The sequence below is a fragment of the Bos indicus genome, chromosome X (assembly GCF_029378745.1).
Source record: "Bos indicus isolate NIAB-ARS_2022 breed Sahiwal x Tharparkar chromosome X, NIAB-ARS_B.indTharparkar_mat_pri_1.0, whole genome shotgun sequence".
Taxonomy (NCBI): Eukaryota; Metazoa; Chordata; class Mammalia; order Artiodactyla; family Bovidae; genus Bos; species Bos indicus.
In genome coordinates, this window is record NC_091789.1 from 138,452,269 (window position 1) to 138,740,626 (window position 288,358).

Consider the following 288,358-nt stretch of genomic DNA (forward strand, 5'->3'; position numbering starts at 1 on the left):
CTACCAGCCTCTTGCTCTCCTGCTCCACAACCAGCACACCCCTCCCCACCGCTGTACAGAACTTGACTTACTGAGTCTTGACCACCAGAATCCACAGGACCCCCCAAAATAGGCAAGGTCGGAGTTTCTAACTCCCTTCTCCCTTTTTGGAGCACTCACCCATACTGAGTCACAGCCACATCTCTGGCACTTCGCAGTTGACTGGAGGCATGCCTTTCAGGTGAGAAGGAAGGTTTCATGAAGCTGGCCTGAGTATGATTTTCAGTTGGGGGAGAGACTGCATGCCAGGGAACACATATTTCATTCCCAAATGCATCCATCAAAGCAAATCTAGCTGTCTGAAGGCTTCTTATATTTAGTAAAAATCAATAGCCTGATGTATCCCCACTATATTTCCTCTTGAACAAGCTTTCAAGTTTCCTGGGGGCCTTTCCCCAGGCTCCCTATCAGAACTTGGATTTTCTGTTTGAATGCTCTGCTTCACCGGAAGTCCAGTCATGCAAGAGAGTGTTGCGTCACTCAGTTAACCTCACAGCCACTGGCAGAGACCTCTCCCTAATACTGCAACAGGCACCTCTTACACCCTTTCTAGTTAATTCCTCCCCTCTTCAAGGTTAAAGTCAGAGTGCTACTGTGGATTTTTCTTTTTTCTTCTCAGTGCTATAGCAGTGCTGTGAAACCATTTTATAGGAGTTGTGTAAAGACAGTATGGAGTTATTACAGAGTGAGTGTGGAAAATTTACAAGTATCTGTATCTCTTAGCCTGTAATTTTCCAAAAACAGAGCCTGAGAAAATGGCTTGTGTGCAGAGAGTTTATTTGAGACCTGACCCAAGGATGTAGGAGAAAAAGCTTGAAGCTGGGATGAGGAGGATCAGTTGGTAAATTTGGGAAGTAGGAAAGTCAATGCAAAGATGTGTCATGGAGTCAGCTCCTACTCTAAGCTTGCTGTCATCTCCAACTCTTTTTTCGACCCCATAAACTGTAGCCCGCCAGGCTCCTCTATTCATAGGATTTCCCAGACAAGAATACTAGAGTTACTATACTGGATTACTATTTCCTTCTCCAGGGGATCTTCCCGATCCAGGGATCGAACCCATGTCTCCTGCATTGGCCGGGGGATTCTTTACCACTGAGCCACTGTGGCTTTTCCTACTCTAGGCTACTCATGCTGGATGACCCAGGCCCCTCCCAGGAGACTTAGGAGATGCATCTCAGAGCTGTCTGCCCAGGGCACAAAGGAAGGAACATTTACCCTTCAGGTCCCAGCCCCAGTGACCAACGGTAGATCTACACATGTTCATTCCCACACGTGCTTTCTGCTTGTATTTGCATGAGGGTCACATGGATTCCTCTGAGTGGCCTGCGCTGTGGTGTTGAGGAAGCCTTGGGGCAGGGAGAAGTAAGAGGTGTGACATGTAGACGGGCACTGTCAGGTGGCGTGTGTGAAAGTGCCGGCCACCGTGCACATAACGTGACCAAATGGTGTGCTTCCTTAGGATTTCCGTGTAGTCGTTTCTTTTGAGAGTGAGATGGAACTCCCAGCGGGGAAGTGGGAAAGTGAGACTGGGGCAGGAAGACAGCCCATGAATGGTGCGTTATCCAGACTGCTGTCTCTGTGGACAATTGGAACTTAATTCCATTGGAGAGCTCTCAGAGCCAGTAATAGAAAATGTGCTTCTGGATTTTTTTATCCAAGGGTGAGAGAACCGGGGTGTTTATACCATTTCACACCAGTGATTGACTATGGGCTTGGGAGCGTTCACTCCCTAGTACTTTGTAAGTATGGCCAAGCAAGGCTCCAGCAATGCTCTCAAAGAAATGTATGTACTGTCTGGTTGGAAGGCAGACTGGGGGGCAGTCATGCAATTAAGTGAGCATATAGGGGCTGGACACTGCTGACGAGCTGCTGCAGTCCTTGACAAATACATTTTTCTTTATTTGTAGTACTCTTATTTCTGCAGGAGAGTCTTTTATTAAAGGGACCGCTGGGTTAAAGTATATATTTTTATCAATTATAATAGATGCTACCTAATTGCTTTCCAAAAGAAATGTCATAATTCACATTTCCACCAGTAGATTTTAAAATTACTCTTTCTCCTATTAGCAATGAATGTTATGATTCTTTCAAAGTTTTGCCAGTCTGGTAAATATAACATGATGTCTTACTACTTTAAAAAATATTATCCTGATTAGTATTTTTGTTCATTGGCCAAATGGATTTACCCTCCAGAAAATCTCTCTTCAGATTCTTTATCCCCTTCTTTTGGTAGGTTGATTTTCCCTTTTGGGCAGTTTTTAAGAGTGCTTTGTGTATTATGTATACTAGCCTACTGGCTGTTCTCTGTTAGAAATATTTTTTCAAGTCTCTTCTTTGTCTATCAAAACTTTGTTAAAATTGTTTTATAATGTAGAAGTTTTATGGAACATTTTCTGGATGTACTGTGTTGTGATAAATCAAAGATGCCAACACTCACTGTTACATACCACTGAGAAGGAAAAAACCTGTCAATTAAATCGCTACAGTGCTCTCTGATGACTTTAACCTTGTGTTTGCAGTGGGGACTTTTTCAGGCTTTAATATTGACAGTATAGTTTTGTAGCGCATTGAAGAACACTGCTTTTGTCACTACTGCCTACTTGCTTCATTGTCTTATATTTCCTTATTAAACTACATGTAGCTGGAAGTTTGGGCTTCCCTGGTAGCTCAGTGGTAAAGAATCCTCCTGTAATGAAGGAGACGAGGGTTCAATTCCTGGGTCGGGAAGATCCCCTGGAGGAGGGCATGGCAATGCACTCCAGTATTCTTGCCTGGAGAATTCCATGGACAGAGGAGCCTCACAGGCTACAGTCCATGGGGTCGCAGAGTCTGATACAACTGTAGTGACTGAGCAACACAGCTGGAAGTTTAGCATCAGCTTCTGGTCAATTTCAGCAGGAAGTTTCTGGTACTCTGATATTCTGCTCCTTCATGATAGTGCTGCATGAATTGGTCAAAATGGCCTCTTTTCTTTTGAAACCTTTTTCACCTTTTTCAAGAAATTTGGCAGTTCCTTCAGTCTCCGTCTCAAGGTTTGGTGTCAATAAGCAATACTTTTCCATGTATCTCAACAGCAAAATGTAGTATAGTTTCACTCATTTGTGAGTATTTTCCTTTTTGACCCCACAGAGCACTTGGCTATTGCTCTGTGTGAGGCATGGAACAGGTTCCATTCCTTCAGTGGTGTTGGGCGTTTGCTTCTCAACTATCCCAGTCATGTCAGTATACTGTTTTATGCCTTTCTATGTACCCAGTAACGTTTTATTTCAATCTCAAATCACTGTACACTTAGGAAGCCATTTTAAAAATGGCAACTAAACTCAACAAGGGAGATGCCAACAATGCACCTTAATGTTGTTTGATCACTGTCGTGTCCGACTCTTTGTGACCCCATGGACTGTAGCCCACCAGGCTCCTCTGTCCATGGGATTTCCCAGGCAAGAATACTGGAGTGGGTTGCCATTTCCTCCTCCAGGGCATCTTCCTAGACCAGGGATCGAACCCTCGTCTCCTGCATTGGCAGGCGGGTTTTTTTGCTACTGAGCCACCAGGGAAGCCCAACAATGAATATATATGACTGTTGAAATGATAGCAGTATCAGTAGTCATGACCAAATCTGAGCATGCTCAGACACATAAAACTAGGCCACAAATGGACAGTTACATCCAGGTTCAGAGATGTGAAATGAGAGGGAATACATACATCTTGGGATCAATAAAATAAGGTACATAACTTTTCTTAACTCCTTTTTAGACTAGAGCAACAATGTTTTGAGCTTCCCTTTAGGGCCAGTTTCAGTCAGAACACCTATCTTTACACTGTGTAATAAAACAGAGGTAACTCCCATGAGTATTGAAACAGGTGATGTATCATGTATCCCATGTCATTCCACTCAGGGAATGCTCTCACCTTTCATTTTCTACCTTCTTGTGAAATATCAAGTAATTGGTTCGTACCACATGTAGTGGTACTATGTGATCATGCTCTTCACTTTCAATATACTGTGGGCTGGAAAACCACAATACCAGGAAAAGATGCTTTCCAGGCCAGAAAGTGGATGAAGGACAATTACAGAAGGCGGGTGTGGTAAAAACAAAATTACAAAAGCAAGGGTCTGGGACTTGAGTCTTGCGTTGCCATTGCATCTCTCCCTTCTAGTTTTACCCACTAGCACAGCTCACACCTGTAGATTTCTGTATCAGGGAGATGTTGTCCAACAGTTGCTGCCTCTAATATCTTTCCATCTCTGACGATGCCGCTTTCCCAGTTTAGAGCTTATTTATGCCCTCTGTCAATGGGAGCCTCCCAGGGCCCCTTGGTGCTTGAGCCGAGGCTGCTATAGCTCTCCATCCTGCAGAAAACTGGGGACCACCAAATAAGACCACCAAAAGCCAGGCATGGGTCACTGTCCTAAGAAGGACAGGCTGATTATTGCTGGGGTTCTCTGTTGAAGCAGTTTCCCCCCTAGTCCTGGGTACCCAGGAAACTTGAGGCAACTAGGTCCAAATCAGGGAGAGTTGAACCGGGTCCTCCCACCACACAAGCCATGGCTGCACCCCCCTCTTCCCTCCTTCCCCAGTGCCTCCTGCCCATTTTTCTGGGTTCTGTTTTTTGTTACCCCCAAACTGTTTAAACTTCTCATTGTGAGATGTAACACATCCAGGAAATTAGGCCAAGATGCAAATATAGAACTTAAAAAAAAAGTTTTGCAGAGTGAGCACCCATACAATTAACACTTGTTTGGATCACTGTACAGCTGTTGAAGGAAAATGAGTTACAGCTACACATAAAAGTGTGAATGAATCTCAAAACATAATGTTCAGTGAAAATGTTGGTTCCAAGAGAACGTATGCAGTATGATGATTGTATTTTTAAAGTTCAAAAACACATGAAATTAAAGTTATAAAGAAAAAATAATTATAAAGAAAAGCAAGAGGAAGTTAACCACAGAATTCAAGACTATGGTTATCTCAGAGGGGCAGGATGGGATGCAAATGAGAATGGGTTACTGGGGACTGTTAAAGAAGCAAGTGTTCACATGCGCTTATAGTTTTGGAATTCTTTATTATGTACTTTATAAGTTATTTTGCATCTACTCGATATTGAATAGCAATCTTAAAAAAAAAAGAATACATTAGCCATAGAGAGGCTATAATTAGTATCTTCTGATCTTACCCAGATCAGAAGAGCCAATGTATTTTTCTCCTCTGGTCTCACTTTTCCCATCCAATCTACTGTAGGCTAGGAAAATACAACCCCCTTGCATTCAGCATGTATGTGGGTGTTTGTACTTACTGTTTTTTGACATATTAGAAGTTGGCAAATACAAAGTGAAAAAAGATATGAGGCATAAAATGGAACTCCAAGATGGTTGGTAAAGAATGAGAAAAATGCAAGGATGAGCAAGGAAGAAATGACTGGGGACCAACTAAAATGAAGAAAGATTATTAGAGAACATCGCTTTACATTAATGTACAGGGGGGACACCTGTACACCCGTGGCTGATTCATGTCGATGTATGACAAAACCACAATATTGTCAAGTAATGAGTCTCCAATTAAAATAAATTAATTAATTTTAAAAATTTTTAATGAGAAAAATGCAAGGATAAGCAGGGAAGAAATGACTGGGGACAAACTAAAATGAAGAAAGATGATGAGAGAATTAAATGTGTACACACCATCATAACTGTAGAAATGACAGAGGATGCAGCGAGGTGATGACTCCACAAGGTTTCTCCAAGAGTCAAAGACTGCAGAGAAAAGGGGATTTTTAAGTCCTTCTTCTGCCATGTAGTGATATTATATAGTTGTTCTGTATATGTTTTGTAGACAAAGATTCCTTACCCTGTGGTCAAGGGACCTTATATTCTAGATATTTGACTGAACTGTACTGTTCATATCAGTGATTCAGCATTGAAAATACTGTTCAATGGAATCAACAACAGGACTGTATTCCCAAGAGGGTGATCTTAATAGGGAGGCAGCCATGGTCCTATTCCTTGGCTGATAGAAACTGACACCATCCATGACAGTCACATGAATGATCTCTTCATGGAACCTTGTGTGTGTGTATTTAGAATGTTTTCAGTAAATATTGACTATTATGTTTAGAAGAATATGTATGACACTAAACTTGTGATAGACATCTTTGGCTGCCTACCCAGGACCATTCTCTCTTATTCACAGCTATCAAAACCCTAGTTTTACTTGGGAAAAGTTGGATCCAGTGCTAGAGGGTGAACCATGATTAATGAAACCATAATGGCTAGAGGGTGAACCATGATTAATGAAACCATAATGGCAGTCCTCTTCTCCTTTGGTTAGTGGTCGGTTGATGGGTGACTGTGTGACCCAGTTCTAGCAGAAGAGATGGAAAGGCAGCCTTGTAGGGGAGATTCTGGAGAAGCAAAAACAGTAAAATCTCACAAAGAAAAAACCTTTTTGCCTCTTCCTCCACTTAGTGCTTTGAACTCTGCTTTGGGAAGATGTTCTCTTTAGAGCTGGGCCAATAAAACCAAGGAAGGTAAAGACTCAGGGTCCTTGGTGACACCATTGCCCTTCTGAGCTAATCCTAACAGACTTCATGTAATAACAATAATCGTCTTTATGTTAATTAGGTTTTCTGTGATTTGCATCACATAAAAAAGACATAATGAGTGAAGTGAATGAATGCTGATCTACATTTGTGTAAACATACCTGAATCACTTACTCTATTTTGTTATCATTTATTATCATATCCAAAGCACATACCATATGGACTAGCGCTGAACAAATAATTATTAAAATTATTGAATAAATAAATATTAAATGGAAATAAAAACATCAAATTCCAAAATAAACCTTAGTGGACACACTTTTTGATGTTTCTGTAAAACTGTGTATCTTAATGTCTAAGCTCCATGAGTAGTTAGAGATGTTGCAAATTGTCAAATGCATATTTGATTTGGTTAGATATATGCTAAATTTAGGAAATGGAATGCAAATAAGAAGAGACTAAAAGCTTTTCCTGGCTCTGACATAAGGTACTTTGGCAGGGGAAAAAAACTCAATAGTGGAACTAGAATGAAGAATTTGGTGTAAATTGAAGAGACTCATCTAAAAATTCAGCTTACATCATCTTTTAATATATTTCAGTTACCCAGAAGAATATATATATAGCATTCTGAGGAATATGTTGATCTATAACTCCCATTTGAAAATGAAATTCTCCCACAGTGGTGCCACTTTAATACCCCCTAAAGCAGCCCAATGTGCTTCTTCCTTTAGTCCTTCCCAGTTAGCCTCTTAGCAGATTCTCTTAGATTAGAAACTATACAGGAAGGCATTTAATGCAGGTCATGATTTTGATCTTATTTAGAGATTTCTGCCAGCTGATAAGTATTGAGAGGGTAACAGGCAGGAAGGCTAGAGGTCCCCAAGTGGAGGAAATAGACTGCAAGTGTCAGACTTTTTTTTTCTCTCTGTTAGTCAGTAGGAGGAAACAAACTACAAGTGTCAGACATTTTTTTCCCCTTCTCTGTACATAATTTCTATACAAAATCTCCAAGCCAGGCTTCAACAGTACCTGAACCATAAACTTCCAGATGTTCAAGCTGGATTTAGCAAAGGCAGAGGAACCAGAGATCAAGTTACCAGCATCCGTTGGATCATAGAAAAAGCAAGAGCATTCCAGAAAAACATCGATTTCTGCTTTATTGATGATGCTAGAGCCTTTGACTGTGTAGATCACAACAAACTGGAAAATTCTGAGAGAGATGTGAATACCAGACCACCTGACCTGGCTCCTGAGAAATCTGTATGCAGGTCAAGAATCAACAGTTAGAACCAGGTATGAAACAACAGACTGGTTCCAAATCAGGAAAGGAGCACGTCAAGGCTGTATATTGTCACCCTACTTATTTAACTTGCATATGCAGAGTACATCATGCAAAATGCGAGGCTGGATGAAGGACAAGCTGGAATCAAGATTGCTGGGAGAAATATTAATAACCTCAGATATGCAGATGACACCACCCTTATGGCAGAAAGTGAAGAGAAACTGAAGAGCCTCTTGATGAAAGTGAAAGAGGAGAGTGAAAGAGTTGGCTTAAAACTCAACATTCAAAAAACTAAGGTCATGGCATCCGGTCCTATCACTCCATGGCAAATAGATGGGGAAACAATGGAAACAGTGACAGACTTTATTTTCTTGGACTCCAAAATCACTGCAGATGGTGACTGCAGCCATGAAATGAAAAGACGCTTGCTCCTTTAAATAAACGCTATGACCAACCTGCTGCTAAGTCACTTCAGTTGTGTCCGACTCTGTGCGACCCCATAGACGGAAGCCCACCAGGCTCCCCTGTCCCTGGGATTCTCCAGACAAGAACACTGGAGTGGGTTGCCATTTCCTTCTCCATTGCATGAAAGTGAAAAGTGAACAGGAAGTCACTCAGTCGTGTCCAACTCTTAGCGACCCCATGGACTACAGCCTACCAGGCTCTTCTGTCCATGGGATTTTCCAGGCAAGAGTACTGGAGTGGGGTGCGATTGCCTTCTCTGATGACCAACCTAGACAGCATATTAAAAAGCAGAGACATTACCTTGCTGACAAAGGTCCATCTAGTCAAATCTGTGGTTTTTCCAGTAGTCATGTATGGATGTGAGAGTTGAACCATAAAGAAAGCTGAGCACCGAAGAATTGATGCTTTTGAACTGTGGTGTTGGAGAAGACTCTTGAGAGTCCCTTGGACTGCAAGGAGATCCAACCAGTCCATTCTGAAGGAGATCAGCCCTGGGATTTCTTTGGAAGGAATGATGCTAAAGCTGAAACTCCAGTACTTTGGCCACCTCATGCGAAGAGTTGACTCATTGGAAAAGACCCTGATGCTGGGAAAGATTGAAGGCAGGAGGAGAAGGGGATGACAGAGGATGAGATGGTTGGATGGCATCACCAACTCAATGGACATGAGTTTGAGTAAGCTCTGAGAGTTGGTGATGGACAGGGAGGCCTGGCATGCTGCGTCCATGGGGTCACAAAGAGTTGGACACGACTGAGCGACTGAACTGAAGTATACAAAATTAAAAGTTTTCTTTTAAAATTCTGTGTTGCCATGACAATACCTGGTTCTACCTTAACTTAAACTTTTCTCAAACCTTGAGCTCACCAATGTGTTTTTCTTATGGAAATGTTTTTCTTTAGCTATGTTAATGAAACTGAAACGAGTTGCCAGTCCAGGTTCCATGCACGATGCTGGATGCTTGGGGCTAGTGCACTGGGACGGCCCAGAGGGATGGTATGGGGAGGGAGGAGGGAGGAGGGTTCAGGATGGGGAACACATGTATACCTCTGGCGGATTCATTTTGATATTTGGCAAAACTAATACAATTATGTAAAGTTTAAAAATACAATAAAATTAGAAAAAAAAAAAAGATTCATGCCAATTGTTTCATGGCAGGGGATGACTCACCTTGTGCCAATACTATCTCAAAATGCATGTTGTGGGTGAGGGGCCTAGTGCCACTCTCAGTTTTGAGGCATTTCCTTTCTCTAATTAGCAGCTTCTAATAGGTATATAACTTCTTGCTATAAACTAGCAAGGGGGGCACTCTTTCTGCCCCCTTCTAATGTCTATGTCAGAAACTTGCTCTCTCTCTTTTATACTTTAATAAGACTTTATTACACAAAAGCTCTGAGTGATCAAGCCTCATCACTGGCCCCAGATCGAATTCCTCTCCTCTGGAGGCCAAGAATCACAGCTTCGTTCACGGCTCATAGTGGCAACCTTTCAGTATAGGCAGTAATCGTGATTACACATGGTGTGGAAATAAATAAAATATGCAATACGCAAGTTGACATATCTGTCCACAGTGGTACAAACAATAGAGAGTCACTTTATCTAAATGATTAGCCTTAAAAAAAAATATGCTTACTTTCTCCCTGTCATTATTCCCTTCCGATGAGGTCTTAAATCTCTCCATTTAAAACAACAAAATAATCTCTTACCCTTCTATCTCATTCTAGGCAACTCGGTATCTCCCTCCTATTCATCATCCCCAAATGTCTTGAGTTATCCATACTACCCTGAGGCATATGCAGTCAGTGAGCCCCTTACCTCCACTCAACTCTGGGCACAGGCCAGTGGCATCCTATTTTAAGCACCCCATGTACTCCCCTTGAGACTTCTCTCAGCCATCTCTCGTGCCCTAGGGAATATCCCTCAGCCATCGATGGCTGGGAGTTGGAGGACAAATGCAACATCCCAGCATCTGAGTGGAATGAGCATGACTGAATTATTTTCTGCATTTCTGCCAGAGATCCCCAGTAGGGCTGAACGACAATCGCTCACAGCATTAACGTGCTCAGTATCTTACCCTTTGCGTGCTTCCTTCCCTTTCCTTCTCACTTGCCCACTTCCTTACTGGTGCTTCCTGGGATTTCTCCCAAATAAAACACTTTAAGTCAGATCCTAGTCTCAGGATCTCTTTCTGGGGGAGCTAGACTGAAGCAACTCATTTCTGTTTCATCACTGTTTATCACTCTCTAACCATTCCCATGTGGGTTCTGCCCCATCACGTCACTGAAGACTTCCATGTCAGTGAATACAAAGGGCATTTTCATCTTAATCTCTCAGTGACATTACACAAATTGACTGAAGAAACCTCTTGCAATATTCTTTTGACACCTTGACACTGTGTACCATTTTTTTCTACTTTTATTTCATTGCTGCCTGGTCTCCCTCGTGGTCTCCAACTAACAATTACATATTAAAGTTCTTCATGGCTTGATTCTACACCTACTCCTCTTGTCACTCTGTACACTCTCTCTGGATAATTTCATCTAGGTGTTCATTTTTAGTTGCCATCCGAAAGGAAATAACTGACACATTTGTGTATTTAGCCCAAACCTTTAGTCTGTACTCCAGACTTGCATATCTAATTGTCTACTTCATACTTACTTGATCTCTTGAAGGCACCTCAAACTCAACTGTATTCAAAGGAAAATATGACCTTTCCTCCAACACCCTGTACTATGCTATTGATCTCTATTTCAGGGAATGTTAACACTGTTCATCCAGCTTTCAAAGGCCGAATCCTGGTAATCATCCTCAGTCCATCTCTCTTCTTCATCACCATTCCCCAACACACGTCCAATCTGTCATCAATTGGATCCTTTTGATTTTACTTCTTAAATAGTTTTTAGGCTGTCCAAAAACTTTTAAAACAGAAGAAAAACCTGTCTCTTCTTTTGCCTCCCCACCATCTCCTGAACCTCTACAAATACCGCCCCACTTGCTTGCCCAGTTCCTCTCTACTGCTGCCTATGATCCATTCTTCACACTATAATCAAAGTGGTAGCATCATTTCCACCCTTGTCCTCCTCCCTAAGTTTATTTTATTTTATTTATTTTTTAATTTAAATTTATTTAAATTGGAGGCTAATTACTTTACAATTAAACATGTTAACATCAGTACTCACCCGCACCCCCTGTGTTGAAAGCACAGTGTCTTAACCACTGGACTGCTAGGGAAGTCTATCTTTTTTAAGAACAGCATTTCCTGTGGACCTTTTTTTTTTCCTTTTTTGCAAATTATGTGTTTGTTTTAGTTTTGGTGGCCCTGGGTCTTCGTCGCTGCCTGTGGGCGTTCTCCAGTTGCAGAGAGTGGCAGCTACACTCTAGTTGGGGTGGCAGGCTTCTTGTTGCGGAGCATGGGCTCTAGGGTGCCTGGACTCAGTGGTTGAAGCTCTTGATCTCCAGAGTATGGGCTCAGCAGTTGTGATTCATAGGCTTAGTTGCCCCATGGCATGTGGAATCTTCCTGGGCCAGGTATCAAACCCCTGTCCCTTGCATTGGGAGGTGGATTGTTACCCACTGTACCATCAGGGAAATCCCATTTCCTACAAATCTTGTGACCAAGAATTCTAATATGTCTACTCCTTCTATTCATTTTTCTTAGAGTAGATGTGACAAATGATAAAGTCTCATGTTTGAAATAATAAGACATTTAACTGGGAAGAAGGCATTTCTTCCGTTGCAGGAAATAAAATGTTTTCTATTTGCTTATTTTTAGAGAATATTGCTTCTTGGTTTATTAATTTTTATAAGATTCTATTAATAATAGGATAATCATTTCCTTGAACATTTTGTATCATTTCTATAAGTGGCACTATACGTGGTTAATAGCCTAACCCCAAAGCTAGCCATGTTTTCAAATGTGATTAATATTTCTGTCTTTTTCTTAATGCTCCATTAACTACTGCAAAGTAAGTGGTCCTACTGCCAAAAGCCTTTTCCATTAAATGGAAATACATTTACTCACATTGTGAATTAATTAAAGCCATATGGAACTTAGAGCAGAAGAGTCTAACTTACACATTTTGTTTTAGAAATTTAGAAAATATGGAGCCATTTGTGGCCAAAAGGACTCCCAGATGCTTTCCTATCTTAAAAATTCAGTAACAAGTGTTTCAGCTTTTTCTCAGTGATTGCAGTTTTCATGAGTATGATTATAGCAAGATTCCGCTTCTGTGGTTAGTAGCAAGGGGTTTATACTGAACATCAAAACCTCTGGATGGAGGGAGATTTTTCTGTGGTTTTTCTTCTGATTCCATAAATCTCTGATATTTTAGAAAGTTGAGTGTGGGAGCAGAGGGCCTGGCCGCATAGATTGTTAAGGTGATGGATGGCCATATCTCTAGTTCAAACAAATCATATGCTTTTTAAGTTCAACAGCTATGCTGAGGTACACAGGTGTGGGGTAAGGAGGCCCACACACAAGAAGTTGCTTGTGCCAGGGTTCCTGTGAAGAACAGGTGATAGAAGCTTGAGCAGTAGAACACATTGAGGACTTTTGTCCTCTGCATATCCTCCCTTATTCCTCAGTTCAGTAACTATTTATTGAACACACAGAGAAGCTGAGCTGCATCTCCACATTATGAGGTAGCGTACAGAGAGGTGGCTGTGGTCCTCTCTTACTGCTTGCTCCATGGAAGGCCAGCTGTAAGGGTTGATGTCCATTTATGGGCATCCATGAAGGCACTTTCTGGAAGTTACTTGTCTCCAGAGGCACTGCTCCCAATTTAGCATGAAAAAAATTAAGGTCCCTTTCCTCTCTTTTCTAAAGCCTAGGAGATGAGCATCAGACTTGTGCATCAGAATCCCCTGAAGGACTTGTTAAAAAACAGATTACTGGGCCACAGCCCTAGAGTTTTAGATTCAGTAGTTTGGGGGTGAGGCCTGAGAATTTGCATTTTTAACATATTCTCAGTTGGTCTGTTGGCCTCAGATCCAGTCTTCTAGAACCACTGGGCCAAGACATAGCCCCAAGCAGCCAGAGCCCTGTTATTCTCCATATACCATTCCAGGCCCTCTCAGGTCTTCTGTTCCCAAAGATACCTCCCAAGAAGGGGCAAGAACCTCCTCCACGTTTCACCATCCAAGATCCCCATTTGAAAAAGAGAAGCATACTCAGAAGGTGGAGGTCTTCTCTTATGGCTTCATCACGAATTGAAGGAATTATATCTCCATCTTAATAACTGACTATTTGTTGAATACTTACTGTATGCCAAACACTGTGGTAGGACTTTGAATTATAATGAGTTAACATACACTGAGTGCTTGCCTGTGGGTTAAGCTGTAGTCATGGTCATTTCAATGGTCATTTGATTTTCACTATAGTTCATTTTACAGATGAGGAAACTGAGGTATATAGACGCTGATAAGTTGTGCAGAGACACATGACATATAGCTAGTGAATAGTGGAGCCAAAAATATGAAACTAAGAAAATGTGAGATCTTAACCATTAAGGTATAGTACCTTTCAACATATGTCTGTGTCTACGTATCTTGTTGTTTAGTTGCTTAAGTCATGTCTGACTCTGCGATTCCATGGACCATAGCCTGCCAGCTCTTCTGTCCATGGGATTCTCCAGGCAAGAATACTGGAGTGGGTAGCTGTTCCCTTCACCAAGGGATCTTCCTGACCCAGGGATCGAACCTGTGTCTCCTGAATTGGCAGGCAGATTCTTTACCACTGAGCCACCTGGGAAACCCTCTGTATCTATCTAAATTCCATTTAATCTTTCCAAGAACCTTAAAAAGTAAGCATTATTAGCCTCATCTATAGATGAGGCAGCTGAAATTTAGAAATATGAACAACTTGCCCACCAGGTCAGGGGTGGATGGGAATGCAGGCTGGCTGATTCCTGAATACATGCTTCTGGTGTATAAAAGATTATATTTGCTTCAGCAGGTAAGACCAGCCATTGTCCTCCCAGGGCTCATTGGCAGCCCTTGACCTGGCCAGAACCCCTCTCCAAAGCGGCTGAAATGAATGGGGAAGATGAGTTCAGGCCACCAGGATTCATAGCACCTGAATGATAATGTCCCCATACCAAAGGGCTGGAATAGCTCCTCAAATTGACGGAAGATTGGCCAGAATTTCCCCAAGTGCCATTTAGTGTTGGGCCCTTGGTCCTCCAGATTAGGATGACTGCTCTGTAAGGGACCAACTGGACCTACATTTGGATCCATCAATTTTCAGGGACTTTCTAAGCCCAGAAAGTAACTTATTGCAAAATCAAGCGTCCCCCGATACTCCCCCCTTCAGGACTGAAACACGCCTTCTCCCAGATGATGAAAAGTTGGTCAGTGACAGCTCACAGCTTCTCCAGAAATTGCTCTTGGCTGAAGAGAGCCACTTCATCCAAGGCTATGCGTCTTTGGTATTTAGGAGGACATCCCCTAACCAATGACTGGTTGCTTCCAGGGCATAAAGGCCCAGCCTCCTGGTCGCAATCAGAATATTTCTGCCAGGACATCCCAGCTCTAGAGGTCCTAGGGTGACCAGCCATCCCTGGCTTGCCTGGGCCTGAAGAGTTTCCCAGGACTCAAGACTTGAAGTGCTAAGACTCAAGCAAACAGGGACAAATTGATCACCCTAAGAGATCCCCCTGTGACTGTCTGAGGTCCATCTTCTCCTCCTACCCACCACCTGCTTCCTTCCCTTCCCTTCCCTCATAGATGTTGATTTCTAGGCCATTTCCTAATAAATTTCCCTCAAGCTGATCCCTATCTCAGAGTCTGCTGTTTAGGCTTTACTTAGAACCTGTCAGGTTTTCCCTAACACCTGTGACACCCCAGACTAGGGGAACTACTGGACGAGAATGCCACCTCCTGCAATTAATCCTTCTTCCCTCACCTGCTGAAAGACTCATTGGATGGGTCTGGAGAGATGGTGCCAAAGTGTATGAACAAAATGAAGCTAACAGTGATCACAGCCAGATATAGAATTCACTCAGCATCTCCAGTAGTTGAAATCTATTTGTCAGAGATGATGTCACAGTATCTGAAGCAGAGTGGAGTAAAGCTATTAATAACTTGTGCTATAATGCACACTTCTAATTTTAATTTGTGGGGAAATGTGTTCATATGGAAATAAATTCTTAAAGACTCTCTACCGCAAAGTCTAGTCTAGTCTGTCTGTCTCCCCCTACCACCACCTTCCTTTTTCTTTTCCAAAAAATTTTATTTTGGAGTATAGTTGGTTTACAATGTCATGTTACTTTCAGATGTACAGCTAAGTGATTCAATTATACATTTACATGTATCTGTTCTTTTTCAGATTCTTTTCCTATTTAGGTTATTACAGAATATTGAGTAGAGTTCCCTTTGCTATACAATAGGTCCTTGTTGATTATCTGTTTTATATGTAGTAGTATGTATCTGTTAATCCTAACCACCTAATTTATCCTCCCCCACCACCCTCTTCCCTTTGGTAACCATAAATTTGTTTTCTATGTCTGTGCGTCTCTTCCTGTTTTGTATATAAGTTCATTTGTATCATTTTAAGATTCCACATGTAAGTGATATCAGATGACATTTGTTTTTCTCTTTGTCAGGGTTTCTGCCTTTGCCAGAATTTTTAACTAATAAAAATGTGTTTGCTGAGCCTGACTCCCTAAAGCCGGGTACAACATGATTGAATTCTAAATTTTGTATGACATGGGCTGTAATCAAGGTGGAGATCCTTACCAAAAAATAATTAGCTCTGAGGATAGAAAACTCAGCAGATGCATAATAATTAAATTGGCTCTCTGTTTTTATTTTATTGAGAACTCTAAGCTATATTGATCTTTCAGACCAGATGTGGATTCAAAGCAGATGCCACCCCTTGTAGATCCTTGCTGAAGTGCTTATTTAAAAAAAAAAAAAAGGAATAATCTTGAAAATTCCGACCTAGTATATTAACACATTTTGGAAAATCCCAACACTTGCAGCTTCCAAGTACCTGACTTGGGGTTCTGAACTCCTACAAGTAGAAGTCAAGTGGGAGATGCTGGTCCTTCCAGTATCTGGTGGGTCTCCCAACATGGAGGGAAAAATCTAAGAAGAAAATCAGATGGGTGACGGTTTCAGCTTTGCCAGTTGAAAAGTTCTAGGGGCTGTTACACAACAATGAATACGATTAACACCACTTGAACTGTACAGTTAAAAGGCTAATGTTTATATTAGTGTTTCTAACTCTATTTTTAGAAAAAGACAGAAACTTGAGAACAAGCATGAGGTAGCAAATGACCTGCTGACTGCTTCTGCTCACAGGAGGGCTGTACAGAAACCTCCTAGCTCTGAATGGCTCCTTTCTCCCAGACCCAGTCTTCTTCCTGATCTTCTGACCTTGATTCCCAAGCCCATACTTGAACTGTTCTTATTCCATCTCTCAGGACTACCTTACTCCTCTGCACCCCAGTAATGTGTTCACTCGCTGGTGAATGGCCTCCCCTTGGGCTGGCATCTACTTTGAGTGTGACCTCCCTCATCCAGGCGACCCTCTGTGTCTGGACCAGAGGCTACCAGCCACGCATGCTTTGGTGCTTCCAGCCCCATCATCTTTCAGAAGGGGTTCTCGGCCTGAAATGTGCCCTTCTGATCTTCAGGAGGTTAGACATACCCTCTCTTTTGTTCCCACAACTCCATCTGGACCCTCGCCATGTTATCTTATAATTGTCTGTTTCCCATTGTATCTGCTTACATTTCTGTCTCTTCAGCCAGTACCTCAGTGTGAGCAACTTGAGGGCTGCAACTAGTATATAGCTGACTAGAAAGTTATTTTATTTTTTGATCTATGATGTGTGATATGTGTATGTGCTCATTTGTGGCTGACTCTTTGTGACCTCATGAACTATAACCCACCAGGCTTCTCCGTTCATGGAATTGTCCCAGCAAGAATACTGGAGTGGGTTGCCGTTTTCTTCTCCAGGGGATCTTTCCGACCCAGGGTCGAACCTGCATCTCTTTTGTCTCCTGCACGATTCTTTACCACTCTGCCACCTGGGAATCCCTCTTTCTATGATAACAGAGCTTATTTTGAATTTCACGGTTTTTGACCATCCTGATAAAAGTTAGTTGATTCTGAGAAAAAATTCGGTTTGTTATTGATTAAGCACATACCAATTTCAGAAGGCATTGTTCTGATTTTATATATGATAAAAATATAAAAGTTATTAAATAGTTGCTATAAGGTAATTTTATTGATTGCCCCCAAGGGAAAAGTATGATAGTCTTCCAATACTTATCTACTATGTAAAAATAGATCTTTAAAAAAAAATAAAATCTCGATGTTAGTGTAAATAAATGGACTGTGGTGTAAAAATGATTTTACTGTCAACATGCCTTATTCAGTCTCCTTTTTATTTATGTCACTTTTACTACATTTACATCACCACCACCACCAACAAAAAAACTTAAATCTATTTGTTGTCACCTTCTTTTAGCTAATTGTTGACATGACAATTCCAAAGACATTTAGAGCTTAGGGTTTCTAAGAAAAGAAAATGAACTAGGTAGAATGCAAGATTTGTTTTTGTTTCTTTAACCTCTGTATTTATCAAAGTTATATTTCTGTGCACAAAGTTTTAATGAGCATAAAATGCACATATAATATTTTTACAGATTTATGTAAAAACCAAATGTCTCCCCTGCCATTTGCCCCCTTTGAGAAAAATCACTTTCCTCTTTTCTTAGCTGATTTATTTTTATTTAACTATTCTATTTCTCTAAATAGCATGTTTCTCTCAGTAATTGCTGCTTCTTGATTTTTTGGCTCAGGCATAATTAACTGACTTCCCACTGTGGAAAATGAGCATTTAACATCCTCCCTTTCCCCAGTGTTCTCCTTTATTATGGCTATATAAATACTATACAGTGGTGAGCTTTGTTGTAAAACATGGTTACTTTTCCTTGTATATACTTTTGATTCTCCTGTGATTGGTAATTGCATAGGAATTTGCATAGGCATGCTAAGTTTTCTGTGTCCTAGCATTAAATATGAATTAAATACCATGCTTTTTAGCAACTGTATGAATCTCTTTTCAAGAAGTCCAGTTACACCCATTGTTCTACAACGTTCATTTTTCTTCTAGAAATCTCTCCTGAAGCTTTCCCATCTGTGCTTCTCCGGTTGCGTTGCCTTCTGCACCTTCTACACTGCTGCCTCTCTCCTGTACCGATCTCCTAGGGCATGTATTCAGGGATTTCTTCATCAGTAAAGCATACCCTGAAGTGGCTTCCGAATTATGAAGATGAGATGGTAAGTCTTTGAGACCTTTTCATTTGACTAATAAATTTGGTTGAGTACAGGATTCTTGGTGGGAAATTGTTTTTAAAGCATTGGGCCTTTGTTTTTGAGCTTCCAGTGATGCTGTTAAGCAGTCTGAAATTATCCCAGTTTCTGAGTAGTGATATGTGACCTGTTTATTCTCTCTCTTGCTCTCACTCTGACTCTGTTTCTCTCAGCATGTGTCTAGGATCTTTTTATACTCAGGATGCTGCATTTCTTGATGATGGGTCCTCGTGTGTTTATTTTTATCCGTGACCCTATTTGCTCTGTCAGTTTTTTCCATTTAGAAGCATATGTCCGTTGATTCTAAACATTTTCTTTAATTATGTCTTTGATGGGTTTTTTTGCCTCTGTTTTTATCTTTTGGAGCACCTCTGATTAGGCTTTTTGTTGTGCTGGGCTGCTCTTTTAATTTTCTTATTTTCCTTTCTCATTACTTTTTTAAAGCTACTTTCTGGAAGACTTCTTGAAATATGTCTCCCAACCCAACTATCAAGGTTTTCATTTGTGCTGTCATTTAAAAACAATTTTTTTAAAAGAGGCATAGTTATCTCCTTAATGTTGTATTTTCATGATAGCTTGTTCTTGTTTCATGCTTGCAATATCTTCTCTGGTGGTATTAACAATAGACTTTTAAGGTTTTTGGTTTTCTGATTTGTCCTCTCCATACAAAGCCACTGTCATATCTAGGTGGCATTTTCTCTGGTAGGTGTATTGGTCTCAATATTGTGTTTAGAGACTTTCCTCAGATATCTGGTAATTCTTGATATCTGCTCATACTTAAGATTGTGAGATTACATATGTTACTTATTAGAAGCTCTGGCCAATCAGAATCTCTCATCCCCCTGGATGAGTGATTAATTCACAGATGAGCATATTGTCTTATGCTGGGTTGATGTGTATTCTCTTGATGATTAGGAAAAATGACTCTGCATTCCCAGTGTTACTAAGCTAGAAGAATGTGAATTTTTATTTGCTGGTGCCATCTTGACCTGTGCATAGAGAGAGATCTCAAGAGATGGGGAGACAGAATGTAGATAACATCACTTGCAGCCCTGGATCTGATTAATTACACATCTTTTGACTCCTCCCTAACTTTAGTTACTGTACCCCCTTGAGTTTTTTCTTGCTTAAATTATTGAGAGTTCAGTTATATGACTTTGAACTGGAATTTTTTTGACAGATACGATGTCTTTCACCATGTTTCTCTGTCGGCCTGAAAATAATACAGTTTATGCCACCTACATATGCAAAGGGTCATCAACTATTCATCATTTCACTTCAGCTTTCTCATAATGGCTTATATACCCTCTGAGTACTAGTGTATCATCCACCGTCTAATATAGCAACAGTGAGAATGACCATATGGGAACAGATGCAAAAATACCATCTGCAAGTAACAGTGATGATAAATTCACATTTCCTCTGAGGGTTGCCTCCTCTTCCTCAAAGGTCTCATTCACTTCCTGGCTATTAAATAGGGAGAAATTGTACCCAAGGTTATTCACTGATTTCTTATTTTTCACTCTTACTGATTTCCTCACGATGGCATGTGTATTAATGCCTCTTTATCTTAGAGTGTTTCCTCATTTGGCTTGTTTGTGAGAATAGGGCAAACGTTCCTTATTTATAATGTCCTTATTTACCAGGTTCAACTGTTTTGATCTTGAACCTTTTAATATTACCACTTTAAAACTCATATTTCTTACACAGTTTTCAGTTACTCTTTTTTTAGCAGATAGTGGATAACCTCTCAATTGAGAAATCTATCTTTGTTTAGCAAATTCCGGTTTAGATTCCTCTAAGAGAAATGAGAACTGAGAATATCATAATCATACTTTTTTTTTCTTGAGCTATGTCTGAATATGAAATATCTTTAGCTTACCAGGGCTTCTAAAGATAGCTCTCATAAACTTCATATTCCTACAAAATCAGGTTGCTGTGGAAAGCAGTGGAGAGTGTCTCACACTTCTGTGTCCACAGGGCCTGATGTATTTTCTGTGTCCATAAAAAGAAGTCACATAATAATGACTGATTTTACTTGGAAACAGTTTTTCCTGTCAAAAATTTTTTTTAGTGATTTGTTTAATCAGCCTTCCTGATTCTGAACACATTGTAAAGATGGTGTTTATCATCTTTATTAGTTGATTCCATCACATGTGAGCCTCTGGGCATGCTCACATGGTCCTGGGGCTAGAGGAAAGAAACGATCATTCATTGTTCCATGCTCTAGAGTAAGTGTCAAAAAAGCAAGAAATAGGCTCTTATCTCAGAGCCAAGAGTTGCTTATAGGGCCAGAATTTTTAAATAAGGAACTGGGCATCACCAAAAAGAGGCAATGCATTTAAGATATTCTGAAGAAAAGGACCAGGCACCCCTCAAACATCACCACCTGAAGGTTAAGCCCCAATGGGACCCTTCGGTCCTTGCCTGTCTCCCCTCCTACCCCTGTCTTTTTTGTATGACTTCATCCCGCTTTTTTCTTTTTATGTTTGGTGCCTTTTTCCATTTCAAATATTTCTCTTTTCCATCTCTCCCAAAATATGACTCCCCAGCTAAACCCACTCTGATTATTTTTTCTTTGAGCCTCGTCTGATTTTTAAAATACTTGTTGACTTCTCAGTTATTTCATTTGGAGGCAAGTAGAGTAAGCATCTCAATTTAAGGACAACTTGCTAGTATCACTACAGTGAAACAAAGAATGATACACGAGCACAGATCAAATGTTCATAATGGAGACAAACCCAGTCTAAAAGTTTCTATTACCTTTTCCCAAGGATTCTGGGAACTACCTCCTTCCACCCACAATGATGCATTTCTTTAAAACTCACACATTCTTCTCCCTCTAGCTAGTGAAAGAGTGTTATAGAGTTGGATCTATAAAGCAATGTGAAATTTCTTATCTTTCGAAAACACAGTCTCATGAAATCTGGCTGTGCAAAAGAAGCAGATTCATCTATACCAGTGTCATTGTTATGGTACTTGGTGGCCCAGAGGCAGAGGGTTTCTGATTACATGATCATAAGGCTATGATCTAAGTCTCTATTTCCTGTGAAGTAACCATGTCATGGTTAATAAAAAGAAGAGCCTTGGCATCAAGAGGTTGTGCCTCTGGATTTATAAAATTTAGATTAGATCATTGTAAGGTCTTTCCCAGCTGTAACATTTTATGTTTTAGATCAATATAGCTGTGCCCTCTTGGAGGAATTTTCTCTCTTCTTATTCTTTTCAGTTTTGAAGGGGAAAAAAAATCCACATTTTGCGAAAAGACTTTTGTGAAACCCCCCATTTTATAGAAAATAAGGCCCTTCCCTTCAATCCATCCATTACAACCCCTCTCCTTCCAGGAATAGTGGGAACATTAAGTTGACTAAACCCTATAATTCTAAGCTTTTTTGGCTTAATATTGTTCTGTGGAGTTAAGAACTCTGAATACCCCTGTGGACACTCTCCCATCTTGTTTTTCCAAGAGGATTTTATTCTTGACCCACAGGAGTTGGAGTAACTCCACAATAAAATGTTGAGGATTTCGTAGTAACTACTTCTCTATGCCACAGATGGTTTTCCTCAGTACAGAGCCTTCATCAGACAATGTGACAGAGAACATTTTCACTGGCAAACATTTTCAGTTTCATTTAGGGATGGTGTATGGGGAGACACAAGCTGAATTTATGTTTCAATATTATTAGAAAAGTTTCTGCCAGACAGTTTTTTTTCTTGAGTTAAAAGCCATTCTGACATAGGCACTTGGGTTTTATTCATCTCTGAAATTACTCTCATAACCAGTTTGAGAAGAGGGTTTAAATACAACTGGATTATTTTCCCTCTAGTCACTACTTTCAGCCACGTCCTGTAATATCTCCCTTCCCTGGCAAATAGTGCATCATTTACTTGGTAGGTTGGGCGATTACCTTCTGGGGCCTTTCAGTTACTTCAAGATCAGCCCAGGCTAAAGCTTCCATCTCAGACATCATTTATAGAGCTCATCTCCTCCATCACCCTTCATACAAACTTAAGCTGGCATCATGATTACAACCAGTGGATAGGAGCTTAATCAGCTGTGAAGACATGGTTTTCCCCACTGAACCTTCCAGAACTAACTAAAGAGAGATGGGAGGAGAGATAGGGAAGGAGACAAGTGTTCTTGACTTAAGATGGCTGTTGTTGTGCTCTCTGGCTTTCATAACGTCACTGCTGCTGCTAAGTCACTTCAGTCATGTCTGACTCTGTGCGACCCCATAGACGGCAGCCCACCAGGCTTCACCGCCCCGATTCTCCAGACAAGAACAGTAGAGTGGGTTGCCATTTCCTTCTCCAATGCCTGAAAGTGAAAAGTGAAAGTGAAGTCGCTCAGTCGTGTCTGACTCTTGGCGACCCCATGGACTGCAGCCTACCAGGCTCCTCCGTGCATGGGATTTTCCAGGCAAGAGTACTGGAGTGGGTTGCCATTGCCTTCTCTGCATAACGTCACTAGATATCTCTAATCATTGATACCCCTGGGGTAGACATCCAAAGGAGATGGGTCCTAGGTCTCTGGTGGACTGGGAGTTCAAGGGTATGAGATCTTGAGGATAAAGGAGTTCAGGGTGTCTCTCACTGCCCCAAACCCTGAAAAGTTGAACCACATTTAACTTTAGCCCTATTCAGCCTCTCACCCACCCCCCACCCCAGGTGTTCCTGAGGTCGCCTCGCTGAGTGCTTGTCTGGCATATCAACAGGAAAGGTCCAGTCCCCTTACTGCCTTAGTATAGGTCCCCAAAAGCATACTCTTAGATGAGAAATGCAGAAAAGGAGTAGGAAGTGAGATGGAGCAATGAAGCCAGCTGGAGCTGTGTCCAGCCAGTATAGAATGTGGGCCTTAGAGTTTTCCTGACTGTGAGGGAAGGGAGATGAGTGCCCTGTAGGCGTCCTCATCTGTGATGAGTTGAGAGTTATTCTCATGGATGTAAACTTCGCAGCATCTTTGGCCCATGTGAGCATGGCAGGTTGGACTCCAGTGGCCAGAGGAAGCTCTTTGGCAAAGAGCCACAGAGGTAGAAGTGGGTGGTGCCCTTCATGGCACCATCTCCAAACTCATCCCCATAGGGTCTACAATGGTGACTGCACTGCTTCAGGCTTGAGCCATGACACACGCCTCACTCCCTGACTCAGTTGAGAGGGACAGTGGCTTAGTGGACACATTCTCCCCAGGGCAGGATGTACAGACTCCCAGAGGGGTGGGAGAAAGCACACCAGGCCATTTAGGGCCTAACCTGTGAACTCACCCCCTGTCCCTCTGGCCTGTTCTTCAGTGGTCAAGTTCAGTACTTACAGGGGAATGGGGAGCATACTACTTCTCCCATGGAAATAGAGCAGGAGGCAGGAGAGGTGACCACCTGGTCAACAGTAATGCCATTTCCCACACACTTTTTCCAAGCAAGGAAGAGATTGAAGAGCCTCAAAATGGATAGTAACAAATGTCCAGAGAGAACAAAGTGTGCTTGGTGCTTTAAGATGCTACTGATTACCTTCAAGCATGTATTTGCACCAGAGAAGAGGAGACCAAAATAAGATTTTAGGTAGTTACTAGAATTTTTTTAAATGTATTAATTTATTAGTAAATAATAAGCACTTATCACATAATATAACATTATAATAATTCATGTATGTATTATAGTAAACTATTAAAAAGTAATAACTAGGCAGCTGGTGTGTGCAGCTCTTTGTCAGGGCTTGGCAGAGAGAAAAATGAGATCAGGTCAGAGCCAGAGGAGAGATTCAGAGAGCATCATGGAAAAGACAAGTGACTTTTTGGTGGAAAAGAAGAAAAACCATTATGAAGACAAAAAGAGAGGGGTTAACTACAAAGAACATTTCCTAGGTAGGTGGGAGTTCATTCTAGCTGAGGGACCTCTAAGGCTGAAAAGAGAATGCCAAGTGTGGCTGCTGCTGCTGAGTCATTTCAGTCGTGTCCAATTCTGTGCGACCTCATAGACGGCAGCCCACCAGGCTCTCCCGTCCCTGGGATTCTCCAGGCAAGAACACTGGAGTGGGTTGCCATTTCCTTCTCCACCAAGTGTGGCTAGTAACCTCAAAAACACATTTCTAAGCCCTGTGGGGCAAGATCCCAAACTAATTATTAGTTAAGATAGTTAACAATTATTAACCATCTTTAATTTTGTCATGAAGATCAATATCTGATATTTTCACTCTCTTTTCAGTGTCCTCTTCTCCTGCACCCTTAATTTAACAATTTAAGGCCTGAAATAACAAGAATAATGTGGTTCAGGTGGTAAGAATCCACCTGCAATGCAGGAGACCTGGGTTCGATCCTTGGGCTGGGAAGATCCCCTGGAGAAGGGAAAGGCTACCCACTCCAGTATTCTAACCTGGAGAATTCCATGGACTATATAGTCCATGGGGTCACAAAGAGTCAGACATGACTGAGCAACTTTCAAAGACAGCAAGCTGAATAATAGCTTCCAAAGATGTCCATATCTGAATCTCTGGAAACACCTTACATTAAAAAGGGATTGGACAGGTGTGATTAAATTTAAACTCTTGAGTGTGGAGAGCATCCTGGATTAGACAGATGGACTCAGTGTGATCACAAGGGTTCCTATAAGGGGGAGACAGGGGGAGGTCAGGGTTCTGTGAAGGAGGAGGCAGAGATAGGAGAGATACAACCAGGAGCCAAGGAAAAGAGGAAAACTCCCAGAAGGTGTAAGAAAGAGGCAAGGAGCAGATTCCTCCCTGGAGCCTCCAGCAGGTCCCAGGCCTGTCAGCACCTTCATTTTAGCCCCCATTAATTCATTTCAGACTTGTGACCTGCGAAGTATAAGCTAATAAATTTGTGTTGTTTTAAGCCATGAAATTTGTGGCCATTTATTACAGCAGCCTTAAGAAACTAATACAATAAGCAACATTTATTGGCTGTGCCCTGTGTGCCAGGCACTGTGCTAAGTGCTAGGAGGTGTCCTGTCTCCTTATCCCATGTTACAATCAGGGAGCTTGTCCCCAGCTACACAGCTGTTATGTGCTGGGAGTCAGGACTCAGATCTGGACCTCAGACCCTGTATTGTTCCCATCCTGTTAAGAATCAGAGCTCTACTGTTCTCCATTAAAAGGCACGGAGCCTCTTAGAGAAATTGCTGATTCTAGAACTGGAGCAGGGAAGACCAGGTAAGACAAGACGAGCCTGGAGCATCTTGCAGTGCCACAGAGCAAGGAAGTACTCAAAAACAAAGATGGAGGCATGTGAAGGGACATGGGAGCCAAGTTGAACATGTTCTCAGTGGCCAAAGCTGGAAAAATTTGAGCCACTAACTAAAGTAGTATTGGGTTATAACCCGAAGTATAAATTAAACAGCCAAGCGCCCAAACAAATAGAAAGAAATGATCAAATAAATATACAGAGGAGAAAGGACATACCTTACTTATAGAAAGGTTTCAAATAATATTTTAAATATCCACTCCCTCCTGGAGGTCGAGTTTGAACCGTGAGCCCTACCCCAGTGTGGACTAGGTGTAGTGACTCATTCTAATGAATAGAGGATGGAAAGGGAAAAGTGATAACTTAATGGTGGAGAAACCTGGTGAACAGCGCCTTATCCAAGTGGTCAAAGTCAACATCACCCATGATAAGTCATGTGGAATTATGTATTCCCTGATGTGATATGATGAGAAGTGTACTTCACCTGTGTGGCCCTTTCCTCCAGAATCTGTATCTCTAGTTCAAATTATGAGAAAACATCAGACAAACCAAAATTGAGGATTAAGAGCAAGCAAAGTGTGAGAAACAGACCAAAGAGCCTAGGGAGACATGACAGCTAATTCAATGTGGTATATTGGATAGGATCCTGGAATGCAAAAAAAGACATTAGCCAAACACTGGGGAGATCCAAATTAAAAAAAAAAAAAAAAAAAAGCAAAATGAGAGGTTGTGTGGGGTGGTGATCTGAAGAAAGAAAGATGAACCATGGTTCTAAAACACTGTGTTACTGTTTATTCTTCATTACAAAGCAGCAACAATTTGAAGGAGTATATTGCACTTTCCTATGTGTCACAGCACCTGAAGAAGTGAAGTAAGGCAGGTTATACTGGCCCTGTTTTACCATATAATTCAGTGCTCACAATTTACTGGGCACAGTCCTAAACAGATTCGATTATAACATCATATTACTCGTTTAATCCTTACAACAACCCTATAGGGTAGTTTCTGTTTTCATCCCTGTTTTCCAGAGGAGGACTCTATGGCACAGAGAGGTTAATTGACTTGCCCAAGGTAACACAGTGAGTGGAGAAGCCTGACTATAAGCAGAAGTGGTTGGCTCCAAGACTTGCCCATAACCACTAAGCCATAGTGTTTTAAGTCTCTGGGGCTCATAGAGACTAAGTGATTGGCTCAAAGTCACAAAACCAGTTCTTCCAGGACTGAGACGAGAATTGAAATCTCTTCATTTCCAGTTCAATACCCCTGTTTCTAGGCACCACAATCCACAGTCATTTCTCCTTTTCCAAAGCTCAGCAAAACTCTTAGAATATCAGGAGCTAATCTGAACTCTCAATGGCCAAAACAGCAACCATTTGAAAAGCAAAATAAAGTAGTATTGGATTCTAACCCCAAGTATGAGATAAATAAGTATGGTCAACACCAAAATCAGATTGATTATATTCTTTGCAGCCAAAGATGGAGAAGCTCTATACAGTCAGCAAAAACAAGACCGGGAGCTGACTGTGGCTCAGACCATGAACTCCTTATTGCCAAATTCAGACCTAAATTGAAGAAAGTAGGGAAAACCACTAGACCATTCAGGTATGACCTAAATCAAATCCCTTATGATTATACAGTGGAAGTGAGAAATAGATTTAAGGGCCTCGATCTGATAGATAGAGTGCCTGATGAACTATGGAATGAGGTTCATGACATTGTACAGGAGACAGGGATCAAGACCATCCCCATGGAAAAGAAATGCAAAAAAGCAAAATGGCTGTCTGGGGAGGCCTTACAAATAGCTGTGAAAAGAAGAGAAGTGAAAAGCAAAGGAGAAAAGGAAAGATATAAGCATCTGAATGCAGAGTTCCAAAGAATAGCAAGAAGAGATAAGAAAGCCTTCTTCAGCGATCAATGCAAAGAAATAGAGGAAAACAACAGAATGGGAAAGACTAGAGATCTCTTCAAGAAAATCAGAGATATCAAAGGAACATTTCATGCAAAGATGGGCTCGATAAAGGACAGAAATAGTATGGACCTAACGGAAGCAGAAGATATTAAGAAGAGATGGCAAGAATACACAGAAGAACTGTACAAAAAAGATCTTCCCGACCCAGATAATCACGATGGTGTGATCACTGACCTAGAGCCAGACATCCTGGAATGTGAAGTCAAGTGGGCCTTAGAAAGCATCACTATGAACAAAGCTAGTGGAGGTGATAGAATTCCAGTTGAGCTATTTCAAATCCTGAAAGATGATGCTGTGAAAGTGTTGCACTCAATATGCCAGCAAATTTGGAAAACTCAGAAGTGGCCACAGGACTGGAAAAGGTCAGTTTTCATTCCAATCCCAAAGAAAGGCAATGCCAAAGAATGCTCAAACTACCGCACAATTGCACTCATCTCACACGCTAGCAAAGTAATGCTCAAAATTCTCCAAGCCAGGCTTCAGCAATACATGAACCATGAACTTCCTGATGTTCAAGCTGGTTTTAGAAAAGACAGAGGAACCAGAGATCAAATTGCCAAAATCCGCTGGATCATGGAAAAAGCAAGAGAGTTCCAGAAAAACATCTATTTTTGCTTTATTGACTATGCCAAAGTCTTTGACTCTGTGGATCACAATAAACTGTGGAAAATTCTGAAAGAGATGGCAATACCAGACCACCTGATCTGCCTCTTGAGAAATTTGTAGGTAGGTCAGGAAGCAACAGTTAGAACTGGCCATGGAACAACAGACTGGTTCCAAATAGGAAAAGGAGTACGTCAAGGCTGTATATTGTCACCCTGTTTATTTAACTTATATGCAGAGTACATCATGAGAAACGCTGGACTGGAAGAAACACAAGCTGGAATCAAGATTGCCGGGAGAAATATCAATAACCTCAGATATGCAGATGACACCACCCTTATGGCAGAAAGTGAAGAGGAACTAAAAAGCCTCTTGATGAAAGGGAAAGAGGAGAGTGAAAAAGTTGACTTAAAGCTCAACAGTCAGAAAACTAAGATCATGGCATCTGGTCCCATCACTTCATGGGAAATAGATGGGGAAACAGTGGAAACAGTGTCAGACTTTATTTTTCTGGGCTCCAAAATCACTGCAGATGGTGACTGCAGCCATGAAATTAAAAAACGCTTACTCCTTGGAAGGAAAGTTATGACCAACCTAGATAGCATATTCAAAAGCAGAGACATTACTTGGCCAACAAAGGTCCGTCTAGTCAAGGCTATGGTTTTCCCTGTGGTCATGTATGGATATAAGAGTTGGACTGTGAAGAAGGCTGAGCGCCGAAGAATTGATGCTTTTGAACTGTGGTGTTGGAGAAGACTCTTGAGAGTCCCTTGGACTGCAAGGAGATCCAACCAGTGCATTCTGAAGGAGATCAGCCCTGGGATTTCTTTGGAAGGAATGATGCTAAAGCTGAAACTCCAGTACTTTGGCCACCTCATGTGAAGAGTTGACTTATTGGAAAAGGCTCTGATGCTGGGAGGGTTTTGGGGCAAGAGGAGAAGGGGACAACAGAGGATGAGATGGCCGGATGGCATCACTGACTCAATGGACGTGAGTCTGAGTGAACTCCGGGAGTTGGTGATGGACAGGGAGTCCTGGAGTACTGCGATTCATGGGGTTGCAAAGAGTTGGACAGGACTGAGCGACTGATCTGATCTGATCTGATGAGATAAATAGGCATGCATCCACAGTGTTATCAGTAAATGATTGAATAAATCAACTGGGAAAGAAGACAGTTCTTTGACTTTCACTCTGTCTCAATAGCTCAAAAACAGGTAAGACATCTATTAATAAATTGCACATATTTGTGGCCCCAGGTTGAAAATTGAATAGAGAGAAAAACTTTGTCGCTGGTTTAGTTTCCCAACAGGATTCTGATGATTGTCTCAGAGCTTATGGCAGTTCAAAATTTCTTAGGCTTTACAGATATTGTCCTGACAGTTCTTGACCTTTGTCCATCCTTGAGGTTACCTTTGCTTACACTGACTTTATACTTAATATCTTTTGGCACCCTTGGGAGTGTTACCTTAATGTATGTTCTCCATAGTTGGACAATAGTGTTGATCATCACCAGTTGTTGTCCTCTTCAATATTTCATTTTAAAATGGAAAAATGACTTTAATGATTTGCAGGCTCTGGGAATGTTGTTAAGATTTTTTAAAAACCTTGAAACTATATCCCCTGGTGTTGTATTTAGATTGACTCTGAAAGAAAATGGGGAATACTAATGGTGATCATATTTTCTTTAAAAACATGTTACTATCTTGGGCTTTCTTGGGTTTTCATGGAAAGTGGGTTGAATCTCTTAAATGAGAAAACTACCGCTTGGATTCATGATTCGATTGTATAATGATCTGAAAATAATCAAGAAAAGCATTTCCAAATTTAGCAGCAATTGTAATAAATGTAAAATTTGTAAAGGGCATTTCCATTTCCAAAATATTCTTATTTGTGTTTTCTCCCAAGTCTCACAAAAACTCAGTGAGTTGGTATTATTACCTTTCTTTTTATAAGTGAAGAAATGACCCAAGTTCACTCAACTAGTTGTGGGCTAAGCTAAGCTCCCATCATTTCATGTTACCTTGAGTCCTTAAAGAGAGAAAATTGTAGTAAGGCAAAATCTTGTCAATATGTCAATAATCATTGCTTTGACACATACTACATATTAATTCATTCTTCTTAGATATGCCACTTTCATCAAAATGACAACAAACATTCACGAATTTATTATGGAAATAGATGAAATAAAATCAAGATTAATAGTGGTCCTGTATTATGATTTTACCCACATTTCAGAAGTGGGAATTTAAAAGGTCGTTGTGATGCAAAGGTTTACCATAACATGGTGAGATAATAGATCACATCTCTCAAGGATAAGTTTTGTAAAACAAAAGATCACAGTGCCTTAAAAATGCCTAGCATAAAAACCGGCTTTTAGTAATCATTTTTCAAAAACAGTAAGTGATGCATGGTGAGGGTGGGATTTTTAGTCTTGGACTCCAGCCTCTGGGACTTATTTGTTGGGATGTTTAATAGAGATGATAAATTCTTTTTTGCAAGGTTGTTATGTTAGAAATGAGAAAATTTCTTTCCCTTGTCTAATACACTATCTGGCACTCAATAATCATATTTTTGTTTATATTTTTATTAAATCATTGAATGTCCAGCTACCTGCTTTAGGTAATCTATGAATAAAAGCATTCTTTCCCCCAGAGTAGAAAATGTCAACCTTGAGATTTGTTCTTTCTCCAGAGTTGCTACCATCCAAAGCTTTCAAAATTAATGTGCCAGAGAATTACTTGTTTAATGCTCGTAAAACCACTTCTTATTCTATTTACTTGGAAATAGATTCCAGTGGATGGGGGTGGGGGGAAACATCAGACAATAGGGCAGGAGGAGAATTTTCTCTAAATATGATATCAAGGAAGTGTGACGAGTATTGAACCAGCAGGTACTTGAGATGAAGAAGTACACGCTTTTCAAATAATGATGAAAGTCACATAAAGGAGAACAGTAGAGACAAGTCCAAGTTGTAAAACAGTCTTAAGCTGTAGAAATGTGAGTTCAAACACATTCAGCCTCTACTTTCACACCTGATAGGAGTTTTATTCCAGTAACCGCGGATGCTCATAAAGTGGAAGAGATGAAAGAAGAGTAAAGTTAAGCTCTACTAAGGCAGGGACTGGTAATATAGAATTTCCTTTTGCTTTGAAGATTTAAATTTGCATAAACACTGATCTATGGTACAGACATTTGGTGCAATCTATTTCTGTATATATATTTTACCTGTATCAGGACTATACTTTGACAGGTAGGTAATAATACCTTACCATCTAAAAAGGCAAAACTTCTCATAGAAAGATGTATACTAACTGGTGGTGGAATAATGGCAATATTACGGGGGAGTTGGGATATTCGAGTAAGAGGGGAAATCAATTAAGCATAGCATATCAATCATAAGATGCAGTAAAAATCACAGTATTTATGAGAAGGACACACAATTACAGCCAAGGATAAAAAAAATACGGGAACTTCTCCCTAGCATAAAGCGATAAGTGAGTCCAAAGAGCTGAATTGTGTTACCGCATTATGAATGAATCATTTGGTGCAAGCCTATGCAGCTAGCTGACCACAGGCCCATTCTTTTTTTTTTTTTTTAATCAAGTTTTACTGGAATGTAGTTGATTTACAATGTCGTTAGTTTCTGCTGTACAGCAAAGTGAATCTGTTATACATATATCCACTCTACTTTTATTCTTTTCCCACATAGGTCATTACAGAGCACTGAGTAGAGTTCCCTGTGCTATACAGTAGGTCCTTATTAGTCGTCTGTTTCACAAACTCATTCTTGTCCTTGCTCTGGTTTCACATTGCCTGTTGACAGTTGTCTTCTCCAACTTGAATATTGATGGGGATGATTCTGAGACTCTGTTAGATGGCGCCCCTTTTGTCAACCCAGTATAGGAGAGTTGATCCAAGAGAGCACTCAGGTCACAAGGACATTCCTTCTACCTCTGCTTCCCACCTTTCAAACAACCCTCTGTTTCCTTGGAGATTCACGGGTTTTAGGTGCATTTGAAAAGAACTAAAGAGCCTCTTGAGGAAAGTGAAAGAGGAGAGTGAAAAAGTTGGCTTAAAACTCAACATTCAAAAAACTAAGATCATGGCATCTGCTCCCATCACTTCATGGCAAATAGATGGGGAAACAATGGAAATAGTGACAGACTTTATTTTCTTGGGCTTCAAAATCACTGCAGATGGTGACTACAGCCATGAAATGAAAAGACGCTTGCTCCTTTGAAGAAAAGCTATGACGAATCTAGACAGCATATTAAAAAGCAGAGACACTACTTTGCCAACAGAGGTCTGTCTAGTCAAGGCTATGGTTTTTCCTGTGGTCATGTATGGATGTGAGTTGGACCGTGAAGAAGGCTGAGCGCTGAAGAATTGATGCTTTTGAACTGCGGTGTTGGAGAAGACTCTTGAGAGTCCCTTGGACTGCAAGGAGATCCCACCAGTCCATCCTAAAGGAGACCAGTCCTGAATATTCACTGGAAGGACTGATGCTGAAGCTGAAACTCCAATACTTTGGCTACCTGATGTGAAGAGCTGACTCATTGGAAAAGATCCTGATGCTGGGAAAGATTGAAGGCGGGAGGAGAAGGGGACAACAGAGGATGAGATGGCTGGATGGCATCACTGACTCAATGGACATGAGTTTGAGTAAACTCTGGGAGTTGGTGATGGACAGGGAGGCCTGGCATGCTGCAGTCCATGGGGTCGCAAAGAGTCAGACATGAGTGAGCGACTTAACTGAACTGAACCCAGGTGCCCTTATTTTTCTCACGTGCCCATGAGTCAAACATGAATTCAGACAAGCTAGTCAAAACATGTCATCTTTCTGGCCATCTACTCGTGGGTGGGTGTATCACCTATGCCTGTCCAATCTAGTGCATCTCAGGACTTCTTTGGGGGAAATCTGAAACACAAACCTTCTCTCCTTATGGATACTGTGGTATGCACATATGAAGACTGGAACTTCTTCTGCATCTTACATTTTTGGGAAAGCCTGTCTTGGAAGAAGACTGACTCTTGAAAAAGGGAAGGGCTGCTGCTGCTGCTGCTGCTAAATCGCTTCAGTCATGTCCGACTCTGTGCAATCCCATAGACGGCAGCCCACCAGGCTCTCCCATCCCTGGGATTCTCCAGGCAAAAACACTGGAGTGGGTTGCCATTTCCTTCTCCAATGCATGAAAGTGAAAAGTGAAAGTGAAGTCGCTCAGTCGTGTCCAACTCTTTGCGACCCCGTGGACTGCAGCCTACCAGGCTCCTCCGTCCATGGGATTCTCCAGGCAAGAGTACTGGAGTGGGGTGCCATTGCCTTCTCCGAGGGAAGGGCTGAGGGGATGACAAAGAAATGGAGCCAGAGCGCTGCTCAGACCACACCTAAAGCATGACATTTAGTCCAGTGAGCTCTCTGCTGTAAACTCAACAGATAATTTTCCTTTTATTCCAAGGAGGAAATCGAAATTATTAGACACCCCATCACCAAATTTGCAAGCCAGATTTACAGTAGCAAAATATCTTTTCCTTTCTAAGCCTAGGTGTCACCCATGCTCTGGATCCAGGTCTTTCTCTCTCTATTAGCATTCAAGCTCACTCACACCTCTCCCATTTCAAAGTCCCTCTTGTTAGCCAGTTTTCATCTAATGGATGATCTATTTTTCTTCCCCTTCTCACAGAAACTTCTCAAAAGGATTCTCAATACTTTCCATTTCTTCACTGTCCTCTCTTACTCCATATTTTATTCTACAACTTCCATGTCATCAAAACTACTTTTTACCAAGATCGTTGGTGACCTCCATGCTGCTAAATCCAATGGACAGTCTTCACATTTCTCACTTCCTACCTTGGATGATGATGTACTCTTTCTTTTTTAAAATTAAAAAAATATTTTATATTTATTTATTTTAATTGGAAGATGATTACAATATTGTAATATTTTTGCCATACCTCAACATGAATTGGCCACAGGTACACATGTGTACCGCCCCCTCCTGAACCCCCCTCCCACCTCCCTCCCCCACCCCATCCCTCGGGGTTGTCCCAGAGCACCGGCGTTGGTGCCCTGCTTCATGCATAGAACTTGCACTGGTCATCTATTTTACATATGGTAACATACATGTTTCAATGCTTATCTTTCTTTGGTTTATATGTACCATGCTTTTATGGCCACTCTAAGGCTCTCTCCTTTTAATCATCTCTTAAATGCTATAGTTCTTGAGACACTGACTCTAAGCCCTCTTCTCTTCTTCATCCTTACCTGAATGATCTCACCACTTTCCATGACCTCATTGTTGTCTGTGAGTCAATGGCTTCAGACTGGTTCTCTCTCTCTCTCATGAGCTCTAGATACATTTATTGTCTAAAGGCATATTAGGCTAATTGTATCTAAACTTCAACTCATCATTTTCACCTCCAAAATCTGCTTATCCTTCAGTGTTTTGTACCTTAGTAGCAATCCTTCCGTAATGTTGCCAAATGCTAAAGGCAGAAACCTGAGAGTCCAAGAATGAGATAACCATACCAGACAAGGTTGTGAACTGCGAGCAGTACTTCAGAGTCCAAGATTTTAGAAGTGGAAAATTTTTAGGCAGTGTTTTGTTCTAAAAGATGACTAGGAGTGTAGAAGTCTTAAGTGGATGGGGAAGTGAAGATCATTGATTGAGAAGGTTAAGACAGCTTTGACATTAACATGTTGGAAGTTTCTACATCGTTCTAGAAAAAGCTTAACTCTCTGCATACATTTAATCAGAAACAAGCATTAGTTTTTCTTAATTAACATTCCCTTGGTGCAAACTGTTTTGCCAAGAGTTAGTGGATACATGGTTCTAAACGATTTCCAGCAACATGCAAATGAATTCTGAGACAAATAGAGACATTCTATAGTGTTAAACATGAAACTGCATACTTCTTTTCCCCAATTAGGAGAAAATGAATTTTTTTCCTCCTAACCTTGCCCTTTGAAGGTAGAGCTAATTTAAAAGCTCTGGTCTCTTAGCAACCATAGCTGATTCACACACTCAGCGTGGATAGTAGATGTGCTTTTCTGGAAAGATTTGAAGTTACTGTCTAAGCTTCCCAGAGAATGTTTTTGAAATGTATTTAAACAGGATATAGCAAGGTATTTTAACAGAGATAAGAGTACTTTCATCTCAGTAGTCATCCCTTATTCATCATCTTTATGACAAATCTATTCCAAGTTTCTTCACTTCCCACTCTTACCTGGCTGCCGGGGTAGAACACACATTTGCTTGCTTTAATTAAGGGATTTGCGTTGAAATTTGGTCTCCTATGCTGCTCACAATAAAATGGGTAAGTTATTACTCATTACAACACTGTTCTTCTAGCCACTATACCAGTTGACACACAAGTGCATTCTGACTAAAGGCCCACTGTCTTCTTCAGAGTTCAGCTTCTAAACTGCTTAACTCAAGAGTCACAACCTTTGTTGAAAACTCTCTTATCACACTCAAGGTTTTAAATTATGGTAGTAGAGAAAGCTGTCAAAATATGGCTCGGTTAGCTGTTTGTGGGAACTTTAGTCCTGGCTGTGTGTTTTGTTTTGTTCTTTTTCCAGGGCAGAAATACACATTCATGTAATTGCTTTCAACATATATCAGTAAGAAGAAGGTCAAAAGTTCTCAAGTTTGATTTTTGTGTTTACCCCATAGGCTCCAACACTTAGTTGGGGGCTTTCAAATTGATTGAAGTTGATTTCTTTGCTTTTCCTCCAAATAATGAATGGTATAAGTGCATGGTCAGTAGTTCAGGGAAATTAATAAAAAGACTAAAACATCCTTACAGGCAATGCAGAAAGAGCACAAAGAACCAGAGAGAGAGGTCATGCAATTTTCAAATAAGCTCGAGGACAGTGCTGAAACCAGAGGAGGAAATTCATTAGAGGATAAAGTTCCTCCCGGGTGTAAGAGATTCCTGGAACCACTGACAGTCTGTTGGCTCTATTCAGTCACCAGTTTTTCTGTTCCTTTCCTTCTTAACTGGAGCATCTTCCAATCATACTCTGGTTGATAACTCCAATGAAATAAGATCAATGATACTCCCTTGGTCTCAGTTCTCTTTTGCCTTGCCTGGTTTAATTTATGAACTATCTCAAGCACAAGCCCAGGGTACCCTAGGCATTCACTAACTATTTATGGCAGAAATAAACTCTTCTTTTTATCTTGTGAGACAACATACAAAATGTGCATAAGATGTAAAGATTTAATTTAACAAATTATTGAAAAGCATCAGTGTGTCTTCCCTGCAGGTCAAAACATAGTAGGGCATCTGCCCCTGAGAAAGCCTTCACCTGGCTCTTCCCAATCCTAAGCCCACCCAACCTCCTGCCAGAGACCACTGTCCTGACTTCCACTGTATTATTTTTGCGTCCTTTGGAGTTATGCATAATTATCATATAATTATAGTATAATTAATGTACGGTATATGTGTCTGTGCTCAGTCATGTCTGACTCTTTGTGACCCCATGGACTGTAGCCCGCCAGGTTCCTCTGTCCATGGGATTCTCCACACAAGAATATTGGAGTGGATTGCTATGCCCTCCTCCAGAGGAATCTTCCTGACCCAGGGATCGAACCCATGTCTCCTGCATTGGCAGACATATTCTTTAACACTGAGCCACCTGGAAAGCCCACTGTATAATAGTTGTTTTATTTAATTTGGTTTACATTTGAAATATATATTAATGGAATCATACAATATGTCATCTGGCTTCTGTAGCTCAGTCTTCTGTGCTTAAAATTGCTCCCTGCTGTTGTAAGGTGGTGTAATTCATTGATTTTCTTGCTCTAAGCATGGTGTGGACCTACCTCTTCTTGCTTAACAGTTCTACTATTTGGTGCTCTTGTTTGGACCATCTATTAACAATACTGCTGGGAACATTCAAGGGCATGTTTCCTAGTGCACATAAGCATGCATTTCTGTGGGGTTTAGAGAGCAAGAACTGGAATCACTAGGTCATAGACTGTACACATTTTCAGCTTTATTGCCAGATACACTCAAAAGTGATTTTATAATATTTACTCCCATCAACAGTGTGTGGGTTCTCATTGCTCTCCATCCATGTTCAGTTTAGTTGCTCAGTCATGTCTGGTTCTTTGCGACCCCATGAACCGCAGCACACCAGGCCTCCCTGTCCATCACCAACTCCTGGAGTCCACCCAAACCCATGTCCATTGAATCTGTGATGCCATCTAACCATCTCATCCTCTGTCGTCCCCTTCTCCTCCTGCCCCTAATCCCTCCCAGCATCAGGATCTGTTCAAATGAGTCGGCTCTTCACATGAGGTAGCCGAGGTATTCGAGTTTCAGCTTCAACATCAGTCCTTCCAGTGAACACCCAGGACTGATCTCTTTTAGGATGGACTGGTTGGATCTCCTTGCAGTCCAAAGGACTCTCAAGAGTCTTCTCCAACACCACAGTTCAAAAGCATCAATTCTTCAGTGCTCAGCTTTCTTTATAGTTCAACTCTCACACCCATACGTGACCACTGGAAAAACCATAGCCTTGACTAGAAGGACCTTTGTTGGCAAAGTAATGTCTCTGCTTTTGAATATGCTATCTAGGTTGGTCATAACTTTCCTTCCAAGGAGCAAGCATCTTTTAATTTCATGGCTGCAATCACCATCTGCAGTGATTTTGGAGCCCAGAAAAAGAAAGTCAGCCACTGTTTCCACTGTTTCCCCATCTATTTGCCATGAAGTGATGGGACCATGTGCCATGATCTTCGTTTTCTGAATGTTGAGCTCTAAGCCAACTTTTTCACTCTGCACTTTCGCTTTCATCAAGAGGCTCTTCAGTTCCTCTTCACTTTCTGCCATAAGGGTGGTGTCATCTGCATATCTGAGGTTATTGATATTTCTCCCGGCAATCTTGATTCCAGCTTGTGCTTCTTCCAGTCCAGCATTTCTCATGATGTGCTCTGCATATAAGTTAAATAAGCAGGGTGACAATATACAGCCCTGACGTACTCCTTTTCCTATTTGGAACCAGTCTGTTGTTCCATGTCCAGTTCTAACTGTTGCTTCCTGACCTACCTACAAATTTCTCAAGAGGCAGGTCAGGTGGTCTGGTATTGCCATCTCTTTCAGAATTTTCCACAGTTTATTGTGACCCACACAGTTAAAGGCTTTGACATACCTGTGGCATAGTCAATAAAGCAGAAATAGATGTTTTTCTGGAACTCTCTTGCTTTTTTGATGATCCAGCAGATGTTGGCAATTTGATCTCTGGTTCCTCTGCCTTTTGTAAAACCAGCTTGAACATCTGGAAGTTCATGGTTCACGTATTGCTAAAGCCTGGCTTGGAGAATTTTGAGCATTACTTTGCTAGCATGTGAGATGAGTCCAATTGTGTGGTAGTTTGAGCATTCTTTGGCATTGCCTTTCTTTGGGATTGAAATGAAAACTGACCTTTTCCAGTCCTGTGGCCACTGCTGAGTTTTCCGAATGTGCTGGCATATTGAGTAACATCTATCCAAGCCGTATATGTAAAAAGACCTTGCCATTCTGATACATGAGTATTGGCAGATGCCACTCTGATGTGTATGTAGTGGCGTCTTATAGTTCCAACTTGCGTTTATCTAGTTGCCAATGAGGTTGAACACTTTTTCATATGATATTGACCATTTGAATTTCCTCTGTTGGAATGTGCCTGTTCAGTTGGTTTTCCTATTTTCCCCTCCATTGTCTTTTTCTTATTCATTTATAAAAGGTCTTTATGTAGCAACAGGAAGGTTGCTCTCAGCAGGTGCTGGAGTTGCTAATGTATACATTTTATCTGTATGTACTTGACGGTATCAGTTTCCTTGATGGTTCATAGTGGGCTACCTGTAAAGTTGAAAAAGATTAAGATAGTTAAGCTAGAATTACTTAATATTCAACATGGTTCTAAGTTTTTTGCAGTTCAATTGTTAATATTTTCCTTTCATTTTCATTATTTATAATGAAATGGTTTACTTAGAAACCATTTTATCACTTGAAAATCTCTACCAATCGGTCTATCTTATTTTTCCCAAGTAAAGGACAAATTATTTTTTTTCCAGTGGAATCATGTTTAACAATATGTGTAGTAATAAATTAAAAGAGATAATATTCTAAAGTGATTAGCATACAGTAAGAGCTCAGTTACACTAGTTTAAGATTGTATTTAAGAATAATCTTAATATCACCTTCCTGAATCTTGATTCCTTAAAAGGAGATAATCTATATGTTGTGAAAGTTTTAGGAACCGGAACTTTGATTAACCAGAATACTTTATTTCATCTGAAATATTGCATAACCATATTCCATTTGAAATCTAAAAGATAAAAATACTTAGTCTTTTATATCTAACTTACAATATTTTATTTTAATGCACCTTCAACTATCCTATATCTTTGCAAACATTTCTATTTTTCCTCCTTCTGAGCTCTACCAAAAGAGGAAGCATTTATCTGAGAACATTATCAGTTCTCTAGAGGGCTCTGTTTAATATGGAACTCTGCCTCCTGTGGCTACATAACAAATTGCAAAAAGATATTTGCATAAATGAAAACATAACTCCAATTGCAGTAAATTACAAATTTCTAATCATGTTGCAACTCATCAGGCCTGAAACTTACAAGACTAAATGAGAAATTTTTAGTGTTAGCTGTGGAAAGCAATTTCCGGCAACTATCCCTGAAGAAAAAGAGTTCTAACAGAGAAACATATTTCTTCTGATCCTTTCTGAAGAATTTCTGTTTGCTTTAGAACCCACTTGGGACAGAAAGACACCATGGGCTTCAGTGATTGATGTCTCCTTGGCATCATTTGAAACTGTGCTGTAGGAAACTTAGGGACTCCAGAACCTACCTCTTCAGTAGTTACAGCCTAAGTGACCCTCTTAGGTATTTTGCAAAATGTAAATGCTCAGTGCTTTGATAGATGCCCTCACTCTTACAGCCCTACAGGAGCCTTTCATCATAAATGGTCTTTGAAAATCAAAGGTTCCCCATCCTCAGTGTGAGGACCCGTAAGGCTAACATCTGAAGTGCTTTTGTAACTTCTTCTGACTTACTGCTGTAGCTCTAGGGCACCGGATTTTTTATTTCTCTTTCTTTTCAGAGAACACATTTTATAATGGATTTAAATATAATGTTCTCATACGAATTCAGCATGACAGAAAATGTATAGAGAGTCTTTGAAAGCTTGGGAATTGATTGGATCCATTCATCAACCTGATGAAACTGGATGTCAGCAGCATAATCTATATTTCTGCTTGGAGCTGGAGTCTGTATATGATGATTGTATTGGGCCAAAGTCTAATAGGATACAGGCCATCTATTAAGAAATGTCTCAACTGTGAGAAAATATCTCTGCTGAATTTGCATTACTATTCTAGGTGTAGGTATGATGCTTTAATAATGGGGGAAAAATGTAATGACCCAAGTACATTCTGCCCATGGTTTCATGGATTACCAAATGAACATGGAAATGAAATACTAAGATTATTGATATAAGCGGGGATGCTTTAAAAAAAAAAGCAAAACAAAAATTAGATATTTTATGGTAAATAACTCAGCTACACCACTGACTACTACAGGCATATATCAAGGTCCTTTTTACTAAAAAGCATGGAGAGGCTGTATAAAACATGCTTGCAAGTGTCCACATCTTTAGGAGACAAAAAAAAAAAGGAGGAAAAACTTTCATTTTGAAGACTATTTCAAAAATATTTTTTGAAATACAGTAAAGATGTTTAAAATAATATTAAAATATCATCCACTTATTTCTCAAAATAAACATATGTTAATTTGTGCATATTTTTAATATAAATGAAATTATGGAGATAGAAGTTGAAATCTCCTCTGTTCCCTTCCCTAGGCTGTCCCTGTTCCTCCCTCTTCAGATGTAGCTACTTAAAAGCTTTGGATGTATATCCTGTTGTTGACTATATGGACCTTTGTCAGCAAAGTAATGTCTCTGCTTTTTAATACACTGTCTAGGTTTGTCATAGCTTTCCTTCCAAAGACTAAGCGTCTTTTAATTTCGTGGCTGCAGTCACCATCCGCAATGATTTTGGAGCCCAAGAAACTAAAGCCTGTCCCTGTTTCCATTGTTTCCCCATCTATTTGCCATGAAGTGATGGGACCGGATGGCATGATCTTAGTTTTCTGAAAGTTGAGTTTTAAACCAGCTTTTTCACTCTCCTCTTTCACCCTTGTGAATTTTTTTCTTTTTTAACAAATTTTTTTATTGAAGTATAGTTGATTTACAGTGTTGTGTTAGTTTCAGCTGAATTTTATTCTTACTTGTGCTGCATGAAAACTTTATTTCAAGTAAACTTGTTGATCATTTTGAATTTCTCTTGGCTGACCTTTTTTTAAAAATTTGATTGATTTTCATTTCTAACATGACTGATACACATCTCATCCTTCCTACCCCTGCCCCATGCTTGCATTATTATTAATACTATTGTTGTTTACTGGTATCTTTTAAACTCATTTGTCCATTTGGGGGATTCAAGTTAATTAGCATTCAGTAACATGATCTGGAGACACACTGCATAGGCCTTCATAAAGCGCACTATTTCACAATATGCTGACAACCAGAAAATGAGGGCAGAGGAGCCACTGGCCACTCCTCCTTGCTGATCTGATTGTTCCCTTGTGTTATAATGAGAAAAATGACCATCAAGAAAAGTTTTCTTTCCCCTGCCCTACACTAGAATATCTTGTCCATCCCGGAAAGGTGTGGACTCTGTTTTGCAGATGGCGTGTGTTATGTTGGACTGTATGAAAGTGCTGATAGTTGACTTTTTTGTTTTGGCCACACAGTGTGGCTTGTGTGATTTTAGTTCACTGACCAGGGATCAAACCCAGGTCATGAGCAGTGAAAGTGTGTAGTCCTAACCACTGGACCACCGCAGAATTCCCTGAGTTGACCATTATTGGCAAGCAAAGATGGCAGCATCCTATCGTTGTACTTATATATATTTATATATTAAAACATATGTGCAGAAATATAAATAATAATGGTTATATTTTATTGAGTGCTTACTACATTCTTGACACTGGGCCCCTATTATGCATACAATCTTTTACTTATCAAACCTCTAATGTCACTATCAGTATCTATATTTTCCTGATAAGGAAAACGACATGTAAACTGTTTATGAATACATACCTTGCCCAAGGTCTCATAGCTGCAAAAGAATCCAGAGTCTCTTTCCATACTATCAGATGTGGAAATATAACCCTTTATGGAAAAGAACCATTCTGGAAAAGCAGGAAAAGAGTAGTTTTATTTTGATTCATTTTTACATAAGTGAGCCAATTATGCCCCTGTACCCTGGCCCCTGTTTAATTCTTCACAGTGGGCTGGGACTGGCTCAAAAGTCTGCTGGTGCCAAGCTCAAATTCATATGCATCCAAATATTTTAACTATAGCCCTACCAAAACATATACTTATAGAGTATGGACTCAAGAACAAGTTTTTGTTGTTCAGTTGCTAAGTTGTGTCCCACTCTTTGTGACCCCATGGACTGCAGCACCCCAGGCTCCTCTGTCCTCCACTATCTCCCAGAGTTTGCTCAAATTCATGCCCATTGGGTTGGTGATGCCATCCAATCATCTCATCTTCTGCCACCCCCTTCTCCTTTTGCCTTCAATCTTTCTCAACTTCAGGGTCTTTTTTAAAATTTATTTATTTTAATTGGAGGCTAATTACTTTACAATATTGTAGTGGTTTTTGCCATACATTGACATGAATCAGCCATGGATGGGGAACACATGTAAACACATGTAAACCTCAGGGTCTTTTCCATTGAGTTGGCTCTTTGCATCTGGTGGCCAAAATATTGCAGCTTCAGCATCAGTCCTTCCAATGAATAGTCAGGATTTATTTCCTTTAGGATTGACTGGTTTGATCTCCTTGCTGTCCAAGAGACTCTCAAGAATTTTCTCCAGCATCACAGTTTGAAAGCATCAATTCTTCAGTTCTCAGCCTTCTTTATGTACCTACTCTCTGTTGTGTTTAAGATATTGGTAAATAAAAATATGAAGCATCCTAATTAGCAAGACTTTTAAGATCTGTTTTAGTTCATCTGTATCATGTTAAGTTTGCAATTTTGCTTTCTTTTATAATGTATGTACTGTATCAGAACTATAATATATGTATATAATTTAAAAATATACAACCAAGCATGTAACAGTAGGTGTGTGTGTATGTGTTAGTCACTCAGTCATGTCTGACTCTTTGCGACCCCACAGACTGTAGCCCACCAGGCTTCTCTGTCCGTGGAATTCTCCCGGCAAGAATACTGGAGTGGATTGCCATTCCCTTTTCCAGAGGAAGTTCCCAACTCAGGGATCGAACCCTGGTCTCCTGCGTCACAGAAAGTTTCTTTACTGTTTGAGCTACAGGGAAGTCCTGTAGGTAGGTACTTAGATTTCCTCTTAGTTCCTCTTAGAGCAGTCTGCAGTACATCAAAACTGGGCGCCATAAGTCCAGGCTTCTGCATGCTCCTTTTGTAATGCCTGTATTCACTGGCATTATTCAAAATTGTATTAATTACTTAATTATTTTTGGCTGTGCTGGGTCTCCATTGCTTTTCTCTAGTTGCGGTGAGCGGTACTCTTCGCTGCAGTACACAGGCTTCTCATTGCGGTGGCTTCTCTTGTCGTGGAGCACAGGCCTCTAGGGCATTTGGGCTTCAGCCGCTGTAGCTCCCAGGCTCTAGCACACAGGCTCAGTAGTTGCAGCTCTCCAACTTAGGTCCCTTGTGGCATGTGGGATCTTCCCAGACCAGGGATTGAACCCTTGTCCTCTGCATTGGCAAGCATATTCTTTACCACTGAACCACCAGGAAAGCCCTCACTGACATTTTTGTGGCTGCCCTCCTCCTCCCTTCCCATGTGGGCTTGTACTTACAATCTCTTTGTTCATCTCCTAAACTAGTGACATCTCCAAGGCCTTGCTGGATGATAACTGGGTAAACTTTAGACTTGGAGTAAATTTCCTTTAGACTCATCTTAAATATCTCTAGCAAGGGGTAAAAGCAATGTGTTAGAGTAGAAAAACTATGCAAGCCCTAGGGATATAATGTCAGTGGAAAGGCGAGTTTCCCAACTAGCCCAGTAGCCATGTATGCTGACGCATTTATTACTCCAGCCCAAGGTGGAGGGCAGAGTCTCAGCCAACCAGAGACCACAGGTTGGTGGCCTTTGGCCGGAAGTAGCCTCTTGTCCTTCTTAATCCAGTTTCCCTCGTAAATATCATTTTTCTCCTCATGCTTTGATGCAGAAAAGGGTTAGGAAGTGGTTAAAAACCACAGGCAAACCGCTGACCTCATTGAATCTTCATCCTCCTACACAGACACACATATATAAAATAATAATTTGTACAGTTATTATTTATAATCACTTTATTACCCTTGTGACAAGTACTAAGAAGTACTCAGTTCAGTACAGTTCAGTCGCTCAGTCGTGTCTGACTCTTTGCGACCCCATGAATCGCGGCACGCCAGGCCTCCCTGTCCATCACCAACTCCCGGAGTTCACCCAGACTCACGTCCATCGAGTCAGTGATGCCATCCAGCCATCTCATCCTCTGTCGTCCCCTTCTCCTCGTGCTCCCAATCTCTCCCAGCATCAGAGTCTTTTCCAGTGAGTCAACTCTTCGCATGAGTTGGCCAAAGTACTGGAGTTTCAGCTTTAGCGTCATTCCTTCCAAAGGAATCCCAGGACTGATCTCCTTCAGAATGGACTGGTTGGATCTCCTTGCAGTCCAAGGGACTCTCAAGAGTCTTCTCCAACACCACAGTTCAAAAGCATCAATTCTTCGGCGCTCAGCCTTCTTCACAGTCCAACTCTTATATCCATACATGACCACAGGAAAAACCATGGCCTTGACTAGATGAACCTTTGTTGGCAAAGTAATGTCTCTGCTTTTGAATATGCTATCTAGGTTGGTCATAACTTTCCTTCCAAGGAGTAAGTGTCTTTTAATTTCCTGGCTGCAATCACCATCTGAAGTGATTTTGGAGCCCAGAAAAATAAAGTCTGACACTGTTTCCACTGTTTCCCCATCTATTTCCCCTGAAATGATGGAACTGGATGCCATGATCTTTGTTTTCTGAATGTTGAGCTTTAAGGCAACTTTTTCACTCTCCACTTTCACTTTCATCAAGAGGCTTTTTAGTTCCTCTTCACTTTCTGCCATAAGGGTGGTGTCATCTGCATATCTGAGGTTATTGATATTTCTCCTGGCAATCTCGATTCCAGCTTGTGCTTCTTCCAGTCCAGCATTTCTCATGATGTACTCTGCATATAAGTTAAATAGGCAGGGTGACAATATACAGCCTTGACGTACTCCTTTTCCTGTTTGGAACCAGTCTGTTGTTCCATGTCCAGTTCTAACTGTTGCTTCCTGACCTGCATACAAATTTCTCAAGAGGCAGGTCAGGTGGTCTGGTATTCCCATCTCTTTCAGAATTGTCCACAGTTTATTGTGATCCACACAGTCAAAGGCTTTGGCATAGTCAATAAAGCAGAAATAGATGTTTTTCTGGAACTCTCTTGCTTTTTTGATGATCCAGCAGATGTTGGCAATTTGATCTCTGGTTCCTCTGCCTTTTCTAAAACCAGCTTGAACATCAGGAAGTTCACGGTTCACATATTGCTGAAGCCTGGCTTGGAGAATTTTGAGCATTACTTTACTAGTGTGTGAGATGTGTGCAATTGTGCGGTAGTTTGAGCATTCTTTGGTGTTGCCTTTCTTTGGGATTGGAATGAAAACTGACCTTTTCCAGTCCTGTGGCCACTTCTGAGTTTTCCAAATTTCCTGGCATATTGAGTGCAACACTTTCACAGCATCATCTTTCAGGATTTGAAATAGCTCAACTGGAATTCCATCACCTCCACTAGCTTTGTTCATAGTGATGCTTCCTAAGGCCCACCTGACTTCACATTCCAGGATGTCTGGCTCTAGGTCAGTGATCACACCATCGTGATTATCTGGGACGTGAAGATCTTTTTTGTACAGCTCTTCCATGTATTCTTGCCATCTCTCCTTAGTATCTTCTGCTTCTATTAGGTCCATACCATTTCTGTCCTTTATCGAGCCCATCTTTGCATGAAATGTTCCCTTGGTATCTCTGATTTTCTTGAAGAGATCTCTAGTCTTTCCCATTCTGTTGTTTTCCTCTATTTCTTTGCATTGATCGCTGAAGAAGGCTTTCTTATCTCTTCTTGCTATTCTTTGGAACTCTGCATTCAGATGCTTATATCTTTCCTTTTCTCCTTTGCTTTTCGCTTCTCTTCTTTTCACAGCTATTTGTAAGGCCTCCCCAGACAGCCATTTTGCTTTTTTGCATTTCTTTTCCATGGGGATGGTCTTGATCCCTGTCTCCTGTACAATGTCACGAACCTCATTCCACAGTTCATCAGGCACTCTATCTATCAGATCTAGGCCCTTAAATCTATTTCTCACTTCCACTGTATAATCATAAGGGATTTGATTTAGGTCATACCTGAATGGTCTAGTGGTTTTCCCTACTTTCTTCAATTTAAGTCTGAATTTAGCAATAAGGAGTTCATGATCTGAGCCACAGTCAGCTCCTGGTCTTGTTTTTGCTGACTGTATAGAGCTTCTCCATCTTTGGCTGCAAAGAATATAATCAATCTGATTTCCGTGTTGACCATCTGGTAGTGTCCATGTATAGAGTCTGCTAAGAAAGCAGATAATGGAGCTCTCACCTATCTGGGAATCAGGATAGGGGTTTACAGTGGAAAATATACTTAAACTGAGAGTTTCATAATGGGAGTTTTCTATGTCGGGTATGGGCAGAGGATTGGAGGGAAGAATGAGAATGTGAAATACCCAGGTAAGAATTTTGAGTCTTATACTAACAGCAGTTGAAAGAAATTGAAATGCTTAAACATGAGCAGATTTGGGTTTTAAAATGATATCTTTAGTAAACTAATTGATGGAGACAAATTGCTTTTAAGGAAGCTTATATTGTTATAGCAAGTGAGGACTAATGGGGCCATGGGAATAGAGTGGAGTACAGTGTCAGATGTTTAACTGTCTGGTTGGGATGTGGACATGAAGAAGGAGTATCAGAAATGATTCCTGATAAACTGTGTGGGTAGGTGGTGGGACCATCCCCAAAGAGAGGAATCCCTAGGATGGGAGAAAGAGTGCACATCCGGTTTGCAACATGTTAAGATGGAGGTGCTTCTGCCACAACTGGATGAAGATGGAGAGTTAAGAGTTAGGCATACAGGTCTTCTACCCGTGGCCGAGGGAGGTGCAATGGCTAAAACAGGCCAGAGAATGAATGACGTGGTTAGAAAATGGGGAGGAAGAAGAAAGGGGAGAAACAAAGGGGACGAACTACACTTCAAGGTGAAATAGAAGAGACAACGGGGTTCTGAGGGAGCATTCAGAGCCTTAGGGAGACAAGCAGAAAAACTGGTGTCATGCTAGCACCATGAACAGGATGCTTCTGTTCTTTTTTTTTTTTTTTAAATTTAAATTTATTTATTTTAATTAGAGGCTAATTACTTTACAATATTGTATTGGTTTTGCCATACATCAACATGAATCCACCACGGGTGTACACATGTTCCCCATCCTGAACCCCCCTCCCACCTCCCTCCCCATACCATCCCTCTGGGTCTTATTTACTTATTTATTTGACTGCCCTGAGTCTTAGTTGCAGCACATGAGGTCTTTTAGTTGCATTATGCAGAATTTTGTAGTTGTAGCATGTGGGATCTAGTTCCCTGACTGGGTATTGAACCCAGGCCCCCTGCATTGGGAGTGCAGCATCTTAGCCACTGGAGCACCAGGGAAGTCCTGAGGATGCTTTTGGAAGGGATGCATTTAATGATGCCAGGAGCTCAGGAAGGTTGGGAGCAGAAGAGTTTCCGTGGGTTTTAGTGGTTGGAGATCGTGATGACATGAGTGAAAGCTGTTTGGTGAAAGGCTTGTTGGGAAGTGAAAACATGCTGAAAGTTCAGACACAGAGTGTAGTTTAAAGGGAGAGGGAAAGGGGAGCATTTTCTGGGGATTGGAGTCAAAATGAACTCTGGGTCAAAATGAACTCAAAGGAGGTTTTCTTTCTTTTTGTCCAGATGAAGGAGACTTGGTCTTGATCAAAACCTAATAGAAAAGTTCTATGCTCAAAAGTCAGCTGTGTTCTAATATTAATACTGTCTTATTCATGTGGAGAGTACTGGTCCTACTAAATGCTACATTAATGTTACCTGGTCCCTAATTATGAATGCAGAAAATGAGTTGAAATAGTTAAATAATAGCACATACTTTTGAGTAAAAAAATATATATTTATTTTTCTTTCAAATTCCAATTCTGCATTCATATATCCATTCACTATTCAGCAAATATTTATTGAGCAGGTACTGTATGACAGACTGTGAGAGAAGCTTAAATACAGAGGTAACCAAGATCTTCTTGTTAAGAAGAAAGAATGTAATTAGGCTAAAGTAAATAATTTATATATTATCAAAATTAATATAATACTTTTATTATAAGATTATAAAAATAAGTAAACAATGTCATTTTAAGTACAGGACAATAAATCAGGGTAAAGATGTTGAGAGAGACAAATGACAGGGGTGGAAGCAATTGACAAGGAGTAGCCACACTTGGCCAAATACATAATCTATTTTTTACCATTGCTTCTGACTGAGACCCAAAATAACACGTTCAAACATAACCTCATGGGAACCTTAAATGAATGAATACATGCATGCATGAAAATAGACTTGTGGGCTTTTGGCATTTGAAATATGTCAGAATATTTGCAGTCTTCCTTTCCTCCCCAACCTGGTTTTGTTTTATTCATTTTGCATAAAAGTTTGCCTCTTGCTTTGGATTTAAATCTCTTGATAGGTAAGGATGCCCCAGAGGTGGCTTCTGGCTTGATTGTGCAGCTTCTACAAGGCAAGTAGTGAAATTTCTCCAGGAAGATGATTGGACCCTGAAATTGTGGAACAGCCCTAGAAATCTCAACAAAATGCAGAGGGGGCACATGACCTCTATAAATTTGGAGTAGGAATGCAGATCATGCGTCTAAGCTCAGTGTTTCTGATTCTGTACATAAAGCAAAGTGGATTCTCCTGGAACTAGGCTCAAGGATGGATGTGTGCTTAATGGTGAAATTATTCAGTTAAGTAATGAATAGTAATGTGGTGGATAAGTGAAATGCTGGAGGGGCAGTCTTCCATAGCTGGTACAAGATTTCCTTATGCTTCATGAAAGATGGTGGTTAGCGGTAAATATACTGTTAAAGGACAGAAATGGTATGGACCTAACAGAAGCAGAAGATAGTAAGAAGAGATGGCAAGAATACACAGAAGAACTGTACAAAAAGGATCTTCATGACCCAGATAATCACGAAGGTGTGATCACTCACACTCACCTAGAGCCAGACATCCTGGAATGTGAAGTCAGGTGGGCCTTAGGAAGCATCACTATGAACAAAGCTAGTGGAGGTGATGGAATTCCAGTTAAGCTATTTCAAATCCTGAAAGATGATGCTGTGAAAGTGCTGCACTCAATATGTCAGCAAATTTGGAGAACTCAGAAGTGGCCACAGGACTGGAAAAGGTCAGTTTTTATTCCAATCCCAAAGAAAGGTAATGCCAAAGAATGCTCAAACAACTGCACAATTGCACACATCTCACACACTAGTAAAGTAATGCTCAAAATTCTCCAAGCCAGGCTTCAGCAATATGTGAACCATAAACTTCCTGATGTTCAAGCTGGTTTTCGAAAAGGCAGAGGAACCAGAGATCAAATTGCCAGCATCCGCTGGATCATGGAAAAAGCAAGAGAGTTCCAGAAAAGCATCTATTTCTGCTTTATTGACTATGCCAAAGCCTTTGACTGTGTGGATCACAATAAACTGTGGACAATTCTGAAAGAGATGGGAATACCAGACCACCTGACCTGCCTCCTGAGAAATTTGTATGCAGGTCAGGAAGCAACAGTTAGAACTGGACATGGAACAACAGACTGGTTCCAAATAGGAAAAGGAGTACGTCAGGGCTGTATATTGTCACCCTGCTTATTTAACTTACATGCAGAGTACATCATGAGAAATGCTGGACTGGAAGAAGCACAAGCTGGAATCAAGATTGCCAGGAGAAATATCAGTAACCTCAGATATGCAGATGACACCACCCTTATGGCAGAAAGTGAAGAACTAAAGAGCCTCTTGATGAAAGTGAAAGAGGATTGACTTAAAGCTCATCATTCAGAAAACTAAGATCATGGCATCCGGTCCCATCACTTCATGGCAAATAGATGGGGAAACAGTGGAAACAGTGGCTGACTTTCTTTTTCTGGGCTCCAAAATCACTGCAGATGGTGATTGCAGCCATGAAATTAAAAGATGCTTACTCCTTGGAAGGAAAGTTATGACCAACCTAGATAGCATATTGAAAAGCAGAGATTACTTTGCCAACAAAGGTCCATCTAGTCAAGGCTATGGTTTTTCCTGTGGTCATGTATGGATGTGAGAGTTGGACTATAAAGAAAGTTGAGTGCCGAAGAATTGATGCTTTTGAACTGTGGTGTTGGAGAAGACTCTTGAGAGTCCCTTGGACTGCAAGGAGATCCAACCAGTCCATCCTAAAGGAGATCAGTCCTGGGTGTTCATTTGAGGGACTGATGTTGAAGCTGAAACTCCAATACTTTGGCCACCTGATGTGGAGAGCTGACTTATTTGAAAAGACCCTGATGCTGGGAAAGATTGAAGGTAGGAGAAGAAGGGGACACAGAGGCTGAGATGGTTCGATGGCATCCCCAACACAATGGACATGGATTTGGGTCGACTCCAGGAATTGTTGATGGACAGGGAGGCCTGGCGTGCTGCGGTTCATGGGGTTGCAAAGTCAGACACGACTGAGTGACTGAACTGAACTGAACTGAGGTGTTTCAGTGTTCAACTCTAAGACGTCTTAAGATTTACCAGACTAATCAGTTCAGTTCCAAGAATTTATTTTCTTTTTTCTTGGAAGAGAAAAACACCTTTCTTCAGTTCTAAGAATCCTGATGAGAGTTCTGGAAAAATGCACTTCCTAAGCTGGCAAGCAAGAAGGAAATCTACAAAGGTCAAAGGGGAAGGTAAGGTGACTCTCAAGTTCTGTTTTAGAGTCTTCATGGGGCTGGGGACAAGGGTTGGGAGACAGTAAAGCCTAGGGAGCACTAAGGTAGAGATCTTAATAGGAGAACCATCCATAAGGCGAGGATCCTGAAGCATTTCACCTTTGGTGTTAGGGTGAACAAGAAATGTACCCACAACACAGAAGAGACAGCTGAGAAACTTCCCTGTCTCCATCTTTTCCCTGTATGGAAGGAGCGGGGAACTAGGCATATTGGCAGCATGGAATGCCATACAGCAGAGAAAATGAATATACGCCAGCTCCATACACCAACCTGGGTGAATCTTGGACACATAACACTGATCAAAAAGGCAGCAAGTCATAGAAGGACACATGTATACTTCCATGTATTAATATATAGAGGTATATTACACAAGTCACATTGAATTAAAGACCCCCCCTACTCCAGTATAACCTTATCTTAACTAATTACTCTAGTACCACCCTATTTTTCAGATAAGGTCAGATTTGAGGTATTGGGAGTTAGGACTTCACTACATCTTGTGTGTGTGTGGGGGTATAATTCAACTCATAACAGCATAGGACAGCCCCTCACAACAAAAGATTATCCCATCAAAAATGTCAGTAGTGCCACTATTGAGGAACTCTGGGGTAAGGCGAAGAAGATAGCAAGGGAATAATTAAAATGATTTTGGATACCTTTTGGAGGTGGGCGAGTAAAAATATGAGACTAAGAAGGGGTACACAGGGCACTTCAAACATCCTAGAATGTTTTTTATCTTCAGCTTGGTTGTGCATGCAGAGATGTGCATTTTATTATCCTCAAATATACTTATATATTGCATATACTTTTTGGCTATATAATTTTTCAAGATAATAAAAATTAAAAATTCTGAGGATACAAATAAGTTATAAGTTTAAGGAAATAGGCATGGAAGAAGCCGAGGACTTCCCTCATGGGCCAGTGGTTAAGACACTGCTAGGGATGTGGATTCGATCCCTGGTTGGGGACCTAAGATCCCACATACCACTAGTGTGGCAAAAAAAGAATAAAGAAACTGAGCCTATTATCATGCATGCATGCATGTATTCATTCATTTAAGGTCCCCATGAGGTTATGTTTGAATGTGTTATTTTGGTCTAAACCAGGAGCAATGGTGAAAAATAGACTATGTAGTTGGCCCAGTGTGAGCTGCCTAAAGGGCTTCTTCATATGACTATGCCACATGTATTGAGGGTTCTCCAGTTGTTAGGGTTCCCTGATTCTGCCAGATTCCTGCTCTGTCCAGCTGAAGTTTCACTTGGAAGACAGAGAAGAAACTACAGACACACACATTACCTTTCACTGGTGGTTGGATCTCTCCCAGACCCTGAAACTGTCCAGTACAGTGGATATCGGTGTGAGAACTGGAGGAGAGGCTGCCTGGGTTTGCCTCTTGGCTCTGCCTCTAGCAGAGTAGTCAAGTTCATCTCTCTGGGCCTCTATTTTTGCCTTTGTGAAAGGAGAATATTAATAGTACTTAATGATTGGATTGTTCTGCAGAATGAATGAGGTAGTGTGTGTAAAACTGTATAACAGTGATGGCATGTGTTAATCATGTTACTTATCATCACCATCATTTATTCTCCCTACCTTCTCTCCTTCCAAGTGTACAGCAAAATGATATAGTTATATATATTCTTTTTCTGATTCTTTTCCATTATAGGTTATTACAGGGTATTGAATATAGTTCCCTGTGCTATACAGTAAGACCTTGTTGAGTATCTATTTTATATATACTAGTTTGTATCTGTTTATCCCAAACTCCTAATTTGTCCTCCCCTTTCCCTTTTGGTAGCCATAAGTTTGTTTTCTATGTCTGTGGATCTATTTCTATTTTGTAAATAAGTTCATTTGTATCATTTCTTTTAGATTCCGCCTAGAAGTGATACCATATATTTGTCTTTCTTTGTCTTACTTCACTTCATATGATAATCTGCAGGTCCGTCCATGCTGCTGCAAATGGCATTGTTTCTTTCTTTTTTCATGGCTGAGTAATGTTCCATTGTATATACGTACCACATTTTCTTTATCCATTCCACTGTTGATGGACTTTTAGGTTACTTCCATGTCTTACCTATGGTAAATAGTGCTGCTATGAACACGGGGTGCATATCTCATCATTTTCATTCTTAAAACCAATACAAAAAATAGATCTCAGCAGTTCTTTGGCTCACCATATCTCTTCTCTTCATAGAGAGACTCTCCTAAGCCCTCTTGCAACAGTCTAGCAGCAGAGAGGCAGAGTAAGCGGGATCCATGAAGAAGAAGGGACGCTGTTTCATTCCTCCAACAAACACTTTGCTCTCTAGTATGGGGTGCAGGCCGTGCTGTCAACTGGGTGACTCATGGTTCTCTCTCCATATCCCCAAGTTCTGCTTGTCCATGGAAAGTAGATGGTTGCAAGGTATAGTAATTAAAATATGTTTAGCAGCTATAAAAAAAAAAAAACTTACAAATGGTAGGATGATTCAAACACAAAAGAACTGCATTTCTCCATAAAGACAAAAAAGAAGTGTTCATAATTGGCAGGAAGCTCCCTCTCCATCTTGTGGCTCTACCATCTGTAGCACATGGCTTCCAAGTTGCTGAGCATATTTGCACAAAGTTGGCAGAGGGGAAAGCACTTAGAAGAGTGGGGAGAGATTTTTATGGGCCTGGTCCACATGCCACACACATCATTTCTACTTACATTCCATTGGCGACAACCCAGTCACGAGACTGCACCTAATAGCACAGAAGGCTGTGATTGGTAGACCAATAGGGAAGAAGATGGTGATATTTGGTGAATTGCTAGCATGGACAGGAAGAGGGGAGGATGTCATTGAATAACATATGCCTGGTACAAATCAGAATTCTGGTGGTGGAGGGAGAGGGGAATGCCTGATGACTTAGAAAATTAATTGGCAAGGCTTAGTCCCATGCACACCATGTGGAAGAATATGCTGTCCTCTGAAATCTGATTTCACTGAGCAATGCTGGTAAACATGGGATTACTGAGGGTTCATCGAATCCAACAGTCTGTCCAGAGGGCACAATATTCTATGCTAGGAAGTGCTGAGCATTTCGTGTAGTGAGGCCTGGTAAGAGAAATTAGGATTTCAGCTGTTGCCTCACCAGAGACAGGATATAACACTCTCAATGGGGCTGAATGGCTGATGTCATCTTGATTTGATCTGGTGCTTGCTCTGACTCCAGCCAAACCAGAAGGTCTCAGCAGCCGGATATCTTTGCATTCAGTGGAGCACAACTTTGCTAGGCATTTTGCTGCTATTCTTATGTTTGAGATACATTCCATCTAGGAGCTTGTTAGAAATGCAGTGTCTTAGGCCCCACTCCAGACTTACTAAATCAGAGGAGTCTGCCTTTTAGCAAGATACCCTGGGGAATCTTATTCAACTTAATGGATCGGAAGTTCTTCAAGACACTGACTGTTTGGGTTTTTTGGCCACTCTGCACACCTTGTGGGATCTTAGTTCCCCAGCCTGGGATTGAACCCATGCTCTCAGCAGTGGAAGTGCAGAGTCCTAACCACTCGGCATCCAGGAAATTCTCAGGGCACTGACTCTTAAGCTTAGTTGCACATTGGCATTGCCTGGGCAACTTCAAAGATGCCAGTGTTTGGATCCACTTACAGATTCTGTTGTAATGGGTCTGGGCTAAGGCCTGGACTTTGGATTTATAAAAACTCCCCCAAGTGATGTCATTTGGCAGTGAATTTTGAGAACCTCCACTTTAAATGGCCTACTCTTTCTCACCAAAGATTCCTCCTTGAATAGTGCGGGTGCTTCTTGAATGGATTGTTCTAATGTGTGTTTGATGGCCAATTCAACGGTCCAGATCCATTCACCTTAAACTGAGAAAGACAAGGGGTATTGTGTGGGTCTTGGTCAGCAGAGCAGCAGCTGACCACGATGTCACAGCTAGGGGCTGTGTTCTTGCAGAAGGCCTGGGCTGATGAACAATGAATGTGTTTTTTCCCCTAAAGGCCACTGCAGGTACCTACCACCACCACCTTCTTCCTGGCTGGCACGGGCTTGGATAGAAATAAAAAAAAAAGAGTTTCACATAATTGTTTTCTGTTCCCCTGTATCATTTTCTCAGAACACATTAGTTGATATAATGTTCTGATTTGGAGACAGTTTTCAAACTGTATTTCAGTTTGGAATCTGCACAGAAATAGATAACTTTACTGGCATTCCCTCCCGCCCCCCACCATTTCTTGAAAGATCCCAAGACTGCCAGAAGACATCCCTTCCTTTCATTGCACACTCTGCCCCAATCCCATCATATGCTTAATAAACAGTGAAAGAGTAAAGCTGGGTCACTCATGTCTGCTTGATAAAAATGAAAAATGCACCAGATTGCTCTCAGTGTATAAAACGTGGCCTACATTTCTCCTTAGGTTGTGTTGACCTGTGTTTATTTCTGTTCACTGTCGGCCAGCAAAGCCTAGAGCAGTGGTTAGCCTGTAGACTCAAAGCCTGTATCATCCTTGTCCCCTGAGAACTTGCTAGAAATGCTAATTCCACAGTCCACTCCAGGTGTTTTAGCAAGCCCTCTAGGAGCTGATCCTGATGCATGCTCAAGTTTGAGAAAAGCTGGCCTAAAGATTGACTTCAATTCAATAAGCAAACAGACTATACTCTGCCATCTTCTGTCTTGATAAGTTTTTCAAACTTTATAAACTTCGGTTTCCTTAGCTATAAAGTAGCAATAATAATAATACCTAATCTGTGGAGTTGATGTGAGTTTTACATGTGTCAGTGCAAGGAAAGTAATTTGCAGGCAGAAAGTCAATGTCCTATGAATGTTAATCATCATTGTTTGCTGTTGTTCACTTATAGACTTTTGCATTAAGTATAATTTATGTATTTGTCAACAGTTGTAAGTATATTGCACACACCAGTGGAGTTGTCTTAGGTAATGTAGGTACCAGTTGGGCCAAAGACCTACATTCAACCCCAAGGAGTTCTTTTTTTTTTTTAGTATTTGTTTATTTGGCTGTGCTAGGTCTTAGTTGCAGCACATGGGATCTAGTTCCCTGACCAGGGATTGAACCCGGGCCCCCTGCACTGGGAGTGCAGTCAACCACTGGACCACCAGGGAAATCCTGATATAAAGGACGAGTCAGGACAAGCAGAGAGTTCCTAATGGGAGTAAATCAGGGCCTGGATGCTATGCTCTTCAGGAATCTAGGGCAGGGAAGGGAGGAGAACAGAGTGTTTGGCTATGTGGTATACATGTTGGTGAGGAATGTGAAAGAGAGCAGGACATGCCCCCCCCCCCTCCAAATATGCCTCTTTGGCATACAGATTATTCTGAGCTGATTATTGTTAAGAAACAGCCTATACAGGAGTAGCTCTGAAAACAGAATAGAAGTTACCCTTTTGTTGTGAGATCTCCATTTGTAAGGGCTTCCCAGGTTGCTCAGTGGTAAAGAATGCCTGCCAACACAGGAGATAAAGGAAATGCAGTTCGATATTTGGGTCAGGAAGATCCCCTGGAGAAGGAAATGGCAACCCACTGTGGTGTTCTTGCCTGGAGAATCCCATGGACAGAGGAGCCTAGTGGCTGCAGTCCATGGTGTCGCAAAGAGTCAGACTTGACTGAGCATGCATGCACACTCCGTCTCTGTACCAGGAAGAGGAGGATGATTCTTAATGTCTAGAAATTCTACCTGTGGTAAAGGCATCAATTTAAATCTGGTTAACATTCTTACCCTTGTTTACTGTGCTTTGCCTGCAAACCTCGCCTGAACCCACTTCCCTCCACCCAACATCTTTTGTCTTTAGCTGAAGATGGTATTTACAGTGGTGACTTGGACCTTTTGGGAGAGATACTGAGTTCTGCTAGGGCTTCCCTGGTGGCTCAGATGGTAAAGAATCAGCCAGAAATGCAGGAGACCCAGGTTCGATCCCTGAGTCAGGAAGATCCCCTGGGGAAGGAAATGGCAACCCACTCCAGCATTCTTGCCTGGAGAATTCCATGGACAGAGGAGCCTGGCGGGCTGCAGTTCAGGGAGTCGCGAAGAGTCAGACATGACTAACACTTCACCTTTCAGTTCCGCTGGGTCTCTCCCACACGTGCAGGAGGTATTCATGTTGTTAAACTTCTTGGTCCTCTGTCTTTGATTATGGGGATCTCAGCCAAGTACCTGGAAAGGTAGAGGGAAAATGATTTTTCCCTGCTACAAACACAACTTAGAGTCTGGAAGCGTGAATTCCAATCCCAAGTGGGCTCCATCTGGCTATGAGACTCCAGGGCACATCCCTCATGTCTTGGCGTTGTCTTCTTAACCACAAAATGATGGGGTTATCCAAGAGCAGTCCCAGCTTTCCTCTTGCTGTAGATACCTTGGTTTTAAGAATAAAAACCAAGGAACCCAGTGTTGTTGTAACCAGTTAAATGATCCATCTGAAAAACAGACATGTATATGGATCGAGAATACAAAAACGTGTATTTTTATATTCAAAATGGGGACTGACATATAATAAAGAATTGGTTGGTCTTTGTCTCTGTAGCTCCTGGGAGGGAAATGTTAAATCCTTGGAATTTCCTGAGTGATGGAAATTGAGTGTTAGTTATAGACTGTACCCCTCTAGGCTCCTCTTTCCATGGGGTTTCCCAGGCAAGAATGCTGGAGTGGGTTGCCATTTCCTTCTCCAGGAGATCTTCCTGACCCAGAGATTGAGCAAGGTCTCCTGCATTGCAGGTGGATTCTTTACAGTCTGAACAACCAGGGAAGCCCCAAATGATAGAAGGATTATTATTCATGGTGGGTCCTTGTACCACATTGGTGTTCATAAGGAGACAACTCAGGATGGGGGCCGATCATGTGATTAGACAACCTTGTCATTAGAGGGTTGTGGCTATGAGCCAGGTGATGTCCCCTGGACCTCCAGGAAGGGGGGTGCTGGATATTGAGTTCCATCATAGAGCCAATTATCTAGCTGATCATACTTATGTAATGAGACCTCAGTACAAACTCTGAACAGTGGGCTCCAGAGAGCTTCCTGGTTAGTGAGCACCGTGTGCTGAGTTTTACATGCCCTGATTCCACTGGAAGAGGATGCAGCAGCTCTGTGTTTGAGACCCTTCTGGACCTCACTCTGCATGTCTTTTCATTTGATCCGTCCTCACTTGTATCCTATATTACAAAATTGCAATCATAACTATAGAGACTTCCTGAGTTCTGTGAGTCATTCTCATGAATTCTCAAGCATAAAGGAGTAGTGGGCTTCCCTGAGTTAGTGGCCAGTTGGTCAGAAGTGCTGGTAGCTTGACGACCCCATACTTGCAGCTGGCATCTGAAATGAGGGCGATCTCACTGGGAACTGTGCCCTTAGCTTGCTGAGTCCGCCCTACCTCCAGGCTGGCATCACAGTGGTATTGCAGGATGGTGGAGATAAAAGCTGCTGCTTCTTTCTTCCCATGAGAGAGGGAAGGTGCTGGGCCTCCATTTGCATGTCTACAGGCAATAATTACTTTGCTATCAATTATCTCCAGCTTACAGAGTTGTTAAATAGCTTTCAGAGACTCAGAATGAGGTCACAGGGAAGGGTGAACTATAGACACTGCGTAGCATCCCACTGAAGCACTGACTTTTCTTTACATGCTTTCTTTACCTAAAGAAGAAATAGCACTTGAGATATCATTATATCCATTCTCCTGCATCTAGGAGAGTCTAACTAAAACCAGCCCTGGCTGCCCAATAAACAACGGTCGAGTCCCAAATTTAAGTCTTCAGGGAAGACAAACTCCACTTCCACTGGCTCCTTACCCCAGCATCACAAACCTCCCGAATAGGATATTCTTTCAGATGTATAGCTCACCACAAGCCCATGCACCCTGTGGACATTAATAGTCATGAGATTAGTAAATAAATAACCAACACCCTCCTGCTCCTTCCCTGAAGGCTGGTCTGTCTTCCATATAAAAGATGAGCATCTCATCCACAAAATAACATTCCTTCATCTTCTGAGTCTCTCACCGTGCCCTCCCCACCTCCAACTCCATCCCACACACACTCTGCTTTCTGTGCGTGGGGTTTGGTATTTCCCTTTATGCTCCCACCAGTGTTTTAATGGTATTTTTCTTGTTTGACATTCAGCTGCTATTTAGTATATGAAACCAGAAGTGGCTGTCACACCAGTCACGTCCTGGGCAGCCACAGTCAGCACCTTCCATGTGACTCCTAGTCCTGTGCTCATTTGACCTACTGGAGACCTAGATATTTACAAAGAGGTACTTGGGTATGAGTGCGCAGAGTCACGTGTAAGTCATCCTTTATGGTTAAACATCCCCAGCATCATCCTCAAAGCAGTGACTCTCAGAACATGACCACTGGCCCATTGGAGTCCTCTGAGAACTGATTGGAGATGGAGATTCTCGACCCTCTCACAGCCCTGCAGGACCAGAGACATGGAAACGCTGAGGGGTGGGGGAGTTCTTCACTGGCTCCCCAGGGGATTCTGATGCAGGCTGAAGTGTGAAAACTACTTGTACAGAATTGTATTTTTACTGGAATTTGAAACTCAGTCTGGAAAAGACAGTGGGCTTAATGAAACACAACTGCTTCTCGTCTCTCTTTCTGGCCGTGACCTGGAGAGACAGTTCTGCTGGCAGAATCTGCTGCGCTTCCCTAACAGAGTGGTTTTCTTCTCCCTGGTTGAGTCATCTCTTCACCCCCAGACTGCCCTTGGTGTGGGAAGAGGACCATGTCTCACCAGGGGGTTGTTGACAAATAGCAGTTTCCCTTCTAACCCACAATTTTCTTGAGTCCGTATCTCCATCTGCATGTGGTGAGAACTCCCAGGGGGCTCAGCCAGGCCAAACCACCACGGTGTCTCCCAGATGTTTTGTATGTTCACTTCCAGATGGCTCAGCCTAAGAAAATCTGAGGCCACAAGCTTTCCTCCCGCTTGTCTGCCTTCAGCCATGGTTCAGAAGGCTCCTGTTAACATACTGTTCCTTGCTCTTCACATTCCATCCCACTCGGCATGACTCATCATCTGGCATGCATCCCTTTCAGCCAGAGGATGGACTTTCACCACAGAACAAAGCATCCACTTCTCTCTTCTGACATTTATTTAAACTCCTCTTCCATATCTCCCTAAAGATTGTTGCCAGGAGTGGCAACTCCTCTCTGATGCTCGTCTGGACATCGAGAGCATCCTCTGCAAATGTGCAGAGAGGATATTTGAAACTGGGGAAAATGTCTTCCACCACTGGGGATACTGGGAATGAATGCAGGAGGATAGTTTCAGAATGAGGCTGTGTAATTAGGCACATCTGATGAAAATGACAGTCCGCAGGTGGCACATTGCTTTGGAGGTGTGATCGCAAACAGCAGCCCCCCTCGGGAGATGAGGTAGAGGCAGTTAGGACTTAAATTAGTTTATCTGTAATTTGCATTTGATGTTGGTATAACGTTGGCCCACCAGGAGGTAGAATTGATGAGTTGAGAGACGCTGTTATGCAGAAGTACTTTGCCTTCACATCTGTAGAACTGGCATGCCCATGAACTCTGCATAGATCATGCCAGAGACTCCAAGACACTGTAGGGGTCTTAGCTGTGGAAAGGGGCAATTTAGATTTGGAATACAGTGTTCCCAGTAATGATTCATCTCTAAGCATTCTCTGTTGCATTCATTGCATTGTATAGGAGTTCTTAGTTTGAAAATATGACAATTCTGCATAGCTGCTTGTCTCGTAGACTATTTTTGTTAGAATCTTTTGGTGCAAAAATAAGTTTCTCAACACTAAATCAAATTTCACTGGGACCAGTGGTTTTCAAACAGCTGAACATTAGGATCTGCAGAGACTCTTAAAAGTCCTGAGGCCCTGGGAGTTCCCTGGTGGTCCAGTGGTTAGGACTCGGGTTCAATATCTGGTCAAGGAACTAAGATCCCCCAAGCCCCATGGCTTGACAAAAAAAAAAAAAAAAAAAAAATCCCAAGACCCAGGTTGCACCCCAGACCAGTTATATCAGACCATCTGGGTGGGGCCCAGGCATTTGTATTTTTAAAAAGTGTCCAGGAAATTCTAACACACAGCAAACTGAGAACCACTGACTTGGACAATTGACATGGCTGTTGAATGGGTGGTTGGGAAGAGTCTTGGGGGCTCAGGACAGATGAATCCATTTCATAAGGGAAAGGAGGTACTGTGCTATGCCCTGATAATGAGACTAAGTGGCAAGTTTGCTGCTGCTGCTGCTTGCTGCTAAGTCGCTTCAGTCGTGTCTGACTCTGTGCGACCCCATGGACTGCAGCCTACCAGGCTCCTCCATCCATGGGACTTTCCGGCAAGTTTACCAGCCTTAAAAACAGGTAAAGCAATCAGTGATTTTGGAGAAACAGGTGGGGTTCTAGCCACCACCCCCCACCCCCCAGCCTGTAAAGTTTCTCCTTCCTTTGGAAGCATTCACTGTTGAATCCTGTGCCAAAACACAACTGATATTGCAGCTGAATTCAGCCTTTGTACCTTGACACTGAATCAGATCTCTGAGGCAGAGTTCTGGGTGAAGCAGAAAAGAATAATTTTACTACTTTGCCAGGCAAAGAGGGCCTCAGCGGGCTCCTGTCCTCAAAACTGTGTGTCCAGACCTGGAGAGGGTAGTGAGGAGTTTTACAGGAATGGGTCAAAGAGGGCGTGGTCAGCTCACGGGCAGTCTTCTGATTGGTTGGTGGTGAGGTAAGTGGGAGTCAGATCATCAGCCTTCTGATTCCCACAGGTCTGGGGTCTAGTGCTTGTGGGCAGCATGCAGTTAACTTCTCCCACCTGGTGGGGGTTTCAGTATCTGTGAAACAGCTCAAATATTTTGTTCTGTATATGCCTTGAGAGGGGGGACCAGGACCTGCCCAAGGCTGCACTACTGTTTCTTTTGACTCTTATTCCCTTGTTGCCTCATCCCCTCCCTTCCGTAATTAGCATCCGTTTGAACCTGCTCCTTGAAACTCACGAAGGTCTTGGAGGCTGAATGAAGCCTATTTCCTATAATCAAGAAAGGGGGACATCGAAAGGCTTTTGTGCTCAACAGCCCCTCAGTATCAACATTGCTGTAGAAGATTAGGGAAGGTGAGTACCTAAACTAGTGGTTTTCAATCTTGACTCCGTGTTGGAAGCAATTGGGGAGCTTTAAAAATCTGCTGACCTGGCCACACCCCAGAGCAATCAGGGTCTTTAGCTATCAGGCATCAGGAGATAGGAAAGTTCCCCTAGGTAATTCCACCTTGCAGGCAAGGTTAAGAGCCAGTGGCCTAAAACAGTGGTCCTCAAAAGTCCTTGCTGAAGGGGAGGAAAAGTAATTTTCCTCAACCCTTCTGAGTTCTTAGCTGAGATCCCTGTGATGAAAGATTAACAAAAGAAATACAATGAGAATTTTTTATAACATGTTTACCTCATGTATACATGGGAAATACCCAGGGGAAATGAGTAACTCATTAAAGTGGCCTCAAGATGGCCTAGGTTACCACCTTAAATACTATCTTCCCCTAAAGACAAAAGAAAAGTGGTGGGGAGAGAAAGTGACCAGGAAAAGCAGGCTAAACAGGGTAAGACTTGTTGTGAAGACTAAGGTGCCTTCTCCATGGATGTTCTGATTGATTTAGTCATCTTCCTCTTCCCAGTACAGAAAGGGAGACCCCCTGACAAATGGAGCTTTCCCTTGTAAATGTCCCTCCCAAGAGGGTAACTTCTACTCTGTTCTCAGAACTTCCCCTGTGCCTGCTGTCTCTCAAAATAATCTTTGTGCCGAGCAGGCAGATTTCGGGTTGGCATATTCTGCTCCCCTTCACTGTATTAGAGTCCCTGGGGGAGATGTCCTGCTTACACTCTGCACCTAGGAAATGAGGATCACCAGGAGCAGGACCCAGGTATCCACATTTTTTAAAGCTGCCCTTCCTGTAAGAAGAGCTCACAGTGTTTAATCCACCTGTTAAATTTGCCCAAATCCTGTTCTTTCCAGGGGTTAGAAATAGCTGGACCTCTGGCGTGACATTATGCTGGATCGTAAAACCTCCTGAGAATGAGCTGCATTCTCCTATTTGGGGGGTTGAGTGTGAAGATAACCCTCAATTCAAAAGCCCCAAGTCAGTTGCTTCCCTCGCCTGCCTTCAGGCTTTATAAGTTCCTATTAATCTATGCTCTTTATCCCCAAAGAATTGTCCTGAACTTTGGCTGTGCATGAAAATCACAAGGGGAGATTTTTAGACTCTAAATGCCCAGGCCATACTCTGGACCACTTAAATCAGAGGCTAGAGGAGTGGGAGGATGGGAAGGGGAGGGTCATAGTACTTTTGAAAATTGAAGTTTGTATTGAGATCATTGTGGATTCCAGTGCAGTGTTTTAATTTGCATCTCACTAATGATGTCGAATGTCTTTCCATGTGCTAATGTGCCATCTCTGTATTCTCATTCATTGAAATATCTGTTCATGTCTTTTACCCATCCTCTCATTGGATGATTTGTATTCTTACTGTTGACTTTGAGCCTTCTCTGGGTAGTCTAGATACTTTATTACGTATGCGGCGTCTCGGTATTTTCTCCTAGTCTGTAGTTTGTCTTCCTCAATGGACTTTGAAGAAGCTTATTGGGGGTCACCCCCAATTGAGATTCACTCCAATGAAATGAATTTCTGAGTCATATATGGGATTTTGAAAGTGAAAGTTGCTCAATCGTGTCCGACTCTTTGCAATCCCATGGACTATACAGTCCATGGAATTCTCCAGGTCAGAATACTGGAGTGGGTAGCTTTTCCCTTCTCCAGGGGATCTTCCCAACCCGGGGATCAAACCCAGGTCTCCCGCATTGTGCCAAAGAATTGATGCTTTTGAATTGTGGTGTTGGAGAAGACTCTTGAGAGTCCCTTGGACTGCAGGGAGATCAAACCAGTCCATCCTAAAGGAAATCGACCCTGAATATTCATTGAAAGGACAGATACTGAAGCTCAAATACTTTACCTGATATGAAGAACTGACTCTGGAAAAGACCCTGATGCTGGGAAAGATTGAAGGTGGGAAGAGAAGGGGACGATAGAGGATGAGATGGTTGGATGGCATCACTGACTCGATGGACATGAGTTTGAGCAAGGTACAAGATTTGGTGATGGACAGGAAGCCTAGCGTGCTGTAGTCCATGGGGTCACAAAGAGTCGGACACGACTGAGCAACTGAACTGATATGAGATTTTTGGTGTTTGTTTGTTTTTGTTTTGGCATAATTTGAACAGAAGATTTTCAATTTCATGGAGTCCAGTTTGTCCATTTTTTTCCTTTATGGATGGTACTTATATAAACATCTAAGAATTTGCTGTCTAGCCCTAGAACCTGAAGCTCTTCCCCTCTTCCCCTCTGTTTTATTTTCTACAAGTTTATAGTTTAACATTTTGCATTTAAATCCATGATCCGTTTTGAGTTAATTTTTGTATAAGATGTGAGATTTAGGTCTAGGGGGATTTTTGGTTTGTTTTGCTGATGGATGTCCAAGCATCAATATTTTTTAACAGGTCTCCAGTGTAATTTCCTCAGATTTTTCAGGAGCATCATAATAAAATTTAAAAAGAACAACAGAAATGTGTGCTTTTAGAACAATGTTGTCCAGTAGAAATACATAATATATATGACTATATTATTATATATACATACAAAATTTTAAATTTTCTACTATAAAATTAAAAGTTAGGTGCAATTAATTTTGATAATATATTTTATTTAGCTCAGTATATTGAAAAATTACTTTAACTCATAATCAACCTAGAACTTGTTGAGACATTTTGCTTTCCTCTTTTCTATAATAGGTCCTTGAAAGGCAGTATGTACTTTTGTTTTGTTTTAGTTAGTTGGCCTCTCTATTTCGGCGGTGCTGGGTTTTTGTTGCTATGCACAGGCTTTCTTTAGGTGCAGTGAGCAGGGGCTACTCCCTACTTGTGCTGCATGAGCTTCTCACTGCGGTGGCTTCTCTCGTTGCAGAGCAGGGGCTCCAGGGCACATGGGCTTCAGTAGCTGTGGCGCAGGGGCTTAGTTGCGCTGCAGCATGTGGCATCTTCCCGGACCAGGGATCAAACCCATGTCCCCCGCATTGACAGGCAGATTCCTATTTACTGGACCACCAGGGAAGTCCTATGTATTTTATATTAATAGCACATCTCAGCTGGACTCACCACATTTCACATACTCAACAGCCACATGTGGTTAGTAGCCACCAAATTGAAAAATAGTTTTAAACCAAAATAGTCTTGTTCCCTACCCCCTGTTCTTTGCATGTTTGCTGACTGAATTAAATTCTTGAGCTACTCCTCCCTGGTGCAAATGTAGGGCTACTCATTTCAAATAATACAGGCTGTATTTAGAAAACCTTGCTTCTGCTTGCTGTGCCTGATGACACACTTCTTTTCTAGACAGATGCACTCTGGGTGGAATGTGCTTTCATAAATATTTATGTTGCACTGACAGTAATGGGCCCTCGGCCTTGGAGTCATGATGGTCTTCCCCCACACTTGGATTCTTATCCGATTTTCCCTCAACTCAAGTTATTAAATTCACATGAGTGTGCACAGTGTTCTAAATTCATGAGGACCCTGTTTATACATGGAGCCGTGCTGCAGTGAGGACAGGACAAGGTAAATCTTACATGTCATCCTTTAAACTGTCTAAGGAAGAAAGAGCAGAGCAGGACTGATTTCCATTCCACCAGTAAAAGCACACCAGCTTCAATAAGTGCACCTTAGTCATGCGGCATCGATCAGAACAGAGTTTCTCATCTTCTGCGCTATAGATGTTTTGGATTGGACCACTCTTTGTCGGGGGGCGGGGCTGTTGTGTGCACTGGAGGGGGTTTAGCAGTGTCTCTGGTCCCCAGGGTCTACACACTTCACAGGTGTGACTTCACACAGTGTCTCCAGACAGGGCCAGATATTCCCTGGGGTTCACAAGCACCCCCCCACTCCAGTCAAGGATCACTGGGCTCTAGTGAAACGGATTTCTGCATCATGTATGGGCTTTTTGGTGGGTTTGGTTGTTTCACTTTTTGTTTTGTTTTGGGCCTAATGAACAATTTTACTGCTAAGTCACTTCAGTCATGTCCGACTCTGTGCGACCCCATAGACGGCAGCCCACCAAGCAGCAGTTAGCAGCAACAATTTTACAGGGCTAACTACGTTCGAACTCTTCAAAGATAAACTGAGGCCTATTAAAGAATTTTAGTTTATTTGAGCAAAAGTGATTCAAACCAAGCATCCAATTTAGCAGATAGAAAATAACTCTGAGGAGCTGTAGAAAATGAAAAAAAAAAAAATGAAAGACTCATAGAAGGAAGGCAGTGGAAATGAAGAAGTTATATAAGGGGAAAGAGCAGGTTGGTTATTGCAAGGTGACTTCCTATCAGGCAGATGACCTAACTAGTGCTGCTGGGGTGACTCCTGATGGATTGGTTTTAGATTCCATTTGGGGGAGATTCCATTTGGGGGAGAGCTAAGACTAATTAAGTCTTGCTTTGGTGACATGGGGCTTAGTCTAAGCCACTTCATTTGGGACCTGTGGTCTGGTTTGGTAACACTTCATTTCATGGAATATTTCATTCTCCAATTTGTCTTCTTTGGGGGAGCCTACATTTCTAAATGTGCCTGTAAAGTGAAGTTACTCAGTCATGTCCGACTCTCTGTGACCCCATGCACTGTAGCCTGCCAGGCTCTTTTGTCCATAGAATTTTCCAGGCAAGGATACTGGAGTGGGTTGCCATTTCCTTCTCCAGAGGATCTTCCTGACCCAAGGATCAAACCCGGGTCACCCACACTGCAGGCAGACTCTTTACCATCTAAACCACCAGGGAAGCTATAGCAGACTTTAATCATTGAGAAAATGGTACCCTTAGTTCTGGGCTGTGGTACTATGGCTCATTGAGACACAGAAATAGGACATATTCTCATCTAATCTTCAGTGTATGATTTATCTTTGAAAAAGACCTCTATTCCCTGCTTGACAAATTCTTACTCATCCTGTAAGGCTAGCCCAAATGCCGCCTCATTTGTGAAGCCTTTGCTAATTTTCCAAGAAAAATGGTGCCTTTGTCAGAAGTCTCCTTGCTTTTTGTTGAAGCTCTGCTAAAGGCATCTGTTCATTCCTACAGACATCCCGTCATGGTGAGTGAATGAAGGAATGATGTCAAGTGACATTATGGGTAGAAGCTAGAGGATCAATCACAGCCAGCTCTTATTAAACCAAGAAGCACACTTCATGTACACACAATGGAGAGAGCAAAAGCAATCAGAAGTAGATGCATCCTTAGAGCATGGTCGAGAAGCTCTCCAAAAACATTACAAAATAAATAAAGAAGAGTGATAGCCTCCCTGCAGAGAACACCCAAGGCCAGGGTAGCTAAGAAAAATGGTCGTCAGTGCTGTTCATCCCCTTTGGTAAACCGGAATCCATGTTGCAAACTCTGCCCTATAATTTGTGACTCTCAAGACGTCTGAATCAACATTCACAGTAAATGTCCTTTAGAGTCAAGAATCCCTAGAAAAAGTTATTGTGCAGATGCTGAAATAACTCATTTATACAAAATGTGACACTTCCGTCACTATATGGAGATTTTATAGTTTTTAGTTTTACAGTTTTATAGACTTTATAGTTTTACTTTTGCTCCCTGAGCATCAGGGAGATGGCGAAACTCTGCAAGTGCATCTGTCTGACTAAACTGGAATATTGGGAAGAAACGTGAGTCAGTTCACTTCTAGGTGTGACCAAGAACAGGATTCCAATGTCCAGTTCAATCTGCCTTTAAAAAGAAATACTCCATTCAGTGGTCCTCCAACTTGAAGCTACAAGTTAGACAGTAACAAGCTGCCTGATTTCCTGGGGGATTCTGATTCAGATGGCCTGTTGGGGCTTAATAATCTACCTTTTAAATAAGCAGGGAACTCTGCTCAGTACTCAGTAAAAACCTAAATGGGAGAAGAATTTGAAAAAGGATACAAGTATATCTATGAGATGGGAATACCAGACCACCTTACCTGCCTCCTGCAAAAGCTATATGCAGGTCAAGAAGCAACAGTTAAAACTGGACGTGGAACAACAGACTGCTTGAAAATTGGGAAAGGAGTACATCAAGGCTGTATATTGTCACCCTGCTTATTTAGCTTATATGCAGAGTACATCATGCAAAATCCCAGGCTGGATGAAGCACAAGCGGGAATCAAGATTGCCGGGAGAAATATCAATAACCTCAGATACGCAGATGACATAATGGCAGAAAGCAAAGAGGAATTAAAGAGCCTCTTGTGAAGGTGAAAGAGGGGAGTGAAAAAGCTGGCTTAAAACTCAACATTCAAAAAACTAATATCATGGCATCTGGTCCCATCATTTCATGGCAAATAGATGGGGAAACAATGGAAACAGTAAAATAATTTATTTTCTTGGGCTCCAAAATCACTACAGACAGTGACTGCAGCCATGAAATTGAAAGATACTTGTTCCTTGGAAGAAAAGCTATGACAAACCTAGATAGTGCATTAAAAAAAAAAAGCAGAGACATTTTTCCAACAAAGGTCGGTATAGTCAAAGCTGTGATTTTTCCAACAGTCATGTATGAATGTGAAAGTTGGACCATAAAGAAGGCTGAGTGCCGAAGAATTGATGCTTTTGAACTGTGGTGTTGGAGAAGACTCTTGAGAGTCCCTTGGACAATAAGGATTGCAAACCAGTCAATTCTAAAGGAAGTCAACCCTGAATAATCATTGGAAGGACTGATGCTGAAACTGAAGTTCCAATACTTTGACCACCTGATGAAAAGAACTGACTCATTGGAAAAACCCTGATAACTGGGAAAGAAAGGAGAAGGGGATGACAGGACAAGATGCTTTGATGGCATTGCTGACTCAATGCACATGAGTTTGAACAAGCTCCAGGAGCTGGTAAAGGACAGGGAAGCCTGGCGTGCTGCAGTCCATGGGGTTGCAAAGAGTCGGAGACGACTGAATGAATGAGCAACAACAGCAGTCTATATGTATAACTAAATCACTTTGCTGTACGCCTGAAACTAACATAACGTTGTTAATCATCTATACTCCAATATAAAATTTAAAAACATTTTTAATAAAAGACCCCCATAAAAGGAAATTTTAGATACCTTGATTTGAAGGAGGGGGGAGGCGGTCCTAACTATTAACACCCCCCCCCCCACTTTGTAAAGGGGTTTGAGACTTTCCATCCAAGGCTAAATAGCAAAGCTGCTGAAGATTTTGTCTTTTAATCTACCTTGAACATCACCTCCCATGATCCCTTCCAAAAACGAACAGGCAGCTAGAGATAGTGAGAATCTGTATAGCACAGATGTGTGACTTGGCTCATGGGTTATCATTGAGGGCTTCCCAGGGAAGGAATGCATGGTTTCATAGCTACTGGCTCCAGACAAGACTTGCAAATTACAGAGGGATAAAGATGAAGTGAGTGGAGAGCAAGGATGTGGTGGCCAGCTCCTAGTGTGGGTCAAAGCCCCTAATACTGACCACTGGTTCCTTCTGTGAGAAGCACTCTCATGGTACCCAACAAGCCTGGGTGAAACAAAGATGGGTAAGATGCAGTTCCTTAAGGTACAGAGCTTATCTACATTAGTTTTTTTATGATGCTTCTCCTGACCAGTCTGAGAGCACACAAACCATAACCTTCAATTTCTTCCTCTACGGCGTTTCTTACTTACATGACTTTAATCTTTCAAGGGGGTTTCCCTGGTGGCTCAGTGGTAAAGAATCCACCTGCCAATGCAGGAGACGTGGGTTCAGTCTCTCAGTTGGGAAGATCCCCTGGAGAAGGACATGGCAACCCATTCCAGTATTCTTGCCTGGAGAATCCCATGGACGGAGGAGCCTGGTGGGCTAGTCCACGGGGTCGCAGAGTCGGACACAACAACTAAACAACAACAATCTTGTAAGAGAGGGATGATGGGTAGGATCATAGTTTGGGATCCAGTGTGCTTGAGTTCGGATCTTAGCCCGTTTGCCCACTACTTTTATAAGCTTGGCCAGGTCTTGTCACCTCTGCGTGCCTCACTTTCATCAACAACAAAGTGGTAACAATGGTAGTACATATTGTGTAGGTTGGTCACAATGATTGAGGTAATATATTTCAAGCCCTAAGCACTTTAAAGATATTATCTCACTTAATCATTGTGACCAACCTACACAAAGTGAGCCTTCCAAAAGTATTAGCTCTTACGGTTATAGCAGCCCAATCAGAGCTCTTATTATGGAATATAAGCTGGCAATGGCACCCCACTCCAGTACTCTTGCCTGGAAAATCCCATGGACGGAGGACCCTGGTGGGCTGCTGTCTCTGGGGTCGCACAGAGTCGGACACGACTGAAGCGACTTAACAGCAGCAGCAAGCTTTATAAACAGCATTTTAATAAATCAACAATGTAAAATTAACCACGTTCTTTATTTAAAAAATACCAGGCAACAGCAGAGGACAGATTTTTTTTCCGAGGGGCCTCAGTCGAGATTTCAAAGACCTCATTTCCAAAAACTTCAGGAAATGTGTTGAGTTCAGTTGTTTACATGCATTGGCCCAGTGGCCAATGTTTATCTCCAATGAGTCATTGACCCTGCCAACATGAAGGAAAAGGATCAGGTCACTGAAAGAAAAGTGAGATGAAATTATTTTTTGGAGCAGTGCAAATAAGCATGAACAACTTTAGATCCAGTGCTTCCTATTTTCTTCAGCAAAACTTGAGAGAGCCTGTGGACATGTGTTTGAGAAGTTCTGTTCCAAGAACTTTGAACAGCAACTTCAAGTCCAGCATGAAAAGAGTTTTCATTTAGTCCCCCTTGAGATGGTTGCCAGGAGGGTCAGCAGAGAGCTCTTTGGAATGTGAACATCTAAGCATTGCTTTCACATTTGAGTTCACATACATTCTAAATGCATGATTGAGAAACCAAAGAACCAGCTGTCAGAAAAACTGATGAGAAGGGGGGAAAGAGTCATGAGACCCTCTCACTGCAAAATCATCAGATTGTGATTCTCTTTTTGCTGTGCCTTGGAGAAATCAGGGGTTTCAGGAGGAAGAATCTTTGACCCAAAGAAGAAAAAAAAAGCAGGGGAATTCTTATCAAATCTCACCCTGAGCAGGTTGACCATGTGACTCTCCTGTTGGTGCTTACGATGGGCAGAAGCAACTCACCAGCTAAGAAGAGGCAAAGGAATAAAAAGTCTGAGGTCCTAAACTGGCTTCAGATTGTGGGTTTAGATCTTGAGATCAGGGTTTCTCACCCTCGAAGTATTGACATTTAGGGCCAGATCATTCTTGATCGGGGGCACTCTTCTGGGCATCGTGGGCTGTTGAGGAGCACCCCTGGTGTCTCCCCACTACACACTAGTAGAACCTGCCCCTCCTCTGCAGTTGTGAGGGTCACAAATGCCTCCAGTTGGTGACTGGGGTCCCCTGGAAGGCAGGATGAAGCCCCCCCAGTTGAGAACCGCTGCTTTAGATCTGACCCAGATGACAGAAATTTGAGCAGTAGTCCCCAATGATCTGTAGGGAAAACCAGTTGTGAAAAACTTTCCAATCCATTGTGAACCAATATATTTTGAAACACAATAAAACTTAATTACTGTAAAAAAGTGAAGTAACGAACATAAAGTAGAAAGCAATTTGTTATGGTTAGATTCAAATGAGATAAAATAACTCTGTAAAGTTCGCAAACAGGTTTCCCAGTTCTGGTTCTCCCTTTCTGTACTCATTTTTGTGATTCATTCATTGGTTCATTAATTCAACATGCATTTGTTCAACACCCCCACAGTGTACCAGGCATTGGACTGGGGACTGGGGATCCAAAGATGAGTGAGGAAGAAATTCTATCCCTGGGGGGAGGGTGTGGCATCCAGAGAACCTTCCTGGAGGAAGTGATACCCAGCAGGTCCCCCAACATGAGTAACAATTCACAGGAAGAAGCAGAGGAGGCAGAGTGTGAATTTGAGGCAGAGTGTGAATTTCAGGCAGAGGGTACTGTGTGTAAGGCAGTCAGCACTTACTCACAACCCTTCCAGGGAACTGAAAGTAAAATATGACTGGAGCTGAGAGTAGAAGGGGAAGAGGCAAAAAGATGAAGCTGTAGAAGTAAAGCAGGGTCAGATCATGAAGTCCTGGTCAGCCCTTGCTATGCCCCCCGCCGGTGCCTGGGACAAGCACTAGTATCAACTGGGGAGCTTTTTGGAAATGCAGACTTTCAGGCCCTACCCCTAGATCTGCTGAATCAGAGTCTGTTCTGAGACTTAGGAAGGCTGGATTGTTTATGGAGCTTTTATCCTGAGGGATACAGGAAAAGATTTTTTTTTTTTTTTTTACAGGAAGAGATTATAAGGTTTTTTGTTACCTGTATCCCTCAAGATAAAGGCATGGGCCTTCCCTGGTGGCTCAGATGATAAAGGATCTGCCTGCAATGCAGGAAATGCAGGAAATGCAGATCCCAGGGTCAGGAAGATCCCCTGGAGGAGGAAATGGCAACCCACTCCAATGTTCTTGACTGGGAAATCCCATGGACACAGGAGGCTGGAGGGCTACAGTCCATGGGGTCGCAAAGAGTCGGACACAACTGAGCGACTGACACTAATCTTGTGCAGTGCAGATAACCATTACAAGGGTTTTAGGCACTGGAGGTTGGCTAAGCTGGTATCCCTAGGCACTGCCTTTGCCGCAGGTACGACAGGAAGATGCGCATGGAGCTCAATATCGACTTTCCCAGACTCCCTTGTGGCTGGAGGAAGGGCAGAGCCCCTCACTGGAGATCCACTGTGGTAATTTTTGAGAAAACTACTGTTTCCCTGATTCAAATAAAACGTGGCCGGCAGGTATCTTGGCTGCTTCTTTCTGCCTTGAATGAGGCTGTGTTCCCTGAGCTGAAAGCACTCCTGTGACTAGCCCAGAACGGCATATCATTAATGTATCAGTCAGCGTTGTGTCTGTACATATGCGAAGTCCAAAACAGTATTTGCTTAAAGAAGATAAATATGTTTACCACTGTCACATAGAGAAAATTCAGCAATGTGCAGTCTAGGCTAGTGTGCAGTTCCTGACCATGGAGCCCCAGGAACACTGTTTTCTCCCTTTGTCCTTTTCACTGCTTGACTTCTATCCTCATGATATTTGCTGAAATTCCACCCTTCACAACTGCCCTCCAGGTCAATGGACCACTTCTTAATTTGCCAGGAGTCACCCTTGAAGTCTCAAACCATACTCCTACATAAAGTTCAGTGATTAGGACTTGTTACATATTTGCACTTTGCTGTGAAGGACACTTGGTGATGTATTTATTTAGTTGGACTGTGCTGGGTCTTCATTGCTGCTGGAGCTTTTCTCTAGTTGTGCTGTACAGGCCCCTCATTGTGGGGCTTCGTTCATTGCAGAGCACGAACCTCGTTGCTCTGCAGCGTGTGGAATCTTCCTGTACCAGGGATCGAACCCGTGCCCCCTGCATTGGCAGGCAGATTTTTAACCTTTAGACCACCAGGAAAGTCCTAGGTGATTTATTAGTATTTGTTTTTCTGGGTGGCCATGTATTAAACTAAAAACTAGAACTCCATGACAGAGTAAGTGGGAGGAAAAAGATGCTTGATAGCCATATCTCTCTGGAAAATTCCATCACAGGCAGGTTTGTATTCCAGGAAGATGATTCAGATAGCAGTGTGGAGGGCAGGTTCTAGAGAAAGAAGACTGAAGGGAGGCAGGCCAGTGGATGAGGCGGTGGGATACTCAAAGGCAGGGGCATGACCGACTGCTGACCATCAGCTAAATTTGGCCTCCTGCTTGTTTTAAAGTTTCACTGCAGCAGAGTGAGGCCACACACTTAGACACTGTCTGTGGCTGTGCGGAGGGGGAGCACTCATTGTTTTTCTTTATCCTTCTGAGTTCCTGGCTGGGAACCTTGTCATCAAAGATACTTTAATAACATCTATACTTCCAGTATACATGGGAGAGACCCAGAAAAACTCCCCCAAATGGCCCAAGCCACCGCTTTAAGCATCCTCTGTTTGGTTAAAGACAAAACGCAGATGTTGGGGAGGGGAGGAAACCAGTTATGGAAGGTTAGCAGGGAATGAAGCATGGTAAATAATGGTCAGGTTATGTGGATTCAAGTGGGTGCCTTCTCCACGGAGGAGAGTTTGTGGAGATTTTGTCATCCTTCTCTTCCTGGTGCAAGAGGGTGACAAATGGAGATTTCCTTTTTAAATGGGAACGTTCTTTACTTGTAAAGCTACTTTATAAGAGTAGCTTCTGCGATGTTTCCAGAGAATGTCCTGTGTCTGCTGATTATTTTAGGTCTCAAAAATAACCAGCTTAAAATAATCCTCGGGCCCAAGGGGCCCATTTTGGGGTGGAATATCCTGTTCCTCTTCAGCTGCTTTCTCTCTGCTTTCTCTCAGTGTTGAGTAATTTCGACAGAGGCCGTGGGAACTTACCCTAAAACATTCACTGTCTGGCCTTTGACAGACAAACTTTGCTGAGTCTTGCTCTAGAGGAGTATCATGTAGGGTTGGAGAAAGTGGACATCCTCCAGAAGACATCAGGGAGGTAGAAAGAGTGGGTGAAAGTTGGATGTGGGGAATCAGAGGCAGACTGGAGCTCTTCCTGGAGTAGGCAGAATATTCTGGAAATCTTAAACCATGCCCAGATCACTGACCTAGCTAATGCAAGTTTACAGGGGTGGCTTCTTCTGAGACTTCAGATGTATCATTATTTATGCTCCATTAACTAAAGAAGCAAAATAGTAATTCAGGCTTTGAGATCTTGGCTATAATGAATAAAAGATGAAAGGACACTGCTGCCTGTTTGAAAACGAAAGAGCACAGCAGTGGAAACACAGAGTGTCTACAACATGGCAGAGTCTGTGCTAGAGTTGTGTTTATGCTGCTTGTTAATACCCAGTGACAGTTCTTTTTCATTGTGTTTTTGATGATTGACAGTTAACATTTTTGAATGTCATTTTTAAAGCGTCAAAAAATTATATAACTAACATAAGTCAAAATTTGTTTTTGTTTTGTCTTTATTCTTTGTCTTTGTATGATCTTTGCCTCATTTTGGGTTCTGTTCAAAAAGTAAAATTCATCTGAGTAAGTTGGAAAGATCTTTTGGCTTTATTCAGGTATTCATGAAGGGCGGCACCCAGTCTAGCAGGAAGAAAGAAGCTCTGAGGAGCTGTACTGAGCAAAAGACTTTTCACTTAGGCAGAAGGCAGCAGGAACAGGAAGTTGTTCTGGGCAAAGGAACAGGTTGGTTAGTGCAAAGGTACTTTCCTCAGGGGATGCGTGTGTGTGTGTGTGTGTGTGTGTGTGTGTGTGTGTGTGTGTGTGTGTGTATGCGCGCGCGTGCATGCGTGCGTGCTAAGTTACATCTGATTCTTTGCAACCCCATGGATTGTAGCCCTCCAGGCTCCTCTGTCCACAGGATTCAACATTGAGAGCCTCTCCAAAGCACCTATAAAAGAGACACCTCAACAGGTGCATTTACAACTTTCTACCCCCTAAGATGGTCCTTGGAAACAGAAAATACTGGAGTTTTTCTCCCAGGCAAGAATACTGGAGTGGGTTGCCATGCCTTCCTCCAGGGGATCTCCTGACGTGGGGATTGAACCCGCCTTGCTTTCGTCTCCTGCATTGGCAGGCAGGTTCTTTACCTCTAGCGCCACCTGAGATGGCAGGGTTCTATCAGGTGGATTACCTAACTAGTGCTGGTCAGGTGATTTTCTTACCAACTGGTTTGAGATTCTGTTTCTGGAAGAGTTGAAACTGTAATTATATCTTGGTTTGACGACGTGGGGTTTAGCGTAAGCAACTCTGCTTGGGGCCTGCTGCCAGGTCTTGAACAGTTAAAAACCATCCTGAGCATGTGTCAGAGGTGCCTGGATTTGCACAGATGTGTGAATTTCAAAGGTCCCCTATTTCCTCCCCTGGAGAGATAAGCCCCCGACTTGATATCCTGAAAAGTGAAAGTGAAAGTTGCTCAGTCATTTCCGACTCTTTGCGACCCCATGGACTATGAAGTCCATGGAATTCTCCAGGCCAGAATACTGGAGAGGGTAGCCTTTCCCTCCTCCAGGGGATCTTCCCAACCCAGGGTTCGAACCCAGGTCTCCCACATTGCAGGCAGATTCTTTACCAGCTGAGCCACAAGGGAAGCCAGAGAATACTGGAGTGGGTAGCCTATCCCTTCTCCAGCGGATCTTCCCAACCCAGGAATTGAACTGGGATCTCCTGCATTGCAGGTGGATTCTTTACCAGTTGAGCTATCAGGAAAGCCCTGATATCCTGAACATCCCACCAACTACTCAGAGGGCTTTTTGAACCAAGAGCCCTTTCCAGTACAACAAGCACTTTCCTCACTTGCAAAGAAGGCATCTGATTGTCAAGTTGGCAGCAAAGCCTTTGAGTCACTGCTTTTGTTCAGTGGTATTTGTAGAACCTATTTGTAGATGCAAACTTGCCCTTTTGTTCCCGCCTTTTGAGCGACAGACAGAGTTGCTCTCCCACCAAAAACAACTCTGCTTTCCCCATCTACCTTCCAGTGACATTCCTTGGCATTAATCATAATCTAAAACCCCACCCTTCTCTCCAGCCCTGGAAATACTTGGTAGCTAGCCCTAAATTCAGGAGTCCTTTTTTAATATAAAGAAAACAAAGGAGACAAAGTCGTGAAGTTATGGGTTATCTAAAGGAGCTACACAAGAAATTGAGTCATTTCACAGATCTAGCAGATCCAAAATCCATTTCATTAGCACCCAAAGGAAACATACTTAATAGGAGCCATTGCCAGGAGAGAGTTTCCGTGGCATTTTCTGTTTCCAGGGACCATCTTAGGGGGTAGAAAGTTGTAAATGGCACCTGTTGAGGTGTCTCTTTTATAGGTGCTTTGGAGAGGCTCACCATATTGAATAATTGGTCCCCAGAATAAACTCTGTTTTGCTAATGGGTTTCGAACATTAAATGAATCTGTTAATTCTCAGCGGAGCATTACACATCAGAACTCGTTTTGCAAGGCTGAATATCGGAGTAATTTTTGAAATGAGAATAAACCTAGAGCCATTTATTACTAGTGATCCCACCAGCAGTTCTAACAACTCAACCCTGCCAAGTAGAGGTCAGGCCATACGCTGCCTTCTTTTGTCCTACTGTGCAAGATGAATGCTGACCAAGAGGTGTGCTCCCACCGGTGTGGAAGAGGGTAATCATCAGTTTCCTCAAGAGCAGTACAGGGATGTATTGGGCTAAGTGTTCTAAGCTATTTGACCTAAGGCAGATGTACATTTTCTTTCCTTCAGCAAATATTTCTTGAGGGCCTCCCCTGCTTCAGATGCTACATTTCCAGGATGTTTTGTTACAAATAAGGTAAACTATTTTCCACATACAATTTGCCTCTCCTGTCCTTCTGCCTCTGAAAGGCCCACACTCTGAACAGTGAACTTCGTCAGCCAGCTCCTAGCCTGACACATCTGTGCAAGTGGGAAGGGAAGAGTTAACAGCTGATCTGCAATCCCTGGGATCACATCAGGGAAAAATGACCTGAACAGATCATGTAGATTTGTTTGCTGGACCTCGAGATGATATTTGCTAATGGGGTATCCTTAGTGATGGAATGTTTTTGTCAGGATATACCAGATTTGTATAAGATTACTTACAGTAAATGTCCCTGGAGTTTGTGGGTTTCATGGCCAGGTGGAAAATATCATTGTCATCCTTTTAATTATCAGAATATAAAATTAATAAGTTTCATGACAAAAATAGCTCCTTTTGTATAAGTGATTGCTGTTGCTCAGTCATTAAGTTGTGTCCGACTTTTCAAAACCCCATGGAAGGCAGCACGCCAGGCTTCCCCGTCCTTCACTATCTCCCAGAGTTTGCTCAAACTCATGTCCATCGAGTCGGTGATGCCATCCAACCATCTCATCCTCTGTCATTCCCTTCTCCTCCTGCCCTCAGTCTTTCCCAGCATCAGGGCCTTTTCCAATGAGTCTGCTCTTCGCATCAGGTGGCCAAAGGATTGGAGCTTCAGCTTCAGCATTAGTCCTTCCAATGTATAATCAAGGTTTATTTCCTTTAGAATTAGCTGATTTGATCTGCTTGCTGTCCAAGGGACTCTCAAGAATCTTCTCCAACACCACAGTTTGAAAGCATCAATTCTTTGGGGCTCAGCCTTCTTTATGGTCCAATTATCATGTCCGTACATAATTACTGATACCCTGTATGTTAAATCTGGGCCAGGGCCACCCCATCCCAAGGCTGTGATTTCCTGAGAATAGAAATCATTTCTTATTCTTCTTTGTAAGACCATGCCCAGCACACTACCAGTACCTAGAGAACACTCATTAGATGTTTAACTTTAAATATGGAACATAACCCACTTATAAATGGCCACAAACTATTTAAATAGCAAAATCTGTAAGAAGAGTATAAAGTGAAGTGTTGCTCAGTCGTACCCGACTCTTTGTGACCCCATGGACTATAGAGTCCATGGGATTCTCCAGGCCAGAATACTGGAGTGGGTAGCCTTTCCCTTATCCAGGGGATCTTCCCAATCCAGGGATCAAACCCAGGTCTCCCTCATTGCAGGTGGATTCTTTACCAGCTGAGCCACAAGAAGAGCATAACATCTCAGTAAAACTGTTGCAATCAAGGGAGTGATGAAAAGTCAAATAAAATGGAAAGGGCCTTAGGTAGAAGGACTTTGGAATGAAGGTAGAAGTTGTTTTGATAGGTGCTTTTTAAACTTTAATGTGCTTGTGAACTACTTGGGATCCTGTCTATATGTAGCTTCTTCTTTTTTCATGTCTTTTTTTTTAAACTTTTTGGCTGTGCCACACATGATATGGGATCTTAGTCCCTGACGAGGATCGAGCCTATGTTTCCTGCAGTGGAAGTGGGGAGTCTTCACCACCGAGCCCCCAGAAAAGTCCCTCTATGCATCTTCTAATGCAAGAGGTCTGCAATGGACTCTGAGATGGTCTTTCCTAACATTTCTAAAGCCTTATTAGTCAACTTGTGGTCAGGAGCTGCAGTATCAGCCTGACCTAGGTGCCTGTTAGAAATGCAGAATCTTTGGCCTTTCTTAATCAGATTCTGGCTCTGTTTTGCATAGGTTCTTGATTCCCCTGAATTCACTCTTTGAAAAGGGCCAAGAACTCTTTATTGTGCACGCTCTTTCTCTCTCTTTCTCAGGTCACCAGGTCCTTCTTGAGAAGTGATATTTTCTTCTTATATCACTATATATAATGATATATCCTCTATGGCTGCTTTATAATTGATTGGCTTTTCCAAGCTTATGGTTGAGGGGCAACAAAGCAGATTTCTCTCTCTTGTAACTTTCTGAAACCATAAAACTTTGAACTTGCAATCCATTTGAAGCCATGTGTTGTTTAGGGGCTGCCTGGCAAATAGTCTAATAGTGTTTTTAAATAAAAGCAAACTGGTTCAAAACTGTGAAAGGTGTAGAAGAAGCACAAGTAGTACAATCAAGCAGTCTAATGCGTGCTGTTTACACGGGCAGGAAAATCTGATATTGAATAATGAGCCCTGTGGGCAGGAAAAGGCATGTGGAAATTTCACCTATAATTGAGTCAAAGAACATTAGATTCAATAACTGGAGAAGGATATACCTGAGGTAAATAAAATGCATTTGTATTTAGGTACCTCACAGAGTCAGTCACTTTTTTCCCCCTCCCCTGAACCTTTAACAAAAAAATGTATATGGTTTTTTAAAAAATGTTGTTTATTGATTTATTTGGCTGCACCAGGTCTTAGTTATGGCATGCAGACTCTTAGTTGTGGCATGTGGGCTTCAGCTCCTCGACCAGGGACCGAACCCAGACCCCTTGCATTGGCAGCACAGTCCCAACCTCTGGGCCACCAGGGAAGTCCCTGGATTTTTTTTAATTCAATTTTTAAATTTTTTGGCAGCACTGTGTGGCATGCGGCATCTTTTTTCCCCCAACCAGGGATGGAATCTGCCACCTCTGCAGTGGAAGCATGGAGTCTTAATCACTGGACCAGCAGGGAATTCCTAAAAACTGTATACTGATTTTTAAACCATGAAATGGAAGGGTTAATAGGTACAAGTAGCCAAAGATCAGAGCCAGAAACATTGAAATCCATGGATGTAAGTGAAGAAGAAAATACAACTGGCATGAAGTGGAGCTCTCAGCAGAATTTCAGTCTTCAGAGAAACATCAAGATGGGAAAGAAAGCTCAAAAAGGAAATGCCATTAACGCAGAGGGAGAGGCAGGGTGAGGTGAAAGCATTATATGCAGTTATATCCAAGTCAGCCAGTACTTAGAAAATGCAATTAACTTGAAACATACTTACATTTAGTGGCTATAATGAAATCCCCTAAGTTAAGATTCTAATAAAGCCCTTGAGGTCTGTTTGGATTTTCCCTTAATGAAGGAAAGCCAACAAAATTAGGGATGTTTCCTGGAAGTAATATCTGCCTGTGGGCTATGAGCTGGGGTCCAAAGTCATATACGGGCTGGCTGAAATCCTGCCAAAGGAGAGCAATGATGGCTGGCTTTCATGATAAGCTTCTATCTAAGGGAGTCACAAATACATTTCACATGTTTGATCCACAGAAAGATAACAGACAAATATTGGTCCAGATAGGGATAGGAAGGAAGGGAGAGTTAGACATCTGTACTCTGGCAACGACTGAAATATAAACTAGCTATAGGGAGGAAATCGGATGTGGAAAAGGAAATCCATGGAAAGACTTGGAGAGTGCAGGATGCTTTGAGTTAAAATACTCTTTCTGCCATATTCAGTTAATTTTGCAAATGAAATTTAAAGAATGAGAGTCGAAAGAGCTGTAGCAGGCTGAACAATACAGAGCTTTATGTTTACAAGTGTCATGGCATTTTAACTTTGAAGCATCACTTTGGCCTTAACATACTTTTTTACAGGCATACAGGATCCTTCAAGTGTTAATACTCCTAACACAATGTTTTCCCAAGTGTACGCTCAGGATCCTTGGCCCCAAAATATATTGTTTTAAAAGGGGATTCCATGGTTATAAAAATTGGGGAAATAATATTCTCATAGATTTGTCATGCACATTAGTACACTAAAATTCTGAGAAAGTCTATGGGGGAAAACTACAATTTCATTTAATATTGGGTTTCTCAAAATTGTATGACAATGGAAACCTTTTGGCCGAGAGTCAACTATAGAATTGGAGAAGGCAATGGCACCCCACTCCAGGACTCTTGCCTGGAAAATCCCATGGGCGGAGGAGCCTGGTGGGCTGCAATCCGTGGGGTTGCAAAGAGTCGGACATGACTGAGTGACTTCACTTTCACTTTTCACTTTCATGCATTGGAAAAGGAAATGGCAAGCCACTCCAGCGTTCTTGCCTGGAGAATCCCAGGGACAGGGGAGCCTGGTGGGCTGCTGTCTATGGGGTCGCACAGAGTCGGACATGACTGAAGCGACTTAGCAGCAGCAGCAAGTTACATGCTTTGTGTAAAGCTGGGCTTGGTAAATGTTAGTTAATTGACGTACTTGGGGGGAAAAGGTTAGAAAAGAGGAAGGGGAAGGCTAGCCTTGAACTTCTGGATAGTCTGTTTTTGTTATTTTAAATTGATTGATGATTGCTTTACAGTATCGGTTTGATTTCTGTCATACATCAACATGAATTAACCCTAAGTATACATATGTCCCCTCTCTCTTGAGTCTCCCTCCCACCTCCCGTCCATCTAGGTTATTACAGAGCCCCAGTTTGAGTTCCCTGAGTCATACAGCAAATTTCCATTGGCTATCTATTTGCATATGTTAGTCTGTTTTTTAAAACCTAGGAATTAATTCCTTCATCAAGTCGGCTATACCCATGTGGTATGTATGTACTTGGTGCTAGGGATTCGATGGTGACTGTCATGTCTTCCCATGCGGAGTTTATAGTCTAACAGGGAGAAAGGCATTAATAAATATCACACAAGCAGCAACACGGATGGACCTAGAGACTGTCGTAATAAGTGAAGTATATCAGACAGAGAAAGATAAATATCATATGATATCACTTATGTGTGGAGTCTAAAAAATGATACAAATGAACTTGTTTATAAAATGAAGCAGACTCACAGACATAGAAAACAAACTTATGGTTACCAAAAGCAGGAGGAGATAAATTAGGAGTTTGAAATTCACATATACACACTATTATATATAAAATAGATAATCAACAAGGATTTACTTACAACAAGGATTACTTACTATAGTGCAGGGAACTCTATTCAGTATTCTGTAATAACCTAAATGGGAAAAGAATCTGAAAAAGAATAGATAATGTAAATGCATGTGGGCTTCCCTGGTGGCTCAGTGGTGAAGAACCTGCTTATCAATGCAGGAGATATGGGTTCGATCCCTGGGTTGGGAAGATCTCCTGGAGGAGGAAATGGCAACCCACTCCAGTATTCTTGCCTGGGAAATCCCATGGACAGAGGAGCCTGGCAGGCTACAGTCCATGGGGTTACAAATGCGACTGAGCAACTAAACAACAATAACAACAGCATAACTGAATCACTTTGCTGTACATTTGAAACTAACACAGCATTGTAAATGAACTAGACTTCAGTTGTATTTGTGTGACAAACGTATAAGCAGCAATGAGTGCTGTGAAGAAAATATGGTGCTATCAGAGAACATCTGATAGGGGAAATTGACCAGTCACAATCACATCCTTGGAAAGAGAGGCTTTTTCTTTTTGCGCTATCACTGACATAGAACGTTGTATTAGTTTCAGTTGTAAACATAAAGATTCAGAATAGGTATATATTGCAAAACGATCACCACAACAAATCTAGTTAATGTCTATCACCACATGTAGTTAACAGAATTCTTTTCTTGTGTTGAAAACTTTTAAGATCTACTCTCTTAGCAACTTTCAAATATCTAATACAGTATTATTGACTGTAGTCACCATCCTGTACATTACGTCCCCAGAACTTGTTTATTTTATAACTAGTACTTTGTACCATTTAGGCCACTACCCCCCTCCACGTCCATGCTCTGTAGCTGAGTTAATTTTTTTCAGTGATTATGTTTTGAGCCCACAAATAAGTGAGATCATATGGTATTTGGCTCTCTCTGTCTGCTTTATTTCACTTAGCATAATGTCCTCAAGATCCATCCATGTTGTCATTAATAGCAACATTTCTTGTTTTGTATGACTAATACTGTGTTGTGTATATATTGTGTATTTATCCATTCATCACTGGGCACAGGTTGTTTCCGTGTCTAGGCTATTGTAAGTAATGCTGCAGTGAACATGGTGGTGCATGTATCTTTTTGAATTAGTATTTTTGTTTTCTTGGGATATATACCTAGGAGAGGAATTGCTGGATCATACGGTAGTTTTGTTTTTGGTTTTCTCAGTAACTTCCATTCTGTTTTCCATAGTGGTTGCAACAATTTATATTCCCATCAACAGTGCACAAGTGTTCTGTTTTCTCTGAATCCTCATGAATGCTTGTTATTTCTTGTCGTTTTGATGATAACCATTCTGACTGACAGATGTGAGGTGAGATCTCATTGTGGTTTTGATTTGCATGTCCCTGATGATTAGTAATGTTGAACATCTTTTCATGTGCTTTATATCCTTTACCTTGCTTACCAACCATCTATATGTCATTTAAAAAAAATGTCTTCAGATTTTTTGCCAATTTTTTAAATTGTATTTTTGGTGTTGTTGCCATTTGGCTATATGAGTTCTTTATGGATTTTGGACATTAGCCCATCATCAGGTATATGATCTGAAAACATTTTCTCCCATTCTGCTGGTTGTCCTTTCTTTCTTTCTTTCTTTCTTTCTTTTTTGTTGTTGTGCTTTTTAGCTTGATATTGTCCCTCTTGCTTATTTTTACTTTTATTGCCTTTGAATTGGGAGTTAAATCCAAAAAATCATAGCCTAGAAGGAGCTTACTTACCCGCATGTGTTCTAGGAGTTTTATAACTTCAGGTCTTACATTCAAGTCTTTAATCCATTTTGAGTTAGTTTTTGTGCATGGTGTATGATAGTGGTCCAGTTCCCTTCTTTTGTATGTGCCTATCTGATTTTCCCGACACAATCTACTGAAGAGATTATCCTTTTCCCATTGTACATTTTTAGCTTGTCATAAATGAATTGACCATATATGTGCATGGGTTTCTTTCTGGGCTCTCTATTCTGTTCTTTTGATCTGTATGTCTGTTTTTATGCTATTTACCATACTGTTTTGATTACTATAGCTTTATGGTAGAGTTTGAAATCAGGAAGCATGATGCCTCCAGCTTTGTTCTTATTTCTCAGTATTGCTTTGGCTACTCAAGGCCTTTGTTGCTGCTGCTACTGCTAAGTTGCTTCAGTCGTGTCCGACTCTGTGCAACCCCATAGATGGCAGCCCACCAGGCTCCCCTGTCTCTGGGATTCTCCAGGCAAGAACACTGGAGTGGGTTGCCATTTCCTTCTCCAATGCATGAAAGTGAAAAAATAAAGTGAAGTTGCTCAGTCGTATCTGACTCCCAGCGACCCCATGGACTGCAGCCTACTAGGCTCCTCCATCCATGGGATTTTCCAGGCAAGAGTACTGGAGTGGGGTGCTGTTGCAAGGCCTTTGTGGTTCCATACAAATTTTAAGATTGTTTGTTCAATTTCTGTGAAAAATGGCAGTGGAATTTTGGTAGGGATTATATTGAATATGTAGGTTGCTTTGGGCCATTGGGCCATTTTAACAGTATTAATTCTTCTAATCCATGAGCACAGAATATCTTTCCATTTATTTGTGTCTTCTTCAGTTTCTTTCACTAATGACTTATTGCTTCACTGTACGTGTCTTTCAGCTCCTTGGTTGAACTTATTCCTAGGTATTTTAGTCTTGTTGATGTATATGAGATTATCTCCTTAATTTCTCTGATAGTTCATTATTAGTGTGTAGAAATGCAACAGGTTTTTGTATATTGGTTTTTGTGTCCTGTCACTTTATTGAATTTATATAGTCTACATCTATTGGTGAGGTCTTTAGGATTTTCTGTATATAATATGTCATCTGCAAGTTTTATTCTTCATTTACAATTTGGATGCCTTTTATTTTATTTATCTTTGCTCAGTTGCTCTGGCTAGGACTTTCAGTGCCGTGTTGAAGAAAAGTGGTGAGAGTGGGCAGAGAGGTGCCTTTTATGAACAAGTGAGAAGCTGAGAACCACCTTGAAGAAGTGAGAATGGGAAGTTGGGATGGGAGGAAGTTCCAGGCAGAGAGATGAAACTAGACTTTTTAGAGCAAGAGAGAGGGGGAAATGAGGCTGGGAAGATAGCCAAGGCCAGCTCATTCAGCAGCTTGTAGGCCAAGTTAAGAAATTTAATCATGGGCTCAGAGCCATGGAAGCCAGGTAAAGTTTTAACCAGGGTATAATAAGATGTTCATTTTTGAGGGTCCTCAATGTCCCTGACTACGGAAATGACTGCTGAGAGTCAGAAGGAAAGCCCAGACACTGCCTGAGATTGTTGCAGAAGTCACGTGAGAGACATTGTGGATTGAAGGAGGGAGTTTGCAGTGGGGAGGGGAGGGGCCCTGTAGGGTCAAGGATGAAGGTCAGGTTTCTAGCTGGTGTAAATGTGTTACTAAACCAAACTGGGTTTTCCCCGCTCACATCCAGTGAAGCCAGTCTATTGATACGAGGTTGTGGTGAAGGAAAGTGCAGGCAACAAGCAGGGAGTATGAGTGGTTAATGCTCAGAAGACCTATTGGCTTTCAGGGAAAGGTCTCTAAAGATAGGGCTCTAGGGTGCGTGATCAGCTTGTGGGCCTTCTGATTTGTTGGTGGTAAAGTAACCTGGCCTTAGCATCATCAATCTTCTGGTTCCAACCGATCTAGGGTCTATGTGCTTGTGGGTAACATACAGTTAACTTCTTCCAGCTGATGGGAGTTTCAGTATTTGCAAAATAGCTCAAGGATATGGCTCAGAATATTATCTATAGTCCTGAGGGGGAACTAAAGGTCCTTGACATTCTTCAGTGACTAAACTATTGTCATTTTGTCTTGCTTGCTTGTTTTCCTTTGTTTTTGCATTTTCTCACCCCTCTGATTGAATTTGCTTGTTGGAATTCCGGGAAGGCCTAAAAGGCTCAAGTTTTTCTATAAACAAGAGGCAGGCAGAGGACATGGTGGGGAGAGGGTCTCTCTTGGGAGGGTCCCACAGGGTCCTGCTTGGTTATGACCCTCCATTTCCCTTGATATTCCTCAATCTTGAGGGGGAATGGGTGCAGAACAAGAAAGGGAATAAGGTTTTGGACAGAGAGGTTAATCATAAACTCAGTTTTAGGGGTACTTGGTTTTACATGGATGGAAGGTGGTACCATCCACTGAGATAGGACCTGGAAGACTGGGTATGGGGGAGGATCATGAGTTGTTTTTGACATTTTCTTATGGACACCTGGAACTGCTGAGTTGGGGCGACGGGGTCGGAGGTTGCCCCCCTCATTCCTCCATGCCGCATGCATCACCCTGGGCCCAGCTCCCAGCAGCCTGGCTCCTTGTGCTCGCTTGGGCTTCCCTGATAGCTCAGTTGGTAAAGAATCTGCCTGCAATGTGGGAGACCCTGGTTTGATTCCGAGGTTGGGAAGATCCCCTGGAGAAGGGAAAGGCTACCCACTGCAGTATTCTGGCCTGGAGAATTCCATGAACAGTCCATGGGGTCACAGAGAGTCAGACACGACTGAGCGACTTTCACTCACATATGTCTAAGACCTAGTGGGGGAGGTATGGTTAGACCATCAGAGGGTTAATGGTTGGCTGATGCTAACTGCAGGTCTGGGTATAGAGGAGGTCACCTTTGGAGAGAAAGGAAAGAGAGCCCACTTCTAACTTGAATGCCTTAAAGACATGGTGGAGGAAGAGGAGGCAGGGAGAAAAGAAAAGCAGGAGTTTGTTGTGTCAGAAACCTCGTGGTTGATACAGTCAAATGCTGCTGCATGGATTCATTTCTGATTCAGACTGAAGCACGTGCAATGGGCGACCCAATAAGGAGGTCATTGCTCGACCTTAGCAAGTATTGCTTTGCTGGAGTGATGGTAATAGACACTAGGATGGAGTGAGACAACACGGAGCAAGATGCAAGTGGAGATATGGTGAGGGCCCTTCCTAAAGAGGCTTGTCCAAGAGGAAGACCATATTTCATTTCTGACTTTGGCCCTAACTATGTAAGCAACCTCACTTATATCTGGCTCTCAACCCTTAGGATCAAGACGATCGTACCCCACTGTGTATAGAGTGGTCAGTATGTTTTCCTTTCAGTCATTTGCAACTTTCTTGTGTCTCTCGAGAGAATCTTGTTGATAGTGATTCTAGCTTTAAGACTCATTGCATGTGTTTATTGTACTACATGACCTCCACCACTACCACCAAATGAAGCAAACCAAATGCTTTATCTGCTGTTAAAAAGGTTTAGACTCACCAGGATATGGTTACTATATCATCTCTATTTTGGCATCTTCCTAATGAATTTTGAGGGAAAATTCTGACTATACTCAATTCTACCCTAAGCACTGACTTTATAATTTGAGTCTCTATAAGACACACCCCCACCTCTGATGACTAAGATCTCAAGTGATTTAAGAGATCTCAGAGCAGTAAATACTGGTTTGCAAGGAAGCTTTGCTTTTTATGTCAGTTTCCTTTTAAGCAACTTATTAGTTCAGTTGCGTGAAAAAAAAATTAAGTTTGGGTAGACTGCGTCATATGATTGTTATTCCCCCTAATTATAACTTTCTCCCTCTCCACCTCCTTAAAAAGAAGTCGCTGGAGTTAGAGTTGGAAAAGTACCTAAAACACATTTCTGACATTTATTTTATGACCGAGAACAGTGATTTGGTATTTGACTCAAGCACACTTGCCTGTTAGTGGGCGAAAGCGGTTCAGGGAAAATTGAACTGCAAATAGGAAGTTCTACTGAATGAATCTCTGTGACAGTATTAGGGTGAGGTTTGCTGCAGAAAAGAGAGGAGTGTTGGCGTGAGAAAGACAAACGATTCACTTCTTTGTTGTAGTCCGAGATTCTGCAAAAGGGGATCGTCATAATATTAGTGGTTTTAAAGTTTCTTGCAGTCAGAAAGAAACAAGACTACATACTTACATAGAGGGGAACATCAAGTTAGAATTTATGGGGCAGTTGCAAATCCACGTAGGAGTTTAGAGAGGCTTCCAGAAACTACTGAGATTTTTTGACATGCACATGTACATACACAGCTCTAGGAGGACCTGCAAATTTGCAGAGGACTTTCTGGCATAATAGAATTCAAGGCACTGGACTTTGATCCAAAGTAGATTAGACAGTAACTATTCTGGGAGTCACAAAGCAAGTCTCCATAAGGAAAGGAGATTTTTTTCCTTCCTTTGTTTTAACCTTTTCTTGTAGCTACCTTAATAGAGTATATATAGGTCTAAGAAAACTAACTTAAATAAACTAACTGAAATGGATTATTCTGAAAGAAAAGGGAAAGTTAAAAAAACAGACAAACTGATTTTCACTGGAGCTTTTTTGACAAAAGCACACAATTACCGGAAGTCCTCTTTGCCCCAGCACATGAACTCATTGTGAGAATGTTTCTTGGGTGTTTTTTTTTTTTTTTTTTTAATGACTGAATCAACATTTGACATAGTGGTGGAATTCTTTCCCTTAACAGGTTATTTGCAAAACTTTGAATTCTTGTGTGCACTGAAGTTATGAGACTGGAGGAAACCAGCTGGGATAGAGATATACTGTCCTCCACACCTGTCATCCGGTGCCTAACAGAGAGGTTCTAGCCTGTTTCCTTTCACGTGCAGGACGTCTGTGAATTCAGATTGGGTCAGCTTTCTGATCCTCTGTTTCCTGATCTGTAAAAGGAGGGGACCATATTGGTTGAGCTTGCTGATTCCACCCAACACACACCCTGGATAACCCTTTCCCCTTGAGAGGGGCCTGGGGCTCGTGAATGTGATGGAATAACACTTATCCCGAGCTTACACAGAGGAAGGGATTTTGCATATGTGATGTTTCTTTCTTTTTTAAAAGAATATTAATTTGGCTGCGCCAGGTCTTAGTTGTGGCACTCAGAATCTTCACCCTTCATTGCAGTATATGGGATCTAGTTCCTTCCCTGACCAGGAATCGAACCCAGGACCCCTGCACTGGGAGCACAGAGTCTTAACCACTGGACTACCAGAGAAGTCCCCAGATGTGATGTTTCTAATCAGTTACCTTTGAGTTCATCAGAAGGGAGATTGTCCTGGGTGGGTCTGATCTAATCGGGTGAGCCCTTGGAAGTGGACCTTTATCCAGCTGAACCTCCACGGAGGACTCAGATGACTTGACAGTTTGATTTTAGTCTTGTGAGATGTTATCCAGAGAACCTAGCCATGGTGTACCAGACTCAGCCATGTGAACTAGGAAATAATTTGGGTTGCTTTAAGATGCTGAGTTTATCGTAATTTGTTACATGGCCATAGCTCAGATGGTAAAGAATCTGCCTGCAATGTGGGAGACCCAGTTTCGATTCCTGGGTTGGGAAGATCCTCTGGAGAATGGAATGGCTACCCACTCCAGTACTCTTGCCTGGAGAATCCCAAGGACAGAGGAGCCTGGTGGGCTACTACAGTTGCAGAGTTGGACACGACTGAGTGACTAACACTTTCACTTTACTTTTAATAGAAAACTTACATGATTTTATTTCATTAAATACAACTCCTTGAGGTGACTAGACTATGGCTGAGACAACTACTAGCTGCACCCTGCTGGATGCCCTTCTATAGACTGATGGATAAACCTCTCTGAAAGTTGATGAGGCACAACACGGCCCTCCATCAAAGTAAACAGGACATTAACCTGTACCTTTCAAACCTTTTTCAATGAGGTCTGTCTGTAGCTTAGAATACCAAGAAACTTTTCCAGCCAAAGGTCTTGAGTGGTTATTTGTGTTTTGTCAACTTTGCTTCTCAAGTATGCTATCTTCTCTCCTCCTCCCCTCTTGCTGTTTAGGGAATGTGGAGTTATCAGACCTGTCCTTCAGTATGGTCACCTGATGCTCAGTCGAGGCAGTTTTGAGTGGTTGTAACAAGCAGTGGACTTGGGAGACTAGTTCAACTCTTGGCTCTGAAACCAACTGGCCTGTGACCTTGGGAAAAAGGATGAGTTCTCAGGCTTTTGGTTTCCATATCTGTAAAACACAAGATCTTATCATGTCTTCTCACACTGTTCAAACAAAGGAACACAAACAACTGATAGTTGCAAGCATCACTCAAATTCTCAAGTCTGCAAAGACTTGGAAGCGTGCATGGTCTCATTTCTGTGGGTCAGGGAGATGCTCCTTTATATTCTTGCCAGCTGAACCAGTTGTCTCAAATATTGTTAACATGTGCCAGAGATTAGTCTTAGTGTGGCAGGGGACCTGAGAGGGGTAGAAGAGGCTCTTTGGACATCACAGGGAAGTAATTATAGTCAGTGTTAAAGATGGTATTGTCATGAAGGTATTTTCATGAAGATATAAAGGATCCTATGTGATATTTTAATGGAATTGTTACAAATATAGGGGGAAACTGTTCTGGGTGGAATATTGTGGTATCAGTTTAGGGTGTGGGTGCAGTGTTTTGAGGGGTCTGGGTGCCATGGTGGAAGGAAGCATCAAAACAAGCCTTCCTCTGACTGGTGGGGGATACTCCTTCACAGGGTTCAAGGCAGCTGATCTTCACTGGCTTTCTCCATGTGTCCCTTCACCTGGAAATCAGAATTCAGTGATGGACCAAGAAAGGGCTAGAACAAAGTGGAAAAGTCTGGGGCACTGATGTGTGGCTTTGAGTGAGATGGGATGTTCAGGAAGACCAACCCCAGTGTGAAAAGCTCTAGAGGCTGGGAAGGAAGGTGGTGGAGGCAACATCAGCAGAGCCAGGTGAGCCTCTCCAGGGCGGCTTTAAATGCAAGATCTCCTCCCTCTCACACTCCTCTTGGGAAGTAGTCCTTTGATGATCACAGGCACTTGGGGATGAGGAAACTGAGGTGGAAAGGTTAATGAACATTCCCGAGTCACGCAGGAATCAAATGTCAGTGAGGGGACTGGCACCCAGAACCCTCACTCCGGACTACCCCTGCCCCAGTTGAGACAGATGGGAGGATTTCCGTTCTGTGCTCACGGTCCAGGGAGAAAAAGGGGAGCCCTGTGCTTCTGAAGACCCATGTGGTGCTGACATCAAGAAACCTCAAGTTGCTAGTAAAAATCTAGAGGAAGAGCTGGGGTTGCTGTAAAGTAACTGATCCTTTTCTAGCTCTTCTGCTCCCTAGAATTGGAGAAGGAAATGGCAACCCACTCCAGTGTTCTTGCCTGGAGAACAGAGGTCGCACAGAGTCGGACATGACTGAAGCGACTTAGCAGTAGCAGCTGCTCCCTAGAAAACTGTCTTTGGGAAAGGTCACACCCTCACTGTCCCAGGTAGGTATGGCGCTCCCTCATAGTTACTGGTCTTAGTGGCTCTATTTTTAATTCCTCAGGTGGTTTTCTCTCTCTCTCTTTTGCAGTTTAGAAGATGGACCTGTCCTTTCGGTTCTGTTTTATGGAACTGCACCTGGGAGTTGTGTTTTCCAATGGTGAGGAGCCCACACACTCCCCAGGGCCTTTGCGGTCCCCGTCCAGGGCTGTCCCCACCCCCAGCCGCTCCGATGCCCTCTCTCAGGGACTTCCTGCCACGTGCCTGGCAGCCAGGCAGGCGTGTGGGTACTAGGATGGGGGATGTGGGGCAATTGTGACTTGGGTGGCCACTCTAGTGGTAGGTTCAATGATGGAGCCCCAGCTGTGACAGTGAGGCCAACGCTGAGTCAGGAAAATGGAGCGCAGCCCCGAGGAGCAGACCCTGACCCTGGGCGACAAGAAACAGGATACAATGAGGTCGGGTTCTCCTGAAAACACAATTGTCTTTGGAATTCTGCAGTGCCCTCCTTATAAAAAGGTAAGCAGGATAAATTAATGTGATCTTTGAAAGGTCAGTGTGAACCTGAGCATTGATTTTTTAAGATGCTTTATGAATTAGAGACCAGAGGTTTTTCCTGATGATATTTATTGCATAAATGTAATTATTTTTCTAAAACATATTAAAATAGAAAGCATGTTCTTTTGATCAATTTATACAAAGAAAATACCAATATAGTAATAAAAATACTGAAAATATATGAAAAGCACCAGAACATTAGAGAAATTACACTGGCAACAATTCTAGGAATATATTTTTTTTTTTTCGCAATTGTACAATAAAGTGCTATTAAATCCAGTCAAAATTAGTGGCAAGATATAAAAACAGTTATGGTATATTATGAAATTTGAGGCTAGGTTTACCAGCAATTGTATTTTTAGGCTCTTGCCTATAATGATACTTCATTAATGTTTTCATGGAAACTCTATGAATTTCCATTCCCAAGTGAAAACAATCTAAATCTAAATGTTGGTCCTTGGTAATCTGGTCATAAACAGGTAATGACATATTAAAAAATAATTATAGAGTACTCAAAATAATCATACAAATGTGATTAAATAAAATCAAAGGAAGACAGAATAAAATCAAATATAAATATATGTAACCAATCAAGACAAGTACAAAAGTTTAGATGCCTTTGATTTTATGGTTAATTTTCAGTACAGTTTGCTTAGTCACATTTAATAGACACACAAATGTTAACAAGATACGTTATTAAATTCACCTGGCCAGACATCAGGGAAAAACATTTTAGTGAGTTTATGTAATTTTCACGTGAATTATTACACATTTCCAATTCTGACTATTTCCACATTTATTTGCCAAAGAACAAAACACATAGACAATTTGGGATTCGATTATAGTAAAAGCCAGTGATCTACCATATAAGGGGAAAGCGCTGCACACACAGGGAGAAACTATGAACAGTACTTAGGGTGGATTGCAGTCACTTTCACGTCTGGAGGTGGCAAACTGAAACAGAAAAACCCAAATTAAGACAAAGTATCAGACCAGTATCCATTTAAGGTTTTATTTCCTAGGCCAATTTTCAAGGAAGTCTCTCTCTTCATTCTTCATAATGCCATTTTAGGTTCATCAAGTTCTCAAGATGAAAGCCGCCAACACTACAACCTCAGAATAAAACATTCTCCAAACATGGCTCAATCACAACTCAAAATTTATTTTACAGACTATTTTTTGTCTTTCATATAAAGTAGATTTACATGTGAAGCAACAGGGACCCAAACTGGTTATATTGATGAGAAAAGAAACTACTGTTATTAGGCTCTGCTCCTGCGAGGTGTTTCATGTTAGGAATTGAGGAACTGTCCTCAGTATTGCTGTTGACAAAGGTGGAAGATCAAGTCAGTTAACCTTGGTCTGAAGGTTGGACAGTCGATCACCAAGTAATATTTTTCACTTTTAAAACAGAGAACTGACAACCTAAGTTTCAATTTTTTTTCCACCCTCTTAAATACTCCAGTGTTTTGTCAAGTTCCCCTCTCATGCCTGATTTTAACAAGAAACTGAAATGTAAATGAATTATACTGCTAGGCATCTTTTTCAAAAATTAACTTTTCAAAACTCCTTTCATTTAGAAAAGAAGGTGAAGATGATCCAATGGAGGATCAGGCCTTTATAACAGGTGAAGCAAAAAGGTATGTGTCCAGCCAGAGAGCAACATGGAACTGCATAAAAAAGACTGGAGAGGTTCTCCTTCCAGATGTTATTGACAGATTTCAGAGAAAATCCAACCAGACTTAGTTCCCCAGTCCTACCTCAATGAGAATGTGATTGTTCAATACAAAGTCCGCCAACTCTTTGCAACCCTATGGACTGTAGCCCACCAGGCTCCTCCGTCCATGGGATTCTCCAGGCAAGAATACTGGAGTGGGTTGCCATTTCCTTCTCCAGGGAATCTTCCCGACCCAGGGATCGAACCCAAGGATAGAACCCAGGTCTCCCGCATTGCAGGCAGACGCTTTAACCTCTGAGCCACCAGGGAAGCCCTAATAAAAGGCAGGCAGGCCTTTAAGGAAGACGGATAGGAAACAAAGGCTAAAGGTGGTTTGGCATTAAGTAGTTGTACATTCCAAAAGAACATCAACTAGCATGTGTTAGTAGTCCTCAAAATGACAAAGTCCTGGTTACAGAAATGACTCTGTATAAGTACGTCTTTTTTTTTTTTCAATATACATTGTTCTATATACACAGTATAGAAAAACTAAGTTGGCTCAGCTATAATAACTGTGTTAAAAAAAAAAAAGCAGATGATGTTTTTTGGCTGCAACAAAGCAAGTTACTTTTCTGTTCAGCTAACATGTACATATATATATATATAAATACATACATATATATATATACACACACACACGATAAAACAAGCTTTAAAAGTATTCAGGAGGGGAAAATAAATTATCTCTAAACTATTAAGTCACACAACAGATATGCCTTTACTTACTTGACTAACTACCTATAGACTCTCATAATCAATCTCTTCAGTGTTTGCTTATTCTACTAGTTTATTTCAAGAATGTTTCAGTTCTGCCCCTAAATGCTGTACATCTCCTTGGTGGAAGCATAGATGTGCGACACTTGGAGCTTGGTGGTGAAGTTCGGAGTCTTACACTCCTACTAAGGCCCACTTCTTTAACTGTACAACAGATAGAATAAAGAAACCATAAAGCTAAGCGAGAGCATAGTTAGGGCAAGCAGCAGCTGCTGGAACCAGATACATCGTTCGACTTGGTCTTCAAGCTTCCTAGTGCTCGCTACCAAACGACTGAGCTGAAGAGGGAAAAGAGGATGAAAGGTTTGCATCAGTACATTAATCATGTGCGTGACAAACGAATATTAGAAACCCCACAAACAAGTACGGGAGAGAGTGCGTGCACTCTGAGAGGCTGGGTGGAAAGGCAATGAGGAATTAGACTTGGCTGGTGAGGGGATGTGCCTCTCTCTATTCTTGTTTTGAAAAGATCTAATTTTCAAGTTGCAAAAGGAGCGAAGCTATCGTTTCCTGGAGGTACTGAAACCAACTCTTCAGAAAGAGGCCTTACCCCTTTTTCAAATGTAAATGCACTACATCGATGAGCTTTCAGAAAGAAACGGCTCTCTGAAAGTAACTCACCGCTTACCATTTCTGATCTGGCTTCCCTTCACAAAGAGGAGAGCATTTCTGTCATGTCTATGCCAAAAGGTTTCCTTATGTCAGTGGGGAAAAATGGATTTCTAATACTGATTAACATTAAGGACTTTGTTTTAGTTCGGAAGAAAGAACACTTACCTGATGGCAGAGGTCTCCGCTGGTTTTATCTGACATGTTAAAGGCATGATCTTTCCATGTAAGACTAGATGGTTTACAGCTCTCAACAATATGGCATCTTAACCTACGAAAATCCAAGGGAAACGTAACTTCTTGAAGCTGTTAATGAATTTTTTAAAAAGTAAAATATAAGGTGAAAAAAAGTAAACACAGAAGTGTGTGTCACAGAGGGGAAAGCATTCACTTCTCTGCCCAGAGATACCTAAGGGAGCCGCTCACTGTGTATTTATCTTCGAAGGGCAGCAGAATTTGTCACCCCCTCAAAATATGCCTCTGTGGTACAAGGTTTATCTTGAGCTGGTTATTCTCTAAGAAAAAGCAGACACAGGAAAAGTTCTGGAAACTGAATCAGTTCAGCTCAGTCGTGTTTGACTCTCTACGACCCCAGGGACTGCAGCAATGTAGTCCATGAGCCCATGGACTGAATAGCAGTTACCTTTTTGTGAGAGACATTTACAGTTACACAAGAAGTCGCCTTCTCTATAGCAGAAAGAGCAGGATGACTCTAAACCTCTGGAAACTCTTATCAGTGGAGAAGGTGGGGACTTAAGTATGTGGGACAACCTTACCCGTGTATACCATGCTTGTCCTGCTCACCTCCCAGTCCCTCACCCCTAACATCATCTTTTATCTTTAGTTGGAGATGATATTTAAGGTGATGTCATGGGCCACTTCAGGGAGTTTCACGGTTTTCCCGGGTATCCCTCCAGTATACAGGAGTTACACATGCTATTAAACTTCTGTTTTTCTCCTGTTTTCTTCTATTCATCTGTCTATGATTATGCAGGCTGGGGGATGTCTCAGTCAAGAACCTAGAAAAGTAAAGGGTGAACTCTTTTTCCTCTCCTACAGGTTGGCAATCTCCCATGGGACCTGCCAGGACACCATCCTCGCTTGGGACCCTGGAAATACAGAAGAAGCCAGAGAGGGTAAAGATTCTTTCCACAGTCCTGTCTCCCGGATTTCACTCTGGTGGCAGCTGAGAGACAAAGGTAAACATTTCACCTTGTCCCTTCTTTTCCAAATAGAGATTAGCAGGAGAAAATATGTGTCAGCTAGTTCCTTAGGTGTCATGACTCTGGTAGAGACTTGTTTTCAGGACTTCTGTTTTCTACTGGTCCTCTTTCCTCCCAGAGATGGTCGTTATTTTATCTCTGTCTTTTGTGGTATTTGGCATAAGGAGAACCACAGGACAGGTGAGACTTTGCTTTTGTTTCATTCTGTCCTGAAAGCTTGGCTTTATGACCAATGAGAGTATGCTCTCTGGTCGTTGCCAGCTAGATGATGCTCGTATCTATACGCATCTCATGACCAACTGCATAGGCTGGGGAGCCAAGACACAAAGTGATAAGCAGCCTTCTCTGATCCTTCCAGCTGTTGTGTGAGTTTGGCATAAAGGGCCCTTGTCCTTGCAACCTTTCCTCCTTTAGTGCAGGAAAAGTCCTGTTCCTACAGCGCCCACCTGGTGTCACAGATGAGGAGGTTTGTAACTGAAAGCATTATCACATTCTTGTGGGAAACTGGAGACACTTCTCATGCCACTGTCCTCAGCACCTGTGACAGTGAAGGTCTTGGCTTCCTGAGGCTAACTCTGGAAGTGAGCTTTCTGAATTTTGTGAGGGCTGCATCTTTGCACCCCGTTTTGGGATGCCTCTTGCATCCATGGTTAAGCCGTCAAAAGGCTTATTGGTGTGGGTTGCTATTGAAAGTAAATAAGATGTTACTTGTCAATGGTCAAATGATGGATCTTTCGAATTGGAGAAACTTTTGTGTTTAACATGTTTCAGAGCTCTCATCCTAAACAGTTACCTTCTTTGCTATCTAGGGAAAGACTAACTTGAAAGGAGGACATGAAGGAGTATGGCAGTCAGCTTTAGGGACATCCTTAGCAAGATGAAATGACAAACTTCTTTGTACCTCCACTTTTAGAACATATCTATCAAATTTAGAGAAGAGTTAAAAAGATCAGTTCCCTGCTCCCAGGGACCTTGATTGGCTGTGCAGGGGTGTTCTTAACATCCATAATTATACTGTAATTATCAGATACATCAGATGGCCCCCTGGGAAAACAGGCACACTCACACAGGAAATATGACCACAATTCCTCCCAAATTATCAGGAAATGGATAAACCAATATTCAGAGGCTGATAGAAGCAATAGTAAGGGCTTCCCCTACTCCCTCCCTGAAGGTGAATTGGTCCAAGGCGGAATTGTGCACTCAGAAAAAGGAGAGCATTGAAAGGCCTTGTTGAATGCTTTATCTGAACTGTGTAAAGCTTGCTGCATTAAGCCCTGAAACTCCAGAACACACAAATCATTTGATTTCCATCTTAATTGGAAATCTTCTCCCTGATATAAAGCAAATTGAAGAAAATGTAGTTGGATGGGCAGGTCAGTCCCTTGATATCATTCAGGCTGCAATCCAATTTTTTGAGGCATTAAAAGCAACTGTCTTTGTCCTGCAAATCTTTACAAAGCCAGAAATTCAGCTCTAGAAGCAATTCGGTGTTCACCTATCCTAACCACTTCGAAAACCTGCCCTATTTATTAATATCTCAAAATACCTGTAGGCATTGTAAAAGACCAGGACACTGGAAATAGAACTGTTCTGCACTTGGAAAAACTTATATGGTAATTACTCTAAACCTCTGATATTAGGCAAAGTACCCCCGAACTCCAGGCAAAAAACTTAAGACACTTTCGCAGTGCCTCTGTGATGTAAATTTTCTGTCCCCACCTTCTTTAGGACATGATAGCCAGCTCTTAGAAATGCAAATTCTCGGAAAATGATTCTCATCAGAAGGCAAAAAAGGAGCTATTTTGAAGCTGGACAAATGAAAAAACATATATATATATATATATATATATATAGATTAAAAAAATATATCTTAGCACCCTGAGAAGGTTAACTTACTCCAGCTGCCAGAAACACAATTTGGATTCACCTGTTCTTTTATAAGCTAGTGAGTTTTGTGTTACTGTACCAAAAATCAGGGCTAAAATTTTAGAACCAAAGCTTTAAGATCTCTTGTTTGCATCTGTATGTTTACATGTGTTTATATATGTGTTAACAAATGTGTGGTATTTTTCTATCTCTGCATGCTACTCTAAAAACTAATTCATAAAAGTTCTATTTAATTGGCATAAAGAAAAATAAGTGCTTTTCAAATTAAAAATTCCTAGAACTCTCAAATATAGAAACTAACTCCAATTTTTTTTCCAAGTTCACGTGATCTGGGATAATTTTTGGTAAATAAAAAGCTGGGTTAAGTTTGTTGGTTTAATTCAACAGGCAAATCTTCAGAGTTATCAAGATGAATACAATGAGAGATGCAACTTTTATTCTACCTGGACTTACTACTCAAATAGGCTCATGTCAGCTCTGTTACAAAATCTGTCAGCAAGAAAAACACCTTGGGATGATGGCTGACACCGTGCCTCGATGTTTTTATGAGTAGACTGAACAATTCTATCTAAATCACTTGACTTAACAAGTCACAGGGATAAAAGTTTGTAGGTGAGCTTTTCAGCACTGAGGATGTTTTATATCTCTTAAAAATAGTTTTCTAAATATCTTGGATTACTTGAGAGTTTAGAGTTTTGCTAAGTTAAATGATAGGGAATTAATTGAATATCTAGGTCATTTCCAAATAAGATAAAATACTGAAACATTACTAAACGTAGGTTTATCTACTTAGGGCTTCTTAGTACAGAATGAAAGATATTTGGATATGTAAGACATAGTCATATCTTGTGCCATGTTAAAAAACTATACTAGGAGGAAACATCTGTTTTTAGAAATGATGAACTATATTCATAAATTTGCCAGTTTAAAGAATGCTGGTGTAACAGACTGCAAATGCTTGTTTGTTTTCACTAGAAATTAGTTTCTAAGAGTTATGAAAATTATAATACTAGAAATAAGTGTATAACTCCATATGCAAGAGTTAGGATATTTTTGACCAAGAGAAGTGAAAGTAATTATATCCTAAAGTAAAGCTAGTTATTTCAGAATAGAAAGTAGGAGAATAAAGGACAAACTAAAGGCATATAGAAAGCTGGGAAGAGAGAGGAAGAGAAAATGTTACCTTGTGTAGTCAAGAGGGCTAAAATTGAATAAATTTGTTTTAAGGGTTTTAAAAATAAGCTTAATAGTGTAATTACATAAACTTTTCTTTCATTTATTGGTTAAAGGACAGTTTTATTAGACTACTGGTCTGCCCCCACTAGGAGATTGTGAAAGGTTTTTCTTTACCCTTTCTAAGTAATCTGCCTAGAAATCAAAGATTTTAGATGGTATTAAAATGATTTCCTGTGTTTCTAGTTATCTTTATCATCAGGTCTTTGATTACTTTAGCAAACAGTCTTTTAAAGATTAAGAGCTAAGTTCTGGTCACAACTATGTGACCATCTGTATTTACCTTTGAAATTTAACTGTCACTTTGGTTAATTGGATATGTAAGTATTGTTCCATAATAATTTATGATTCTATTTAGTCAAATGTCCAAACCTTTTGATATTTTTGACAAACTTCCCCACATCAAATTCTTTGTGATCCCATGGATTGTAGCCCGCCAGGCCCCTCTCTCCATGGGATTTCCCAGGCAAGAATACCTGCCTGGAGTGGGTTACCCTTTCCTTCTCCAGGGACTCTTTCTGACCCAGGAATCAAACCCATGTCTTCCGCATTGCAGACAGATTCTTTACCATTCAAGCCACCAGGGACACCCCAAATTACGTGAGACACATTGTCAAATAAGAATACTAAACCTTCTTGATTGTATTTGTAGAGATACATGTTTCATCTTCAAAGAGACTCACAAAAAGGACTCTGACAAATACTGTAGGATTCAGGTTTCTGATAACTTCAAGATTATAAAACTGAACTGGATAGGAATTTCCAGAACTAATGGAAAAACTGGACTCAAGCAGAACAAAAATTAATAACATGGAATTGAATGAAGCTGAATTGATGCTTTTGAACTGTGGTGTTGGAGAAGACTCTTGAGAGTCCCTTGGACTGCAAGGAGATCCAACCAGTCCATTCTGAAGATCAGCCCTGGGATTTCTTTGGAAGGAATGATGCTAAAGCTGAAACTCCAGTACTTTGGCCACCTCATGCGAAGAGTTGCCTCATTGGAAAAGACTCTGATGCTGGGAGGGATTGGGGGCAGGAGGAGAAGGGGACGACAGAGGATGAGATGGCTGGATGGCATCACTGACTCGATGGACGTGAGTCTCAGTGAACTCTGGGAGTTGGCGATGGACAGGGAGGCCTGGTGTGCTGCAATTCATGGGGTCGCAAAGAGTCGGACACGACTGAGCGACTGATCTGATGAAAATGATTGTAATTTTTATGACTTTTGGTTAGAAATACAATGTTTTGTTTCTCCAGATTTAAGGAAAACTTTTTCTCTTAAGGTATCTGTGATTTACTGCAATTTGGTGAATTATACCTTTGTAAGCAGAATTAAGACAATGTTTTTCCATACCTGATCCCTCCAAAATCTGGAAACACTTAGTGATATTCTCATTTTCATGGTGATACAGTTATTTGCATAAGTTCAATGAGAATCTGTTCCCCTTGTAACAGGACACAATTGGAAACATGGTTGTATTATCAAGGTTTATGACTCAAATGTCATATTGAAAATGAAATGCATAAAGACACGTATGAGCAGATGGCTGTAAGGAACTAGAGACACTTGGGGAAAAAACTCACCTGGGACCTTGTTTTCGGACAGCCTTACTAGGGGAGTAAGGAAAGTCACTTCCTGGCAAGCTTAGGAACCTCAGGATACTTTGGGGACCTCAAGCAGAGAGGAATTTGCCTCAATTGGCACAATAACCTTACTTACCCATGTTTATTGTGCTTTCCCTGACAGCATCTCAGAACTGGCTTTCTTTGGTCTTCAGCTGGAGGTGGTGATGGCCTGCACCATTTGGGTGAGGTACTTAGTTTTCCTCGGTTTCTCCCGCATTTACAGGAGGTGTCCATGTTATGAAACTTCAGTTTCTCTGTTTCTCTCCTGTTCATCTGTCTTTTATACAGTGGGTCTTAGCCAAGAACTTAGAAGGGTAGAGGGGAAATTATTTTTCCTTTCCTACATCTTCTAGCTTAGAACACAATTACACACAGTCCTCAATAACCTATGAGAAGTTTTCTTTTACATAAGGGACTCAATAGAATTCACCCAATCTTAGGATCTGAAGGAAACCACCCTTTCTACTGGGAAGCAGTGCTCTCACCGGGCCTTCAGTACTAAACCACCAAGTCTCCCGGTTTCTGTAAGTAATGGATTCTCTTTTGACAGTTATAGAACAGCAAGCCATTAGGAACTGATTTACAAAATAAGACAACAAAACAACTCATATGTAACAAGACTAGGAAAAAAACCTGGTAATTTTAAGGTATGGTTTCATAAGCACTTCAAAAGTAGGCCCTCTTGTAATATAACTTGAGATTTAAATATCTAAATACTCCATTTAAAAACACATCACAACCAGCAGGAGCCTTATCTAGGATCTATGTTCCTTTCTCCCTCTTGACTTAAGGCTGACCTCTACCTGGGTTTTAGGTTTTGTTCCTTCTTTCTCAGGAATTTCATGGTCAGTGATTTACCTTGTAAAGTCAGCTTCTCCTTCTGAAATTGTTCTTACCGTGGTTTTAAACAGTGCTCAAACAGCTCCCACTAAAAACGCCAAACATAACACATTCTTCCTTCTAAAGATGACCCTGGTCCTGCCTAAATAAGCCAAACCTTCAGCAGACCCAAACCTTCAGGAGACTCATCACCTGTGTTTCTTTGGCAGTTGACTCCTGCCAACTAAACTGATGATCCTCGTGAGGTCATCAATGACCTCTATGATGTCATCAGCAGTGGCCACCAGTCACATGTCATCTTTGGCAGACACTGGTAGCAGTTTGCTCCTTCATGAAACATACTCTAACCTGGGTTTTGAGGGCGCAGCTCACTTACTGGTTTCCCTCCTGACTCCCTGTATTGTCCTCCTTTGTTTGGCCACTAAATATTCCTCTAGGCTAGGTCTAACTATAACTTTTATCCTCTTTTACTGGGGAAAAGTTAGACCTAGCCTAGTGGAAATACAGCTTGTCTTTCTAGACCCTTTCTTATTTTTCTTGCTCTCTTACCTATGAATGACCTGAAAATGGTAATCTCGTCCAAGGCATTTCACATCAGGTCTGTGTTCTCCCTGTGATTTTACAATGGTGACCAAGCTCCTCCTCTGGGCCCTACTTCCTCTCCAACATTCTTTCTTAGTATGGGCCCTCTCACATTCTGTTCCAGCCATATGTGTTATATAACCTCTTTTTTTGTAGATTTAAATCAACCACAGCCATTAATAGACTTCCCAGCTTCTCATCTATACAGTGAGAAAAATAATTACCTATACCTAACTTTCCCAGGTGGTGCTAGTGGTTAAGAACCCACCTGCCAGTGTAGGAGACATTAAGAGACACGGGTTCGATCCTGGGTCAGGAAGACCCTCTGGAGAAGGAAATGGCAACCCCCTCCAGTATTCTTGCCTGGAGAATCCCATGGACAGAGGAGCCTGGTGTGCTACAGTCTATAGGGGTCACAGAGTTGGACACGACAGAAGTGACCAAGCATGCACGCAGAGTTGTCCTAGTGACTAATGAATAAATATGAGTAACACACTTTTATACCAGTACTAGCATATAGGAGGTTCTATTTAAGTGTTAATATTCTGTCTGCCCACAGTCTATTTTCTACACAGCCTCCCAGAGTAACCCTTTATGTAAGTCATTCACCTCATGGCTCTGCTCAGCACCAGGTAATGGTTTCTCCTCTTAGAATCAGCAATTCTCACTATGAGAATGATTTGGCTCCCTGCTACCCCCCTTACTTGATTTAGGCTCCAATGACTTTACTGTTCCTCACACAGGCCAGGAACACAGCTTTTTCATTTGTGGTTCTCTCTACCTGGAAAGCTCTTGTCCCAGTTATCTATGTGGCTTTCTCTCATTTCTTCATGTCCTACTCAAATGCCATCAGAGTAGCCATCTTAACTATCCTCAACTGAGCTTCCTCAATACATTCTGGGCTGCACCATTCTTCAGCGGTGGGGGGGAGGTGTATCCTGTGCAGAGGGGTACACTGAGTAGCGCCCCTGGTGTCTACCTGTTAGATGCCCACAGCACCCCACTGTCCAGTTAAGACCAACAACTGTCCCTTGGGGGGCAAAACTGGGCACACTAGGGGAAAAAAAGACCCATAACCAACCTTCTCTTACCTATACATCTTTTTAAGATGTAAAAGGCTTGTATGCATGCACAGATGTACATGTGTAATATGCCTATACAGTCATAGGGTTTTCTCCTCTTAAATAGGATAACTGTCATACATATTTTTCTGTGAGTAGGTTCTTTTCTTTTCCTAGTACTATATCAGATGTCGTCTTCCTGTATCAGAGCAAATAGACATAGTACATTCTTTTGAATAACTGCAGAGTATTCCTTCGGAGAAGGCAATGGCAACCCACTCCAGTGTTCTTGCCTGGAGAATCCCAGGGACGGGGGAGCCTGGTGGGCTGCCGTCTATGGGGTCACATAGAGTCAGACACGACTGAAGCGACTTAGCAGCAGCAGCAGAGTACTCCTTAGTGTGGCTGTTCTCGAATGTATTTCACTGTTACTTTCCTGATGATCATTTAGGCCCTTTTTCATTTCCCACTAGTACAAACAATGCTGCAGCAAACATTCTGGTACATAAGGTGCGCATTCCTAACAGAGGTTTACTGCTGGAAGAGAAATACCTGTGCTTGTACTTTTGACACATCCAGAATCTTGCACTGGCCTGCCAGCAAGTCTCTGCTATTAGCAATCCTAGAGCCACTCCAGGGCCCATGCACCTGGGCACCCTAGAGCCTTTCAGCAGTCGGGGCCCACAGTGTAAGCCTAGTGTCTGCCAAGTGCAACAAGGAAGGAATGCCTGCCTAGCCCAGGTAGGCACATCCCTCTTTGGGATTTTTTCCCATTGCAGTTTGAGAGCTTATGAGTCAAAAAGCATACCTGTGCTCCATCACTTTGTTTCTAGGAACTTCCTTCCAGAACTGAGTTAATTCTGCTGGACCCGTGCCAGATGTCTGTTCCATTTCTGCAGCCATTACCAGAAAACGGTCTTGGGCAGAGACTGTTAAACCTGCATTCCAAAAGGGCAAGTTAATACATAAACAGGGACCTTTACAAAGGGTTGGGCATGTGGCTTAGGCATTGTTCTAGAAAACAACACTAAGGAAAAAGAATAATATGGAACTATTGTAAAACAGGCAGCTCTCCTATAAAGATGAGGACTTTTGTGGTTTGAAATTCAATTTCAGCTGGCATTAGTGTCAACAAGTTTAGTTGTTCAATTTTTTTAATGAGACTCATTCAACCATCTCGTTTTACAGTTGGCCAAGGTGACTTGCTGACAGTCCAGTTTCGAGATTCCAGTTGAGCTCTGCTGACTCATCACCCAGCCCTAAGTCCCCCATAAAGAGGCTGTTGCAGCCACTCAGGTGACAACTCACCGCCATGGGGGGACACAACTATATCAACTGATGCACCAGGGTCACAACTGCTGTTGCTGGGCTTGACTCTGTACTTTTCTGGAGCAGTTGTTCTCACCTGTTTAGAAAGACAGTAGTCACAATAACTTTCATGCTCTTTGGGGGGAAATGGTTTAAAATGACTTTAAAAAATCAGTTAATAAAGTCTATAAAACCACCTTGGTTAAAATGTATCTTTTCCCATCAACAGGTAAAAAGCACCTCAATTTATTGGGAAGAAACATTCATCAGTCCAACTGTCACTGAGCCTTCCTCTTAAATTAAAAAAATGAGCCCAACTGTTAATTATTAAATTCAGGTGGTTAACAGGATAAATATTTCATATTCAGAAACACAACATACATTAGAATACATGTTACAACAGTGTTTAGATAATCAAAGGACATCCAGAAAGTAGATAATTTAAGGAAGTAAAACCTACAATATGGGCAATAGTGGGCTCAGTCCTGTTATACTTACTGCTCAGCATCAGGTTAGTATCCAATATAAACTACACTCCAGAATATACCACACTTGGGGGGAAATGCACTTTTGATTTTATAGCTTTATTTTTCATTCTTTCTTATTATTCATATACTGAAAAAAGGATTTTTTTTTTAAATAAAAAACATTAAACCCTGGGACTAATTTGGACAGTACCCTATTACTGCATATTATAGACAGATACAGACCTCAAGGGAACATTTTAGATAAGCTCAGAGCTAAAAGGCAGTTTAACAAGCCTAAAAATATCATAAAAACATGCAAGCTCAAAATGATCAATCTTTCAATTTCCACACACAACTTATAAATTATCTCTCAGATATTTACCTTAAATGCCACTATGTTTTTTGTTACATTTGTCAACACTATCAAAGCTTTCTTCTCTCCTGAGTCTGTACTTCCAAAATACAGTTCTTCCGCTGGGCTACATGGTAATAAAAGCATAAGGCATTGGTACTGCTCAGAAGAAATGACAAACCTAATCATCAGCTTGAAGAAAAATATCTGGTTATGCCCATTTGTATAAAGAGATTTCATCAAAGAAGATTACAAAACGATTACCTAATACATTTTGTATTTTAATCTTTCTTACTGACTGAATGAATGCATGCTATTTGAAAAGTCCTATGGTTCCCCCCAAGATCTAAAAGAAAAATAGGCAGGAACAGAAGGGAGAATTAGGAGGATTCTGAATTAGTCCCATAACCAGCACCGTCTTAAGGTTTATTTACTGAAACTCTTTGGCAGGTGACAGATAAGAACCAGAGAAGAAATTGCCACTTCAACTTTACCTAATTACAAACATTAGAATGGGGCACATATCTATACACCAACTTAAAAAAGTCAGAGATATATTTAAGTAACAAAATAATTCCTGACTATATATAGTTTTTTCTAAGTAACATGGAAGGAGAATAACATAAGATTTGCTGTGGGAACTACAGGAAAATTGGTCAGAAAATCAGTAAGCTTCAAAATGCAATTTTTACTGTTATTAGCCACTGTAATGCCCACGATCTAAAATAAAAATGAAAAGACTCAAGCAAAGATTGTGTAATTTAATTACATGAGCTAAATTTAAATTGCATGAGGTGCCTCTCCAAACAGTACAAAGGACTATGATTTTTAAGTAAAAAGGTGAATTCGCCAGATAGCCCTTGACTTTGAGCTCCATCTTTATAAACAGACTCATTTTATATCAGGAATGTCTGCATATCAGATATTTATTCATGTAGAGAACACACATTGTTAAAAGCTCTCCCTGGAGAGCTGTGCCTAGCTTTGGACAAGACATAAAGTGGCATGACTGCTGGCTTCCTTTAAAAACCCAAGTGAAATATACCACGGAAAAGATAGGAAGTTTCTGTCTTCAACTGTTCTCAGTACCCAGCACAAAAACCATGAAAAGGTCTGGGGAGACAGAGGCTGGTTAGGTCCCCGGGTCTGTGGAGGAGAAGCACTGTGATTTTCTGGTGGGCAGTGCAGAGCTGGCTTTCTCCCTAGCTGGCTCTTCCAGCCATATCTTGATGAGGTTGTGACAGGCCTCCAGAGGAAAAAAAAAACTAGTTTGCAAACTAGTACAGGGGAAAATGGGGAAAAAAATTCTGAAGCAGGGAAAACGACCAAGCAAAACCATGGAAAGGAGAACAGGCACGTGTGTTTCCCTCCCTGCACCCACCACACACACACTCATGCAGATGAAGATAAATCCAAATATAACAGTAATCAAAATGTGTGTCAACAAATCAATCTTGTCAATTAGAGAATTTCAAATTCGATCTTTAGAATGTCTGGCTCTACTGTTAATGAGTCTTTAACAGTTATATAGAAAGGTTTCAAGTAAAGGGATAGAAAATGATACAGTAGGCCGTTACCAAAGACAGTTGATAAAGCACTGTTAAATAAGGCTATATAGATTTACCAACCAAAAGCATCATTAGTGAGAAAGATCTCTACCTAATGATAAAGAAACGATACTAAATTTTGTGGACTGAACACCCTGGAGAGAAAAAATAGAGATGTGCTGAAATTTGGCTTTGGTAGAAATCCTATTTTTCTGGTTCAGCTTTAGTTTTGGAAGGTTAAATCAATAAAGGGCTACTTCAGTGTCATTTCTGGCAACCTCAAACTTACGCAAGTCAAACACTACCAATAAAATGAGAAAAATGTATGTCATTCAGATTTGTTGTTAATACGGGAGTATTCATGATTACCTAATGTGGGATAAGGGCCTTTTAAACAAACTCAACAGAATAAATAATAAAAAGGTAGCTACAAATATCCACTATGTTTGAAAACCAACGTGAGTCTTCAGATACCCCTTAATTTTATATTTCCACAGTTTCAAAAACAGTCCAGAAATTTCAACTTTGCAGTTCTCTCAAAACAATCAAGATATGTTACAAAAGCATAGCTATATGCTCAGCTAAATCCTCAGCCATTACCTGATGTGTAATAAGGGCCCTTTAAACACACTCAGTGGTTTCTTGAAAGTTTTCATTTTGGAATCAACTTTTTCATTCTCATCTGCTTTGGAAGTAGGTTCCATTATGTTACCCTAAGGACAAATTATATACATATATGAAGAAAGATAAAAAAATTGAGTTTCACACAGGTAGTTCATTAGGTCACAAAGTAAGCATTATAGTGACTCGATCCAAATTATAATCTTTAAGCTAGGTTTACTATATATTAAATATATAATTTAGATATAATAATCAGATCATTAACCTATATTTGAGTGCCTACTATATAAAGAAGCCCCTTTAGAAAATGTAACATGGTCTTTCTCTTAAGAGTCTTTTTATTTTTAGTTTTTTTGGCCACACTGCACGGCTTGTGGGATCTTAATTCCCCAACCAGGGATTAAACCTGGGCCCTGGGCAGTGAGAACACTGCATCCTAATCACTGGACCACCAGGGAATTCCCCTCACTTATGTATTTTAAAATCTTTTCTACATAGAATATATTTATATCTCTATCAAGTTCCTGATATAAAAACATAACAACTCAGTGTTCTTTAAAAGTGACAAAGAGGGGGTAGATCAAGGGTACGTTTTAAGTTACTTTTATTTTAGATAAAACATTTTTTGGATAAAAGGATTCTTTCAAGGTGTGTTTTGCCAATTTTTATACAAAGCATGGAATCAGCCTTTTATATAATGTAGTGGTACTAACAGTCAGCTAGTGCCATCCTTGCTCTTTTTACATTTCAAGATATAGAAGGGCAGCAGGTTTAGTGAATTATCTAAATTCACATAGCCAGCTGGTGGGACGAGATCACATCTTTTGTCTCTCTTAAATTTTTTTGTTAAAATTACCTTTTTAGGAAGAGTTGTTTGTTCTTCATTAGAAATTGTTTCCAAGGTATCTTTGCCATCACTTTCTATATCTTCTTTACTTGAAGCTTCATCCTCACTGGCAATAGGCCCATTTTCACACAATGGTGTTTGGAAATCATCATCTACAAGTGGTGGGTAGCTATACTTGAAAGGATCCTGAGGAAAAAGAATTTTGTATCAGCTTGCTGAGAGGTGGGTGGAGAAATAATTATCTTAGTAAAGTTAAAATCCATTCCTCTGGCCAAGGAAACAGAGTTAATTAGATAGTGAAATTTAAAACAAAGCAAGCATTTTAAAACAGCATGGGAAAATGCAGTAAGTGGTGTGGGACAACTGGCCAGCCATCTGTAAAAGAACCAAGTTGGATCTTCAGCTCATTCTTTATACAAAAAAGAATTTCAGACGGGTAAGAGCTTTAAATGTGTGTAGTTTTTAAAAACCATGTAAGTTTCAGGAATAGGGGGATTAAAAACAACAAAACGAAGAAACACAAAACCTAAGTAAGGAAAGGCCTTTTTAAGTATAACACGAAACCTAGAAGGCATAAAAATATTTACAAAAAATGAAACATTTCTGATTGAGGGCTGAGACAAGATGGCAGAGTAGAAGGATGTGAGCTCATCTCTTCTCATGAAAACACCAAAATCACAACTAATTGCTGAATAACCACTGAGAATAAAACACCAGAACCGACCAAAAAAGATACTCTATATCCAAAGACAAACAAGAAGTCATAAGGAGACAGTAGGATGAGCACAAGCATGGTAAAAATCAATTCCCATACCTGCCAGGTGGGTGACCCACAAATGAAAATAACTGTATCACAGAGGTTCTCTCACAGGAGTGAAAGTTTGGAGGCCTACACCAGGCTCCCCGGCCTGGGGGTCTGGCATTGGGAGTAGGAGCCGCCAGAGCATCTGGCTATGAAGGCCAATGGGATTTGACTGCAAGGATTCCACAATACTGGGGCAAACAGAAACTCCACTCTCAGTAGGGACACACAAAATCCTGTGACCACCAGGACCCAGGGGAAAAGCGGTGACCTCGAGGAGCCTGGGCTAGACCTACCTGCTAATACTGGAGGATCTTCTGCTGAGACAAGGGGTGTTATGGCTCACTGTGGGGACAAAGACACTGGTGGTGGTAGTTCTGGAGAGTATGCATGGGTGTGAGCGCTCCTGCAGGCCACCATTTCCTCACTAAAACCTGGTCCCTCCCAACAGCCTACAGGTTCCAATGCTGGGATGCCTCAAACCAAACAACTAATGGGGTGGCAACACAGTCCTGCCCATCAGCAGACAGTCTGCATGAAGTCTTCCTGAGCCCACAGGTGCCCACTAAACACACCCCTTCACATGATCTTGCTCACTAGAGGTCTTACAGGAAAGAACTGACTCCATGTCTGATCTTTTTTTTACTTTTAACCGTTGCCTGATTATTGCAACTGGATTACAATTAGTTACATGAATCATTGTTTTGTTTCTTGTCTCCAAAATGTTTGTGCTTTGTGTCTCCCTGCTGCATTAGGTCTTTGTAAATGTTGCTCCCTGCATTATTTATATCCTGTCTCATTTATAAGATGAGTTGTCTATCACAGTACCAAGTGTGCAAACAGGCCTCCAAAGAAACACACTCCAAAGGAAATATATCACATTGATAACATAATTGTAATAGTGTGATTCTAGGTATGGGAAGAGGCAATAAGTGAAAATGTCTCCTGGATCATAATTAGACAGATCTAGAGAATCATTAATTATTGATGGGGGTCTACCGACTTGATAGATGTTGAGTTTGAGCAAGCTCTGGGAGTTGGTGATGGACAGGGAAGCCTGGTGTGCTGCAGTCCAAGGGGTCACAAATTAAGTATTTTTGCCTGATCTGGGAGGGGCCACCCAGTGTCATGGGACAAAATTTCATCATAAAATGTCTCCTAAATATTGGTTAAATTCCTGACCAAGAGGGGAGGATCTGAGAAATGGAATATTTCCTGCCATATCAGCCATCAGCGATTGCAGCCCCCTGCTCAACACGAGCTGGTGAGCCCTAGGACACTCAGGAAGGAGAATATCTCCTATCTAGCAGCCATTAGACTTCAGCCACTTGCTATGGTGAGTCCTGAGGAAACTCGGGATATGAGAATACAGGATTCTAGGCCCCAGATACCTGAGGTACATGTCAAGGAAATGGTTTCAATGAGCCCTGACTCTTGCATCTTCACATACACAGAAAAGTTGCTAAATTCTTTACCTGAGTGGCTGCCTATCAGGCCTTAAGTCCTCAAAATTCCCACTGAAGAGAACATAACTCTTAACTTTTAGGTTGTGAGTATTTTTTAAGTGTACAGGTGTAAAGTAGACACTTCCCATATAGGAACAAAAGAAGCAACATTTGGAACACTGGCACTGATGGCAGACATTCCCAGAGACATCTATCTGACAAGACGCAACAGGAAGCGATTAGAATGGTCATGGCCCCCTTTTCTACAAGATGTGGAATGGACACTGACAGTGCGCAACTGTTACTGGGAAGAACTGACTCCACGTTGGCTCTGTTTCTTCTACTTTAACCTTTGCTTCCCATTGCTTTTGTTCACTAAAAGGATACTGTCCATACACAGTGGCCTGCCTTGGGGAACCCTGCCCCACTGCCTGAGTGTTAAACCAAAATGCCTTTGTTCCAGGCCCTGTGGATGGCTACAGGAAGGAATTAATGGATCCTCTCCACGAGGCTGTCTATTCCAGGAGATATTTGCAAGATTAATGGAACTTTTACTTGACTTCCTCGCCTTCTCCCATCCCTGTTCTATAAAAAGAACCTGGCATCCAGACCCTGATATGATGGCTTTTTGGAGACACTAGTCTGTCATCTCAGTCTGCCAGCTTTCCAAAGAAACTCATATTCCTTGCCTCAACACCTCATCTCTCGGTTAATTGGCCTGTCATAGCAACCAGAGCAAACTTGGATTCAGTAGAAGAGACACAATACTCAGCTCTGCCCACAAGTTGGCAGGAACCAGTCCCTCCTAACAGGAAGCCTGCACAAGCCTGTTAAATAATTTTTCTTTTTTAACCATGCTGTATGGCTTGTGGAATCTGTTTCCTAACCAGGAACTGAACACGTGCACTCAACAGTAAAAGTGTGGACTCCTAACCACTGGACCACCAGGGAATTCCCTACACAAGCCTTAGACTGGCCTCATCCACAAGGGAACAGAGGGCAGAAGCAAAAACGAACTACAACCCTACAGCTTGCAGAATGGAAATCGCAATCACAGGAAGTAAGACAAAATGAGACCAGCAGAGGAATAAGTCCCAGATGAAGGAACAAGATAAAATCTCAGAACAACAACTATGTTTAGTGGAGACAGGCAATCTACCTAAAAAAGAATGCAGAGTACGGACAGTAAAGATGATCCAAGATCTTAGAAAAAGAATGGAGGCAAAGACTGAGAAGAAAGAAAAAATGTTTAATAAACACCTAAAATATCTAAAGAACAAATAGAGACAAACTACAATGAGTGAAATAAAAAACACACTAGATTAAACCAATAGCAGAAAAAATGAGAGAACAGATGAGTAAGTGGCAAGACAGAATGGTGGAAATCACTGCCACAGAATAGAGAAAAAAGAAATGAAATGAGGACAATCTAAGACACCTCTGAGATTACATTTAAAGCACCAACATTCACATTAAAGGGGTGTCAGGAGAAGCGATAAAGGACCTGGGAAAATGTTTGAAGAGATAATAGCTGAAAACATCCATAACATGGGAAAGGAAATAGTTACCCAGGTCCAGAAGTGCAGAGAGTGCCAGGCAGGATAAATACAAGGAGGAACATGCCAAGACACATGTTAATCAAACTGACAAAAATTAAAGAGAAAATATTAAAAGCAAAAAATAACATACAAGGGAATTCCTGAAAGATTATCAGCTGATTTTACAGCAGAAACTCTGCAGACCAGAAAGGAATGGCACGATATATTTACAGCGATGAGAGGAAAGAACCCATAACCAAGATACCTTCCCAGCAAGGCTCTAATTCATAGTTCGTGGAGGAATCAAAAGCTGTCGTGCAAAAGTTAAGAGAATACAACACCATACAAACTATGCAACAAATGCTAAACAAATTTTTCTAGGTGGAAGGCAAAAAAAAAAAAAAAAAGGCCATAACTAGAAACAAAAAAACAATGAATGGAAAAGCTCACTAGTAAAGAATGCATATAGTAAAAGTAAGACATCATCCACATAGAAATAGGATATGAAAACCAGCAATCATGAGAAGAGATGTGTACAAACTCAAGATATTAGAAAGGCATTTGAAATTAAGAGGCCAGCATCTGAAAACAATCTCATTTATAGACTACTATATCAAAACACAGTAACTGCAAACTGAAAATCAACAATAAATACATACACACAAAAGGAAAAATGAAATTAAACACAACACTAAAGTTAGGCATCAAATCATGAGAGAGAAAAAGAGGACGCAGGGAAAAAGACCTACAAAATCAAATTTAAAAATTAATAAACTGGCAATGACAAGGGAGTTTCCTGGCAGTAGAGTGGGTAGGATTTGGTGCTTTTACTGCCACGGCCTGGATTCTATCCCTGGTCAGGGAACTAAGATCTGTAAGCCATGCAGCAAGGCCAAAAAAGAAAAGACAGTAAAACAAAAACATATCAATAATTACCTTAAATGTAAATTGATTTAATGCTCTATTCAAAAGACAGACTGGTTGAATGGATGCAAACATAAGCTGTCTACAAAATACCCACTTCAAATCTAGGGACACAGACTGAAAGTCAGGGGACTGAAAGGGTATTCCATGTAAATAGAAATCAAAAGAAAGCTGCAATGTCAATACTCATATCAAACAAAATAGATCTTAAAATACATACAGAGTGTTTTAAGAGAGAAAGAAGGACACTATACAATGATCAGGGGATCAATCCAAGAAGATAAAATAACTGTAAATATACTTGTACCCAATATAGGAACAGCTCAATATATAAAACTGGTACTAAGAGCCATAAAATGAAAAATCTACAGTAACAAACTATTAGTGTGGGACATTAACACCCCACTTTCATCAATGGAAATATCCAGACCAAAAGTCAATCAGGAAAAACAGACCTTACATGACACATTAAAATAGATCAACTTAATATTTATAGAGCATTCCATCTGAAAGCAGCAGAATACACTTTCTTCTCAAGTGTACATGGAACATTTTCTAGGATTGATTACAAGTAAGGCCACAAAGTCAGGCTTGGTACATTTACGAAAACTGAAATCACATCAACTATCTTTTCTGACCACAATGCTATGAGATAGAAATCAACTAAAAGGAAAAAAAGTAAGAAACACAAACTTGTAAAAGCTAAACAATATGCTAAGAAACACCCGGTGAGTCACTGAAGAAATCAAAGAGTAAATTAAAAAATACCTAGTGACAAATGACAATGAAAACATAAAGATCCAAAACCTACGGGAAACAGCAAAAGCAATTCTAAGAAGGAAGTGTACAGCAATACAATCTTACTTTGGGAAACAAGAAAAATCTCCAATAAAAAACCTAAACTGAGTTCTGACAAAACATGGTCCACTGGAGAAGGAATGGGAAACCACTTTAGTATTCTTGCCTTGAGAACCCCACGAACAGTATGAAAAAGCAAAAAGATATGACACAGAAAGATGAACTCCCCAGGTTGGTAGGTGCCCAATATGCTACTGCAGAAGAGTGGAGAAATAACTCCAGAAATAATGAAGAGATGCCATGAAAGCGAAAACAGTTCCCAATTGTGAGTGTGACTGGTGATGGAAGTAAAGTCTGATGCTATAAAGAACAATACTGCATAGGAACCTGGAATGTTATGTCCATGAATCAAGGTAAATTGGAAGTGGTCAAACAGGAGATGGCAAAAGTGAACATCAACATTTTAGGAATCAGTGAACTAAAATGGACTGGAATGGGTGAATTTAATTCAGATGACCATTATATCCACTACTGTGGCCAAGAGTCCCTTAGAAATTGGTGTAGCCCTCATAGTCAACAATAGACTCTGAAATGCAGTACTTGGGCACAATCTCAACACTGACAGAATGATCTTGGTTCATTTCCAAGGGAAACCATTCAACATCACAGTAATCCAAGTCTAAGCCCCAACCACTAATATGGAAGAAGCTGAACGGTTCTATGGTGACCTATAATACCTTCTAGAACTAACACCAAAAAAGATGTCCTTTTCATCATAGGGGATTGAAATGCAAAAGTAGAAAGTCAAGAGATACCTGGAGTAACAGGCACGTTTGGCCTTGGAATACAAAATGAAGCAGGGCAAAGGCTAACAGAATTTTGCCAAGAGAATGCACTAGTCATAGGAAATACCCTCTTCCAACAACACAGGAGACGACTCTACACACGGACATCACCAGATGGTCAATACAAAAATCAGACTGATTAGATTCTTTGCAGCCAAAGATGGAGAAGCTCTATACAGTCAGCAAAAACAAGACTGGGAGGTGACTGTGGCTCAGATCATGAACTCCTTACTAAAAATTTCAGGCTTAAATTGAAGAAACTAGGGAAAACCACTAGGCCATTCAGGTATGGCCTAAATCAAATCCCTTATGATTATATAGTGGAAATGACAAACAGATTCAAGGGATTAGATCTGATAGAGTTCTTGAAGAACTATGGATGGAGATTCATAACATTATGGTACAGGAGTTGGTGACCAAAACCATCCCCAAGAAAAAGAAATGCAACAAGGCAAAATGGTTGTCGAAGGAGGCCTTACAAATAGCTGAAAAAAGAAGAGAAGCAAAAGGCAGAGCAGGAAAGGAAAGATATACCCAAATGAATGTGGAGTTCCAAAGAAAAGCAAAGAGCAATAAGAAAGCCTTCTTATGAGAACAATGCAAAGAAATAGAGGAAAACAACTGAATGTGAAAGACTAGAGATTTCTTCAAGAAAATTAGAGATACCAAGGGAACATTCCATACAAAGATGGGCACAATAAAGTATACAAATGGCAAGGACCTAACAGAAGCAGGGGAGATTTAGAAGAGGTGACACAGAAGAACCGTACAAAAAAGGTCTTAATGACTCAGATAACCATGACAGTGTGGTCAACAACATAGAGCCAGACATCCTGGAGTGTGAAATCAAGTGAGTGTGGGCCTTAAGAAGCATTACTATGAACAAAGCTGGTGGAGGTGATGGAATTCCATCTGAGCTTTCAAATCCTAAAAGATAACACTGTTAAAGTGTTGCACTCAATATGCCGGCAAATATGGAAAACTCAGCAGTGGCCACAGGACTGGAAAAGGTCCATTTTTATTCCAGTCCCAAAGAAGGGCAATGCCAAATGATGTTCAAACTACTGCACAACTGTGCTCATCTCACATGCTAGAAAAACCAAGAGAATTCCAGAAAAACATCTGCTTCATTGACCATGCCCAAGCCTTTGACTGTGCAAGTCACAACAAACTGTGGAAAATTCTTTAAAAGATGGGAGTCTGAACCACCTTACCTGTCTCCTGAGAAAGCTGTATGAAGGTCAAGAAGCACCAGTTAGAACTGGACATGGAACAATGGACTGGTTCCAAAGTGGGAAACGTGTACGTCAAGGCTGTATATTGTCACCCTGCTTAATACATGAAGATTACATAATGTGAAATGCCAGGCTGGATGAATCACAAGCTGAAATCAAGACTTCCAGGGAAAATATCAACAACCTCAGATATGTAGGTGATACCACCCTAATGGCAGAAACTAAAAAGTAACTAAAGAACCTCTTGATAAAGGTGAAAGAGGAAAGTGAAAAAGCTGGCTTAAAACTCAACATTCAAAAAACTAAGGTCATGGCATCTGGTCCCATCATCTCATGGGAAATAGATGGGGAAAAAATGGAAACAGTGACAGACTTTATTTTCATGGGCTCCAAAATCACTGCAGATGGTGACTCCTGCCATGAAATTAAAAGGCACATGCTCTTTTGAAGAAAAGCTATGACAATCCTAGAGAGTGTATTAAAAAGCAGAGACATCACTTTGCCAACAAAGGTATGGTTTTTCCAGTGGTCAAGTACAGATATGAGAGTTGTACCATAAAGAAGGCTGAGCACCAAAGAATTGATGCTTTCGAACTGTGGTGTTGGAGAAGACTCTTGAGAGTCCCTTGGCCTGCAAGATCAAACTAGTCAATCCTAAAGGAAATCAACCCTGAATATTCACTGGAAGGACTGATGCTGAAGCTCCAAAACTCTGGCAACCTGACGTGAAGAGCTGACTCACTGGAAAAGGCCCTGATGCTGGCAAAGATTGAGGGCAGGAGGAGACAGAAGATGAGATGGTTTGATGGCATCACTGAGTCAATGGACATGAGTTTGAGCAAACTCTGGGAGATACTGAAGGACATGGAAGCCTGGCGTGCTGCAGTCCATGAGGTTGCAAAGAGTCGGACATGACTTAAGAACTGAACAACACCACCTAAAGCAAATAGAGAAAGAAGAAGAAGCAAACCTCAAAGTGAATAGAAGGAAACAAATCATAAATATCAGAGCAGAAATAAATGAAATAGACATGAAGCAAACAATAGAAACAATCAATGAAACTAAAAGCTGGTTCCTTTAGATGATAAACAAAACTGATAAATCTTGTAGCAACACTCATCAGTAAAAAGGAGAAGGCAATGGCACCCAACTCCAGTACTCTTGCCTGGAAAATCCATGGATGGAGGAGTCTGGTAGGCTGCAGTCCATGGGGTCGCGAAGAGTCGGACACAACTGAGCGACTTCACTTTCACTTTTCACTTTTATGCACTGGAGAAGGAAATGGCAACCCACTCCAGTGTTCTTGCCTGGAGAATCCCAGGGACGGCGGAGCCTGGTGGGCTGCCATCTATGGGGTCTCACAGAGTCAGACACAACTGAAACGACTTAGCAGCAGCAGCATCAGTAAAAATAAAATAAAATAAAGTGAGGACTTCCCTGATGGTCCAATCTTTAAGAATCTGCCTGATAATGCAGGGGATACAGCTTTGATCCCTGGGCCAGGAAGATACAACAAGCTGCAGGGCAACTGAGCCCATGTACCACAACTATTGATGCCTGAATGCTCTAGAGCCCATACTCCACACATAAGAGAAGCCACCACAATAAGAAGCTGGCACACCACAACTACAGAGTAGTCCCTGCTCACAGTAACTAGAGAAAGCCTTAACAGCAACAAATACCTACTGCTGCCAAAAATAAATAAGAAAAAAAGGTGGAGGGTTCCAGTCAATAAAATTACAAATAAAAAAGAGAAATTATAATAAATACCACAGAAATACAAAGGATCAGAGGAGACAATTATAAACTATACACCAATAAAATGAACAATGTAGAAGAAACAAATTCTTAGAAAGTTACAATCTCCCAAAAATGAACCAGTAAGAAACAGAAAAAATGAACCAACCAATCACAAGTACTAAAATTGAAACTATGTTAGAAAAATTCATAACAAACAAAACTCTAGGATCCGATGGCTCCACAGGCAAATCCTTCTGAAAATCTTCAAAAAATCCACTGAGGAAAAAACACTCCTAAACTCATTCTACGAGGACAACATCATCCTGATACCAAAACCAGACACATATCACACACCCCCCAAACAATCACAGGCCAGTATCACTGATAAACACTGATGTAAAAATGCTCAACAAAATACTAGCAGACAATATTCAACAGTACATTAGAAGGATCATACACCAAGATCAAGTAGCATTTATCCTTAAGGACACAAGGATTTTTCAATATTTGCAAATCAGTGTGATATACCACACTGACAAATTAAGAATAAAAATCATATGATGATCTCAATACATGCAAAGAAGGTTTTGACAAAATACCCATGAAAACAGTATGTAGATTCATTGAAAAACCAGGAATAAAACTACCATATGATCCAGCACTCTTACGGCAGAAAGTGAAGAGGAATAAAGAGCCTCTTGATAAAGGTAAAAGAGGAGAGTGAAAAAGCTGACTTAAAACTTAACATTTAAAAAATTAAGATCATGGCATCCAATCCAATCACTTCATGGCAAATAGATTGGGAAACAATGGAAACAGTGACAGACTTTATTTTCTTGGGCTCCAAAATCACTGCAGATGGTTACTGCAGCCATGAAATTAAGACACTTGATCCTTGGAAGAAAAGCTATGACAAACCTAGACAGCATATTAAAAACCAGAGACATTACTTTGCTGACAAAGGTCTGTCTAGTCAAAGCTATGGTCTTTCCCTTATGATTATACAGTGGAAGTGAGAAATAGATTTAAGGGACTAGATCTGATAGATACAGTGCCTGATGAACTATGGACGGAGGTTTGTGACATTGTACAGGAGGCAGGGAGCAAGACCATCCCCCAAAAAAAGAAACTCAAAAAGGCAAAATGGCTGTCTGAGGAGGCCTTACAAATAGCTGTGAAAAGAAGAGAAGTGAAAAGCAAAGGAGAAAAGGGAAGATATAAGCATATGAATGCAGAGTTCCAAAGAATAGCAAGGAGAGATAAGAAAGCCTTCCTCAGTGATCAATGCAAAGAAATAGAGGAAAACAACAGAATGGGAAAGACTAGAGATCTCTTCAAGAAAATTAAAGATACCAAGGAAACATTTCATGCAAAGATGGGCACTATAAAGGACAGAAATGGTATGGACTTAACAGAAGCAGAAGATATTAAGAAGAGGTGGCACGAATTCACAGAAGAACTGTACAAAAAAGATCTTCATGACACAGATAACCACGGTAGTGTGATCACTCACCTAGAGCCAGACATCCTGGAATGTGAAGTCAAGTGGGCCTTAGAAAGCATCACTACAAACAAAGCTAGTGAAGGTGATGGAATTCCAGTTGAGCTATTTCAAATCCTGAAAGATGATGCTGTTAAAGTGCTGCACTCAATATGCCAGCAAGGCAAGAACACTGGAGTGGGTTGCGATTTCCTTCTCCAATGCATGAAAGTGAAAAGTGAAAGTGAAGTCACTCAGTCGTGTCCGACTCCTAGCGACCCCATGGACTGCAGCTCACCAGGCTCCTCTGTCCATGGGATTTTCCAGGGAAGAGTACTGGAGTGGGGTGCCATTGCCTTCTCTGATACCTAGGTATAAACCTACCTAAAGAGACAAAAGATGTATATGCAGAAAACTAAAACACCGATGAAAGAAATCAAAGGTGACACAGATGGGGAGATACACCATGTTCTTGGAAGAATCTATATTGTGAAAATGACTATACTACTCAAAACAATCCACTATCAAATTACCAATGCAAATTACCAAATTATCAAGATTCAGTGCAATCCCTATCAAACTACCAATGGCATTTTTTACAGAACTAGAAGAAAAAATTTTACAGTTCGTATGGAAACACAAAAGACCCCTAATAGCCAAAGCAATCTTGAGAAAGAAAAACAGAGCTGGAAAAATAATCCTTTCTGACTTCAGACTATTCTACAAAGCTACAGTCATTAAGACAGTATGGTACTGGCACAAAAACAGAAATAGAGACAAATGGAATAAGCAGAAATCACAGATATAAAGTGCCCATAGGTGCATGGGTTTATCTTTGACAAAGGAGGCAAGAATATACAATGGAGAAAAAACAGCCTCTTCAATAAATGGTGATGGGAAAACTGGACAGCCACATGTAAAAGAATGGAATTAGAACACCTCATAACACTATACAAAAAACAAACTCAAAATGGATTAAAGACTTAAACGTAAGGCCAGAAGCTATAAAACTCTTTAAGAGGAAAACATAGGCAGAACACTCTGACATAAATCACAGCAAGATCCTCTTTGACCCACCTTCTAGAGTAATGGATAGGAAAACAAAATCAACAAATGGGATGTAATTAAACCAAAAAGCTTTTACACAGCAAAGGAAACTATAAAAAAAATGAAAAGACAACTCTCAGAAGGGGAGAAAATAATTGCAAATGAGGCAACTGTTAATCTCCAAGATATAAAGGCTGCTCGTGCAGCTCATTATTAAAAAAAAAAAAATGACCCAATCAAAAAAAGGGCAGAAGACCTAGACATTTCTCCAAAGAAGGCAGACACATGATCAGTAAACACATTAAAAGATGTTCAAGATCATCAAATATTAAAGAAATGCAAATCAAAACTATAATGAGGTATTACCTCACACTGGTCAGAATGGCTAACATCAAAAAGCCTACAACAACAACAACAAATTCTACAACAAATGTTGGAGAGGGTGTGGAGCAAAAGGAATCCTCCTACACTGTTGGTGGGAATGTAAACTGATGAAGCTACTATGGAGACCAATATGGAGATTCCTTTAAAATAAACAAACTAGGAATAAAAGTACCATATGACCCAGCAACCCCAATACTGAGCATATACCCTGAGAAAACTACAATTCAAAAAGACACACACATCCCAATGTTCACTGCAGCACTATTTACAAAAGCTAGGACATGGAAGCAACCTAGATGTCCATCAACAGATGAATGGCTAAAGAAGTTGCAGTACATATATACAAAGGAATATTACTCAGCCAGAATAAGGAACAAATGTGAATCAGTTGAACTGAAGTGGATGAACCTGAAGCCTGTATACAGAGTGAAGTAAGTCAGACAGTGAAAGACAAATACCATATATTAACACACATATATGGAATTTAGAAAAATGCTACTATTGAACCTATTTGCAGGGAAGGAATGGAGATGTAGATGAAGAGAACGCACTTGTGGACACACGGGGGGAAGGAGAGGGTGGAATGAATTCAGAAAATAGCACTGACATATATACACTACCATGTGTAACACAGAGAGCTAGTGGGAAACTGCTATATAACACAGGGAGCCCAGCCTGGTGCTCTGTGACAACCTAGAGGGGTGGGATGAAGGGGTGGGAGGGAGGCTCAAGAGGGAGGGGATATGTGTATATGTGTGTGTGTGCATGCATAGTTATGACTTATTTGCAGTGTTGTATGGCAGAAATCAGCAGAACTCTGAAAGAAATTATCCTCCAATTAAAAAATAAATTAACAAAAAAACTATGAACTATCACCTCACATCAATCAAAATGGCCATCATCGAAAGGTCTGCAAACAATAAATGCTGGAGTGGGTTTGAAGAAAAGGGAATCCTCATGAATTGTTGGTGGGAATGGAAATTGGGATAGCCACTATGGAGAACAGTATGGAGGTTCCTTATAAAAAAAGAACAGAGCTACCATATGATTCAGCAATCCCACTCCTGTGCACATATTAGGAGAAAACCATGTTCAAAAGGTTACATGCACCCCAATATTCACCAAAGCACTGTTTGCAATAGCCAAGACCTAGAAGCAACATAAATGTCCAGACAGAGAAATAAATAAAGATGATGTGGTACAAATATTCAATAGAATATTCAGTCAGTTCAGTTGCTGGGTCGTGTACAACTCTTTGCAACCCCATGGACTGCAGCACGCCAGGCTTCCCTGTCCATCACCAACTCCCAGAGCTTGCTCAAACTCGTGTCCATTGAGTTGGTGATGCCACCCAACCATCTCATCTTCTGTCGTCCCCTTCTCCTCCTGCCTTCAATCTCTCCCAGCATCAGGGTCTTTTCCAAAGAGTCAGCTCTTCGCATCAGGTGACCAAAGCATTGGAGTTTCAGCTTCAGCATCAGTCCTTCCAATGAATATTCAGGACTGATTTCCTTTAGGATGGACTGGTTGGATCTCCTTGCAGTCCAAGGGACTCTCAAGAGTCTTCTCCAACACCACAATTCAAAAGCATCAATTCTCTGGTGCTCAGCTTTCTTTATAGTCCAATTCTCACATCCATACATGACTACTGGAAAAACCATAGCTTTGACTAGACGGACTAGATGGACCTTTGTTGATAAAGTAATGTTTCTGCTTTTGAATATGCTGTCTAGGTCAGTTGCTGCTGCTGCTAAGGCGCTTCAGTTGTGTCCGACTCTGTGTGACCCCATAGACGGCAGCCCACCAGGCTCCCCTGTCCCTGGGATTCTCCAGGCAAGAACACTGGAGTGGGTTGCCATTTCCTTCTCCAATGCATGAAAGTGAAAAGTGAAAGTGAAGTTGCTCAGTTGTGTCCGACTCTTCGCGACCCCATGGACTGCAGCCCACCAGGCTCCTCCGTCTGTGGGACTTTCCAGGCAAGAGTACTGGAGTGAGGTGCCATCACCTTAGGTTCTGATAATAATGCCACAGGAGGGTAGGCTCTGGTTAACTGGTTTCCCCTGATGGCAGAACTGAGTCCTCTGGTGTATTTATTTCAAAATGGCTCTTCTTCCAGTTCCCCCTGCAGGAAGTTTTAGGAGATTTTTCCCTAGTATTTACTGAAGAAATCCGGTGGAGCTCCTGGAGGTAAATGTCATAGTGTTGTGGAGGCCCTCCTGTTACTGGATCCCTTGGAGTTGTTAACTCTGAGAATTTTCCAGTGAGCCTCCAGCAATCGATCAATTGCCATTTAGGTTTTTAACTCCTGCAGTGAGTCTCCACTCTGGAAAACCTAGACTCCCTACATAGACTTGACTGTCTCTCTAAGTAGTCTGCCTTGTGTCTACCCCTGTCTCATGAATTCAAGAAGAGCTGTTGCTGTCATCACTCTCTTCAGCTTTTTACTTTTAGGACAGGTAGCAACTTCCAAGCATCTAATGTGCAAAACCAGAAACTGGAACTCTCTGTCCACTTTCTAAAAGGAAAGTATTCTGGATTTCTATGTCACCTTTCATGCTCTTTGTCATACTGAAATTTGGATAGCAGGCTATTTCTCCAGATAATCAATGAGAGGCAGAGCAGCAATTTTACTCCTCAACACCTAGGCTCAGAGGAGCAGAAAAAGGAAAACTGTGAGATAGTAAGTTGAGAGTTGAGTCCAGTTGCTCAGTATTACTCAGCCATTAAAAATAAGGAAATTATGCCATTTGCAGAAGTATGGATGGACCTGGGATGATCATACTAAGTGAAGTCAGTCAGAGAAAGATAAATATCATATGATATCATTTATATGCAAAATCTAAAAAAAAAAGATACAATTGAATTTATTTACAAAACAGAAACAAGCTCATAGACTTAGAAATCAAACTTATAGTAACAAAAGGGAAAAGATGGGAGGGGAAGAATAAATTGGAAGTTTGGGACTGACATATACACACTGCTGTATTTAAAATAAATAAAGGGGAGGGGACATATGTACACCTAGGCTGATTCATGTTGATGTTTGACAGAAAACAACAAAATTCTGTAAAGCAATTATCCTTTAATTAAATAATAAATAAATTTAATAAAATAAAATAAATAATGAACAAAGATCTACTGTATAGCACAGGGAACTCTACTCAATATTCTGTAATAATCTAAATAGGAAAATAACTTGAAGAATCAGTTCAGTTCAGTCGCTCAGTCGTGTCCGACTCTTTGTGACCCCATGAATCGCAGCACGCCAGGCCTCCCTGTCCATCACCAGCTCCTGGAGTTCACCCAGACTCACGTCCATCGAGTCAGTGATGCCATCCAGCCATCTCATCCTCTGTCATCCCCTTCTCCTCCTGCCCCCAATCCCTCCCAGCATCAGAGTCTTTTCCAATGAGTCAACTCTTCGCATGAGGTGGCCAAAATACTGGAGTTTCAGCTTTAGCATCATTCCTTCCAAAGAAATCCCAGGGCTGATCTCCTTCAGAATGGACTGGTTGGATCTCCTTGCAGTCCAAGGGACTCTCAAGAGTCTTCTCCAACACCACAGTTCAAAAGCATCAATTCTTCGGCACTCAGCTTTCTTCACAGTCCAACTCTCACATCCATACATGACCACTGGAAAAACCATAGCCTTGACTAGATGGACTTTTGTTGGCAAAGTAATGTCTCTGCTTTTGAATATGCTATCTAGGTTGGTCATAACTTTCCTTCCAAGGAGTAAACGTCTTTTAATTTCATGGCTACAGTCACCATCTGCAGTCATTTTGGAGCCCCCAAAAATAAAGTCTGACACTGTTTCCACTGTTTACCCATCTATTTCCCATGAAGTAATGGGACCAGATGCCATGATCTTCGTTTTCTGAATGTTGAGCTTTAAGCCAACTTTTTCACTCTCCTCTTTTGAATAGATGTATGTATCTGTATAATTGAATCACTTTGTTGTATACCTGAACTGTGGCTCAGTGGAAGAGAATCCGCCTCTAATGCAGGAGATCCAGGTTTGATCCCTGGGTTGGGAAGATCCCCTGGAGAAGGGAATGGCAACCCACTCCAGTATTCTTGCCTGGAGAATCCCATGGACAGAGAAGCCTGGTGGGCTACAGTCCATGGGGTCGCAAAAGAGTCAGATATGACTTAGCTACTAAACAACAAGAACTACTCTCTAATTTGCAGGACGTGGTGGGGGGCAGTAGTTTAGGGCTTCCCTGGTAGCTCAGCTGGTTAAGAATCTGCCTGCAATGCAGGAGACCCCAGTTTGATTCCTGGGTCAGGAAAATCCATTGGAGAAGGGATAGGCTACCCACTCTAGTATTCTTTGGCTTCCCTTGTGGCTCAGCTGGTAAAGAATCCGCTTTCAATGAGAGAGACCTGGGTTCAATCCCTGGGTTGGGAAGATCTCCTGGAGAAGGGAAAGGCTACCCACTCCAGTATTCTGGCCTGGAGAATTCCATGGACTGTATAGTCCATGGGGTCGCAAAGAGTCAGACACAACTGAGCAACTTTCATTTTCACTCTCAATAAGCACTGTAAATCAACTATACGCCAATAGAAAATAAACAATAAAGGGAAACATTTCTGAATGGCAACATAAACAAAACCCAACCAATAAATCAACCAACCACAAATTAAAAAAAAAAAAACTTAAAAAACAAAGCATGTTTTAAAAGTCCGTAACTGTGAAAATATGTATTACATATAATAGAAACAAAAACCACTTTTTCTTAATACAGAAAAATCAACAAGAGTAACATCTCAACAAAATAAGGAATAAAGGAATGATGGAGAGTTCATAGAAAAAATAGATTGTGTTTTAAACCATTAAAAAATGCTCAACATCACTTACAATAAAAAAATGCAAATTCAAACCATAGTTAAGTATTTTTCACCTGAGACTGACAAAGATTAAAATAAGGAAAATAGGTGGTGTTGGCAAGGATGTGATTCAAGCATTCTCACACATTAAATAGGCACAATCTCTTTACAGGGAAATTGGTAACAGGTATCACAAATGAGCTATTGAAGTTTAAACTAAATGTAACGACTGACCTAATGATTTCAACTCAAGGAGTTTATCTTCTACAGATACTGCTGCTTCCATGTATTAAGAACTCGTTATAAGAATATTCACTGAATCAGTGTTAGTAATGGTAAAAGATTAGAAAATTAATGGTATTTAAAAGAGAACATAATAATAATACATCATTAGATCCACACAATGGAATATTCTGCAATGGATTAAAGAATCTATTAGATCTCTAGCAATCAACATGGTATGACCTAAAAATAAATGATATAAAAAAAACCACAACAGAATAATATACTACATAGCATATAATGACTACATTAAAAAACAACAACAATGGACTGAGTATTTCTAGAAGAAGAAAAAACTCTGAAACAGTGATTGCTTGGGGGAATTGGAGTGGCAGTGATTTGGAAAAGGAGACATACTTTTAATTTTCATTGTGCTGTTGTAATTTTCAGTCTTTCATATTATTTCCTTTATTTAAGGAAGTGTGTATGTATTTAGGGGAAAAGTGTACTTTAATGAACAGTAGTCCTATTACTTTTATAACTGCAATTCTGAGGAAATAAATCTCCAACAACAGAGAAGGGAAATAAAATATCTTTTTCTACCCATAAAAATAAAATTAATCGCATGTAGTAAAAACTAGTTTTAAGAAACAACTGTATTGGCAAATTATTTAACAGAACAAACCAATCAAATAGTTATTTTAACCAAGGGTAGTATCTGAAATGAAACATACTTTTTGAAATGAACCATACTTTGTTTTTCTAGGTTTAAAAGTGAAATATAAAGCCTCAGTACAGGAAAGCAGGAAACATGAAGTTTAAAATAGTGCTTCGGGGGGAGGAGTCAAGATGGCAGAGTAGGAGGACATGGAGCTCACCTCTTCCCACAAATACATCAAGAATACACCTACAATTGGAACAATTTTCAGAGTACATGCTGAACACTAGAAGAGGACTTTGGGCAGCTGAAAGGACAACAAAGATCTCTGCATAACCAGGGAGAATGAAAGAAAGAAAGAACAGGAAGCTGAATGGGATCTTGCACCCCAAGGAGGGAGGTGCAAGAGAAGAGAGGGTCCTGTACCTGGGGAAGCCCCCTCATTGGCAGGGCTATTACCTGGGACAGAAGAGGAGTTAGAGAACACAGCAACCAGTCTGTGGCAGGCAGGACAGAGTGAGACCTCCACGGGTGGTCCATGCCACAACCCTGTGCACCCCAGCCTGAGATGTGTTTGCAGATGCAAACAGGCTGGATGCTGGAACGTTGGGTCTGGAGAGAGCAGGCCTGGGGAAAGCCTGCTGCCCGTGGTGACGAGAAAGCCTGAAGGGATAGGAGGGTGGAGCTCTACAACCAGGAATATTTGTGGAAGAAGCCTGGGATGCCATAGAAGCAAAGTGCCATTGTTCAGAGGCATGTAAAGGGTGAGGCTGTCACTGCAGGCTCTTTCAACATGTGTTGATCTTTGCCTTGGTGGACTCCAGGAGGGGCTACCTCCCTGGTGGTCCACATACCCTGACCACTGCCCCAGCAGTCTACTGCCTGAGCAGGCTCCACAGGGCTGGGGGAAGACAGATCCTTCGCTCTTGGAGAGTACACACAGGTCTCAAAAACTGGGCCCCAGGGCAAAGCAATGATTCCATAAGAGTCTAGACCTACTTATGGGTCTTGGATAGTCTCCTGGTGAGGTGCAAGTTGGCTGTGGCTCCCTATGGAGACAAGAATACTGGTGGCAGAGGCCTCAGGGAATATTGATGGGTATGAGCTTTCCCAGAGGGAGGTCTCCATTTTGGCACCAAGACCTGGCCTTATCCAACAGTCTGCAGGTTCCAGAGTTGAAATACTTCAGGCCAAACAATCAACAAGACAGGAACACAGCGCCACCCAGCATCAGACAGGCTGCCTCAAGTCATACTGAGCTCAAGTGAAGTTAAGTGAAAGTCGCTCAGTCATGTCCAACTCTTTGTGACCCCATGGACTATACAGTCCATGGAATTCTCCAGGCCAGAATACTGGAGTGGGTAGCCATTCCCTTCTCCAGGGGATCTTCCCAACCCAGGGATTGAACCCAGGTCTCCCACATTGAAAGCAGATTCTTTACCAGCTGAGCCACACAGGAAGCCAAAGAATACTAGAGTGGGTAGCCTATCCCTTCTCCAATGGATCTTCCCGACCCAAGAATCAAACTGGGGTCTCCTGCACTGCAGGCAGATTCTTAACCAGCTGAGCTACCAGGGAAGCCCTTACTGAGCTCAAAGACGCCTCTAAACACACCCCTTGACATGGCCCCACCCACTGAGGGCAGGCACCAGAAACAAGAAGAACTAGGATCCTGCAGCCCGCACAAACACGACAAGCACAGAAGGTTAGACAAAGTAAGATGACACAGAAATATGTTTCAGATGAAGGAACAATGTAAAAACCCACAAGAACAACTAAATGAAGAGGAAATAGGCAATCAAGCTGAAAAAGAATTCAGAGTAATGATAGTAAAGATGATCCAAAATCTTGGGAAAAGAATGGAGGCACAGACCGAGAGGATATAAGAAATGTTTAACAAAGAGATAAAAGATTAAGAGAATGAAGAATTAGAGATAAAGAATTCAATAACTGGGACCTCCCTAATGGTGCAGTGGATAGGAATCCACCTGCCAATGGAGACAATATGAGTTCAATCCCTGGTTGGGGAAGATTCCACATGCCAGGGAGCAGCTAAGCCCATGTGCCAAAACTACTGAAGCTGGTGCACTCTAGAGGCTGCGAGCAACAAGTACTGAGCCTATGTGCCACAACTACCGAAGCCTGTGTGCCTAGAGCCTGTGTTTTGTAACAAGAGAAGCCACCATGATGAGAAGCCCATGTACTGCAATTAAGAGTAGCTCCCCCTTACTGCAACTAGAGAAATCCCACACAGAGCAACAAAGATTCAGTGCAGCCAAAAATAAATCATAATTTTAAAAAATCTAAAAATCAAAAAACACAATACAAATTAAAAATATACTAGAAGGAATTAATAGCAGAATAACTAAGGCAGAGAATGAATAAATGAACTGGAAGACAGAGTGGTGGAAATCACAGCTGCAGAACAAACAAAAATAGAATGAAAACGATAAGAAATGAGAAAGAAAGAGGGAAGGGCCTGAGGAACTATTTGAAGAGATTACAGCCGAAATTTCCCTTGAAAAAGGAATCAGTCACCCAAGAGCACGAAGTGTAGACAGTCCCTGGCAGGATAAATCCAAGGAGGAACACCCTGAGATACATATTAATCAAACTGACAAAAATTAAAATACAGAGGAAAAAACATTGAAAGCAACAAGGGAAAAGCAATAAATAACATACAAGGGAATTCCCATAAAGTTATCCACTGATTTTTCAGCAGAAACTCTGCAGGCCAGAAGAGACTAGCATGATATATTCAAACTGACAAAAGGGAGAAAATCTCCAACCAAAAACATTCTAACCAGCAAGGCTCTTGTTCAGACTCCACAAAGAAATGAAAAGCATTACAGACAAGCAAAAGCTAAGTGAATTCAGCATCACCAGACCAGCTTTGCAACAAATGCTAAAGATACTTCTTTAGGTGTTAAAAAAAAAAAAAAGGCCACACCTAGAAATATGAAAATCTACATGGGAAAGCTTACCAGTAAACATACAGTAAAAGTAGGAAATCATCCACACACAAATATGGTATCAAAACCGGCAATTGTGAGGAGAGTACAAATGCAGAAAATGGGCAATGCATTTGAAATTAAGTGAACAGCAACTTAAAACAATGTTGTGTATATATATATATATATATATATACACACACACACATATAGATAGATAGCTATATCAAAACCTTATGGGAAGAATTCCCTGGTGGTGTGGTAGATAAAAATCTGCATGCCAATGCAGGAAACACAGGTTCAATCCCCAGCCCAGGAAGATTCCATATGCCTCTGGCAACTAATGCCCATGTTCCACAACCACTCTGTGCTCTAGAGCCCATGAGCTGTAACTATTGAGCCCACAAGCCTCAACTACTGAAGCCTGTGCACTCTAGAGCCCATGCTCTGCAATGAGAAGCCACGGCAATGAGAAGCCTGCACACTGAAACTACAGAGTAGCCCACACTCTCTGCAACTAGAGAAAGCCTGTGCACAGCAATGAAGACCCAGAGCAATCAAAATTAAATAATATTAAAGAAATGTTATGGGAAATGTGAACCAGAAAACTATAACAGATACACAAACAAAATAAAAAGCAATACAAACACTAAATCATGAGAAGAGAACAAAAAAGGAAGGAAAAAGACTTACAAAAACAACTTCAAAAGAATTTTAAAAAGTGGCAATAAGAATATACATATCAATAATTACCTTAAATGTAAATAGGTTAAATGCTCCAACTAAAAAACACAAACTGTCTGAATGGATACAAAAATAAGACTCATATATATGCTGTCTATAAGAGACCCATTTCAGACCTAGGAACACATACAGACTGAAAGTGAGAGGATGGAAAAAGATATTCTATGCAAATAGAAATGAAAAGAAAGCTGGAGTGGCAATACTCATATCAGACAAAACAGACTTTAAAGACTGTTATAAAAGACAAAGACACTACATAATGATCAAGGGATCAATCCAAGAAGATATAACAGTATAAATATATATGCACTCAACACAGAGACCCTCAATATACAAGGCAAATGCTAAGGGAAATCAACAGTAACACAATAGTGGGAGACTTTACCCTTCACTGTTCACCTGAACTATCACAATATTGTTAGTTGGCTGCTGCTGCTGCTAAGTTGCTTCAGCCGTGTCCGACTCTGTGCGACCCCATAGACAGCAGCCCACCAGGCTCCCCTGTCCCTGGGATTCTCCAGGCAAGAACACTGGAGTGGGTTGCCATTTCCTTCTCCATTAGTTGGCTATATCCCAGTAAAAAATAAAAAGTTTAACAAAAAATAGAGAATAAACAAATAAACAGAAAATAATGGGGGACTTTACATCCCACTTCCACCAATGGACAAATAATCTAGACAGAAATTCAATAAGGAACATAGGCCTTAAATGACTCATTAGACCAGATAAACCCAACTGATACTTACATAACACTCTATCTAAAAGCAGCAGAATACACTTTCTTCTCGAGTGTACATGAAACATTCTCTAGAATACATCACATCTTGGGCCACAAATCAAGCCTTGGTAAATTTAAGAAATCTGAAATCATATGAAGCATCTTTTCTGACCACAACACTGTAAGATTAGAATTAAATTACATGTAATAACTGTAAAGAAAAAAAAACACACACAATCACGTGAAGGCTAAACAATATGTTACTAAACCAATGGATCACTGAAGAAATCAAAGAGCGAATTAAAAAATACCTAGAGACTAATGACTCAGACACGACTGAGCGCCTTCACTTTCACTTTTCACTTTCACGCACTGGAGAAGGAAATGGCAACCCACTCCAGTGTTCTTGCCTGGAGAATCCCAGGGACAGGGGAGCCTGGTGGGCTGCCGTCCATGGGGTCACACAGGGTCGGACACAACTGAAGCGACGCAGCAGAAGCAGCAGCAGAGACTAATGACAATGAAAACATGACAATCTAAAACCTGTGCAAACCAACAAAAGCAATTCTAAGAGGGAAGTTTATAGCAATATGATGTTACCACAGAAAACAAGAAAAATTTCAAATAAACAACCTAAACTTACACCTAAAGCAACTAGAGAAAGAGGAACAAACAAAACCCAAAGTTAGCATAAGGAAAGAAATCATAAAGATCAGAGTTGAAATAAATGAAATGGAGACAAAACAATAGAAAAGATGAATGAAACTAAAAGCAAAAGAGACACTGATGTATAGAACAGTCTTTTGGACTCTGCTGGAGAGGGAGAGGGTGGGAAGATTTGGGAGAATGGCATTGAAACATGTATAATATCATGTATGAAACGAGTTGCCAGTCCAGGTTCGATGCACGATACTGGATGCTTGGGGCTGGTGCACTGGGACGACCCAGAGGGATGGTATGGGAGGGAGGAGGGAGGAGGGTTCAGGATGGGGAACACATGTATACCTGTGGCGGATTCATTTCGATATTTGGCAAAACTAATACAATACTGTAAAGTTTAAAAATAAAATAAAATTAAAAAAAATAAAAAATAAAAAAAAAAAGAAATAAAAGCTGGGTCTTTGAAAAGATACACAAAATTGATAAACTTTTAGCCAGACTCATCATGAAAAAAAGGGAGGGCTCAAATCAGTACAATTACAAATGAAAAAGAAATTACTATAAGCACCACAGAAATACAAAGGATCATGAGAGACTACTACTACACTACTACAAGTGCCAATAAAACAGACAATCTAGAAGAAATGGACAAATTCTTAGAAAGGCACAACCTTCCAAGACTGAACCAGGACAAACTAGAAAATGTGAACAGACCAATAACAAGTGATATTGAAACTGTGATTTTAAAAACGCTCAACAAAGTCCAGGACCACATGACTTCAAAGGTGAATTATATCTCACATTTAGAGAAGAGTTATCACCTATTTTTCTGAAACTGCTGCAGAGGAAGGAAAACTCTCAAACACCTTCTAAAAGGTTTTCATCACTCTGGTATCAAAATCAGACAAAGCACAAAAAAAGAAAATTATAGGTCAATATCACAGATAAACAGACGCAAAAATCCTCAACAAAATACTAGCAAACTAAATCCAACAATACATCATGATCAAGTGGGATTTATCCCAGGGATGCAAGGATTCTTCAATGCAAGCCAATTAATTAGTGTTATATGCCATATTAACAAACAGAAGAATAAAAACCAAATAATTATCTTTGTAGATGCAGAAAAGGTTTTTGACAACATCATGCATATTGATATTACTTTAAATGTAAATAGATTAAATGCACCAACCAAAAGACATAGACTGGCTGGGTGGATGAAAACATGTGCATGTACGCACTTCTACTTACCACATCACTCTGCTTGACCACCCCCCCCAAATTGTATGTAATTATTTTATATTGTTAAGTTAATCATGTTCCCATTATGGCTTGCAATTGTAATTAACTTTTATTTTTTGTCTGGCTATTGACTGTGAAAACTGATAAACATCTTTTACTTTTGTGATTGTATTAGTCACTTAATACCACTATATCATGATTGGTACAGAAAAATAATAGACCTCTATATCACCAAAACTCAGGAGCAGTTCTCCTGGGTTCCTTTACCCTACTGCTCTCCACCTGGGTGCCCTTTCCCAATAAAATCTCTTGCTTTGTCAGCACATGTGTCTCCTTGGACAATTCATTTCTGAGTGTTAGACAAGAGCCCAGTTTTGGGCCCTGGAAGGGGTCCGCCTTCCTGCAACAAATGGCGACTCTGGTGGGATTCTTCTTCGCTGAGACTGACATCCTGACCACTCGGGGTACTCAGGGGCCAGCTTGCCTGCCAATGGACCAGACCTAGCGGCCGCAACTGGAACCCTTTTGTCCCTGGTCTCCTCCTGACATGGACAACTGGCCAGAGTGCCCCGACCAGGTAAGGAACAAGAGACTTTACTGACTTCTCTCCCCTTCCCTCTCTTTTTCCTTTCCTTAACCCTTCCTATCCTTCCCCGTTTTTCTAATCCCCCGGTCCTGGATGCAGGAATCTGGTCGAAGGGCCCTCAGCCTGAACTGAGGATAGGAGACTGATCACCTCCTCTTGGCAGAGAACTCGAATTCTGGTTCTGATTTCTGGTAGGGCCGAGTTCCAGTCCTCCCTTCTCTAGAGGCCCTGGGAAAAGTCCCATAATGCCTGGGTATCTGTAGGTGGCAGGAGACGTCTGTAAGGCCACCCCTTTCGCCCCCGTCTTCCGCCTCCTCCCCCTTCTTCTTTCAACCTGGCTTCCTTTCCTCCCTTTGAAATCTTTGATGTTAGTATTCTTGTATTTAAGGGCTTCCCTGGTGGCGCAGAGGTTAAAGCATCTGCCTGCAATGTGGGAGACCTGGGTTCCATCCCTGGGTCAGGAAGATCCCCTGGAGAAGGAAATGGCAACCCACTCCAGTATTCTTGCCTGGAGAATCCCATGGACAGAGGAGCTTGGTGGGCTACTGTCCATGGGTCGCAAGGAGTCAGACACGACTGAGCGACTTTCACTTCACCTTCACTTCACATATCACCAAAACTAGGATCTAACAGAAAAAACTTGTAATCACTTTTTAAAATCCAGATGCATATCAGAATTATCTTGAAACTTTTTGAAAAATACAAATGCTCAGGTATTTCTTTTTCTCTCCAGAGCTCCAGATATGTTTCTAATGAGCAGTCATGTTTAAGAACAACTTGACTATATGATCTTTTAGTTTTATCTAGTATATTTCACTTTTTCTATTTCATATTCAGGGCTCCCATTTCATTTAGTATATGTTCTCTAATTTTTTGATCTCTTTTTTTTATATACTCTTTCTCAAGCCTTTATCAAGTGTAGTAGAAAAACTTTAGTATACACATATGTAAATGTATAATATATATATATATATATTTTAGAAAACTTATGAATTTTTGCCTAAAATATTATGATATTTTGGTTAATCAATGAATATAGTAAAGTTGCAGGATATAAAATCAACACACAGAAATCCCTTGCATTCCTATACACTAATAATGAGAAAATAGAAAGAGAAATTAAGAAAACAATTCCATTCACCATTGCAATGAAAAGAATAAAATACTTAGGAATATATCTACCTAAAGAAACAAAAGACCTATATATATAAAACTATAAAACACTGGTGAAAGAAATCAAAGAGGACACTAATAGATGGAGAAATATACTGTGTTCATGGATTGGAAGAATCAATATAGTGAAAATGAATATACTACCCAGAGCAATCTATAGATTCAATGCAATTCCTATCAAGCTACCAACAGTATTTTTCACAGAGCTAGAACAAATAATTTCACAATTTGTATGGAAATACAAAAAACCTCGAATAGCCAAAGCAATCTTGGGAAAGAAGAATGGAACTAGAGGGATCAACCTGCCTGACTTCAGGCTCTATTACAAAGCCACAGTCATCAAGACAGTATGGTACTGGCACAAAGACAGAAATATAGATCAATGGAACAAAACAGAAAGCCCAGAGATAAATCCATGCACCTATGGACACCTTATCTTTGACAAAGGAGGCAAGAATATACAATGGATTAAAGACAATCTCTTTAACAAGTGGTGCTGGGAAATCTGGTCAACCACTTGTAAAAGAACGAAACTAGAACACTTTCTAACACCATACACAAAAATAAACTCAAAATGGATTAAAGATCTAAACGTAAGACCAGAAACTATAAAACTCCTAGAGGAGAACATAGGCAAAACACTCTCTGACATACATCACAGCAGGATCCTCTATGACACACCTCCCAGAATATTGGAAATAAAAGCAAAAGTAAACAAATGGGACCTAATTAAACTTAAAAGCTTTTGCACAACAATGGAAACTATAAGCAAGGTGAAAAGACAGCCTTCAGAATGGGAGAAAATAATAGCAAATGAAGCAACTGACAAAGAATTAATCTCAAAAATATACAGGCAACTCCTGCAGCTCAATTCCAGAAAAATAAACGACCCAAACAAAAAATGGGCCAAAGAACTAAACAGACATTTCTCCAAAGAAGCCATACAACAAACATGAAAAGATGCTCAACATCACTCATTATCAGAGAAATGCAAATCTAAACCACAATGAGGTACCATTTCATGCCAGTCAGAATGGCTGCTATCCAAAAGTCTACAAGCAAAAAATGCTGGAGAGGGTGTGGAGAAAAGGGAACCCTCTTACACTGTTGGTGGGAATGCAAACTAGTACAGCCACTATGGAGAACAGTGTGGAGATTCCTTAAAAAACTGGAAATAGAACTGCCTTGTGACCCAGAAATCCCACTGCTGGGCATACACACTGAAGAAACCAGAATTGAAAGAGACATGTGTACCCCAATGTTCATCGCAGCACTGTTTATAATAGCCAGGACATGGAAGCAACCTAGATGTCCATCAGCAGACGAATGGATAAGAATGCTGTGGTACATATACATAATGGAGTATTACTCAGCCATTAAAAAGAATACATTTGAATCAGTTCTAATGAGGTAGATGAAACTGGAGCCTATTATACAGAGTGAAGTAAGCCAGAAAGAAAAACACCAATACAGTATACTAATGCATATATATGGAATTTAGAAAGATGGTAACGATAACCCTGTATGTGAGACAGCAAAAGAGACACAGATGTACAGAACAGTCTTCTGGACTCTGTGGGAGAGGGTAAGGGTGGGATCATTTGGGAGAATGGCATTGAAACATGTATATTATCATATGTGAAACCAATCACCGGTCCAGGTTCGATGCATGATATAGGATGCTTGGGGCTGGTGCACTGGGATGACCCAGAGGGATGGGATGGGGAGAGAGGTGGGAGGGGGGTTCATGATGTGGAACACATGTACACCCATGGCGGATTCATGTCAATGTATGGCAAAACCAATACAATATTGTAAAGCAATTAGCCTCCAATTAAAAGACATAAATTTATATTAAAAAATTATGACATTTTGATTCCACCTGTTTGACTTAGTATGACTAGAATGCTAGATTTCTAATTAAAAAATAGATATGCAATAAGCAACAAAGTTTTACTGTATAGCATATGGAACTATAGTCAATATCTTCTAATAACCTATGATAGAAAATAATTTCAAAAATAATATATGTGTATTTGTATAACTGAATCACCTTGCTGTGCACCCAAAATACTATAAGTCAACTATTTAAAATGGCAAAGTTCAACAATGCAAAACTGCAATTACTTTTGCACCAACCTAATAACAACAACCTACTATATAGAACAGGGAACTCAACACTCTGCAATAACCTATATGGGAAAAGAATCTGAAACAGGGTGGATATATGTACAACTGATTCATTCATTTTGATGTACATCTGAAACTGACAATAAAAGTTAAAAAAAAATACAGAAATCAATATTTAGGGGAAGAAAAAGAAACATCTTTGAAACCATCTTTAATGACCATCATTCAGTAACAAGAGACTTTTCATTTGGTTTTTCAGATGTCTAGGAATCAAGATACTCATTACCAGTTTAAAGTTCAGTTTGCCTGAAGAAATAATTGTGCATGTCTCTATATGAAAAAATTTCTATTTTTGTTACCCTCATCCCACCCAATTTCCTTTGCAGTGAGTTGAAGTGTTGTGGAGTTCTCTGTAGGACTACGTCCAGTTGTGACAGTCTGGAAACAGTCTCAGACATAAGGATATAAATATTTTATATCTTTTGAAATAAATTTGAGTCTCAGTTCATAAGTATTATCTAGGGACCTCATACTATTCTTCCTTTCTTTTCTTAAAATCATCCTTAGCTGGTTGCCAAAAGCTGCTGAGAACCTTCTGTATAATATACCACTCTCGTGGAGAGTCAATTTTGATTCAGATACTTTATCCAGTCTTTCATAGGTTCCATATGTATTGTACAAACAAAAGGTTGATAAGTTCCCCCCAAAATTACCAATTCAAGGTTTTTTTCTAATGAAAGAAAACATAGAAAAGGATACACAAAAACTTTTCATTTTGCTACTCCTTTGATTCTAGTTGAATGTAGTTTTGCCAGTGCAAAGCAGATTGCAAAAATCAAATAACTGAAGTATTATCAATCAAATTAACCTAAAGCATACAAAATCCATAGGTTTCACAGTTTATTAAAAAAAAGTCATTATCCAATTATGTTTCATTGCCATGGAGTACTAAAAATTTAACACATAGCTACTTACTTCTGGTCTCTTATTTGTAAGTAGCAAGATCATTTCCAAAAAATATTATAGTATATATTAACTTTTAAATTAAAAACTGTTCAACAGTAAATAACTGAAATCAAACTAAAGAGACAACAAAAGGCAATTAAGTGATTTAGTGTCATCCATTATACAATTTATGGGTCATCTCTAGACAGTAGAATACTATGCAGCCACGAATAAGAATAAGACAGCTTATCACATAATGATTTTGAGTGATTTCTAAGAGATTTTATGAAGCAAAAAGCAGCACACACAACAGTGTATAAATACACTACTTGGTTAAAACCACATTGGGAGGGAAAAAGAATTATATATATATGAATACTATAGTTGTTTATATATTACATATTTAGTATAGTTTTTTTATATAGGTAACACAGATCCCTGGAAATTAAAAAAAAAAAAGAAATTAAACTAGAGAGGAGAACAGGATGGTAGCCACATCAGTACAAAGACTTTTTACTGAATACTTGTTTCTGAATACTTTACTGAGTTATCTTTCAGTTTAAAATCATATAAAAACTTGACCTATTCAAAAATAATTTAACAACTCAAAATTTTTAATTAAAAAATGTCTATAACTCTGGTTGCTGTTTTAGAGTATTTATAATTTTTCTTAGGATGTTTAGATATTGCTTTTCTGTTTCTGTTGAGGAAAGAATACAGCCTCATGCATGTGTCATGACCCAGTCTTATTTTAAAAACAGGTTTTAGGTACTGTACTTACAGTTCCACCCATGTGAGGAGGCAGGTATTCTACACTGACATAGTCTTGGATGTCATTTTTACTCGTAAACTTCAACAAACTCACTGCTTCTGGACCAAGCCAGGTTTTCACAATTTTGAAAGCAGCTGAAGAAAAAGACAATCACTGTATTAAATTCCTTTCATTCTTTCTCGATTTACTTACCGTATGTGCTAATGTAGGTCCTCTGAGATTAATTTGGGCTAAAATATGTTAATATGTATTTTTCCATGGCATGATAGTTATATTCACATTCTCTAACCCCTTACGGCAGAAAGTGAAAAAGAACTAAAGAGTCTCCTGATGAAAGTGAAAGAGGAGAGTGAAAAAGTTGGCTTAAAATTCAACATTCCAAAAACTAAGATCATGACATCTGGTCCCATCACTTTATGGCAGATAGATGGGGAAACAATGCAAACAGTGAGAGACTATTTTTTTGAGCTCCAAAATCACTGCAGATGGTGACTGCAGTCATGAAATTAAAAGATGCTTGCTCCTTGGAAGAAAAGCGATGACCAACTTAGACAGCATATTAAAAAGCAGAGACATTACTTGCTAACAAAGGTCTCTAGTCAAAGCTGTGGTTTTTCCAGTGGTCATGTATGGATGTGAGAATTGGACTATAAAGAAAGCTGAATGCCAAAGAATTGATGTTTTGAACTGTGGTGTTGGAGAAGGCTCTTGAGAGTCCTTTGGACTGCAAGGAGATCCAACCAGTCCATCCTGAAGGAAATCAGTCCTGAATATTCATTGGAAGGACCGATGCTGAAGCTGAAACCCCAATACTTTGGCCACCTGATGCGAAGAACTGACTCATTGGAAAAGACCCTGATGCTGGGAAAGATTGAAGGTGTGAGGAGAAGGGGATGACAGAGGATGAGATGGTTGGATGGAATCACTGACTCAATGGACATGAGTTTGAGCAAGCTCCAGGAGTTGGTGATGGACAGGCAAGCCTGGCATGCTGCAGTCCATGGGGCCGCAAAGTCGGACACGACTGAGCAACTGAACTGAACTGAATCCCTGTAGGCATTTATACTTTAACTGTGCCTTATGGGTTTCAAATGTTCCAGGAAGATTCTGGAGGATTAAATTATCTTGATGTTCATTAACAAACTTTTGGTTTTGGCCTCTGAACAAATCCATCAATGATCCCAACTTCTAAGATTTCCAGACAATGAATCAAACTGCATTGTGATTCACTACTTGTACAATAATATGGGAAGAGTCATTTGCCTTATGCTTCTCTGATAAATCCCCAATCTGAAAAATCTTCTAAAATGGGAAGTCAGGAAGAGAAAGAAAAAGCCCTTCTCTTATGTGTGTGAGCCAGACCCAGACTTTCCACCCTAGACTTTCCACCCTAATCTTAAACTTCTGTGCCTTTCTCCTAAGCCCTGCAGCTTAAGAGTTATGACGATATTATAGAATCTCCAAGAATAAAATTATCAAACACAGCCATTCAGTAACTACAGTTTTGTTCTATCATGCCATTTGGATAAACTTTTTAACCTTCTTTCCATCATGAGTTCCTAAGCACATTTTAATGGAATTAAAAGAGAAATCCTGAATTACATTTGCAAAAGCGTCAATGAAAAAGTCAGGAAATAAAACAGCATGATAATGAACATTAAACAGTAGTTCAAAAAACTGCATTTTTACTTTGGCTAATTATGTTTAAAATTTTCTACATAACATTTACATTTTCATTAATTTCAATTAAAAAAGTCTGAGTTGGCATGTTTGAAGCTAGTACTTGAAAGTAACTGAAGTGCTAAAGCTGATTTTTATAACAGCTTTTATTGAGATAAAATTTACATACCATAAAATTCACTTTTTAAACGTATACTCATCAATGATTTTTCTTTAGTATACTCACAGAGTTGTGGAACTCATCACCACTATCTAATTTTGGAACATTTTCATCACCCAAAAAGAAATCACCACCCATGGGCAATCTCTCATCTTCCTTTCTCCCTGACAACCATTAATCTAGTTTCTGTCTTTATGGATTTGCCCATTTTTATAACTGTGTTTTTATAAATATGAGTTTTTATTTCCTACTAGCTTTGTTCACTCAGCATGTTTTTAAGGATCATCTGTAATGGAGCATGTATCATATTTAATTCCTTTTTATGGCTGAATAATTTTTCATTTTATGGTTATATAACATCTGTTTATTTGCTGTTTATTAGCATTTGTTATTATCAATAACCTCAGATACACAGATGATACCAAGGCAGAAAGTGAAGAAGAACTAAAGAGCCTCTTGATGAAAGTGAAAGAGGAGAGTGAAAAAGTTGGCTTAAAACTCAATATTCAAAAACAAAGATCATGGCATCTGGTCCTGTCACTCCATGGCAAATAGCTGGGAAAACAATGGAAACAGTGACAAACTTTATTTTCTTGGGCTCCAAAATCACTGCAGATGGTGACTGCAGCCATGAAAGTAAAAGCTGCTTGGTCCTTGGAAGAAAAGGTGTAACCAACCTAGACAGCATATTAAAAAGCAGAGAAACATTACTTGCTGACAAAGATTTCTAGTCAAAGCTGTGGTTTTTCCAGTAGTCAAGTATGGATGTGAGAATTGGACTATAAGGAAAGCTGAATGCCGAAGAATTGATGCTTTTGAACTGTGGTGTTGGAGAAGACCCTTGAGTCCCTTGGACTGCAAGGAGATCCAACCAGTCCATCCTGAAGGAAATCAGTCCTGAATATTCATTGGAAGAACTAATGCTGAAGCTGAAACTCAAGTACTTTGGCCACTTGATGTAAAGAATGACTCACTGGAAAAGACCCTGAAGCTGGGAAAGACTGAAGGTGGGAGGAGAAGGCGATGATAGAGGATGAGATGGTTGGATGGCATCACCGACTCGATGGACATGAATGTGAGCAAGATCCAGAAGTTGGTGATGGACAGGGAAGCCTGGCGTGCTGCAGTCCATGGGGTTGCAAAGAGTAAGACACGACTAAGCCACTGAACTGAACATTTGTTTATCCATTCATCAACTGATGAACTTTGGATTATTTCCACTTTTCACTATTATGAATAATGCTACTATGAACCTTTGTGTAGAACTCTTTGTGTAGACACACGTTTTCAATTCTCTGGGACATATACCTAGGAGTGAAATTGCTAGGTCACATGATAACTCTGTATTTAATTTTTTGAGGAATGGCCAACTGTTTTTCCAGTGGCTGTGCTATTTAACATTCTCACTCACAATGTATGAGGGTTCAAAATTCTCCACATCATTATGGACACCTGTTACTTTATTCTGTCTTTTTGATTACAGCCATCCTAGTAAGTGTGAAGTAGTATCTCATTTGGTCTTAATTTGCATTTCTCTAATGATGTTGAGCAGCTTTTATGGGTTTATCACCCATTTGCATATTTTCTTTGGCAAAATAATTAAAATCTTTTGTCCTTTTCACCTGGGCCACTTGTCATTTTATTGTTACATTATAAAAGTTATTTATATATTCTACTCACAAGTCCCTTTTCTGATGTCTGATTTGTAAATATTTTCTTCCATTGTGAGAATTGTCTTTTTACCTTCTTGATGTGTCCTTTAAGGTACAAAAGTTTTCAATATTAACAAAGTACAATATATCTATTCCTTTGTTGCTTGTGCTTTTTTGGGGTTTACCTAAGAAACCACTGTCTACTCCAAGGTCACATTGATTACCCCTATGGTTTTTCTAACAGGTTTATAGTTTTAACTCTGATCCATTTAGAGTTCATTTTGTTAGATAATGGAAGGTAGAGGTCCAACTTCATTCTTTTGAATGCGGATATTCAGTTGTCCCAGTATAATTTGTTTAGAAGGCTAATCTTTCTCCACTTAATTGTCTTGGCACCATTGTTAAGAAATCAATTATAAATGTTAGGATTTATTTCTAGACTCTGAATTCTATTTTACTGATCTTTATTTCTATTATGTTGACACCACAATGTCTTAATGCTTTATAGTGAATTTTAAAATCAAGAGATGGACTTTCCTGGTGGTGCAGTGGATAAGAATCCACCTGCTAATGAAGGGGACACAGGTTCAACTTCTGGCCTGGGAGGATTCCATATGCCATGGAGCAACTGGGCCCGTGTACCGCAGCAACTGAGCCAGTGCTCTAGAGTCTGCAAGCTGAAACTACTGAGCCTGTGCGCCATGATTACTGAAGGCCACTTATCTAGAGCCAGTGTTCCGCAACAAGAGGGGTCACCACAGTGAGAGGCTCATGCACTGCAACTGAAGGGTATCCCGCATTCTCCGCAACTAGAGAAAAGCCCAGACAGCAGTGAAGACCCAGCATAGCCAAAAATTTTAAAAATAAAATTATTTTTAAAAATCATCAGTTAAAAATAGTTTAAAAATTAATAAAATCAAGAGGTGTGAGTTCCTCAATTTCACTGTTCTTACTCAAGACTATTTTTATTACTCTGGGTCTCTTGCATCTCCATATGAATTTAAGGACAAACTTGTCTGAATCTGTTTAAAAAAAAAAAAAAGTGGGGGCAGCAGTTGGGATTCTGACAGAAACTGCACTGAATCTGTAAATCAACTTTGAAGCACTGCCATCTTAGTAATTAATAGGTCTTTTAATCCATGAACAAGACATGAATATTTACCTAGATCTTGAATTCAGTGGTGTTTTATAGTTTTCAGTGTATGAGTCTTCAACTTTTTATTTTAATTTCTAAGTATTTTATTCTTTGTGATGCTATTACAACTGGAGTGATTATATAATATCATTTTGGGTTATTCATTGCTAATGCATAGAAACACAATTGATTTCATGTTTTGACTTTGCATCAGGTCACCTTGCTGAACTTGTTTACTGGTTCTAACAGGCTTCTGTGTATATATGGTTTGTATTTCTTAAAAATTTCCATATAGATATCAGCTGCAAATATGAATAGTATGACTTCTTTTCCAATCTGGATGGTTTTCCTTTTTCTTGCCTAAGTGCCCTGACAATCTAAGTGTTAAGAGCTGACAACTTTATCTGGCTCCTGATCTAAGGGAGCCTGATCTATTCCTTCTTTTACTAAGCATGATGCTAACTGGGGGTTTTCAAAGATGAAGTTTTGCACAGATGTTCTTTATCAGGGTTAGGAAATTCTCTTCTGTGAAGAATTAACTTTACCCAAAGAAAGGTCTGGCCTTTATCCTCAGCTTTCAGAAGTAATCTTCATGTCTGCTGGAGTGTCTTTGTTTGCATATATGCCTTGAGTCACACTGGAACAATATGATTTAGTTTGGGGGCTTTGGGTCACACAGTATCTGTAGACCTCTGGAGAGACTAGAGAGTGAGATGAACCATGTGATAAACTGGTCAGGCCTAAGTAATGGAGCTCCAATAAAAAACTTTGAACGTCAGTGTTTGGGTGAGCTTTCCTGGTTGGCAATACTCTACGAGCATTGTCATGTACTGAGAGTGGGAAAGTAATGCACTTCACATTTGGTACTTTCCTGGATTCTGCCATATGTTTTTCTTCATTGGCTGATTTTAATCTGAATCCTTTCTCAGTAATAAATCATAGCTGAGTATAACACTTTTCAGTGACTTCTGTGAGTGACCGTAATAAACCTAAGGGTGATTTTGGAAACCCCTTTACATTACAGTTGGCATGAGAAGTAAGAGTAGTCTTGTGTGATCTACTGTGATCCCCACTAACTTTTCAGACATTCCAACTCTTTCTGCCTTCTATTCCTAGTTCTTGGGTACTGTTATCAAGAGAGTATAGTGGATTTTCTCAAATGTTTCTTGTGTCTATTAAAATTATCATGTGTTTTTTTTCCCTTTATTAATATGCTGAATACCTGGTTTATTTTCATATGTTGAACCAACTTTGCATTCCTGAAATGAATCCCACTTGATCATAGCATACAATACCTTTCACATGCTTGCTAGATTCAGTTTGTTAATATTTTCTTGAGGGTTGGTTCATTTATATTCATAAGGAATATTAGTCTCTAGTTTTCTTTTCCTGTGATGTGTGATATTAGGGATATAATTGCCTCATAAAATGAGTTGGGACATGTTTTACATTTTCTGGAAGAGTTTCGGAAGAGTTGGTATTGATTCTTCTATATAGGTCTAGTAGAATTTACTAGTGAAGCAAATACCTTGTTCTAACAACCCAAGAGACAACTCTACACAAGGACATCACCAAATGGTCAATACTGAAATCACACTGATTTATATTCTTTTCAGCCAAAGAGGAGAAGCTCTATATAGTCAAGTGAAACAAGACCTGGAACTGCCTGTGGCTCAGATTATGAGCTCCTTATTGCAAAATTCAGACTTCAATTTGAGGAAAGTTGGAGAAGGTGATGGCGCCCCACTCCAGTACTCTTGCCTGTAAAATCCCATGGATGGAGGAGCCTGGTAGGCTGCAGTCCATAGGGTAGCAAAGAGTCAGACACAACTGAGTGACTTCACTTTCACTTTTCACTTTCCTGCATTGGAGAAGGAAATGGCAACCCACTCCAGTGTTCTTGCCTGGAGAATCCCAGGGATGGGGGAGCCTGGTGGGGGCGTCGCACAGAGTCGGGCACGACTGAAGTGACTTAGCAGCAGCAGCAGCAGGGAAAACCACTAGGCCATTCAGGTATGACCTAAGTCAAATTCCTTATGATTATGCAGTGGAGGTAATGAACAGATTTAAGGGATTAGATCTGGTAGCGAGTGCCTGAAGAACTATGGATGGAGGTTAATAACATTGTACAGAAGGCAGTGACCAAAACCATCCCAAAGAAAAAGAAATGCAAGAAGGCCAAATGATCATATGAGGAGGCTTTACAAATAGCTGAGGAAAGAAGAGATGAAGAAGGCAAGGGAGAAAGGGAAAGGTATACCCAACTGAATGCAGAATTCCAGAGAATAGCAAGGAGAAATAAGAAGGCCTTCTTAAATAGACAATACAAAGAAACAGAAGAAAACAATCAACTGGGAAAGACTAGAGACTTTTTCAATAAAACTGGGGATATTAAGGGAACATTTCACGCAAGGATGGACATGGTAAAGGACAGAAACAGTAAGGACCTGACAGAAGCAGAAGAGATTAAGAAGATGTGGCAAGAATACACAGAAGAACTGTACAAAAAAGGTGTTAAAGACCAAGATAACCATGATAGTGTGGTCACTCACCTAGACTCAGACATTCCCACAGTGTGAAGTCAAGTGGGTCTCAGGAAGCACTACTAAGAATAAAGCTAGTGGTGGTGATGGAATTACAGCTTAGCTATCTAAAACAGTAAAAGATGATGCTGTTAAACTGCTGCACTCAATATGTCAAAATCGGGCAAACTCACTGGTGGCCACAGGACTAGAAAAGGTCAGTTTTCATTCCAATCCCAAAGAAAGGCAACACCAAAGAATGTTCAAACTACCATACAACTGTGCTCATTTCATATGCTAGTAAGGTTATGCTCAAAACCCTTCAAGCTAGGATTCAGCAGTACGTGAACCTAGAACTTCCAGATGCACAAGCTGGGTTTAGAAATGGCAACGGAACCAGAGATCAAATTGCCAACATCCACTGATCATAGACAAAGCAAGAAAATTCCAGGAAAACATCTACTTCTGCTTCACCGACTATGCTTTAGCATAGTCACACAATTGTGTGGATCAAAACAAATTGTGGTAAATTCTTAAAGAGATGAGAATATCAGATCACCTCACCTGCCTTCTGAGAAACCTGTAAGCGGGTTAAGAAGTAATAGTTAGAACCAGACATGAAAACAACAGACTGCTTCAAATTGGGAAAGGAGTATAACAAGAATGTATATTGTCACTCTACTTATTTAACTTATATGCAGAGTATATCATGTGAAATGCTGGGCTGGATGAATCACAAGTTGGAATCAAGATTACTGGGAGAAATAGCAACAACCTCAGATATACAGATGATACCACCTTTATGGCAGAAAGCAAAGAGGAACTAAAGAGCCTCTTGATGAGGGTGAAAGAAGAGAGTGAAAAAGCTGGCTTAAAACTCAACATTCAAATGGTTATATTTGACTAATTTAAAATTAAATACTCTGCCAAATAAAAGACTTGTTTTCTAAGTACACAAACAAAAACATTGAACATTTTAAAAGCTAAGACCATGGAATCTGTCCCATCACTTTATGGCAAAAAGAAAGAGAGAAAGTGGAAGCAGTGACAGATTTTATTTTCTTGGGCTCCAAAATCACTGTGGATGGTGACTGCAACCATGAAATTAAAATACACTTGCTCCTTGGAAATAAAGCTATGAGAAACCTATTCAGCATATTGAAAAGGAGAGATATCACTTTGCCAACAGAGGTCCATAGAGTCAGAGATATGGTTTTTCCAGTAGTCATGTATGGATGTGAGAGTTGGACTGTAAAGAAGGCTGAGCGCTGAAGAATTGATGCTTCTGAATTGTGATGCAGGAGAAGACTCTTGAGAGTCCCTTGGACAGCAAGGAGATCAACCCTGAATATTCACTGGAAGGACTGATGCTGAAACTGAAGCTCCAATATTTTGGCCATCTGATGGGAAAAGTCAACTCACTGGAAAAGACCTCGATGGTGGGAAAGATTGAGGGCAGGAGAAAGGGGTGACAGAGGATGAGATGGTTGGATGGCATCAACTCAATGGACATGAGTTTGAGCAAACTCTGGGAGATAGTCAAAGGACAGGGAAGGCTGGCATGCTGCAGTCTATGGGGTCACAAAGAGTTGGACACGACTTAGTGGCTGAAGAACAACAACTAGGGAAGCCATTTTGGGTCTTGGCTATTTTTTATGATCTTTTAAATTAATAATTCAAGTTCTTTTGTTTTAATTATTCAGAATCTTGAGTCCATTTTCATAGTTTGTGTCTTTCTAGGAATTTGTCCATTTCATCAAGGTTACCTAATTTCTTGGCATGCAATTATTCACAATATTCCCTTACAATCCTTTAAATTTCTCTAAGGTCTACAGTGATGTCTCTTCTTTTATTCCTGGCTTTAATAATTTGAGTGGTTTTCTTTTCATTCATCAGTTTAACTAAAGTTTTGTTAATTTTGTTGAACTTTTCAAAGAACCACGTTTTGATTTCATTGCTTTTCTGTACTGCTTTCTATGTAACAACTGACTTTGGCAAACACAAATGAAAATGCACATTCTAAAAATAACATTAAATTTATAACGACACTGAAGCTGGTAAAGAATGTTTTTCAATGGTTTAACTTTGTTTTGTCAAAGAACGTATCATGACTGTTATAAGGATCATGTGACAATAGAGATTTGGATAAGTATTCAGTTCAGTTCAGTCATTCAGTCGTGTCCGACTCTTTGCGACCCCATGAATCGCAGCACGCCAGGCCTCCCTGTCCATCACCAACTCCTGGAGTTCCCTCAGACTCACGGCCATCGAGTCAGTGATGCCATCCAGCCATCTCATCCTCTGTCGTCCCCTTCTCCTCCTGCCCCCAATCCCTCCTAGCATCAGAGTCTTTTCCAATGAGTCAATTCTTCGCACGAGGTGGCCAAAGTACTGGAGTTTCAGCTTTAGCATCATTCCTTCCAAAGAAATCCCAGGGCTGATCTCCTTCAGAATGGACTGGTTGGATTTCTTGCTCAACTCTTGAAGCCCAGAAGAAAACCTAGCCAAGACCTGCATTCTGTGATATAGCTCATGTGAAGGTGACAAACTGAGGCTTCTGGCTACAGTTTTACCTGAATGGTTCAGTATTTAAAAACTGTTTTTAGGCATGACTAAAGGGTGTCCCCTGGAGAAGGCAATGGCACCCCACTCCAGTAATCTTGCCTGGAAAATCCCATGGATGGAGGAGCCTGGTGGGCTGCAGTCCATGAGGTCGCTAAGAGTCGGACACGACTGAGCGACTTCACTTTCACTTTTCACTTTCATGCATTGGAGAAGGAAATGGCAACCCACTCCAGTGTTCTTGCCTGGAGAATCCCAGGGACCGTGGAGCCTGGTGGGCTGCCGTCTATGGGGTCGCACAGAGTCGGACACGACTGAAGCGACTTAGCAAAGGGTGTCCCCAGAGCCTGGGAACAGAATGTTAGCCCAGTTTGCCTAGGAGTAGCCTTTGACTATTCTAGCTCCAGCCTGTTAAAAAGTACACACCAAGCACAATACAAACATTTTTTAAAAAAACAAGTATAGAAATATTGCTAAACTGGGAAGAAAAAAAAAGGAATCAGATATTTTGTATTAGGAAAGTATAAGTAATATACTCACCGTTCATTATCCAAGGCATATCGAAGATCACTATTTTTGCTGAAAGATGGGGAAAAAAAAAAACATCGACTGTAACTCAGTCCTGCAATTGTAGTATCACTTATACCTGACCAAGAAAAAACTAGTGACGTAAATGGAACTAAAAGCTGAGATATATGACTCAGTTTGAATCCCATCAAGTGTGAGTAGTGCTAGAAGTAAACTAACTTCTCACAATGGTGAGGGGTTCGCCTAGGAGGACGGCTTATGTGTAATGAAAAATGCACTATCACTGCCCGCTGGCAAGTACTCTGTTCCTTTATTCATTTATAGCTTTTGTTTTTTGCAGAAAAGTACAAAAAATAGTTAAGTGGGTAAGTGGAGACTATGGATGTGGCATGTGGTATTAGTGCTAAAGTCCACTGAGCCTTAAAATGATTTCAATGTCTAATTTATGGTTTCAATTATAATTTTATAGAGATTATATTGTTAAACCCACTCTTGACAGTTGTCCTCCTCATTTTTAGTAAGTCATGTTTTAAGAAACCAAACTTGTTTCAACTTTTCTTAATATTATCAGCCCTAGGAAGCCTATAATTCCAAAGTACACAGAAATATTAGTTGTATACTTAGATGAAGATATTAAACAGCTCTATTAACAATTGTGACAAAGAATCAGAACTCACAAAGGGGACTTTTGATATAAAATTCATTCTATTTCAGATCAAAAGACAATTTCATTCTTCTCTGAACAGGGAACCTCCTAGAATAATTAATGTAGGACAAGTAAAGTACATGTAGGGAAGAAGGCACATGGAAAGAGGTACCCTGGTGCTCAATACCTCAGTCTTCATCTGAGATATGCCTCAAAAGATCTGGATTCAATAGTTTAAGAAATAATAGTTACATTTCATGACAAATTTCAAAGTATAACCTAAGATTCTATAAAATTCAATGTCTGCAAAGCATTATGAAACTAGAATATATACATTATATAGTTATTTGGAATGATAATGTTCAACTCATCTTCATATAGACCCATGAATTTATTAACAGTTTCCTCAAAAGAATCTTAGATGTATTTTATAAAGCAGTAATGATATCTGTGCTCTTCAAAATGGCTCTTCACAAACTGCTTTGGATATTTCAATAAACAAGTGGAGATTTTTCTTTCATTTTGTACATAAAAAAAAGAAAACCTAATAATACGGGGTAGTATTTCCCTACTGACCAATGACTGGCACCACTCAGCAAGTCTTAATGAATCAGGGTACATGCCATATCAAGCAAGAATGCAGAAGGAACAGCAGATCCTACAGGTTCCCCAAACCAAACATTCCTTTTGCCTAAAAATCTTCATGAATACTCTCTCTGAAGACATGAGAGCACAGGGCTATGAGTGGCACTGATCCTTGATATGCTCTTCACTTCACATTAACTCTTCACTTCACATTAACACTAACGTGAAAGCATGCTAGCAAAAACCATCAAAATATTGTAAAGTTATCAGCCTCCAATTAAAATAAACAATTTAATTTAAAAAACCCACCAAGAAAAAAAGCTTGATCTAAAAAAAAAAAAAAAATACAATGACTTAGGGATTCCATGCTTTAGTGTCACCTGAGTTACAAGTCCCAAAAGACCCCAACTGTGGAATTTGCCAGGGGTGTGTCCAACCAGACCTCAGTTTCCATTTTCTGATATCCCTGTTGCATCTATCCTGTCTCTTTACTTTCATCCCACACGGGTCACAAGTTTTTGGCTTTCTATGTGGGATGGCATCTTGATTCTCCAGGGGGAAACCATCATATAAATCTAATCAATCAAACATGAATACATAACACATAGCAGTGCTTCATTTAGGTAATTAACAAAGACTCACAATTAAAAAACAAAATCTAAATGCCAACTAGTCAAATGTTTTCTTAGTAACAATTTAAAAATATCAAATTGATAGAAAACAGCGCATTTTATGTTTGAGTTGCTTATCACACAATATGCTTATCAATACTGCTCATCTGTGTCTTGCATGTAAGAAGCTCCAAATAATACTTAAAAGTAATTTCTCAGTTGAAAACATTAGTCAAAATGGTACAATCTTAGAAATATATATATGTTTTTATGTCTCTGTATGTGTGTGTATGTGTGTGTTACAGGATGATAAACACACAGATTATAACATACTCTTACAACTATAAAGAACAGTGATTATTTATGAAAAATTTCTCCTGCACCTATTAGGATATGCATTTAAACTTCTACTAACACATTTAAAGCTCTTCACCAAAATGTAATGTCTCAGGTTTTAAAGGCTATAATAATATAAAGCTCACAACTGTCATTGTCTATGGTTTCACTATATTTTTATAAACAAGAAAGTTACTTACAGAGGTATTTAGGGTAATAAACCTTAAAGCAGTTGATGATAAAGCGTACAAAGTCCATGTCCTGAAATAAAGAATATACATTTAAATCTTTCAGACTGTCCACATTAGAAAATTTTAAATTGCATATTTCTAAGGGTGCTCAATTAAATAAAAATGAGGTAATTATTAAATTCTTTAAAAATAGCTCATAAAATAAGTATCTATATTCCCAGAATTTGGTTTTAAGTCATTAAGATACTTAAAATAATCAATCTTAAAACTGAATTAAATATATGGCTGAGTCCCTTTGCTGTTCACTTGAAACAATCACAACATTGTTTGTTAATCGGCTATACCCTAATACAAAATAAAAAGTTAAAAACATTGAGTTAAAGAATTTAAATGCTTATACATCATTCATGTTACCTCAAACTAGTTAGATACTTCAGGCTTCTAAGGTAATGTGGCATTATAAAATGGATCTAAAAAGGAGCTCTCATAGAAAAATTCTAAAAATCTGTTGAACAATTAAAGAATTATTAGAACAAATATACAGGCTATAGCCTGACTACTGGGAATGGCAATATATATGTATATAAATTCTGATATGTCTCTTTTTTAAGCCTAATTTCTATACCTCATAATAGTCAATAAAATATATTTTATTAATCTTTCACACAACAGTTAATCTGATCATACCAGTTCACTGAATCTACTTCTACCTTTGTTCCTCTTATGTAGGAATCAAGAATTTTTTTTAGTTTATATTTAAATACTGTTCATTGACTTCAATTTCTGGGAGATACAGCTGACTGTTGGTTCTACTGCACTCAACACAGCAACATGAAATTAGATTATCAGGGATACTATCTACATGGATCATTTCATTTCATTTTGTATGTTTCCACTAGCCATGGGATGACTTACTCATCAACTATCTTGTAAGGACTGTAGGATGAAAAATACAACCAGGTAAACTTAAAGGCGTCAATTACTAAAAGGTAAGCTGTCCTGGAGATCTGAGTCTATAAAGTTATTCCTAGCATGTGAGTTATAGCATCTTTTAACTCCAATAAACTGAAAATAAGCATCCTTAAGTATTTATTATGGAATAAACCCTAGCATATAATAATACTTTTATAACTAGTCATTATATCTACTGTACACAGGGTTTAATAATCTGTAGTAAAGTAAGAATCAAGAGAATACCTCAAAATTTATATATTTAATTACCTAGTACATGATCTGTGGCCCCCAGACTTTGCCTAAAAAGTCCTTGTCCAATATTCTTGTTGGAAATACCTTTTATTTCCAAGGTATTAAATAAAATAAATAAAAGGTATTAAATTAAATAAATACCTTTTATTTAACTGAATCACCTGGCTTATAAAATCCATAATTACTGCTAATTCAAGTCGAATTTTATAGGATGCCACTGGTGTACGTATATTGGCAGGTACTACATAAAAAAGTTCCATGAAACCCACTGCTCCACATTCTGTGAGGATATTTTCAAGGATGCTAGTCATTATCCTGTAAAACGTCTTCCCTTTGAAGAGTCATGAAAGACTTTTCTTCTAGTTCAAGTATCAGGAATGGATGAACTTCTCTTAAGACACAGATTTTAAAGTATGTCCACTGAGTAATTTTAAATGTTTCCATTTCTTTCAGGCAAGGTTAAAGCCAAATTGGTGGCCTAACTCAAATAATTGTAAAAAACCTTTTGACTTACAATTCTGTATACACCTTAAAGGCCAACTTAAATCTTCTGTGAATTGTGAGGATTATATATAATTATATATATATAAACATTGTTATGTATAAATATAAAAATATATAAACATTATATAAATATAATTCAGTAAGATTCTAGTACTTGGAAATATTAATGATTTAAATACTAAGTAATGCAAATAAATCTTATTTATAAATTAAAGATAATGAAATAAAATATAAGTAGCTTGAAAAATTATCAGACAGCTCAACTCTCTGCCCCTGTATTTGTTAATAAAAAACATTAACATTTTTTTTTATGATTCTGGGTTAATTCAAATACTAATTATTAGAATAGTATCATACATAAAGAATAACAGAATCATAATTTATTTTCATGGAATATTTATTTATCTAGGCATTTTGGTTTAGATTTGAGATATAAAATGATTTACTCTGTAATCTAGAACTCACTGACATGGAAACTAGATTGAAAAATGAATCAAGGGCAAATGACTCAGAGATACAGAAAGATTAAAGAAAATGTGGGCCTACTGCCTAAAAAAACTCTATCTAGCTTTTTTTTTAATGTCTAAAGTTTCCCTTTTTGGGGTGAGGGTATCACTATGATACAATTTCATTGCCTTTATCATCTAAAAAACAGCTATTTTCCAGTATTACTGCGAATTCTTTATAAACACCATTGTACATAGCTACACATATGCCATCAATTAGATATACTAATAATTCACCACTTCACTGTGTTGACATTTACATCTTTTCTAATTTTTCACCATTTTAAATGACACTCTGAAAAAAAATTGTGACGCACAAAGGTTTATTTTTTGTACCAAGGTTTATTTCTTTAGAATAGGTTTCCAGAAGTTAATTACCAGGCAAAGAGTATGAATACGAACACTTGAAAGATATTAACATACTTTGCCAACTGGATTTTCAAAAAGATTTCAACACTGATGCAGGCGGGTCCCCAAACGCCACTTCACTGCCACCAGCATTAGCCCAGGTTTGAGTGTTAGAGACAACAGCTCTAATAAACAGACAACAAATCCCCATCACTGCTAAAGGGTTTGCAGTCAGCACTAAGGGCTCAAATGAAAGACTGGTAAGTTTTATTTATTTTTTTAAGATTGTCAAGAATCACCTGAAGAAAAGTGGGTTTGAAAACTAACCAAATCAAACAGAAAGCGAGTTTAAAGGAGCAAACAAGAACCCCAAGAAAATCACAAAGTGCTGGATATGCAAAAATGCAAGTGAACATCCTGCCACTGCAAAACAGGTAACGGTATGCTGGAGAGCTCCACATTTTCAGAGTGCATTCCTCTGTGACAGGCGCAGGGGAGGTGCTACAGAGGATACTGGCTCTGATAGAAAAGTTCACTGTTACCACATCTACTCATTACCCTGCCAGCTTGACACCCAATATCCTCATATCGGGCAAGGAACATTTCTAGGAAATATACAGTTTCAACGCCAAATATGTTTAGTTTTTTGCAAATCCTATTCCATGTTTGACTTCAATCACAATTCTGGGCAGGGGAAATAAATTCCAAACATGACTTGATTAGCTCAATTTTATAGGATTCTTTGGTTGAGTGGCTGGTGATGGGAAGGACAGGAGAGGAGGATGACATCATGATAAACAATGATTCAGAATTAATGAAAAATTCTTACTATGTTATTTAGTCCAGTCTCTGACAGGTCAAACATCACTGTAACAGGCTTCCCATTTTCTCTCTTAGCATACCGTTCCAACCAGAATGCAATAAGCTTCTTTTTGTCCAACATGGTCTTATGGTCTTTTATATGGTACTTCACCCTGATCCAGACTTTAAGCAGAACATAAGATAAAAAGAAGAAAAAATATTAATAGCATTTTAATATTATTTTATGCATATTTCATTTCCCTTGATATTTTTAAATTTATATTTCATTTTGTTTTTCAGATTAAAAACATCTCTTCCTTCTTTTAAATGAGAAACAGTGTATACTTGTGAATCTTAAAGAGTCAAAAAAAGGTGTCCACCCCCCCTAGAAAATACACTTTCCCCCTTAGTAAGCAAGGGAAGAAAGAAAATACAGGTGAACAAGTAATATTTGCTAATAACCTACAAGTACTCTACCATGTGCTTAACAATAAAGAAAGCACTAGAAAAACATTTTATCCAGAAGAAAAGCCCAGACAGAAGCACAGTGGTGGCAAAAGCGGGTGTCGTGCGTGGGGGCGAGTGTTCAGAGTGGCGGCAGCTAGGACAAAATGTGACGAGCAGTGGGAGGAGTAGCTGAACAGAGAGAGAGCTGGGCTTGAAGGACTCTGCGTTAAATGCTAAGGTGTTTTGATTTTCCTATTTCAAACACCTCTGGGCAGCAGCACAGAGGGAAGACTGCAAGAGGCAGAGAGGGAGGCCCAGCAGGCTGCATCCTGGGAAGGGCCTGGGGTGGGGATGGGTTGGGACTGAAGTGAGGAAGTGCTGCTGAAATCAGAGGAGGGGCTCAAGTGAAGCTCTGTCCGGGGAAGAGCCAATGGCTTGTGGACCAGAGCTGGGCAGTACAGGGAAGGCAGGGGCAGGATGTGTGTGGTGCACTGAGTTGTGTTGAAGGCGGCCAACCACCGATCCGGGGCACAGCTGGCCATGTATGTGCATGTGGCCTGGGGGACAGCCTGGCATCACCACTGTTTGGGGGATAGGGGCTGAAGGAGCCCAGGTACTTGACATCACCAAAGAGGCTGCATCAGCTGGAAAGGAAAAGAGGCCAGGAAAGGAACAAAGCCTGGGAAATACATGTGAGGCACCAAGTGGAAGAAGAGAAATGGGAAAGGAAACTTAAGCAGGAGGAGCCGGCACTGGGAGGAAAACGCTCCGAGAGGGCGTTGACACGGAGCTGATCACAGGCCGCCGACCGGGCGTGCGAGGTGGGCATGGAGCCTGCAGCACACTGCTTTGGCAGGCCGACTGCTCAGGATGGGGGCTCCGACGCGGCCACTGAGTGCCAGCCTTGGTGCCAACCAAGCTGCATTTTGGGCAAAGGGGAGAGAGGACTGACGAGGGAGACCCTGCAACAGCAGGCTGATGATCGCCTCACTCTCACACCGACTTAGGAAGAAACAAGGGGAGAAGACTGTGGGTAACTTGAGAAGGAAAAAAGTCCATTTAGCCATCCTCAGTGACTGTCAAAAACATTCTCCATCAAGATATCGGGTTGAATTTTAATATCAGTAAATTAGAAAGAAGAAAATGACTCTGGGTTACATCATTTTGGCTGTGTGATGGGATGTGGCATTTGGGCCTTTACAGCCTGCTTTATTATAATGCAAATGGTACATTCAACTACTAAGTACCTGATGCTTGGTCCACCTGGCCCTAACGACTCCCACCGTAGGAAACCTGACGTGTGGTTCATACACAGAAAGTTCTGCCTATTATCAGTTCAGTTGAGATGGATGACATCTCAAAATCCCGAAAAGCTAGTACATATTTTAAATATACTCACATAACTTGTTGCCTTCTTTGTCATAACCGTGGAGATAAATGCCACCAATTTCCAATAGCCACCTGGGAATGGAGGCTTCAGTCAGGTCTAAAAGGTGACAAACTTTAATGAGTAATTCTAACTCAGAGGTCTTTTAAAGAGAATACTTACAACATACAGATTACTATTATATAGTAGATCTGGTACAGAAAACGATAAGGTTATTTTTTAAAAAAGATACAGCTTTTGCAAACATCTGGAAAGTACCTCTGATGATTAAAAAAAATATAGTGTTTCTTACTAAGTAGGAAAAAACTACATAAAGACAGAGATGAGAAAAATGGAAAAAATCCATTTCCTTTTACATGTTAGCCATTATGATGTGGACACATTTTCATGTTTTGATTTTATTTCTCATAATGATTTGCAAACAAATATCACTATTGGACAACTTCGGAAGAACATGGCAGTAAATATCCACATCATAGTCTCAGAGGTGATGTAAGAAATCACTATGGTTTCGCTAGTAAAATGTTTTAGTCTATTTTTCTACAAAGTCTGATAACCAGCAGAGGCTAACACATTTATAATCTTGGTACAGGTGGGAAATACTTCAAGAAAAATGCTAGATCCTTTAGCAGGAGGCCTGCTCTCTAGCAAGGTCAAGAACCAACACAGCAAGGCAGCAAATGCCAAGGCTTTTGTGGCATTCATCAGTACTGCCCTAAGAACTCTCAGAGATGTCTTTATCTTTCCTCAGCCCTCTCTCATCATATCTCTGCTACTGGCCACTAGAAACTAGCAATTCTACGTAAGAGAAAACTATTGTTGAGCTTAAGCTTTACCCCCGTACTTAAACGACAGGAATATCAGGTTTACATTTCTTGCTTGGTTAATGAATGCTCACTGTTCAAATTTCCTACAGTTTTTATATTTCCAATCAAATGATTTTTTAAATACCCTCCTTCTGATAGATTCCTTCTCCAAATATATGACTGGAAAGAGTATCTGTTCTGGATTTATTTGTTGACTATTTTGTATTAAATCTCCAGACTCAGTCACTCCCGAGTTTATAATCCTTACGGTCAGGAAACCCTTCTTTAAACCTCATTGAAACCAGTAGTTTCAATGACTTATTTGAAACTACTTTTGCTGGGAAAGATTGAAGGCAGGAGGAGAAGGGGATGACAGAGGATGAGATGGTTGGATGGCATCGCCAACTCGATGGACATGAGTTTGAATAAACTACAGGAGTTGGTGATGGACAGGGAGGCCTGGCGTGCTGCAGTACGTGGGGTCACAAAAAGTTGGACACAACTGAGTGACTGAACTGAAACCAGTAGTTATGCCAGTTTCTTCCTGTTAAATTTTTTAGGAGGAGAGAGATAATGGGTAACCTTTTCTGAAAAGAGGTCTTCATTACTACATAATCCCCTCTAAGATTTAAAACTCTTTTTTTTTTTCAGGGAAGGGGGTGCAATTTCAATCTAGAATTGGACCTTGAAATCAAAATGTTAAAAGGAGGTGGCTACAGGCATCCTTGGGGATAAGCTTGCATTTTGGGGATTCCCATTTATCTAGTAATTCCACATGGAGCACCTATTAACACAAGCAACCCTGGGAATAGAGGCAGACACCAGGCAACAAGTGAGAAAAACAGGCAAATAGTACCTCTTTTACTCCAGGCTTGGCGGTAAAGATGCTGAGCTGCTAGTTTAATTAAGGTTCTAAACCAAAAAACTACAGAATAGGAGACTGTGCTGTTAGTGAAGAACGTGAGTGTGATTTGGCTCCTTGGCAATCTGATTTCCTTGTGAATAATCCTACTTTTAAGACTTATTTATAAGATGCTTCTCTCAAAGCGTTACTGGGTCTTTATAAAACCTCGTACCCTGATATTTATGATGACTGCCAAGAATATTTCCAAATATGCTATTCGATACATGTAAAATAGTAACATTTATGCAGGGGAGGGATACAGTACACAGTCAAGGTTAAATTGAACAGCTTACCATTGACAGCCATTTCTTTCCTCCACTGAAAACTCTCATCAAGCATCTTCAGTGTTTCATCTATGACATTATGCCTCCAAGCCAAGTAACTCTCAACCCAGTTATCATCTTGCTGTAGTCTTTCAACATCACGTGAATCATACTTATCTGACTTATCTAGGGGAAAAACAGTAATAAATATCCATGTCAGATAAATTCTGCAGTGAATGATAACCAATACTAATACCAAAGGAGAAGAAAGACCCGAAGGATAAAGCTAAGCTATTTGAAGATAGACACAGGGATGCAGTTCAGATGAAAATGCAATTTAAAGGATTGATGGAATTTCTAAGTGTGACTAAAAGTTATCTAAAAATTGCAGCTTTATTTCAAGACAAGCCACCAGAGGTGTAAAAAAAAATAAGAACATAGTAAAATATTTTGCATAACCCTCTCTAAAACCATAAACGAAGATCTGGGAAAAGCAATTATGTTATCGGAACTTGAAGTCCTCACCCTAGTCAATGAAAAATGAACTTTTGTGTAAAGAAATAACTAAGTCGTACTTAAAAAGACGACCCAGAGGGATGGTACAGGGAGGGGGGAGGGAGGAAGGAGGAGGGAGGAGGGTTCAGGATGGGTAACACATGTATACCTGTGGCAGATTCATGTTGATATATGGCAAAACCAAAACAATATTGTAAAGTTAAAAAATAAAATTAAATTAAAAAAATAAAGAATGAAAGATTAAAAAAAAGAATATATTCGTAAGAAAAATGAATAAATAATTTTATTCTTGAACAAAAAAAAAAAAAGACATGTTTGTCAAATGTCTTTTTGAAAAGGAACTAAATCCAAAATGGAAATGATGTATGTAGCAGTCAACATTTCCCATAGTTCATTGGAATGTGTATGTGTGCTTGTGTTAGTTGCCCAGTCATATCTGACTCTTTGGACCCTCTGGACTGTAGCCCGCCAGGCTACATTCATGGACAGAGGTCCATGCAATTCTCCAAGCAAGAATACCAGAGTGGGTTGCCATTTCCTTCTCCAGGGATCTTCCCAACCCAGGGACTGAACCCAGGTCTCCCACATTGCAGGCAGATTCTTTACCACCTGAGCCACCAGGGAAGCCGTAGTTGGAGTAATTGTTGCCAATGATGTCTCATTATCCACCTACACACAAGCTGTGTTCTCATCAACCTCTACATACCTCTATACCCTCCTTCCACGCCCCCCTCTATTTTCCTGTAACTGAAGTTTCCTTGTCTCCTTACAACCACCTCTGCACATCCAAATTCTACCATTCTGTAAGACTCGTTTCAAATGCTTCCTCTTCCATAAAATTTTCCCTAGGCCCACAAGTAATTCCTTCTCTGTGAATAGCTAGTGGACCTGAACTATGCCTTTCTTAAGGCACTTAGTCCATTTCCCCTTGACAGAGTTACTGGCATTTATGCCATATCTTCCTGTACAGAGATCTTAACAGCACAGTCTATACATCCTAAGAAGCCCCCAGAGCGGATTACAGCAGAGCCAATGAAAAGACTTTTAGGGAATATTTGTGGACTGAATCTTTTCCTTCCTTATTTTTATTTTCTCAGGCAATGATACCCTCCCAGGGGCCCAAGGAAGATATTTCAGAAAACTGCCTTCATCTCCAAATGTTTTGGCCCCTAGTTAATTGCAAAATTGTATAGATTCTATCTCCTCTCCATTTGTTCTGACTTATTTCAGGCCCTCATGGATAATAGATGAAAGGGCAGGGGAATATAAAGTGCATTCATGGAATTATCTTCTTTGAGACCCAATTTCCATATCTTTAAATTGCATTAGATACTCACAGGGTTGTGTGAGGATTGGATAAAAATGTATATATATATAAAAGTACTTGAAAGTTTAAAGCACTATAAAATATAACATGAGGCCACAAATCATGTATTGTAGAGTGTTAGCTTGGATATGGCTTTCAATATCTGGTCTCCACTTTTCTAATGCATATTCTGTTGTAGATAAACCTTAGAAAATGGTATTTTAGCTCTGCTATTCAAACATTCATCAATATTCAAAGCAAAAAGGCCCCTGGGAACACCTGCCCCTCCAGAAGGACCATCCAGTTTGGCCACTGGACAACTTTCTCCAATGGACCAATATGGTGTTTTTCTTGAAATTACTGTCTGCCTTCAAGAAAATTTCTCCCCCAAACCCAAGTCTGAATAACCACAATTTACTTAACAGTTGTTCTTTCAAATAAAAAGGGTGGTCTATGAAAAATATGACTAATTTAGTTGGTAACTCAAATGCACAAAAGTATTTTATGAGTACTTCTCAATTTTGTTACCCAGAACACTTAAAGAACATGCACTCAAGGGTCAAGATTTAATAAAACTTATTGCTTCATCAGGGACTTTCTAAAATAACACTGACTTAAAAAAAAAGTTTTAACTGAGTGTGCTGACAATGAAGACTATATTGGCCTTTCACCTTGATTCAGGCTGAGGAGGCAACAGCTTTGCCTACCAATGCTTCCATGTAATCAGAGAAAATGAAAAATGCAATAGGCTTCTTAGCATCACTGTGAAAACAGCTCTGACCTCATGGGTTCCTGAAGAGCCCTTGGCATCTCCAAGGATCCAGAGACTAAACTCTGAGAACCACTTCCCCAGGAAAACATGTGGTAAGTGGTGAAAACTCAGAAAATTATTAGCTATACGCAGAAGAATCAAATATACTTGCCGTTATTATCATTATTCCTACCCCTGTTGGTATTATCACTACAGTGTCCCTTACCAAGAAATGCAAAGCTTACTGCTCCCAGAGAGCTTTTAGGAATGAAGATTTTTGCAACCAGAAATCTCCATTTAGATTAAGATGACTGTTATTAATAAAACATGTACTTAAACATATGAGATGCCTGCTGTTAGACATTATCCCTAGATAGAAAGAAATGGAAATAAGAGCGCTAGGAAAGAGAGAGCAAGAGAGGACTAGGGAGAAGGTTATGTAGGTGGAGGGAGAGAAGCAAGAGACAAGTGGGGGCAGAAGAGGACCAAGAAGGGGGCTAAGGTAAGGAGAGGGAGAGAAGGAAGGAGACAGAGAAACAGAAAACTGAGCATTCGAGGTAAGGAACACTTGACCTGGACCACAAGACCAGGTGCGACATTGTTTACGACATCAGAGTTTGCTGCAACACAGCCCCCAGACAACTGAGCTGACGGAAGGCGAAGTACACAGCCCAAAACATGCTTCTCGGTATACTGATTATTTTGAGCTATTTTTAATAAACAGCAAATATAGGAAAAGCTCTAAAAGGTGAGCAGAAGTCATCCTTTTATATGAAAAAGTTATCCTTTTATAAGAAGTCATCCTTTTATAAGGGAAGTCTCCATTTGTAAGGATGCCGCCCTCTCTGTCATGGGAAGAGAAGAATGATGGGCAATCTCCTGAAACTCTTATCAACACAGAAGGTAAGGACTTAAATCTGCACAACCACACCCTTATTTACTGAGCTCTTCCTGGTCATCTCTAATAACTGGCTCCCCACCCCAACATTTTCTGTCTTTAGCTGGAGATGGTAGTGAAGGTGGTGGCTTGGGCCACTTTGGAGAGTGACTCAGTTCTCCTGGGTCCCTCTCAACGTATACAGGAGGTATACATGTTATTAAACGTGTTTGTTTTTCTCCTGTTCATCTGTCTTTTATCAACTTATGAGATCAGGTAAAGAACCTACAAGGGTAGAAGGAACTTCCACAGAACCCTCAAGTGTTAGGGAGTTTTCTGAAAACCTGTCCCTTGATAAATCCAGATGTTACAGGGAAAAGCTAAAGATGTACACCCAGAAGGTATCTGAAGATATCAAAACACACAGGAAGATATCAAAACCTTCCCCACTCCCCACCTAAGACATCACTTTACCTCTCAGTAATTAAAGCACAGAGATAAAGAAGAGATCAGTCTCATACAGAGATATATGTGTACACTGTCTAATACCTTGTCCTTATTACTTTCATCTTGCTGAGGACCAGGGAAAACTGCATCACAAACCAATGCAAATCTCAAGTAGCAGACTTTTAAGCCTCATCCTTGCACTTGTTCAAAACAGCTCAAAGCTCATTTCTGGCCACTCCTCTGTTAGGAAACATTAATGAACTATTGCCACACTTACTACAGTTTACTGTCTTTTTCTACTATTTCTCCTTATATGAATTTTGCTCTATAAATTGGTCTTATATTTATACAGTATATCACCAAGCCAACTGGACACTCCTAATTTGTGGCTATGGTGATTAACCTCTGAGTCAGACAGGACTAACTGTTCCAGAGAAAAGATGACTCCTCTCAACTCTCTTTCTTCCCCCGCGTGCACATGCACACTTCCTTCGAGCTCTCTCACATACACACTTTTAAATGTCGCAAGATAAAGAGAATACAGTGCTTACTCATAAAATAGCAAATTCCATTATTAACTTTTCTCTCTCTTGCATTTGTTGGCTGGTAAATTACAAACCAGCCAGAAACTATGTTTTAAGGTTAACAAATATGAAAAAAAATTCATAGCCAGATTCAGGATATGGGACAGTGATGGAATCAGAAGACCCCTGATATTAACTATGTTCAGGGAGACTGAGCAAGTCACTCCAGGCCTGACGTTTTTTCTCTGTAAAATGGAGATAAGGTCTGCCTTTTCAGTCTTATGAAGATCAAGGACACTTTGAAAACTTTTAACACAATACCAATGAATTTTTATTAACATAAGGTAGAATGCTACCCATGAACAGAAACCTAAATTCTAATTGACATATCAGTCAGTTGAGAAAATCTTGAAATTATATTGTAGTTATTATAAATGTGCCTAGAATTCATATAAAAGGTTAAAAAAATGCAACAGTATTTTGATAATGAAAAACAGAGAACAGTTATCAACTGGGTGTCATAATGTCAAAAAGCAGCAAATATACAACTCAAACATTTCAGTAGTGTGAAATCTCATGTGTGTGGGTGTGTGTGTGTATTTGGTCACTAAGTCACATCCAACTCTTTGTGACCCCCATGGACTGTAGCCCACCAGGCTCCAATGTCCATGGGATTCTCCAGTTAAGAATACTGGAGTGGGTTGCCATTTCCTTCTCCAGCAGATCTTCCTGACCCATCAAACCCGAGCCTCCTAAATTAGCAGGCAGATTCTTTACCACTGAGCCACCAGGGAAGCCCTTAAAACCTCTTAGCATCTGTTATTTCTCCAAGACTCTAAGCACTGATCCACTTAAAGTCCTGGTGGGGCCCTGGAAGAGCATTTGTACTAGATGGGCGATTTCTACTGGCTGGAGCCTGAATATGTCAACAATGGGAGTGATCAGGCTGAAATAACAAATATTCCCTTAAGGGCATCCTCTGCTGATTGGCCACAACCTACCCTGACAAGCAGGTGACTGTCTATGGTGGGATTAAGCCACTGGCCCTCCGGCAGCGATTCTCAAACTTTAGCAGCTATCACAGTCACCAGGAAGGCGTGTTAAAACAGGGTTGACTGGGGCCCTACCTCTAAATTCATGGGGCCCAGTAATTTGTGGGTGAGATCTCAGAATCTGCACTTGTAGCAAGTCCCTACAAAATGCTGCTGCTTCAGAGACCACACTTTGAAAACTCTGGGGCTACTACAGGGGTTGGCAAAATTGGTAAAGGGCCAGAGGATAAACATCTAAGGATCTTAGCCTCTGACGGCCACATATGGCCTCTGTTGCTGATTCTTTTTCTTTTTTCTTTTTTTTTTTTTAGCAACGCTTTACCAATAGAAAAACCATTCTGAGCTCAAGGGCTATTAAAAACACACACGGGGACTTCCCTGGTGGTCCAGTGGATAAGAATCCACTTGGCAATGCAGGGCACACGGGTTCAGTCTCTCGCCTGGGAAAATTCCACATGCTGCAGAGCCAACTAAGCCCAAAAGCCACAACCACTGAAGTCTGCGCACCCTAGAGCCCACATGCTGGAACTCCTGAGCCTAAGCGCTGCAACTACTAAAGTCCGTGCACCCTACAGCCTGTGCTCTGCAAGACGAGAAGCCACCACAATGAGAAGCCTGCACACCACAACCAAGAGTAGCTTCCACTTGCTGCAACTAGAGAAAGCCTGGACACAGGAAAGAGAGCCAGCGCAACCAAAAATAAATTAATAAGACACAACAGAACTTTGCTGACTTCTGGTCTGTTGTAGAGAGGGGAGGGGCTTTCTGCTTCAGCTCCTATTCTTCAAGAACTGAGTTCATATGCTCAATATGTACAAGACATTATATCTTGGTGACTTACTTCTCTAGTTGGAGTCTTCTTTCAATGTTCTTTAATAACAATTCATTAGAAAGTTTAGAGATTTTTGTGTTGCTATCATGAGCCAATAATGACAAGACTTGAAAACCTTACACCTCTTATTTTCCTTGCCACATTGATAACTAGGTTGTTTTATATCCTGTAGAATTATATAAATAATATTGAAGATCATTGTCTTTTGCCTGACTTTCTGGGAATCATTTTGAAGTTTCACAATTAACCATGACTTTTGCTGCAGGATTTTTAGAAGAGTTAAGAAAACAAGTTACCTTGTTTGGTAAAAGTTTTGTTTGCTTTTCATAAAGGTGAATTACAGCCACTGTGGTTTCTGTCTTTATTGACATACACATTTTCCCCCATTTAATCTTGTTACTGCAAATATGTTTGTATTTGTTTCAACAAATATAGAAAAAAGAAAGAGAAAACAGATATGGCTAGCTAAAAAGGCAAGGAGAAAAGGGAGCGAAGAGGCACAAGAGATGAAAGACACTTCTCAATACTTGCCTTTCTAAATAGTTTTGGTGGTTGAACTGTGCCCATTAAAATTTCGCTGAGAAGCATGTTGTGAACGTAGTAAGTTCCTCCCCTGCATTTTCTAATTATGAATTATCTTTACATTGCTGGGGCTAACAAAAGTGCTTCCATGGGCCTTATGCGTCTGTGTGTGTGTCTTTGTGGTGGTAGGACAGGGAGAGTGTAGAGGACTACGGCTACCAATCCAATTTCCTTTCACAGTCATTGATATATTCAGGCTTTTTACTTTTTATTGAGACAATTTTAGATGATTTTTCTTTTCTCTGGAAAGTTTTCCATGTAATCTAAGTTTTCTAACTTACTGTGCCAAAGCTTGCCATTATATCCTCTTTTATGGTGTTTAAAATCTCTGCCACAGCTATAATTCCATCTGCTTTTTGTTCCTAGTGGATGTTTTTGCCGTCTCCTTTTCCTCCCACTCAGTCATCCTAGGTTTGTCTCTTTTACTAGTCCTTTCAAAAAGTCAGCTTAGGTTTATTACATCAACGATCTTTTTTCCTATACCATAATTATCTGCTCTTATTCCCTTCTACTTTCTCTATATTTACTCATGTTCATTTTTTAGTTTCTTGAATTCAATCTTTTTAGTTGATTTTTATTTGGGCCTTGATTCCTAAGAAATAAATGTAAAGACCACAGGCATCCTCTTGGTCAGCTTTAAGTATTTTGTAATTTCCACTGTGATATCCTCTTTACTCTCTGGGTTATTCAGCAGAAGAATTATGTGCATTGCTAGGAAGTTGTTAATCCATGGTTATTTAGAGGTGTTATTTTAATTTCCTAACATTCAATTTACTTTTAAGTACCTTTTGATTATGACTTCCCATACAGTTGCTTCCTGGGGTGAGACCATGGTCTGATCTAGTTGCTTTGGAATTTCTGAGACTTCCTTTGTGACTTAATATGTGGGGACTGTTTACAAAAGTTCTCAAAGCACAACTATATATTCTACATACAAAGTTACTAAATCATATTACATGGTCTGTAGATATGCAATAAGGACAAAAACTGATAAACTCTTAACATCTTTTCCTCTTACTGTGACCATGACAACTTTAAAAAGTTGACCTGGAAAATGTCAGAGCACAATTTAAGGAAATCGAAGTGTCTGTCTACCTACCTATTTTCTAAAGGCTTCCTCTCTTGGGGATAAAACATAATTCAGTAGTTATGAGGACTAATTTAAGATCACTCATCATATGTTAGCTCAAAAGAGAGCTAGGAACTGCAGATGCAAAGATGAACAAAGCCTGGGTCGATTCCTTGGATGGTTCATAATCGAGAGAGTTTATGTAAACTACCCAGGAGTGTAATTACACTTTAAAAGTGTAATTCCACCCTCCCTTTCCAGAGAGGGCAGTTGATAAGAAAAATTACAGTTTTATGTACTTTTACCCACAGAGGTTCCTTCTATTCACTACTTATCTTTCTGTCCCTGAAATTCTCCTCTCAGAGATCATCTATGATACTAAAGTTTCCTGGTTCTTCTACTTCTCTAACCACTTCCTCTCCCTCAGCCTAGTAAGGTGAAGACATTCCTCAAGGTTAACTGTGTAATTAAAAAGGCAGTAAAAATAAAGACACTTTCAAAATTAAATTTACCACCAAGATCCCACCAAGAGAAAATCTAAAGATTATACTCAAGATGAAACAATAATGATACCAGATAAAAGATCTGAAACTTAAAAGAAATGATAAAGATATTGGCAAATATAAGGTATAAAAGCAAACACATAATATAAAACAACAGCAACAAATTGGAAGAGCAGTAATTTATGAGGAACCAAGTTAGAACTACACAATGACCATTTCTTTCAGGGAAGAGAAAAGAAGAAACACTCCTAACTGATTTTATGAAGCCTGAATAATTCTGACATCAAAGTCACACAGGAAAAATACAAGAAAGGAAATTTACAGACCAATTTTTGAATACAGATGCAAAATTTCCAAAGAAAGTATCAGCTACTGAAAATGTCAACTGACTACAGCAAAATAAATATTTTTAAAACCGATTAATACAATAAACTATATTAACAGATTAAAAGAGAAAAACCAAGTGAACATTTCAGATACAATGTATTCAACAGATGAAGAAAATGCATTTAGTAAAATTCACCCCTTAATTGTGATGGGAACAAAACAATGAACAAAAACCAAACCTAGCAAAGGAGGAACAGAAGGAAACCTATTCATTCTGATAAAAGACATCTACAGAGATCTTGTTTGGGGCTATCTAGATCAGAAATAAGACAAGTAGGCTTTTATCACTGATTCAACAGTGTTCTTAAAGGTTGCAGCCAGTATAAAGCAAAAGTACTTAAGAGTTGTAAAAATCGTTAATGACAATTAGTTTTCTTTCTAAAAAGTTAGAAAGAAAACTGAAAGAAAACTATCATTATTTCAAGGTGATACTATAATCTACAAAGAAATTGCCAACTTATCTAGAGATAAATTCATTGAAATGAATAAGGTTCTTGAGTCCAATATTAATGTAAACTTTTAGTCAAACATACTTTCTATAAACCAGCAACAATCACGTAGAGAATACATTCTGAAGAGATACTCTTTAAAGCACCACAAAAATAAAACATATAAAGTATGTGGAAATAAACTGAATAAAAGTGGGTTAACCCTTATGGAGAAAATTATAAATCTTTCCATAAGGAAGAGTTTGGCTGATATGTATACCAAGTTCTCCAAAGATTTAACCATTGTTATGTCAAGTTTCCCAAAATTGATCTTCTGATTTAACACAATTCCACTCAAAATCCCCAAAGAGGTTCTTTTTTTTTGCGGGGGGTGGGGGGGCGGATTGCAAAACCATAATAAACTGATTCTAAAATTTATACATAAGAACAAAGGGCCATCTGAAGAAGTTATTTTCATAAGCAGAAACCAAATGGCCCATAAAAATATGAAGAGATGCTCAATCTCACTTGTACTCAAAGAAATGCAAATTAAAACCACAATAAGATATTCTACCAATGGCATCAGATGGGAAAAAATAAAAAACAAAACACTAACAATGCCAGTTTTTAAGGTGTGGAAAAACAAGGACATTCAAAAACTGCTGGTTAAAATAAAAGCAGGTGAAATCACCTTGGAAACTAGATTATCTAGTAAAGTGGACTGAGAATCTATTCTACCACTCACACCCAGTTCACAGCTGGCTACAGAAGTTTTCAAACTTCTTGGTCTCTGGACCCCTTTTACACTGAGGGCTCTACATTCCATCCAAGGCAACAGAATAGGACTTCCCTGGTGGTCCAGTGGTTAACAATCCTCCTGCCAATGCGGGAGACATGGGTTCAATCCTGCTCTGGGAAGACCGCACATGCAGTGGTGCAACAAAGCCTGTGCACCACAACTACTGAAGCCCACGCGCCCCAGAGCCTGTGCTCTGCAATAAGAACCCCATTGCATGGCGACAAACAGTAGCTCCACTCACCGCAACTAGAGAAAGCCTGCATGCAGTGGCCAAGGCCCAGCACAGTTTAAATTAAGCAATAATTTTTTTTTTACAGCAGCAGCAGGAGATTGTGGGGAGAATGGATACATGTATATGAATACCTGAGACCCTTTGCTGTTCACCTGAAACTATCACATTGTTTGTTAATCATATCACGTTCATGGACTGGAAGAATCAGTACCATGCAACTGACTATACTACCGAAGGCAATCTACCGATTGCAATCCCCATCAAGTTACCAATGGCATTTTTCACAGAACTTCTAGTTCTGTGAAAAATTTGTATGGAGACACAGAAGACACCAAACGGCCAAAGCAATCTTGAGAAAGAAAAATGGAATTGGAGGAATCAGGCTCTGACTTCAGACTGTGCTACAAAGCTATAGTCATCAAAACACTATCGTACTGACACAAAAACAGAAACACAGATCAATGGAGTAGGACACAAAGCCTAGAAATAAACCCATGCACCTATGGCCAATTAACCTATGACAAAGGAGGCAAGACTTCAATGTTGGAAAGACGATCTCTTCAACAAATGGTGCTGGGAAATCAGACAGCCACACGTAAGAAAATGAAATCTGATCATTCTTAAACACAATACACAAAAATAAGCTCAAAATGTATTAAAGACCTAAATGTGAGAGCAGACACTATAAAACTCCTAGAGGAAAACATAGGCAGAACACACTGTGTCATAAATCCCAGAAATACTTTTTTTCAATCTGTCTCCCAGAATAATGAAAATAAAAATAAACAAATGGGACCTACTTAAACTCCAAAGCTTTTGCACAGTGAAGGAAACAATTAATAAAACAAAAAGATAACCCAGTTCAGTCACTAAGTCATGTCCGACTCTCTGCGACCCCATGGACTGCAGCACGCCAGGCCTCCCTGTCCATCACCAACTCCTGGAATTCACTCAAACTCAGATCCACTGAGTCGGTGATGCCATCCAACCATCTCATCCTGTCGTCCCCTTCTCCTCCCATCTTCAATCTTTTCCAGCATCAGGGTCTTTTCCAATGAGTCTGTTCTTCGAATCGGGTAGCCAAAGTTTTGGAGCTTCAGCATCAGTCCTTCCAATGAATATTCAGGACTGATCTCCTTTAGGATGGACTGGTTGGATCTCCTTGCAGTCCAAGGGACTCTCAAGAGTCTTCTCCAACACCACAGTTCAAAAGCATCAATTCTTCTAACCCAGAGATTAGGAGAAAATATTTGCAAATGATGTGACTGACAAGGGATTAGTCTCCAAAATTTACAAACAGCTCATGACGTTTAATATAATCAAAACAATCCAATCAAAAAATGAGCATAAGACCTAAAGAGACATTTCCCCAAAGAAGATACACAGATGGCCAAGAGGCACATGAAAAGATGTTCAACATCGCTAATTTTTAGAGAAATGGGAATAAAAACTACAATGAGATATCATCTCACACCACTCAAGATGGCTATCATCAAAAAATCCAAACAACAAATGTGAGAGGGGATATGGAGAGAAGGGAACCTTCCTACATTGTTGGTAGGAACGTTAAGTTTCTACAAGCGTTATGGAGAACAGTATGGAAGTTCCTTAAAAAACTAAGAATGGAGCTACCATATCACCCTGCAATCCCATTCCTGGGCATATTCAGAGAAAAACATGATCTGAAAGGATACATGCACCACAGTGTTCAGCGCAGCACTGTTTACAATAGCCAAGACACGGAAGGAACCTAAGTGTCCACTGACAGAGGAATACGTAAGGAAGATGCAGCACATATACACAATGGAATATTACCCAGCCATAAAAGAGAGTGAAATGACACCATTTGTAGCAACATGAATAGACCCAGAGTCACACTGAGTCACCTCACACAAGAAGAAAAACCCCATGACATCCCTTAATATGTGGAATTTAAAAAGAAATGATACAAATGAACTTATTGACAAAACAGAAACAGACTCACAGACTTAGAGAATGAACTTATGGTTGCCGGGGGGAAAGATGAGGTTAAGGGATGGCTAGGAGTTTGGGAATGACAAGTACAAACTGTTATATTTAAAACGGACAACCAATAAGGTCCAACTGTATAGCACAGGGAACTCTGCTCAGTGTTATGCAGCAGCTGGGATGAAAGGGGAGTTTGGGGGAAAATGGATACATGTATATGTATGGCTGAGTCCCTTTGCTGTACATCTGAAACTATTACAACATTGTAAATCAACTATACTTCAATATAAAATAATGAGTTTTAAAAAATAACTGAGGCCTCTAAAGACTTTTTTGTTTCTATGGGTTATATTTACTGGTAGTTACTACATTAGGTATCGTAACTGAGAAAAATTTAAATATAACCACACATAAGCACTTTATTCTATCATCTGTTAGAGTAATATCATCACATGCCATGTAACCTCTGGGAAACCCCACTGTGTGCTTGTGAGAGAATGTCAGTGAAAAAGGAAAATGATGTCTTAGTGTTATTATGGAAATAGTTTGGACTCTGAAGCTCTTTGAAATCATCTCAAGAAACTCTAGTTCCTAGACCAATTTTGAGAACCACTGCTCTAGACAAAGTCTAGGCATCAGATACATTTAGGAATGTTTATAGCAGCATTGTACATAGTAGTAAAATCTAGAAAGAACCCCAAATTCATCAGTTGGTATTTCCATTCTGTGAACTGTTGATACACCACGACTGTAAAAAGGAATCAGCTACAGTAAGAATGACTCTTGAGCAAAGAGATGAGCACAGATGCAAATCATGGAGAAATATATTCAGCTTTTATTTCAAGCTCAAAAAAGAGGCAAACTTAATAAAGCAGTGGTGAGGAATACATCACAGGTGGCAAAGCTAATGAAAAGCAAGAGATTGCTGCTGCTGCTAAGTCACTTCAGTCGTGTCCAACTCTGTGCGACCCCACAGACGGCAGCCCACCAGGCTCCCCCGTCCCTGGGATTCTCCAGGCAAGAACACTGGAGTGGGTTGCCATTTCCTTCTCCAATGCATGAAAGTGAAAAGTGAAAGTGAAGTCGCTCAGTCCCTCAGCGACCCCTTGGACCGCAGCCTTCCAGGCTCCTCCATCCATGGGATTTTCCAGGTAAGAGTACTGGAGTGGGGTGCCATTGCCTTCTCTAAAGCAAGAGGCTGGGTAACAGCAAATGCAGGATAGGCAACTACCGTGTGAATGGCAGAGTTGGGGGATACACAGAAAGTTCTGAGTAGTGAGTATATGGGTGTTTATGTTTTATACATTTTATATGTAAAATATATTTCAAAATTAAGAAATAAGAGACCAACACAAAACAACAGCACTAGAAAAAGTTACTGAATAAGAGACAATTATTTAACGTAACAGCAATGGAAGAAACCACAGAGGAATGGGTAATTTTGAATACATTCATTCAAAAAATGAAAAAAAGTCAGCGTGACAAACAAGAAAAGGCCAAACCAATCTTAAAAAACACACACTATTGAAAAAAAGAATTTTAAACTACAAATGGATATAAATACATGAAGTTTATTCTCACTAGTAATCAAATGCAAATTAAAACCAAGAAAAAAGCATTAAGAAACGATCCTAATCTGGGTAAGGCTATAGTGACCTTAACACTTTCCTATGTAATAGTGGGAATTAAGCTTGGTGCAATTTATATGGAGGAGAATTAAGCACACATGTCAAGTATCCTAAACTATTCACTCTTCAATAATTCTACTTCTAGACATGACTCTTCCGGAAACAATCTGAACTACTGCACAAAATATTAACAAACAAAAAAAAAGGGGAAAGAATCTAAATGTCCAAAAGAGGCTATTTCAGATAAAAGAAAATTCTCTTTTATTTACATAAGTGAATATTAAGTAATGTTAAATGTTGGTTACTTCCTAATATGGGGAAATAAAATCATGGCAATAAAAAATAGAACACAGAAAACTACATACAGAATGATCTTTTAAGTGTTTGTTTTAATGTATAGAAAAAAGTTTGTTCACTGTTAGAAGAGCTGTATCTCTGTATGATAAGTTTATGGGAGATCCTCTGGACTGTTTTTGGTATAACACAAATTTATTTAAATAAATTCACATACTTGTAGAATCAGATAACAAGCCTAAAATAATAAAACCCACAAACCTCAGTTGCGTACAAATGTATTGCTTCAGTGGCCATGGATCTCCACGCTATACGCCCACTGTTTTTGGTCAGGTGTGCTCCTTAAGGATCATCAAAGTGGACTTCCTCTGGCTTCTGAAACATGCCCCATACCTTCTCACTTAAGCAGCTCAACCTGGACTATCTGATCCACCTGGATCACATTCGCTATCTGGCTGGCCGAGTTCTAACATCTCCCAAAGTTCTTGAGAAATACCGCCTTTTCTGAGAAGGTTTTTCCAACTCTGTGCTAACTCAGCCACCCAAATTAGATGTGATTTTTCCTGGTCTTGGACTCCTACAGAAATGATTTTAGCATTCCTATTCCTCTGGACAGCATTTGCCTTTAACATTTCTGTCTTAACACCTTTACTAGATTGTAGTAGTTCAGGAAGGGGCTCTATCTCTAATATTGGCAAACTGCTTCCCAGAATGAAACAGGAACTGAATAAATTTTTGTCACAAGAGACTAGTCTCTTGCCCTGGCCACAAGAAGGAGGAAGAGAGAGTGGGACTCAGCATGAAATTTCTCAGAGAAACAATGAGGGATAAAAAGGACAATTAGCAGTGCTACAACAATTACGACCTTCAAATTTGTTCTTTTAGCAGCCAGAAATCTATCCATAATTGGTAATAATTTCTGTGGAAACAAAAACATGCTTGGAATTTCCAAGAACCCACCCCCAAAAGAGCTGTTGGAGTTCAGCCAGTGTATAAACTGATACACTGCAGATAATATTTTCCTTTAGGAAAAACATGTTTGCTTAAGTCTGCCTAAAGCCACTTCTGAAACAAAATATTGTTAATGGTGAGAGAAAAGGGAGAATCAAAGAGGAAGGAGGAAAGTGGTTGTTCTCAACATCTCGCTAACTTCTAAAAAGTAAACTTGAAAGGGAGAACACGGACAAATCATAAAACCCTTTGTGCCAGTTTCCCACTCTACCTTTACCCAACGCTCTATTTCACAAAACAACTGAAACTTTAAGGGGAGAAAGTCTCAAGAATTTTTCTTTTCCTTACTAATGCAAGTCTTTAAATTAATTAAATCAGTATTTGCCATGGCTGTGCAGATAACTCATTCACACATACCCAGGTGTGACAAAACCCTCCTTATACTTAATGCCAGACAGTGCTTTACTTTGAAATAACACTGGTCTTTATGAGACATTTTGTGAAGACTGCTCTTTGCCAGATTTTTGTGGGGGAGAGGAGACAGGACAGCCCTTCATACAGACTTGGACTCATCTTCATATGTATATGTATATTTATATTTAAGTGTTGCTATATTCAGTCAATGACTATGTATTGAGAACTGTGCTAAGTATACAGAGGGGAATCAGACCCTGCCCTCATGGCCCACAGGTTGCCCCAGACCCACATTTTACTGAAGGAAATGAACAATAATAAGTCAACAAATAAACGAGGGAGGTTACAGGTGATGATAACCATAAAGGAGACAAGACAGGGAGGCCATTTAATAACCAGAGTTATAGGTTATGATAAGAACTGTAATGGAGACAAGACAGGGAGGCCATTTAATAAACAGCAAAGGTCTCTCAGATACATTTAAACCAAGATGGAAAAGCAGAACCTAGCTATGCTTGGTGGAGTCTTCCAGACAGAGAAATGGAAAGGTCCCGAGATGGAAACAGACTCAAGTCAGTTTGAAGGGCATAAAAGAAGCTGGTCACACTATTTTGTGGGTCACATCTGTAGGTTATGATGTTAATTTTGTGCATCAGTGTACCAGGGAGTCATAGGTTTTCAACGTAAGTATTCTTTAATGAACTGTCGCTTCAGTGATGTGTATGAGTGTGTACTAGACTGCAATATATAATACATTTCTTATTGTGGGCAGTGGTGAAATCTGCACTGAGCAAGAAAAGTAGTAACATGAGGATGGTGTTGCAGGCCACCAAAAATAACTGAGATTTTTTTTTTTTTCCTAAACACAGTAGAACGGTACTAGAGGGTTTTAAGCTGAGGAGGGCCATGATCTAATTAGATATGCCAGCGTTGCCAAAAGATTACTACAGTGAATTCAGAAGACCTATTTGAGCAAATTATTTACTCTCTCCAGAGTTCACTTTCTTCATTGTAAAAATGAGAAGGTTGGACGGAGATGACCTTTAAGATTTTATCTATTACTAAATTCTCCTGGCTGTATCCTGCTTCCTCCCTTGGGCCTAAGTAAACAACTATTGGTGAGTACTAGCACATTAGGTCAAGTTCTGGGTTACTTCACAATATTATAAACTATACAGCTAAGAATTATGTTTCCCTAGAAATCAATTTTAGAATTATCTCTTTACTGGAACCAGTTATCTCATTGGGCTGAAAGTGAATTAAATGCTTTTGCAACTCTCCGGTACAAGATTTGGGGTGTGAGGAAAATTGACAGGGAGGGATGAAAAGATTTACTGATCAGGTTATTCAGAACACATTTCTTTATTTGTTCTAGGTTATTACTGACATACAAGCTAGTGCCATCTAAAGTTGCAGGGAACCCTCAGCACTGAAGTCAAGATGTAGAAGCTGAACTTCTTCCATGTAACCAAAAAGGCTACTGCGGAAAACTACTTACTGAGAGCCTACTATATGCTAACCCCATGCTACACAGTTTGCTATACATATTTTCATTTAATCCTCCTAGTTAGTCAAACTTCACAAATATGGAATCAGGGGCTCAGAAAAGACAAGCAAGCTATTAAGAGGCAGGGTCAGGACTGGTCTTTAGTCTGTACTTAAATTATCCTGAAGGATTTTGAAAATTACTGTACAGGTATTAAATCATCAGTTAAATATTGGACAACTCCAGTTATCTGTGACATATGGACAGAGAGGTTCACCCAATAAATCAATTTGGGACGCACAGGTACTTTGCTAGGTACAGTGTGAGATGAAAAGAACCTGCTCCAGCACAGGGGGGCCTACTTCGCGGGCACCTGCTGGGTTGTATAAAGTGGAATTAGGCAAACTAACCTAGGGATTCAGATACCCAATTAAGCACACGTGAATAGTATTTCGGCAATTTCCAGGTTCATTTTCTCGGTTGTTGTTCCTGACAGGTCACCAGAGGAACGGCGTCACCTGAGCTGAGGGCCTAACAAGTGTCCTGAAAGTTCCATAAACTCGAGATACTCGAAACACGAATTTCTAACTCACATTAACCCTTTAGGAAGCAAGAGACACGTCACTTGCCCAACTGGAGCAGTATCCTTGCCATATTAAGGAGAGAAAACCTAGAAAACGTAGAAGGCATGGTCCTCGTGAGGATCGAAATGGTACCTATCGGCTTCCACAGAGACCAAGCAAACATCTCAGCAAAGTTGGGGCCGCTCATGGCATACCTGCCTCAACACCAAGATCGCGGTACCCACCTGTCACATACTCAGCTTCAAACCTCCGTCGAACCTCAGAGATGAGCCTGGCTTTATTCTGGGCTTGATACTAGAAGAGAGAAACGAAGGGACGCTTAGACGTTACAGGCACCATCTCACTTCCCCTCAGCCCAGCCCACCTGCACCTGGGCGTGCGGCCCCCTCGCCTCAGAGGCGGCTTCGGGGTCCGGCAGTGATCTGGTCAGCTCCTCACCTCGGCGATAGTCGCGGTCGTGGACATGATCAGAGTTGGCGTCGCTCCTTTCCACAGCTGCGGTCCGAATATCTCAGCACTGGGCAAGCTGGCCAGAAGGTAAAGAGGGAAGGGCGGGAGGTGGAGGCGGTCGCGTGACAACGGAAGGAAGGCGGAAGCGTCGCCACGCCGCCCAATCTGGTGTGTCCGCTCGGGTCTGGAGGCGGGACCAGGCCCTCAACCTGGCTTTCCATTCGCTTCGCGTTCGGGCCCCGCCCCCGACGTCCTGAACTGCGGACCCTCCCCCGCCAGCCCGCGAATCTCGGGCTCTTCCCTTGCAGAGATCCGCCCCTGCGAGCTCCGCCTGCCATTCACTTTTACAATATTCCCCGGAGGCCCCGCCTCCTCAGGCTCCCATGGCAACCGAGTTCTGGCCGGATGGGCAGGCTCCGCCTCCTCTGCGCTGGACGCAGCCTCCGGCCTGGACCTCCCAAGATGCAGCGCGAAGGCGGGAGGTTTGGAGCTGCAGGACACTGTACGTATTTTTGGCGTTGCTGCTGCTGGGTTGTTGCTATTGTGCTGAGCAAGGGTCTCACGCGTAGAGGTAGGGCTGGCGGCTTGTTCCCTGACCCGACCTTCGCCGAGAGGTAGCGGGGCTGGGCTTGGCTCCCCTAGTCCCATTATTGCGGAAGACCGGTTAGGAAGTAGGCATCCCCAGGCCTGTGCACCTCTTTCTCTGGAATGACAACTAGATTATTCCTAGTGCTTTCTCTGTTTGAGAATTACTTCACTTGCAACTTTCTTCACTTCTGCAGCATCTTTCTCACTTGGAGTGTGAGGTACTTAACAAAGGATTTAACTTTGAAATTTTTGAAACAGTTATGTAAAGTTTAAAGATACAAAGCGTCTTCAGTTCAGTTCAGTCGCTCGGTTGGTCGTGTTCGACTCCTTGCGACCCATGGACTGCAGCACGCCAGGCCTCCCTGTCCATCACCAACTCCCGGAGTTCACTCAAACTCAGATCCACTGAGTTGGTGATGCCATCCAACCATCTCATGCTCTGTCGTCCCCTTCTTCTCTCGCCTTCAATCTTTGCTAGCATCAGGGTCTTTTCCAGTGAGTCAGTTCTTTGCATCAGGAGGCCAAAGTATTGGAGTTTCAGCTTCAGCATCAGTCCTTCCAATGAATATTCAGGACTGATTTCCTTTAGGATTGACAGGTTGGATCTCCTTGTAGTCCAAGGGACTCTCAAGTCTTCTCCAACACCACAGTGCAAAAGCATCAATTCTTTGGCGCTCAACTTTCTTTATAGTCCAACTCTCACATCCATATATGACTACTGGAAAAACCGTAGCTTTGACTGGACCTTTGTTGGCAAAGTAATGTCTCTGCTTTTTAATATGCTGTCTAGGTTGGTCATAGCTTTTCTTCCAAGGAGCAATTGTCTTTTAATTTCATGGCTGCAGCCACCATCTGCAGTGATTTTGGAGCCCAAGAAAATAAAGTGTCTTGCTGTTTCCATTGTTTCCCCATCTGTTTGCCATGAAGTGATGGGACCAGACGCTTACTCCTTCGAAGGAAAGTTATGACCAACCTAGATAGCATATTCAAAAGCAGAGACATTACCTTGCCAACAAAGGTTCGTCTAGTCAAGGCTGTGGTTTTTCCTGTGGTCATGTATGGATGTGAGAGTTGGACTGTGAAGAAGGCTGAGCACCGGAGAATTGATGCTTTTGAACTGTGGTGTTGGAGAAGACTCTTGAGAGTCCCTTGGACTGCAAGGAGATCCAACCAGTCCATTCTGAAGGAGATCAGCCCTGGGATTTCTTTGGAAGGAATGATGCTAAAGCTGAAACTCCAGTACTTTGGCCACCTCATGCGAAGAGTTGACTCATTGGAAAAGACTCTGATGCTGGGAGGGATTGGGGGCAGGAGGCGAAGGGGACGACAGAGAATGAGATGGCTGGATGGCATCACTGACTAGATGGACATGAGTCTGAGTGAACTCCGGGAGTTGGTGATGGACAGGGAGGCCTGGCGTGCTACGATTCATGAGGTCACAAAGAGTTGGACACGACTGAGCGACTGATCTGATCTGATGGGACCGGATGCCATGATCTTAGTTTTCTGAATGTTGTTTTAAGCCAACTTTTTCACTCTCCCCTTTCACTTTCATCAAGAGGCTCTTTAGTTCTTCTTCACTTTCTGCCATAAGGGTGGTGTCATCTGTGTATCTGAGGTTATTGATATTTCTCCCGGCAATCTTGATTCCAGCTTGTGCTTCATCCAGCCTGGTATTGTGCGTGATGATGTCTAAATTAAGATAGTTCTCACTTGGGGCGGTTTTGCCCCCGGGGGGACTTTTTGACTGTGTCTGGAGACATTTTTGCTTGTTGCAACAGAAAACTGCAAAGAAATTATAAGAAGAAAAGAACAGTCCCTATACTCCCACCAGCCATAGTCAAACAGGATGGACACTTGAGCATGATTTCCCCCAAACTTTCTTATCTTTATTATGGGGGAAAATGAACATTGTGTTCATTTTATTTGTAATATTGTATTTGAATATATCCTTGAAACAGTATCTCAAGCATGGCTAAAGTGTCTGTCTGGCTCCACTCCCCTACTCTGATATCCTTCTTCTCCAGAATAGACAGTCACCAGGATTTGTCATGAATCCTGACACCTTTGCTTTTTAATTTTGGACCAGGCTGCCTATGTTGGAGGGAGAAGGCAATGGCAACCCATTCTAGTACTCTTGCCTGGAAAATCCCATGGACGGAGGAGTCTGGTAGGCTGCAGTCCATGGGGTTGCTGAGTCAGACACGACTGAGCGACTTCACTTTCACTTTTCACTTTCATGCATTGGAGAAGGAAATGGCAACCCACTCCAGAATTCTTGCCTGGAGAATCCCAGGGACAGGGGAGCCTGGTGGGCTGCCGTCTATGGGGTTGCACAGAGTCGGACACGACTGATGCGACTTAGCAACAGCAGCAGCCTATGTTTGAATCCTGTCTCTGTCATTTCCAATCTGCAGGCCTTTGTGAAGATCCTTAAATTCCATGTCTCAGTTTCCCCATCTGAGGATAATAGTACCTATAGCATAAGGATGTTCTGGGGAATAAGTACATTAGTCCAAAGTGCTTAGAACAGTGCCTGGCACAGAAAATGCAGTCAGGGAATGTAGCCATTGGAGGTAAACAAAGCATATTATGCTATTTTATCTGTTTTGATTTTTATGCATAATATACTACAGTATACATATTTCTGCAACTTAATATTTTTTCATTTGATTTTTGAAATCAAGCCACAGTGTTGCTGTTCAGTCTAAGTCCTGTCTGACTCTTTGCAGCCCCTTGGACTGCAGCACACCAGGCTTCCCTGTCCTGAGTTTGCTGTCTCCCTGAATTTGCTCAAATTTATGTCCATTGAGTAGATGGTGCTATCTAACCATTTCATCCTCTGCCTCCCCCTTCTCCTTTTGCCTTCAGTCTTTCCCAGATTAGGATCTTTTCCAATGAGTCATCTGCATCAGGTGGCCAAAGTATTGTGGCTTTAGCGTCAGTCTTTCCAATGAATGTTCAGGGTTGATTTCCTTTAGGATGGACTGGTTGGATCTCCTTGCTGTCCAAGGGTCTGCTCCAACACCACAATTCGAAAGCATCAGTTCTTTGGCGCTCAGCCTTCTTTATGGTCCAACTCTCATATCCGTGCACGACTACTGAAAAAACCATAGCTTTGACTAGATGGACCTTTATCAGCAAAGTAATGTCCCTGCTTTTTAATATGCTGTCTAGGTTTGTCACAGATTTTCTTCCAAAGAGCAAGCGTCTTTTAATTTCATGGCAGCAGTCACCATCCACAGTGATTTTGGAGCTCAAGAAAATAAAATCTGTCACTGCTTTCATTTTTTTTCCCCATCTATTTGCCATGAAGTGATGGGACCAGATGCCATGATCTTAGTTTTCTGAATAGTCTGAGTTTTAAGCCAGCTTTTTTGCTCTCCTCTTTCACCTTCATCAAGAGGCTCAATGATACACATCTAATTCATTCCTCTTAGCTATAATATGATATTCCATCCATATCTATTCATTCCCCTATTGGTGGTCATTGAAGTTTTTGCTTTTTTTTAAAAAAATAGCACAGTGAACATTCCAGAAAAAAGTCTTCATTATTATGTAGGATTATTTCTCTGGGTTAATATCTAGAAATGAAATTTCTAAGTGTATGCATTTCTGTTCACTGCCAGGTTGTCTTCCAAAGTCTCCCTTTAATTAAGTACTTGTAACTATTTCCTAATTTATGACTTCACCTCCAGTGTCACTTCACTCCCCCATCTTCAACACTGTCACCAGGATCTTTATTACTCAAAAGTACAATCCTGTGGTTTCTATTTTTGAAATCTTTCAGTGGTTTAACATTCCTTAGAGAAAGTTAGAAGTCCTTAGTATGGCATCAAGAACCTTTAATCTTTCCTGATTTTCTCAGTGGATCACATTCATTCAAATTTCAGATACACTAAGTGTTGCTGGGAAAGGCAAAGGGGAGATTTGACTCTGGGCAGGCCTCAACAAATGACTTCTAGTTATATAGGTAGAAGAAGTTTTAACAGTGAACCTATTCTGTAGCCAAGTTAATTTACTAGGTAAACAATGTCCTGTATGTTGGAAAAATGATTATCTCTGTGTATTATGCTCATAAGATTATGTTTACTATTATGAGGTGAAGTTTACAGTTGAGTGTCGTAATTCTACCTTTTTCCCAAAGGTAGAATTCCAAAGACACTTCCCACTGGTTGCAGTCTATCGATTGGTTTCTTAGAGAATTTTATAGCTTTCATATGTAGATAATATAGTGCTCTTTTAGGATCTTCCTGTACCAGACCTGGTTCTGAAATTTATAATGCCAAATGTATTTATTAGCATTTAACAGAAACATTGTTTATTTGTTGGCAGACTGGGAGAGAAGGATGGATAAGGGTGATAATTTGTTGCCTATATTTAGGTTAGCATGTATCATTTTTCTAATATACTCACACATCTGTTTTCATTTTATGTGTAAAATATACAGTCAACTTTGATGTGTGGCGATACAGAACAGGAAAAGCTCAAATTAACTGCCTAGTATTTTATAAATAATCTGCATCCAAATCTTCCTTCCTGCTGCTTTCTTTCCCCCAGCCTCCTCCAGAGCTGCGACTGGAGGTAAAACTTAACTGGTTTGAGTTACCTGTTTTTTTCTGCAGCCACTGTTGTAAGAGTACTAAGTAAAAAGTCAAATGACTAATAGGCTAGAATACTAAGCCTGGTGTCCTGATTTGATTAATCAAGACTTGTTTATATTGGTTTAAGAACCTCTACATTGAACCTTAGTTTTACTTGTTTCCAGATTATTTCTATCTTAAAAATGAATATTACCACTTATTCCATAGCTTTAAAGTTTTGTCTTGTGAACATATGCTCAGAACTTTTACCTTTAATGTAGATGTTGCATTAGTATAAAATAAAACAGATATTCACAGATATGTGAATTCAGTAAGCATAGAGATTATTATAGAAAGTTTGAAGGAAAAAAGTTATTTTTATAAATTAATAGTTTAGCTTCTGATTTTTAGCTCTGAAGATGATCCATGTAAAATAACTTATCTTGAAAATGTGCATGTTTTTGCAGTAGTACTTAAAAATAAAAAATAGCCTTTCATATAACAGCTGTGTTTTTAAATCTATTTGAATCTAAGTCCATGAGAATAAGTTTGCTTTTTGCCTAGAGCTCATGCTCAAAGCTTGTAGCAGTGGTTTGCAACTTTTTATCTCTATTATCACTCAGCGTCTATCTTTCCAGGTCATAGTTCAGGGATACAAATCATAGACTTGGGGGCTGGTGGGGGTGGGGGTGGGGGAGTACAGCAGTAGGTGCATGCAAAACTTTTGAATTAGGGGCCAGTTACCAGATAAGTTTATGTTTTAGAACAATAACTGAGGTAGCATAAATGAATGGACATATTGGAGGAGAGAGAGACTAGAGTAAGGAAGGCTGATAAAGGGCGTTCACTGCAGCCTAAATGAGGGATGAAAGCCTGAACCATCACAGACACAACTGGGACAGAAAATTGTAAGAAAGAAGTTTCTAAGTTAAGGAACTTAGTGATAGCATTAAAAGATACAATGTAAGGTGCCTGATTTTCCTAACTCTTCACATTTTGAAGGGGCAACAGTACATACTCTAAAGTTTATTGAAGGGGATGATTCTACTGACCTTTTAGCACTGAGATCCTGCTTACTCCTGCCACACTTGTGGGTAAACCAGAGCATTGTGTTGATGACCCATTAGTTGTGACATTTAATATTAAAATTAACAAAATCCTTTTCTGGATGTAAGTTATTTTTGTTTATTTTCAGTATTAGGAAGTCAAGACCTTTTGAAGTGAGTAGGTAGTAAAAGACGATGAGTTCTTAGATCTTTACCTCCGAATATATAATGTTAAAAAAAATATCATTTAGTGCCAAAAAAGCAAATTCTGTTAGAAGTCTCCTAAGAGGTCTGAGATGTCTGTGGGAAATTTGAAATCAAGAAGTTATTAGTCATACATTTTCATGTAATGTAACTAATTTCATGTAAAACAGTTTCACAAGTAAAAGCTGTGCCTTTGGTTTCACTACCTATCTGCTTTACTGATAAAGCTGAAGCTGCTCTGAGATACCTGTTTTCCCAGATCTTTGCATGAGTTGCCTAACAAGCCAGGAAGTCATTTGGCTTTTGCTAGTTTGTATTATCCAGTATCTCCAGTTGCTTCAGTAATTCTTCTAGAAATTCTCAAAAACGATATCATAAATTTGATTTGAAAAGAAATGTGTAACAGATTACTCCCAAATTTAGCAATGTAAAACAACAAACATTCATTATCTTAAAATATCTGAGGACCAGGTTTTTGGGAACAGTTTAGGGGTGGTTCTGGCTCAGAAAGGCTTGACTGGAGCTGGGAGATGTGATCCCAGGAAGGCTCACTCACATGGCTCTTGGCAAAAGGCCCCCGTCCCTTGCTGGCTGTTGGCAGGAAGCCACAGTTCTTTGCTGTGTGTGCATCTCCACAGGGCTGCCCAAGTGTCTTAATGATATGGCAGGTGATTTTCCCTAGTGCAAATGATCCAAGGAAGAGGTCACTGAGGAAGCCACCATGCTCTGTGACCCACTCTTCTTCTGTATTCTGTGCCTGGAAATGAGTCATGATGACCAGGCCTCATTCAAGGAGAGGAGATTTAAGTGCCACTTCTTAATGACAGGAGTTTCAAAGAAATTTGTGAGGGTCTTTAAAACCACAAGTGATGTATTTTCAGAAGTTCGACAATAAGGTGCAGCGTCTCCAACTTGAATGATCTAATATGCTTTTAAGTAGAGTTGCCTGTAAATCAAGTCATTTTAATAAAATGCAGGCAACATTAAGTTAAATTAATAGATTATGCTTCAGTGATACTTTTTTTCTAATTGGATTGTTGGTAGATTTTTATAATAAAAGAACAAAACCTAAGCCTTTGGAGTTTGCTTCTCATTCAAAAGAGGAAAACTATATTACTTACTTGTACATGACCTCGTTTTCATTTATTTCTAAAGTACTTGATTTTCTTGGTGTAAATAATCCACAAATAAGAGAAAAGAGAGTATGAGTTAGAGTTATTTAAAGTGACAAGAGACCTTTCAGCATTCACAAACTATTAAGTATACAGTTGCTCTGATGTTTCTAAGATTAGGTACTGTATGAACCAGAGCTAGCCATGATGATGAGAATGATAGTAGCTAACCTTTTCTAGCACTTTCTATGGGCCAGGTTCTATTTCAAGTGAGTTCTATTCGTTAATTCTAATACCTTGTAGGTTTGGTGCTGTTATTGCACCCTCTTACATAGATGTGGATGTGAGGTGGCATAAAGAGACTAAATAACTTGCTGTAAATCATACATCTAAGGAAAAGCAGGCCCACCATTCAGAGGGTGCTCTGATGGTTCTTAGCATATGCTAAGCATTTGGTAACTGTTACAGGAGTGACTCCTGGGGCCAAACTATGGTGGAGGTAATGAAGATAATGGCCACCTCCTTCCAAAAGTCCCATGCATGCACTGCTACACTCAGTGCCCCCGACCCTGCAACAGGCCACCGCTGACCCATGCCTCTGCTGGAGACTCCTGGACACTCACGGGCAAGTCTGGGTCAGTCTCTTGTGGGGTCTCTGCTCCTTTGTCCTGGGTCCTGGTGCACACAAGGTTCTGTTTGTGCCCTCCAAGAGTCTGTTCCCCAGTCTTTTGTAAGTTCTGGCAGCTCTATGGTGGGGTTAATGGCAACCTCCTCCAAGTGGGCTTATGCCATACCCAGGGCTCCTGCACCCAGAGCCCCTGCCCATGTGGTAGTCCACTGCTGACCCGTACCCCTGCAGGAGACACTCAAACACAGTTCTGGCTCAGTCTCTGTGGGGTCTCTGGTCCTGGTGCACACAAAGTTTGTTTGAGCCCTCTGAGTGTTTCTGGTGGGTATGGGGTTTAATTCTAAACACGATTTTGCCACCCCTACCATCTTGCTGGGGCTTCTTCCTTTGTTCTTGGGCCTGGGGTATCTCCTCACAGTTGATCGAGCACCGCACAGCTGCTACTCCATCTGGTCCTATCACTTCATGGCAAACAGATGGCCAAACAGTGGAAATAGCAGCAGACTTTATTTTTGGGGGGCTCCAAAATCACTGCAGATGGTGACTGCAGCCATGAAATTAAAAGACGGTTGCTCCTTGGAAGAAAAGCTATGACCAACCTAGACAGCATATTAAATAGCAGAGACGTTACTTTGCCAACAAAGGTCCATCTAGTCAAAGCTATGGTTTTTCTGGTAGTCATGTATAGATGTGAGAGTTGGACTATAAAGAAAGCTGAGTGCTGAAGAATTGATGCTTTTGAACTGTGGTGTTGGAGAAGACTCTTGAGAGTCCCTTGGACTGCAAGGAGACCCAACCAGTCCATCCTAAAGGAAATCAGTCCTGGGTGTTCATTGGAAGGACTGATGCTGAAGCTGAAACTCCATTACTTCGGCCACCTGATGGGAAGAGCTGACTCATTGGAATAAGACCTTGATCCTGGGAAAGATTGAGGGCAGGAGGAGAATGGGACGACAGAGGATGAGATGGTTGGATGGCATCACTGACTCACTGGACCTGAGTTTGGGTGGACTCCGGGAGTTGGTAATGGACAGGGAGGCCTGGCATGCTGTGGTCCATGGGGTCGCAAAGAGTTGGACACGACTGAGCGACTGAACTGAACTGACTGGAGTGATTCAGCATACATAGCCAGTGAATGAAGAGACTTCACCATCTTTTTCTTACATGTTTTCTCACATGGGTTCAATGGAGGGGGTGTTCTTTGTTCTTTATTCTGCCTTACTTATTGTCTCAAGTTGCCTTTCTTATACCCAGTCTTCAGAGCAAGGGAATACGTGCCAGGACAATGTAGTGGTTAGAAATATAGGGTCAGGAGCCAGAGGGCCCCTCTTCTAAATCTAGTGCCATTGCTGATTAGCTTTGTAACCTTGGGAAATTTTCTGACCTTCATTAAAATACAGTTTTCTCATTTAAGAAGCAGGGCACCTAAAGCCAGTGCTCTGGGACAACCCAGAGGGATAGGGTGGGGAGGGAAGTGCGAGGGGGGTTCAGGATGGGGGGGACACATGTATACCTGTGGCCGATTCATGTTGATGTAAGGCAGGAACCATCACAATATTGTAAAGTAATTATCCTCCAATTAAAATAAATTAAAAAATTAAAAGATGGGATATTAAGAATACTTACTTTATTTTTTTTTTTTTTTTTTTTTTCTGGTTTTAATTTTATTTTATTTTTAAACTTTACATAATTGTATTAGTTTTAAGAATACTTACTTTAAAAGAATGTTTGTGAGTATTAAATAATGCATGTATTGTACCTGGCATATAATAAGCATGAACAATTTATGGCTATTTTTTAATTCTTGTGTTCATTACAATATCTAATCCTCTGTTTTTTTTCTACTTTGAATAAGAGTAGTGACTTCCTTAGGATGTAAAACTGCATTGCTTTTGCAAAATAAGATTTAAATTTTATTTCTATTACTCCTATGAAGATTTTTTTTTAAGTCATGCTACAGCATTTCCTGGTTTCCACCACTCCCCCCGCCCCCGTCCCCCACCTCACCGGGCTTTCATTTTGGCTGTCAAGTCTGTAGAAACTCCTTTCTCAGGGAGGCAGAAACCCAAGGGCCTGGGCTATGGAAGCAATCCTAATATGAATCCTTGACTGACTGAGATGTCATTGTAGAGGGGCTAAGACGTAGAGGGAGAAACCAGGTTAGGACTATATGTTTGAGAGACAGAGGTAGAACCCTTAAGAAATTCTCTGAGCCGGAAAGTTTGTGGTTCTTTATAATGGAGCACATGTACCTTTTAAGAGATGCTGTTAACATTCATTTATCTTCTGTGATGTGCTTGTTTGCCTTCTTTGCAAACTGTGTTTTTTAAGGGCTCTACAGAAATGATATTTGGGATACAGACTTTAGTCAGACACGACTAAGCGACTTCACTTTCACTTTTCACTTTCAAGCATTGGAGAAGGAAATGGCAACCCACTCCAGTATTCTTGCCCGGAGAATCCCAGGGATGGGGGAGCCTGTTGGGCTGCCGTCTATGGGGTCGCACAGAGTCGGACACGACTGAAGCGACTTAGCAGCAGTAGTAGCAGATGCAAGAATGAATATGAATTGCAGGACACATTGGGCTTCCCCCGTGGCTCAGCCGGTAAAGAATCCCCCTGTAATGCAAGAGACACGGGTTTGATCTCTGGGCGGGGCAGGTCCCTTGAAGGAGTGCATGGCAACCCACTCCGGTATTCCTGCTTGGAGAATCCCATGGACAGAGGAGCCTGGTGGGCTACAGTCCCTAGGGTTGCAAAGAGTCAGACAGGACTGAAGCAACTGAGCGCATAGTCGATTAACAATGCGGTTTCAGCTGAACAACTGAGGGACTCAGCTCCGCATACACATGTATCCGCTTCATTCTTTCTGGGGCTATTAGTTGTTCTCCACTCTTCTCGAGTAGCATATCGGACACCTTCCAACCTGGGAGACTCATCTTTCAGTGTCAAATCTTTTTGCCTTTTATACAGTTCATGGTGTTCCTCATGGTAAGTATACTAGGGTGGTTTGCTATTCCCTCCTCCAGTGGATCATGTTTTGCCAGAACTCTCAAAACTCTCTGGTCTGACCTGTTGGTCTTGGGTGACCCTGCACGACATGGCTCATAGCTTCATTGAATTATGTAAGCCCCGTTGCCACAACAAGGCAGTGATCCATGAAGGGGATACATATATCCATTCTCCCCTAAGCCCCGCTCCCATCCAGGCTGCCACATAACACTCAGCGGAGTTCCCTGTGCTATACAGTCGTTTCTTGCTGGTTATCCATTTTAAATATAGCAGGGTCTACATATCTATCCCCAACCCCCCAACTATCCCTTCTCCCCATCCTTTCCCTGCCCCGCAACCATAAGTTCATTCTCTAAGTCTGTGAGTTTGATTCTGTTTCATAAATAAGTTCGTTTGTATAATTTCTTTTTTGATTCCGTATATAAGGGATGTCATATGGTATTTCTCCTTTTCCGTCTGGCTTCACTCAGTGTGACAATCTCTAGGTCCATCCATGTTGCTGCGAATCGTGTTATTGAGATACAGTTTTTGATAAATGTGGCATTGTTAAGATAGCATAAAAAGCTAAAAAATGTTAATAATGTTTACAGTTACCTGTGTAATAGTTCTCTAACAAAAACATGTGTTTTCTTTTCAGCTCTGCCTACTCAGTGGCAGTTTCCCTCATTTCATTTTTAGGTTTAAAAGCATCAACTGGAATTGACTTGCTTTCAAAAACTGGACCAACACAAATTGGACTTGATACTGTAGATTCACTAGCAAACAAGCAATGTCATCTACTGAACAAGAAAGGTTCTGCTGTTATAATGGAGAAGTCCTTATTTTTCATTTGTCTGAAGGAAATTTTGTAGATGAAGGGCCTAAAAAAACACCTGTGTTACATGTCAGAAGAATGGTATTTGGCAGAGGACCAGAGGGATTTGTTCAGAAATCCACTGGATTCTTTAGCATGAAAGAAGAATACTCTCATTTAAAAATTATGTGTTGCGACTGTGTTTCAGATTTCAGAACTGGAATCAATCTGCCTTATGTTATGATACAGTGCATTAAAGAAGAGAACATTTTCAAATATTTTCTACTGTTGCTTCATGGTACCAATAAATTTGAAAAGTGTTTGAGTTTTAGACTAGGCTATGAGATGAAGGACAGTATAAGGGTCCTTAATGGCCCTTTAGTTTTATGGAGACATGGTCAGACATTCTTTTATATCTCTTCTCAAACTGGCAAAGTTGTCACTGTGCCCATGAACTTTTCCTCTGTTGAGTGGGCAGGGGAGATTGAAAATCTAGGTATGGTTTTGTTAGGACCAAAGAGATGTTATTTATCTGCAGAAGGATGCACTCCAAAGCCTTCAAAATCAGATTATGCAACTTGGAATACCCACTTTTGTGCGTACTCTCTTGAAAGGGCAGAAATAATAAGTGATACATACATTATCCCTCCTGCTTATACCAGCATGATAACGTTTGTGCATGTCTATTCAACTGAGATTGTCAATGACCAGTTAAGAATGTCTCTGATTGCCCTTACTCAAAAAAATCAGCTGATTTCATTCCTAAATGGGACTCCTACAAGTGTGTGCCAGCTTCCATTTGGAGATCCTTGTGCAGTTCAACTTGTGGATTCAGGTGAAGAAGAACTCCTTTTCATCATATCCTTTAAGTCCAGTCATGCTTGTGCTGTTTGGGAAAAGAGCTTTCAGGTATGGTACTTATAATCATTCAGTTGGCATCATCTTAGACCTACTAAGCATCCCTACGCTTCATAGGATTCATCCTAGAGTCTTATTGTCCAAATTGATTTTTAGTCCTGCACTTAAAAGGAAATCATGTATATTACAGCATTCCTTTTTCTTAAAATGATTATCTGAATGTTATTTAATAAGTTTTGCCTTGCCATTTTGAGTCATAAAATCCTTGAGTTTTTGGAAATACATGAATACATAACTACAATTATTATCTATCTATTTGTCTTTTACCATAACTGTTTCTAATTTTCATTAATGCAATAATAATTGGATTTGTATTTTTACTTAGAACAAGACCATAAGCCTTTTTGGGAAACTCAAATCAGTTATTGAACTTTGAAAAAGTTGGTAGTTGTTGTTTTAAACTTGAAATCTAGAGGAGTTGCTTGAAACCTGTCATCGTCCCTTTAGAGACAAATGATGGTTCTCCAGAGAAAAGCAACATGTTAATTTTTCTAGAAATTGTTGCTTAGAGAATTACATTATGTTACATTTTGAAACTCAGTTGTCCTCTGAAAAAGCATTCACATTTTATCTATATGTAGTCATATGTCTTTTAATGTAAGGTTTGAAATTGCTTTAAAATACTCACTGGTATTGAACGTTCAATAACAAGTAAAAAGGTGTAGAAAATGAGAAGGAAATTGGTGGACTGGAATTATGTATCTCCAATATCTCTCTGACCCTGATGTTTTGTTAACATTGCATCCCCCTGGCATAAGGCGTTTATCAGCATATTCAGTTATGTGTGCTGAAGTGTTAATAGTTTGGTATCTTCCAAAGCAGTTTTTAGTACTTTTTACAGCTTTTTAAGTTCTTGTGCTACTTGGGAAAACAAAAAGCAGATACTGCCTAACTTGATGTGCCCTGTCCATTTCATTAGAAGCTCAGTTAAAATGTCTCTCATTGGATTATCACCTTGATATGAAATATTGATAAATGTTTCAGAAAGCTTGAAAGGCTTTTTTTTTTTTATTTGAATGTGTATACGTGTATTTGTGTGTGTGGAAATAGGTTGAAATTATGTTTTATGAGACTTTTCCTTGTAGATTACCTTGATGCTAGTAGGAATTATGTGACCATGTGCAACCTCCGCAACACACAGAGGACTTAAATTCTCAAAAGGAAAATAATTTGAAAACTGTCCTGTTTTTATTTTGAGAGCAATCTTTAAAAGCTCATCACACTTTTATTTCAAGGTTTTGTGGGAAGGTAGCATTTTCTGTTTGAAGAAGTGGTGTGAGGAAAAGCATCTGTTAATAGTAAAGCCTATACTCCTTATTGGGGTCAGAGTAGTGGGAAGAACACTGTTAACCTTGGGTTTCAATCCCAGATGAACACCATACTAGTGTTACCTTAAGGGATGTATTTACATTTTGTGAACTCATTTTCTGTCTGTTTGAATTTGCCATCATCCTGCCTCGGAGAGGGGAGAATTCAATAAAATGACATTGTAAAGTGACTTGGACAGCACCTGGTGCTCAAGACAAGCCCAGAAAGTGGCAGCTACTATCATGTTGGACGAGGGCTGGGGCTGTCATCAGCAATGGTGCTTACCTAAGGTTCCCTCTTCACCTGGCTAAGGAGTAGTAACTTCCTGTCTCATTCATTCAGTGGAATAGTCCTCTCTTACTTGAAATGGATTCCCTGCTCAGACACCATAGAGCTCTGCCACCAACACGTTACCCAAGGCAGAAGACTGTATCACTGTTTGTACATGGGCCTGTAACTGGTGGGCTCCCTGCTTTGAAATCATATCCTAGGGTTCTTTTTCTACACTAGACCACCAGCCTTTCCACAGGTTATTTACCTCCATCTCTACTGGCAATCGCTATGCTACCTCTTTAGGGATTCTGTACTTCTAAGCTATTCTCAAGTGCCCAGTACTGAATGCTCGGGAGCTACATCCTGATACCTACAAGTTAAGCGCTTCTAGATTGTCTCTGATACCTTTCCACTCTGGGAGTTTCACAGCTCCTGTCCCTGTCATGGTGTTTATTTATACACCCCTACTTAAAAAGAAAACTTGATGTAGCTTACGGTAAAATACTTGATTACTTTAGCAACAAGAATAAAGTTTAAGAATCTACAGATAAAAGGGAGAATAACCATGTCAGAAAACCTGAGTTAAGGGAAGTAATTGCATTTGAGCAATACACTTCGTTTAGCAGTTAAGAGAAATATAAAGTAAATACAGGAGGTTTTGTAATTGAATGGAACATACTATTAAGGGGAAAAATATTTTTCTCGTTGCCTAGTGAAAGGAATTTCCTGTTTGTGGTATCAAGAGGTTTTAAATAGTAAAATGAATACATTATTGAGTAATAGAATGGTGCCTTTGATGGTTTTGCCCCCAAATGGGAGAAAACATCAGATGCAGTCTTCCTTTGCGTTGGCTATGGATTTCATCCATCCATCCTTTTGCTACTTCATTACAAACAGGAATTAAGGCAACTTACAAAGATAGGTGAACTACAAATAAGCATAAATTAGAATAAATAATGAAAATCAAGGTTACTGTGTTCTGAGATCAATGCTTCATAAAGGCCCTGGTCCTCAATCCAGTAATAGGGCTTGAAAGAGAGAGCTGAGTGTGGAGAAAAACATAATTAGCTTTTCTCCTAGGCTTTTTCTTTTGAGTAGAAGTTACCTCTGCAAGTTGTGACAAGTATCTTTGTAGCAGGCATTTCAAAATTGAGATCATTGTCAAGTATGTGTGAAACAGATAGTGGTGTGTTGTCAGGTAGAAAGAGGCCAGTATGTTTAGAGGTGTGCTGTCTGATATGGTCAGTAGTAACTGGCTGCAGGTGGTGATCCAGCATTTGCAGTGTGGCTGGTCAGATTTAGGATGTGTTGTCCATGTCAAATACACAGCAGATTTCAAAGGCTTAGTAGAAAGTGGGAGTAAAATATTAATAATTTTTCTTGATTCTGTTGAATTGAAGTGATAATATTTTAGCTAGACTAAAATGCCTTTCAAAAGTAAAATCACCTTTTTACTGCTACTAGATAATTTTCTTTTATTGGCTACTGGAAAATTGAAAGTCATGTATGTGCCCTGCCTTTGTGGTTCACCTATATTTCTTTTGATCAGCCCTCTTCTAGAGCTAGAGATTGCAGGTGTGTGTACATGCATGCATGCATAGCTCTGTGGTGGTTGCGTGCTGAGCACATTCTTTTTGCCAGTGTCTCTTGACATGGTTCATTATAATGCATGCTACTCATGGTGGGGTGGTGGGAGAAAGGGAGGCTATGGGCTTACAAATAAGCTTTCTCCTTGCATGAGTGAAAACTCACTGTTTTGAGTGAAACATCACTGCTTTGGAATTAGCCTTATAGGGGAAAGATCGATATTTGATTACGTAGCTTGAAGAGTCTTATGTATTCTTGCTTGAATGCAAGCTCCCCTCTACCTGGAAGATGATGTATCCATTCTTCTGGGGTTCTGCATGGGGGTTTCAGCTTTTCTGCCTGAGGGAGAAGGATCTGATCCTTCTGTTAGTTTTCCAGGGGATCAATCTGGAAGCCTTCAGCTTTATGGATCTTTAAGAAGTTGTCTTCTATTTTAAACTTGGGATTTCACGTTCTGGTATAAATTTAACAAATCATTCCAATAGGCTATGATGATTCTAGGTGCCCCACTATTAGGATCTCTTCCCTTCTGTGCCCCACATAATCACTATGTTCTCTCCTACCAGAATTCAGGATATATTAATTAATTATAATTTCATATGGACTCTTACTCTGCTTTGAGAGCTCTTAAAAGTGTTTGCTAGTACCTTCTAGTTACCTAATGCAACTGAATTCCTTGTGTAATTGGTTTGATCATAAATACATATCCACTAAGGCTCATGGAGTGAGGGTTATCCTTAAATTAACCAGTTAGAGAAAGAATCTTCACTAGAGTTAGTCATGAGAAGTGTTAACATTTATAAATTATAATAAAAATTTTATATAGGAATCAGGAATGTGACAGCCCCTGGACAAATGTTGATAAAATATTAAATAGAAGTATCTTGCTATCTACAAATTTATGACTCCTTGTGTCTTCTGATCTCCCAACATCTTTATTTTAGTTTGGTTCTTGGTGTTTGCACTACCATTTTCATGACTTACTTGTAAGGTCGAAGATGACAAAGTAGAACTACGTGCAGCAAAAGGATTTAGCTCACTTTATATGTATTCATGTGTTCCTTCTTTGTTCCTTCTTTACCACTCTCTTTCAGGTCGCTGCCAAATGGGAGAAAATTCGTTCAGTACTGATAGATGACTTCTTTGGAACTGGAACGGAACAAGTACTGCTACTTTTTAAGGACTCCTGGAATTCAGATTGCCGGAGTTCCTTTGAAATAATGGGCCATGACGCCTTTAACTGTTCGGTAGGTTCTGTTTACTTTTTATACATTACTTTAAGAACATTTTGGAAAATTTGAGTACTTTAAAGCTTTTGACTTACCTTTAAATATTTGTTTCATGCTTTTGACCCACCTTTTAAATATTTTGATTTCATACGTAAAACTTTGAGAACTTAAAAATACATACATTGAATCTTTTAAATAGTATATTGACTCTCCTTTCAACAGATGTTATACAATTGTATACCAAGTGTTATACAAACAGTATACCATTACTGTTTTTGGTGTAAATTTGAAATATAGTGTATCTGGTATTTGCTCGTGACAATACTGTAAATTAACTTCATCATTGCTTCTGAAGAGCACATTTTATGCCAATAAAGCATGGTGATATTAGATTTATTAAGGAATAAAATCAAGTGAAAGTGCTTTATTAAAAGAAGTAACAGTTCACAATGTGTTAAGATCTTGAACATAAGAGAAATAATACCCCGAAAGTTTCAGGCCTATCTTAAATACCTCTGAGCCTCGGTTTTTTTTTTTTGTAAAATGACAATAATTCTTATTTTCTCTAGTTAGGACATTTTATAAAAACCTAGTAAGCTAGAAAAAGAAAAAAAAAACAACCTAGTAAGCTGATACTTTTTGAGGCAGTATACAAATGTTCCGTGGGTGGTAATAGTGGTATTCATTTTTTTCCTAGTTAGGAGAAAATGGTGTATTTTGTGGCACACTGCTTTTTGGATAAACTTTAATTGTATTTAATTGTAGGAATTTTCAGTTTATTTCAAAATTTCAGTTTTAATGTGCTGTTTTGTTTACTAGGGTGAAACGTTGGATTGCAATGAAGATGACCTATTTGACGACAAACATGGGAATTGTTATTTGGTGGTTCTACCTCTGGAAAGAAGATTGAAAGTTAGTGTCTGTTTCCTTTTGCTTTTTTTGGATTAGTGATGTTCTAAATGAAGGAAAGAACATTGAACAAAAGGTCCTTAAAGTATAAGCAATGTAGTGATTGGGGAAAAAAGAAATGGTACAGGTTATCTCCTGCTTTTCAAAAGTTTGCTTTATGCTACTTTGCTTAATGCCATTTTGCTTTACGCCACTTTGCTTTTAAGAAAGACCTCCATTAGCAAAAACTGTTTTTGCTAGCCAAAAGAAATCTGAAGAGGAATTTTGCTTTTATGAAAAAAGGGGAAAGCGAAAAATAGTGTTCAGCGTTTGTTTTGCAACAAGCCATTGCAGCACACATCCCAAGCAGCGAGAGTGGTCCTGCCACGCTCCTTTTCTGCACCTTATCTCAGCCTCTCAGCAGCCAGCCGCCATGGCTTTTGCCCGGGTCTCTGAGCACCTGGGCTCTATCTTGATTATTTGGTGCATCCCTTACCAAGATGTGCCCTAAGGTAATTGCTTCTTTGCTTTACACCCTTTTCTCATGGCTTACCGAAGGTTTCACAGGCATGCACTGCTTTTGGTTAGTGGGGAAGCTTGTATTTCAAAGGATCTATTTCCTTTTTTGGTCCCTCTGTAAAAGCTATTAAGACATTACTTTTAAATGTCTCATCTAAAATGATAGTTTTTTGTAGTAAAATTGTGTGAATTTGATAAGACTTATAAGATAAAACATAAACATCTGTCTTTTGGAAAACACGTATTTTGTAGTTTTAGGGTCAGTATACCATTACTCTTTTAAAAGAGCAGTAAATAAGATGAATGATGACATGTTCCAAACATGAATAGTTTACCTTCATGTTTTCCATACAAAACTCTCTAAAAAAGATTTCGATATTTTCCCAAGTGTACAAAGTTACTGCATATTCCCTGTAAAATACTCAGACTTTAATGCCAAGAAATATTAAAAAGAGACTAACAATTATCTTTAATTCTACTACTGTGATATAACCAGTGTTAAAACTCTGACTTGCATATTCTTATTGATGTTTTTAATGAATATATACAAGTTTACATGGAAATGTGATTATAAGATGCCTGTTCTCACATAACCTGCCTTTTTTTTTTCTTTTTTTTCTTTTTATTTTTTTAATTTAAATTTATTTTAATTGGAGGCTAATTACTTTACAATATTGTATTGGTTTTGCCATACATCATCATGAATTCGCCATGGGTATACACGTGCTCCCCATCCTGAACCCCCCTCCCACCTCCCTCCCCATACCATCCCTCTGGGTTATCCCAGTGCACCAGCCCCAAGCTTCCTATGTATACAGAAAATTCATAGAATAATACAGTGATCATCTCTAGTCCCCATGTAGATTCCCCTATTATTACTTTATAAAAATCATATTTGCCTTATCTGTTTCTGCTTGTGTGTAAGTACATGTATTTGAAAGTTGCAAATATTCAGTATCTCACTCTTATGTGTTTTAGCAGGCGTCTCCTAAAATAAGGACATTCTCCTGTGTGACCCCAATACCGTTATTCACTTAGAAAGTTAATATAATCTCTCAGTTTTATTTACTATTCAGTCCATATTCAGAGGGCTTCAGTTGCCACAAAAATGTTTCATATGGCTGCTTTCTTCAGGATCCAGTCAGTGTTTGCACTTGATTATTATATGTCTCATTGGTCATCTTCTCTAGAATAAGCCCTCCCCACCTTTTGAAAAAAATGACACTGCTGAGGCCAAGCCAGTTGTCCCTCCTTTTGGATTTGTCTGACTGTTTCCTTGTGTTGACCTCTATGGTTTTCTGTATCCCTGGCAAAGTTTTTTGGTGAAGGGCCAGATAGTAAATATTTATACTTTGCAGGCCCTTAAAAAGTTTTTTTGCAAGTATTTTAATATTAAAGTGAATTCACTAAATACTTAGTGAACACATATTAGATGTAAATGTGAACAGTAGATAAATAAAGCATCATAATGGACAAAGAACCATAAAGGAAAAAGTGGATTACATTAAAAACTTTTGTGCTCCAAACAAAGTAAAATAAAAAGACAAATTTTATAAAAGGAAATTATAAGATTTGACAGAGGATTAATTTACTTAATATAAAATGCATTCTAAAACAGTATTGTTGAGTATATAAAGTGGCCCAGTCTCTTGAAAGGAAGTTTGTTATAGCTATTAAAATGTGAATTGCATGTCTTTTTACTCTTGCAATTTTACTTCTAGAAATCTGTTCTAAGGTTGTACTTATATATGTAAGCAAAACTGATTTTACAGGAATATTTAAATAGTATTTATAAACACAATTCAGTCAAAATCTAAATATCCATCATTAGTATGGTAAATAAATTATGATTTAACTGAACCATGGAATACTATGTAGCTGTCAAAAAGGATAAGGTACCTTTTTATACAATCTTTAAGTGATGACAAATAATTTAATTTATGAAAGCATGGCTTTTAGAAATTCCACTTCTGATAATGTCACTTGATTTTTTTTAATCAACTCTGATAATAAAAAACAACTTAAAATGATAGTTGAAATATATATTTTTTAAGCTTCAAAAGCTGAAAATATTAATATAAGAATAGATTAGCAGACCACACTCTAAAGGCTGGAACCCAGAGAGACAAGCAGAGCACAATTGCCCTGGGAGCATTCTGTATTTACTAAAGCAGTAGTACCCTCGTCACCCAGCCAAACCAACATAAAGTCCTCTGCAGGAACACACATTTATCCTAGGCCTCTTCTGAATCTCACAAATAATTTTTTAAAGAAAATGAGCCACCCACATAAGTGGATGAGTGAGCACATGAAGAAACAAGGCATCCTAATTAATTATTCACAGAAAATAACCAAATACCATTTCTGTAAACAAGTATCCACATGTTACCACTAGCTCTCATTGTGGCTAAAAACAGTTCTAAGTGCTGGAAGACCTTTTAGAGATGAATAGATCTACCCTCTCCACCATTGTGCATACAGGGAAGCTGATGGAGAGCCAGAACTGTGAGGTGGTTTGTGGAGCTGGAACTGGAGTTCAGCCCACTGTCTTTCCCCTCTATAGTTTATTTTCCAGCCACTCATTGAAGGGGATAAGGCAAGGCCAGGACCTTGGAAACACTTGTACACGTGTCCAAGAAGGTTCACAGTGTTGGTGGTAATGCTCCACAACTGCGCCCAGATGTCCACTAGCGGGAGGAGGAGAGGGCAGCTGGGTAGCGAGCTGATGGGATGCTGCAGAGCAGTGACAGGCACGAGCTACAGCTACTAGTGAGAAATGGGTGAGTTGAAAAGTGAGTGCATACAGAATGACTCCACCTACAAAAGTTCAGAAGCAAAAGACACACACAAATGAAACATATTCTTAGGAGTTGATATGATGATGGTAAAATGATGAAGAAGTTATCTTGAAAGGGGAGAGTAGTGTTGCCTCCAGTGGAGAGAGGTTCTCGATTGGGGAAGGCCCATGGGTTGCTCTGAAAGTGCTGCTTTTTTGACCTGAGTGTGATTCCAGTGGTTTCTACTTCATCCTTAGTCTGTGAATTTTTTTTTTTTTTTTTTATCTTGTGCACTTTTCTGCATGTATGAGAGTGGTCACAATAAGAACAGGAAAGCAAGATTCAGCGTCACACAGTACAGTGTGCTCCTGTATTTGGTTTGGGGTGGGTTTTATTTGTTTTGGGGGAGAAGAATGAAAACATACCTTAACATACACATGGGAAAGTTCTGGAAAGGTAAACAATCTTTTGTCTTTACCAGTGGGATTGAGGGTCTAGGAAGGGGAAGTGAGATGTCTTTGTATGTTGTTTCAATACATTGTCATGGGCTTATTTCATAGTTTTATAACACAACTTGTAACAACATAGAACATTTCAGTAGTCTAATGACTCATGATTTATTCTTGGAGAATTGGGATCATGTTGACAAGAGTCAGGAAGCGAGAACACGGAAAATTTCTGAGGGGGTCCTCATTGTCAACCTGCCCGTGTGTCCCTCTTCTTCCGCCCCCTACCCCTCCAGCATTTTCAGACTTGGTTCTCCACCTTGGACAGGTACATCTCACGTCCCGTCAGTCATGAATTACTCAACCAGTGAGTGATGGAGTGTGAGTGATGTGGAACCCTCAGAACTAGGCCAACATAGGAAGTTTTAAAATATTAGCTAGACACTTGACATATTTTGTGCAATGAGGTAAGATAGGGTTCAGTCTTCATTCTCCAACTTCTATTCATTGATAAAAGGAAAAAAAAATCTGTCTTAAAATGTAATTTAAAAGAAAGGCAAAAAAAAATAAATAAAAGAAAGGCAAATACAGGATATATCTTGTTTTTTTTCAGTTTAGAAAAACATATTAAAAGCTAAATTAATACTTGAACAGTCTCAGATCACCATCTGCAATGAAACAGCTTCTGAAAGTTCAATGGCGCAACTCTTTAAATTTTCAGAAGTAAAATATATTTCATGAATGTTTTATCCTTAGTGCTGATATCTATTTATCTGGTATAATAACAGGAACAGTTTGCTCTTTGCCCATTGAGAGCCATTTTATCCCCCTGGTAGTTAAGAGTTAACCCCAACATTGAGTTTATTTGCACAAAAATAAAAATGTGACAGTTTGGAATCTGTTATGTGTTACCTTTAAAATTTTGCTGTAAAAGTCATGTAAACAGAAGATTTCAAACAATATTAAATCAAAAGTAAGCATTTCTATTCATAATGAGACATCTTGTTCTTGCAGAAATTATTTCAATAAGAAAAGGTTTTCTTGTTGGGGTAGTCCTTATTTTTATGCATATTTATTAAATTTATTCATATTCATATCGATACTTAACTTAGTTGTGAAACATGTGAATACACTGACATTGTCTCAATTTGATATGTAAGCTATTGCATTTATTTGCTGTATTACTTTCCTTTGTAATTAGAGATTTTATTTTTTTAATAAAATTGCTTTGCTCTGAGTATTCATTGCTATCTATAGGAAAATGAATTAATAAGCAAATTTGGAGAAGATACCTACTGAATTATTAGTATATTTGGTTTCATTTGAAATTATATCTCTGACAATGGTTTTTCTTTATGCTTTATAGGTTGGTTTCATTTCTATTTGGGAATTACAGCAGCATCTCTTGCTTAAGGAAAAAATTATATCAAAATCTTACAAGGCTTTAATGAACCTGTTTCAAAGAAAAGATGATAGTACATTAAGTGCAGAGGAGGTAAAGTTAAACATGTGACCATTTTATCATTTTATGAATTGAAAATCTAAAAGCTATTTAAGAGTTATTTAAATTGGAATATTGGAATGTATTAGAAAGTGTTGTTCAATGAATCAAGAAGCACAGTGGCAGGGATCATGTAATGGTGGGCTTTTATGACATTGAAAACTGGTTAAAAAACCAATCTTTTAACCAGTTTGCAAATTATTCTATATTAAAATCTCAGTTGTCAGCCACCTTGAGGAACAAGTTGTTTTTTTTTTTAAGATGTAACTATTAAACTGTTTTATTTGTATAGTTTGAATAGAAATTACTCTTAAGTGAATTACAGTTGACCCTTGAACAACGTGGGTTGGGGCTCCAGCCCAATGTGCAGTTGACAGTTCACAAGTAGCATTGCTGTGGACCCTCTGTACTGCGGCTCCCCATCTGCAGGTTCACCCAACCGGGGAGCGTGTGGTGCTGTAGTGTTTATTATTGAAAAAAATTCACGTGTAAGTGAAAAGTGTAGTCACTCAGTCACGTCCGACTCTTTGCAACCCCATGGACTTTAGCCCACCAGGTTCTTCTGTCCATGGGATTCTGCAGACAAGAATCCTGGAGTGGGTTGCCATTCCCTTCTCCAGGGGATCTTCCCGATCCAGGGATTGAATCTGCGTCTTCCGCTTTGCAGGCAGATTCTTTACCATCTGAGCCACCAGGGAAGTCCTCACATGTAAGTAAGTGGACCTGCATGTTCAAACCCTTTTTGTTCAAGGGACAACTGTATATGTTTTCTGACTTCTTCAACAGAATATATTAATTATTATTTTATTTTGTGTTAATGGTGACATAGTTTCATCTTTAATATAATGATTGTTCTTTTAGTCTGTTGCGTGATTCATTTCTAAGAATATTTATTCCTCTAGTTAATGTCCCTAAATTGCTATGCCTTTTCAGTCCTATTTGCTTTTTATAATTTTATTCTCATTTTCCTTGTGGTTTACCATTGTAAGAACCTCTTCAGGTACCTTGCAGTTACTTATGCCAGTGTGGTTATGTAGAATATTAGCAAAAACTGCTTTGACATAAAAAATAGTGTTTATACATATTTGTTTCATACAGAGAAAGACAGTATAGTTGAATTACAGATAAATCAAGACAAGCTGGACATAGACACACTTGAAGTTGCCTATTTTCTTTCCTCAGGTGACTTTAACATCTTACTCTGACTTCCTCTAAAATTTACCATTCTTATAATGGTCTTTGCCTTTTGTCTGTATTTCAGTCTTAGCAACATGAGGATTTTGGCCCAAAATGATTCCATTAATGTAAGAACAGAAGCACATCATGTTGCATTTCTGTATTACTATTCTCATCTCCTGGGGACCCTCATGCAAGTCCTGTTGAAAGCCATTGTTCGGTCTCCCCATTTCCCTTTCCTACTTGAGCCCAGTGATTTTACAGGTATTAGAAAAGGGGAAGAAAGGTTAGAAAGTAATGCATTGAAATCACTGTCTGCAAGGCACTGCTTTGAGCCCTTTACATTGCTATCTTTAAAAGCAATTCTGGCAGGTAATAAAAATTTCTGTTTCAGGTGAATACCCTGCCTCAAATCTCATAGCTAGTGGCAGAAGTATCAAATTCCTAGGAACACATTTAGTTCACTAGAATGTGGATGCCCATATCTTTTTTCAGTAATTACCATGCAGAGGGGCAGTGTAGAGTAATAGTTAATATGCACCATGGGCTCTGGAAGCAGTTGGCTCCGGTTCAGATCCCAGCTCTGCCTCTTGTCAACTGTGTGACCTGGGACAAGGTACTTAACCTTCCTCTGCCTCAACTTTTCCTCATCTGGGAAATGTAGATAATAATACTACCAACGTAGGGTACTAGAGTTATTGTGATGGTTAAACATATTTATACGTGAATGGCATTTAGAACAGTGCCTGACACATAGTAAGCATTCAGTAAGTGTTGTGTATTTTTTTTATTATCATTACTCCTCCTCCTATTTACATTTGTATTATAAGTCCATATGTGTGTGGAAATGAGTGAGTGTGGCCTGGACTTTTAAGAAGAAAACTTTACCATCAACTGTACTTGAATTAAAGAAAAAGAAAAAGAAGAAAATTTTAGCAATAACTACACTTGAATGAAAAAAAATGAAAATTTTCACAAATATAATCAATGTTATTCATACAAAAATTTCCAGTTCTAAGTATAGAGTTAGTCACTGATAAAATAAAGATTGCATTGTCTTCAGCATGCCTTGGGCACATTTTGTCAGATTATTTTTCAAAATGGACTCAAGGTTATATCCCTGCTGGCTCTATGTTGGGTATCCAGAGCCTTATTTACAGTTAGGCCATGCTTCTTGATCCAAGGGTTGTTGTTGTTCAGTAGGTCAGTCATGTCCAACTCTTTGCAGCCCCATGAACTGCAGCATGCCAGGCTTCCCTGCGCATCACTATCTCCTGGGGTTTGCTCAAACTCATGTGCATTGAATCGGTGATGCCATCCAACCATCTCATCCACTCTCACCCTTCTCTTCCTGTCTTCAATCTTTCCCAGCATCAGGGTCTTTTCTAGTGAGTCAGCTCTTCACATCAGGGGCAAAGGATTGGAACTTCAGCTTCAGAGTCAGTCCTTCTAATGAATATTCAGGGTAATTCCAAGTAGATAGTTAATTGTATGTTTTATAAATTTTATTTTAGTGAATTATGTATTATCTGTATCATTGATAATAATTTACTTTAAAATATATAAGCCATAAGGCCCAGCCAAAAACTGGTTTACATTGTATTTTTTGTTTTGCTACATTTGGTATATTTTTGTAATCAGTTATTTAAACATATTTTTCCATAAGGAATGTCTTGTTACTCTTTGTGGTGAAGAAGAAAATCCTGTCTGTACCTTCAACGAAAAGTTATCAGACAATTTTCAAGATTTAGAACAGCTAGTAGAGAAGATATGGTATCGGGTAATAGAAGATAGCTTGGTTATTGGAGTGAAAGCCACATCTTCTTTGAAGGTGTAAGTAAATTCTAACATGATAATGTCATCTTGATCTATGGAATAGCACTGTCCGACAGAAGTATAATGCATGCCACATAGTAATCTAAATGTTCTAGTCGTCATATGAAATACAAATAGAGGGCTTTCCTTGTGGCTCAGTGGTAAAGAATACATCTGCCAGTGAAGACACAGGTTTGATCCCTGATCTGGGAAGATCCCACAAGCCGGGAAGCAACTAAGCCTGTGTGCCACAGCTATTTTGGGCCTGCGCCGTACAGCCTGTGTTCCGCAGCAAGAGAAGCCGCTGCCATGAGAAGCTTGTGCACCACCGCAACTAGAGAGTAGCCCCTGCTCACCTAAACTAGAGCAAAGCCCGCACACAGCAACGAAGACCCAGCACAGCCAAAAATAAATAAATAATATTTTAAGTGAGTAGGGTTTTTTTTTCTCTTATTTAAGAGGAAAGGTGAAAAATCTACCCTAGAAAGAAAATACTGGCATTATTCTACCTTTCCTTTCTCTTAAAAAAAAATTCCCTTTGTGAAGTCCAGCGTATTTACAATGTTTTTGCTTTCTGGTTTCAAGAAAAGTGCTATTACAGGATCTTTGGAACTATGTTTGCTTTTATACTTAATTTTAAAATCTATTTTACATTTGAAATGATGTTTCCTAGGAAAAGAGAGAATAAACAATTTTTTTTTTTTTTTACTGTTTAAAGGCATTTAATCATGTGGTTGATGACCTTTTAGACTTAACTGAGCTCTGTATTTTTTACAGGTCCCTGAATCATGTGACTTTATTGCTGTCAGTGGATCAAGGCTCTAACTCCACCTTTCCACTTATTAAGTGTCAAAATAAGATATTTAAATTGACTCGGAATTCATCACCAGTACTAAGCTCAGTGCCATATGAAGTAGGATCAGAGGTAAAAAGAATCAAGTTGAGTGTTGATAGTAAAGAAGAGAAAGAGGAAAGTGTTGTTTGTGAACAACCATTGAAGAAAGAGTATGTACAGATGATTACTGCTGTAACAGCTCTTCCACCACTTTTAACATTCAGTAATTTTTGTTGTATTGTGCTGCTACAAATGAGAGAGAATGGTAACTCTTCTGAAGCTCATTATGTCCAATGTGGCAGAATTGTTTTAAGTGTAGAAGATCTTTCAAGTGGGAAATGCGTGCTGACATTTCCAGAGAGGAAACCTATAGGTAATTTTTGTGGATCCTTTTTAATCATACACCTAATTGAATCAGAAAATTTTAAGAACTCCTTTTATGTGATCCTGGACAGAGTTTAATGACAGCGCTTGTGATGTTTTTGCCGTAGAACATATGGAAGATCTCTTTACACTTCTTGCAGCATGGCACAGAGCTTGTTTTCAAATCACATCACCCATGTTTGCTCTGACTTCAGTGAGGGTGTGGCTCTTAGAACACATGAAGTGTGAAGTCCTCAAAGAATTTCCAGAAATTTGGTTTTGCAAAAGGCCAGGAAGTTTCTATGGGACACTCTTCAATTGGAAACAAAGAACACCATTTGAAGGAATTTTAGTAGTCTATTCCAGGTATTTCACGTCAAATTGGAATCGATCCAGAGAAGTGTGTGTGTGTGTGTGTGTATTCAACAGGGATCCCTCCCGTAGTGTTCTGTGCCATTGTAGGACGTGTCCAGGTCATCACCTGGTACAAGGTGAATAAACAGGTGGTCTCACTTGGAAACTGAAGCCGTTTTAATTATGTTTGTTTTTGTGTTTTTTTTGGTGGGGTTGATTAGGTAGGGCGTAATAATTTTAGGATTTCCCTTTGCTCTCCCACAATGAAAGTTTACAAATATAATTTTGATTTTATGACTCAGAGAAAAACTTTAATCAGGAAGCAGCCTAATCAGGTTATTAGTCAGTACTAACTGAATTGGCTAGGATATATATACAGTTGTTCCTCTGTATCCACAGAGGATTGGTTCCAGGACCGTGATGGACACCAAAATATGGATGCTGAAGTTCCTTTTATAAGCTGGCTTAGTACAGTCTGCCCTCCATATCCATGAGTTCCATATCCACAGATTCAACCAACCACGGGGCTGACTGTATCTGATTACTACTGTCTGAATCGTATCAGTGACCACCTGCATGCATTATAGGTTCTATTCATTACTAGAGGATGTAGAAATGAATGGTAACTGATTATTACAATATGTTGTACATGACCATTTTGCACTAAGTTTTGTAATATTGTGTTTGATTTTTTTTTTATTCCAGGAATCAAACAGTTTTGTTCCAGTGCCTTCATGATCTCAGCACAGTTCTCCCTATAAACAGTTTCTTCAAATATCTAGAGTTAGAAAGTGAGGATTTTCTAATTGGTCACTTGGCAGTAGCTTTGGAGAAGGAATTGGTCACCCTTGGTTCTCCTCCTTCTGCCTTAGTGAAGGTTGAAACGAGCTTGGTGCAGAATTGTGAAGTAAGCAAAGAAAAGAGTAGTGATGATGGGGCTGCTCTATCAGACATAGAGAAAAGCATCCATCTCTACAGAAAAGAACTTCAGAGAGAAAAGGAGCAAATGTTGGGGACGAACTTAAAAGTGAGTGGTGCTCTTTACAGAGAAATGACTTTAAAATTAGCTGAAGTTCAGCTGAATTCAGACCTTGCTGCCAAGCAACTGACAGATTTATAATTATATTCTCAGTCTGATTATATTTTAGAATATTTTTCCCTGCCATAGTGCTTTGGTCCTACTTTTTCATTTTACATTATATGCCTCCTCTGTAAAATGAAGATTGAGGCTTACTGTAGAATCTTTGGTTTTGAAGATGCATAAAATAGCCTGCCTTAGAGCAACACTTCTCACCTGGGCTCATTTTGCCTCCCAAAATGGGCAAAGGGACATTTGGCTATAATTGGAGATACTGTTTGGTTGTCAAAAGTAGTAGTGGTGGGTGGGGAGAGCAAGAGGTGGATGCTATTCGAATCTATTGGGTTGAGGCCAAGGATGCTGCTAAACTTCATACTCTGCACAGGACAGCTCCACAGCAAGGAATGATCCAGCCCGAATGTGAGTACTGCTGGGGTGGAGAAATCCTGCCTTAGCGTTTCCACTTAACACACAAGTGATGGAACAATATTTTGTTTTACATCTTCTAGAGAACTTAAATAGTCCTTTTATTATTTTCTGCTTACTGAAATCTTGTTGTTGTTATTGTTTAGTTGCTAAGTTGTGTCCTACTCTTTGCAACCCTGAAGACTGTAGCCCACCAGGCTCCTCTGTCCATGGGATTTCCCAGGGGAGAATACTGGAGTGGGTTGCTATTTCCTTCTCTAGGGGATCTTCCCGACCCAGGGATCAAAGCTGCATCTCCTGCATTGGCAGGCGGATTCTTTACTGCTGAGCCACCAGAGAAGCACCCTAGTAAAACCTAGCATATAAAAATCAACTTCAAACAGATAAACAAGGTTTTCAGGATTCAGAAGATTCTGTAAACATCAAGCCCCTGTGGAAATTTAAATGGCAGAGTGCCTGGGTGATACCACTAAAATGAAAATGGTGGAAACCCTTATTAAATTCAATTTTATTAGAAAACCTCTCTGAAACTGTAAGTCTACAGGCATGTGAAAATTGTTGGGCATTTCTCTGAAAAGCATCTCTTTTAAAAGGCTAAGTGTACCTCACAGGCCACTATTTTCAAATAGTTGAAAATGCCTTTAAGCCATCTGAAATTCCAACTCTTAGCAAAGCTAAAATGTAAAATCCTAACTAAAGTAACTTAAAGAATGGGACACTTTTTAAGGACTGAGAAATTTAAGTGAAAATTCTCTTTAGTTAAGTGATTTTTAAAGGGTTAAATTAGGCGTTTTAAAGGGATAAAAATTCAACTTATTCTCTTTTCTTTTTGGAAAAAAATAAGAATTCTGAAATAATAAGAGAATGTCAGGAGAAGGGAAAAGACACAAAAAGATATGGGCCAAAAAGAATGTTTCTGATCCTTTTTGCTCTAAAATCTGTAAGTGAGAAGTTTCTGTCTCAGTTGAAAGAAAGATGATTTTAGAAAGCAGCATTTCACGCTAGCAGCAGTGAAGTGCTAATTTCCCCGCGTGCCTCAGATGTGCTTGTCCTTAATGATCAGATGATACAAGTGGGTTTTCACGAAGCTAGGTTATTACTGTCTTGGTTTTTATGGCTGTCCATATACTATGCTACTTCTTTTTTTAGTAATCCATTGCAAATTGAAGTAGAACTTTATAGCTCTATTTCTATGAAATTTCAACGAAAAATGTTTCAGACTTTCTGGAAATGGAAATGTGATAATTTCAGGATTAATTTTGGAAATCTGGAGGCAGTATATGTCCATAGATGTAATGAAGCTGCCCATGACATGTTCTGAAAGAACAACCAGGTAGAAAATATAGGAACTAAATTGTAAAATGGAGGCTGCCAAAAAGCTAAACAGAATTTAATTATAATAGTTTATGTGTAGAAAAGCTATTTTTTAAAAGCATGTTTATTTTTTATTTATAAAGCAACTAAAAGTTATTAATCTGTATGTATCAAATAATCTCTTTACAAGTGAGCTTTGTAGTCCAGTATAATTTTTCTACTTACTACAGACTAGAAAAGCCAGAGTTTGAGGAAATGACGCCCTTGGCTATGCTCTCATGATTCAGTTGTGTTTGCCTCTGTAATAATCATATTCCTTTGACCGCTTCATCAGGAATCTGAGAGTCCCCTCAGAAACCTGTCCTCCCAAAAGGAAACCCTCCTACACTGTTGGTGGGAATGTAAATTGGTGCAGCCATTATGGAGAATAGTATGGAGGTTCCTTACAAAAAACAATATACAATTACCGTGTGATCCAGCAATCCCTCCTGGACATATATCAGGCACCTACTGTCTCCTCCTCACCATGCAGTTTTTCATGTACTACAGATATCAGCAGCTTTACGGGACAAAAGTGCCTGTATGCATAACTGCAGGTCAACATAATCGTCCTGAGTTCAGCAAGGAAACTTCTTTAGCATCTGTAACTTCACCTTGGATTATCCATTTCCCCACAGCATCAGTCACTTACCCCCCAAAAATAAGCAGTGTTGAGTTCAGTTCAGTCGCTCAGTCGTATCCGACTCTTTGCGACCCTGTGGACTGTATCCACGCTCCTCCATCCATGGGATTCTCCAGGCAAGAGTACTGGAGTGGGTTGCCATTTCCTTCTCCAGGGGATCTTCCCAACCCAGGGATCTAACCCAGGTCTCCCACATTGCAGGCAGACGCTTTAACCTCTGAGCCACCAGGGAAGCCCAATAAAAATATAAATTTATTAATATTATTGTGATATCAGGGGAAATGTGGGGCATGTTATTTTTAATATTTTTATTGAAATATAGTTAATGTACAATATGATGTAAGTTACAGGGATATGATATAGTAATTCACAATTTTTAGAGGTTATACTTCATTTATAGTTATAAAATATAGGTCATATTCCCTGCATGTACAATATATCCTTATAACTTGTTCTATACATAATAGTTTGTACTTCTTAATTCTCTACTCCTATGTCACCCCTCCCCCGTTCCCTTGCCCCACTGGTAACCATGAGTTTGTTCTCTATATCTGTGAGTCTGTTTCTTTTGTGTTACATATATAGTTTATTGTGTTTTTTAGATTCCACTGTATAAATGATTTCATACAGTATGTGTCCTTTTCTGTGTGTCTTATTTCATTTAGGACAATGCCCTCCAGGTCCATCCATGTTGCTGCAAGTGGCATTATTTCATTCCTTTTTATGGCTGAGTAGTAGTCCATATATATATACACACACACACATACACATGCACGCATGCACACACACACACACACATACCACATCTTTATCCAGTTATCTGTTGATGGACACTTGGGTTGCTTCCATATCTTAGCAGTTATAAATAATGCTGCTCTGAATAATCATGCATGTATCTTTTAGAACCAATGTTTGTTTTGGTTTTTTCCCAGATATACCCAGGAGTGAAATTTCTGGCTCATATGGTAGTTCTATGAATATTTTTAATTTTTTAAGAAGCCTCCATAATGTTTTCCACAGTGGCTGTACCAATTTACATTCTCAGCAACAGTGTACAAGGGTTCCCTTTTCTCTACATCCTCACCAACATTATTTTTATTCTTTATGATGGTAGACGTGAGGTAATGGTAGAAGTGATGACAGATGTGAGGTGATATCTCATTGTGGTTTTGATTTGCATTTCTCTAATGATTAGTGATTTTGAGCATCTTTTCAGGTGTCTGTTGGCCATCTGCATGTCCTCTTTGGAAAAATGTATAATCAGGTCTTCTGCCTACTTTTTAACTAGATGGTTTGTTTTCTTGATATTGAGTTGTATGAGCTGTTTATTTATTTTGGATATTAACCCCTTAACAATTATATCATTTGCAAATATTTTCTTCTATTCAATAGGTTGTCTTTTCATTTTATCATGGTTTCCTTTGTTGTGGGCCATGTTATCTTAAATCCTATAATAGGTGAGTTCTTAGAGGTGATTGCTGGCTCCAGCCAAGTTTTCTCTCTTGACTTGCCTTCAGCTCTATCTAAATACTTGACTCTCTATTTTTTATTTCATTTCAGTTGTCTTTGTTAGAACCATAACTATGCAGAATTATTGTATAATAATTTATATTTGGGAATTTCTTAAATGAAAGTGTCAATTCTTTAAACAATCCTTAAATAACTTCTCTTTGAGACCTCTCTAGAAAGTCTTGAGATTCTCTGAAGTGTTTGTCATTGGCTGGTAGTCACTGCCGTAGAGCTTGGAATTCCAGGAAAACTTAGCTCTTTTAGAAAACGTAATGTCTTTATTCCACATTAGTACATCACTTGAGAAGAAAAGGAGTGGGATTCTATTTTCTTTTTTCATCCTTTGTGTGCACTAATCCTTCCCAATGATGTGCCTATAGAAAACATTTTGTCTCTTTGAAAATATCAGTGGTATATGAAGTGGAAGAGGATGTGGAGCTCTTTCATCTAGTCATGTGGGTTTATTGATATTTCATTGAATACATGTCTTGCTCAAGTGTATAAGTAGCTGCTAGGGATCTAAAGATAAATATGACTCTTTGCAGCTTGGAAAAAACTTGCAGTCTTAATGGGAGAGACAGTGGCACAGAGCTCTATGCTATACTAATTCATAAAAGTATTCCTGGGGTCTTATGGGAATACCCTTCTGGGGCACTGTACCCAATAGGGACAGTGTTTGAAAGCATGAGTTCTTCATTTTGCATGACAAGACTCTTTAGGGATCTGATAAACTAAGGATATTCTTGTTGGGGTGGTTGTGGACTAAAGTGGTATTATCATATACTGGTATTGTGCCTGATGATTCAGGGATCATCCACCAGACATGTTGCTGTCCCATTAAGAAAGGGCCAGAGAGGGACTTCCCTTGTGGCCCAATGGCCACAACTCTGCCCTCCCAATGCAGGGGGCCCAGCTTTCATCCTTGGTCAGGGAACTACATCCCATACACCACAACTAAGAGTTCCCATGCTTCAGGGAAGCTAGAGGATCCCTCGTGCCACAGCTAAGACCTGGTGCGGCTGAATAAACAAACTCAAGAGTAGCCCCCACTCACCGCAACTAGAGAAAGCCCATGTGCAGCAACGAAGACGCAGCACAGCCAAAAATAAATATAATAATTTTTCAAAACCACTTTATTTTAAAAAATATGAAAAAGAAAATGTTCAGAGAGTTACATATACACAAAGAAAGAAGTTCAAACCAGAGCATTTGGCACAGTAAGAAGGGATCTAAAACATGTAAATCATGCAATTTTGAAATACTGATTAATTGAAATTGATTATCTGAATTATTTACCTATGTGGTAAGTGCATAATATTAAATTTGCCGTCATAATCATTTCTAAGTGTACAGTTCAGTCATGTTAAATATATTCATGCTGTTGCACAATAGATCGCTAGAACTTTTTCATCTTGTGACGCTAAAACTGTATTCATTAAGCATGAATTCTCAGTCCTCCTTTTCCTAGCCCTTGCTTTACACTAATAATTCTCAGTCATGTTGTTAAGAACCACCTAAGGACTTCTTAGGGCTATGCTGACCCTAAGCCTCACTCCAAAGATTCTGATGCAGTTGGTCTGGGTTCTGCCTTGGGCCTTAGCATCAGTTTAAAATCTCGCCCAGTGATTCCAATATACAGCCAGAGCTGGTGCCTTAAAACAAGCAGAAAGTCAGCTTGACTGTTTCAGGGGGCACGGCTTCACAGATTTCTCTTTGTCATCTTTCTCTTCGTAATGTAACGTGCTGTTGTTTCTCATGCTTTCATGTACGTACAAATCATCTGAGGATCTTGTTCAACTCTACATTCTAACTTGGCAGGTCTTGGGTGGGGCCTGAGACTGCATGTCTAACAAGCCCAAGGCTGATAGTGATGCTGCTGGTTCATGGACCATACTCTGAAAGGCAAGGTGATAAGCAACTTTATGGTATTGTTAAAGTCAGGACTTTTGTGTTGGGGGAAATTCAAGTTTTCAGATATCTTATTGTCCTTCCATAAAATCCTCACAGTCTACTGTGTTTTTTGGTTAGCTAACTACAAAGTTATCTATCTCTGGTATTGTGCTTCCACTGGTACAGATTCTACACAAAAGTATTGCTGTGCGTTATCTATGTCTCAACAGCTTTGGTGATGAAAGGAAAGCCAAAGAATACATTAGCTTACTCTTACTTTCTTCTTTGACATTTCCCAATTTAGATTATCTTCCATGCCTTATATCCAGAATCATTGTGGAAGGGTATCTTCTCTTTCATTCCAAAGAATGAAAAATTATGCCAAATACTGAAACAATGGAAAGACAATGATTGTACAATTCCACGTGACACCTTTTATCCGTTAGGTCTTCTATTAAAGGAACATCCAACACAAAACAAACTTAGCAGTGGAGGAGATGTCATGGTTACTGTAACTGGCTTGAGATAGCTTGATTCAGCAGCTCAGCAGTATATTAAGGTGTACATCTTCACACACCAGTCCATCCAGAAGGAGGAAGCTTATAGAAGAGTGAGGAACCTTCTTTTCCAAAGCATAATCTCTCCTCATGTCTTGCTGCCCACATTCAGCCCTGAAATGGCCTGTGGTCATTTGAATATCCTGTATTGATTGGCCCAGACCTGGATTATAAAAGGGAGATTTACCTGCTTCCTGTTTAAATGATTTTAAACTACTATTTAAATGATTTTATGTAGGCATTTGTTATGGATTGAATTGTGTCCTCCCTTCACATCCCCCGCCCTTCCCAAGATAGATTGAGGTCCTAATCCTTAGTATCTCAGAATGTGACTTAGTTTGGAAGTAGAGTTGTTACAGATGTGACTAGTTGTTATTGTTCAATTGCTCAGTCATGTCAACTCTTTGCGACCCCATGGACTGGAGCACTCCAGGCTTCCCTGTCCATCACCATCTTCCAGAGCTTGCTCAAACTCATGTCCATTGAATCAGTGATTCCATCCAACCATCTCATTCTCTGTTGTCCCTTTCTCCTCCCACCTTCAATCTTTCCCAGCATTAGGGTCTTTTCCAATGAGTTGGCTTTTCACATCAGGTGGCCAAAGTATTGGAACTTCAGCTTCAGCATCAGTCCTCCCAATAAACATTCAGGACTGATTTTCTTTAGAATTGACTGGTTTGATCTTGCAGTCCAAGGGACTCTCAAAAGAGTCTTTTCCAACACCACAGTTCAAAAGCATCAATTCTTCAGTGCTCAGCTTTCTTTATGAAGTCCAACTCTCACATCCAAACATGACTACTGGAAAAACCATAGCTTTGACTAAACAGACCTTTGATAGCAAAGTAACGTCTCTGCTTTTTAATACGTTGTCTAGGTTGGTCATAGCTTTTCTTCCAAGGAGCAAGGGTCTTTTAATTATATGTCTTCAGTCACCATCTGCAGTGATTTTGGAGCCCAAGAAAATAAAGTCTTATCACTGTTTCCATTGTCTCCCCATCTGTTTGCCATGAAGTGATGGGACTGGATGCCATGATCTTAGTTTTCTAATGTTGAGGTTTAAACCAGCTTTTTAACTCTTCTCTTACACTTTCATCAAGAGGCTTTTTAGTTCCTCTTTGCTTTCTACCATAAGGATGGTGTCATCTGCATATCTGAGGTTATTGATATTTCTCCTGGCAGTCTTGATTCCAGCTTGTGCTCATCCAGCCTGGCATTTTGCATGATGTACTCTGCATATAAGTTCAATAAGCAGTGTGACAATATATAGCCTTAACATACTCCTTTCCCAGTTTTGAACTAGTCCCTTGTTCCATGTGAGTGGGTGTAATTTTCAAAACTGTGGAGACTAGCATGGAATTGATATCTTTTTGTTTTACCATGTAAAAATGAATGTTTTTAAAAATGGCTCCCACACCTGTGTCATTTTGTAGAACAGAATATACTGATGCTAAAAATATAATCATGGAATGCACATTATTTAAACTGAATAAATTTAGTTTCATAAAACAAATCACCATGTTGTCTTAATTGTTTTCAATCTCATTGTGCAACATACCAATGGAAACTTAGGGACTGGCACTTGTCAATGGATCAGTGTTTAGGAATCATAGATGGGAAGTTTTGAAGGAATTTATGTGAGCATGTGGCACAGTCTGCTTTTTCTTTTACATATATGGCCCTGTTAGCTGTTTAGAGGCTGGATTATAAGAGACAAAGAGTAGATTGAAGAGTAGCAATGAGGAGATTGCTAGAGTGGTCTAGGCAGGAGATGATGAAGTATTGGTTTAAATTGGGATAAGTAGAACTGAACCGGGCTGGGCTGGGCTGGGCCAGGCAGCAGGAGTTGCTGCTTCCTGCTTGGCTGGAGCCCACCAGGCTGTCCGTGTTGGGGAGCCGGTGGCAGGGGACTCACTGGGGATGCTCACATGCCCGTGAACCTTGCTCTGGCGCCACCCCCACCCAGCCCTCATGTGCATAGAAAACCCAGGGCCTGGCCTCTCCATCTAGAAAACCTGTGATCTCACCTGCTACCTGGACACCAGCTCCACAGCTTGGCCGGCACCCCTCTGAACTACCTGAGTCCCCCCTTTCAACGAGCCTGACTTCAACACACCTCAGCTGGGGGCAGAGACTCTGCTCAGGCCCTCTGTCATCCTGGAGGTACGGTGAAACCGCAAGGACAAATGGCTGCTGACCCAGAACTGTGAAGCCTGCAGCCAGCACCTGTGCTACTTGAGTGGCCTCCCCCTCAAGGCCATCACTCTCAAGCAGTGCCACAGCCGGGCCCACCTCTGCACCAGCCTCTAGGGTGTGCTGGGAGACATTGTGGGTGTCATGGCAGCTCTGGGCTACCCACTGCCCAGCCTCTGCCTGGGACTGAGCCCACCTGGGCCCCCGGCTCTTACCACAGTGACTTCTTCCAGAAGATGGACAGCTTCTGGCTGCTGAAGGGGCTGAAGACCTGCCTGTGACACTCGGCCAAGGACTTCAACTGGGTCATAAAGAAGATGCAGCTTCTGGCCACTGTAGTCACCCTGCCCCTGGAGGTCCGTGACTTGTAGCTTCTGACCTTCCTTTACCACCTTCTCTTTCCCCTCCTCCTTCAAACCCTGCTCCCACGCTGGGAACAAGAAACCTATACACCAACGCTCATTGAGCCAGGAGGCTGAAGCCATGAGCCTTTAGCCCTCCATGGACTTGGAAGAGGATGTGATTCAATAAGACCCATCCACTCCCAGCCTTCCTGACTCCTCCAGGCCTGGGGAACAGGTGCAGTAGGCCCCATCCCATTTCTACCTAATGTGATGCCCAAAGGAGCCCAAAATGATTGGTGCAAGGCTCTCATAGCTTCATGCTTCCTGCCCACTACTTGCCAGCATCCACCCAACTCCTCAAGTGGCGCTTCCAGGAAGTGTGCCTGTAGGGTTGTGAGTGGGCCACCGTCTTGTGTACCTTTCTGGCATGAAGCCCTTTGGCTGCCATCCTCTCCTTAGATGGGTGTTGCTCCGCTTACCCCCAAATAACTCAGTACATCCAATTCAGGAAACAATTCGAAACAGGAAGAGAAGGGATTAAAAAGGGAAGAGGTGGGGTCTGCATTGGAGGTAATACTGAAAGCAGAGTGGAAGGGACAGACCAGACACAGGGGTCACCAAGGCAGTCGGTGTCACAGGGTGGCAACCAAAGGACATTGCTAAGGATTTTCTTGCCAGCTTCAGGACCCTTCCCCTCCACCCTCTTTCCCAGAGTATGTGGGTTGTCAAGGCTGAGGAGGGCAACCATAGCCACAGCCACAGAATTTCCTCAAAGTTTATATTGCAATAGCATTTTGAGGTGTGGGGGCAGCTCCCCCAAGCCCTAGGCCTCAGGCCCACCCGCTCATGACTCTTCAGTTTATTTATTTATTTACTTGAAGATGTTATATATTAGATGATATTTATTGCCAAATTTCTATCCTTGTATTAACAAATAAAATGCTTGCCTCAGGAAAAAAAAAATTGGCAAAGGTAAAAATGAAGAAGTATGTGGCAGAGATATTTAGAATGTATGGTCAACAGGACTTAGTTTTTGATTTATTAATAATTCTTAAAAGGAGAGGCATCACAATCACTGGAGTTGAGTGTGTATACACACATATACACATGCCTAGACTTACCCTAGACCTGAATCAGAAGGGTCAACCTGGCTGTATGTACTTTTAAAAGCTACAAGTATGAGTCCGATGTTCACCATTGGTTAAAAACCTATGCATAGATGGTCAGCAGAAGGAGACGGGAGTAGCCAAGGAGTGCGCCCAGGTTTTTGAGTTAACGATAGAATGGACATGAATCTGAGCAAACTCCAAGAGATGGTGAAGGACTGGGAAGCCTGGCGTGCTGCAGTCTATGGGGTCGCAAAAAGTTGGACACGACTGAGTGACTGAACAACAACAATAGAAATCATGGAAAAGAATAGCTTGAACTCCTTCAGTGAAATTATTTCATTTTATGAAAACAGTGTTTTATTGAATAGGCTGAACTCAGTGTAGGCAGTCTTCTTGTTTCTGAAACATCCTTTGGTGCTTCTAATACTGAAGAGCAATCTCATTTTCAAGTATTGAAAAATTAATTCCAATCCATTATCCACAAAATGAGACTATATAAGAAAGCAAATATAGCATAATTATAGTAAGAACAAAAAAGTACCCCTAGAAAGAAAGGTGCAAGACCAGAATGAAGGAAACAAATACTGCTAAGGACCCTCCCCTCCAGAAAAATCAGTAGTGACACATCTTTTTAAATAGAAACTCAGTGTCATTAAGTTGTCAGTTCTATGTTCGTTAATGGATATAACCCAGTTCCAATAAAAATACCAATAGGTTCTCTTTGAAACAAGTCATCCTGATTCTAAAGTTTTTGTGGAAAAATCTGCAAGCCAGAAAAGCCTTGAAGATTCTGAAAAAGAAAAGCAAGTGGAGAGTCACCCTACTGCTTATTAAGATGTATAGTAAAATTTGCTGTTGTTTAGTCACTCAATTGTGTCTGACTTTTGCAACTCTATGAACTATAGCCTGTCAGTCTCCTCTGTCCATGGGATTTCCCAGGCAAGAATACTGGAGTGGATTGTCATTTCCTTCTCCAGGGAATCTTCATGGCCCATGGATCAAACCTGTGTTTCCTACATTGCAGGCAAGGTCTTTACCACTGAGCCACCAGGGAAGCCCATATAGTAAAATATCAATGAGGAAAAGTGTGTTTCTGGTGTACACATAGACACACCAGAATAGAACAGAACAGAAAATTCAGAAATAGAGCCAAATGCTTATAAGAATATTTACACTGACAACATTCCACTTCAGTGAGTAAAAGGTGATCCTAGGAAATCCAAGTAGCCATCTGGAGAAGACATGGGAGGATGTGCCCATTACCAGGATCAAAGTTTCAAGTATAAAAAAAGGAAAAAAAAAAAAAAAAACTAGATGAAAATAGGGGATAACTTCAAAGATTATCAATTTATTTCACAAAGTCCAGAAGCCATAACATTCAGTCACATACAAAGAAAAACTCAAAACGTCTTTATTAAAAAATAAAGTCAAAAGACAACATGGGAAAGATGTCATTTGTGATATGGCTTAAAATAAGGACTAACATCTACAATACAGAGAAGATATCTTGAAAATGGTAAAGGGAACATGTCAATAGGGAAAATGGTAAAGAAAAAAACTAATGGAGAAGGAGATGCAAATAAACATTTCAACAACATGTACAACTGAAAGCAAAAAGAAAGGTGCATCCATAAAACTGGACCTTGACTAACAACAGCTCCGTGATGTTGGTAAACTTTGTGGATATATGTGTTGTTTCAGCAATCCTAAACCTTAAAATGCATGCTGGAAGAAGCTTTCAGAGTGGTAGGAAGTTTTGGACATAAAATTCAAAGTCTATAAATGAAAATAAAGAGCAAACAAAAAAGACAACCCTGACTTTGATTTAACAGTGAAATGAAATACATTGCCACTCTCCCACCAGACAAAACTGGATACAGTACAAAAATCACATTTTAAAGGATTCAGAGAGCTGTGGAAACAAAGACTGGATGAACTGAAATTACAGAAAACAGAGTTGTTCCAAAATGACTCGATAATTGCCGGTCCTTTGTTTATCTCAGGGCAGGCTGTAGATCACGCTTGTTCCAGGCAAAGGGCTTCTGCTTGAAGACAGAGAAGTCAGCAGCCTTTATGGCACTGAAATATTAAGGGGCTCTAAAGGCACATAGTTTTCACCTTGGAATATTTTCATCATCGGTGGCTGTACAAGAAATGGAGGAGCTAGCACAAAAACTTTTAAAAGACAAATATCTGAAATATCTTTCAGTTGTACAGTGCTGCCAGAGAGGAGCATTGCTTCAAACACATGGTGAGTTTCCCCTTAAAGATATTTCCCAAGTTTTAAAGCTGAGTGAAGTAGGAGGCTAATGGAGGCTGAAAACCTCTGAAAGTCAGAACTATCTGTTAGCTTCTAGGGCCAAGGAGATCTGTATTTCCAGAACCTATGAACAGGAATATACCAGGAGACAGGGCCTTACAAAGTTTGCAGTATGTTCCAGATCAAGCTGAATTTCTGATTGGATTGAGATTATTAGCTACTCACCTTAATTGCATAATAAAAGGGAAACCCTCTTTTCTGTGAAACTTCTATGGTTTTTCTATTCACACTGTCTGGCACACAGTTAAGTTTCTAGATGAGCAAAAAGCAAGACTGGCAATTAAGAGGAAAAAAAAAATAGATGTGGATCCATGGATGTTGCTGATACTGAAGTTAGCTTATAAGAACTCTAAAATATGTTACAGAATATATTCTAAATAGAGAATAAAGACAAAAGAGATGAAAGAACAGAAAATTTAAAATGATTGGGATGTCTAAATAATCAAAACGAAAGTTTAGAACTGAAAAAGGCAGTATCTGAAATTTAAAGCATAATGTATGAGTTTGGCATCAGAGGCGACATGGCAGGATGTAGGATTAGTGAACTGAGATATGCGTCAATGGAAAATGCTCAAACTGAAGCAGAGAAAGAAAGAGTGGAAAAAAGATTAGTGTATAAGAGACATGTAAGTGAAAGTGAAAAGTGAAAGTGAAGTCGCTCAGTTGTGTCTGACTCTTTGCGACCCCATGGACTGTAGCCTACCAGGCTCCTCTGTCCATGATTTTCCAGGCAATAGTACTGGAGTGGATTGCCATCTCCTTCTCCAGGGGATCTTCCCGACCCAGGGATCGAACCCGGGTCTCCCACATTGTAGACAGACGCTTAACCATCTGAGCCACCAGGGAAGTCCCTAAAGAGACATGTAAGACCTACTCAAATAGTTTAACATTCATGTAACTCACATTCCATAGGAAAAGAGAATGAGGCAAAAGCAATATCTGAAGAGGTCATAGTTGAGAATTTTTTTGAAACTGATGCAAGACATCAACTCAAGGACTCAAGAAACAAGTAGAAAACTGCACTTAATGTGCATTAAGGAAAAACAGCTGATAAAAAGTGGAAAATCTGATAAAGGGTTAGAGAAGAATACATTGCCTTCAAAAGAACAAGAGTATAACCAACAGCCAGTGTCTTAAAAGAAACATTGAAACCCAGAAAGCAATGGTATTTCACCTTTAAACTGCTTATAGAAAATAACTGAGCTGAAAACTATAGATGTAGCAAAAATATGCTTCAAAAGTGAAGATAACGTATATACATTTTCAATCAAAGACTAAGGGAATTCATTGCCAGCAGACCTGCTCTAAAATATTAAGGGGATTTCTCCAGGCAAGAACAAAATGATGCTGTATGAAAACATGAAAATTGCAGGAGAGAATGAAGAGCATATTAAAAGATAAATAGTAAATAAACATGAATCAATATCATACAAAACAGTTATTGTTATGTCTTCAAATTATTTGTAGAATTAAAATACATGATGACAGAAGAGTGACATTCTGTCTCCCTCCAGAGAACAACAATCAGCAATCCACAAACAAAAATAGCTATGGGAGTACTCAGGAGTCCACTTAGGAAGCTTCAGCAACACAGTGGACCACCAACCTGAGAATAACTATATAAAAAAAGAGTAGGAAGAACAGCTCCATTTTGCCTGCATCATCCCAGTCCTAAGTGAACACTGGTCAGTGCCTGGAGGGAGCTCCCTGGCCCAAAACAGTTCCCTTTGCTGGGAAAAGAAGAAAGGAATGAATGATGAGTGACCAGCTTACCCAGCCTTTCAGGATACTGCACAAAAGACCTGCTTCATATCATGCTACCCAGAGACTGGCATAGTTGTGACATCTAGAGATGGCTAGGAATATGGAAGATGGGCAGGGGCTACTAGTATCAGCCATGCAGTGGGAGTGAATGTGGCTCCCAGTGACCTGCTCTGCAGAAGACCCCAGTAGCCTTTGCCACTGAAGACCTCCACAAGCCTTGAGGATGCTGCGGACCCCTGCAGCTTTCATCACTGAGGACCTCATCACAGGCCCCAGCAGACCGCTCCACAGAAGGTCCCAAAAGCTTTTGACACTGAGGAAACCAGTGGCCAGCACAGCCACCGTGGCCCCCTGCAGCTTCTGTTACTGAGGGCCTCATTTTGCCTTTGCAGACAGATGCCAGCTGCCTGAGTCCCTTCCTGTTTTCCCCTGTCTTTGCCCAGAACTTGCTGCAGGATGTCCAGGACCCAGGATCTGCACTGGCAATTAGCCACAAAACCCACTCCAGTAGTCCTTGCCTGGAAAATTGCATGGACAGAGGAGCCTGGTGGGCTGCAGTCCATGGGGTCGCAAAGAGTCGGGCATGACTGAGCGACTAACACCCTTGTGACTGTGTGGGTGCATAATGCCAGCTTAGGTCCATGTAGTACCACCCTGTGGCTACCTGCAGCTAGCCCCAGTAGATGCATAAGGGTGTGCCAAAAGTCCAGGCACCTCAGCTGCTTGTATGCCTGGAGCTGGCCCTGCCTCCTTTGACTGGACCTTACTGCCATGCATGTACCTGCAGCTAGCTCCTCCAGCCACATGAGGGCACATTAAATAGCATGGAACCCTGCAGATACTTCTGTGTCCACCGTTGGCCCTTGACATTGGCCCTTGTCACTATATGTGTCCCCTCAGCTGGCCTCCACCCCCACAAAGGCACCTACAGCCAGTGCCCATAGTCGAACATGTGACCACCACCAGCTCTGGCCAGAACTAATACCAGTCCCAGACCCTCACTTCTGGACCTAGAGGTATCACTAAGGACCCCAACATCCATTGTAGCCACCAGATACCCTGCAGCTCTCACCACAATGGATCCTGGAGTTGTCACCGTTGTGATCAATGACTGAGTCGATGAGACGCTTTGTACCACCCCAGACCCAGAGACACCACATGCCCCCACACTTGGCACCTCACACCACTAGACCAAATGCCACAGCATGCACCGGCATGCCGTGACTCACAGGTGAAGGTTTTTCCTTAACAAAATCAGTGCGTTAAATCTGGAAGAGATGACTACTTTGAATACACAGACAAGGTTACACAGATCACAATGAGTTGAGAAACATGACACCACCAAAGGAATACAGTAAACTTCCAGGAACTGATGGCAGAGAAATGGAGATCCACAAACTGCCTGACAGATCAGATCAGATCAGATCAGTCACTCAGTCATGTCCGACTCTTTGTGACCCCATGAATCGTAGCACACCAGGCCTCCCTGTCCGTCACCAACTTCTGAAGTTCACTCAAACTCACCTCCATCGAGTCAGTGATGCCATCCAGCCATCTCATCCTCTGTTGTCCCCTTCTCCTCCTGCCCTCAATCCCTCCCAGCATCAGAGTCTTTTCCAATGAGTCAACTCTTCGCATGAGGTGGCCAAAGTACTGGAGTTTCAGCTTTAGCATCATTCCTTCCAAAGAAATCCCAGGGCTGATCTCCTTCAGAATGGACTGGTTGGATCTCCTTGCAGTCCAAGGGACTCTCAAGAGTCTTCTCCAACACCACAGTTCAAAAGCATCAATTCTTTGGTGCTCAGCCTTCTTCACAGTCCAATTCTCACATCCATAACTTCCTGACAGGTCGTCCAAAATAATTAAAGTTCAGTGAGCTATAGACTGACAATTTAACAAAAGCAAGAAAAAGATACAAGAACAAAATGAAGTTCAACAGAAAGAGAAAAAACATTAAAGAGACCAAACACAAGTTTGGAGCTGAGGAATATAATGATTGAAATTTAAAAATGCAATAGACTGTTCCAACAGCAGACGTGATCAAGAGTAGTGAACTAGAAGGCATTTCATTTGAAATTATCCAGTCAGAGGAGAGAAAAGAATGAAAAGGAATGAAGAAAGCTTACAGGACAACTCAAGCCAAATAATACAGAAACCCTAAAAGGGAAAAAGAGAAAGGAGCAGAAAGCTTATTTAAAGAAATAATGGCCCCAAACACCCCAAATCTGGGGAAAAATATGGATGTCCTGGTACATAAAGGTCAAAGGTCCTCAATCAGGTTCAACCCAACCAAGACTTCATTGAAACACTGTAATAAAACTGTCAAAATCAAAGACAAAGAGAGCATTTTTCCAGAGAAAGCAAGATCAGCAAGAGAAAAGAAGCTCATTACATACAAGAAAAACCACATCCCAATGCCCAGCCCTCAACATAAGTAGGTTTCTCAGCAGAAATCTTGCAGGCCAGGGAAGAGAAGGATGATATATTCAAATTGGTAAAAGGGTAATCTGCCAGCCGTAAATACTTTCCCAGCAAAGTTGAGGGACTTCTCTATAGCTCAGATGCTAAACAATCTGCCTGCAATGCAGGAGACCTAGGTTCGATCCCTGGGTCAGGAAGATTCCCTGGAGAAGGAAATGGCAACCCACTCCAGTATTCTTGCCTGGAGAATCCCATGGACAGAGGAGCCTGGCAGGCTACAGTCCATGGGGTCACAAAGAGGTGGAGATAACTAAGTGACTAACACACACACACAGCAAAGTTGAACTTCAGGAATGAAGGAGAGAGAATTACATTCTTGGGCAAACAGAAGTGGAAGGAATTCATCACAACTGGGCATACTTACAAGAAATTCTAAAGGAAGTTCTTCAAGTTGAAAAGAAAGAATGCTAAGTAGTAACAGGAAATCATATGAAAGTATAAACCTTACTAGTCAAATTAAGAGTACACTAGTATTGTAATGGTGGTATCTGGCACACATAACTTTAGTGTAAAGGTTAAATAATGAAAGTATTAAGAATATAGCTGCAATAATTTGTTATTGGATATACAGTATAAAAAATGTAAATTGTCACATCAAAAACATTAGCTGGAAAAGCAGTGTACTCTTGGTGAGAATGTAAATTGATAGTCACTTTCCTCAAAAAATTCAAAATGGAAATATAATTGGAAATAAAAAATTCATATTATCCATCAATTCTCACTTATGGGTATATATCCAAAGGACATAAAATCAGTTTCTTGGAGAAACATCTGCAATCTCATGTTCATTTCAGCATTATTCACAGCAGGCAAGGTATGTCCATTGATAGATGAATGAATAAAGAAAATGTTACATATATGCAATCAAATATTATTCAGCCTTAAAAAAGAAGGGAATCCTGCCATTTGACAACATGAATAACCTGAAGGACATTATGCCAAATGAAATAAGCCTATAGAGAAAGATAAATATCACATGATCTAACTTATATGTAAAATTGTTAAAAAAAAAAAAAAAAGAAGGAAAAAGTATTGAGCTTATAGTACCAGAGAGTAGATTGGTGTGTACCAGAGGCTGAAGGGTAGAGGAAAAGGAGAAGTAATTGATCAAAGGGTACAAACTTTATGTTATGAGATGAATAAGTCCTGGGAGCCTAGGGTATAGCATGGTGACTGTAGTTAATGCATGTTTGAAATTTGCTAAAAGAGTAGATCTCAAGTGCTCTAATCATAGAAGAAAAAACTAACTACGGGGAAGTGATGGAAATGTTAGTTAGATTGTGGTAATCACTTCACAGTGTATCAAAATATGTTGTACATCTTAAAATACAATTCTCATTTGAGAAAAATAAGTATATAAATGATTAAAATAGTAATATAAAATGCATTGCAACAATTACAAAGTAGTCTAGAGGGGAAATGGATTTTAAGACTGTTAGGTTCTACTGAAACAGCAGTGTAAAGCAACTGTACTCCCAATGTTTTTAAAAAATGAATATTAGGTTCTAAACATATCAGGAAAATGAAAAAAAAAATAGTTTGTATTAGGCTATAGTAAGCCAAAAAAAAGCATTTTTTAATCTATAAGTTAAACACTAAAGATTAATAGATGTTTGGATGGCTCAGAAATTCCACGCCTAGGTACTTACTCAAAAAATATATCCCTCAAAAGTCTTGTACACCAGTGTTTATGTGGCTTCATTATAATAACCCCTGAAGGAAAGAACCCACATGTCCTTCAATAGGAAAACAGGTAAACAAATTGTGGTATTGTATCCCTACCATGAAATACTATTCAGGAATAAAAAGAACAATGATATAGATTAAGTTCATAAACATACTATTGCATTGAACAAAAATATAAATGAGTAAATAATTTATGATCTTATCTATGTGAAGTTCTAGAACAGACAAAATTAATCTATGACTGTGGAAAATGTTAACTAGAAAGGGGCATGAACTTTTTGCAACGATAGAAAAGTTGTAAATCTTGATTAGAATGACGGTTACATAAGTGTATAATATACATTTGTTAGAAATCATCAAACTATACCTTTAAAATCTGTGCATTTTATTTTATGCAAATTTACCTTGATAAAAAATTATTGCTAAAACAGCTAGGGAAAGAGTAGTCAAAATGTTATTAATTAAAAAGAAGGCAAGTGAAAAGGGAAGAAGGAACATAAACCAGATGGGCCAGATAAAAGCAAATACAATAGTAAGATTTTGTTGTTATTCAGTTGCTCATTTGTGTCCAACTCTTTGCAACCCCATGGACTGCAGCTTACCATGCTTCCTGTCCTTCACTATCTCCTGGAGTTTGCTCACACTCATGTACATTGAGTCAATGATGCCATCCAACCATCTCATCTTCTGTCTCCCCCTTCTTCTGCCCTAATCTTTTCCAGCATCAGAGTCTTTTTCAATGAGTCAGCACTTCATGTCAGGTGGCCAAAATATTGTAGATAGTACAGTAAGATAGTAGATATAAATCTAACAATATCAGTAATTGCGTTTAATGTAAATGGATTGAATATTCCAGATAAAAGACACAAGTTGTTATCATTATTTGTATATTTCTTAGTTTAGGTTTGTCTGTCTTATATATAAGAGATACACTTTAAATAGTAAGATACAGAAAGGTGAAAAGTAAAAGTATGGACAAAGATATACCATGCCAACATTAAGCCAAAGCAGGCTAGCATAGTGATGTTAATCTGCAGACATTAAGAATAGAATCATTTTTCAAGTTACACGTTGTCTAGAAACTGTAGAATATACCCACATATAAAGTTAACACCGAATATCATGTGATCCCCATTTTCACAGTGAAAAACTACCATGGTTCAGGTTTATGAGAGAGCATTGTGAAAAGAGCAAGCAATGTTTTGTAGAGTCATTAGAGGGAAACAAACTTAGAAATATAGTTAATGTGAATTTTCTAGAGTTTGTAGAACTGGGAGAGTCATTTCTCTCAACCACACACCTGGCTTTAGGAGGGCTCAGATCAAAACTTAATACTGCCAGAACCCTGTGAATTATTTGCAATGAGTATCAAGTCTTAGGGTTGTTGCTGTTCAGTCACTAAATCATGTCCGACTCTTCGTGACCCCATGACTGCAGCCCACCAGGCTTCTCTGTCCTTGTGGTGAAGTTTACTATTTTTGTGAACCCTGCGTGGCTCATTGTGGCTTTATTTACTCTCAGCTAATCATGTATGTTATTCTGATTTTAGAAGACATTCCAAGTTCAAACCTGGGACCCACCACTTTATAGCCAGGTACATTAGGCTAGTTATTCAGCCTCCAGGGGCCCAGGTTTCTGTCTGAAGCTCAGCTGAGCTAGGAAGAGCTGAGCTGCCAGGTGTCAGAGTGGCTGATGAAAACAGCCAGCCAAAGAAAAGTAGCGTTCAAGCATTTACTAACCTACTGTGATAGTATAAGCAAGAGCAGAGAGAGCACCAGCGACCTACACTTCCATTTTCCACCGAGGAAGGGCCCACTAGGTGGATCAGCACAGGCAGAAGGGTCATCTGCCTGCTGAGGGAGGCCCACACAAGGGGCTGCTGCTGCTCTCTGGACCTGGGAGTAGGGGAAGGGAGAGGGGAAAGGCTAGGAGTGGAAGAGGACTGAGGCTGAGTGAAGGAAATTGTGTTCAAGGATCTCGTCTTCTTCCCCTGATGAAGAGGTCTCAGGGGAGGCACCAGAGGAAGGCCCCAGATAAGAAGGAGGCCTTTCAATCAAGGTGCCTGGATTAGGAAGTCAGATACACATCAGGATGCCTGCCACGGAAAGCATTTGTAACTGCCTCTGCTTGGGTCTGAAAAATCACACGTAGGTTTTTGGCCAGAAGTTGGACTCCTCAGTTTCGACTGTAAAGTGGGGGATCATAAATGGAATGATGGAGACTTCCCTAGCTCTCCAATGGTTGGAACTCCACAATTCCAATGCAAGGGGCATGGGTTCAATCCCTGGTCGGGGAGCTGGGATCCTACACGATATATGGACTGGCAAAAAAAAAAAAAAAAAGAAAAGAAAAAAAATGGCATGATATATAAAATGTTTAGGAGAACTCCTGGCACCACATGATAAATTCCCAAGTGTCTATTATTTTAGTGTCGTTAGCATTACCCTTGAGTTAAAACTCCTTACTTGTGATGTTGTGATATATAATAAGAAATGTATATATATATATGTGTGTGTGTTTGTGTGTGTATATATGTACAGTTGGCCTTTGAACAACATGGGTTTGAACCTCAAGGGTCCACTTACACTGGGATTTTTTTCAGTAGTAAACACTGCAGTATTATGCGATCCTTGGTTGCTTGAATCCAAGAATCCAGAAACAAGGATATGGAAGAATAACTATGTTACACTCTGAGTTTTGACTTTGAAGAGAGTAGGCACCCCTAACCCTTGTATTGTTCAAGGGTCAACTGTATTTAGTCTTCATCCTCATTTCTGGTGGGCTTCCCAGGTGGTGCTAATGGTAAAGAACCCACCTGCCAGTGCAGGAAACAAAGTGAAATGTGGGTTTGCTCCCTGGGTCGGGAAGATGGATTGGAAAAGGAAATGGCAGCCCATTCTAGTATTCTTGCTTGGAGAATGTCATGGACAGAGGAGCCTGGCTGGACACTGTCCATTGAGTCGCAATGAGTTGAACGGGAATGAAGTGATTTAACATGAACATAAGCCTCATTTCTGGCACAGAACTCCTAAAATCCTTGGAATTTCCTGTAAGTTCAGTTCAGTTGTTCACTTATATCCAACTCTTTGTGACCCCATGGACTGCAGCACACGAGGCTTCCCTGTCCATCACCAACTCCTGAAGCTTGCTCAAGCTCATGTCCATTGAGCCAGTGATGCCATCCAAGCATCTCATCCTCAGTCTACCCCTTCTTCTGTCTTCCATCTTTCCCACCATCAGAGTCTTTTCCAATGAGTCAGTTCTTCACATCAGGTGGCCAAAGTACTGGAGTTCCAGCTTCAGCATCAGTCCTTCCAATGAATATTCAGGACTGATTTCCTTTACGATTGACTGGTTGGATCTCCTTGCAGTCCAAGGAACTCTCAAGAGTCTTCTCCAACACCACAGTTCAAAAGCATCAGTTCTTCAGCACTCAGCTTTCTTTATACTCTAACTCTCACATTCATACATGGCTACTGGAAAAATGATAGCTTTGACTAGATGGACCTTTGTTGGCAAAGCCATGTCTCTGCTTTTTAATATGCTGTCTGGGATGGTCATAGCTTTTCTTCCAAGCAGCAAGTGTCTTTTAATTTCATGGCTGCAGTCACCATCTGCAGGACTTTGGAGCCTCCCAAAATAAAGTCTCTCATTGTTTCCCCATCTATTTGCTATGAAGTAATGAGAAAAGGCAGATGAACCAAAGATCAAATTGCCAACATCCGCTGGATCATCGAAGAAGCAAGAGAGTTCCAGAAAAACATCTATTTCTGCTTTATTGACCATGCAACAGTTAGAACTGGACATAGAACAACATACTGGTTCCAAATAGGAAAAGGAGTACATCAAGGCTGTATATTGTCACCCTGCTTAAACTTACATGCAGAGTACATCATGAGAAATGCTGGACAGGATGAAGCACAAGCTGGAATCAAGATTGCCGGGAGAAGTATCAATAACCTCAGACATGCAGATGACACCACCCTTACGTCAGAAAGCGAAGAAGAACTAAAGAGCCTCTTGATGAAAGTGGGAGAGGAGAGTGAAAAGGTTGGCTTAAAGCACAACATTCAGAAAACTAAGATCATAGCATCCAGTCCCATCACTTCATGGCAAATAGATGGGGAAATAGTGGAAAAAGTGGCAGACTTTATTTTCTTGGGCTCCAAAATCACTGTAAATGGTGATTGCAGCCACGAAATGAAAAGAGGCTTACTCCTTGGAAGGAAAGTTATGACCAAACTAGAGATCAAATTGCCAATATCTGCTGGAGCATCGAAAAAGCAAGAGTTCCAGAAAAACATCTATTTCTGCTTTATTGACTATGCCAAAGCCTTTGACTGTGTGGATCACAATAAACTGTGGAAAATTCTGAAAGAGATGGGAATACCAGACCACCTGACCTGCCTCTTGAGAAACCTATATGCAGGTCAGGAAGCAACAGAACTGGACATGGAATAACAGACTGGTTCCAAATAGGAAAAGGAGTACATCAAGGCTGTATACTGTCACCCTGCTTATTTAACTTATATGCAAAGCACATCATGAGAAACGCTGGGCTGGAAGAAGCACAAGCTGGAACCAAGATTGTGGGGAGAAATATCAATAACCTCAGATATGCAGATGACACCACCCTTATGGCAGAAAGTAAAGAGGAACTGAAAAGCCTCGATGAAAGTGAAAGAGGAGAGTGAAAAGGTTGGCTTAAAGCTCAACATTCAGAAAATGAAGATCATGGCATCTGGTCCCATCCCTTCATGGGAAATAGATGGGTAAACAGTGGAAACAGTGTCAGACTTTATTTTTGGGGGCTCCAAAATCACTGAAGATGGTGACTGCAGCCATGAAATTAAAAGACGCTTACTCCTTGGAAGAAAAGTTATGACCAACCTAGATAGCATATTGAAAAGCAGAAACATTACTTTGCCAACAAAGGTTCGTCTAGTCAAGGCTATGGTTTTTCCTGTGGTCACGTATGGATGTGAGAGTTGGACTGTGAAGAAAGCTGAGTGCCGAAGAATTGATGCTTTTGAACTGTGGTGTTGGAGAAGACTCTTGAGAGTCCCATGGACTGCAAGGAGATCCAACCAGTCCATTCTAAAGGAGATCAGCCCTGGGTGTTCTTTGGAAGGAATGATGCTAAAGCTGAAACTCCAGTACTTTGGCCACCTCTTGTGAAGAGTTGACTCATTGGAAAAGACTCTGATGCTAGGAGGGATTGGGGGCAGGAAGAAAAGGGGATGACAGAGGATGAGATGGCTGGATGGCATCACTGACTCGATGGACATGAGTTTGAGTGAACTTCAGAAGTTGGTGACGGACAGGGAGGCCTGGTGTGCTACGATTCATGGGGTTGCTAAGAGTCGGACACGACTGAGCAACTGAACTGAACTGAACTGAACTGAGACAGCATATTAAAAAGCAGAGACACTACTTTGCCTACAAAGGTCTAGTCAAGGCTAAGGTTTTTCCAGTAGACATGTATGGACGTGAGAGTCAGACTATAAAGAAAGCTGAGTGCTGAAGAATTGATGCTTTTGAACTGTGGTGTTGGACAAGACTCTTGAGAGTCCCTTGGACTGCAAGGGGTTCCAACCTGTCCATCCTAGAGGAGATCGGTCCTGAGTGTTCATTGGAAGGACTGATGTTGAAGCTGAAACTCCAATACTTTGGCTACCTGATGTGAAGAGCTGACTCATTTGAAAAGACCCTGATGCTGGGAAAGATTGAAGGCAGGAGGAAAAGGGGACAACAGAGGATGAGATGGTTGGATGGCATCACCGACTCAATGGAAATGAGTTTGAGTAAACTCTGGGAGTTGGTGATTGACAGAGAGGCCTGGCATGCTGTGGTCTATGGGGTCCTGAAGAGTCGTACACGGCTGAGTGACTAAAGTGAACTGATGGGAACAGATGCCATGATCTTAGTTTTCTGAATGTTGAGTTTTAAGCCAATTTTTTCACTGTCCTCTTTCACTTTTATCAAGAGGCTCTTTAGTTCTTCTTCTCTTTCTGCCATAGGGTGGTATTACGTGTGTATCTGAGCTTATTGATATTTCTCCCTTGATCACAAGGGAACACTCTTGATTCCAGCTTGTGATTCATCCAGCGTGGCATTTCACATGACGTACTCTGCATATAAGTTAAATAAGCAGGATGACGATATACAGCCTTGAAATTCTCCTTTCTCAATTTGCAACCAGTCTGTTGTTCTATATCCAGTTCTAACGGTTGCTTCCTGACCTGCATACAGATTTCTCAGGAGGCAGGTCAGGTGATCTGGTATTCCCATCTCTTTAAGAATGTTCCACAGTTTGTTGTGATTCACAGGATCAAAGGCTTTGGCGTAGTCAATAAAATAGAAGGAGATTTTTTTTCTGGAATTCTCTTGCTTTTTCAATGGTCCAGTGGAAGCGGTTGGCAATTTGATCACTGGTTCCTCTGCCTTTTCTAAATCCAGCTTGAACATCTGGAAGTTCATGGTTTATGTACTGTTGAAGCCTGGCTTGGAGCATTTTGAGCATTACTTTGCTAGCATGTGAGATGAGTGCAATTGTGCGGTAGTGTGAACATTCTTTGGCATTGCCTCTCTTTGGGATTGAAATGAAAACTGACCTTTTCCAGTCCTGTGGCCACTGCTGAGTTTTCCAAATTTGCTGGCATACTGAATGCAGCACTTTCATGGCATTATCTTTTAGGATTTGCAATAGCTCAGCTGGAATTCCATCACCTCCACTATCTTTGTTCATAATGATGCCTACTAAGGCCCACTTGACTTTGCATTCCAGGATGTCTAGCTCTAGGTGGGTGATCACACCATCATGGTTATCTGGGTCAGGAACATCCATTTTGTATAGTTCTTCTGTGTGTGTTCTTGCCACCTGTTTTTAATATCTTCTCCTTCTGTTAGGTCCATACCATTTCTGTCCTTTATTGTGCCCATCTTTTCATGAAATGTTCCCTTGGTATCTCTAATTTTCTTGAAGAGATCTCTAGTCTTTCCCATTCCATTGTTTTCCTCTATTTCTTAGCTCTGATCACTGAAGAAGGCTTCCTTATCTCTCCTTGCTATTCTTATCTTGCCTTGCTATTCTTTGGAATTTCCTGTAAAGAGAGATACAATTGTTAAGGGTCTGCCCTGGTGGCTCAGAGGTTAAAGAGTCTGCTTGCAATGTGGGAGACCTGGGTGCAATCCCCGGGTCCAGAAGATCCCCTGGAGAATGAAATGGCAACCCACTCCAGAATTCTTGCCTGGAGAATCCCATGGACGGAGGAGCCTGGTGGGCTACAGTCCACGGGGCCCCAAAGAGTGGGACTGGACTGAGTGACTTCACTTTCTTTTGTTAAGTTAATGAAGTGACCTTTGGACTGCACTTAAGGATGGGGCCTGGTTGTCAGTGGAGCCAGCCTTGTGATTGGAGGGTTGGAAGGTTCAGTCCCACCTCCAACCTCCCCTCCCCTGTAGAGGAGGGGCTGGAGATTGAGTTCCCATGCCAGTAGACAGTGATGATATCAGCCATACCTAGCTAATGAAGCCTCCAGGGTTTGGGAAGCGTGCAGGTTGGTGAATATGTGGGAATGTGGGGAAGGTGGCACCTGAAGAAGGCAAAGAAGCTCTGTGCCCTTTCCCCATACCTTGCCATATGTGTTTCCTTCACCTGGCTGTTCCTGAGTTGTATCCTTTTATAATAAATTGGTAAGCTAGGGAGTATATTGGAGAAGGGAATGACAACCCACTCCAATATTCTTGTCTGTAGAATACCATGGAGAGAGGAACCTGGCGGGCTATAGTCCATGGGGTTGCAAGAGCCGGACATGACTTAGTGACTAAACCACCAGGGAGTAAGTGGGTTTCCTGAGTTCCATTAGCTGCTGTAGCAAACTGATGGAACCCAAGGAAGGGGTCATGGGAACATCTGATCTATAACTGGTTGGTAAGAGGAATAATAATTCTGTTGTTTGTTTAGTCACTAAATTGTGTCTGACTCTTGCAATCCCTGCCAGGCTCCTCTGTTCATGGGATTCTCCAGGAGAGAATACTGGAGTGGGTTGCCATTTCCTTCTCTGTACAAAAGTCTACTATCTTGGGCTTGTGACTGGCATCTGATGTGGGAGGGCACAGTGTAGGACACCCAGTAGCTGTCCAGAGAATTGTTTCTTGGAGATGTGTGGAAATCACCACCCCCACACTTTGAAATTGGGTCCAAAAATGCAAGAGCCTTGTAGTTGCTTATGGATGTGTGCTCAGTCGCTCAGTTTTGTCTGACTCTTTGTGACCCCATGGACTGTAGCCCTCCAGGCTCCTCTGTCCATGGGCTTTTCCAGGCAAGAATACTGGGGTGGGTGGCCATTTCCTTCTCCAGGGGATCTTCCCATCCCAGGGATTGAACCTGAGTCTCTTGCATTCCTGGGTTTCCCTGGTGGCTCAGTGGTAAATAATCCTCCTGTCAGTGCAGGAGATGCAGGTTCCATCCCTGGGTCAGGAAGATCCCTTGGAGTAGGAAATGGCAACCCACTCCAGTATTTTTGCCTAGGAAATCTCATGGACAGAGGAGCCTGGTGGGCTACAGTCCATAGGGTCAGAAAAGAGTCGGACAGGACTTAGCCACTAAACAATAGCAACAACAGATAGAGCTAGTTCCTAATCTCTGGAACCTGTGTCTATTTCAGTGATCGCAGACACTGAAGAGAAGACAGTGTGGCCACAAGGGCAGAGAATACAGTGGTGTAGCCGCGGTCAAAGGATGCCAGCAGCCAAGTTTATGATAGTCTGATTCAGTAGCCAGAAGAAACTCATTCAGAAACTAATAAAATTACCCGTTATGTTTAGTGATTGAAACAGAGTTCGGAATAAGATTTTTTCATCAATGGTCCTTTTATAGTATCTTTTTTGTTAAACAAGATGAATATATTTACATTTAAAATGCAAATCGTAAATCTTTCCTTTAATTCAAAGATTTCCTCTCTTCACAGCTTAGGCTGGGACCCTAGTCATGCAGACCACTGTGAGGAAGGGGAGTAGACAGTATTCTGGACTTCCACTTGCTCTGCTGTGCTGGCTGGCTCCTGACGTGGAGATTCAAGACAAAGAGCTTGGGTTTAGCACAGTCTGGCTATTGGTACCTCTGTCCAGGCAGCCGGCCTAACTACAGGCTCTTCATCTCACCACTTGTTTGCACGAGCTCTTTGGAGGCCTTCACCCTGCCGCATTCCAGGACCAAGGTGAGAAATGACTTCCTATGATTCCCCTATATCTCCTTCCCTTTGAACCTTGAGGCTGCTATGCAGTTCCCACAAGTCTTCCCAGGCTGAATACTGCTGCCTTCTCTTCTTATATTTACATCACAAAAGGAGTTCAGTAGCTTTCACACAACAATGAAAATGAGTTTCAAGAGTATATCACCCACCTTAGGCACTCCATTCAACATCTGCCTTAACTGGTGATCTATTACACAAACAGAAAGTTCTGCCCTTTTCAATGCCAAAAAAAGGCAAAATGTTTCCCAATTCCTTTCAATGCCAAAATGTTTCCCAATTCCCTTCATTTGCATTGCCACCACCTTGTTCAGGCCACATCTTTCACCTGGACTGTGGTGGTGGCTTCCTCACATTGCCTGCTGTGTAGTGCTCCGGTCCAATCTACATCCCAAACAGTAACCAGAATACTCTTTCCAAATGAAAATCAGATCTTGTCACCTCCTGGTTCAAAACAAGTCAGATGCTTCCCATTGACCTCCTAGTGAACCCCTTGACATGATTTTACAAGACCATCGTGGTCTGGTCAGTATGTATAATACTTCTTCAGCGTTATGTGGCATCCTCCTCTGCCTCCCCCACTGCTCACTAATCATCCCATTCCTTCTTTCCTAGTCCTATCCTCTTATTTATTTTCCCTTTCTGGCAGATGCTCATCAATCAATATCTCTTCCTTCCTCTCTCCCTGTCTGGGCTCCCCTCCCAGCCTTCCCCGTCTTGTTCCCTAGCCTGACGTGATCTTCCCTCCATTCCTCACTGGCATACGTCCTGCTTCTCCTTTGTATCACAATTTAAAGCCAGTTGATGGGAAAAGTCTTTGCTGATCCCTCAAGACTAGGTTAGAGTCATGTTTTATATATTCCCACAACTACTGGACTAATTTTATTGTATTGTAATGCCCACCATATGGGAATTATAATTTCCCATCTCATTTGTTCTTTCTGGTTTGTTTGTTTCCCAACTAGAAAGGAAGCTCATTGAGGGCATGGACTTTTAAGAATGTAATCAATAGGAGGTACATAATAAAAATGTGATCATTGGAGGTCACATACATGAATAAAACCTAATAGAATTTAATATCAAAAGTAACTGAACTATTCAATGCAAGAAAGTGGTAATAAATAGCATTTGTTAGGGTACAAATCCAGTTAGACCTAGAAAAGACAACTGAGAAAGGTAGATGGCAATAATCTGAGCTGTCTAAATTTTTACGTAAAAATAGTATTTTATTACTAAAATTCATTTTATTATAGTTATATAAGATGCTAACGTAAAGAGAGTTTGAAGGACTGGTATACAGGAACTCTATATAGAAACTCAGGGCTTCCCCGGTGGCTCAGGTGATAAAGAATCTGCCTGCAATGCAGGAGACGTGGGTTCAATCCCTGGGTCAGGAAGATCCCCTGGAGAAGGAAACGGCAAACCAATCCAATATTCTTGCCTGGAAAATTTCATGGATGGAGGAGCCTGGCGGGCTACAGTCCACAGGGTTGCAAAAGAGTTGGACATGACTGATCAACTAAGCACATACAGGAACTCAAATTTAAAAGTTTTAAAAATGCTTTTTTTGCATGCATTCTTTCTTTAGCTATGTAATCCCCTTCAAAAAACTGAATTCCACAAATATGTCAAGACAAAAGAGAACATTTTTCAAAGTTATTACTGATCTAGAAATTCAGATATACATATTTGAAGTACCTAAAATAGTCTGTTCATTGCTTTATTAAAGTATAATTATTTTGATCTGTTACAAATTTCTTTTATTGCTATAAAGATAAATGCATATATAGAAAATTGATATTTTTACTGTAAACAGCTTTGAGTCTCAAAATTCCATAATGCCTACAATGGCTAAAATATTATTTAGGTAAGAAACTGCCACATCAATTTAGTTGAAATATACTACAATTTTACCACAATTCAGTAGTAGGTTATATGCCTGAATTACAGAAAACCCTTTAGAGAGGAAAAAAAATCACATGAAAATGAAGCCCTATACTGAGGGTATAAGCTTGATAAAAGCCAGTAAAACAGGGAAAAAGACATCTATCTAATTTCATGTTTTCATTATATATATATATATTCAGAAAATGCTGCCCTCTAACAAATTAACCCTCTGTCATACAGCTGACAAATGATAATGACATATGACATGACATGGGACTTCCCTGGTGGCTCAGATGGTAAAGAAAATACCTGCAATGCGGGAGACCTGAGTTCAATCCCCGGGTCGAAACATCCCCTGGAGAAGGTAATGGCTACCCACTTCAGTATTCTTACGTGGAGAATCCCATGAACAGAGGAGCCTAGGGGGCCACAGTCTATGGGGTCACAAAGAGTCAGACATGACTGAGCGACTAACACTTACACTTTCATGACAATTACATAGAACATAACAGAATAAGATAAAACATTGAATGTGATATATGATATATACAACCTAATTATTTAAACATGATTATTCCAGAAGGTTCTCTTTTAGTCTGCTACAAATTTGTATAGTCACATAACCAGGCCATGTTAAACTAATGTCAAGTGATATTAAGTGGGGCTTTTCTTATTGTCTGGGGTGTCCCATAAGCCCCCAGAGCTGAGACCAACAGGTGTCAAATGTCTAGTCACTCTCTTGGCAGGTGATGACTGAATCACAGAGGTGGTTGGTTCAGTGCCCACCTCCTACCTCCCCCTTATTCAGGAGAAACCCAGAGAGACTCATTAGAAAAATTAGAGATTTCTCAAAATGAAAAGCAATGAGAACAACCTGATATTTATGAGGAAGAAAACATATTTTGTTTTCTTCTCTTCTCCTTCAAAGTTAGGTCAGGGAGGTCAAGGAGGCAACAAGAAACTCCTTTGGGGAAATGGGAGCATAGGACTAGGAAAGAAGGAATGGGATGATTAGTGAGCAGTAGGGGAGGCTGAGGAGGATGCCACATAACACTGAAGAAGCATTATACATAGTGACCAGACCACGATGGTCTTGTAAAATCTTGTCAAGGGGTTCACTAGGAGGTCAGTGGGAAGCATCTGACTTGTTTTGAACCAGGAGGTGACAAGATCTGATTTTCATTTGGAAAGAGTATTCTGGTTACTGTTTGGGATGTAGATTGGACCAGAGCACTACACAGCAGGCAATGTGAGGAAGCCACCACCACAGTCCAGGTGAAAGATGTGGCCTGAACAAGGTGGTGGCAATGCAAATGAAGGGAATTGGGAAACATTTTGGCATTGAAAGGAATTGGGAAACATTTTGCCTTTTTTTGGCATTGAAAAGGGCAGAACTTTCTGATTGCTTGTGTAATAGATTGACTGTTAAGACAGATATTGAATGGAGTGCCCAAGGTGGGTGATACCCTTGAAACTGATGTTCGTTGTTGTGTAAAAGCTACTGACTCCTTTGGTGATGTAAATATAAGAGGAGAAAGCACCACTATTCAGTGTGGGAAGACATGTGGGAACTGCATATGTGCTTCCCAAGATTCAAAGTTAGGAAGACTTATAAACTTGGGCCAGAACGACCTCTTCTGCAGACCAGTGGTAGAGACAGACAATGGGATCCTATAAATACAGTGAATGAAGAAAGGGGGCTTGTGAACAGAGACCAGGGCAGGTTTTGGAGTTTATGGAGAAGGGCTGGTTTAGGCATAGTCTATGGCTTTAGCTAGAGGCTCCTCCAGACCTAACCTCCCGAGCTATTACGGTCCATGATGTGGACCGTAGCCTGAGATGGGCTGTTGACCAGACTTTCCAGTAGAAGTCAACTGTACAGAACTTGTTTACAACTGCAAAATTGTGGAAGAACTCTGACAGAAAGCAGTTCTCTACTTGCTTCTCTAGTGAGTGTTTGTATGAAAAACTAATACCATATTTTGTGTCCTGGTCCCACCTCTGGGTAAGGCCCTTGGAGGCTGTGGTCAATTGTGGGGAGATGTGATATGGAGGGAGGAAATGGACTTGCTGTTACCAGCAGGGGTAGAGCCTTGAATGTATAATTGTTCATGTCTGTATTGTCTTCAGTGATGGTGAAACAGGTGACACTGTTTCTAATCGGGTGTTAGGAGTGAAGGAGGAGGAGGAATAAAGGATGTTTTTTAGGATTTTGCTTTGGGATCTGAGTCAACAGTGGCACCATTCCCAGACATATGGAATTTACTTTCTATCTATGTCCTGTACTTGGCTAGGTTTTTATGTCTCTATCCAGACACCAGTTAGTAACTAATATTTGCATAGTGCATTACCATTTGTCAAGAGTTTTCACACATTATCAAATGTGGTGCTTTCCACTGTCCTAGAAGTTCACTGGGCAGTCCACTATTTCTCTTTATTATGATAAGGAAATTGAAGCTCAGAGAAGTGGAGTGAGTTGCTCAAGGTGGTAAGAGTTCCAACTGAATATTACCACCTGAAGATTGAATCCAGTTCTTCTAATTCGTTTGCTTGGTCATTTATATATCCATTCTTTATTTCTTAGACAAATATTTACTGGATGCTTCCTAGACCAGTTAACAGGTACTCTCCAGAGATACAAAGATGTGCATGAAGGTCCTTCCCTGAAGGTCTGGCGCAGTCAGATGTGTTCACACATAAGAAAAACACAAGTAGATTTCTCCAAAAGAGTAGAGGTTTTGTAAGGGCGCAGAGGAGTTCACTTGAATGATTTGTAGGAGATGTCAGATGAAGAGGGCTTCCCTGGTGGCTCTGAGGTTAAAGCGTCTGCCTGCAATGCAGGAGACCTGGGTTCGATCCCTGGGTCGGGAAGATCCCCTGGAGAAGGAAATGGCAACCCACTCCAGTATTCTTGCCTGGAAAATCCCATGGACAGAGGAGCCTGGTGGGCTACAGTCCACAGGGTCGCAAAGAGTCGGACACGACTGAGCGACTTCACTTTCATTCAGATGAAGAGGGAAGAAAGACACGCCAGGCAACTGCTTTGGCTTACTACATGTTCTATGGTTCTCTGATTTCAGAATCTTGAATATCACTGAGAGAAGTGTGGAGTTAATGAGACTGAATTTTACCTTTTATGAAAAATTTGGAAAGAAGGACTGAATTGAGATAAAGCATTGTTTTATGCAAATGGTTAAATTTAATGAATAAATTGTTCCTTTAAAGTTCTTTTTTTATAAGTCAGCTATGCAATAAAAGGAATTACATTTCCAAGATGGGTAATTTTCTCTATTGTATTTCACAGTTTGAACTCAGAATACTAAACATTCCTCCAAATTAAAAAGCAGAGGAAATAGAAGTTTCGTAACTAACAAATGAAAAATCACAACTGTTCACCAGGGTAGAATGGAAATCTTTTTGGAGCAAGTGAAAATATGGTGGTCCCATTGATCCTTAGTGGAAAAATATTATGACATTTCTATGGGAAGAGAAGTTATAAAGTTAGACCTTTCTATCCTAATTCAGTTTGAGCACTATTCCTCTCCAAAATTAAATGGTATAACGTGCCATCTGTTCATATTGAATTGGATGTCCTCTGGATTTTCTTGCATCATAATTTATGTCATTTCTATACCCCCACACCCATCTTTTTGTATCAGCTAATGGATGAGAGACCAACACTAACTTCTCTCTCCCAAGCTCTGTGCTGCCTCTAGCACCATCTCTACCATGAAGAAGATTTCTCCATCATCCCACCTCTCCACAACCCCATCTTCTCTTTTCCCTTTAAGATATGAATCTAATTACTTTGCTGTTGGTAGTAATAGTAAGATCTTCCTTGAAGAGCATTGTTAGAAGTGGCCATTGTTAGAAGTGGCAAATGAATCATCAAATGGAAAGAATATGATTTTAGACGGACCCATCTCTGAAGCCAGAACCTTGCCAGTGACACAGGGTGTGACTTTGCTGTGGCAGAGGGCATCTGGGCTTTAGTCCTGGCTGAGATCCTAACAGGGCTCTCTTCCAGGGTGGTCCACCTGACTTGAATCTAGAATGCAAACACTGAGGCCTTTGTCTTGGTAAATGTTGACCAAGTGAATGAGGCCCTGGAGCAGACCCCTAACCTGTCTGGTTCAGTTGCTTACCACATTGGAAACGTTCCTTTGAAGGCTTCTCTATCCCTGGAAATGAATTGATCGCTGTCATTCAGATGGTTTGATCTATCTATTTGTTGGTAAATCCTAAATTCAGAATAGCCTCTCCTTCTGTGTCTCCTCCCCTCTTTCCTCCCTTCCCTTCCTCTTTTCTCTTTCCTTCCTAACAATAGACCCTTTGCATTCCCTGGAGTTCCGTCTCAAGAATCCATGAACTCCTGGAAACTGCTCTGGACTATAATTTTTCCTGTTAATCCTCATAGAAGAGAGAATAGAGAAAAAGCAAACACAAAACAAACACCCAAACAAAACACAAAACCAGGAAACAAAACCCAGGTCCCTCTGACTTCTTCAGCTGATAGCCCTTCTTCTGTGTCCCATCTATTCTTCAGTCCTGTCAGTTCTTCTGTCTAAGAACAAACAGCCTCTCAGATCAACTCCTTCCCACTTCCAGCTCCAGTCCTCATTATTTCACATTTTACTTATTACAGTGAACTGTTCCTTGGTCTTCCTGACTTTGCTTTTTTCTCTTTTGTTTTCTCCGTTCTGTTGCAGATTAGTCTCCCTGGAGATCTATTTTTGTTTTTTTTTTTGTTTTTTAATTTTTTTTTAAATTTAATTTTATTTTTTTAAATTTTATTTTATTTTTAAACTTTACATAATTGTATTAGTTTTGCCAAATATCAAAATGAATCCGCCACAGGTATACATGTGTTCCCCATCTTGAACCCTCCTCCCTCCTCCCTCCCCATACCATCCCTCTGGGTCGTCCCAGTGCACTAGCCCCAAGCATCCAGTATCGTGCATCAAACCTGTACTGGCAACTCGTTTCTTACATGATATTTTACATATTTTTGTTTTGATATCTCCTGTCTTCTTGGCGAGTAGGAGAGGGCGGCACCCTTTGGTGTACTAACTCATATGCAGAGTCTGCCTCCGGGCACTCTGAGTCAGCCATCCAAGGGCCCCAGGTCACCTGGCTGCTCTGCTTCCCACTCCTGACACCCACATCTAGACCTGCAGAGCTTAAAGCATAGCCACTTTTAGTTTATTTAGTTTTATTTGATTCATTTTTAAATTTAAGAACTGAAGCACTTTTGTCAATGTGGATGGGAATATTAACAGGAAATGATTTTTAGTATTTGATTATGTTATGGAGAAACTTTTGTGTATATGTATTTGCAACAACTCGGGTAGGTGAATTCATCTTTTCGATTGTAAATTTTATAGAATCTAAGTGCAGATTATTTCTGATGAGTTTAACATCCAAATTGAGGTATGCTATAAGTGTGGACTGCATGTTAGATTTCAGAGACTTAGAAAAAATGTAGAATATGACATTAATAATTTTTGTATAGAGAGTACATACTGAAATAATATTTTATATGTATTGATTTAGATAAGATATATTTTAAAAGTGAATTTAATCTGCTTTTTACTTTTTTTTTAACAAGGCTGCTAGAAAATTTTAAATTATACATGTAACATGTATTATATTTCTATCAGACAGTGCTAGTCTAGAGCAATTGGGCCATTTTATTTATTCTCTCTTCAATTTAGATTTTCCAGGGCAGGTTAAATTTTTAATATTTCCTGTAACCACCCCCTCCATCTTCATAAATAATTCATAACTGTTAGATAACCTGTTCGAGTGAATGATTTAGAAAATGTGATCTAGGCTTCCAGCCCCTTCTAGTGTTTTCTAACATTGTTCTCTACATCTGGAACATCCAACTCAGATGACCTGTCCCACCCGACCTTGACCATCCTTGACCATATGCCATGGTTGATGTCTCCTATCTCTTAATTCCCAGAGCATTAAGATTTAGTTTCTATACACTCAGATTCATTGCCACCCTCCACACCACTTTGAATTGTTCTGACTTCTTACATGTAAAACTTCCTTTCTCTTCTAGAAAATTCAGTCACTGAGTCAAGCATCATGCTTTCTCTTTCATTTGACCCATCTACCAGATTTAAACTATGATTTCCTTTTGGAGCAACACAAAGGCTCAATAAAGACCAGTGCAAGAATATTCCATATAGTTGAATTGTACCCTTACCAAGTTGCCAAATATTAAACTTGGCAATTATAATAAATTAAGGAAATATATTTATAATTTTGAAGATGCACTGTAGTGGAAAAGGAGTTTTCCATGGAGACAGCAAACTAAGATTTTAGTTCTTTTCCTGCCTCTCTGGGCACCTGACCTTGGACAAGTGTACTTCACCTTTCCAGAACTTTCTTCATATAGAAAACAGATAAGCTCTAAGATACATTGCAAATTGCATGTTTTATAAGTCTGTGATGGAAATCTTTCTCAAATACCTTGCATACTACTCTGAATTTTTAAAATAGAACATGCTGAGCAGAAATTAGCATTTTTTAAAATGTCAGAGTCATTATTAGGGATGTCAATTATACACTGACAGTGTAATGTAGCTAAGGGGTTATTGTGATGTGTATGACTGCTTACTCTCCAGAGCACTGGTTTGCATTTGTTAATTAATGTCTGCCCTTTAATGTCCTCTTTTAATGTCAGACTGTCACCTGTCACTTACTGCTAACGCTGGTCTTCCCTGTCCTCATCCCATGTAATTTGCGATTCCTAACCTAAAGTGATGTTGGGAAACCCGATCATGAGGAGCTTGTTTGACTTCTGTCTGAAATTGGGAATTTAGTCCCTCAACAACCATTTATTGGGTCCCTGTACCTGTGTGCAAGGCACAAGATGGTGCAGGGGCTGAAGAAGAAATTATTTGTGAACCATCTGCACCATGAGAAAAGTGTCTGAACTTCAGTGCAGAAGGGTTGTAGGCCTTTTCTTCACTTGTTAGTTTCCAGCTCCTGTCCTGATGGCCAAGTTTCCCAGACAGGTCACCTATAGATAATAGAGGGCCTAATGATAATAATGGTTAATCAACACAGTGAGGAACTCTCACAGAAGTATGCAGAGAGACAGAACAGAACAGAAAGTCGAGATAGGTTCCATGTATGTGCTTGAATTTGACATATACAACAGTAGTTTCTTGAGACAGAGAAAAGCATGGGCTATTTAGTGTCTCATTCAATTCCTACAAAAAAACCTTGTGAACCAGGTAACACTATTCTCCCCACTTTATAGATTAGACAAAGAGAGGTTCTGAGATTCGTCTAAAGTCTCCATGGTAAATCTGGGAGAAAGTGTATCATCATTGGTCTGTTTCTCCCCTTCCTTAGTACTGAGTGAGAGTGAAGTTGCTCAGTCGTGTCCAACTCTTTGCGACCCCATAGACTGTAGCCTACCAGGCTCCTCCGTCCATGGGATTTTCCAGGCAAGAGTACTGGAGTGGGTTGCCATTTCCTTCTCCAGTCCCATTATATGTTAAATGATCTGAACGCTTCTAGAGGTCCAGAGAAGCAAATATAAAAGCAGTTCTCTACCAGTAGTAATTTTACCCCCCAGTGGCATTTAAGTGTCTAGAGACATTTTTGATTCTCCAAACTGAAGTGGGAGACATGCTATTGGTATCCAGTGGATCGAGACCAGGGATGCTGCTAAATGTTCTGCAACACAGGACAGCTCCCAAGGACGGTCCAGCTCTAAAGGTCAATAATGCCAAGGGTGAGAAACCTTACAATAGATAAAAAGAAAGCTTAGTCCTTCTCTAGTACTGTGGACTGGATTAAAATGAATAATTGTTTGAAGTCTGTTTTTATTTCTTTCTTTTCCCTTGGTCACACCATACTGAAGCAAGGAACAAATAGGAGGAAGGTGGCAAAGAGCTTCTTATGCTTGAAAATACCTGGACACATTTTTATTTTATCTTTTCTATAGAAATATGAGTAAAATCTGAAGATCTGCTACATTTCTGTAGCAAATGATACTAATATTTGCCACCGAGATTTCTCATCTTTTTGGGGGCTGCAGTAAGGGGTGGGGGGGGCGTGTTCAGCACATGCCTCTTAAAGTTAGGTGTAGTCATGTGACTGAAATGGGAATTATGGGTGGAAGCCTGTTCCTGATTTTCCATGCTCTCATCCTAGACCACAGCAACCATGGGAGTGTATATTGGTATGGAGAAACCATAATATCTAAGCGATGTGGAAAAATGTACCAATGGAGAACAGCAATCCCGCCCAGTCTCCAGAACTGCTAGACTTTGCATTAGTAAGAACCAATCTTTTATTGTGCTATATTACTGAGAATTTTGAAATTATTATTGTAGTGTATTTTAACTTATCCTGACTAATACATCCAAGTTAATTAGCAAGTACTCTGGGATTCTTGAACTCCACTCCCCAAGCCTTGCCAAATTTCTGGGGTGTTGCTTCTGCCTAGGGTTTCAGGATGTATTGATATTTTACATATGGATTCATTCACACTGCTTTCTCAAATTCCGATTAGCACTGAGGTCCTAGAAAGATGTTAGTCTTTATGAAACTCCAGTGAGTTGACAGTAAGCACCAAATGTTCTCACACATAGTTTCTGGGACGACGTGTGAAAGAGTGTATTTTTTAGACTTTGAAATATACATTTTTATGTCTGAAATGATTTTTGTTGACATTAAAATATGTCCTGAATTGTGACATCTCAAGCTTGATGGCTTTTACCTACTCATTATATAAATTCTGTTATGTAAGCTAGAATGTAAACTTTATTTCGTTTACCTGAGTTTCTAGATTAGAGATTGTGAAAATTCTAGAACAATGGTAATCAACCTCTCGTCTTCTGTTCCATACATTTCTTTCTCTCTTTCTCCTTAATTTGAATTAAAACCATGTCATTATTTCTCTCACCTGTTGGAAATGGTTTACCTTTTTTGGTAAGGTAAGTCTTCAGAAACCAAAGATCAATCTTTTTAAGTTATCATCAGTCCCCTTGTAACGTTACTTTATATCTATGATCCGACATGCTTTTTACCACCCCGCTTCTATAAGTTTATCCATTTTAACTTATACCTAACATATTTATTATTGCATTTGTTTACCTGCTCAAAAGCATTTATTTACTTCATAGCAATCCTTTAACTTTACTATGAGCTATAACTGTAACATAAGGGTCAGCTGCCTATAGGGGTTTCTTTTCCTTTTCCTTGGATGTCAAGTAAACTGCCCTGAAGTGCAGTCCCTTGGGTGGGAGAAAATCTAACATGCTGACTAAAGACATCCAGGCTCTTCTGTGCACCTGACTTTCTTGTGGTCCGTCCACACTGTGGCCTGTTCCCCTGTCACCCCTGGCCAGACAGGGCAGCACTGTCTGTGTGCGCACACCCACCAGCAGACTCTGATGGAAGGTGTTGGGGCACCGGAGGGAGTTATCAACAACTCAAGACAGTCAGGATGAGCCATGCAACATTGCATCACGGGCACGCTGCTTCTGAAGCATGCTGTGGCCATCCTCATTACTGGGAATTGCTCAGTGGGTGTCTTTCTTTTCAGACATAGGATGTCACTGTGATACTGGGCTCTCCTTCATTTTCACACTCTCCTAACACAGTCTCTACCCTCCTCCTTTCTCAGGGCTCTCCCTCCATCTCTCTCAAGCTCTCCTCACCCTACTCCTTTGAAGCCCAGAATCCCCCCTCAGTATGTCCTGCACTTTGACTTTCCTAATCTTTAACTCAACCCTAGTCCAGCTTCTTTAGTTTATTTTTTATTCTGTTTATTTTTGGCCACGCAACTTGCGGGATCTTAGTTCCCCAACCAGGGATTGAACCCCTGCTCTCAGGAGTGAAAGCATGAATCTTTTTTTTTTTTTTTTTTCAATGCTCAGTATATGGTTTTATTATCAACAACCAGGGCTGACTTGAATTGACAACTGATTCTGTTATATAATAGTTTCAGGAAGAATTGCTACAGAGCATTGTTTATCAAACTAATATTCTCAAATATGTAAACATCTCTCCATATTAAATTCCTTATGGAAAGCATCCCTATCTAGCAAGCTAATTACTTGCTTATTTAAGTGTACATTTTGTAAGTAGAATATATTGAAAGGTTATGTTACTTTCTGGGAGTCTTACTAAGATATCATGTGGATCAGATAAATATTTGGGTGTCCTGCTTTAAATTTTGTCTAAGTGAAAGTCTTTTAGGGATATTGATCTATACATTTGGCACCAACATCTTATAAATGTCTTTATGTTAACATGGCACCTAATCTCTTTCTGAGCAAAATCTTAGCTCTGGCTAGGATTTATTTCTTGGCCTGTCTCTGCAAGTATCAAAACTTATTTTCAGGAATACCCAATTTTTTGACTCCTTGTTCTAATTTGTAACCCAGCTTAGTTGAACCAAAGCATATAGCTGTGTCCTTCACTGGAGCATAGAATAGCTATTTTCCAACTGATTTCAGGAAATATAACCCCAACTTGTAGCTTCATCATAATTATCAAATCCTTATTTAAGAAGGATTGTCCAAAAACATGCAGTTTATGGATTCCTTTAGATGTCCTGAAATTCATACCTTGACTGCTGAAAGCTACATTTTTATGCCACATTATTTTGACTTTCATAAAATTGCTTTTACAAAATTGTGTTTTACTTTTATCCTCTGTTCATCTTGAAGAATAGAATACAAAGAGTTTGGTGAATCCTGCTAATAACAATGATATGTTGATAATAATCATAATACTCATTATTAATTATATGATGATAATTCATGAATTTGAAAGCATGAGTCTTAACCACTGCATGACCAGGGAATTCTCCTGCTTCTTTATTTGATAAACTTCAGCCAGAGATTCTGCCAAATAGAGGCCATCTATTCTGGGTATATACCCTTTGGAACCACAGGCTTTCAGATTAGTGTTTTCTTTTATCTAGCACATTGTTAGAAATGGAAGTTCCTAATTTCTAGAACAAGAAGAAAGCTATATGATGCCTCCAGGCATTTGAGGAGCGTGAGGAGTAGCAAGTAGTACTTTTTCTTCGTGGCAAGAAAAAGTAGCATGTGAGAGCACAAGAAGCTTGTTGATCTGTAGCCGATGGGGTCAGAGTGGTCAGAATGGCCCGTGCAGTGGAGGCTCTTGGGAAGTATCATGCGGGCAGAAGAAAGCTTTTGAAAGAAGTAAAGGAGCAGAATGCCATGCTCAAAACTACATTCTAGAAAGATCACTCTGGCTTGGGTCAGAGGGCCACAGTGTCAAGTCAGAGAGAACAGTTATAAGACTTTGATCACAAAAGGAGCTATAGCGACTCCCCTGGTGGTCCAGTGACTAAGCCTCTGTGCTCCCAATGCAGGGGGCCTGGATTCAATTCCTGGCCAGAGAACTAGGTCCCACGTTCCACAGCTAAGAGTTTGCATGCTCAGTAAAGATTCTGCATGCTGCAACGAAGATCAAAGATCGAGGATGCCAAGTACTACAACTAAGAACCAGTATAGCCAAATAAATAAGTAATTTTTTTTTTAAGAAGGAACTATAAAATGAGAGGGCTGTTGCAGGACAAGGGTAATGGTGTGAAGTGGATTTGAGAGCTATTGTTCAGTGGGATTGAAGGGGCTCCGCAACTGTGTGGGCAGATGAATCAGTGAGAGGATGAACCTGGCTTGAGCAGAGGGGGGGTGCTGGTGCCCTCTCTGAGGCGAGGTAGCACGGAAGGAGGAGCACTCTTCAGGGCGCGAGGGTGGGGAAAACCATGGATTCAGTTATGCCCATGGTGCATTTGAGGCACCAGTGCCACCCTCTCAAAGATGTTGAATCAGCAGCTGTAGACCCTCAGATACCAGTGCCCATGGACTTAGCATGAGACCCAGGTTCAATTCCTGAGTCAGGAAGATCTCCTGGAGAAGGGAATGGCAAACCACTCCAGTATTCTTGCCTGGGAAATCCCATGGACAGAGGAGCCTGGTGGGTGACAGTCCACGAGGTTGCAGAGTCAGACATGACTTAGCAATCAAACCACCACCACCACCACCACCAAGCATGACATTGTTCTACAATACAAATATATATCAGGAGGTGACGGGTGATGCTTAAGGGTGAATCATTGGTGCTTAAGGGTGAATCATGTAGTCTAGGAGTGAGACTCACACATCTACTTTTTGGGGGATCAGGAGAATTCAGAAAGGATGGGTTCAGAGATAAAAGCCAGAAGTGGTGGCTAGTACGGTGAGAAGGAGGAGACAATAAATACCATCTGAGCCTATGGAATCTGAGTGGACAGAGTGACATAGAAAAGCCACTATAAAGTCAGCACTGGAGCTTGGGTGGTATCAAGACTGGAGCTGTAGGTTAGCAAAACAGAAGTGGGATCCCTTTTGCCAAACTGCAGCCTTTGATGTCTTGATTTCTTACCTCTGCTAAACTGTGTGGAGCCAGGAAGCAGGCCCTCGCCTTTTGAGTTTGCTCACCTTTCTTCAAGGCACCCCTCACAATTGGCAGAGGCAGATAGTTATTTAACAATCTGCAGAGGGACTGGGGTAATGCATTTGGAAAGGAGGATGAAATCTAACCCGAGTCAGCAGAACTATATCTGTTATGTCTGTGTGCCAAGGATGAAAAGCAGGCATGGTGTTTGAAGCCAGAAACATACTAATTTTTTTACTTCTGACACTTTTTCTGATATCTACATGATATTGCCTATGCATTCCTCCCCTCCAGCACCCCCCCAAAAAAAAACTCTGCCTGAGTTTCTTCTCCTCTCCAACACTCTTCTGCCCCCAACTGCACCCCCCACCCTACCTACACACAGCCAAAGTTATTACTGGGTAATTTAATTTGGAAAGGCATTTCAAAATGTAATTTCTTCATTGATGAGGAAACACATGGTGATCATTTTAAAATACTGAGTGGCGAAGGAATTCCTGAGGTCTTTAAGACAACAGATTAAACTGGAGTCTTGTTCTGCAATAACATTTGCCGGGACCAGGTTTATTGCTGAAATCCAAGTGGCATGTCTGTTTTGCCTCAGCTCCGTATCTTCCCATGGCTAATCAACAGACAGGTCTCGAAATCGCTGGGTGATCTGCACATCTTGTCCCTAGGAATAAATAACACTCCCTTTGGGAGAGCTCAAGGCTGCATGAGTCATAACCCAGTCCTTTTGGTGTGTACAAAACAGTAGCTTTCTTGGAGTCAGAGACAAATTCGTGACTGACTCTTTTCCACCAGTGCAAATGTCTTGGCTCTCAAAATGAAGCTTTGTTTTCATATCCTGGAATGAAGAGAATTTATTCAAGTTTTAGCAGGACCTCGATCTGAAGATAACAGCATTGGTGCCCTAATTTTTCCATAATTTTTTGTATTCAGTGCACGCCAAATCTTTTCTTCTTCTGAAATTTATTTTCAAGGGCTATAGTAGGAACCACTGCCTGGTGACTTTAAAGGAAAATGTTCATTGATTTAAGACCCATACATTTCTTGAGTTGTTTGACTGCATTTCAGCTTAGAAAGCAAAAGAGGGTACCACATTCTATTATCTAATATCCTTATTCATTTGGATGTCCTGTAGTCACATGAATTGATTTTAGTCCAAACAGAATTTGTCATCTCTCTTGAGTGTTGCTTCTTCTCCCATAATTCCTGTCCTAATAAATAGTACCACCACCCATGCACATATCCAGTGGAAAAGAATGGGAATTATCCAAGACTCTGCTTGCTTCTTCACCAGTCTCCCAATTCTCTCATTTAAAAAAAAAAAATATTTATTTTTACTTCTGAACGTGCTGGATCTTTGTTGCTGCTAGGGGCTACTGTCTATTTGCAGTGCTTGCTTCTCATTGCGGTGGCTTCTCCTGCTGTGGAGCATGAGCTCTAAGGCACATGCGCTTCGGTGGTAGCAGCATGTGGGCTTACTTGCCCCATGGCACATGGCATCTTCCCAGACCAGGGATCCCCTGCATTGACAGGCAGAGTCCTAACCACTGAACCACCAGGGAAGTCCTCCAGATTCTCCTGATTCTCTCTCTTTAATCTCTTATTCTCTCCTCTGCTTTCCCACACCAGTGTAATTAAAGTCTCCACCATGTCTTACCTGATCTAAGGTAACAGTGTACTGTCAAACTTTTCCTGCTTCCCAAAGCTTACCATCCCTCATCTCAGCAATCAGCCTTCTGGTCCTTACAAAATGACCCTTCTGTTTTGCAAATATGATTGTTTTATTGCAACTTAAGACCCCTCGATGGTTTCCAATGACCACTGAGTAATGTCTGAACTCTAGTGTAACTGCCAAAGCTTTTCCTCTGTGACCTGGTCTCTGCCTTCGCTCCTTGCCCCATGGTCTGACAGTCTGCCATGTGACCCAATGTTTTGGCCACATCATATGATGCCATGCCATCCTATGACATGCCAGGCCCCATGGCCTCACCATTCCTTTCATGTACCCTGCATATTCCATTCTCTGCCTGGAGGGTCCTTCCTCCTCCCTTCTCATGGGGAAACTCCTAGTTATCTTTTAAGAACATCCTATCACTTTCACTTTTCACTTTCATGCATTGGAGAAGGAAATGGCAACCCACTCCAGTGTTCTTGCCTGGAGAATCCCAGGGACGGGGGAGCCTGGTGAGCTGCTATCTATGGGGTTGCACAGAGTCGGACACAACTGAAGCGACTTAGCAGCAGCAGTAGCATCCTTGGTAGCAGCTACCTTGTTTTTCTCGAAAGCACTCACATTACCTTACAGTGGTACTATCTGAAATGTCCTGCTTTGCTGTCAGTCTGGGAACACCTTCGGGCGGAGCCATGATCCATTTCTCTTTGACCCTAATGCCTAAATAGCCACAAGAAGTGACTAAGACAGGTCATGTGGCCACAGTCCAAAGGTTTCAAGGAAATCACCGAGCTCTGAAAGGAGAATAAGCCACAAAGCTCTTCTTACTGTCCATCATGCTCTTTTCTTTGTGTTTTCTAGGGACTGGAGTCTTTGCTCTTTGCACTTTATTTACCCTAGCAGGCACCAGTGGCCTGGGGACATAGTGTTAATAAAAAGAAGTGGAGATGGGGTGGCTGTGTTAACTGTGCAAGGGGCTAGTGGTCTTTTAGATGAAAGGGCATTTGGGAATCATAATTATGCTTTGAGCTCTGTTTTTCAAACGTTTGAAAACATAATCCCCCCCCAACAGAAGGATATGCAGTTTTGTTGTGATCTAATACACATAAACACATACACAAACATATGTGAAAAAAAACAAGTGAAAAAGACATGGTTACCTTTCCTATATGGCATGCATTCTGATGTTTCAGTTCTAATTAGTCTAGCCTGATCTATTCTGTTTTTCAAACATTCTGGTTAAAACCTAGCAAGTGATGTTTCAATTCTCCAGTGGGTCGGGATCCCTATTCTGAGGAATCCTGTGCCAATGCAGCCTCTCTCTGACTCAGGTACCTGCTTGTATGTAGATGAAGACAGCCACATTCCCAGAGGCCCTGCTGACAAACAGCTGTTTGTGGGAGGGAGCCATGCATGGTTGGTGGCATCAGTATCAAACTGAGGACGAGAATTCCTTGCAGTTTTAGAGAACTGAAAGAAATGTGCAGTGCAGCTGAATTCTGGCTCTCCCAAGAGCAGAATATAATTGCCTGATTAACAGCTCCTGAGCTCAGTCAGTGGAACGGCCGATGCCTGACTCTTTGGTCATAGGGATCTGGAAGCCTCCTCTATGGCTCCAGCAGTTGAGGCCGCTTCCAGCAGCCACACCGGGCGGGGATCGGTCTCATCAGTGTTGTGCCTCTGTTTTGGTAATTCCCACTGCTGTGGTTCACTGTGCATACCAGGCTGACTGACAATTAGTGTCTGAGTATGTAAACAAAGCCCAGGCAGAATTTAAATCCCTTACTAATGAGCAGTGATGTTTGTCAAGAGAACACTGTTGTTTATTCCATTGGATTTCACCTGCAGAAATCTTGTTCGGTATTTTCACAACAATGTGAGAGGGGAAAAGGAAATGAGAGATCAAGGCAGAGGCAAACAGCGCAAAATGACAAGTAGTAGAACTTTCAAGCCATGTCATAAATGAACTTAGTTAATCATTAGTTAATTTAATCTAATTATTTATTAGATCAAAACATGTATCTTATTCTGCCAAGCAGGTACAGAGTGTATATAAGTTCAGTGGAAGAGGAAATTCTAGCTAGTATCTATTTTCCGTGCTTCCTGTATTCATTTCCTAGAGCTGTTGTAACCAGAGTACTACCAACCAGGTGGCTGAAAACAATAGAAATGTGTTCTCTCGCACCGTGGAGGCGAGAAGCCTAAAATCAAGGTGTCAGCCAGGCCCTAGTGGAGGGTCCTTCCTTGCCTCTTCCTGACTTCTGGTGGTTTGCGCAGTCCTTTACTTTCCTTGGCTTGTAAATGCATTGCTCCAATATCTGCCTCTGTCTTTACGTGGCATTCCCCTGTGTATCTCTGTCTCCCCAAGGTATTCGTCTCTCTGTCCCTCTCAGCACAGGGTGACAGTGTTTTTGCTGGTATAAAATTCTCAAAAATTTGTCAGTCTTCAGGTGAAATTCTCAGGCGTTTGAGCCATTAGACATGAGAATCCTCCACAGACCTTTCCTGGATCACAACCTCTCTATTCCTGGCTTTTGCTGAGATGGTTGATTGGATCCATAAATCATATGTGCAGCCCTTTAACAAACTGTTGTCCGACCACACTCTTGGTGTTCTTACACACTTTCTCATTTTCTGCTGCTTTCTGAATTGGCTTAAAAATTTCCAAATCAGGTGCCGGTCGCTTTTTGCTGATCAGTTCTTTCTCAATTTGTCCCTTTCCTCTAGCATTTTATCATAAGCAGCAAGGAGAGCACCTTCCACACTTGCCTTAGATATCTCCTCAGCCAAATATCCAAGTTGATCACTTACAAATTCTACTTTCTATAAAACTCTAGGACACAATTCAACCAAGTTCTTTGCCTCTTTTTAACAAAGATCATCTTTCCTCCACTGTCCAATAACATTTTCTTCATTTCCATCTGTGACCACACTAGAGGCACCTTTAACGTTCATATTTCTATCACCATTCTGTTCATGATGATACTGTGTATTCTCAGAGATAATAGAAGCTTTCTCTACTGTGTTCCTCACATCCGTCTGAGCCTTCACCAGAATCACCTTTAATGTCCAGATTCCTACCAACCATCTCTTCAAGGCAGTCTAGTCAATTTCAGTCAAAATTCCCCAATTTCAAACAGTTTCCACATTTTCAGGTATTTGTTACAGCAACACCCCACTTCCACATACCAACATTTATATCTGTCAGGGATCTCCAGAGAAACAGAACTAGTAAGATGTATACAGATATGTTACGTGTTTGTCTGTGTGCTCAGTCATGCCCGACTCTTTGTGACCCCATGGACTGCAGCCCACCAGGCTCCTCTGTCTGTGGGATTTCCCAGGCAAGATACTGGAGTGAGCTGCTATTTCCTCCTCCAGGGTATCTTCCTGCCCCAGGGATTGAACCCAAGTCTCTTGCATCTCCTGCATTGGCAGGTGGATTCTTTACCACTGTACCACCTGGGAAGCCTGCAGATATGTTAATCTGTATCTAAATATCAAATATCCACATCTATATATGTATATCTATCTGTCTAGTTTCGCAGGATGGAAAATAAACAGCAGTTGATATTACAGTCTTGAGGCAGAATTTCTTCTTCAAGAAGCCTCCGTTTTTGCTCTTAAGACCTTCAATCCATTAGATGAGACTCAATCACAGTATGAAGGGTAATCTTCTTAAAGTCAAGTGATTACAGATGTTAGTCACACCTACAAATACCTTCACAGAAACATCTAAAATAGTGTTTGATTAAATAACTATAGCCTAGCCAAGTTGATAAATAAAACTAGCCATCACACCCCCAAAGTCAGACTTGGTCATATTCTGTTATGAATTATCACTAAATATCTGATCCTTTATAAACTTGAAGTATCATTTGCTAATATGTTTATTTATGGGAGAAAGCAAAGAGCCTCTTGATGAGGGTGAAAGAGGAGAGTGAAAAAACTGGCTTAAAACTCAGCATTCAAAAAACCAAGATCATGGCATCTATGGGATGCCGTCACTTCATGGCACTTCATGGTACGTTTGTCACTTCATGGCAAATGGATGGGAAAAATAGTGGAAACAGTGACAGATTTTATTTTCTTGGGCTCCAGAATCACTGCAGACAGTGACTTCAGCCACAAAATTAAAAGACACTTGCTCCTTGGAGGAAAAGCTATGACAAACCTAGACAGTTAATTAAAAAGCAGAGACATCACTTTGCTGACAAAGGTCTGTATAGTTAAAGCTATGATTTTTCCAGTAGTCATGTACAGATGTGAGAGTTGGACAGAAGGCTGAGCACTGAAGAACTGATGCTTTTGAACTGTGATGCTGGAGAAGACTCTTGAGTCCCTTGGACTGCAAAATCAAACCAGTCAATCCTAAAGGAAATCAGTCCTGAATGTTCATGGGAAGGACAGATGCTAAAGCTGAAGTTCTGATATTTTGGCCACCTGCTGTGAAGAGGCGACTCATTGGAAAAGACCCTGATGCTGGAAAAGATTGATGGCAGGAGAAGTGGGCGACAGAGGATGAGATGGTTAGATAGTATCACTGACTCTGGACATGAGTTTGAGCAAACTCCGGGAGATAATGAAGGACAGGGAAACTTTAGTGTGCTACAGTCCATGGGGTCACAAAGAGTTGGACATGACTTAGTGACTGAGTAACAACAATAAGTTTGAGGCTTCATACTTAACCAAAAGTCTCTTATATTTGTTTTACTTTATAGCCTTCTTTTGTGATACATGTGATTTTGAAAATTCTAGGTATTCAATGCTCTTCTCTTGAGTATCAGGCCTTTATGTAAAATACACTGCTTGGTTTTTCTCATTAAGAAAGTATTTTGATTATTTCAAAAAAATTTAATGAAATTGAGTTCTTTATCAGAGGGAGTTTTTGCACCCACTGGCATGGTACGATGCAACATTAGGGCTGGTGAAGTGCAAATCACGGGGCTGTGTGCTTGCTCGCTGAAGGCTTACTATTAAGAGACAGAAGAGTGGATGCATATGCTAGAGGGAACACTTGGACAGCTTAAATTAGAATTAGAATTACCTGGACAGCTTAAAAAAAAAAATCCCAGGCTGATTAAATCAGAAGGGCTAGGGGTGGTAGGTAGTCACCCCTCCTTTCTTCAAGAGGTAAAACTTAATTCCTTCAGCTCATTGAGAGTGAGCTGGACTTAGTGACTTGCTTCTACCAAGAATATTTGGCCGCAGTGACTGTATGTGACTTCCAATAATACTGTGTCATAAAACACTGTGAAGCTTCCTCCTGGCTTTTTCTTTTTCTATTTTGAATCACATACTTTTGGAGAAACCAGCTACCACGGCCATAAGGACACCTTAGCAGCCCTAGAGAGTCTCATGTTATGAGACCTCCTATCAACAGCCAGCAAGGAACTGGGGCCTTTTTCATGGTTAATTTTATGTGTCAGCTTGACTGGGACACAGGTGCTCAGACATTTGGACAAAAGTTATTCTGGGTGTGTCTGTGCGCATGTTTCAGGATGAGATTAACATTTGAATAGATAGACTGAGGAAAGGAGATTGCCTTCCCTAATGTGGATGGGCTTCATGCAATCAACTAAAGACCTGACTAGAATAAAAAGACTAAGAAGAAACTCCTCTTGCCTAAGTCCTTGAGCTGGGACATAAGTCTTCCTGCCTTCAGAATCAAACTGAAGCAGTTGTTCTTTTGCCGTCTCAAGCGTGCTGGCTTTGGGACTGTAACTGACACCATCAGCTTTCCTGGGTCTTGGGCTTTTGTACTTGAACTGGAACTACAACATTGACTCTTGTGGATCTCTGGCTTTTCGACTATAGATCTTCAGACTTCTCAGCCTCTGTAACTGTGCAAGATAATCCTCCATTTTATATATACATTATATCCTATTGGCTCCTCTCTGGAGAATCTTGTATATTGTAGCCTTCTGCCAGTAGCCATGTGAGAGAACCATTTTGGAAGCCCCAGTTAAGCCTTCAGATGACTGCAGCCTGAGCTGACATCTTGACTGTGGTCTCATGAGAGACGCTGAACCAGAACCCCCACCTAAGCTATTCCCATATTCCTGATCCACAGAAACTGCACAGGGTAGTAAATATTCTTTGTTTTAGGCTACTAAGTGTTGTGGTAATTTGTTACACAGCAATAGATGACTACCACACTAGGTGATTCCAATATGCAGCCAAGTCTAAGGAGCACTACCTTACTCTTCTGCCAGTAAAAATCATGAAATACCTGCTTTTTAGGCACTCAAAGGGATCTTGAGCACTTACTTATATTGTAAGGGGCCTGTCAAATGTCTAGGTAAAGCCACAGATCTGTAGTGCTGACTTTTCTTTGCTTCTCAGTATTTTCCAGTTTCATCCTTATGTCCAAGCAAACCCTCCCATCAGTGAGCTTCATACTTGGACCATATTACAATCCCTTGGTCCTTGTCTCTTTGTAATCAGAATTGATTTCCCACCTCCAGTAATTCTGTTACCTCATGTTTGGGTGTTGGAGAAGGCAATGGCACCCCACTCCAGTACTCTTGCCTGGAAAATCCCATGGACGGAGGAGCCTGGTAGGCTGCAGTCCATGGGGTCACTGAGGGTCGGACACGACTGAGCGACTTCACTTTCACTTTTCACTTTGACGCATTGCAGAAGGAAATGGCAACCCACTCCAGTGTTCTTGCCTGGAGAATCCCAGGGACAGGGGAGCCTGGTGGGCTGCCGTCTGTGGGGTCACACAGAGTCGGACATGACTGAAGTGACTTGGCAGGCAGCATGTTTGAGTGTAGTCATCTTTGTGTTTGGGACAGGGCAAAAGCCCTATGAAAGACATAATATTGTTCTAAAATTTTCTGCTCATTTGAAGCTTTCCTCTTGATTTTCAGAAAATTCCACAAGAAAAATAATAGATGCCACTAGACACAAATTCCCTTAATTTTCTTGTCATCAAACTGCTTTTGTACCCAATCTTTTTTCTCCTCTGGCTGTTATTCTTAAAGCGTATGTCCTCTTTTCATAGGCTAATATTTCCACCTGTGCTGTGCATCACATTGGCTCCCCGTGTTCTCAAGGGCAGGTCTGTGTCTTCACTGCTCCCTCTCTAGTAGCTTCTTCTCATTGAAACTAATTGTGATTGAAAACTGAACTCTTTCCCCAGCTGAACTGTAGTATTCTAGAAGGCAAGAGCAGTGTCTTGTTAATGAAGAGTCATTGAATGCATGAGTGAATGTATTAATTTTGAAAATACTGAAGCATTTAATAGATAGTAGCGTTACTCTTTTTCATTGTCTACCCCCCCCCCAATTTTTATTTCATTTTCTTGAGAGAAAAACCAAGATGGAAGTTACAGCCTCTTCTGCAGAGATATAGTAAAGGAAGCTACAAAGGTATTAAAATAGAGATGTGTCTGGTTGGTGGTCAGCTGCCAATTTGGCAATCTAGTGGCCACTTTACAGCATTTAAAGGATCATATTGAAACAGAAGCTGGATACCTAAGACACTCTTTATTTTATTGCTACCTAAGTGTTCTTGATTTCTCTTTACTTTGCAAAGTCTGAAAGTCACATTCACTCATAGAGCCTGATGACATTTTTCCTAGAAAGTAGAGTAACAGCCATTAATAGGTGTGAGAATCACTTTAGCAGGGTGGCTACTGTCTCTCTCTTTCAATCGCACCATTTCTTACATTCTCCTTGTGGAAAGTAAACTACAAACTGGCTGCATTTGATTTTTCCATCACACCCAATACTGTACCTATTCTCTCCTCACTCTGTAGGCTTTACATGGAAGAGTCAGTCACTGCTGTGACTTAGAGAGGGTCAGCAAGACACGAAGGAAAAAATGTAAACTTTGTATTTAATAAGAGTTAGTTGAATCCTGGTTCTACTGCTTAACTAGCTACATAGCTTTGGGGAAGTGATTTAGTCTTTTAAAATTTCAGTGTCCTCATCAGTAAAAATAATGTACAGCTCAGAGCTGTCATGGACATTAAATGAAATAATTTTGAAAACATTTATTCTGGTGGCAATCTCTTTGCCTTCTATATTCACAGATGACTTACAAATCTATATAGCCTCACTTTTCTCCTTAGATCCAAACCCATGATTGTAACTGCATATCTCAAAGGTATCTCATAAAGGCATCGTCACTACAGAAACTCAACTCATTATCTTTCCTTTCATCCTTTCTCCTCTGTTGTTTTCTAGTTTAATTAACAGAAACATCACTCAGTCATCCAATCTAAAAACCTTTGCATTATCCTCTAGCTTTAATTTTCCTCTCCCTCAGTCTTAATCCCCAGGATCTGTCAGTCAACAAGCTGTTGATTCAGCATTTAAAATGACAACATGTCCTCTTCCTCCCAACTTCTGCCTTGATTCTGACTCTGGACTCTTCAACCTGGACCATTGCCTGGCTCCATGTAAACAGAAGCATGCCTCTCATTTGATTACACACAAGACACATTTGTAACAGTGTCCTTGAGGACCCCAGCATCCCTTGTAACCTCTGTGGTCCCTTTACATTGTTCACCAAGGACCATGTATTGGTTGATGCTGTGGTCCCTGGTACCCAGGACCACCAAGTCACCACAGCCCCCCAGAGACAGAGTCTCTGCTTATGGCTGCACCTGGTACCTTTTACCCAGGCACAGGGTTGTTGCATACACCAGTATGCCCCATCCACACTGGAGGTCTTTCCTTACTAAGGGCAGCCAGTAAAGTCTGGGAGAGATGACTGCTTCTTCAAATGTGTAGACACCTGTGGAAGTATACTGGGATCAAAAAGATTCAGGGAAAGGTGACTCCACCAAAGGAATATAGGAAAGCTCTAATAACTGACCCCAAAGAGGTGAAGATACAGGAAGTGCCCAACAAATAATGAAATAATTCTTTAAATAATTAAGTAAGTATTCTAAAGATGTTCAAAGAACTATAAAGCAACACAAATAATTAATGAAATCAAGAAAATAATACAAGAATTCAATTCTTGGTCAGAAAACTGAGATTCCACAAGCCACACAGTGTGGCCAGATAAAAAAAAAATAAGAGTGAGAAAGAAAAAAGAAATGAAAAGAAGTGAAGAAAGCCTGTGGTTCTTAGAGATACCATTAAAGAAATAATCTATGCATCATTGGAGTCCTAGAAGAATAAGAGAAGGAGAAAGAGGTAGAAAGCTTATTTAAAGAAATAATGGCCAAGAACCTCCCAAACCTAGGGAGTGACTTGGAAATTCAAATTCATGAAGCTAATGTTAGTTACGCTTATTTGCTCAGTTGTGTCCGACTCTTTGAAGCTCTGTGGACTGTAGCCCACTAGGCTCCTCTGTCCATGGTATTTTTCAGGCAACAATACTGGAGTGTGTTGCCATTTCCTTCTCCAGGGGATCTTCCTGACCCAGGGGTCTAACCTGTGTCACCTGTGTCTCCTGCATTGCAGGCAGATTCTTTACCTGCTAACCCATGGGGGAAGCTCATGAAGCTAACAGGCATCCTCAAATTTCAATCCAAAGTGATCTTCTCCAACATACATTATAATAAAACTGTCTAAAGTCAAAGATGAGAGATTTTAAACAGCAGCAGAAAAAAAATTCTCTCATGTAAGTGAACCCTCATAAGGGTATCAGTGGATTATTCAGTATAAACCTTGCAGACCAAAAGAGAATGAAATGATCTATTAAAAGGATTGAAAGAAAAAAAAAAAAAAAACCTACCAGCCAAGGATAGTTTACCCAGCACAGTTGTCTTTAACAAATGAATGTGACGGCTTCCTTGGTGGCTCAGTGATAAACATTCCCCCTGCCAGTGCAGGAGACAGGGGTTCAATCCTTAATCTGGGAAGACCCCACCTGCCACAGAGCAATTAAATCTGTGCACCACAACTACTAAGATAAAGAAAGATGGCAGAGTAGAAGAATGTGTGCTCATCTTCTCTTGCGAGAACTCCAAAATTACAACTCACTGCTGAACAGCCATCGACAGGAGACTGTTGGATCCCAGCAGAAGAAGATAGCCCACATCCAAGGTCAAAGGAGAAGCCCCAGAAAGACAGTAGAAGTGGCAAAATCATGTTTAGAATCAAACCCCATAACCGCCAGAGACGCTTGGAGGGCTCAGACAAGACATTGTGCACACCAGGAGACTCCCACAAAGACTGAGCCAGGCCTGCCTGTGAGTGTTTGAGTGTCTTCTGCAGAGGTACATGTCAGCAGTGGCCTGCCACAGGGGCAGGAGCTGTGGGTGCAGCAGACCTGGGTGTGGCATAAACCCTCTTAGAGGAGGTCGCTATTAACCCCACCATAGAGCTGCCAGAACTTACACAGGACTGGGGAAACAGACTCTTAGAGTGCACAGACAAAACCTTGTGCGCACCAGGACCCAGGAGAAAGGAACAGGGACCCCACAAGAGACTGACCCAGACTTGCCTGTGAGTGTCCAGGAGTCTGGCAGAGGGTGGGTCAGCAGTCACCTGCTGCAGGGTCGGGGGCACTGAGTGCAGCAGTGAGTGCATAGGACCTTTTGGAGGAGGTCACCATTTTCTTCATTACCTCCACCATAGTTTTGTCTCAGGTCAAACAACAGGTCAAACACAGTCCCAGCCATCAACAGAAAATTGGATTAAAGATATACCGAGCATGGCCCTGCCCATTAGAACAAGACCCAGTTTTCCCCATAGTCAGTCTCTCCCATCAGGAAGCTTCCATAAGCCTCTTATCCTTTTCTGTCAGAAGGCAGACAGAATGAAGACCACAATCACAGAAAGCTAATCAAACTGATTACATGGACCACAGCCTTGTCCAACTCAATGAAACTATGAGCCATGCCCTGTAGGGCCACCCAAGATGGATGGGTCATGGTGGAGAGTTCTGCCAAAACTTGGTCCACTGGAGAAGGGAATGGCAAACCACTTCAGTTTTCTGGCCTTGAGGATCCCACGAACAGCAGGAAAAAGCAAAAATATAGGACACTAAAAGTTGAACTCCCTGGGTTGGTAGGTGCCCAGTATGCTACTGGAGATCAGTGGAGAAATAACTCCAGAAAGAATGAAGAGACAGAGCCAAAGCAAAAACAATGCCCAGTTGTGGATGTGACTGGTGAGGGAAGTAAAGTCTGATGCTATAAAGAAAAATATTGCATAGGGAACTGGAATGTTAGGTCCATGAATCAAGGAAAATTGGAAGTGATCAAACCAGAAGATGGCAAGGGTGAACGCTGACATTTTAGGAATCAGCGAACTAAAATGGACTAGAATGGGTGAATTTAACTCAGATGACCATTATATCTACTACTGTGGGCAAGAATCCCTTAGAAGAAATGGAGTATCCATCATAGTCAAAAAGAGAGTCCAAAATGCAGCTCTTGGGTGCAATCTCAAAAATGACAGAATGATCTCTGTTCATTTCCAAGACAAACCATTCAATATCACAGTAATCCAAGTCTATGCCCTGACCAGTAATGCTGAAGAAGCTGAAGTTGAATGGTTCTATGAAGACTTACAAGACCTTCTAGAACTAACATCCCCAAAAGATGTCCTTTTCATCACAGGGGATTGGAATGCAAAAGTAGGAAGTCAAGAGATACCTGGAGTAACAGGCAAATTTGACCTTGGAGTACAAAATGAAGCAGGGAAAAGGCTAACAGAGTTTTGCCAAGAGAACTCACTGGTCATAGCAAACACCCTCTTCCAACAACATAAGAGAAGTATGTACACATGGACATCACCAGATGGTGAATACCGATATAAGGTTGATTATATTCTTTGCAGCCAAAGATGGAGAAGCTCTATACAGTCAGCAAAAAGAAGACTTGGAGCTGACTGTGGCTCAGATCATGAACTCCTCAATGCCAAATTCAGACTTAAATTGAAGAAAGTAGGGAAAAACCACTAGACCATTCAGGTATGACCTAAATCAAATCTCTTACAATTATACAGTAGAAGTGGTAGATAGATTCAAGGGATTGTATCTGATAGACAGAGTGCCTGAAGAACTATGGACAGGAGGTTCATGACAATTGTACAGGAGGCAGGGATCAAGACCATCCCCAAGAAAAAGAAATGCAAAAAGGCAAAATGGTGGTCTGAGGAGGCCTTACAAATGGCTAACAAAAAAGAAAAACAAAAGGCAAAGGAGAAAAGGAAAGATATACCCATTTGAATGCAGAGTTCCAAAGAATAGCAAGGGATGACAAGAAAGCCTTCCCCATTGATCAGTGCAAAGAAATAGAGGAAAACAATAGAATGGGAAAGACTAGAGATCTCTTCAAGAAAATTAGAGATACCAAGGGAATATTTCATGCAAAGACGGGCTCATTAAAGGACAGAAATGGTATGGACTTAACAGAAGCAGAAGATATTAAGAAGAGGTGCCAAGAATACACAGAAGAACTATACAAAATAAATGTTCATGACCCAGATAACCACGATGGTGTGATCACTCACCTAGAGACAGACATCCTGGAATGTGAAGTCAAGTGGGCCTTTGGAAGCATCACTACAAACAAAAGTTAGTGGAGGTGATGGAATTCCAGTTGAGCTATTTCAAATCCTAAAAGATGATGCTGTGAAAGTGTTGCACTCAATATGCCAGCAAATTTGGGAAACTCAGCAGTGGCCACAGGACTGGAAAAGGTCAGTTTTCATTCCAGTCCCAAAGAAAGGCAATGCCAAAGAATGTTCAAACTACCACACAATTGCACTCATCTCACACACTAGCAAAGTAATGCTCAAAATTCTCCAAGCCAGGCTTCAACAGTATGTGAACTGAGAACTTCCTGATGTTCAAGCTGGTTTTAGAAAAGGCAGAGGAACCAGAGATCAAATTGCCAACATCTGTTGGATCATCTAAAAAGCACAAGAGTTCCAGGAAAAACATCTACTTCTGCTTTATTGACTATGTCAAAGCCTTTGACTGTGTGGATCACAACAAACTGTGACATTCTTGAAGACATGGGAATGCCAGACCACCTGACCTGCCTCCTGAGAAATCTGTATGCAGGTCAATAAGCAACAGTTAGAACTGGACATGGTACAACAGACTGGTTCCAAATTGGGAAAGGAGTATGTCAAGGCTGTATATTGTCATCCTGCTTATTTAACTTCTATGCAGAGTACATCATGTGAAATGCTGGGCTGGATGAAGCACAAGCTGAAATCAAGATTTCTAGGAGAAATATCAATAACCTCAAATATGCAGATGACACCACCCTTACAGCAGAAAGTGAAGAAGAACTAAAGAGCCTCTTAATGAAGGTGAAAGAGGAGAGTGAAAAAGTTGGCTTAAAAGTCAACATTCAAAAAATAAAGATCATGGCATCTGGTCCCATCACTTCATGGCAAATAGATGAGGAGACAATGAAACAGTGAGAAAGTTTATTTTTGGGGGCTGCAAAATCACTTCAGATGGTGACTGCAGCCATAAAATTAAAAGACGCTTGCTCCTTGGAAGAAAAGCTATGACCAACCTAGACAACATATTAAAAAGCAGAGACGTTACTTTGCTATCAAAGGTCTGTCTAGTCAAAGCTATGGTTTTTCCAGTAGTTGTTTATGGATGTGAGAGTTGGACTATAAAGAAAGCTGAGTGTGGAAGAATTGATGCTTTTGAAGTGTGGTGTTGGAGAAGACTCTTGAGAATCCCTTGGACTGCAAGGAGATCAAACCAGTCCATCCTAAAGGAAATCAGTTGTGAATATTCGTTGGAAAGACTGATGTTGAAGCTGAAGCTCCAATACCTTGTCCACCTGATGTAAAGAGCTGATTCATTGGAAAAGACTCTGATGGTGGGAAAGATTGAAGGCAGGAGGAAAAGGGGATGACATGGTTGGGTGGCATCACCGACTCAATGGACATGAGTTTGAGTAAGCTCCAGGAGTTGGTGAAAGACAGGGAGACCTGGAGTGCTGCAGTCCATGGGGTTGCAAAGAGTCGGACACGACTGAGTGACTGAACTGAACCACAACTATTGAACCTGTTCTCTAGAGCCCAGAAACGACAACTAATGAGCCCATATGCTGCAACTGAAGCCCATGTGCCCTAGAGCCTGTGCTCCATGCCAAGAGAAGCCACCGCAATGAGAAGCCCATGTACTGAAACTAGAGATTAGCCTGTGCACAGCAATGACCCAGCACAACCAAATATGAATAAATTAATTTTAAAAAAGAAATGATGATATAAAGACTTACCACTACAACCCCCTTATATTAATGCTTAAAGGAGGTCTTCAAGCTAAAATGATAGCTTATAAATTGACAAGATGGCAATAGTAAGTCCTCACCTATCAATAATAAAATTTAAGTGGATTCAGTTCAGTTCAGTTGCTCAGTCGTGTCCGACTCTTTGCGACCCCATGAATCACAGCACGCCAGGCCTCCCTGTCCATCACCAACTCCTGGAGCTTACTCAAACTCATGTCCACTGAGTCGGTTAAATTATCCAATTAAAAGGTGCAGAGCAGCTGAATGGATAAAAACAAAGCCAAACTATATACTGCTTACAAAAGACTCATCTTCAAGGACACAGATAAGCAGAAAGTGAGAGGATGGAAGAAGTTACTCCATGAAAATAGAAGTTAAAATTGGACAGAGTCTCTATATTTACATCAAGTGAAACAGACTTTAAATCAAATACTGTAATAAGAGATGAGGTCATTATATAGTGATAAATGGATCAATTCAGCAAGAGAATGTAACAATTGTAAATATATATCAACCTAATAGTGGAGCACCTAAATATATTGAGCAAATAGTAATATCTGAAGGGAGTAATAAGCAATGATAAATAATAATAAGAGTGTTTAATACTTACTTTCAAAACAACCTAAGTGTCCACTGACAGATGAATGGATAAACAAAATGTAGTATATATGTATACAATGGAATATTAGTCATAAAAAAGAAAATCTTGCCATTTGTGATAACACGGATAGATCTTAAGGGCATTATGCTAAGTGAAATAAGTGAAACAGAAAGACAAATACTATACAACCTCAGTATATGGAATCTACATATATATGGAATCAACAAACACTGAACTCATGGAAACAGTGTGGAATGGAAGTTATCAGGGGCTAAGGGGCGGAAGCAATTGAGAGATGTTGGTCAAAGCGTTCAAACTTCCATCTATAAAATAAATCAGTTCTGGGGATCTAATATACTGCATGGTAACTGTAGTTAAAAATAGTGTATTTTATACTTGAAAGTTGCAAAAGTATGGCTTTAATGTTCTCACTGTAAGAACAACAGCAAAATGGTAATTGAGTGAGGTGAAGGATGTGTTGACTTGCCTTATTGTGGTAAACATTTTGTAATATATATGTGTTAAATTATCACATGATACAGCATACACAGTGTTATATACCAATTATATCTCAATAAAGCTGAAAAAAGGAAGGAATGAGAATTCATGTTAGAGAGACTTTCCTGGTGGTCCACTGGTTAACACTTCATGCTCCCAGTGTAGGGGTCATGAGCTTGATCCCTGGTTGGTTGGGGAACTAAGATCCCACATGGTGAGCAGTGTGTGGCCAGAAAAGAAAAATGAATTCATGTAAGAAAAATCTGAACTTTAAGTTCCTTATCCAACAACATAGATTCTAAACGGCACATTTCCTTTTTTTAATTTACAGTATTCCAAATGGAAATATTATTTATGACAAAGTGTCCAGATTACTTCCGACTTACTTTTTGTGTTTTAAACTCTTGACAAATTAGAACTCCTTTTACAATGAGGCAGTAGGTCTAATTTTTTTGAAATGAGGCATTGATATTGAAATCCAGCCCTTGATCTCTGTTGGCCAGCAGGGTTCAATGTATATATATTCATCTCAGAAAATGGCTTAGTTTCAGGAAGGACAGGTCAGCCAGGTGGGGAGGGAGAGTCATGTTCTAACCAAAGTAGGGCATGATGACTTCCATGGAGAGCCTTGCTTTTTCTTCAGATCAAACATATTCAGTGTCATGAAAAACTCTTCTCACTAATTTGTGCACATATTTCTTTTGAGATTGATGCTTTGGAAAGGAAAGTACAAAATGACAGTGTCTGAGAACAGCAGTTTTAGCAGGATATTCCTGACCCAGTTAAAGAGACTCAAATTTTAGGCAAAAATCCATGCTCCTAATTTCCTTGGCAGTTCTATGACACATTTGAGTGGATGCATTACAATTTTTAAACCTTTCCCAATAAAAAGTATGAATATAAATGTAAGATTTTTAGGTGTAACATGGTTGTCATCCATTTTTTGTTTTTGCCATTCTTACCCTAGAAGGAATGGAGGCTGCTCTAGAAACCAGGCTATTAAAATGTCCCTTTGTCAAACGTGTTAACAAATGTAATCCATTCATATAAAAGAGGCCATGGCATCTCAATAGCTGCCTTAGGAACAAAAGTTATATTAACAACTGAGAGGATTCTAGGAGGGTTTATCACTGCTTTAAGTATAATGAACACACAGAACATATCTTTTGACAGTCTGGGTTATAGTTTTAGCCGTTGCAGGCTGTAGTTTTCTCACCCTTTCTTGAAGGGGAGCCGAGAAGCAACAGGGTTATCTCTCCACGTGCTCCAGCACGTCACCTTCTAGGAACTCTTTAGAAGATGTTTTTAGTGCCCGTGTCACTTCCCTTTTCTAACTTCAGCCGTTTCTGTGTCACACAGTTCCTTGCACATGCAGATGCGTCACAGAAGCACGTATATTAGTTTGCTAAGGCTGCAGTAACAAAATCCCGTGTGCCTTACACAACAGAAATGAATTGTCTCACAGTTTTGGAGGCTAGAAATTCCAGATCATGGTGTTGACAGGCCACGCCCCCTCCAGAGGTGCTAGGGAAGGTCTGTTCCTGGCTGCTCTCCCAGTATCTGGCAGCTCCTTGGCTTGTGGCAGCAGAACTTCCATCTTCACATGATATTCTCCTTGTGTGCTTATTGTTGTTCTCTAGTCGCTAAGTCACGTCCAACTCTTTGTGACCCCATGGACTGTAGCCCACCAGGTTCCTCTGTCCATGGAATTCTCCAGGCAAGAATCCTGGAGTGGATTGCTATTCCCTCCTCCAGGGGATCTTCCTGATCCAGGGATCAAACCTGTATCTCCTGCATTGGCAAGCAGATTCTTTACCACTGAGCCACCTGGAAAGTACTATCTATGTCCAAATTTCCTCCTTTTTCTAAGGATGCCAGTCATGTTGTATTCAGGCATATCCTAATAACCTCATTTTAATTTGATTACCTTTGTGAAGAATCTGTCTTCAAATAATGTCACCTTCTGAAGTGCTGGGAGTTAGAATTTCAGCATGCAGAGTTTGTGGGGGAACACAGTTCAGCCCAAAGCAGCGTCACACCTTAAATACACCTTGCTTTCTGTCTCATGGCCTTATCAGAGCTGAAGCTGTGGAAGCTGCTGAGCTCAGAAGGTGAAGCTGTTGACACCCTTGGGGCAGTCCTCAATCAGTCAGGGGCAGGACCCAGTGAAAAAATGCACCAGACTCCTCTCATTTTGATGGATTATTCTGGCAGGTATTCCATCTTTTCTCAAAAGTCCTTTTAAGACTGGGTCCCAATTGCTACAACAGCAACTTCATTAACACACCCAGACGTTGACTTTCTCCCCTGTCTCACTGTTCTTTTCTCTTACTATAACTTCTTGGGATTTCCTCAAACAAATCACCAACACTCTGCTGACATGATCTCTTTGTCTCAAACTCTGCTTTGGTGACTATCCAAACATCTGCTTTTTCAATCTTCGGTAGAAAAACTAAGCAATCTCCTTAAAGGTTACGTATCAAGTTATGCATGATAGTAGTGCCCCTGATTTGAGCTTCTCAGGTGGCTCATTGGTAAAGAATCTGCCTGCAATGCAGGAGATGCAGGTTTGATCCCTGGGTCGGGAAGATCCCCTGGAGAAGGAAATGGCAACCCACTCCAGTATTCTTGCCTGGGAAATCCCATGAAAGAGGAGCCTGGCGGGCTACAGTACATGTAGTTGCAAAGAGTCAGACACAGCTAGTGACAAAAAAAAATGACAACCGTGCCTCTGATTATGATATTAACTATGAAAAACTATATTTTTCTACTCTTCATAAATGTGGCATCTTGCTGTATGACTATAGTAGACGTGTAGAAATAACTTTATTGCTGATAATACCTACTCCCATTTTGGCAGGTGAGAAAAACTGAAATTCACAGAGTATAATTGATAATACAAGAAGCTAGAAGCAGAGAGAGGACTAGAACCTAGATTCTCTGATACCTAAATTAGCATCTTTCCCTAGTTAGTTGTCGCTCTGTCATGTCTGACTCTTTGCAACCCCATGGACTGCAGCACACAAGGCCTCCCTGTCCATCACCAACTCTTGGAGCTTGCTCAAACTCATGTCCATTGAGTTGGTGATGCCATCCAACCATCTCATCCTCTGTCGTCCCCTTCTCCTCCTGCCTTCAGTCTTTCCCAGCATCAGGGTCTTTTCCAATCAGTCAGCTCTTTGCATCAGGTCGCCAAAGTATTGGAGTTTCAGCTTCAACATCAGTCCTTCTAATGAACACTCAGGACTGATCTCCTTTAGGATGGACTGGTTGGATCTCCTTGTAGTCCAAGGGACTCTCAAGAGTCTTCTCTAACACCACAGTTCAAAAGCATCAGTTCTTCAGTCCTCAGCTTTCTTTCTGGTCCAACTCTCATATCCCACTACATGTTTAATTCCTGTTGCCAGGAATACTTCATATGTTCATAGATGTTCCTTTTAGAGGGTGTTTTACATGCTTTTTAACGTAATGGAACATAAAATTTGTAAAGGCAGGGAGGATTCCTATTTATATTTGTGACAAATGGGATAATGTCTTGTATAAAATGGATGCTAACTAGATATAATGTTAGTCCCATAATGGCCCAGATTTTTGTCTGATATGTTCATTGGTATGTCCGAAGAACCTGGGATAGTGTATGGCACATAGTAGGCATTTGACAAATATTTGTTGAGTAAACAAATACCTGTAGACATGCTTGAAAGACAAGAAATAATTGTTTCTGTCTCTTTTGCCTTCTGTTACAGGACCACCTAACATCCATTAATAATAGCACTACCATACATGTCCAAGAATGTTCAACATTGTTTACATATATCTATGATCTGATTTGGGAGAAGGCAATGGCACCCCACTCCAGTACTGTTGCCTGGAAAATCCCATAGATGGAGGAGCCTGGTAGGCTGCCGTCCATGGGGTCGCTGGAAGTCAGACACGACTGAGCGACTTCACTTTCACTTTCCACTTTCATGCATTGGAGAAGGAAATGGCAACCCACTCCAGTGTTCTTGCCTGGAGAATCCCATGGACGGAGAAGCCTGGTAGGCTGCAGTCCATGGGGTCGCACAGAGTCGGACACGACTGAAGTGACTTAGCAGTAGCCGCATGATCTGATTTCATCCTAGCAATATTCGTATGAGATAAGGAAACTAAAGCTTAGAGGAACTTCATAGCTATTTAATATCACAAAGCTAATGACTGACCCAATCATGTTTGATCATGTGGCCTCTGATTAACGTAACTTAGATAACTGTGTTGTTAATGCAATAGAAAATGAGGACACAAGGAGGTTTAATCTCTATTCATAAATTAAGCAATCATCTTGCAAACAAATCATTCCCTTATCCAGGGGATCTTCCTGAACCAGGGTTCAAACCTGGGTTTCCCACATTGCAGGCAGATTCTTTACCATCTGAGCCACTAGGGAAACCCATTTGAAATGTATATGATTCAATCCAAGATATTTCTAAACATTGAATCTGATGGAGTGTGATGACTCCACATAAAACCAGAAAGAGCCTTTATTTCTCCTCATTGTGTTGTTGCAAGTCTGCTAGGAGTGAATTCTATTAAAGTAAAATTACTTTCATTGTCATAATTCCTTATGTTATTAAGCACCACTATTAATTGTTGGTTTTCTTGGCCCAGTTAATTTTTTTTCTGAGGAAATAATGTTCTACCAAACAATGGCAAGCAAATAAAATCTCCTTGTGACGATTTTATAGCCTGAGACAATATATTCCAGAGATTAAGTCAAGGGTTTGGCTGTGTGGCTTTGACAAGTTCCTTACCCACCCTAAATTCCAGGCTCTATATCTGTAAGATAGGATCAAAAAAGTACTCAGCTGTTAGTGTTGTGTTATTAAATGAAATCCTGAAACCAAAATACTTTGCACAGGACCTGGCTCTTAAATGTAAATGCTGAATAAAACATTGCCACTGCCCTGCCACCACCACCATCGTATTGAAGAAAAGTTCTTTTTAAATGACATAATACCATTATTTGTTTGAAGAAAGAGTGCCTTTGCTACAGTATGGATGGTTCCTCTGGGTCTGAAGATACAACATAGGAAGTGAAACTAATCCAGATGAATTGCGTTCCTTCTTAGGTGATTTAGGGCCTCACCATCTCCTACAACACGGAAGCCACTAGCCACACGTGACTCTTGAACACTCTAAATGCAGCTAGTGCAACTGAGGAACTGAATTTTTAGTTTCACTTAATTTTCATGATTTAAACTGAAACTTAAATAGCTGCTTGTTTCTAGTGACAACCAGACTGGACCGCACTGTGTTTTGATATATGCTAGGGACGAGACTTTGCAAACCTTTGCCAGGCTCTGCCAGTAGGGGGCACTAGAGGGAGACTTCAAAGTTGGGAGGAGACGGCACCTGTTTTTTCCTGTCCACTTTTGTTCCTGTCAGTCACCACAGCAGTGGTTCTTCAGTCTGACAGTGGCAGTTGGTTTCAGTACTTGCCACACTCCTACTAGTATGCCCGTTTGGACCCCTCAGAGATATCAGGACCAGCTGGACAGTGCCCGCCCCTTCCACCCATGTCCCCAGGTCTGGGTTCCAATTCCGTGGAACTCCAAACCTTTAAATTCCGAGAACTCTAACGTCTTCTATAGGGACAGGTTGCTGCTGTAGTTTCCTACCTTTCTCTTATGGTTTCTCTGACAACAGTTCAGTCAGTTCTCCAGATTAAATCTTTTCTATTAAAATACCTGGCATGGACCTTGCCGGATACCAGCCTCCTGGGATCTCAGTCTGTGTGGGACATACTCCTGTTATTTCAGCCAAATGCAACTCCAGCCCCGGGACTTCACCTGGAACTTCACCTCTGACACAGTCCAGCCAGATTTCCCCTTTTTTCCTACTAATTCTTAACCTCACCTTTTAACCAAAAAATGTTAAGGTTTGTTTTAACCATACCACCTTCAGTTTCTGTTTTTGTTGCTTTTCTCACTGGATCTGTTTGTTATTCATATTAATTTTCCATTTTCTTTAAATTGGGTTTTTACTTATTACTATTTTTGTTTTGTCTTTTTATTTTCTCCTGTTTTATTCTTGACTTCCTCGTTTAAAGTCTCATCTATTTCATTTATTTATCCTTCTTGTTATTTGAGTGGATTTATTTTTTTTTAAAGCTTTAAAATGAACAAATTAACTTTCTTTTATTTTTAATTTATCAATTTGTCTTTGCTTTTTCTCTGTTCTTGGCTTCATATATGCTTTTTTTTTAATATTATAGTAAAATACATGCAACATAAAATTTGCCATCTTAACCATTTTTAAGTGCACAGATCTATGGTATTGAATGCATTCATGTTGTTCACTACCACCCACCCCTGTCATTCTTAACATCTTGTAAAAGGTGAAACTATACCCATTAAACAATAACCCGGTATTTTCCCTCCCACCAGCTCCGGGCAATCACTATTATACTTTCTACTGTTATTGCTTTGACTACTTTATGTACCTTGTATAAATGGAATCTTACAATATTTATGTTTCTGTGACTGGCTTATTACATTTAGCATAGTGTTCTCCAGGTTCATCCATGTTCCTGCATATTGCAGAATTCCTTCCTTTTACAGGCTGAATAATATTCCATAATGTGTATATCCAGTCCTCTGTCAGTGCATACATGAACTGAGTCCACATTTTAGCTGTTCTGAATAATGTTGCTGTGAACATGAGTGTACATCATATATGCTTTATTTATTTATTTCTGCTTGCACCAAGTCTTTGTTGCCGGACGCGGGCTTTCTCTAGTGGTGAGCAGGGCTCCTCTTCACTGCAGTGTGTGGGCTTCTCATGCAGTGGCTTCTCTTGTTGTGGAGTAGAGGCTTCAGTATTGGTGGCACACGGGCTCAATAGTTTTGGCTAGAGGGCTTAGTTGCTCCGTGGCATTTGGAATCTTCCTGGACCAGGGATTGAACCCATGTACCCTGAATTGGCAGGCGGATTCCTATCCACTGTACCACCAGGAAAATCCTGTTTCATGTATGTTTTAAATGACCTTTCATGAAGAAAGCAAGAACTGAGGGAGTGTCAGAGGGCGCTGATGAGGGAATACTTTAAATGCTAAAGGAAATGGAGGTGTTCCTTCCTCTCGCGTCCTTGCATTTAATTCTCTGACTCCCCCTAATGGAGCTCCCAGCCCAGGGAGGCGTATTCTCCCAAGAAATTCACCATATAGTGACCAAGGCCATATATAAGTTACCTCTCTTCAGAATCATAACCCCCATTTTGCCTTTGACCCATTTTCTTCAGTGAAGCATTTTGCATGCTGACCTTTCTCATCATTCAACTTGCCGGGCTCTAGATCCATTATCTATGAAATATATTGTCATTGGATTCAAGACAAGGCCTTATGGTGTCACAAATGTGGAGAACTTGGCACTAAGGAGTTGGCAGCCGGGGCAAGGCTGAACTCATGGTGCTCTTAGGTGGTCATGAACTTGATGCCAGTAGAGGCCTGATAATAGATTATGTGGCTGCTTCTTGGACAATTTTACCCAAGTCTGCTGCCTGCCTACTAATTATGGAGCTCCTTGTCCTCACTTTCTTATCAGGGACATGATAAGGCTCATTCAAGGTACACTTTTCCTCAGCTCCCTTCCCTTACCACAAGGGCCTGAGAGAGACGAGATGAAACAGGCATTAGCACAAATGGGAGTTTAAAATAGTTCCTGTCCTTTGGGGGAGGTCCTTTGATTTGTCAGGTTCCATTCTTGGCAACCAATGACAAGAAGGGCCACACCCCACCACTGTTAGATGTTAGGTCCAAGACCCCACAGCTTCCACTTGGTGCCAGGAAAAGCCCTCTCAACGTATCAAAGCTGCTGGGGCAATGCTTTTAAAAACTTTTGATTTGTTTTGTTTGTTTGTTCATCATTGCCTGGTAGTAGATGCTGTCACCCAGGTTTCCTTGGGGACTGAAGCACCAATCCCCTCATCTGCTGGATGCTAAAGTCCCTTTTTGAGAATTGCCCTTCTCTGAAGAGAGCCATGTCACAATGGTCACAGCCCTTCCTCAGGGACACCCATAGCCGTTGATTAGCTGATACAGTAGGAATCCCTGGCCCCCTTTGCCTCGAGGCAGGACTCTTTAAGGGACCATCTCAGTTTCAGATTGCTTCACGTATGCTCGCCTAAGGCCAAGGTTGTGAAAACATTGCAGTTAACTTCTGTATGTGCCCAAACCTGCTTTCCTCATACCTTTATGTGTGTTCCCAAGAGCACTCCTACAACCTAAGAGATCTGGTGCCAGAAATGATCTGAGGAAGCTCACTCTAAAATAGGACTTGGAAGGTGGGATTGTTAAAACTTTCAAAGGTGGCAAACAGGGATAGAATGCTTTTATATTCTGGAGCCAGTTAGGAGAGAAATTGGGGTGATGTCACAGCACAGCCCTGCCAGAAGCACTGACCTTCCAAGGGAGAAAGGGGACTGTGTCCCAAAATTGCTGCATGAGCTAGCCAACATATGGTGTTAGTATCCAGAAGAGAACTATGGTACTGGAGCTTGAGAGTGCTGGATTCAGAAGAGAGCAAAAGGCTGGATCCAAGAGAGGGTATAGGCTCCAGGGGACACTTTGATCTTAGCCCAGGGAGACCCATTTCAGACTTCTGACCTCCACAATTGTAAGGGGATAGATTTGTGTTTTTAAAAGCCACCGAGTTTGTAGTACTTTCTTACAGCAGCAATAGGAAACTCATACCAACCCACACATGTATTGCTAACATAGCACATCTGCATCCATGGGCATTTGCAGCTGCTGCAAACAGCTGAACAGTGAACAGGCAAGTGTCTGACTACTCCAGAATAGTAGTCAGTAACTCCTCTAGTTATGCCCCAGCATTCCCATCCTGAAATATGTAGTGTTTTTTTATTGTGCATTACATTCTTTTTTATTCTTTTATATATTCTTTCCTTTGGTTTCAAAATCCTCAAGATCTATTCCCCAAAATATCCCTCTGATTTTCATTGTTATAATTTAATAAATTCCTAAAGGTCTTCCACTGTTAAGTTTGATTCCATCCTTGGCCTCTCTCCCAGGGCATGCTGAACTGTGATTATGGTTATTGACTGAGTGACAATGATTGCTGCTAAGCTGCTAAGTCACTTCAGTCATGTCCGACTCTGTGTGACCCCATAGACGTCAGCCCACCAGGCTCTCCTGCCCCTGGGATTCTCCAGGCAAGAACACTGGAGTGGGTTGCCATTTCCTTCTCCAATGCATGAAAGTGGAAAGTGAAAGTGAAGTCGCTCAGTCGTGTCCAACTCTTAGCAACCCCATGGACTGCAGCCCACCAGGCTTCTCCATCCATGGGATTTTCCAGGCAAGAGTACTGGAGTGGGGTGCCATTGCCTTCTCTGGTGACAATGATTGGTGGGCTACAAAATATTAATTTGTTCTATGAGGGCACAAACTCAGGCAAGGTAGTAAGAGTTTCTCTAAGCAAGGGTAGGATAACTGCTCTGCAGACTCACGAGGCCCAGTGGGAAGCACTTCACGGGGAATTGGGAATTCAGAGTATTTGTCATACTGTTCTAGATATTTCCATTCGAATTGCTAAAATTGCACTCTTTCCGGAGCGCTGTCTTCACTCACATCAAAGACATGGCAGGGCTATGAATCCAACCGCTACTGTGATTCAGCAGGCAAACTTGAATGTGATCAGACTCAAAGTCAGAGTTAGATTTTTGGGTATTTTATTTTTGTTGCTCTAAGAGAGAAAATGTTTTAACGCATGATACAGAAAGTCTTTGATTTTAATCTGTGCCTCAAGGCGAAAGCTTAGGCATATGAGGTTTTTGTTCTCATGCTTTCAGTTTGGCACTGCCATCCGGAGCCTCCCATCCTTTAGAGAGGAATGTCTGAGCACATTCTACTGGTTTCTCGGAGAGTCCCCGGTGACATCGAGTCCAGCTGCCCTCAGTAATGGATATGATTCCATATCCTTTGTTGGCTGTTTCTCTTTTCCAGTCTTTCTCTCTCTTCATACTCCTTCATGCCCACTTCCTGAGGTCACCTCGCAAATAAACTACCTGTACCCCCAAACCTTTGCCTTAGCCCTACTTTGGGGACACCCAAAACTAGGACCCTAGTTTGTTGAACCAAACCCACCCCACTGCCTGTTTTTCTGTAGCCCGCTCGTGAGCTGTGAATGATTTTTGTGTTTTTAGGTGGTTTAAAAAAATCAAAATATTTTGTGAAATATGAGAATTACATGAAAATCACATTCCAGTGCAAAGTTTTATTGGAACACAGTTGCACTCATTAAGTTTTGTATTATCTGTCTACATTTGCACTGCAGAGCCATGTTGAGTAATTGTGACAGAAACCATCTGACCTACAAAACCTCAAATAATTCTTATCTAACTCTTTACGGTAAAAGCTTGCTGACCAATGAACCTGGGCAATACATGTTCTACTAAAACTGAGTTGTAACGCTATCAAGTATACACTAAAATCTAACCTTCTGTGTTACATCAAAATCAATTATTTCAGAATATTTTAGGCATTTAAAAAGTTTAGACGTATGTTTAGACGTATTTCTACCCAATTATCATTAATAACTTACTTTTTAGGCCTCAGACTAAGATTTAATGCTGTAATGTCTCTCTTCTTGTTATATGTGTAACACATAGACTTTAAAAACCCAGAGAATTATTTCAATGTTTAACCTTAAGATTTACTCCTTAACTAATCTTATTGAATGCTTGGCACATAGTAGGCAGGTAGGGAATAGTCAGTAGTAAAGCAAAAAAAAAATGACGATACTTTTCTGAGAGACCAAGTGTTGATAGTTTTCCTTTCATGTTAATAAGTCATAACTTAACTTGTTATAGAGAGAAGTGTTTCACTTTGTAAGAATTTTTCATGTTCCTTTATTACATTTTGCTGTACTTGCAAGTTCCCCATTACTTACTAATACACTTGGAAAATATCCAATAACTTACTTTTAGTATCAACTAAGGTTTATTAATGAGGGGATTCCATTTCATGGAGAATGCTCACCCTTACCAAAAAAAAAAGAAAAAAATTGAGGATAGTTTTCCATTGCTCACAGGCTGCATGCAGATTCCTTAGTTGGTCCTGGATGCCACCTATCTTGCTGAACTTATCTCCCATGATCCTCCAGTTCAATGTCCTTTTACTTTGAGAAGCATCCCCAACCTCCCTGGCCTCCACACTATCTCTTCTTATGCATTAGGTGCCCCTAGCAGCAGACTTGGAAACAAGGATTTGTGTGCAAGTGATTTCTTAAGGAAGTGCTCTCACGAGAAAAAAGTGAGGGGATGGGGTGTGCAGGATGGGGAAGAGTGGGATTGTAGGTGAGCTCCCATAGAGGGTACTCCAGCCTCATCCCATGGGGAGCTCTGGGGTGGGTGTTACTTCTCAGCCTTTGCCTTGCCTTGAGAGCAGGAGCTAGACTTCTGTACTTTGAGGGGCCTGAGTTACTGGCTGAGGGCTGCTCAGGGCCAAGTAGAATCCCACGCACTGTGGGCTTTTCATGTGGGCAGGCCAAGTGACTCTTGGCATCTAAGGATGTCTTCTAAACAAAGTCACAGGTATATCTGTTATGAGCAAAATCGTGCCGAAGCTAGGGAAGTGTGCGCAGAAGTGGTATGAGGGATCTCAGTTTCTCTCACATCGTTTCCTCCAGCATGTGCTGCTGTGTGGCGGGTACCACCTTCTACTTCCTAATACCATGGGAAGTAAGCCCTGCAGGTGAATCTTGGCTCCCTACCCAGCCAAGAGACTTTGGCCATGTTTAAACTTCTCTTAGTCTCTTAGATTGGGCTTCTTTAAATGAGCATAGTTCTGTATATCTCAGAGGATTACTCTGCAGATTAAAAAAGATACCTAGGAGGGTTTCCCTGGTGGCTCTGGTAAAAAATCTGCCTGCCAATGCAGGAGACACGTGTTCGATCCCTGGTCTGGGAGGATCCTACATGTGGAGGGCAGATAAGCCCGTGTGCCACAACTACTGAGCCTGTGCTCTAGAGCCTGGGAGCTTCAACTACTGAGCCCACTTTGCTGCAACTACTGAATCCCTTGTTCCTAGATCCCCTGCTTTGCAACAAAAGAAGCCACTGCAGTGAGAAGCCCGTGCAACTAGAGAGTAGCCCCTGCTCTCTGCAACTAGAGAAAAGCCTGCAGGCAGCAATGAAGACCCAGTACAGCCAAAAATAAATAAATAAAGTCATTTAAAAATACATCTAGGAAGCTAGCACGTAAGAGGTCTTCCGCACATGTCAGATCTGAAGTTGCCCCACTTCGCCAGTGTCTGGCAACTCGTACTCTCTCAGCCATAATCTTGAATTGGTCTCTCTTCTGAAACACATGGAATGAATGAAGAACTTCTCTATTTAGTCCAGTTAAACGCCATCCCCAAGTATGCGTTATTTGTAACTGAGTTAAGCAGAACTTCCCAACCTCTATTGACATTTTGGACTGGATAATTCTTTGTAATGCGGGGGGCGGGGGCTGTGCCATGCACTGTGAGATATTTATCAGCATCCTCGACATCTACCCAGTACATCCGAGTAGACCTCCCTCAAGTTATGACAACCCAGAATGTCACCAGAGATTGCCCAATGTTCCCTAGGGAGCAAAATCACTTGTGGTTGAGAACCACTGGATGAAAGAAATTCATAGGAACTGTGCAGAGAGTTGGTTTCAATTTTGAAAACCATGCAGGTTGAATAATAGCAGGACTTTTTAAAATTCTGGAAATATTTTCCTCCTTTTTCTCTTTAAATAATGCAGTTTTTCGTGCATCATTTTGGTGTTTTGGTTACTTCTGTTTCGCTTTGCTTGGGTTTTGACATTGGAGAAAGTAACGGGGAAGAAACTCACATATTTCAAATTCAAGAATTTGAGGAGCCATGCTTTGAGCAACATCTGGATCTCTGAGACCAGAGAGCTCACATACATCATATCTTGAGTCTCTGAAGGAGCCAGGATTTGAGTGGAGACTGCCTTGCTCCATCCAGTATTTGAGAAGCAGCCATTGACAGACTGTGATATTGGATAATGATTGATTGTTTCCTTGATAACATTTTACTGGGGACAAGAGGAATAGAATAAATGTTGTTGGGTCAGACAGCATGTGCCAATTTCTTATTTAGAAAGAAAGATTGACAGTGTTTTCTGACTGTGATTCTAATAAGGCATATCTAGGAGTGAATATTTCCATACCATATGTTGTCTAGTAATCTTATCTTTATATGACCTATGGATTCCAATTTCAACTTGTTTCAGTCATACTTGTCAAAGAGAAAGCCAGAGTAATTGAAATCATCAAATTACTATAATTGCAACTTTACCCTAATCCAGTAATTATCCCCTTAATTCAGTTTTCACCGTTGAATATTTATATCTCTATTAGGAGCAGATAGAATTGAAAAAAATATTGAGTGTTGCAAATTGTAATCTCAGGAATTTGAACAGGTACAAAGTCATTACTTTCTCATCCTAGAAAAATAATTTGCTGTTTTCAAGCTTTCCCAAAGTGATGATAGGTAACTGCTGAGAAACTGATCCCAGCAGGTGCCCTAATAGGTAGACCCTGGGAAAAACCGGCTAATTTACACTACACCAGACCTTCATTTAAGAGAGGCTTTTGAATTTGGGGGATTTGGGTTTGTAAACCTTTAAATATTTCAGCATTATAATGATTGTTTTTATTTTGGTAAACCTGCTTTTAGACCCAGGAATGCCTGGCAAGATTTCTGAAACAACCTAGTCTTACCTGTGGGAAGGCAGAAATATCTGCAGAGAGCAGTAGACAGGGCCAGTGTCTCTGACCACTCCCCTGTAAGCATCTTCTAACTACCCAGATGAACCTCACAGGAGTACCGAGTACGACTCCTGCCTTTCTTCCTCTTTCTACCTCTTATTCCAGCCTCTTCCCCTAGATTCCTCCCCATGACTGCCCAAAAGCCTACCCATTCTGGTCCAGATGGCAGGTCTCCAGCCCTTGTGTTAGCAAGCCCCATTTTGCTCCAAATCCTTATTAGGTTCACAGTGGCATGCCTACAAATAAACCCCTCCATCTCTTGCTAACAACCATCACTACCCACAGCCTACCCTGATGTTTTCTTGTGAGTAACTGTTTTAATCTGGTTACTTGTTGTTGTTTAGTTGCTGAGTCGTGTCCGACTCTTTTGGGACCACATGGACTGCAGCCCACCAGGCTCCTTTGTCCATGGGATTTCCCAGGCAAGAATACTGGAGTGGGTTTCCATGTCCTTCTCTGGGGATCTCCCTGACCCAGGGATTGAACCCCTGTCTTCTGTGTCTCCTGCATTGGCAGGCAGGTTCTTTGCTACTTTGTCACCAGGGAATATACAGTATTTTTCTTTCTGCATCTGGCTTATTTCACTTAGCATGATGTGCTCCACTGGTTCATCTATGTTGTCACAAATAATAGAATTTCCTTCTTTTTTATGGCTCAGTTCAGTTCAGTCACTCAGTCATGTCCCACTCTTTGCAATCCCATGGACTGCAGCATGCCAGGCTTCCCTGTCCATCACCACCTCCTGGAGCTTGCTCAAACTCATGTCCATTGAGCTGGTGATGCCATCCAACCATCTCATCCTCTGTCGTCCCCTTCTCCTCCTGCCTTCAGTCTTTCCCAGCATCAGAGTCTTTTCCAATGAGTCAGTTCTATGCATCGGGCCAAAATATTGGAGCTTCAGCTTCAGCATCAGTCCTTCCAATGAACATTCAGGACTGATCTCCTCTAGGATTGACTAGTTTGATCTCCTTTCAGTCCAAGGGACTCTCAAGAGTCTTCTCCAACACCACAGTTCAAAAGCATCAATTCTTTGGCACTCAGCTTTCTTTATGGTCCAACTCTCACATCCATACATGACTACTGGAAAAAACATAGCTCTGACTAGATGGACCTTTGTTGGTAAAGTAATGTCTCTGCTTTTTAATATGCCATGTTGGTCATCGTTTTTCTTCCAAGGAGCAAGCATCTTTTGATTGCATGGCTGCAGTCACCATCTGCAGTGATTTTGGAGCCCCCAAAAATAAAGTCTCTCAGTGTTTCCATTGTTTCCCCATCTATTTGCCATGAAGTGATGAGACCAGATGCCATGATCTTAGTTTTTTGAATGTTGAGTTTTAAGCCAGGTTTTTCACTCTCCTCTTTCACTTTCATCAAGAGGCTCTTTAGTTCTTTGCTTTCTGCCATAAGGGTGGTATCATTGGCATATCTGAGGTTATTGATATTTCTCCCGGTAATCTTGATTTAAGCTACTGCTTCATCCAGCCCGTCATTTCACATGATGTATTCTGCAGATGAGTTAAATAAGGAGGGTGACAATATACAGCCTTGACATACTCCTTTCTCAATTTGGCACTAGCCCGGTGTTCCATGTCCGGTTCTCACTGTTGCTTCTTGACCTGCATACAGATTTCTCAGGAGACAGGCCAGGTGGTCTGGTATTTCTATCTCTTGAAGAATTTCCCACAGTTTGTTGTGATCCACACAGTCAAAGGCTTTGGCATAGTCAATAAAACAGAAGTAGATGTTACTCTGGAACTCTCTTGGTTTTTCTATGGCCCAGTGGATGTTGGCAATTTGATCTCTGGTTCCTCTGCCTTTTCTAAATCCAGCTTGAACATCCAGAAGTTCATGGTTCACATACTGCTGAAGCCTGGCTTGGAGAATTTTGAGCATTACTTTGCTAGTGTGTGAGATGAGTGCAATTGTGTGGTAGTTTGAGCATTCTTTGGCATTGCCTTTCTTTGGCATGGGAATGAAAACTGACCTTTTCCAGTCCTGTGGCCACTGCTGAGTTTTCCAAATTTGCTGGCATATTGTGTGTAGCACTTTCACGGCATCCATCATCTTTTTATGGCTAGATGATATTATTAATGCATTGTGTTTTTATAACACATTTTTCTTTATTCATTCATTGGTTAATGGGCAGTTTGGTTGCTTCCGTATCTTGGCTATTGTGAATTGTGCTGCACTGAACATGGCAGTTCAGATATCTGAAGATACAGATTTCATTTCCTTTGGATAAATATTGCAGTTGCTGGATCATATAGTGGTTTTATTTTTAGGTTTTAGAGCGACCTTTATACTGTTCTCCATAGTTACTGTACAAATTTACATTCCCACCAACAGTGTAGGAGGATTCCCTTTTCTTCACACCCTTGCCAACACTTCTCACCTTTTGGGTAGTAACCCTTCTAGTAGGTGTGAGGTGATATAAAGATAGTTTGTGTTGAAATAATACTGAGCAATATAAGATAGATTTTCCCTCCCTCCCTCTATGCCTTTGTTTAGATGTGAGGATCTTATTGAGTGTTGAGTATCCTCCAAATTGTGGTCATGGCCTTTCCACAGGTATCTGTTTCTCTTATTCCTCCCCACACCCTTCATGTCAGCCAGACTGCTTTATGACTACACCTTTCTTGCCTTTTAAACCTCTTCCAAGACTCCCAGAGCCTCTCATTTTCTGATTCGAATAGCACTATTATGATACTTCACCTTTCATAAGAAGTATATTCAGAGCACTCACGACCCTCGCCTTTCCTAACTTGAAATGTTTGTTCAGACTTTCTTCTGAGCTGAAGTTTTGTGCAAGGCATGTGCATGTCCTAAAGCTAGCTCTTCAATCATCATTGAAGTGGGTTTCACTTGACTGCTGTTTTTTAAAACACCTTTTAAAAGTAACCTCTTTGTAAATTGCTATATGCTATATAAGGTTAAAGAAAATTGAAAGTGAATCAATGAAAACGGTCTTGACCAGCTAGCATCACACAGAAGCCCGATAATGCTGTCTTCGCCTAGCTTATAGACTTGTGACAACTGTTCTTTAAATGTTTGCCTAAATAAAATTACCCCTATTGGAATTACATAAAGTTTTGATTGTTAAGTCAGCAGGATTTTGCTTTATTTTTCCTGTTTTCTCTTCTGTTTTCATTTAGTATTAACTTGAAATTTGATGTTTTTTGAGGGAAGGACACAAATTTGATTCATTTACCACATTACATATAGGTGCTGACTAATTTATTTAATGGTTAAGTGAATTGTCTTACGTTAGTTTTTCCCAAAGCACCTCAACAATTTATTGAATGAACAAATAAGTGTATGAGTATATGAATGACTATAGAATGAATAAATGAAAGAGTATAGAATAGATCAATGATGAAAATGTTTTCAAAGGAGAAATTTTCTATTTTTTCATGGAAAGGCATTTTATTTTAAGTGTAGCACTATGTGCATGTCAGTCCCAACCAAGCAAAGTAGAGATTTTCTGAGTACCAGAGAATTACAGCAATCTGACTTGTCAGTATAACAGATTGTTCATTTCTGTTTCTCTTTAGCAGGATGTGTAAGCCTTGGCATTGATGACATTTGGGGTCAGATAATTATTTGATGTGGGAGTGGACTGTCCTATGCACTGTAGGATGGTTAAAAGAGTCCCAGAGCTCTTCTCACTAGATGCTAGTAGCTTCCACCACTTCTGGTCCCCATTTTTTTTAAAAATATAAATTTATTTATTTTAATTGGAGGCCCCCATTTTGACAACTAAAATTGTCTCCAGAAATTGCCAGGTGTTCATTGGAGGGCAAAATCATCCCAGATGAGAACCATGGCTCTTAAAATCCTTCGGTTCCCCATTTTCTCCTTTCTCTCCAGCTATGTGTTTACTAATATGTTTATCGTTTTTAAACATCTTTCCATTCCTCCAGTGGCCAGTTGGATTCCAGTGGCTCTCTCAGTTGTCTAATGTGCATTTGCCAGTCCCATCTTTGCTTGAGGACTAGCAGAACCTCATATTTACAGCAGACATTGCTTGCCTGTCATCAGCATTTTGGGGTTGAATCAAGCTGTCAGGCTTTGTTATGTTGAAGCTGCCATTGCCAACTTCAGTAAGCAGGAACAACAAAAACTGCCTTCTGACTACTCTAACCAAGAAGTCCTGTTCGACAGATTTAATTCAATCAAATAGATACTGAGGCATTTCATTAATAAATGACGAGCTCAGCTGTCATTTCTGAGCTGTCATCTTACTTTTCGACTAGAGAAGGTGTTTGCTTCTTATTTGATGGAACAGTTCTTGGTTTTTGTCTCATTAGAGAGACAGGCTGACTGGCCAAGATAATGGGTAGACAGTTATCTATTGTATTAGTTATTATTTACTGTGTAACAAAGAACTCTCTACCCTTAGTGGTTTGAAATAGCAAGCATGTATGATCTCAGTTTCTGTGGGTCAGGAATTCAGGAGCAGCTTAGGCAGGAGATTCTGGTTCACAGTCTTTCCCAAGGTTGCAATCAAGATGTCAGCTATGGCTTCAGTGAGATGAAGATTTGATTGAAGCTGGGCAGAGGAATTCATTCCACTCACATGGCTGTTGGCAGGTTGAGTTAGCAGATTGTGGAAAACAAACACAAAAACAAAACAGTTATATTTGAATTTCAGATAAACCACAAATAATTTTGTAGTATAAGTGTGTTACAAGTAATATTTAGAACATACTCAAATTATTATTCATTGTTTATCAGATATTCAAATTTCTGTCAGTCCTTTTTGCATCTGACAGCCATATTGGCAGTAGGTCTCACTTTCTTTGCTATGTTTCTCTCCGGGGCTTTTTTGTGTCCTCATAGCATGGTGACCAGGGGTTCCCTGGTGGTCAGATGGCAAAGAATCTGCTTTCAATGCAGGAGACCCAGGTTCGAAACTTGGGTTGGGAAAATCCCCTGAAAAGGGAATGGCTACCCACTCCAGTATGCTTGCCTGGAGAATCCCATGGACTGAGGTCCCAGAGAGTCAGACAGGACTTACTGACTAAACAACAACAACAATGGGATAATGGCCAGCCTTCCTGATAATGAGTATCAGAGAGGTGGAATATGCATTGTCGGTTTTGATCTAGCCTCAAAAGTCACATGTCATCATTTCTGTCAATTTCTGTTGGTGACATAGACCAACTCTGATACTTTCATTGGGGCTTCCCTGGTAGCTCAGGGATAAAGAATCCTCTTGCAATGCAGAAGCCGCAGGAGACATGGGTTTGATCTCTGGGTTGGGAAGATCCCTTAGAGGAGGAAATGGCAACTCACTCCAGTATTCTTGCCTGGAGAATTCCATGGACAGAGGAACCTGGTGGGCTAGAGTCCATGGGATCACAGAGTCGGACACGACTGAAGCAACCTAGCAGCAGATACTATAATAAAGCACTTCAGTGCACAGCCCTTAGCAAGTGGCCATTGCTGTGCACCGGTCAGCCTGTACAGCATCACGAGCAACACTTACCACAGTACCCTCAATGGTTGTTCAGCCATTGGTCAGTGCCACAGTGGGCTCCTGCCCCAAGCCAGCAGCTGTCACTGAGCCACCATTAGTGGTCCTGCTCAGCTATTGGTTGGCACTGCAGTGGGCCCCTCCCCCAAGTGAGCAACTGTCACTAAGCAACCAATAGTGGTCCTGCTCAGCCATTGGTCAGCACCACACTGGCCTAAGTGAGCAGCTGTCACCAAATGACCGTTGGTGGGCCAACAGTCGGGGAGTGGCGTTCTGCAGGTGGAGACTGAGGCAAGAGGCAGATCCCAGCCCTCGGGACCGGCGGCCCAGGGGACAGGCTGGGGGCTGTGCCCTGGAGGGCTCCAGAGCCCTGGCCAAGGCTGCCCACTGGCCGGGCCCAGGCCTTGAGGTGGCAGTGACCTTCTTCCCCACCCCTGTCTCTGCGGCCTAATGGCAGCAGCCATCTGCATAGATCACAGACTGTGGGACCTTCTGCCCCACACCCCAATTTCGATGGCCTGAGGAGCCTGAGGGCCAGCTAGGCCCTGGGTGCCTGGCTGTCTCAGTGAGGATGGCTAGGCGAGATCTGGGGACCCGGCCCTGAGGGTGCTGCCAGCTGAGATCTGTCTCCTCAGCAGGCCCAGCAGTGGTTGGAAGGACCCAGCCTGGGTGCTGGGTGAACGCTTTGGGGTAGGGTGACCAGCTGGCACAGGGACCCCCTCCTCTCAGCCAGGACTTGGAACTCTGAGGTTGAAGGTTGAGCCTTGGGACCTTGCCCTTTCTTGTCAGAACAGAGAATAATACTTGCTTGGTGGAGGTTTGCAGGAACTTTGTCATCTGACCTCAAGAACAAAGGATTTGACACCAAGACGTTTGTCCCTCTCACCCCTTTCCTAGAAAAGGGCTCTGCTGAAAACTTTTGGGGAGTTGGGGTTTTTAAGGCATAAGGCACCCATCACTTTCCAGGGCCTTGTAGTAAACCTTTCTGTGCTCCGAATTCTGACGTTTTGGTGGTGTTTGCTCTCTGGGCGTTGGGTACACGGACTGGCATTTTGGTAACATTGCAGCATGGGAGGGGTTTATAGAAGGATCTGACTATAGGTACCATCTTGGAGGCTGGTTCCCTCATCTACATTGTGCAGTTTCATGGCTAGTAAGATGGTCCTCAGTCTCCAAATATTACCCTACAGTGGTAGACTGGATTCTAAGGTAACCCCTAGTGAGTTATGCCTTTGTATCATACCCTCCCCTGGGATGTGTGCAGAAGCTAGGACTTTCTTCTAGCCAAAAGAATATGACAGAGGTAATGAGATGTCACTACCTTGATTAGCTTATGTTATATGGTCAAGGAGATGAGATTTTATTTGCAAAATTCTTTTGCATTGTTTGAGTCCCTCTTAGACTACTAAAATGAGAGACTCTCCCTTGCTGGCCTTGAGGAAGCTGCCCTGTTGAGATGTCAGCTAGAGAGTCTACGACAGGGAAGGTGGGTGGGCTTTAGGAGTGGAGAGAAAGTGGCCCTTGGATGACAGTCAGCAAGAAAGTAAAGATGTCAGTCCTACAGTGGCAAGGGACTAAATTCACCCAACAGCTGTGTGAGCTTGGGAGAAGATCCTGGGTCTCCTGGGAGAAACACATCCCTGGTGACAGGACGATTTATGCCTTGATCGTGAGACCCCAGAGCAGAGGACCTGGCTAAACTGGACTTGTGATGCACAAAATCTCTGAGAGAATAAATGTGTGTTGTTTTAAGCTACTAAACGTGTGGTAATTTGTTACAAAGCAGTAGAGCACTAGCTCATCCTTTCTGTCTTTTGTGCTGCATTAGGGCTGACAGTCTACCTTCAGGAGAGTATTATTAAATCTTACTCCTTTTACATGCCCTCTATTAAACAGTGTGCACTTTCACGGTGTGCCTGAAGCGAGATAGAAAGCCAATTTGCAAAAACTTGATTCAACAAGTAGTTGTAATTAAATGTGGAGGGTTGTTAAGTGAACAACAGCGGGACTGAACACACACAGGGTTAGTTAAAATAAGAGGAATTCAGGAAAGGGCTTCTGGAGGAAGGGATTTTAAAAGTTGGAAGAGCAAGTTATTTAGGCAGAAAGAAGAGATGCGAAATATGAAAGCAGAGAATTTTTCAAAAGTGTAAACTATTGTGATATGACAGAAAAAGTACACAAATCCTGTGTGTGGCTTGACAAAGTTTCACAAAGTGACCACCCATGCAACTATCACTCAGCTCAGCAAACAGTACTCCCTGCCTCTGAGGAGCACCCTGCCTTGCTCTGCCCACCCCCCTCCCCATCCCATTCCAGAAAGTAATCCGCCCTCTTTCTCTGCAAGGGTAATCTTGTCTTGACTCATAATACCATAGTTTAGTTTTGATTGTTTTTGTACTTTGTATACTTAGACTAATATAGCCTGTGTTCTTTCTTCTGTACCCGAGTTTTCCCCCAGTTTTGTTTGTGAGGTCCATTCCTGTTGTTGCATGTAGCTGTAGTTACTTCTTTCTCATGGCTGTGGAGTATTCCCCTTTAAAGAAGAGACCACTTTTATTCATGCTCATCTGGGTGATGAGTTATTTGCCATTTGGAGCTGTCACATGCATAGTGCTGCTATGAACATCCTTGTGCAGGGCTTTGGTGAACTACAACATATGCTGAGTAGATACTTAGGAGTGGAATTGGGTCATAGGATAAAGGCATTGGACTTTTGAAGTCAAGGAGTGGGGCTTCTAATGTGGCTTACAGGCTACAAAGCAGTGCAACACCAGCCTACCTTTCCAAACTTGGCTTAGACTACGCTCTGAAATACAAGTGTTCAGAGGAGAGGATAATCTGCAGAGATGTCAGACGGGTAGCCCAGTGCTAGACTGCTCCCTGCCCTGCAAGCCAGGTTTGAATTCGACTTTATTCCAAGGAACAATTTAAAGGCTTAAAGTAAGTGAAAGCTCAAAGTTAATTCAAAATATATCTTCCTGGCTAAGTTTTAGAGAATGAATGGAAAAGGAAGCAAGTCTGGTATGGGCAGACAAATTGACTATTTCAATAATTGTGAACCACAAAAAATATTTGATCTTGAAAGAGTTTATTGAGTCTGGTGTTGATGTTTTCTGGTAAAGGACTTTGCATTTAATCATTGATTTTTCCTGGATCAACCAGAAGACTTAGCTGGGATTTTTCATGAAAGAATGGGAAAGTTCGTGGAGCTGCTGGTTTGCTTTTGTTGAGTACCATGCATTCCTATAGTAGGCAGATATTCTGCAGATGCTACTGTAAAGAACACAGAAAAAGCCTGAGGGCCACTGTCCAAGTGCCTGTGACCATGATTCCAATACTTCAGTAATGGAAATGCAGGCCTATGCTTGGGCAAAGGGGACATCCTGTATTCTCTCTGGTTAGACATGTGTCTCCTCCATGCACTGAGACAGTTCCATCTAAAATGGTACTTTCCTCATGTTATGATTAGACTTCCCCCAGTGTGCTCTATTTATTCACCCCCACCCAGGGTTAGCCATTATGTCTACCCTATGCACACCTTTAGAACGACTCCTTCTTCACTCTTTTTACAGGAAGCCCACTCTTTAAGGAAGTATATGCCTGTCCTTACCAGCAAGGATCATAGCTGTCTGAAACCTGTTTCATGTCTATTCCCCAAGTATCCACTATCCACCCATCATCACCCTCCACTCATTTCCCCCAGTCTGTCATAGTTTTTCTCTCCACCATTCACTAAATCCCATCCACTCTATCTCAGAAAACCCTTTCAAGACCAATTTTTGCTTTCCACACCTACTGCTGACTCTCTACCCCTTTTTTCACGCACTTACCTTCTCTTGAATGACTTGGACAGAATGACTCCAGATGACTTCCTTGCCCAGGCTCCCTACCCTACTTCATTTTTTTTTTCTTATGTCAAGAAAATAATGTCTTTTAGACACTTTCCTTCTACCTACACCACAATCAGGATTCACTTTTAGAGTTTCTGAGACTGTTACTGCCCATTCTATAAAACCTATGGTCACTATTCAGAAAAGTGAAGAGATACATGAACCAAGAATAGACTTACTTTCCCTGGGGCTTGTCAAAGGAGGCAATTGTTTCTTAGCAATTCTAAAAGTTCAGTCTTTGCCCAGATGTCATAATCATGCTGCTAATCCATTGTCTACACACCTTCCCCCAGTCTGTGAA

The 288,358-nt window shown here is 40.6% G+C and overlaps 2 protein-coding genes, 1 non-coding gene and 1 pseudogene across 5 annotated transcripts; 2 read left to right on the forward strand and 2 right to left on the reverse strand.

Moving 5' to 3' along the window:
* Positions 1–48,168: 48,168 nt before the first annotated feature.
* Positions 48,169–48,241, reverse strand: TRNAG-CCC (transfer RNA glycine (anticodon CCC)). The gene has a single exon. It is a non-coding gene; the product is annotated as a tRNA-Gly (tRNA).
* Positions 48,242–92,642: 44,401 nt separating this feature from the next.
* On the reverse strand, positions 92,643–177,162 carry MOSPD2 (motile sperm domain containing 2). Of its 3 annotated transcripts, none has more exons than XM_070784157.1 (15): positions 177,005–177,162; positions 176,791–176,860; positions 158,967–159,122; positions 156,976–157,062; positions 155,158–155,312; positions 151,774–151,834; positions 149,408–149,446; positions 139,166–139,290; positions 109,297–109,473; positions 108,420–108,532; positions 106,303–106,399; positions 105,454–105,550; positions 104,954–105,083; positions 95,859–95,961; positions 92,643–93,544 (listed from the first exon to the last, which is right to left on the reverse strand). In XM_070784157.1, exons 1-15 carry the CDS (start codon positions 177,029–177,031, stop codon positions 93,503–93,505), a joined length of 1,479 nt encoding a protein of 492 aa, XP_070640258.1. In that variant the 5' UTR covers positions 177,032–177,162; the 3' UTR covers positions 92,643–93,502. The 3 variants fall into 3 exon arrangements, 2 of the variants coding, with proteins under 2 accessions (XP_070640258.1, XP_070640257.1); XM_070784156.1 differs by having other exon boundaries at positions 93,369–95,359; XR_011565272.1 differs by lacking the exon at positions 92,643–93,544 and adding an exon at positions 101,757–101,967 and having other exon boundaries at positions 95,853–95,961.
* Positions 177,163–177,410: 248 nt separating this feature from the next.
* On the forward strand, positions 177,411–214,202 carry FANCB (FA complementation group B). Its single transcript, XM_070783435.1, has 9 exons — positions 177,411–177,518; positions 188,827–189,891; positions 194,163–194,315; positions 195,117–195,209; positions 200,294–200,422; positions 203,271–203,437; positions 204,197–204,627; positions 204,746–204,983; positions 205,677–214,202. Exons 2-9 carry the CDS (start codon positions 188,959–188,961, stop codon positions 206,089–206,091), a joined length of 2,559 nt encoding a protein of 852 aa, XP_070639536.1. The 5' UTR covers positions 177,411–177,518; positions 188,827–188,958; the 3' UTR covers positions 206,092–214,202.
* A 121-nt stretch (positions 214,203–214,323) lies between these two features.
* LOC139180872 (cardiotrophin-like cytokine factor 1 pseudogene) lies at positions 214,324–215,092 on the forward strand (annotated as a pseudogene).
* Positions 215,093–288,358: the final 73,266 nt, after the last annotated feature.

What these genes read in the sequence shown, in the direction of transcription:
- MOSPD2 (XM_070784156.1), bottom strand. Translation starts at nt 177,031, where the DNA reads ATGTCCACGACCGCGACTATCGCCGAG. An exon ending in CTCCTCACATGGGTGGAACT is followed by an intron (nt 109,474 to 139,165) that starts GTAAGTACAGTA and finishes CTTTTTCCTCAG; the next exon opens with GATCCTTTCAAGTATAGCTA. An exon ending in AAAACATAGTGGCATTTAAG is followed by an intron (nt 105,551 to 106,302) that starts GTAAATATCTGA and finishes CTTTCTAAACAG; the next exon opens with GTGAGAACAACTGCTCCAGA.
- FANCB (XM_070783435.1), top strand. Translation starts at nt 188,959, where the DNA reads ATGTCATCTACTGAACAAGAAAGGTTCTGCTGTTATAATGGAGAAGTC. An exon ending in TTTGGGAAAAGAGCTTTCAG is followed by an intron (nt 189,892 to 194,162) that starts GTATGGTACTTA and finishes ACTCTCTTTCAG; the next exon opens with GTCGCTGCCAAATGGGAGAA. An exon ending in GTACATTAAGTGCAGAGGAG is followed by an intron (nt 200,423 to 203,270) that starts GTAAAGTTAAAC and finishes TTTTTCCATAAG; the next exon opens with GAATGTCTTGTTACTCTTTG.